General features: G+C 41.9%; 6 protein-coding genes across 10 annotated transcripts; 5 read left to right on the top strand and 1 right to left on the bottom strand.

Annotated features, from left to right (window-relative positions):
* Positions 1–7,402: 7,402 nt before the first annotated feature.
* Positions 7,403–10,129, top strand: CHST7 (carbohydrate sulfotransferase 7). 2 transcript variants are annotated; one of them, XM_030469171.1, is made up of 2 exons: positions 7,403–8,841; positions 9,936–10,129. In XM_030469171.1, exons 1-2 carry the CDS (start codon positions 7,501–7,503, stop codon positions 9,963–9,965), a joined length of 1,371 nt encoding a protein of 456 aa, XP_030325031.1. In that variant the 5' UTR covers positions 7,403–7,500; the 3' UTR covers positions 9,966–10,129. The 2 variants fall into 2 exon arrangements, with proteins under 2 accessions (XP_030325031.1, XP_030325030.1); XM_030469170.1 differs by lacking the exon at positions 9,936–10,129 and having other exon boundaries at positions 7,403–9,331.
* Positions 10,130–31,158: 21,029 nt separating this feature from the next.
* On the bottom strand, positions 31,159–108,068 carry SLC9A7 (solute carrier family 9 member A7). 2 transcript variants are annotated; one of them, XM_030453466.1, is made up of 17 exons: positions 107,583–107,968; positions 71,876–72,075; positions 70,628–70,705; positions 69,833–69,909; positions 68,693–68,805; positions 67,287–67,392; positions 66,564–66,705; positions 62,145–62,250; positions 61,722–61,810; positions 61,500–61,613; positions 59,191–59,302; positions 57,767–57,920; positions 50,047–50,106; positions 45,531–45,594; positions 42,969–43,051; positions 39,387–39,492; positions 31,159–33,678 (listed from the first exon to the last, which is right to left on the bottom strand). In XM_030453466.1, exons 1-17 carry the CDS (start codon positions 107,860–107,862, stop codon positions 33,430–33,432), a joined length of 2,133 nt encoding a protein of 710 aa, XP_030309326.1. In that variant the 5' UTR covers positions 107,863–107,968; the 3' UTR covers positions 31,159–33,429. The 2 variants fall into 2 exon arrangements, with proteins under 2 accessions (XP_030309326.1, XP_030309334.1); XM_030453474.1 differs by lacking the exon at positions 50,047–50,106 and having other exon boundaries at positions 107,583–108,068.
* Positions 108,069–124,769: 16,701 nt separating this feature from the next.
* Positions 124,770–142,824, top strand: RP2 (RP2 activator of ARL3 GTPase). Its single transcript, XM_030469428.1, has 5 exons — positions 124,770–124,986; positions 133,210–133,875; positions 135,411–135,525; positions 137,186–137,271; positions 140,268–142,824. The coding sequence occupies exons 1-5, from the start codon at positions 124,852–124,854 to the stop codon at positions 140,349–140,351; spliced, it is 1,086 nt and encodes a 361-aa protein (XP_030325288.1). The 5' UTR covers positions 124,770–124,851; the 3' UTR covers positions 140,352–142,824.
* A 7,173-nt stretch (positions 142,825–149,997) lies between these two features.
* Positions 149,998–218,140, top strand: JADE3 (jade family PHD finger 3). Its single transcript, XM_030468945.1, has 11 exons — positions 149,998–150,019; positions 181,152–181,211; positions 182,279–182,361; positions 194,371–194,528; positions 196,383–196,573; positions 200,703–200,914; positions 203,487–203,654; positions 208,876–208,992; positions 209,440–209,913; positions 213,073–213,190; positions 214,679–218,140. The coding sequence occupies exons 2-11, from the start codon at positions 181,163–181,165 to the stop codon at positions 215,569–215,571; spliced, it is 2,463 nt and encodes an 820-aa protein (XP_030324805.1). The 5' UTR covers positions 149,998–150,019; positions 181,152–181,162; the 3' UTR covers positions 215,572–218,140.
* Positions 218,141–224,830: 6,690 nt separating this feature from the next.
* LOC103532347 (regucalcin) lies at positions 224,831–237,322 on the top strand. 3 transcript variants are annotated; one of them, XM_030447540.1, is made up of 7 exons: positions 224,831–224,966; positions 225,605–225,769; positions 228,396–228,578; positions 229,864–230,079; positions 231,615–231,746; positions 236,117–236,271; positions 236,971–237,322. In XM_030447540.1, the coding sequence occupies exons 2-7, from the start codon at positions 225,607–225,609 to the stop codon at positions 237,019–237,021; spliced, it is 900 nt and encodes a 299-aa protein (XP_030303400.1). In that variant the 5' UTR covers positions 224,831–224,966; positions 225,605–225,606; the 3' UTR covers positions 237,022–237,322. The 3 variants fall into 3 exon arrangements, with proteins under 3 accessions (XP_030303400.1, XP_030303396.1, XP_030303406.1); XM_030447536.1 differs by having other exon boundaries at positions 225,460–225,769; XM_030447546.1 differs by lacking the exon at positions 224,831–224,966 and adding an exon at positions 225,353–225,459.
* Positions 237,323–239,557: 2,235 nt separating this feature from the next.
* On the top strand, positions 239,558–252,758 carry LOC103532348 (regucalcin). The gene is made up of 7 exons (XM_008498094.2): positions 239,558–239,616; positions 245,694–245,862; positions 247,147–247,329; positions 248,847–249,062; positions 250,583–250,714; positions 251,210–251,364; positions 252,708–252,758. The coding sequence occupies exons 2-7, from the start codon at positions 245,697–245,699 to the stop codon at positions 252,756–252,758; spliced, it is 903 nt and encodes a 300-aa protein (XP_008496316.1). The 5' UTR covers positions 239,558–239,616; positions 245,694–245,696.
* The last annotated feature ends 1,328 nt before the right edge of the window (positions 252,759–254,086 follow it).

The following is a 254,086-nucleotide window of genomic DNA, read 5'->3' as shown; positions in this document are numbered from 1 at the left end:
TAGGTGAAATGGGCAAGAATTTCTTCTGGGAGGAGAACAGGAGGAGTATTGCAGAAACTGTGCTGAGATCAGCTTGAAGTTTTCAGGTTGAATTTAAATAGTTTTAGTTTGAGCTGCTCAAATTAATTTGCACAGCTGCTCTGCAATTGCATGTAACCTTTGCTGTTTTTCAGCTAGCAAACTGGTTACCTCTCATTTGTAACTCAGCTGCTTTGTCCTGTACTGACCTTTTACTCTGTGGTTTTCTTCTGTTCACTGACTGACTTAACAACTTGAGTTTGTGGGTTTGCTCTTTATTTTTTCTAACAGGTATTGTACCAGTGAGGCTAATGTGAGTGCAGAAGAGGGGATGATTTCAGTGATAAAGCCTGAGTAAATTTTGTGAGACAATTTTCACAAAGAAAACCTAAAATTGCATTAAATTGTCTACATAGCTAAAGCAGCAAAGAGCCTGACAGTTATGGGCTCACATACCAAAAAGTGCCCAGATTTAATTTAAGCAGTCTCTCCTTCACAGAAAACTTGTGTGTTCTGTCATAATCACTTTTTGCCTGCCAGGCCACCGATACCTAATTCATCCTTTACTTCCTACTCCCACCTGAGCTCAGTCCTGCCAGTGGGAAGTGCAGGGAGGACAGCAGATTCCTGTCCTGGGACTGCAGGACAGCAGCACCTGGCAACCACAACCTTTGATAGAGTGAGAAAAAGAGTAAAAACTGTGGTGATAGTTGATGTGCACGTCAGCAGAGCTGTCTCTGTTACAAGGATTTTCAGACATGCTGAGGTCTGCACATAGGTCGGCACACGTGGGGGCCCTACCAGGAAATCTGCTCTTGTCCTCAGACAAATAACAAAGCTCATTACTTTCAGTTTTTAGTATAATAAGCTATATGTAGTCAAAGTTGAGTTTAAACCTTAGCCATGAACATTTCCTTTTAAAACCATTAATATCTAGCAGCTTAAGATCAGCTCAGTTGGGCTCAACTCAGGTTTGGTTCAACATGCCTGGGCTCACAAAAACCTCTGTTTAGCAGCCAAAAAATGAAATGGTGGCCCTGGAAACTTAAGCAGAGCCTGAGGAACTGTGGTTAGCCAGTGTGTGAGTTCTTTGTTGCTAAAAGGTTACAGTCAAACCAAAACTGTTTTCATATAGTGTTTAAAACATATGGATGCATCACTAATGATACAGTGTGCTGCAGCCACATAGTTACGCTACGGTCCCTTTGGCAAGGTTTTGTAAAGCTTGTAGTAAAGGCCCAGAGTGAGAAAGTAACACCAGTTTTTAAATATGTTGCACTCATTAGACAGCTGGAAAAAAATAAATTCTTGCCTGCTGACTACCATTCAAGTTGGGAAACCCCAATTACCAGCATAGCAAACTCGGGGAAGACTTCCTCATTAATAACCAGTAATGACAGCCAGGGAGCTAAACTGGTTCCCAAAGGTTCCAGAAACCCAGGAGTTTCCCAGAATTGTTACCTTTTTGCACACTGACATTTTCCTACATACAAGTTAGATCATCTGGCACAAGAATATACAAGAACAAGTTTCTGGTGAATTATACATTCTGGCATTTGTCTTTCTCCCACATGGGCACAATAATGTTGCCTGGAAATCATTTGCATCAGAAATACTGAATTTACAAAATTATCTTTAGAAAGCCTGATGGGAAAAATCATAAAGTAGGTGATTGAGCCCTCAGCATTCTTATTTGCATGTGCCAGAACAGATTTGTGCACAAGACTAAAAAGAATTAAAAAAGCAGAGATTCTCAGTCTAAAATTATATTCTGTGCGTAAATGTGTTGCCTTATGATAGCAGAAGAAAGCTGTGTTGTGTTACAGTGGCTGTCAGAGGGGGTTTTTGGGGAAAAAATAATCCCCGGTTAAAAATAGGTCTCAGATTTTCTACTTCATTTCCTCACTTGACTGAACTGTAAAAGCTTTAGTTCCCTAATTATACCAACACAATGGCTTAACTTGTTGAGTTGCACAAGCTTGCTGTTATTCTTAATCAGCATCTCCAATTCAGCACTAGCAAGTCTGTGACAATGAGAGAAAACAGACAAAGGTTCACGGTTTCTGCCACTAAGAACAATTAATTCCTACACATTTTAGTGTTGAGGCACTTCTTGTGCTTGTAGCTGCGAGAGCCCAAACACATTACTGTTGGAAGAACTTCTCTTCAGCAGCTCCTGCGAATTGCCAGGCAGCAGGAGGCTCAACAGAGGTGCTGGCTCTTTGTGCAGCCCAATTTCTGGGTTGTGGGATGGCTGTCTTGCTACTGAGGGGAGAAGAGAGTACACTCTGCAGGGGAAAGGCTTAAAGACTTCAAATTAGAATCATCCTCGGTAAAATTCAGAAATACTTAGGTTCCATAGGCACTGAGCAGAATAAATGTTTTCTCCTTTCATTATTACTGATTTATTTGAATTTCTACTGCTACAGCTTTTTACTTCTAAACTTCCTCTTGAACTATAACACTTGCACATCAATGGCTTTCCACCTCCTGCATTTTCTTGTTGCATTTCCTAGTAGCATTTTCTATCACCTTCTATGAGGACATTATCTTCTTTTGTTAGAGGAAGCTGGAGATGCTCACAAGATCACTGATGATGTAAAAGTAACCATGATTTAAATTTATACAAAGCCCTTGCTTTCGATTTTATTTTATTTTTTAATTCCAGTTTAATACCCAGATCTCATATTCTTGGAAAACCCCATCCTGGAAAACTGTAGAAGCCAGATACATGAAGACTACAGACACCCCCCAGTCTAACACATATTAGAAATATGTACATTTTTTTTTAAAACAGAAATCTAAATGAAGTGTATCTGCTTCTCTCAGGTGCAGAAGAGCTGCTGTGGCTGGGTACCTGTCAGGCTGCTGCAGCTGGTCCAGCTGGTCCTGATGCAGGACTGTGCTATCAAGCATCTCTTAGCCCAAAAGCAGGCTGCAGTGCTGGAGCTGGCTTCACCTGAGCACCTCCCCAGCTCACACTCCGTGCCTGGCTCTTTCATCAGGCAGCAGAGAACAGCAGCATGCTTACCTTGACAACTTTACAAGTTCTCAGTTAGGTCTAACTGGAGAAATTTGGGAGAGAAGAGAGAGGGACATGTCTCCTTTCCTTCCATCTTCACACTGGAGATGGTGTGATTTACACAGTGACTACATCATTATATGAAATGAAAGCCTGAAGCTGTACACCTGTCTTCTTGCAAATCAGCCCACAAACTCAGAGGTCTGGACCTGTTCCACTTTAATTAGCTGAATGAGTGCACAGAACAAGACAGTCAGGAGCACACCACAGTTTTCCTGCCTCTTTTCCTCATCTTTCTACAGGTACTGAGAAGTGACATCAGAAGTATGTACAGAGAGATGAATTACCACCTTCTGCATGTGGCATAGCCTGTGGAGCCCCTTTCATCCAGCTGCTCACCAACCCTGGGGTTAGAAGTCTCCTTTTACCTGACTTTATACTTTCTTAATTTCCTCTACATTTCCACTGTCTCTCAAAACTCTTGTGATACTTTTGGCCTTTTGGAGCCCCTCACTCTCTGTTCCACTCGGGGGGAAACTCCAGTGAGAAAAATCCCTTCTGCACTGCTCACGTTGCTTGGCCTGGCTTCTCCATCCTGCTGTTCTCAACATGTCTCTTCCAAAATGCCAGCTACTGAGACTGGTCTCACATGTAAAACATGTGGTATTGCACATGTTGAAACATCTGATGACAAAGCAACTTCAAAAAGAAAAATACCGTCCTAGTTTGTTCAGTTCTTGAAGCTTTTTAAGATGCCATCAACCACGGACTTCCTTTTGGCTGAAGCCAGAAGTGAGTGACAATATGTGCAAGCAGAGCACTCATTAACAGCCAGGATGTTTGAGGGCGGCACTCCCTCTGCAAATCATGTTTAATTTTATCAGCTCATCAAGCTATTTTTAATCACAAAGTGCTCTTTGAAAATGACAAGAGCACTCGAGAGCTGAAAGATAGCTAGATATAGAGACAACTATTTCTAGTTTGAAACCTCTGCTGAGAAGATGAAAATGATTCTGAGGCTGAAACACGGTGTTCCAGCATTTACTGTCTCTCTTGTCAGTGGAAGTGCTGTGGGAGACGGAAGAGCAGAAATTAAGTTAGAGAGATAATGCACAGGAAGCCAATGTTATGTTAGATTAAAACCAGCCAGTACTTTCAGTGAGAAGGTTAGAAACTAGAAAGGAAATACTGCTATACTAAATTATGCAGAAGATGTTATGCCTGTATATTTTTATTTCTGCTTTTTAAAATAACATCAAGCACAGAATGATCACTAAGAAAAGCCAGGAGCTAGATGACAAATGGGAAGGCTGCTTTGCAGATCAGTGAAGAAGAACCTGGCTGCTTGTCTCTGGTACTGAACTGCCCTGCTCTTGAAAGGAGTCACAGATCATTTCTATGTGTAAATGGTGTCTACATAGTTCATCGAAGTAACCTAAGTGGGGTAAAATCATCCCCCTTACCTATGCTGAAGACAGAACAAATTGATACAGAACTGAAAAGTGAAAGCTGATTTCTTTCCAGCTCTTTTTGAACCACCAATCCACTTCGCAACATTCCAACCAGGTATTTCTTGTGACCCCTCAGGAGGGCTGGAGCTCAGCAACTTCAAGCTTTGCTCAGGTACCTACCTGCTGGGCAGCAGGATGAATACTGTCTTTGATGGAATCTCCCCACACCAGAAAAGCCTCAACCCAGGACAACCAAAGTCAACACTTACAAGCTAATCCTCTTTCTGTAGAGAAACCTGTGTTTAGTGAAGACATAGCCTTGGTAAAGGGATTTGTGTTTTTCCAGAACAGCTGTCACAGAAGTTTGTAGCTCCGTTGTCTGAAAAAAAAAAGAAAAAAAAAAAAAAAAAAAAGAAAAAAAAAATCAGCATAGCAAATATTTAGTGTTATTTCTATGGCTGCTCATCTGTGGGATGTTTCATTCTTTTCAAGACAGCTTTACTTTAGTTAGGCAGTTTTCAGACCTTTTAGTTTTTAGACAAGAACATATCACAGAAACCAATATAAAAGTAGTTTAAGGCAATGTGTATTGCACTGTGGCTTTGTCAGTCATAGTGCTGATGCTACTGCCAGCTCGGTGTTTTATTTTGCTTTAAAAAGAGGAAATGCCAGCAGCTCATAACTATCCATTCTCATCTGCACTTCCTGTGATCTCAGCTTGATAAATCCTTCAAAATTAATATTTTGCAAGATGCCAGAGAAGTCACGGACTCATAAAAGATCTCAATTTAGAAAAGACCCACCAGGATCACTGAGCCCTGCTCTTTGCAGGACTGCCTACAACCAAACCATATGACTAAGAACATCACTCAGATGCTCCTTGAACTCTGCCAGGCTTGGTGCTGTGACCACTTCCCTGGGAAGCCTGCCTCAGAGACAGACCACCCTCTCAGGGAAGAACTTTTTCCTAATGTCCAACCTGAACTTTCCGTGATGCAGCTTCAGTCCATTTCCTCGTGTCCTGTCACGACATATCAGAGACCTCTTCAAAATACTGGATGTTTATGTTCTTTGAATAGGTGAAGAGATTTTGTCGAGCCTGTGACCTGCTTTTGGCAAATGTTTCTTTTTTTATTCTGTTGTCCTCCTTTAGCTACTTAATGGTCTGGATGAAATCCTGGTCTTTACAGAATGAGAGCTAAAATTCAGTCTGTCTTGCTGTTTAAAAAGCCCAAAGCCACGATGTGTATTGATGTTAGGGCAGAATTTCCTTTCCAATGCCATCATTTCTACATGCTTCTGTTCAGGAGCCTACAAGTCCTGTTTGGCACTAACCCTTCACTCAGCACACCATAAACTGCAGGAAGCACAGTCTTTAGCACTTACTTAGCAGAGGTCAAGTGAAGTGTTAGCAGGCAAGCTGCTGGCTTGCCACCTGGTCAGAAGAGAAGCGTGCTTTTACTCTCACATTGCTTTGTGCTTCTCATATGCTGCCTGATAAATGCAAAACGAGATTACTAATACCTAGACATTCAGACAGAAAAATGTGCAGCAGTTGCAGACTCTGTATCTATCTATCTATCTATTTATATTATAGAAGGAATGTTTATAGAACCTATGTACCTAGTGAGTCATTTCTGAGCCCGGTTGTATGTGATATTGTTGACTAAGGTTGTGTCATGTGCCTTACTACAAGTGAACACATATACTTCACAGACTGTTCTGGGAGTCAAAACATCACAGGCAGAGGGGGAGAATTGGGTTATCCTTGCTGAATTTCACTCTGCGTGCCGTATTTGCATATTAATAGTGTTTTACAGAGAATGACATCTATTTCCTAGATATTAGGACAGCCAGCAACCACTGTTACAGTCAGCAGGAGAGGGACACTGCTTTCCAGCCAGGCAGATTCCTTAAACAGGAGCATGGGGTCGTGGTCCATCTATCACTTTCTGTGAGCATCTGCCAAGGTGAGGCATGGAGACGTTGAGGATGTACATTTGAATTTAAAAACCTGAAGTCAACCTTCTTGCTGACTCTCCATCCTACAAGAGCCTTATTTAAGCTAATCTTTAATGTCTAAAAAACGCTAAAAGATTGCTATGTTATGCTCTCACTGGAGTTAGTAAAGATAAGGGTTACCAGAAAGCTACCAGACATCTAAGATAGGCTGGTTGTCCTGTTGTGTGTGCCCGTTTCTTCCTGCCAGCTGCAAAGGGTAACCAGCTCGGTCGGACAGGCACGAAACTTTTAGATGCATGACCTAGAGTAATGAGGCATCACGAAAGAGATGTCCGTATCCCATTAGCACGCACACAGAGGCAAAAATGTATCTGAGAACTCCCACAGCTCCGGAATGCAGCGCTTCTGAAACCCGCTGCAGATTGTCATCCAACCCGAAAATACTTTTCGTGACTGTGGCGTCTCCTTTTTCCGGAGACCTGGAGGATACCTGGCGGATACCAGGATCAGATGCATGTCCTCAGGCCAGCCTCGTCTGCTCGCTACCTGTCCTGGCTAACACATCTCCTTTGCAGTGCTCCCTTTCCCGGGTACGGGGGACTCCCGAGGTGCCGAGCCCGCCCCTCCGGCCCTGCCCGGGGGAGGGAGAGAAGAGAGGAGGGAGTTGCGGGGGGGGGCGAGGGGCGGCCCGGAGCCCCGCGTAGCGGCAGCAGCGGGAGCGGGAGCAGCAGCAGCCCAAGCCCCGCCGGCGGCGGCTCCTCAGGCGGTGGCGGCAGGGGCAGGTGCGGACGCTTCCGCGTCGCGCTGCGAGGAGGAGGAGGAGAAGAAGGAGGAGGAGGAGAAGAAGGAGGAGGCGGCGGCGGGCGGGCGGCCCGGAGCCTGTCCGGCGTGCCCGTGGGCGTGCTCCCCGGCGGGGAGGGCCGCCCGCAGCCCACACCCCCCGGCAACCGCCGCTGCCGCCGCTAACTTTGCTTCTTCGCCAAGAGACGCTCTTCGAGCAGGCAGAAGGTCGGCGGAGCCCCAGCCGGTCCGCAGCTGCCCCCCGCGATGAAGAGCCACCGCCGGCGGTGGCGGTGGCGGGGGGAGCACCGGCGGTTCGCCGCGGTGCTGGTGCTGTACACGCTGCTGCTGCTCCTGCTGGTGCCCTACGCGCTGGACTACGGGTCCAGGCGGGGGCGGACGGACGAGGAGCCGCTGCTGCGGCGCTGCCCCAGCCTGGAGGAGGCTCTGAGCGAATGGGGCTGGGATCAGCAGCCGCTGCTGGACGAGGAGGACGACGAGGATGAGGAGGGCGGCGGCGGCACGGCCGGGGCGGCGGGCAACGAGAGCGCGGCGGGGGGAAAGAGGCACATCTACCTGCACGCTACCTGGCGCACGGGCTCCTCCTTCCTGGGGGAGCTCTTCAACCAGCACCCCGACGTCTTCTACCTCTACGAGCCCATGTGGCACCTGTGGCAGGCCCTCTACCCGGGGGACGCGCTCAGCCTGCAGGGCGCCCTCCGCGACATGCTGCGCGCCCTCTTCCGATGCGACTTCTCCGTCCTGCGCCTCTACGCCGCCCCGCCCGCCCCCCGCGACCCGCTGGCGGCCGCCGCCGCCGCCCCCAACCTCACCACCGCCGGCATCTTCGGCTGGCGGACCAACAAGGTGATCTGCTCGCCGCCCCTCTGCCCCGCCGCCCCCCGGCCCCGCCAGGAGATCGGCCTGGTCGACGGCGCCGCTTGCGAGGAGACGTGCCCGCCGCGGGGGCTGCAGGAGCTGGAAGCCGAGTGCCGCAAGTACCCGGTGGTGGTCATCAAGGACGTGCGGCTGCTGGAGCTGGGCGCCCTGCTGCCGCTGCTGCGGGAACCGGGGCTCAACCTGCGGGTGGTGCAGCTCTTCCGCGACCCCCGCGCCGTCCACAACTCCCGCCTGAAGGCGCGGCAGGCGCTGCTGCGGGAGAGCGTCCAGGTGCTGCGCAGCCGCCACCGCACCGAGCCGCGGGGGCCGCCCCGACACCAGTCCCAGCAGCTCCTGCTGCCGCCCGGCCTGCTGGGGGGCGGCGGGCGGGGGCCGGGGCCGCAGCACCGCACCGAGTTCTTCCTCGGCGGCGCCCTGGAGGTGATCTGCCAGGCCTGGCTCCGCGACCTCCTCCTGGCCCGCCGGGCCCCGGCCTGGCTCCGCCGCCGCTACACGCAACTGCGTTACGAGGACTTGGTGCGGGAGCCCCGCGCCCAACTGCGCCGCCTGCTGCGCTTCGCCGGTTTGACGGTGCCGCCCGCCCTGGAGGCCTTCGTGCTCAACATGACCCGCGGCGCCGCCTACTCCTCCGACCGGCCCTTCCTCATCTCCGCCCGCGACGCCAGGGAAGCCATCCACGCCTGGCGGGAGCGCCTCAGCCGCCAGCAGGTGCGGCAGGTGGAGGACGCCTGCGGAGAGGCCATGAGCCTCCTCGCCTACCCCCTCAGCGCCGCCGACGCCCGGTAGCCCCCCCGGGGAGAGCCCGCAGCCGGGGGAAGGACGAACCCGCGGGGCCGGGAGGGGAATGGGCCGGCTGTGGCGTGGCGGCCTCTGCCTGACCAGGCGGGAAGAGAGGAGCGGGGCCAAGCGCTGGGATTCACCGCGGGCGGGCTGGGCGCTCCCGCAGAGGGCACCGTGTCAGGGAAAGACCCTCTCCGCCTCGGGTAGGGGCAGAGCTGCGGGATCCTGGAACCCCTTCGAGCCGGTGGCTTCTGTGGGGCTGTGTTTCCTCGCCCCGTGCCGAGGGGTGCGCGGAGAGGGCACCTGGGACGTTTTGTTTAAGGGAAGAGTTTGGCCAGAGGTGTCCTGTGGGCAGGCTCGAAGCCCTTTAACGTGAAACCGCCACGACGTGGGAAGCACGGGTGTCCTTCCAGAAAACCCCCAAACTACAGCAAAAGTTAGAATTGCCCTAAATGATGACTCTCGGGAAGGAACTGGAGGGTTTGCTGCTGTGGGAGCATCACCTTTCCCGAGTGCCAAAGCTCTCTCGTCTGTGTCGTATTGCTACTGAAGTGTGTACCAGGGGCTTCTGTGAAGTGGGGTGCAGAGGTCAGCGGAGGCCTGGGCAGGCAGGAGGAGGCCTCTCGTAGGGGAGAGCTCAGCTCTCCTGCTTCTGGTCCGTGGGGATGGACTCTTCCTCTCTGGGCTGCTGGTGCTCCGGGGGAGGGGGCAGTGGATGAGGGAAGAGGGACTGTGCCCTACTCCCATCTGTTGTTGGGGGCAGTGGGGTAAGCAAGCAGTCGTCTGGAGGTGGTAAGCATTTTCCTGCTTACCTGTTTCAAAGATGTTTGTGGCAGAAATTGTTGCTTTTCTTAAAAAGTCTGTAATTCTTTCTAACGTAGGAATTTTTTTTTAATATATTGATAGAGTTAGGTAGTGATGCTTACGTGAGATCCAGGTCACTAACATGTTTGCTGGGGACATGTATAGGGCTGCCTGTAACTGGAAGGCAAACACTCAGTATTTCCATTTTGTTTTCTCAGCCAGATGAGAGAATCACTTTTCTTCCCTAGCTTCCGGGCTGACACATTGTGCCGTGCACAGGGTCCCTCCTGGTCACATCCCTTCCAAACAATAACATCCTCTCAGCTGGCAACTCCTGGACAAAAGCAAGTGTTTCCTAACAAGGCTAAGATGATAAACTAATTGTGAAGTTCTGAAATAAAAGCTTGTGTTAAAAAAAAAAAAAAAAAAAAAAAAAGAAAAGAAAAGAAAAGAAAAGTAAAACCTAAGCGTCATTTTGACTTTAAAATTACATTTTCCTGTAGACACCCTGCAGCTTGTATAAGAAGGTTGTGAATGTGTGTCTGTGAATACCTCTTTTTCTTAATTTCTTAATTTGGGGATAGAAGATTCAATTGTAATTTAGGGATGCAGCATTGTAACACCCCAGGGACTGCTTTTGCAATCTGGCAGTGTCTGAATGGCTCCACACAAGTGTACAGGGTTGTGCTGATGTTTATATGCAGTCTTTGAATACAAACTGAGAACATAAACTTCAAATTAAGGATAATCCAGGATCAGGAATAAACCTACGTTTATATAAAGTGCTGAAAATACAGTTCAGAGACATCACATTATTTAGGAGGAAATGTTTGAATTGGATTGTAGGTTTCTGTGCTCTGAATATTGCCCCATAGAACAGATCAGTGAGTTAGGATGAGCCTTCATCTGCTTTATCTCTTTTCCTTCCTTCACCCTCCCACCTGAGAGTACACTGGCAGAAGAAACAGGTTTCTTTCATTATCTGGCAGGAAAATTAAGTCATAAAAATGTTTTTGGGTGCATCTACCCATTTTGTATGCTTCATACTATCCCACATTCTTTGGTTTCTTCTTGAAGTAAAAATTACAGGTGCTTGCTTTGTGCTGCAACAACCTTCCACATAATCTGGGGGGTGTCTGCATATTCTCTGCCAGGCTGTGAGAGCACAATTTGTCTCTGGGTGTTCTAGTGGTGTTTAACAATGGTATTTATAGATGGACAAGACCTCATTAATAAATGCCTTGATAACAAGTGTCTCATAACCTATTTTGGAAAGCTTTTCTGGGAATATACAAAGCCTGGCTTGCTCTGGCAGGTTTGGGAAGAAAGTAAGATTTTCTTGCATCCCAAAAGATGATATGGTACTTACTTTCTTTTGTTGGGTGGGAGATTAAAATTCAGTATATCTTGCTGGTTGGTTTTCTGCAAGTTGCAGTCACAGATTTGTATGGTGCAACTGTCGAGCATTCACTTCACCTCATTGGGGAATCTCATCTCACTGTCTTAGTGGTAAATGTCTTTCATAAGAAGTTTTTAGAAATCCACACTTGGTTTCACTTGCACCAGTTCATTGTGATGAAGGAAGAATTGTGGCCGTGTAGGTTAGTTTGATGCTTGTGGCTGAGAGGAAAATCACTAATTGCAAATGATTTCCTATTTTCTGAAGTGGTTTCCATGTCTGACATTAATTTTCTATGTCAAGACTTAATTCTCTCAACGAAAATTGTTCACTAACACAATTTCTTTTTATTAGTGATTAATGTAATTTTTTTTCTCACCTCAAGCTATTACAGTTTTTTGTTTTTGTGTGTGTGTGTACTGTGTAAAGGACTGTGTTTGACAAGGTGTGCAAAATACGTGCAATTCGTGCTTTGTACTTAGAGCACCTGTGTTCATTAGAGACTCCTCAAGACATTCCACAGGAATATCCAAAGCCCAGAGCGGGCTCTTAGATCAGGACATGGAAGTGCAACTAAAACTGGGTGTCAGCTCCTTAACACCTGATATTGCAACCTGTGCGCTTCAGTCACTGGAATGATAAATTAATTCTTCCAAAGAAGAATTAATTCCCCTCCAGAAAAGGGAAATCCATTCCTGAAATTCCCCTCCAAAGGAGCACCACTAAGGCTCACAAAGAAATTAATCCCATTTTTCTCTTCAGTATGGTTTGATGGTGTTGGAAAGCATCTTTCAGGATGCTTACAGGAGGTCCTTGTTGGACTTGTAACCCATTTCTTGAAGAAAACAAAAATGTACTGTCAAATGTCAGTGTTGGCAGTTACCTGAAAAGACAGACACAAGTGTGATTAGGACAGGCAGTGTGGAGATTCACTGGCAGAGCTCTTTGGAAGTGAGCAGAACCTGCTGAAACAGGACACCTATGGGTAAACTGCATTTTGAGAGCAGCTGGAGATTTATGGTTCTGTTATCATCTTTTTTACGGTTACTGGGCTCAACTGGGATTTTGAAGTGAAGTTTCAGTTCTACCTGAATGATGCAGGAATCCAAACCATAGCTGCATCTCTAGAGCAGAGGATGGCATGATAATCAGGGGAACAAACCCACCTGAACTTGGGAGGCTTAGAGAGCAGGGCTGAGCCAGTTTTAGTAGTTCAGACTGAGATTTGGGAAAAATACCTCGGTGTACAACCTGATCTGGTTAAAGATGTCACTGCTCACTGTGGGAAGGTGGATTAGATGACCTTTGAAGGTCCCGTCCAACCCAATGCATTCTATGATTACATATAATGAATTAAAAACCTTAATAAAAAGTCATAACAGGAAACAGAAACAAAACTGACACACTCACGACTTATTTCTATCATCTGTTTATACTTAATGTTTGGTCGTTGTTTGTTTGCCTTAAGGGAAGTAGAAACTTGAGGACTATAATTATACATAAAAGGCTGTGATATTTCCACACTGGGATTGTTAATGGCTCCCTTACAACATTATATCTGTTGATTATGTTGATTTTTTTATGTTATTATGTTAATCAACATTATTATGTTGATTTTTGGGGAGACAACTGCAGCAACATACTTGTGAGAAATGCTTAAGGCCAGGAAATACTCAGCCCCTGGTTATTTGCACTCCCTGAAACATTACTGGAGGAGTCCTCATAGATACCCACGGTATGTACTTGCATACTTCAGATTCAATAGAAGTAGTTTAGTAGCTCTCCCAGTTGCAGTATCCTCTGAGAAGTGTTAAACAGTTGTGAAGTTTTTTATTTAACAACTTCAGTATTGCAGGAGTCATTTCAGTCCCCCACCTCACCCTGTCAGTCTGTACATCAAAAAAAGTTCTTAGCTCATACATTAAGTTCTCAATATCACCACTTTTAGTGATCCTGATGATAAAGAAGAGCAGAAGGGCAGAATTTCTGGATTTATGATGGTAATGCAATTAAACAACATTACACTGAAGAGCTGAGCTCTTGAATGACTGTGAATACCAATGAGCCTGGCAGCACCTTTTGTTCCTTTCTTGGGCACGAAGAGTTGCTGCTGAGCCCCCTCATGGTATCTGAAGTATGGGGACAGTACCTATGGTACGAGTCACTTCTCAGAATTACCCTATGATCCATGCAGCACTGGGATAACAAAGATGTTGTTTAGCCATTTGACATGACATCTTGCCACCATGGGGAAGGATATGGGAAAAATACAATTGTCAGAGCAAATCTTACACTAGTAGAAATCTTCACGCCTCACTGACTCTCTCTGTGTGTGTGTGTGTGTGTGTGTGTGTGTGTGTGTGTGTGTGTGTGTGTGTGTGAGGGGCTGGGCACCAGGTTGTCCTTCTCTTGACAGCAATTTAAAGAGGTGGCTGGTAAATCCATGTCTGTGAAGGTGGTGATTTTCAGTACCTGTGGGACCTGTTGCTTGTTGCATACCCTCCAGCAGTCTCTAGCCAGGTGATTCTTGCTTCCAGCACTGAGGCATTAAGCTCCTCTGCTGACCAATGGCACCTGCAGCACCATTCCTTGGTGTGGGTAGATGGGAACAGGGTCTTGCCCTTGCACTTCCAAATTTGTCACCCCCTTTCCAATTGTCCAGCTTTGCCAAACGTCAGCTGTACGTAATCTGAAACTTTTATTCTTAAGGTTAAGGCTCAAATCTGTGTGGGAAATTTCAGTACATGTTCTTCTGAACCCAGAGGAACAGTTTTTGCCATTGTGTTCAAATAATCCCAAAGATGTTTCTCTGAAATGACTTATCACTTCAGTGCTTTGAGACAGGAACTCTGATTAGGTAGGGGAAATGACCTCTGTGTGAAGGATGCCTCCTGCATTTTGTTTTTACCTCTGCTTTCTGTACTGATCAGGCCAAATACATTACTGTTTGTAAAAAACCAGCATGTGCTCAGTAGATGTGGTTTTGGTACGTGTATCTTTATTTTATACAAAATAAAATTGGCCTTGTTTTTATCTTCAGTGAGTATTCTCAATCCTCTCTTCTTTCCCATAGAAAAGCTCAGTGTGGTATAGGATGTACAGCAGTGGGAAGAAAAGCCATGTAAATACAGCTGGGGCTGTGGTGCTGGAGCTTAGCAGGAGGGAATGGGCCATTCCTACTCTCCCACTGATGCCTTCTCCTCCAGCCCCTCTTTCCCTCTTGCAGGTAGCCTTAAGGAAGACTTCCTGATCCAGCATTCAGCTTTCCAGTGCTTAATAATGGCAAGGGCTCAAAGTGAGAGGGAGAAGACACTGGTGATGGATGAGGTAAACACAAGGAGCAGGGGAAAGGAATTGCCTTTGAGTTGTAGAGAGTGGGATTTGTAGGGCAAAGGGCTTGGGTGTGAGGAATGGGGGACTGGGATTTGATGAGGAGGGGCAGCTAGAAGCTGTTTTAATTGGAAAAGGCACCTAGGACCACGTAGGAGGGAAGGATGGGACATAGAGACAGCAACCTGGAAGGAGAAGTAGGGACCAAGAACTGGGCTGCAGTGAGGCACCGTGTGTTGCCCCAGAACATTTTTCAGAGGAGATGGAAGAGGAGAGCTCAGAGGGATGGAGAGCAGGGTGAGGCCAAATCCAAATTGCAGGGGAAACTTTCACTCTCAGGTCTTCCTGCTTCTCTGTGCAAATGGCTGTGCAGACAACTGGTGGTGGTACAGCCCTTCCAGTGGAGTGCTGGTCCATACAGCAATGGCAACTTACCTTCCAGCATCCCTTTTCAGTCCATACAAACACATTTCTCCTGAAAAACAGGCTCTGCTCTTCCCCTCTGCATAAGGAATTTATTAGCTGCCTCACTGCTCTCCTCGCAGCATCATGAGATAGGAGTCATAGGAAGAAGTGCTCCCTGCAAAACTGAAGTTGTAAAGCTTAAGTTTGTTAAAAAAACTGTCTTCCCCCATCTCCCGACACTGGTTCAGGTCATGAGTAGAAGGGATGATGTGAGAGCTGTGTCATCCAGCTGCCTTTGCATGAGGTGCATTTGGGGGTGCCTCTGTGGTCCCTCTGCAGTGGGCACTACTGCCAGCTGTAGAGAAACAAGATAAACCAGGTGCCTCGAGTTGCCAAAGAGTGGATGTGAGTCCACCTGTGCCTGGTTAGGGCAGGCCCCCTATTACCAGGGGGTCAATAAAGGTGGGACACACACCCACAGAAAGCAGCTCAGCTCACTTTTGTGTAAGGTAATGGAGAAGCCAGCAGCTCATAGAGCCTCAGGAGCAAGAAAGGCTCCTCCCCGCTACAGCCAGCCAGCCAGCCAGCAGAACAGAGGGCTCTGGAGGAGATCCTTGTTCATGTTCAAGTGACAAGTGTCTGCACACTGGATTCCAAGGTCCCAGTTCTAGCAGTGATTCATGTGAACCACTGACATCTGTTTGTTTTCAGAATGAGCTTTAAAAAAAATAGCCAAGAAACCTTCCTCTATGGGCATAGTTACAGAGGTGCTCAGTGTCTGTGCTGCAAAGTCAAGCACTGAAGGAAAGCTGCTGCCTTCCCTTCCATGCTCCTTTGCAGCCATATATCACAGGTGGTTGGCTTTTCTACTCTACAGCACTTGGTCAATGCACAAGGACCCATCTGGACCTTGCAGCACATCAGGCACCATGAGCAGTGCCCGGTCTGTGGCAGAAGTTAGAAAGTGTGAAGGAATCTGTCAGGAGACTGAAGGAGGAAAAAAGATGGGGGGCAGCATCTCATGGCTGAGATATTCAAAAGCTCTCAGAGCAACTGGAGTCAGTCCCTGGCGCCAGGCTATCTGTGAGATGTTAGACAAATAAGTTAGCTTTTCTGGAGAGGCCAAGTCAGTATCAGGCTGCCAGAAGCTGCGTGACACACTTGGTATGCTGGAGCTGGCTCTGCAGAGCTGCTGTAGCAGCAATCAGTGTGTGGGTGTGCTTGGAGCACCAGTGGTTCATGGGGTGACTCTGAACCAGCTTCTGATGGAGCTGGTTGGGAAAAGAGCAAATGTAGAGTGGCATTGACATATTATTTCTCCCAGTCACCCAAGTCCCACGGGGATGAATTCAGATGGTTAATAGATAGGGAGAAATGTCAAGAGAAATAACAGCCCTCTGTCCTGGAGAAAAGTGTGTGTTTTATTTAGCCTCAAAGTCAAGGTTGAAAGAGGACAGCAGTGCACAGCAGTGTGAGCAGCACTGGGGAGAGAAGTAATCAAGCCATGGACAGCACTGGCATAGGAACAGATGTTTGTATATAAGCAGTGAATCGTATCAGCCTGGAAGCTGGAAGGTTTTTGGTTTGTTTGTTGTTTTTTTTTTTTTTAAACCATGAGAACTGTGTGGCTGTGGAGCAGGGAGGGAGGGAAAAGACTTCAGTTTAAAAGATAACTTCATTAATTTAGAAATAGGAAGGAACTGATATGGTAGAAAAGCATGTTAGGGGAAGGTATGAAGCTGCGTAGTCCAGCAGCCCTGTGATCCTTAGAAAGTTCTGTACAGAGTGCTGAAGTCTTCTGAAAAATCAGCTTTAATGTAAATAAAGCCACAAGCCCTGGTGTAAAGAAGTTTTCGTGCATTTTGTTTCTGCTCTGTGAAAAGGAGGTAATGCTGACCTACAGGGAAATGTAGAACAGTTTATTCTGGAATGCTCTGCAGTAGGTTAATGTCTCATAATATTTCCTAGGAGGAAATCTGGTACATTTGTCTTTGCTGGTATTTGACTAAATATATTAGACCTGTACAGTAAACCGAGAACAAAGCCCACTCCATTAGCTCAGTAATTTTTGCCCCTTTATTTCTTTTTGAAAAGACAGGAGCTGAGGAGAAAAGAAGGGTGGTTGGTGCTCATGTAAGGAAAAGCTGTGTGATTGTCCACTTGCAATGGGTAGAGATCCCAGCTCTGTAGGCAAGCATAGGGTCACAGGACCCCAGCACTGGGCTACCTGTGCACGAGATGTCTTTAATGTGTTTGGCCATAGATCTGTGGAATGTTTAGTCCCTTATTTATGCACACAGCTGAAGCAGTGAGAGTTTCAGGTGTGCTCAGGATAGCATTAAAGCACACCAGAGATGTAAAGTGCGCTTGTTAAAATAATGGGAAGGGGCTGCAGGAGATCTGCCCAAGTACAGCAGGGGCCTCTCTGATGGGAGATCTGGAAAGCTTTCCTCAGGTTTTCACAGTCATTTCAGATGCTGCTTGAGATGGGATGACTGGGGTGAACTGTCTCCTACCCTCATGTTTTGTTCCTAAAACTAGTTTAAGAACAGTTCATAACTTAATCTCAAATGGATTTAAAGACAAGAGGATGGGACATTTGTCGCCTGCTCCAAGTGGTTCTTAAAAATCATGAAGGATGGAGACTTCCTATCCTCCAGCAATCATTTACATGCCAGATTATCCACTGTTAAAAAGCACTCTCTACCACCTGTTTGAATCATTGATTCACTTTAAGCCTGTTACTGCTTTTACTGGCTGCAGAAAACAGCCTGCTGCCATTTTCTGTGTGCTAGCTCAGTCTTAACACAAGCATATAATTATACAGTTCTTTTTCACCCAACAACCCCCCTAATCAGCTTTTGAGCCTATTAGTTTCCAATTCAGGTCTCAATTTAAAAATTAAAAATCTTGCACTGATAAAGCACTTTGGTTTGTTTATTCTTTCATATTAAACATCTAACACGCTCCATCTGACTCAAGACCCAAAACTACTCTCGGTTCCACCTTAATGCCAACAAGATCAGATCACCAGAGAAATATTTTAGTTATTTATATAACCTCAATTTCTTGCATGAAGAGGTGCTTTTGTGTACCCGAAACCTGGTCTTGGCTGTTTGCAAAGGTTTTTATGTTTAATTATTTGTTGCTCTAAGACATGGAAACTGATGGAAATAGGATCCAACCTTGAGCTGCTGCTTTCCAATCAAGTGAGTGACTGCTGGTTACACTCTGTAGCATATGAGGAGTCACTTTAGCATGAATTTTATTTTGCACCTTAAATTGTAAATTGGAAACCATATCTTCCTATTGATCTCAGTAAATTCTTTGTGAAATATTTGTGTTAAATGGCTTTTCTGGGAACCTACAATTAAAGCAATTGCATTCAGACTGGAAATAACTAACAAGTATTTTTAAAAACTTGTTCCTTAATGGGAGAAGAGTTAAATTTGTGACAAATGATATAGGTTATGTGCAGCTGACTTGATAATTCTACACTAGAAAACGTCCATTCCGCTGCTTTTAGATCTCCATTATAGGTTAACATGTTGCTTGTAACATGGTGATGCTAACCTTGAAGGAAATGGCCAATAAGCAGTTTAAGACTGCATAAACTCAACTTCTTTCTAAAATGAGTTTCAGGTTGCTTGGAGCTCTTATATCTTGCCCAGTCATGCCTGAACTTACAGCTCCACAGATTCCTGTCAGGAGGAATTCCTGCTCCAAGAGACTGAGCTCCCAGGACTGCCCCTGGAGCATTTCTCAGCAGGTGGAGGCAGAGAGTGAAATCCCTTTGTTAGCTACAGAACAGGTGGGATATGCCCCATCCTAATGGCAAAAATCCCACCTCTGTGAAGAGTTAGGCTGTGCCTTTGATAAAGTGTATTTTTAAAACCTCTACTACTGCATGGTAGCAGAAGGTCTAGGGGTAGGTGGGAGGGAAGTCTCTTGTGATCTCGTATAGATCAGCTAAAATAATTTTGAGGTAGACATATAGTTAATACAACTTTTTGATGTTCTAATGATGCTTTGATCTGGGGAATGCAGAAGCAGCATAGGGCCCAATGGGATAATTTCTGAGACTTATTTCTGAATGTCTGCAGGGCTTCATCACTGCTTTACCCAAGAAATGTTCATTCCAATACTGAGTATTTTTAAACCAGCAAAGGTAAAAAGTATCTAGGGAAGATGATATCTACTCCTTGAACTAAACCAGCTGTGGTACTAGAAGCATCTAAATGTGGGCAGTAATTTGAATATTTTAAGTGAAATTAATACTGAGTGAAGTTTAAATCCTTTAAAGGGTCAGGTTTTGGAATAACGGCCCAAAGGTGAAATGAGGCTCAAACAAGAAAAAAAATATATATCCCTCTACGCAGATTTTCTTGGACAGAGGCCCATCACCTTCCTTTTTAGAAGCTTTAGTTTTGGTTATTTTTGTTACTGCTGCCTCAACTCCACACAGCCACAGCATCTTTATAGAAGCAGGCAGTTCCTGGGAGCTTTTAGTTACCTGGGGGAAGTTTTGTTGCCATTTTCCTGTAACATTGAAACAGTTAATTCCATTCTCCTGAAAGCAGAGCTTGCAGAAGCTTGAGGATATTCCTTTCTTACGCCTTTTTAAATGCCAGCAGCTAGCTAGGGTAAACCATATCATGTCTGGTTTACTTTTCCACTAGAAGTTTTCCAACATGCACATTACTTGCACCTGAAGAGACTTTCTCCTATTTCACAAAATCACAGCTGCACTCCCTGTGCCTCCCTCTCCTCTGCTGCCTTCAACCCTGCTGTGCTGTGGGCTCTCTGGGGTCTAAACCCAAACTCCTGCTGCTGGCTGACAGCTCTGGGCTTCTCATTTCATGAAGGACAGGGAACTACTGCAGAGAGTCCATAGCAGAGCCACTGAGATGATTACGGGACTGGAGCCTCTACCATATGAGCCAAGGCTGAGAGAGCTGAGTCTGTTCAGCACGGAGAAGATAAGACTGAGGGGAGGGGGGGGATGACACCAATTCTTATAAATATCTTATATCTTATAAATATTCTTATATATAATATATAAATTCTTATAAAGGGTGGGTGTCCAGAGGGTGGGACTCTTCAGTGTGTCCAGTGACAGGACAAGGGGTAATGGTCACAAAGTGGAACAAGGGAGGTTCAACCAAAACCAGGAAAAACTTCTTTACTGTGAGGGTAATGAAGCACTGGAACCAGGCTGCTCAGAGAGGTGGTGGAGTCTCTGTCTCTGGAGACATTCCAAACCCCACCTGGACACCATCCTGTGCATCCTGCTCCGGGTGAGTGTGCTCTGGCAGTGGTGTTAGACTAGATCATCTCCAGAGGTCCTTTCCAACCCCTACCACTCTGGGATCCTGTGACAACCCTGACCCACAGGCACATGCAGGTCAAGCCCCACTCCTTGGATAACTCAGCCAGCACTTGGCTCCTCAAGGTCTGGGTATCAAAGGACTCAGCTGGGATCAGGCTGCTGGAGCTCCCTGGTCACATCCAACTCCCCAGCACCTCTGGCACAGCAGACCACAAGAGGAAGGCTCAGTTTCTCCCTCAATGTGACTCCTGTTTGCCATTTTAAACCCCACCATCATCACGCAAGGCAAACTCAGCAGTGTAAGAGGGCAGAAGCTATTTTCTGTACAGGATGACTTCTGAGTGAAGGGCGGGACGACACGGCCTAGGGAAGAGCTCTCTCTTCTTGTTGGTGTAAAGACTAAAAGCATGGCTGAAAAGAAAAAGCTGGAATTTCTAGAGAAAGAGAGGCACATTTCAGTACTGTGGTTGGTAATGAAAATTTCACACCATAAACCAAGTACCTGGCTATAACTGGGGCATGTGTTTAATTACTCATCTTTCTAGAAAAAAAAAAAAGTATCTTGTCAAGATGGCTGTATTCCTATCTCAGTGTATGCTTCCCTTTTTCAGATAGTATTTAAATACTAAATGATTACATACAATCTCTTGTCTCATCACGTAAGAGCAGATTTGGTTTTGTTAAGATTTTTAATAGCAAAGGATTCGATACTTTGAAATACTTTGAATACTTTGAAATTTCATTGATCAGATGACTCAGAACCCAGTGTATTTTGAAAAAGTCACGTTTTCAAGGATTACACTACACAAAAACTGAAGGTAAGCTGTCATTTTTTTTCTTAAAAAAAAAACAACAAAAACAACACCACAAAAAAAAACCCAAAACAACAAAAACCCAAACAAAACCCTCAAAGAAACAAAAAGCCAAAAAAGAAAACAGCTCCTAACTTCAAAACACAGGTGACTCACTTTACTTCAAGTGCTTTGCAGAAATGACTTTGTCTTGGATTAGTTTAACAGGAACAGTTTTTACTTCATACACCTGCTCTTTGTTAGGGAAAAGAGATCTATTAACAAAATATATCTGTTTTGAGAATATTGATATCATATCATAGATGTGTTAATCTTGGAACAGAAGCCATGTTAGATTGATAACACTCAGACATCCTTTATTGATTATATTTAAGAAGAGACAGACAGTGTGCAGAATGTCTGCAGCTCTTCAAGCACAGTTTAATTCTGATCACAGTCTCCTAGAATGATTTATATATTTCCCTTATTTCATCCAGTTCAAATACTCAGCTGATGTTAGCATACTGAAAATTTACTGAGTACCCTTACAAAGCTCATTTTTAGAAGGAAGTTCCCACATATTTGATGAAAACACTGAAAAGGAAAAGAAAAATGGTTTGTTCAGATCAAACAAGCAAACAGAAAAAAACAAACCAAAACCACAACAAAAGTAGAAAACAAGTAGTGTTTTAAACATCAAATCTTGGGCCTCCCAAATAAAGGGATTCTATGGTTGTAGGCAGGAAATAGCTGTAATTTTCTTAGATTTCCATTTTCCAAGATAACACTTGATTATGTTGAAGAAAAGTCCCTGTCTCACTAAATAACAGTTTTGATCTTCCTAACTTACCTGATTACAGGTTTCATGTCTTCCCACAGCTGCTGAAACCTACTTATTACTGTACAACCCAAGACTCTTCTCACTTGCAGGCTGACTGCAGAGCTTCCCTTCTTGCCCGTGGGATGAACTTCAGGGCAGGGTGAGTTTGCTTTCCCTGGAAGCTGGAAGAGGTGCCCACACCACCTTGTCAGAAAGTGCAAGGTTTGTGTATATGGTAAGATGGTGTGTATATATAGTCAGATGTGTGTATATGGTAAGTAAAGTCACACCCCCAAATGTGGAGCACCTGCGTGCTTTGGCCAAACTTCCCATCTGGAAAGGATCAAGAACTACTTCCTCCTGAAATTTCCAGTCTCTTTTTACTCATTTTTGACCAAATAGTCAAAACATAGCAGCTCTCAATGACAGGAGGCACTGCTTCCAGCTCTTCTTAAGGAAACAAGAATGGCATAACGTGGGTTTCACCTCCTTTGACTGTAGCTCTAATTAAATTCATGCTCAGATTTGCTTATCCTGTGCTGCCAGAAAATAAAGTGACTCACTGCATGCAAACTACAGGAAAACCCTCAGATTGCATCATTGGCAAGAGAAAGACCATCCCTGCTCAGACAAGGTCATTCTGTGAGCAGAAGCCTTTCCAGTGATTTCCTAAGTTACCTAGAAATGCCATTTCTTCTGTGTTCTTAGGAAAAAAAATGTAAGGTGTGATGGAAAAAAATTATCCTGAGGTGTGAGTTCCAATTTTCTTTAAGCTGAAAAATAATTCCAGTGTAAATTTGATGTGATGAGTAAATACTTCGGTTTTTTTCAGTAGAAAAGATACCAGAGATTTGATCACCAGTGATAGCTGGTGAATACAGTAATCAACTCATCAGTTTCTATGTAACTAGAATAATTTTGGTTTGAAAAGACTTTTAAGCTCATTGAGTCCAATCATTAACCCAGAACTGCCAAGTCCACCATTAAACTATGTCTCTACATGTTTTTTAAATGCCTCTAGGCATGGGACTCCACCACTTCCCTAGGCAGCCTGTTTCAGTGCTGGACAACCCTTTCAGTAAAGAAATTTGTCCTAATATCCAACCTGAATTTCCCCTGGCTCAACTTGAGGTCATTTCCTCTTGTCCTATCACTTGTTACTGGGGAGCAGAGACCAACACCCACCTCAGTACAAGCTCCTTTCAGGGAGCCAATAAATCTGTCACAGTTTAACAGTGGCCCGGCAATTAAACCGAGTGACAGACGCTCTCTATTAATCTCTCTCTCCTCCCTGATAAAGAAAGGAGAGAGAATAAGGGAGAGAGACTTATGGGTTGGAAACTAAACTACACAACTTTAATGAACAGTAATGATAAATAGGAAAAATTACTAAATATATACAAATATACAGGAAAATGGAAACCACATTCCTCCCCCCTTTTCCCAAATAACTCTCACGTCACCACTGAGGCTGCAGGGCAGCCCTGGGAAAGTCCAGGCTGGACTCCTGGAGTTGGCAGCAGTCGGGAACTGGAGGCAGGAACACACAGATATGGGCTGGCACGGATCAGGACCACAGGCAGACAAATGGATGGAATCCTCCCAGGATGCCGGGTGAGGGAAGGGAAGCAGGAAATCAGGAGGTTGGGGGGGGTTGTAGAGAGGGGTAAGATCTCCCCTCAGCCTCTGCTCCTCCAGACCAAAGAATCCTGGTTCCCTTAGCTACTCATCATTGTGCTCTAGACTCTTCACCTACTTTGTTCATCTCTCTTACTGAAAAATTCAGACTAACTCACTGTGTGTTTATGAGAGGAAAAAACCTCACCGCAGCGGTGCCTGGTCTGGGCTGGCAGGACACACTTAGGAAGAGCAATGCAATGCCCCACATCCTCAGTCCTCTGCCAAATTCAGCTTTTCAGAGGATGTCTAAGGCAGAGAGAGGCCAGGTCTGGATTGTGTTCAGCTGTTGTGGGTACAACTGGTCTGGTCAGAAACACTGACTTTTGAACCTGTCAATACACTTTTGAGCATGCAGCCTGTGACAGCAAGTTCCACTGTTTGCTTAGGGCAACAACATTGCCTTTGTATTTGACCTGCTGCAATTCATTCCAGTCAGTACCCTCTCATCTGTTTTAGCAAGGGGTGAATCACCATTCCCTTTTCTAGTTTGCCACACCATTATTAATTTTACAAATATCAAATCTTCGTTTGGTATCTTTTCTACCCCACTGAAAAAAACTGAAGTATTTATCCATCACATCAAATTTACACTGTATTTCTGGTTACCTTTTTGCTCTGCTCTGTGTTTTTTGAGGTTTTTTTTAATGGCATTTCAAACATGACCAAAGGTACATGAGATGCTGGTAGCAGGGACACATGGGAGACTTACAGAGCAGCAGGTTTTTGACTTCAGATCCAAACATTGTTTGCTTTTTAAATAATTTCTACTGTCACCTGAATGCTAACCAGAACTATTCCATTACACTGTATAGCTGGAGGTGTTTTTCACTAAGTATTTCAGCCAACTTTGGGGCTCTGTAATCCTGGGCAATGGAGCATCCCATATATTTTTTACTTTCCTATCCACTTCTTTCTCCAGATCCAGCAGCACAAACCTCTGGATAACATTGCTAGCAACATCTATCGATTGTAGTAATGGGTAAAAAGATAAGAAACAATACCAAGAAGAGAGAAGTGGTGGATTCCCCCACTTTGGAAATTTTTAAGTCTCAGCGTGACAGGGTGCTGAGACATCTCACATAAACAATAACATTAAAAGGGTTGGACCAGATGATCTTTAAGGTACCTTCCAACCTGGCATCCTATGATTCTGTGATACTAATCCTGATAATTGCTGTGGAAAGATGAATCTAAGACAGCACAAACAGACCTTCCAAAGATCTTCTTATAAATGAAGTATCCCATCCTTGCATCATCATTTACACTTCCTACAAACGAATTCAGAAGTTGTAACTCCTCTCTGTCTCAGTTATATTGATGTAAATATCTATGTTAGTGGTGCATATAGTAATGTTTACTTTTAATTGTAGCTTCCAGCCCTCCTAAAAGGAAAATGGATATCAAAGTAACTGTCGGATGTTCCTAGCTGGGAATCATTAATTGTTTTTAAGGGAAGGAACTCCAAATCAATTCTATATTGTGAGAAGTGGGCTCAGTTGCTAGCTTTGCCTTGAGGAAAGAGCTGCCAGTATCAGCTCTTTCCACTTCTGAGCTGAAATACAGAGTTTGTATGAACGTGTCATGCCACAGCAAGTTTTATGTCATTATTAATCAAAGTAGGGGAGGTGACATGTTTCTGACTTGACTTCAAATGTGATCATTTGTTCTCACAGAGCATAACTCCATGTAAAACACTGAACGCCACAGAAGCTAACAACACTGTGTGCTTCCTGCTCCAAAGTCTGTGTGCAGCAATGGAGTATTAAGAAGAAATGGAAAGATGAATTACACTGCTGACCTCAAACCATCATGTTCATACCCAAACTGAAACTTGTTAGCAGAGCAGGAACTCCTTGGAGTTCCAGCATTAGGATTTCTTTTCTTGAGAGAGGAATGCATGGACGAGGCCTTAATCAGCACACTCAAAGCTGCAATTACTGCAATACCTTGTCTACAGGACGGAATGTTTAGCTAAGTATGTACACAAACCAGGCAGTGGCAGAAAGCCCGGCAGGTGTTTTAGATCTTTCTCTGCTACTACTATCCCCAAAACACTGAAGAGCTTTCACAATATTTTGCTTACTCTCTCTTCCCCACCCACTGGCATAGTTAAACACTAATCCCTTACTGCTCAACCTCATTAGGATACCAAGCTCCCAAACAAGAGCTCAGAGCACCTACACACCACGGTGGCACAAAGTGCTGAACACCAAAAAAACAAACCCTGGCCCTGTAGAAAGTTGCTGTCCTCCTTAAATCCTCACAGCTTAAACTACAAATAGGAGAAAGATAGTTGTTGTTATCAACACTATGAAAAGGAAGTATCAGGGGACACATTATTATATTCCAGGTTCCACAAGCACTGGGCTTACACTAATTACACTTCAGTGATGATAAAGAGAGTTGGCACACCTGATTTCTTGCACATGAGATACTCACTATCTCTAGGAAGGAAAGGACATATATTATTATGGCCCTCCCTGACACAGTGCTTGGCTCCCATCCAGCTTGAATCTTTTACACCACACAGGCTTTAGGAGCCTCCGTAACAAGAGAACAGAAGTTTTAGGGCAACCAGGCTGGTGAAGGGACTCGAGCACAGACCCTATGAGGAGAGGCTGAGGGAGCTGGGGCTGTTCAGCCTGAAGAAGAGGCGGCTCAGGGGAGACCTCATCACTCTCTACAACTACCTGAAAGGAGGGTGTAGCCAGGTGGGGGTTGGTCTCTTTTGCCAAATGACTTTCAACAAGACAAGAGGGCATGGTCTTAAGTTGTGCCAGGGGAAGTTTAGGTTAGATATTAGAAAGAATTTCTTTATGGAGAGAGTGATCAGGCATTGGAATGGGCTGCCCAGGGAAGTAGTGGATTCTCCGTCCCTGGAGATATTTAAAAAGAGACTGGATGTGGCACTCAGTGCCATGGTCTAGCAACTGCAATGGTGGTTCAAGGGTTGGACTTGATGATCTCTGAGGTCCCTTCCAACCCAGCCAATTCTATGATTCTATGATTCTATGATCAACTTACCAACAACTCCTGCAACCTTACTGATGTGATTGCACCTTAAATGACTGGAGGGAAGGAGTTCTGAGAATGGCAATCTGATGGAAATCAGGTTAAATGCTGCTTCACCTTTTGTGCTTTATGGACATACCAGAACCAAGACACAGCAAACCTGCAGCACGCATCCAAAACTGGAAAGGAAAGGCAGAGCAGCCTGCTGTCTCCCTTACAGGAAGGAAGCAAACTTGGTTTATTCTAACATGGTTTATGTTCTCCCTGCTCCACCAACACCAGCTATAGGTCATAGCCCTTTCTTTACTTCCAGTATCCCAAACTTAATCAGATAAACTTATGTCAAGTGACCCCATGGGCTGGAAGCTGTTATTCCACAATGACTGTCACTAATTGGCTGTTGTGATCCAGAAGAGTGTCTCCTGGTATTCTGCTTTCTGATGTTAATCTGTGTCAGCATCAAGACATTCAGCCAGGCAATTTGGGACTGAAATTCAGAATCAGACAGTGGATGATAACTTCCTTGATCAAACTGAAATCTGAAAATGGATTTCATAAATATGTTATAACATGGAACTGTGTGACCTACTTCTCCCTGCCTCTGTAATAACAACTTCAGAGGCTTTACTAGTAAAAAAAATAAATCCAATCTATTTCTCATAGCTTAAAGTAATTTAACATTGCAGTGAAACCCTTTTAAGCTGAACATTCAGTTTCTCTGAGGGAATGCAAATCTGGGTTTTTTTGCAAATACAAGTGGGAAAGTCACCGTTAGTTGCAGTATTTCAAATTATTGCCATCCCATCTAATTAGCCACATTTCCATAAGCTAGCAATGCATTTCTAGCTTTGACACTGCTTTCACACTCCCCTCCTCCTTTTAAAATACATATCTTTATACGGGATGCTTTCAAGCTCCAAAAGGTTAAAAAAAAATGCAGGAAACTAGAGCCATCAGAAAAATAAATGAAAAAATATTATGTTAGCAGCAGCTAGAAGTAACCCAAATGTTTTTAATTTCCCCAGGATAAAGATTGGAGCTCCTTTGTGTGCAACTATATGATTCCTTTCTGACTCTGTAAATGAACCTAGGAGGGACATTGGCTATATCCACACAAGCATAACCAGGTATTCAAAAATCCAGGGCTTCTCTCCCTCCCTGCAGGCCCTTTTTACACTCCCAAAATCCCTCATGCAGAGAGTGAAGGCAACCAAAGGAGTCTTCTATTCCAATAGAAATTATGATGAACTGTCTCTCTCAGATACATTTCCAAGACTGAGCTCCAAACCCAATGGCATTTTGGAGGTCTGCAAGTCTATGTAGGGTGGTGCAGAATTGATTATGATCAAAAAAAGTAGCATGGGATAAAGGCATAATGGGGTAAATCCAAACCAGATTGTTTTTTTAATAACCTGAAAATCTGAACTCATTCTGGTATTTAATAACTGTGTCACAGCATTTTAATTTCCATCACAAAAGCTTGCATAAACTGCAAGTATTAAATGAAGATATAAAATTTTAAGTCTTCAGAGACTCAAATATGACTGGTGAAGTATTTACACTCTCTGTTTGTATGTATGCACCTTTTGTAAGGCCCTCCATACATAGCTATCTCATATTATCCTAGAACTGCTTTCAAAATTATTAAAGGCTTTTCAGATTAAAAAAAACCAAAGAAGTAACATGAGATTACTTTTATTTAAAGTGTTCAAAGTTACTTTCCTTGCTCTGGAGTGAGCAGACCAAGTCACTGCTTCCCTGGGAAAGCCTTTGAGTTTGTGATATTTTGGATGGGCTAGTTTACTTACATTTGCATTATCCCATTGCCCTTGTTTTAGGATAAGATATGCAGATGCTTACAGAACTTCTCAGCATTTCAGAGAGTGCAAGATTAATCACAGCAATTGTTTACATGCTGTTCCCACAGTAAAGCTGCCTGTTTAAGCCATTTCCTGGCTTTGTAATTCACTGTTTCCTCCACACTTTCCTTTTCTTTCACTTTGCAGGCTTATTTCCACTGGAAGCTATTTTTCAGAAGGGCACTCCCAAAAATCCCAGACCAAGAAGTATCTGTGGTTTCCCACCCCACAGTTTTCAACTCTTCTCACCAAAACCAGGAAGCGAGACCCTCCTCCTGCCCTGCTAATAAGGTTCACATGGTTGCTCCTTACAAAGAGCCTTTTTCAACACAGGAGCTCCTTTGAAATTGATATTTGAAATTGTTTTTTCTACCTGTTTTTTCTCTTAGGAATGTGTTCCAGCTATTCAGCAGCATTTTACTGCTTTCCGTGACTGATTATGCCCGAGGTTGTACATAACCAGTGTGGGGTATTCACTGCCTGCTTTCCTGATGGATACTCTCTGCCTCCTGGTCGTGCTTTATCTTCCCTGTCATCTAAATTTCAGTGGGTCATGAGTTCAGTATTTTGGAGAAGAATACTCCCTGGTGATGCATCTGTAAATTCTCTGGTTTCTTCCCCAAAAAAGAGAGGTTCCTCCTCCCTCCACATCTTAAAGAAAAGCACATGAAGCTGAAGCTCCTGAGTACTCAAATTCCATTCCCACACTGGTGCAGAAGCAGAGACCATGCCTGCCAAGGCTGAGGTCAAGCATGTGTGTGAGTTACTTCAAACAGAGTTAAAAGAAACACTGAACCTTTCTTTGAAAGGCATGTGAAGCATATTAAGTTTCTAGGATTTTACTGTACAGATTTAGGCTCAAAGAAGCTCCTCTCACCAATATTGTCTCAAAAGACACCGCAGTGCAAGCTAAATTAAAAATACACAAGAAGGACCATTCTTTCTATAGAATCTCAGACTGGTTTGGTTCCATGCCAATCTACAAATAGTCTCACTGATTACAAAGACTAAAAATGCAGGATCTGGCCTCCTAGTTATTGTAAGTGGCTTATGGTATCTATTAAGGTCACAAGGCTTCCTACTACGAGGTCTTTCCCTCCTTGCAGAAGTAAAATGTAATAGCTATCATTTAGTAGTAGACATCATTTCAACCTCTGCTATGTACTTGATCAGCCAAAAAACTTGTTCTGTCAAAAAAGTTCAAGATTTTTTCCCCCTTGAGTTCAAATTTCTGCAGTCCTTTCCACAAAGGCAATTCCTTCAGTGCAAAAAATAAAACCATAAAAAAAACCCAAACAAACCCCCCCCCAAAAAAAACCCAAAACCAAAACAAAAAATCCCAAAACAACACAGAACATTTTTGGTCCTTTTGTAGGCCAGAAAACTTGCATCCTTGGAATCCAGCCAGACTCAGTCAAATACCAAGTATGTGATACTTTAACTGTTGTTCAGCCTTTATCAGAAAAGGCAGCTTACACTGCTGACTTCCTCTGCATAGCAGACATGTAAGGCACAGCATAAACACACTTGTCCCAGCATTCCTCCTCGCTGATAACTTGAGATGAGAATACGAGAGCTACTCCTGAAGCCAATGGAAGCAGCAGTGCCAATACCTCTCCCAAAAAAACACCCTGAAAAATCCTGTTACACCCATGTTTGCAGTGAGGCTGCTATGGTTCTGCTCTTAAGAGTCCCAGGGTCTGCTCACAGCTACTCAACTTTAGCTGATAAACTGCCTGTAGTCCCATGGAAATTAAAGAGAACTTGCACAAAACCTGTGCTGTGTTGTAGGGGTGACTCAAAACATGATTGTTGCTCTCACACAGAATTAAGTAAGAAGTAAAGCCCCCAAATGCCAGCTTTCTCAATTGCTATTTTTTGTGTTCTTTCAAATTCTGTCAGCAAAAATGTAACTTTCCCCCCAAACAGTGAAGATAATGCGCAGGAGGGTTGTTCATGTACTGCTTGTGGATTGCTGGTGTCCTTTAACAGGAGTCAATCAGAAGGACCAGTTTGCATGGGAATTCAAGCATCCACAGAACAGTCTTGCCTTACTGTCAGCATTAGCTTCTATGAAGCACTGGAAGATGGGAAGATTCATCTGGCCCATCCCCAGGGCCTGAAGTTAGCAGAGTTCTTGGCAACATCCAGTCAAGGTTTTCAGCAGTAAGTTAATGATGCAGCAAGCAAAAGTCTACAAGGAGAAATCATTCAGTCCCAAGCACAAAGGCATCCACCAGAGCTGCTACATCCTATGCTAGTATAGCAATACTTTTTTCAGCAAAGGCCATCATCTCACAAGTCTTCTATTTCAATTCGAAGAGGATACTAAAGCATATAAATTGCTGATGATTACAATCTTAACGTGTTTTCTATTTCTTCTAGTGTTTTCTATGAAAAACTTCCCACCAAGGTTATAAGAAATTACATATCTGCTGTACAACTAAGAGCTTAGAGCTCTTAGAAGCTAAGGATATTGCTGGAAAAGAACTGAAAGCATTAAATTATTCTTTCTTAAAATAAGGATCTATTAATAAGTGCAATATACAGTGTTTCAGGACATGCAATTTTTTTTATTTTTCCCACTTTTTATTAAAGTAGTTGGGAATTTTATACAAGGGCTGGTAAGAAGATGGCTTACTTTTTGAGAACAGGTGACTCTGATTTCAGAAAAAGATTAAAAATGAAAAATAGATAAAAATACAATCCATCCTCTTCAGCTGCTCAGTCACAAACACATTTTGGACTTAACTGCTGAACTTTATTCAACTGTATATTTTTGCTATGGGAATTATAAACACAGACAGAAAAGTATCTGCAGTGGGATGGTTTATTGATGCTTTTAAAAGATTCAGTCTTCCTGAGGAAAGCTAATGACAGAGAATTTCTACTTTCAGAGCCTGCACTGATCATTTTTCCAAGGAACAGATCTCTCTCTGCATGACACTCTTGTTTTTCAGCCAAAGTGATTTGGTAAGCTTCAAGCTACACATAAAAGTTTGCCTCACTGTATTAAGTCCACTTATTTTGGGTAAGTTTCACCATCTCAACCTAAAATTTGGTTTGTATGACTCAGCTAATAGGTCAAATTAATTGCTGTAGCAGTCTCAAGTCCTCTCTCTGGGACCCAAGCTGTTCATGCTAAGACTTGTACAAAATAAATGCAGTTGGGTTTTGTAACTTAGGAAGAAACTACTTTTAGAAAATCAAGCCATAATAGCAAGGATGGTTGCTATCTGCCTTGTTTTCCTTTAAAGCAGAGGAGAATTGAAAAAAAAAAGGTGGTTCTGCTCAGAGATCTTCACCAGGATTTGTTAGTCCTCACTGTTTAAGAACAGAGCTCAGTCTGTATTGCTCTTCCAGTTTTTCCCCAATAAAAGCTCCTGATTTCCTCGTGTCTCTTTTCCTAATAATGTCAGAGAGTTATTAGAGATCAGTGCCCTTTACAAATTTACCTTGGAGGGACAAGGAGACAAGGAGGTAGATCACTCATAAGAGAACACATTTGAAAGAAAGCAGACTGGACAATATGACTGCAATGTTTCTCTGCAGCAGTAAGTTCTTGTACTGAAGTTAGCCTATCAAGTTTAATAGTTAAGGAAAAACAGAGTGGGTATTTACTCACACACGGGTTTATGAGAGGAACAACTGAAATGGCAGCAAGAAAAACACACTTTCTGGACAAACTGATACCACATCACATTAGTGGGCCACAGAGTTCTTTAAAAAAATAAACCTCTTGAGACATGAGAATGAAATCACATTTCAGCATGCTTTAAATAGCTGAACTGCTCTTCAAAGTGTAAGTTTTCAGCTATTGGCAAAGACACAATCTCCTCATTTGGAAATTAAGAAGCATTTAGCAATAAGTTAAAGCTAGCCTACGTGTAAGTGGGCTAAATACTAGGCAAAGATTTTTCCCTTTTCACATTTAAGATGATACTACAGTTCGTCACTTCTGTAGCTTATATGTTGTGCAAGGCCCACTGAAGTTTCACATCTACTCTGTGAAAAAGAACAGGAGTATACACCTTTCTTTTAGGATAGTCACAAATGGTAAAGCCAGTAGCATTTGTTTGTCCATTTAATTAGATGTTTGCTGTTTATCACACATAAGAACTGTAAGCAGAGTCCGTGGATTTCTCTGAGCAACGTGAAACCTCGTGGTTCCATGCAAGTTCAAGACTGCCCCTCTCTGTCTCTCTCTCTCTCATCCCCTCCTCCTCCTCTTAACTGCTGTTTTTCCCCAGCCTGAGATATGTTTCCAGCTGTCTTCGTCTGATTTTAAATAACCTTACGGGGGAGAAATTTTTACCTCATTACTTCTACCCGAGAGAGCCTCGCTCCGGGCCTGTGTCAGGTCAGGTATGTCTTAGACCACAGGAAGTTGGATGTTTTTCTTTTGAGGCACTAGAAGTTAAGCTAATGGTAATAGTCAAGTTGCCCAAAGCTAAAGGGAAAAGTAACTCTTTGTTGTCTTCTTAGTTAAACACATGGTCAGCGAGGAAATCTTATTTTCCCTTTTTTCCCTGAAATACATTAGTATAGCTCATAGTAACAGATTCCCCCAGAGCACTGCATTCATGCCTCTGTAGTCCTAGCATATACTGTCCTAATTGACTTTAGTTTCCTCAACCTCATTAAAGAAGTTAACGATGGATCTCTCCCCACTCAGCTACACATACACCTCTTTATGTCATTATAATTATCTTACTTATATTTCTTCTTCCACATTCGCAAGCTAAGACACGAGAAGCTCAGTTTTATAACAATGTTTTCAGGTACCTCTCATAAGAGAGAGCTGCTGCAGCTGAACAAGACAATTGCAGCATGCTAGGTATACTTGGATTCAATATGCAGTTGAAAAGAGGAGAATAACCAGTTTTCTCATTCGTCTACTTTCAGACATCTAGAAAACCCCACTGCCAGCATCTTGAGTAAAAAATAGGTGACATCTTCAGACCTCAGCAAAACCACTTAAGCGTGTTAACTTGTTCAAATAAACATCCCCACCTCAAGTGACACAGTGGCCTGCAGTCTTCCTTGATCCATCCACAGAGCAAGAGTTATTTTTACTGAATCAGTATTCATGCATTGTCTTCCAGAGGAAATACTAGCCGGGTACCCCTGCTTGTAACTTCATGATCTGCTGCTCCCAAATCACATTCCAGTGCTTCCTCTGAACTAGTTTTTGTTCTTCTGCCGTCAAGGCTGGTGGTGGCTGTATGGGGGCCAGAGGAACCATTTGCAGTTATTGTTGTATCGCCATATGTCACAGTAAGGTCACCATCATTCAGAATAAAATCAGAATCCTCTTCTCTAAGTTGCTCTTGATTCTGGAAAAAGAAGAAAAACATTTGTGCGGCGCACAGCATATGGTCTTTGCCAAGAAGGTAACTGAACAGAAAAGTTCAGATACGTGTCAATGCAGAAGCAGCAAATGGTGAAGTTCCACCTTAAGAGGTGTTAAAAATAACCTTGAACCCACTGTTTGCAAAGCAGCTTAACTGCTCCCTGTACAACCACTGCTATTGTGGAGAGATGAGGGGGAGCTGAATCCAAGGACTAGATTATGAGATAGGTAACTAGAGATTTAATATTACTGGAAGTTAACCAGTAGTACAGGAGAGAGGAGCAGTACACACTGGTTTTTGCATAACAATTTCAAAGGCAGTACCAGAAAAAGACAGAAGACCAAGGACAGTTAATTAATTCCAGATACAAAGTCAGAGTTGCATCTTTCACTAATTAGGCAACTGCGTTAGTAAAAGACTCATGCAAACTGGTAAGAGTTCATTAGGCCCCAATTCATTACATTCAAGGTTTCCTCAATAAAATTTTGTTACAGACAAAAAGCTAAACACACTCTTTTAAACTATCTGCTTAATTTTGTCTACCTAGAATTAAATGGAAAATTACTTGACCTAGTTCTTAGGAACACTCCTGAGCCATGACATAAGACTCCTGACTGACATAAGTGCCTCATAGTTTTGCAACTACTTCTGATATGCAGTCTTTTCAAAATCATTTAAGGAAGAGGATCACGAAGCCCTAGGAATTTATTTTGGCGGAGATGGGATAATATGTGTCCAAGGACAAAAAAATTGCTAAAGTGTAACAAAACACTTTATTTCCCTACACAGCATAATACAACAGCAAGCATTTGTACCATGCTGCACTCCTGTTTAACACGGCCTTCATAAAAGGTGTAACAGCTGAAGTGATCAGAAAACAGAGTTTCTTCATATTTAAAGAAAAATCTGTCAGTACTACCAGCTTGCTTTCTTGCAACCCAGAGCAAATAATTCCCCATGTGAATATCCCCGTACTGCTTTGTCAGAGCTGATATGTTCAGTGCCTGTATTGCTCTCTTCCTCAGAAGGCTGAGCACAGACCAGGTTATGCTCTCAGAATACACAATTTTCTTCCACTTGAGCAAAGACAGGCAGGCACAGGTTGAATGAGACAGGAAGCCTGTCATCAGCCTGATAGGAAACTCCTACCTGTACTGCAGAATGAGAGGTCAGGGCACTGAAGACTGAGACTGAAAATACTGATTGACCTGTCCACCATGAGAAGCACGGTGCCTGGTTAAAGGAAACTTCCTGGGAAAGCTTAGTGTCATTATTTCAGAATGTTAACCAGCCAAAATAAAGCAGCAGAAACCTTTAGATGATACAGAATATTTTAACTAACAATGACTGAAAGAGGTGTCAGGAGTTTACCAAAATCAAAGAAAGAACTGGTACAGTTCAGTGTCAGGTGCAGGACAAGCTCTACTTAGAAAGAATGCTTATGTCTCAGAACCTTTGTAGCATCCAAATTTAGCATCACTTATTAGAGATGGGGTTACTGTGATAGAGAGCACTGTTTTTCAAAAGGCAAATACAGTTTAGGATACTTGCTTGCTTTGACTGCAAAGAAAACACCTTGAAAAAGCAGAAACCAAAGGGTTCAGCTATAGTTGGCAGCAACAGCTTTTACAAGTTTTCAATTGGGAGAAAAAAAAAAAAAAAAAAAAAAAAAAAGGTGAAAGTCTGAGAGAGAAGACGAAGATGCTTAAAAAAAAGTACACAAAGTAATTAGCTGTTTAGAAAAATCTGATATCCCTCTATATTCCGTTGTTGAAAATGTGACAGTCAAATGAAGATGACAAGCAGAAAGCCTAAAATGAGTAAGGAGAGAGCACTTTACTATAGCCTGAGCCAAAGAAGCTGGGAAACTGCATCACAAGTTGCCTATCAGTGCTAGCCTCACTCAGGAGAGAAAGGCCAGGAGGTACCACTACACCAGAGCCACATATAGAGTGGCTGCAACAAGCTCCAGACCTTCTTCTGGCTCCACAATACGATGTCCTTGCAGCAAGAACCTCTCAGGTAAGAACGTGCACTACACCTGAGTTTCCCTAAAAGGCTGTAAAGCTCTTGGAAGCACAGTACTGAGAGGAGAGGGACACAGGCTTTATACCACATGGCAAGTTCTAGCTCAGTCTTTCCTGGTTTGTCCCAAGCTATACATACATGTAGGTAAGCATGATCCGTTCCAGAGAAAACAGTCTTCTCTCTGTAACAGAGTGAACAAACATTGCCTTGTATGAACTAAGCTCCTCTTATTTATTTCACTGTGACACAGCATCACAAGCAGCAGGCAATTATTTTCATATTTTCCCCCGGAGAACATTTATGAACAATCCCATGTAGTACATGGATTTGCTATGTTTGCAAGCAAAGAGGATGAGTGAATAAACCTACTGTGCTTCATGCAGTATGAACAATTCTTTCAAGAAAGACAGGAAATGTATCCAAGTAGATCTCTAGAGACTTGAAATTCTTCCAAGAATAACCCTAAACTGGCCTCTGCAATCCCCTACAGTTCTGTAGGAATAGATTCAATTAACTCAAAAAACCCCACAGGTCTGAACTTCACTTTTTAAACTGACAAACTAGAATGGGTAAGGACTTAAATCCCAAACTCAATAAAAGATTGGATTTTGTGTTGATGTGCTGACTGTAACCCTGAGGGACCTCACAGCATTCTGTCCCATTTGAAGTAAAATCCTCTTACGCTCCTAAGGATGCCTGCTGGAGACTTTAAAACAGATAAATCTTATTTAGAGTTATTGCTTACAAAGCCAGCCTTTGTTGCCTCCTAAGGCAGTGCAAAAAGAAGCACATGCAAATCATACCACATGTACAAAGTGCTGGTAGTCATCACGTACACTGCTGGTGCTGAACACAGCACAGGCATCATGGGTGACAAAATTCACTTATCTTGGGGCTCCAAAAGAAAAGCATCAAGTAGTGTGCATGGCAAAATATATTACAATTTAAAGCTGATGATTTAAATTAACCTTAGCTTAGAGGCTCCCTGTTTCTCAGCTGAGATTAGATTCATCAAGGAAACTAAACAATTTTTGCTATGAAGCTAGAAGCACTAAGAGAGGGAAGGGGAGATGCATGACTGAACAGTTTTCTTAGCAGTTTTGAGTTACCTCCTCTAAGACTTATGCAGACTGCAAATGAAGTTTCTCCACTGGGCTTGCATATGTAGAAAAATTATTAAATTCCCTCTACTTTCCTACCAAGCTGTCACCCTGTGTATGGTGAAAGAGCCAAACTTTAAATAAAAAATGGGTGGGAGCATCTGTAGGACACAAAACACATGCCTGAACAAACAAGCAAGAAAAAATAAATTAAAAAAAAAAATCTCAGGAATGCTTCATCACGAAGAGCAGGCGATAAACAGATGTTTCTTTTAAATGGCTAATGAAACAGAACTACTAAAAATTTCAAAGGACGTGTCAAAAAAGGGAAGAAAAAGTGAGCTACATTAGTTAGGGATAAATTAGAAAGCCCTGCCAAATGGTCATGCACTGAACTTAACAGCAGGAGGGAAAACAGGAGGGAATTTTTGAAAATGATAATTTTAAACACTGTAACTACAGCAGCCTTAGATACTTTTAAGTTCCAACTTGGATTCTGTCTGGGTAGGAAATGCTTAATGGTGAGCCTAGTGGGACTGTTTTCAAGCAGTGGGAGAACACTAGCAAGGAATGGTAGCAACAGCCCTGGAAAAAACACTGGACCTCACCCCTGCATGCTGGCTCAGAACCTTATTTGTACACCATGAAAAGTTTAGCTTGGAGGACATGATTTAATACTTAGGAACTGGCTGTAGGTGGACTATGCAATAAGATTATTTGACATTCAGACTTTAAACTCTTCCTCTTTGGCATCTAGTCCCAAACATGTACTCCTACTTACAGAAGTGAAAATGAATTTTAAATATGGTTGTACAGCTTGTGAGCTTTCTTCTTTCTCCTCTCTGTCGATGTCAGAACTGTTCAGACACACACCTGAGATCTCAGATTTACTGCTTCTTTTTGAAACACATTTTCTACTTATATTGCATTCTGTTGAGTATTTACAGACTTTTTTGTTGTTGTTGTTTAAAGCCTTGAGTCAGTCTCTCAGATGTACCATTCAATTTTTCTGGAAATATCTTACAAAAGCACAACCATGCCAAGCAGTTCCTTTCCTCCCACGGACATGGTGCTCTCAGTTGCTTCACTTGAACTTAACAGAAATGCAGAAAGATTCCACAGCTTTTTAGCCAGTAATAAAATTATGTTGTAAAGCTCTGCAGCAAAGCCAGCTATGCAAATAGATGAAAAGCAATAAAGCAACTGCAGAGTTCAGAAATCTTTAAAAGAAACTAGGAATAAAATCTCAAAATTACATTCCTTTGTAAGACTAATGCGGCAATAAACTGAAATATATTTAGAGAGGTATAATGTGAGAATTCTACACTATATAACATTAAAAAATATGCAGCCTTACAATTTTACTAAGTTAACATTTCGTGTGTGTGTGTGTGTGTGTCACAGAACCAATCCAATTAAAGAATAAGTTTCCACATGCCGGAGTAACCAAAAATAAGACAAAAAAGAGCCCAGCTATTAAGAAAATGAAAGCCAAAGCTTGCATGTTCAGTCCAGTTAGATCCTTGGTTACTGGGTAACTAATCTTATAAGATCATACCTAGATAGACACATAGGCAACACACAGGTAGGCTAATTGGTCTGATGGATACCTTCCAGCCTAGATCTGGTTTAAGATCTCCCATGGCATTGCAAAGATGGGAACAAGGCCAATTTCTTGCATTACCAGCAGCTCAAAACAGGCAGCAGGCATTTCAGATTTCTTTGAAATTTTAGTATCAGGTAAAAGTAAGATGATAGTGATGCCAGAAAGAAATGCACAGAAGTGTTTCAAAGTTGCAAGTAGAATCTGTAACTTTCTAGGAAAAGATTAGTAGAAATCTGGTCCAAGACTACATGAACATAGCAGAGGTGTTACCATTCCAGAGAACACACAAATTTGAGTGGTGTCACATAGTTTACAAGTGGCTCATAAAAAGCTGTAGATTTCAGAAATGCTGTACAGACAGTAATAACATATATCAGGATTCTGTAAGGGTAATAGGAGAAGCATTAATTACTGCAAGACATGGCTGTAAAGACTGTATAGTGAACTAATAGACTGAGATAAGTAACTGATTAAAGGTTTCTGAAATGGGATCTCAAATTTCATAGTGGAAACAATGAAGGGATGGTCTCACAGATTTCTTTCAAGCGTGGGTAAATGCATCACTGTCTTCTCTGAAAGAGTCTTCAATGCAACCTTAGCAGTAGAATGAAGAGAATCTTGTCCAAAAACATTAAAAATGGACTAAATATTTTTCAGTGATTCACTAAGAACCAGTTTATTGATTAGGCCTGTAATTTTGTAATATCCTTAAATATTCTGGGTTATTTTTAATGTATTATTTAAGCAGTAAGATAATCTGATTTCTACTAACAGAAGTTGTTGCATTAGGGGAAAGTACCTTAAATCTTTCCTGCCTGGGACAACCCAGCACTTTCCTGAAATATGTGTATCACACCAACCTAAAAAGAAACCTAAAAAGAAAACAAGCAATCCTGCTTTGATGAAGTTACATCAATAAAAAACAAAACAGAGAAGTATTGAGTTATTGTACTTACATCATAAACCTGTGGGCTTGTCAGACAGCGAGCTATCAGGCCACACCAGCTGGGCAGAGTTGTGGTTAATGGGGGGCCACTGTGAGTGAGAATTGGCTTTAAATAACTTAAGCAGTTAAGGAAAACACATCAGTGCTGGAAAACCACCACTGAAAATAAACCAACATTCTTACATAAATGTGGTTCTGACTTTGACTTATGTACTGCACAATAATTTTATATAAAACATCTATTGAAAAAGTTAGCATTTGTAAACAAATAAAAAAAAACCTTCCCCCCCAACATCTTCCCCTTGATCCTTTCAAGGGCGGTCTCTTTACTCCCACATTTTCTGCAAGGGCAACCAGCCAACTCTCTTCTTTAAAGTTTTTTAACAGTTGCAATATCTGAATCTTTTGGGTTCTCTGGAGCCTAAAGGAACAAACAGAGATGCAAGTGCTTTAGTATTAATAGGTCCAAAGGTATTTCTGCTTTGAAGATGGAGCACGGTGTTGAGGTTGCAAGCTAGAGGCAGCAAGGTGACATGGCCTTTGTGGCTCAAGGCTGGGAAATAAAGAAATACTGTCCATCCAACACCCTCCAACCAATGCTGCCACTTGAACTGCCAGCTGGCCACTGAGCCACAGAGATGCAACCAGAGATTTTACACCTGTAAGCCTCAAAGACAGCTCTGCAGTGCCCACACATGTATCACACAGAGCCTCAGAAAAGCAAAAGGCAAAAAGTGTATGGCAAGAACCACACACCACATCGTGGAAGAAAAGCAATCCTACTTACATTACATTGAGAGGGCACAGGGATAGGGAAGGAAGTTGTCTTTACATCTCTTCTCATAAGCCTGGTCTCAGATAAATCCATATTCACTCACACTAGTACTCCAGACTGATGACATTTCTGAGGAAATACTGAGCAGTCAAGAAAGGTGTCCCTGCTACAGAGCAGCATGCAAGAACAAAGCTCAAGAGGAGAGTGCTAAGGCTTCCAAACATAGCCTGAAATCACGGGGGTTTGGATTGGTTTTTTTGTTTGTTAGTGGGGTTTTTTTGTTTGGTTTGTTTTAAGTCAATCTGATTATTTTAAATGTAAATATATATTGTAAGTATTATAGATGCTTTCTTGGGCCTTTAAGCACAGAGAGAATCAAATCCATTTTGTGAACAGTTTCCCTGCTCCTCTCAAGAGTTCACAGTGCTTAGGGAAAGACAGGGTTAAAAAAGAGGCTGTTTTAGCAGAGATTTATCTCTCCCCTTAGCAGAGCCTGGTCTAGTGTGTTTGAGCATATAACAATTATGCCCACAGCTTCCTCCCTCCCTCCTCCAGTAACACTGTGGCTAAATCCAGCCCCTGAAAGAAATAAACTCTTCCCCCTCCCACTGTCCTACCAGCCTCCACATTGCCCTGTGGCATGCAGTGACTCACTTGTAACAAAGCAAATCCAGCCAAAGATATCTGGTACTTCAAAGTCACATTTTCTTCGGGTATAACAATTGTGGGTGAACCCAGGGAACAGCCCATGACATTAAATGAACTCTGCATTCCACAGGAATGAGGTTCCCAGTTATCCATCCACAGACCTCTCTGCAAGCAATAGCCAGCATTGGAGCATGGTGCCAAATGCATCATATTTTCATCTTTTTCAAGTTAAGTTCCCTAGCAAAGGGTGAGTTTTGAGACTTCAAAATTACTTTTCTACTCACAAGCCAAGCAAATCCATTAACAAAAGAATACTTGGACACTTGGTGTCAATCCTAAAGATCATCCTTCCTGTCCAATTTAAGCTCTCTCAACCAGTGTTTGTCTGAATACGTCCTTGCAACAGAAGAAGCATTATTTTACTTCTCAAAGATACACTTAGTTCTGCCTCTAGGTGTCAGTTTCCCTCATACAGACTTCACAGAAACCTTCCCCAAATATTGCTAGCTGCTACTGAAACAGCAAGTGCTCTACCAGGATCCTTCAAGTTTCTGTGAAACAGCTGATGAAGCTGTAAACTTTTACTTAGCACTGCACCCACTCTTGCTGCAGCTGCTGTGGACTGCACTCATGCTAGCATCAGCTGAGGGGAAGTCAGCATTGCTAACTACTCTTTTTTTTTCATGGGGCACATCCCTTTTATAGAGGCAGGGGAAGAAGACAACTCTGATTCCCTCTTAAAAGAAGAAAAAGAAACCCAAAACCAAATAAAAAAGTAGTCATCCACAGCCAGATCCTTCTGTACTCTTAGCACAAGAGCAACTTCTTTCAATAACAAAAATTAACTTCAATACAGTGAGCACCAGCCACTAGACAAAGAGTTAACTGAAAATTACTACCATTTATGAATATTTAAACTAGCACACACACACACACCCTTCCATCAGGCTTAGGACCACTACTACTGCATCTGAAAGCATCAGTCACAGATTTTACCCTGAGCAGGCAAGAACTATTAGGATCCAAAAGCTTCCAACTAAAACCCTGGATTTTCCCTGAGTGGAAAATCTTGATTCACAGGGCATGGAAGAAAAGTATTGTTTCAGCCACCAATGGACAAGACCCCAGTTAGGAGACTCCCTTCTCAGATGCAGAATGCAACAAGATTAAGGCTGTGTCACAGATGCTTATGAATATTTAACTGCCCCAGAAATAACTAGAAATCAAGAACTGAAATGCCTTGGAATTTCTGGGTATAAGGGACTTGCCACAGCCACAAGATTACCTTTTGTATTTTCCACTAAGTGAGTGCAGGCTGTTAAGGAGAGGCACCTGTATGATCATCTAATCACAGAATGAAGGAAGGGACCCTAAAGACCATCCAGTTCCAGTCCCCCTGCCATGGGGAGGGACACCTTCCACAAGACCAGGTTGCTCACAGCTCCATCCAACCTGGCCTTCAACACTTCCAGGGAGCCCAAACTTTCCTGGTATATACTGATTAAGAATATGCTAAGTAGATTTAAAAAACCAAGCCTGAACAGCAGGACAGCTACACAAAAGTTGCTCAGAAGCTTAAGTAGTATAAGAGCTTCAGGAAGGTTGTAGTGTACTATACAAACACAAGGACACACTCTGCTTTAACACTCAAGAACTTCTGGATATACTAAAGGGAAGAAGTTGGATCACATACAGATTTTTAGTTCCAGAACTTCCTGTATCAGAGAAAGGCTTTCAAAGAGAACTTCATCACAAAAGCAGATGGCTCTTCAGAGAAACTAGTTTGGAGTTAGACATGTACAGTGAAATAGAAAACTAGTTTGCACTCTGAGCATCAGTGAAGTTGAGAACTTCTTTAACAAATAAAAGAGGATCTGAAATAGTTTGTTGGCTGTCTTCATGTTAGGAAAGAACTTTGGCTGCTAGAACTTACTGGTTTTCATCCTCTGGCAAATGTGACGTACCACATATCAAACCAAAGAAAGGTCTGTCTTCTCAGTCAGTGAATTCATGCTTCAGTTCCTTTCCTTGAACCTCTCAAATACTTGACCTTTCTCATGTTTAACTCCCCAAGTGCTTAGGGCTACGTATGGGTACACGGAAAAAAAAAAACCAAACCAAACTGAACAGCTCATGTCTTGAAGCTAAGCTGTGTTTTCAAAAGGATACTTATGGTCAAAGCTATACCATAGCCTGAAGAGCCAAGCACTTTCCTGTTTTGTTCTGTTCTTTCTTTCAGAATCCAGGCCATCCTAAAAATAAGATAAAAACACATTCCATTATTTCAGGCAGAAAGCAACCAAATCATACATCCCAATCATTCACATTACACTGTTCTATTCAAAAAAGCCAATTTACTTAATGCTGCAAATTGCAGAAGAAAGCTTGTTAAAGACATGATTATACTGAGGAAGGTTACATCCCTTAAAAAGACCAGAAATAATTGTGCAGAGAGGTAGGCTCTCTTCATTATCCTGTTACCTTAATTAGCCCTCTGCCACCAAATTTTCTTGAGCCTAAAAGCTTATTGCACAGCTAAAGAAGTAATGGAGATAGAAATAAGTTCAAACCTGACAAATAAACCTCACTGAAGTCCTGTCCTCACCTCCCTCCCCAGATAAATGAACTGGAATAATCCAGACTGATTCCTATTCATTGCTTGGCTAGCTTCCTTAACTCTAGGTCTATTAAATGTTCTTGCCCTAAACTTGTTGCTTCCTTGGAAGAATAAAAGAATTTACCATACCTGATAAACTCTGACAAACCTGATAAAATACATCACACTTAAAAGAAACATACTTCACAGGTAATCCATATAAAACCACAACTGAAGAAGGTCATGCAGATTTCTTAAGTGCTAGGTCAACCCCAGAAATGCAAACAGTGTTGAAGATAATCCCTCTACTAGCTGTGCTTCAAGTCATTGCACCAGCTGGTCTGCAGCTGCATTTGGTTTTACTTTTGTTGCTGCTTTGTTTTTGTTTTTTGTTTTTTGTCCAGAGGCAGGAAAACAGATGAAGTGAGAAATCTTGCATGAATCATCTTCCAAACTACTGGAAAAGAACAAGAGGGGATTGCCTTGTGTACTTCTGATGTGCAAGACATCCATAAACCACCAAGAGTTAAAGATTAGTAAATTTTCACTCCCTCCCCATCCTAAGTGATATATTTTCTTTAACTGTGGCACACTGGTAATCTTGGCTTGGTGAAAGAAAAAGGAATCCAATAGGAACTGACTAATGGAGCCCATTAGAAATGCAATGCACAGCTAAGGAGGGAAATAAATGGGCAAATGCCTTATGTTTACACGGGAAAAGAGCAAACAAGTTATTTCCACCCAGACACTGAGTGAGTACAGAATAGCTGTGCTCTGTTTGCTCTTAAAGCAATTCCTCAAACACTGACAAGCTCAGTCTGCACTGGCTATAGCCACCTTACCACAATACCATTTCTTAACCTTGACTTCATGCAATACCATGGCCTTCACTGTAGGTGTTTTATGGCCTGGCCTACTGCTTGCTTCCAGGTAGCTACAAAACCAAGTTCAACTTTTTAATCCCCAAACCCACCATTTCAGAATCTACTTTTTGTGCTGGACACAGGCTCCTACAAAGAACAGAGATGCCTAATGCAGTTTCTTTAATGAAAAAAGGTGCTTTCTAAGCAAGTAGCTCCTATCTGTACAAGCTGCGACTAAAAGAAGAAAGGCAAACCATTAATAAGAACCCCAAATACAGCAAGTATCCCATGTCTGTATCTGTGACCAGCCTACACACCAGCACCTGAGAATCCAAGATTTACAAAGCAGAGTTCATGCACTTGCACCCTACACATCCTCTTGGTCCAAAGTCATCTGTCTTCCCTGCCATTCAACTTCCTCAAGCAGGTTCCTACATAAGCAAACAGTTGTGCTACTGAACAATTAGTGTCAAGCAGTACTCTGGGAGAGTGTAAACTAAGGTCTGGACAGAGGAAGTCTCAGGAAATGGTTCTTTGTTTTGGTTTAGTTTTTTTTCTTCAGACTTCTCACTCCTCCTGTGAAGTCACTCAGATTGCAGATTAGGAAAACTGAAATTTCTGCTATGAGTAACACCCTTTAGAGTTTTGTCTGCTAATAGATAACAGCAAGGAAAAGTATCAACTCCTAGGTTGTTACTGATGCATAGGAAGCTGCACTAAAGATTCACATAAACGGTTTCATGGATATAAATAACAATTTTCTAGTGTTCCTGTTGCCTTGTACAGGTGGCAGATAGTACAGGTAAGATCCAGCTGGGGATCTTACCAGCTGTGGTACAGTATGCAGGAGCTGAAATTGGATTAGCAAATTAACCCTGGATTCTAAGGCCAAAATTTGGTGTCAATAATTGAACAATTATCTCTGGGTTAGACTTGGGGAGGACTGTTTATATTGTAGCACATTAAAACCAGCATGTTGGGTGGGTCTGGGAAGAGGAAAGCACTTTGTTATATAGGTTGTATTAGTGGATTGGAGAAGGTTTTTGATGCCGTATATATGCATGTATACAGAAAATTGTGAACATAGTAGCATTTTAACCAACACCACAATGTTCTTTGATGGGCATCACTTGAGTATTAAAAAGTAAAATGCATTACTGACTCGACAGCTAAGAGAAAAAGGTTTAATCTGTGCACATAGCTTCTGCAGTTCTTCATCATTTTAGTTATAAAATAAGATCAGCCTAACAGAGAAGTTATGTGATTACTTACTCCTTGTAAGACTTGAAAGCTGTCATTAGTAGGTGGAGGATCCTGATCTGGGTCAACCCCAACCCTACAGAAACATTAGGAAAACAAAGCAAGTGGTGTTACTGAGGGTTGCAAATGTTGTAAGTTCAGCAGAATGCATTTTAGAAGCACTTTAGGCACCCAGCAAAGCTGCATTCAAAGAGGTTGTAAGAAGAGTCTGAGGAAGAGCTGTCCATTATATCCCTGCAGGTACGTGGCTATAAACATGGTACTTTTTCACTCAAGCAGCAACTACCTGTAGATAAGAGCTTTATGTCCTTCTCAGCATCAGTTTCAACTGTTTACCTTTGTTGTCAATTCTTTTAGGACACTGGCAAATACTATTTTTTGGCTTAAAAGGTGAACTGCAGGTGACATTCTCTTCAGTGGAGAACTCCTCTCATGTCCAGCAGCAAGAAACCAGAGACTAAGGATAAGCCCAGCCTAAATATTTGATACAGCAAATAACTTAGCTGCCAGATAGCCCTGACAATAGCTCAAATATACAATTAAATGCCACACACACCCCCAAGTTTTAATGAACACACAGTGTGAAGCAACAAAAATACTTTATAAAGACCCATAATATTATTTTGCTTCAAGTTTCATTCACCTAATACAACACAGCCAGTATAGCTTAACAGGAGGTCTGTCTAATCCCACCTCCCACCTGCAGGAGGGTCTGTATAATGAGATAGGGGATGATTATGTGTTGATAAAAAACTCTCTGCTCACTTTTGCATAGCTACAGAGTATCTTATTACTGAACTACCCTTTCACACAGTGCCTCTATCCAAGATGGTCATCTAATTCTTATAATTACGTTCAGGTTTTTCTGGTCTGTTTTGGGGGCAGCTATTTGTTAAGAATAGACTTGTTTTAAATCCTCTTCATGCCTTTATCTCTGTACTCTCTTGTAAAACCTAGACCTCCAACCTCAAACACTGGGTAAAATTGTCAGTCTCAGGCGTGTTGTATTTCATGTTGCATAATAAGGGTAGGAAAATACATGCAACAACAAAAACACATTGTCTGAAACAGCAAATCTTGTGATTTCCTATCTCTTGGACAGGACTGAGCTCATTCAGTGTCATTTCTTTGTTACCTAGACTTTATTTCATGTCAGCTATTTCTAGTTGCTCTGTTTATGCAATATCCCTAAGGAACACCAGAAACTGACAGAACCTTGCTAGTAAAACCATATCATTTCCATGTCCCAGGGGCACATACTTGCCTCAGGCAAGCACTGAACCAGTTATCTTCAGGCACAGAAGACTGCATGAATTAAACTAAAAGGGAGCACCTTCAAATAACTTTCAGTTCATCTCCTAATAGAACAATAGAAGAAGAAAAGTAGGTGTTGAACTAAAGTTTTGGGACATCCTTGTGGATTCACTGCCAACCCAAGGCCTCAAATAACAATGTAGCCCAGTAAATTCCAGAAGGCCACTCTAAACCACCTTGCAGCAGCCTCCTATAGAGCTTGTGCTGAACCAGTCCTCTGCTTGGATTTTTTCCTGAGTCCACTTTTTTTAATCACTCTTTTTTTACGTACAGAGTCATCTTAACCCATAGGAGGCATGCTTGGGGAATTCATCATTACTCAAGACTAAAAAGCTTCACCAGTTTAAAGGGACACTGGGCAGACAGATTGGGTACTGAATTGTAACCCATGCTAAAATAAAATGACACACACAAGAGCTCTGAAAGGTTACAAGGGCTTAGATGTTATTGCTTAGATTATAACTAAGCAGGGGAGACATGATAAAGATGGTTTTCTGTGGACAAACTAGTTACCTAATGAAGCCTCACACAGTAAGCTGACAAGCAACATCAAGAAACCTGCTCAGTATGGCAGCATATATAAGATTGCACATTTCTTTATAAATAAATTTAAAAGATTTGCAGCTTTCCAAAGTCCAGCTGCACACTGTGAGGTTTCAACACCCTGTGCACAATAACCACTCTCCAGAGGGCTGTGGGACTCACACTACAAACAGGGAGTTCATGGAGCTGTTCCAGAAGATGCACATAGTTTGCATTCCTTAAATAGTTTCAACTCACTGGGCTACCCATTCACTTCACAGTACATAAGAAAACCCAAACAATTCAGAACGTGTCCGCTTTTATTTGAGTTGCAAGGCTGTGCATTTGTTTTGGGGATTGTAACTGCCTTCAGGCAGGGGAAAGGGACTTAGAGGAGGATGAGAGAAGGATGGCCATCCTGTTCAGTGTCAGGTTAGAGTACAGCACAGGCCAGTTCAGGTTCCCTATTTGTGCTGAAGAGGAAAAGAAAGCTTCTCAGTATTAAAATGGTTCAACTTTCAGAAAAAGCTTCTCAGCACAGATGTTTCTTTCAATATTGAAGTAGTACATTACCACAGATTTGGCCATTTAATTTTTTTTTTCAAAGTTATTTGTTGGCTTCTATGATCTTCTGAGGTCCCTTCCAGCCCCTGAAATTCTGTGATTCAGGTGAATTTATATTTTGAGTATTTCTAATTAATTATTCTCCATAAATCACTTCTTTTTTTTTTCCAGTTCGTGTTTCAAAGTGTGTTTCTCAGTTCACAGATTAACACAAAATACCTTAGTATTCTGAATTCCCATGACTACTTTTTGTATCTTTCAACCAGCACATAGTGGGTCTCGTTCTCTACTTTATCCTGAATTGCATAGGAGTCTTCATCTTTTTGGTTTGTCTGTTGAAGTTTCAAAGCACACACCCCCTGGTATTATGACAGCTAGGTTTGTGTAGGACCTGTTCCCAAATGCCTAAGAAAGTCTCATCTTTATCACCAGAAACAAAACAATACCAAAAAATAGTCAAATATCTCTCGAACTTTGTTGCAGTGAAGCACTGAAAACATTAAGTTACTTCATCCTTAGTTAACTACTTCCATAACTAGAAGGAAAAGTAAAGCTGATGTAGGTATGTCTTCAATGTAATATTTTCTGGTGATTAAAAGAAAAAAACTCACCTCACAACCTTAAGTACATGAAAAAAATTTCACATAATTTAAACATGCTGTAAAGGCTGATACCAGCTATCATTTATTAATCAGCTTTTGAATTAAGAAAAACTGTTCCTGGGTTCGTTTATGCAAATCCCCTCTCAGAGATCAGGGACACAGAGTGTGGCCTAGCTAGTGACTGATGTTTTGCTCATACTTCTAGCTGAAAGGCAGGTGAGCAAACTCTGGGTCTTTTTGTTTATTTGTTTTTAGGGCATTAAAGCCTTTTCATGCTTTAAAAACTCTGTAATAGCAAAGAGACTACCACTGAGCTTGTAACACCCAATACCAGAGCAGCACTCCTGACCTTGGTCCTTACTCTACAGCAATGACCCCAGCATCACACACAGGAAACCAGTTACCAGATTTGATTCCTCAAATGCTAAGCCTATGTATAATTCAGTCATTTAAGCAGTGTGGTAGAAAATGGTTTACACACAAAAAAATGTGGAAAGCAAAGTGGAAACTAAATATATGGAAAGCAATGGTTAAAAAAAAAAAAAAAAAACAACAAAAAAAAAAACCAAGTGCAAAAGCAGAAAGAACTGCTTCAAGTTCTCTACTACATAATTTTAAAATGGGTGGAATAATTTCTTCTGATACTTCAAAAACCTTTCCAAGGCCTGAAATGCATAGATGACAAGTTACCAAAATACCAGGTTTCATTACATTCTAGCACATGTAATTACTGTGGCAACAGCCAAGAAGGACTGTAATAGAAAACAGTTTTGAGATTCTCTGTAAAATCTGCAACTTTAGCAAATTTACTAGTTTGCTGAGAAACTGACATTGAACCATCCCAAAGATTTTTCTGTACTTAAAAATTCTGAATATATATATATTAACACACATGAACATGCAAAACCACATTCCCCTATACATGCCAGTTATTTTTTTCTTCTCTCTTCATCCACGATCAGTTTTAAAAAACATTAAGTGGAGAAGACCAGGCTTCTGTTTTATCTCCACTCTTATCATCATCTTTCTATAAAGCAATGTGATAATCCTATATTTTTTAAATATATACCCATAGAGGCTGGGGTAAATCATCTGTTAAGTTCCTTCCAAACTAAATAGTTATATGAAATAACCCTCAGGAAAATTTAAGAATACCAGTGCAATTAAGGATCATAGAATTGCATCCATGATCTCTCAGTTTTCAAGTACTCTCAGGCCAGATATTATTTTTTTAAAAACTTTTTTTTTTCCTTCATTTACTACGCAAACACAAAGTTAAAGTATGTGATGTTTTGTGGTTATTTTGGTTGGGTTTTTTTTAATCTAAAGACCTGGTGTGTGATCCATGCTCTCCCAGCTCAGGAGAACAGACTCAGAATTGACAAACACCTACGGCACTCTGCAGGAAAGAAGCAGCAGCAGTAGCAGCATGCCAGAGTATAGGAAAAGAGAACACACTTAGTGTAATAAAGATGAAGAAAGACAAGCACCAGGTTAATTTGGTATCAAGAAAAGCACAGTGTCACCTGAAATACAGCCAGCGACTTTCACTCATCTCTTCCACCGATGGAACAGGGTCACCAACTCTGGTACAGTACAAGAATGTAATGTGAGTAACAAAATGCTCATGAGATGGTCGCTTTACAGAGCTCCCTAGCAAAACAAAGCAAACCAACAACAACAAGACCAACAAAGAAACCCAAACAACAAAAAACCTCTAGCCAATAAAAAAGATGGAAAAAATGAGAATGACAGAACAATGACAAAGTGACAAAAATCATAAAAATTAACAACGGGAGCACTTTATGATAAGTGTGTCTAGTAATATTCTTCATTCATTCAGATTCAGGCTGGCAAAACCCTCCTGTGTTCATAACAGGCTACTTCCCCCAGAAAAATCAGATTCTCTTGCTCTCAAGAGAGCTACTACACAGAAGCAGAGTTGCTCTAATACAACTCCTACCACTTCAGACCTGCACAAAGTGGGAAAAAAGAGGAAAATAGGAAAAAGTCAGTAGAGAAAGTAATTACACAAAGCTAATGCATATGTAAAAGAGGTCATCAGTAATGTTGAGTTTCCAAACTAGTTTCCTAGAGCAGTCATAAAAACAACTGGTACTAAGGACTAAATCATGCCATTGGTTTGACAAACAGCTGACTAACAGACTTTCACATAATTCATCTCCAGTCATAGCAGAGTGCATATTTTTAGTTCTTGCTTTACCTTTTTGAACTGTACATTTGAAAAAAAAGGAAAACACAAGTGAAAGTATATTTGGTTTCTAGTATTTTCCAAGTCCAGTCCTTAGCAGCTTGTGAGGTTTTTTCCTGTTTTTCCAAGAAGGCATGCTACATGAACACATACTGCTTATGTGACATAAAATAAATAAAATTATTAGAGGCTTCATGTAAAAAAAGAGGTGTACACAGCCTGATTGCAGGCTGACATCTTGATGAACCAAATATTTAATACCATAGCTTGTGCTATAAAGAGCGTGCACATTGAAGGCTGAAGCAAATATCAGATTTTGGATAGGTTTGTTTTGGATTCCTGATTCCATAGCTCTTCTCCCACAACAACATAAGCTCTAGGTCAGAGCACTGTGCTCCAAAAGGCCAACACTGAGAGCTCTACATATGCAGGAAAAGCTAAAATTAAAAACTGCCCAATAACTTCCTTCTATGAATTTTCTGCTTTGCTGTATCTTTGAGAAGTTTGTATACAGAACTTTTCCCACATGTCTAAATGAGTGCAGCATTAAAAAAATTTAGCTATTTTGGAAGAGTTCAACTGTTTCCCAGAAGATGTCTGAAGAAGATTATTCCCACCATCATATTAAAAAAAAATAAATGTTCACTGCAATGCCTAAAAAAAAAATGGATAAGTTGTTTCAGGTTGGTTTTAGGGTGGCTTTGGGCATTTCTTTACTTGTCTTAAACAAAACTCCTGAAACAGCCTGCTGAGGCTTGTCAGATCTTGGCATCCAAACCCATATCACCCATGTACTCTAGATGTATCTGAACCCAAATTCCACAGGGTCAGGACCTTCCCCACACTTTTTCCTCTCTGGTGTGAATCGATATGTTTCAGAGCACAAAAACAGAAACAAGGAAGCATCTCCCATGCTTACTGCTGGACATTCAAAAGAGGAGGCATTCCCTTTCCCACTAAGGGAAAGACCCAGAGAGGTGAGAGTGAAGGTCTGGAGACTGCACTCCACTTCCATTGAGAAAAGACTCAAGGCTGATAATGAAAAAACAGAGAATGGCAAAGGAAGAGGAAGATGGGAGAAACTAGAAAAGGGACAGATTACTAGAGAAAACAGTGTAGAAAAAAGATATGGTGGAAAGAAACAGGGGTCAAGGGACAGTACCTGTGTCAGTGTATCTGCCCTTCAGGGGCAGGAGAGAACAGCTAGAAGGCAAAGAAGCAAAGGATGCAAGTTACAGATTAATGGAAAACAGTCTGCGAAACAGAAGGATGAAACCTTCTCTCAGGCATTCCCCACTGCAGCCCAGAACATAACACAGGGCTGGATCCCAGCATCAACACTTGACTCCTCCCATGGCAGCACACTGAGGCATGGTATTCAAGAAATGCACATTCTATCATTGGACCTCTGAGATTGCCACCAAGACATCAGTTTTACCATCACCCCAGATAGTTAGGGAGTTCCTATAGCAGCTATGTATTTCCAGATTTCGTTGTCAGTTTGCTCATTTAAAGGAAAACAAAACATGAACACAAAAAAAACCCCAAAACACTAAATAGAAAGCTCTTAAAAAGATTGCATTTGCAAAGTCAGATATAAGGCATTAAGTATCTGAGCTGACACTGTCTGCAATCTTTAACTTTTATGGTAGAAAGATACCTAAAATATTTTAAATAGAAAGAATGCTTTAAGATTTAGAAAAAGGTTAAGTATAACAGAAATTACTTCATGAAAATAAACACAAACTTCCTCATTTGGAACAGATCATGGAGGAGATGAAGGCATTGCTCTATGTGTTGCTTCACTCAACATGAGAAGAACTTGGTAAATAACCTCTAATGAGAAGTGGGAAAAACATTATTTCGCAATACAAATGCTAGAAGTTCCCTTTTCTCCTGTGACAGATTAAGGAAATAGTAAGTCAGCTACTCTTTAAAAAAGAGTAACTTTGCCAATGGTTTTGATTTACAGAGGTCTTGAGTTTGCTGAAATTGTTAAAACTTCAGGCAGGAAAACGTTTCTTTGCTTTAGTCTCAAAGGATGAGACTATTTTTAATATCCAAGTCATGCTTTACTTTCTAAGAAAAAAAATAACTACAGCTAGAAAAGTGAAACTGTTTACCACTCACATGCCTGGATTTGTCTTGCTCATAGACAGCCAAGGAATTCAAACACATGACATCATGGCTTTAACTCCAGTTTCTGGTGTTAACTTTTAACTTGCTCAGCATCAAGTGGCAGAAACCAAAAGCATCTTAAGATCTCATTATTTTTTAGTTAAATTTGCTGTCATGACCTTCTTTCCCAACCAGTTCAGTAGTAAAATAAAATCAAGTCTGTGCTACATTTACTTTAACTGTACACTTAAGCCTGGTCAGTGGACCCTGGTACACTGGCAACATCTGAATGTTTCAAGAAATCAGCAGAACAGGGACCTTTCCAGATAGCAGAACAGAGAGCAAGGGGAGGCAGAGGGCATTTTTAGCTATTTTTCTCCTTATACTGCTTTTTACTTCACCAACACTTAAATTTCATTTTAGCCTCTCCATCTCTTATCACATCATGGGAGAGAAGGGTCCACCAGAAGTAAAGAACAAAATGTGCATCCCAATTGCTGTGCAGTTGATGGTGCAGCCAGAGGCTTGTGCCTCTGTCTCTAAGCCACAGCAAAGCCATTCTGGACCCTTATGTGGGCATTGCCCCTTGCATTTGTACAGTTGCCTCCCCATAGTACCAAGCCAGGCTGAAAGTCTTGGCTGGAATCAGCTCTCTGGTACTGTTCTACTTCAGTCATACAGGCAAAATCTTAAATAAGAAACCTGTCTGAGCTCCTCTGACTTGCCCAGTACAACAGCTATGTGCCGGAAGCTCCTAGCTCAGCCCTTTGCAGCCCTTGGGAACAACTGAAGGGGCCACCAAGAAACCCCACTGATGGACAGCCCAGAATCCACAGGATAACATTAATGCCACCCAGCCACACAACGGCCAGACAAGCTAAACCAGCCTAAAGGGACAGCCAGCTTGGTTTACTTTTCATTAAAGCACATCCTTGTTTTCTCCTCACCTCCACGCTGTGTTAAGGCCCACTATTTCATGAGCACTTTGTAATGGCTGATTGGATTTTCATCTCTCCTTCCACAAAGGCAAAAGTCAACAAGGATACACCCGGTGTGAATTCCATACCAGAGCTGGACTTCTTGGAGTCCACACAAATCCTGACGTTTAACACACAAATGGCACTAGTTTCATAGCCCCTTTACTTAATCTAGGAAGCAAACTTCCTTTTAACTTGTTTTCTGCTGCACAGTCCTGTATGTGAGCACAATTTATTTCCAGAATATTGCAATTTAACCTAACAGGTGAGTGTCAAGGCCCAGAAAGCATCCCAGGCATCCCATGGACAAGCTACCTTCTGCACAGCCTCAGGATTGCCTCAACACCATACTGTGTGCTGCTGATTGAGGCACTGGGACAGCATCTCATCTTCGTCTCCTCCTGCTTATCTCTTCCACTGGACTGAACGGGTTGGTAATATTTCCAAAATTAAGCTTGCAACTAATTTACCCCTTTCTTAAATCTGCAAGATCAGACGGGATTCCTTGCTTTCCATCGGAAAGGACTCTCAGAGACTTCATCAGAACCAAGTTTAAAATTCTCGATCAGTTGCACAAGGCTGCCACCTCCTGGCATAAATCTGATTTTAAGTGTGGGCTCAAAAAAGCACGGCCCCAATCACTGCTATCGAGGCAGCTGCAGGCAGACCCATGCAGTTCTCTAAAATACCTCCTGTGTAGAATTCCCTAGCTTACATTATATCCTTCCTTTACTAGGTAAATTAACTATTTATTTCCTGTCAACCATGCCAAACAACTGACAGTTAAGATTGCTGCTTACTAGCAAGGGTGAGTAAATCCCCTAAAAAAACTAGAGGCAAACACTCAAAACTATGGTTCTGCAAACTGCCTTTTGGCAGCTACTTTCTCTAGAGAAAAGGTATCATAGCCTTTCCAGGTGGTGTGTCTTAATGGCCACATTTCTGCAAGTATAGCCTACCCAAAGGACAAGCCTGTAATGAATGTGGTGTTAGTCCCTTCTCCCAGCAGGAGCAACTCATAAGCCAGGCTCATGGAGTCTCATTACTGAACCAGATCAGTTCTGCTAAAGGAGTAGGTGCATGTTCTTGGATGCTTCCCCAAACTGCTTCCTAGGCTCAGCAGAGAAGAAAAAAAAAAAAACAACAAACAAATCAAAACAAAAAACCTGCTACCTCAAAACCAGTTTCCAGGTGGTAAGGAGCTGGGCCACATGCTAGAATTCAGCCTTGTCCTAACACTCTGCTGCTGATGACTGAAGGAGCCCTGTGACAGAAGGAATGGTTGGCTGCAGTCAGTCTTTTGATACAGACAGACTGAACACAAATCCTTGTCACTTAGCTGGTCAGCAGAGTAGTCTGTGGCGTGCTGGATGACATGGTTTGAAGGAAATACCCAGCTATGCTCCTACAACAAAACAGTTGCAGGAAGCAGGGCAAAATGCTCAGGATGCCAGCACCTATGATGAGAGCTGTTTAGAGCCAGTTTTATTGATCAAAGCCATACTTGGAATCTACTTATGTGGAAGTCAGGCACGGGATATCCTCACATTGACCATCGCAGAGGCTACAGCAGATCTTGGCAGGCTTCACTCAGACATTGCAAGCAGACTGCAAGAAGCATTCTTACCTGTATACACCTGGCCAGAACTTGTTGGCTTCCTTGTACTCCACACCCTGGACAGTTTAGAGTTAGGGTTACACAGACACTGTGCCTGCTCTCCTTCTGCAGGTGTATTAGTATCATCCTTCCTTGTACACCACCATCAGACATAAACCTCCTATTGTGAGAGGTGCCAAATGGAAAGATGCACATGGCACCTATTCTAGGTATCTTTTTACAAAGCTCTCATGTGGGGACAGAAACCAGTCAGCCTGGGCTTAGAAATACTGTTAGCATGTGGAATCTCATTAATGACACAACTGCACTGGAATTGGTTTTGTTGTTGACTTCACACCAGGTGTTGCATTACCTGTTGTTAGAGAATCTGTCTACATAGAAGCAATGTTTCTTTCTGGTGTGATAACCCCACATCTGGAGCTTTCATTTAAAAACAGTTTTCAAGGACATATATTGACTAATTTGGCACCAAAAAAAGCAAACCAATTTCCCAATGTTTGTTGTTAGAGCTGAGATACTCAGCAGCAAATGACTGCTGAAATGCTTGTCTCCAGCTGGAAGCACACTACCTTCAATGAGAAGAGTTCACAAGTGTTTCTGCGAGTCCTATTCAGTTAGGGATTGGGGGTGTGCAACATAAAAAGCACCTGCTACCAAATGCCACAAGCAGTTCTCTTCATTTTTCTAAAAGCAGTGTCAGTCCCTAAGAATGATAAATTCTTCCAAAGACTAAAACAGGTTTATCTAAGATAGTTCTTCCTATCCTTGCCTGTCACAAGACGATGGGATACAAATTCTGGTTAGTACCATTGAAAAGCAAGACAAAGTAAGCTTTCAAGTACCAAAAACCACAAATAATTTACATATGAAAACCAGCATGTACTGTTTTAATGCCACTCTATTTACCTTTGCCCCCCAGTTCCCAAAACTCTCACAGAATGATAAGGTGTGGTCTTTAACAAGGATTGAGCCACGATTCTCTAGCACTTCTGTTGCTAAGTATCCTCAAACATGCATGTACCCTACAGCCCAAAGGTAGTAAGCACTGACCAGGATTTAGAGGCAAACTTCTATAATCATGCCTCTCACCATTTCCACAGGTCTCCTCAAACCAGGAGGAAACAGAGGTAGAAGACTTCTGAGTTGTTGGAGAGCAGCATAGGTGAAAGGGCCCTGGGGGTGCTGGTGGATGGAAGGATGACCATGAGCCAGCAATGTGTCCTTGTGGCCAAGAAGGCCAATGGCATCCTGGGGTGCATTAGAAGGGATGTGACTAGAAGGTCAAAAAGGGTTCTCCTCCCCCTCTACTCTGCCCTGGTGAGGCCACATCTGGAATATTGTGTCCAGTTCTGGGCCCCTCAGTTCCAGAAGGACTGGGAACTGCTTGAAAGAGTCCAGAGCAGGGAGAGCAAGATGATGAAGGGAGTGGAACATCTCCCTTATGAGGAAAGGCTGCGGGAACTGGGTCTGTTCAGCTTGGAGAAGAGTGAGGGGTGACCTCATCAATGTTTATAAATATGTAAGGGGCAAGTGCCAAGAAGATGGACTCAAGCTTTTCTCAGGGGTGACTAACAACAAGAAAAAGGGCAATGGTTATAAACTGGAGCATAGGTTCTGTATAAATATTAGGAAGAATTTTTTCACTGTGAGGGTGACAGGGCACTGGAACAGGCTGCCCAGGGGGGTTGTGGAGTCTCCTTCCCTGGAGACATTCAAAGCCCACCTGGATGTGTTCCTGTGTGACCTGCTGTAGGTGACCCTGGTTTGGAAGGGGGGGCTGGACGATGTTTCAAGGCCCCTTCCAACCCCTGTCTTTCTATGATTCTATGACTAGCAGGATCCCATTTATCCCAGTTGTTTAGAAAATAACAGGTTTGTTTGAATAGATGTTTAAAGTGCATTCGGTTTAGCACTACCCACTAAAGACTCAATTTATCTTAAAAAACCCCAAAACTTAAAAGGGCAATTACCAAGAGTCAAAAACACAGGGGAATGTCTTAGTATAATAAGAAGAGAGGCTTATATGGTACTAGATGGATATTTTTTTTTTTCCATATAGAGGCTACTGTATCAGGCAACACTATTCCATATCCTACTGGGCTGCCACGGACCTACATACCTACTTGCAGAGCATCTGAGAGCTTTTGGCTGAATCTCTGCATCATCAATACATTCTCTTCACTAGCACTTTCCTTTACAAAACAACGTTCTAAATACTCAGAACACCTGTAGCAAGCATCAAACAAATTCTGTAGTACTCCCAATCAGCACAGTTGCTTCTTGAAAAGTGAAGTTTCCCCAGCATACAGCCCTATACTGACCTGATGTTCAGCCAAGACAGCATGGGAGTTGTCCCTCCACCGACAATCCACACAGTGAAAAAGACAATGAGGAGGGTTGTTGAGAACATCATTTGATGTGAGTAGGTAGCAGTATCTCGTATAGCCAGAGCAAATGCCATGGCTCCCCTGAGACCTAGGAAAAAGAATGAAAAAGCAGAGCTTCAGAAGTGCAACCATGGCTATTTATAACACAGCATCTTTCCTTACTGTCACACAGGCACAAACTGACAGGCAAAAAGCTCAGCGCTCCAGCAAGTTTTAATTCCCTCAGTTTCCCTGACAAATTGTCACGTGGCATGTTCTAGAAATTGGTTTTCCCTGGTAGTTTTCTGTAGCTTATATAATCCACAAGTACTAAGAAAAGGTGTAAATATTTCCAGAAACTAACAGGAAAGAAATGCAGATACAAACAAGTCTTGGACAACAATAAAAGGTATTATGGAAATCAAGCAGGTCCCTGAATCCAAACGAAAATGCACTCTTTTTCAGTTGATTCCATAACTGAAATTTGAGGTTTTGATATGAAATTGTTATTAGCTGGAAAAATATTCTAGTTAATAAAATATGCACAGGAAGACTGTAGTTCTCCCCCCCGCTTCTCTGTCCCTGAAAATGAAACTTCACTAGCAAGGAGAAGCTGAGGCATTTGGCTATTACCAGACTTCTAAAGCAGAGGAATCACAAGATGGTTAAGGTTGGAAGTAACCTTCAAAGGTCACCTGGTCCAACTCCCCTGGTCAAGCAGGGTCACCTGGACTAGGTTGCCCAGAACCATGTCCAGATGGCTTTTGAGTATCTACAAGGTCTGAGATGCCACAACCTCTCTGGGCAAGCTTTGCCAGGACCTGGATACAATAAAACATGTGTCCTGAAGTTTGGAGGGAACCTCCTGTGCTTCAGTTTGTGGCCACTGACTCTGGTTCTGTCACTGGGCGTCACTGGAAATAGCTTGGCTCCCTCTTCTTTACATCCTCTTGTGTACAGAGGCATCCCAAACACTTCTTGAGGGTGCACATGTTTAGACATACAGACATACACTCCATGATTTGCTTTAAATGACAAGCTTACAGTTATTTGTGTGATGAAAATCATAATTAAGTCAAATACCTTATACTTAAAAATAACCCTTTGGAGATACATCACAATTCCCCCATTCCCTCCAGATGCATTTCAAATGAAAATACTCCATTCCCAACATGAGGTGACTGCTTGCTGCAATCAGCTGGTATTCCAAGATATCACTCTTCACAGACACGACACACTTTCCACAACACACTGCAGCAGCCATTAACTCTTCTATTCAGGATGCAGGGATGTGGATCATGTAAGCAGAAGGTAGTACTATGAATTCCTTATCTGTTAAAAATGAGACCTTTTGCTTTACCAAACATATTTGCCTTTACCTGAAAACATCATCATGTGCTGAAAGTTCCAGCTGATCTTATGCCTTCTGCCCAGATTCAACAAGCAGGAGAGGGGGTAGATGTGTGCAGCTCTGCCCAAAAAGATTGCAACCTGTTCAGAACTGAGGGTTAAGGATTTCCCTTTCTGGAGGTAAGCACTTCTAGGTACCTGACTGCAACATAGAACTTGTTTTAGTGAGATGCGTACAAAATGGTATCAAGTGTCCTTGTTATCTCTTCCTACATGAAACAGACTTCCACCAATTACATGCACAAAGAACTCATTGCACAGAATGCAAATTTTAATTATCATAACAAAGTTTTTAAATGCACAGTGAAATTATACTTGTGAATTTATTTGTCAGCACTGGAATGAAGTTCAAAAAGGGTAGTAAGAGTATTGCAGCAAGTCATGGAAGTAGGTGCTAAGGTCTTTCCTTCCTTTACTGTGGTGTAAAGCATCTAGTGGTTCCAGTGAAGAAGCAGAAAGCTGAATACACTCTCTACTTTCTCAGGAACACTTTGAGACAAACTAGAATGGTGTATTGAAATCCTATAAAACCACCACAATCAGCAGCCCACCAAACATTGATCATTTGCTGCTGGCATAACAATATTAGGAGAATGAAAGAGCTCTTCTATAGAAATTAAATAAAACCATATAAGAGCTCTAGACACCACTGGGTTGTTGCCACAGCTAAAGTGAAGTAATGCTGCCTGCAGGAAATTCTCTAAAAAAATTAGATTGATTATTACATTGTACAAAAAGCTTTGTGTAATTACTTCAAACAACTTGCACAGCAGTCCTTTGAAGGACTGCTCAAGTCAGACACCACAAGCCATCATGACCAATGTACATACAAATAATGGCTAGGGTATTGTCAATGACACTAAGGCATTAGCTCTGCCTTTGCAGTCCAACATTTCTCTTTCAACAACTATTGATACCTCTACATTTCACCCCCCCAGGGTGTTAACAGGGACAGTAGCTCTTGAGGAAAAATACAGATGCTTGTACTAGCTGCCCTCCTCACATATGTACAAAGAACACTAAAGAGGCAACAGACATTAGGTGCAGTGGTAGAAAAAAGATATAGAAAATGTAATACAAGGTAGGTGGGTAGGGAGAGAAAAGAACAAAATAAATACTGAAAACAAACTTTAAGTCAGATGGCATAACCCGAGAGAGGACAGAAGGCCACAGCAAAATGAAAAATTACAATGCTTAGTATACCAGCCACGACTATTCTGTTCATGTCTTCATCTAATGGCTACAGGGCTCTGGAGCATTTTTTAGGTCAGAAGAACAGATGTGAGGAGACACAGGAGAAAACATTGCTGTTTAAGAAAAAAAAGTAAATGGCCAAAGAAAAATAAAGACAAATGTGATAAATGCCTAGAAGCAATACAGAAATGAGAGAAAACAGTAGAAAGGAGAGAAAATAAGTACATTCTGGATTAAGGCATCCTTGTATGTTTTTTCATTGGGTTTTATCACCATTGCTGATCACTCAACTCCTGCAGGAGGCAGAGAGAAATCAAGACTAGCAGACTAGCTCCCATTGCTTCATGCACACTCTAAACTGCCCTGAATTTTCAAGCAGCCAGGAATATAATGAGGAAGTAGTTACATAAACTATTTTAACAGGGGTGGGGTGCAGAGAGAAATCCAGTGGTTCCCTGCTTACACGAGTGTGACCACTACAAAAGTGTTCAGTTCTGGTGAATTTGAGAGCCAGGTATCAAGTTAGCCAGGGACAACAGAAACTGGATTCCCACCTCCAACACCAGCACCTATAGCAGTGTGTACCTTTCATGGAACAGTCTGTGCCACAGCTCCCTCCTCCCCTCACCTCAAATCCTGACCTCTACACCTTTGGGGCACTGCTTGAAGGTAATCTGTTCACCCACAATCCTCTTTATTTGATTGAAGTCTGTCTGCTTTCTCCAAAGGACTGTTAGAAGTGAACAAAAAACCAAATCCTTTTCTATGTGTCCAAAGTTTGAGTGAAGAATAACACAAGCACTGCCTGCCTGTCAATAGCCAAGTCACATTGAAAAGCATATTCATTTCTTTATCTACTGAAATTATGTGACTTCTAGGACTTGCTCAAGTACAGACCCAACAACTGTGTGGCACAGAGGCCTTAAGGCTTTGATCTAAGGGCTAACCAAAGACTCTTTTCAAAAGAAAACATCAGGGAAACTCAGGTCAGACACCATTCTCTATTTGGTAAAGCCAACAGACACCCTGAGTTTTCAAGCACATAAGATTATAGAGAAACCTCATACAAATCAAAAAAGGATACAAAAGCTCCAATGATGAAAACTGGGCTGAATATGTGCTTCTGGAAAGTAAACAGTGCCAAACCCATATAAGAAAATATGAAGTTCTCAGCCAGGAAGTGCAGTACTTCAAAAAGCTAGGGAAAAAAAAAAATGTTAATGACCAAACAGCAAAGATGCTTTTAAAAACAAATACATGATTTACTATAGCAATATTCTGTATAAAAGGTGAAAGACAGTCTTGCCTGCTTAGTACGACTTCTGGATTCAACTGACAAGTTATTGTATGTATAATGTGCCTGGGTAATGCCACAGAAAAGGACAGCCACCACACCTGTGAACAGAAACACTTGAAAAATCATTCTGTTTTATGGTTATTCAACACATTTTCCCTTCCCAATTTCTGCTAAATTTATACATCATCTTTAATCTTGAGATTTTATGAACCTTATTTTCAAGGCAGATTTCAGGTTGGAGGTGGTATATGAACCAAACCATTGCTCTTAAAAGCTTTCTTTACACAGTGAGCTGCACCTTCAGTGGTATTGTATAGAACATAAAAAGTGTTTTAAGTAGAAGAGCATAAGAAAGTTTCAATGAGAAAGTGGAATAATAGCTGCTAAAATGGACAGGACTTCTGTCCTCCATGCTCTTGAATCACAACTCACCAGTAAATCCACAAGCTTCTGCCAGCAAGAAAGTGCTCCAGGACATGAGGAAGAAGAGAGCTGTTTCCAGCAGGGGGAAGCAGTGCAACTTGGTAAACTTGGTTACGTTAAGTCACTTGTTAAGGGACACACACACAAAAAAATCCTTTGGCTTCCTAAAAACACAGTATTTACTAAAAAAAATTTTACATGCTAACCACCAAAACTAGCTGGAAAACAAAACACTTCTAGTGCTGAAAAATATCAGTTCCATCACATCAAGACAAACTTCAGAATCAAAAGTCACTTTTGGATATTTTCATTGTAAATCCATGGCATAACTGTACCTCCACCTCTTTCAGGTATCATCTTATTCTATGCCTTGTTTTCCTGAAAAGTGCCAGCAGTGAAGGGATTTATACCTGGCATTCCTTTCAGATTGTGTGTTTTGGTTTTTCAGGGGTTTTTTTGTTTTGGGGTTGATACCATGCCTGGCTCCCAGTGAAGATTCCCCCATATTTTTAAATACAACATAAAATACATTCAGAAGCATTTAATTCATAGAGCTGTTCTTGACTACAGCAATGCTAATATCAAGTAGATTCATCAGAATTTTTCTGCTTAGATTTGCTGACAAGTGTTTTTCAGAAAGTGTGGCTACTTCTGTACTTTTGAGGTAAAACAGAATCTCTGTCTGCAACAAAATGTATTTCTTTTGCTTGTTCTGATGCTTTTTGGAGTAAAAGCCAGCTCAATCAGAGCAGCTCAGTTTTACAGTAGGAAGAAGAAACAAGTTCATCTTCCAGAGGAGAGCAAAACTTGAGCAACATATACTGGATTAACAGTTCATACAGCTACTATATATTTAACAGTAGTGTTAAATATAGCTCTTCACATACTGCAAAAATGTTTACATATTTATAGAATTTGGGGGATTTGTTTGTTTCTTCATCACTACTTCAGCAGCAGTCAAACTGTGAGCAGCTCTATGCACAACTCTACCAGAAGGCATGGAAAGAAACCATGTCCTACCAGGAATGCTCAAGAAATCCCTGGTCTTTCTGAAAGCTAACAACTTAGCACAATCTTTTCTGAAACCTAATTGTCAGGACAGCAAGAGCACAGCAAGGACATTTGAAACAGTAAGATGATAGCACTCTCCCCTGCCCATCTGAGGGCAATTGGTACCTCAATGAACACATCAGGGATGCACCATCATCCACTATTGCTCTCCAGAGCTGCATCCTGGGCTTTCTGCAGCACTACAGAATCTCAAGCTAGTGGCAGCATTGCTGCCTGGGGAGTCATGGCTCAGTTTCAGACAGGGATGTTAAAAGCAGGACCTCTTTTTACAGAAAACTCCCTGGTGCTGTGGGGCTCACAGAACTCTTGACTGCCTCCTGCAAGCAGCAGCCAGAAGGCTCAGCAGAAACAGTATCTTGTGGCCTGTATCACAGAACAAGGTGTTTACAACAATCCACAAATGATATAACACCAGAGGGGACCAGCTGGCAGCATTAGGATGTAGCATCCTGGTTAGGATGTAGCAATCCAGAAGCCAGCCACCCGCTCCCCACCCACACCTACTTCTTGTTGGCATTCTTCTGCTAATTCGTAGAAGTACAAGGGCTGTGAAACACAGACTCCATCCACAGGTTCAGCTGCAACCATCCTTTGTCAGAAGGTTGCCCTCAGAAAAAATCCCAAGCCATTATGCAAAAAACAAAATAATGTATTCTCCAAGACAGTTGGCATTACACCATACAGTCACAGAACAATTAAATGGTTTGTGTTGGAAGGGGCGTTAAAGATCATCTCATTCCAACCCCCCTGCCATGGGCAGGGACACCTCCCACTACCCCAGGTAACCCAAAGCCCCATCCAACCTGGCCTTGAACACTTCCAGGGACAGGGAGGACAGAAGCTGCCACAGCTTCTTTGGACAACCTGTCTATCTATACACCACCCTCACAGGACTGAATCTACTCCTAATGTCTAATGTCAATCTATCCTCTTCCAGTTTAAAGCCACTACCCCTTGTCCTAAAACTACATGTACTTGTAAAAAGTCCCTCCCCTAGCTTTCTTGCAGGCCTTCTTCAGTACTTACTGGAAGGTCACTATAAGGTCTCACCAGAACCACCAACTATAAAACTCAGCAGCTTTTTTAAAGCAGCTGCTAATTCCCCACACAGTTGCTTCTCCACATGAACAATTTTTTCTGGAACTTTTAAGGATGCACTGTTATAGTCAACTGAATTCCCCCCTGCTCCTCAAAACAATCTCTAAGATCATGCTCCTGAAGCAGCAACATCCATTTTAGCAACAATTAGAACCCATCTTCCAACAGAGTATTCAGATGATCCCACTGCAAGTTTATCCCAGTGCCAGGCTCAAAAAACATTACTGGATACTTAGGAAACTGCAAAGTCCCTCCACAGGAGAGGAAAAGGTTGAGCTTTGTTTCCCTGAAGTTAGGCCAAGGGGCTTGCCAGAACCAATTCCTTATTTCCCAACTTTTCTGGCAACTTTGTGAATCAAATTCTTTATGCTCCTGTTGTTACAAACATGCCAATATCACACCAAACCATTTCATTAAATCTGAAATGAAACTGTGTTCATTATTTTGGAGGAAAATTAATCTGAGAGAAAGGTAAGGGAAAAATGCTACATTTTCTTATTTCATAAAACTGACCAAAATGAAGAGTTAATTCAAATTAAATTATTATTTCTGTTTTCCTAATTTACTTTATTCCTTATACATGGCCTTTTGTCTCACTTCATTTCAACCAGGCAGATTCTGCAATTTAGGAAGAAAATACAAAGTGGTACAATACTTTAACTGTTATAAAAATAACCACAGATTGTCAGGTCAAGACAGCTTGCTGAAAGCCAGAACAAGTCCTTGTATATTATCTGCATCCTATTTATAAACTAAGTGTTTGGTTTGTTTTCAAAGAAAAGGCATGACTGCATGAAACCCCTTGCTCCCAGGGAAGTACAGTTACAGGTACTCCAAAGCTACAGGAATAACAGTCTGTTAACTTAATTCATGGCTTAAGTTATGTGTTCTAACGAGCTATACAGACAGTAAAATGCAAATTTAGTTTGCTTCTAGAGTACTGCATGACATTAAGCACTTTTTGAAAAGAAAACAGTTCAAGTCGTGTAGATGAGCAATTTGATTTTTTTTGTTGTTGTTCTTTTTAAAAACAACACCAAAAAAAAAAACAAAAATCAAAAACACCCCACAGAGCCTCTCTTCTTAGCAGCCTCCCCCATCCCAGCTTCATATCACCCTCCTGAGCACAAACGTTAGACACAGCAAGAACCAATTGCTGCTTCAGAACCATGATTTTACAAAATGGAACTGAATGCATTTCACTGTAATTAATAGCCAAGCAGCAAGCCAAAAAAACACAGTCACGGCATTTGAGCAGCTAGAGCTGTGAATGGCCAGTAGTCTAAAAGCCAGATGAAGAATCATGGCATGGTTGTGGGTCACAGCGACTGCAGAGGAGCGGAACTGGAAGACAGAAGAGTAAAGCATCTACAGCACACCTTCCCCCTTACACCTGAAGGATTTCATTACACAGACATACCAGGAAAATCTGCATAGGGTGGATAAAACCAGGACATGGTTGAGACATTACTGTCTAAAATGAAGAGTCACAATTGATGATTATTGTACAAAATACCACATTTTACCCCTTCAGGCCAGTTTGCAGAAGACTAGACAAACCAAAGCAAACTAGGACACGTACAGATGTGGTTATCCCAGACAGTCTGAAAGTAAATAAATTTCAATATTTTTTTTCCCAAAGCAGCACTGTGACTTCTGGAGCAGGTCAGACTTAATGTCTACAGCCTAAGTCTAAATCAAAACCCTCGTATTGATTGCCTGCTCAGTGCCTCAGAGCTGTAATCAAATAGCAGCAGTTAGCTTCAAGCAAACATGAGAGATCATGCAAAACACATCACGTTATGATGTGGTGGAGATACAGTGGAGATACAGTCTTATACAAGATGGATGATATCAGGTTTCCAGCAGAAAGTTTAAATATAGTGCTCGGAGAACCCCCTGGGGTCAGAAGGAGCTATTAATGAGTTTGCTGACGACAGAAACAAACAACAGTTATCATGCAAGACATATTTCAAGCCTAATAATAAAAACTGTTTTCCTCGTTTCATAAAAAGAGACTAAACATTAGGACATGCCCATTTAGGATCTTCCCCTGGCTTCCAGCATGCAGCAACATCATTAAATACCTAAGTGCCTATAATGCCTTTCTATAAACAAAGGTCACATGAATACTGATCAGGTCCACTCACTCAGATTAAAACAAGGTAGAGGAATTTTTTCTCTAGTTGGAAAAGGAGAGCCCTGTTAATACCTGAATGTGGTACTTAGTCTGCAAGAGCTAAACATGAAAAAGGATATCAGAGCTGTCACAACCCCCGTCACTGCCCCCATCATGAAAGAACCACTGAATATTCCCAGGAAAACACCAACAGACTTGAAAAACGCTGCTGCATCAAAAGCATGGGTATTTTCACCTGTTGGCTGGTAGGCAACTATAGATCTAGAAAAAAAAAAGTAACACAATGAGAAGTTAGAAGTTACGTTACGAAGCTTTATTCTCCTACAACATCTGAGCAACAACTGGAGAGGCAATCCCATACTGAAGGGAAATTTGCCTTGCGTACGTGTGTACAAGGGATCCTAGGAAATGTGTGAAATGTTTGTTTATTGAGTTCAAAAGAACCCATTTACATTTAGAATAACATTTCTCAGGGGAAAAAAAAGGAAAGAAAAAAAGAAAGAAAGAAAAGAAAAGAAAAGAAAGAAAAAAAGAAAAAAGAAAAAAAAAAAGAGGAAAGAAAAAGAGGAAAAAGAAAAAAGAAAAAAGAAAAGAGAAAAAGAGGGAAAAAAGTAAAATAAAAAAGAAAAATAAAAAATAAAATAAAAGGAAAAAATAAAAAAAGAAAAATAAAAAGAAAAAGAAAAAGAAAAAAGAAAATAAAAAAGAAAAATAAAAAAGAAAAAAGGAAAAAGAAAAAAGGAAAAAATGAAAGAAAAAAAAAAAAAGGAAAAAAAACCATTTTGGACAAATACCAAAAGCAAGTAAGTAATTTCAGAGTAGAAATCTAGGCATTTACTTACGAAGATAAAACAATGGCAACGGCGTCATTCAGCACACTCTCCCCAAACAGAAGGGCATAGAGATCAACATCAGCATGCAGCTCATTGAATATTGCCAGCACAGTAACTACAGAAAGGAAGGAAAAGGAAAAAATAAAACATGCTGGCTGACTTCAGAAACAACTGAGCAAGCTGGTGGAGCAGACTTTCCAGTTTGCCTCAAGGAACAAACCCCAAGAATTGAAGCACAGGATAAAAATGAAGCTGGGAACCAGACCTACATGTAAGTGATTCCCATATCAGTTCTAGGGCAGCTCCTTCAGGAGGCAACTCTGTTGTCCTCCCATCTGCACAGTGTTTCTAGGAAAGGCGCCGTGATAATTGGCATGGGGCAAATAAAGTACTTCTACCAAAGCACTGGTGTTTTTTGCAGAATGTTCCATACGTGAAAATCAACAGAATCTTGTGCAGCTCTTGCTATTTGTAAAGGCTGCACGGATTGCTGACATAGCTCTAATTAGTTCAGCCACTGTGAAATAATGCTAATAAACCTAGGTATTCTCCAAAGCATACACTATGTCACAGGAGTGTGCATTCATTCCAAATTTGAACAGGGCAAGACTGCTAAATACTTCACCATCCTTTAAAGAAACTTCAAGCACAGCCTTTCATCTCAAACTGAAGATGTTCCCATATACGAGCTTCAAAATTAGGTGGTGATTTTTGCATAAGTTGTGTGCAACCACCAGCTGTTCAGAGCTCATCTCAATCACAGAAGCTACTTCCCATTTTCACACAAATCACCACTGAGCACCCCACATTAGTGGTTTTAAATGTCAAGCTTCATACTTCACCACTCCTTACCACAGCCCCTGACACACACCAGCTCTCCAGACTGACCTGCCAAGCAGAGACACATCTGAGAGTCTGCTGGACTAGGTCATTTTGGTAAAAAATCAAATTACTTTCCCAGAAGAGCATTCTTCTGCATAAACTTGTTAAACATGAAGTTCATTTGAAGGAGAAAAGAATAAATTTCCCCACACCTGAAGAACCTAAAAGCCTCAAATATTCCTCTTAAATCATCCAGTATCCCAAGCAATGCATCCAAAGAAGGAAATCCTTCTAGATTTGCAGTCTTAAACTTGATGCACACTCAACAAAAAAACTACTGGGGAAAGTATTTGAACAGGGAAGTTATATTTTTCCCCAAACATTACCATCACATCATACCAGTCGAGCACCAAGGCAACAGAGAACAGCTTTAACAGCACTCAGAATTTGTGTACCTTTCAGAGCAGAGGATCAGAGATACCAGCACAGCAGAACAGACACTAAAGTGCTGTTAATATCTTCACACTGTGTAGCCAAATATCCTAGAAATGGTGTTATTTTCAAAAGTTATTAAAAAATGTTCAGCAAGCTACCTGGATCAGTGGCAGATATTATTGCACCAAAGAGGAGGCAGTCGGTATAATAGAATTTACCAGAGAGCTGACCCACCAACTTCATTAGTTTCACAACTCCATACATAAGATTCCTGAAGAGAAAAAAGATACAACAGCCCAAGTCAAGCAACTTGGTGCATTTCAGACAGGCAAAGAAAAAGCACAAGCAACACTATTTCAGGTAGCCTCAGTTATGCTCAAGTTGTGAGACACTGCCACAATTTAACACTAAACTCTCAAAACATAAATTTCAAGTGATTTATGACCCAGAAGATATAATTTAAAACCAGGAAGTAATGAGTAACAACTGTTCACACACCCAGTACACAGAATCTACAGGTTGTTTCCTTTTTTTTTCACCAAAGAGAACATTTTCCTACTGGAAATTCCCCTAAGTATGGCTTCTCCCAACACAGTCCATAGGCCAAAATCTCTGAGCTAAGAACAGCTTTCAAAGTACTTTTCTAGTGAAATTCTTTGAGAAGGAACCAAGGTAAATTGTGCAATTTGGATTTCTGTATTTCAGAATACACATACACCAGACTACTATGTGCAGAATAAGAAACCCTATGCAAAGTAAACCAACATGACTAGCTATCTCAAACTGTGAATGTACACATAAAATTATATATATAAAATTATATAAATTATATGTAATATTATGTATATATATATATATATACATACATATATATATGTATATATATATATACACGCACACACACATGCAGAGAAAGAGAGTGCGTGTGCATGCATGTGGGCACTGAAAGGGACACCTCTAAAAGTCTGACAGCTAAAATTCTATTGCAAGTACTGTTTATGAGTCAAATTATATTCTGTTCCAGCAAGAGTCTAACAAGGTTTTATTTTGGGCCAGACCAAAATGGCACACTTTAGTACTGTGGACTTGTCAAGTCATTTGAACTTGACAATATCATTTCAAGGGACAGTTTTGTTTAGAAGTGGGATAAATCTCAGTGAAATTACATATGCATTTTTGCCTGGAGGATACACAAATAAAATCCTCAAAACAAACATATTACAAAATTGAGGCAATCTGGAAGGCTCAACATACCCTCTTTCATACAGAAAGGAACTGGTATCAGAGAGTTCACTTACCCAATAATAAAACAAGAGACTGCTGTTCCTAAAAAGGCATAAGCCAATATGGACCCCAAATTCCTGAAAAAGTGTCTCTGCATGGGAAAAAAGAGTTTTACTTACTTAATTACAACAAGTCCTATCACCTGTTCAAAAACATAGAGCACATTACTATACTTGCATTAATACACAGAAACAGTTCTCCATTTCAGAGAAATGATTCAATTCAGTGTAAATTCTACCTGATATCAATAAATTGAATAAACCAAATCAGAACCATGCATTAAATCCTACTGAATACTAAATAGCTTACTGACAGGAAGCATTTCACAAACATGTATTCATAAGAGGTGTAAGAGTTAGCTGCAAAACTGAAAACCAGCACCAATTCATAGCATCTTCAAGCAAAAGCAGAATTCAGGTCCTTCTGCCATTCAGGGTCTGGCACACCCCCACTGATTTAAGGTTTGGGTCCACTTCTCATCATAATTTACTGCATTTTGATATTCAGGAAGGACCAAAGCAATTCATAGCACAAGCTCATTTACTTTAAATGAAACTGACATTAACTTCTGGCAAATTCAAAGGAAAACAAATCATCAAGTTTAAATAGAGTTCAGTGTATTTATAGTAGAAAACAAATGTATTTTAAAACAATATGATCTAACCATCTAGGGAGGAAATGAGATTTTTCTTACTGCCATTAAAAATGTGTGTGAAATGGAGACTGCACTCCTCATCATATCAGCATCTTGCATTTTTTAGAAAAACTTTTTAAAAAAAGTTATTGTCTGCATATATTATTACACTTACTTTCTTCAGGCTATAACCGGCATGAAAAATAATTGGAGGTAACAGAATGTTGAAAAAAACTTCTGGGTCAAATGTTACCTAAAAAATGAAACATGAAACTTCAATTAGAAACAGGCATACACAAATGATTCCGTCAATTTCCGCTTTCATTTTTTGTCAACTACTATTTTTGATTGTTGAAATAGCTACATTGGCCCTCCAAAGTATCCATCATTTCTGCACATATGCAGCAGCAAAAAGCTGCAGCTCTTCTTGGTAAACAGGATCTAGAAAAACCAGGCAGTACAGCCACAGTTATTGTAAGTGAATCAAGTCAGAGACAAGACTGGTTTTCAGGAACTGGGATTATACATCACTTCCACGTAATTCAGTAGTAGCTCCAAATACCCATGAAATGCTACACTACAGCAAGGAGTGAAAGACAATATTTAAAATCCAAACAGAAAATCTGTATGCATGTGAGCCTCACTCAGTTCTCTTCACCCCCTGTCTAAACACAGGTTAGAAGACAAACCCAAGTGTGCACTCCCAGAATAGGATTGATTTCAGCTAACTTTATACATCCATAGCAGACAAGTAGGTATAAGCAGACACCTAAGCTCTCTTTATAGTCAGCAGAAAGAAGTATTTTTAGGTTACAAACCTTGAAGTCTAAATCCTAGTTTGAAGTTGCAAATGCTTCAAAGTCTAGCTTTGATACACCCAAAAGTTGGTTAATCCCTGACACAGAGTAGAGTAAGAAGCCAAACAGCAGATCTGAGTAACTGTTGATAGATTAATTTCACTTCCAACACCAGACTGTCTCATTGGGTGGATTATAGGGATGTAAGCCGGAACTATCTCCTGACAGCAAATAAATGTAAATGTCCTAGGAAAATAAGCCTCTAAGAAACAATCACTTTTCACCAAGAAATTATTATTTTTCTTATATTGCTTTATACAAGGCAGCATCGGGCTTTTTTTGTTCATCTGGTTCTACAGACTAGAAATGTACATTAACAGCAATTAATCTTCAAACAGCAATTGGAGGCTATGGGAAAACACTACATACATGCAAGAGAGTACAGTTCACCAGCAGCAATATAATACAGAATGTCCTTTTGAATTAGGTATTGAAGTGCTGCTACTATCAGAAGCACAGACACTTGATACTACCTAGTGCTCAAAGGAGATGGAAAGGGGAGGAGGCAGGGCAGTGCAGATAAAGGAGAGACAGTCAGCCAAGCACAATAAATGATCTACCCTCACCTTTCTCAACATATCATTTTGCTCCACGTTGTGGATCTTCCCAGGGCTTATTTCCCCTTTGAGTGTGTACTCAAAGAACTTCCCACTGACGTTGACCAGCAGGGTTGTAAATGGCCTGTCCTCCTGAGAGCAGCTGAAGGGCTTGTCGTGGCCACTGCTAGAGGGAGTCCCATATCTCAAGATCACCCCAACTATGAGTCCTGGAAGAAAATTAAAAATCCATGAGGCTGATTAGCTACTCCCATACCTAACTTTCTAGTTTCAAAGAGCATCCAAGATGTAACACATGAACCTTACAAGCATACATGCAGTGTAAATATTTTGCAGTGAATATTTACTGACAGTTTCCTACAGAGGAAAAGAAGCCCTGAGCACATCAAAACTCCTGATGAAGTCATAAATTCTGTTATCTGTCTGAAGTGGCAAACAAAACACTTTGGTTTGTATTTTATCTTCCTCGCCCTCATTCACACCTCTAACACATAAACCCTGAGTTCAATGAGAAGCTAAAAACCAGGACACATCAAATACATTTCACCTGCCTGAGATCAGAACTGAGCAGATTGCTGGCATTGCTGGCACATAAATACCGAAAACATACGACCATAATTGAGCTGAAACCGTGATGCTTGGCCATAATCTTTTACAGCTGCAGAAAGGATGCAGCTTTTCTTCCTGGTGATTTTAAGGAAGCAAACAACACTTTGTGCATGAGCTCCTGCATACTCTGCAAACTAAAATTCAGATGACACACACAAAGAAGCCAACCACATGTCTTTTGCAAGCATTTTCCACATTTCATGAAAACAAAAATAAAGGTAAAAAATTAGCAACTGTAAGAGGTCCAAGATCCAGGAACGTAAGTACTGGTCAAGACAGTCTAGATAAAATCCAACCAGAAAACACTTCCAGTAAATGTATCAACTTAAAAACACATCAAACGCAATCACAAAAAATAACTTGCAACGTAAAGGAAGGTTCATGAAAGGAGACTGGAGAAGCACGAGGTTTTAACTGAGCACACTTCCTTTTACAGGGTACTAAGATAAGAAAAAGACCCCAGTTCTGCACAGAGACCATGTGAGAACAGTCAAACTGTTTTTGGTCTGGTAACAAATTGATACCCACTTTCTAATGACTCCCCTGTCGCCTTAGGATGATCTGCAATTTAATCCTTGTTCCAGACAACTGCAAGATGAAGATGGATGTTTGATTCTTTTGTTGAGAATGCAGTAGTCAGTGCTGGCTGTGCTCCCTGTCACCCTGTCTCTGCAACCATAAATATATTCTCCAAGATGCTAAATGAAGTTGACAGGTAATGATCAGATAATAAATGAGGTTATAACAAAGCAAAAAAAAGTCCTGCCACACAGCACTAAAGCCCCCAAACTTATGTTTGTTGCACAGTGTAAGGAATAACCAAACTGTACCCCTAAAAAGCCAAGACAAAGAACACAGCTGTTTTTCTTCCACTTCAGAGTGGAAAGCACAACTTTAATGCAAGACAAGGTACAGCAGGTATTTGCTGTGACATTGGCGGGAAACTCATCTCCAGTCCTCTCTCTGCTATCAACACAACATAGTGGCAACAAGATCATGAAATAGCAACTGGAAGATTAAGCTGTATTTTATTTAGAAAAGAGAAGTACATAGTCCAAGAGAACACAGAAGAAGAAACCTCCCGCTCAGCAAGATAAATCTACTTACTGGAATTTAAAATGCTGACTATTTAAATACAGAAGCATGCTCCTAACAACCCTGGAGCATTTTACAGCTATGCGTGACAGATGCAGCAGAAGTGCAGCCCTGCACAAAGTGACAGGTTAAGGGCAGTCACCTCCTACCACCTGCACTACCAGTTAAGGCTGGAGACATTGCCACCAACCCAGCCAGGCAAGCAAATTTCAAAGCTTTCTGCTGCTCTCACCACCCTCACACCAAGAAAACCCCAGGCTCACAAAATACATCAAGAAGACTGGTTGTGTTAAACCAAGCCAGCATCAGCCAGAAATCCTGTAGTAAGCCAGAAACTAGAATTAAAACCGTACAGATGAGCTTACACATAGGAGTGGCACAGAGCCAAATTATACTGCTACTAAGCTAAGAATAGAGAGGGGGACACTGACAGACATAATAGCTTCTTAGGCTCAGAGAATGTCCTTCAGTGAATCCATTGCAAAAGCAGATGGGAAACCCTCACTGCTATTGCATTAGGGAGATGCACTGGAGAGCAGGATTATACAACTGGATATAATCCACACAAAAACACTTCCTTTCCAAATTTATCATATACCAGTGATTTTAGAACAAGTTTTGAAGATACGGCAACTCCATCCGTAACCAATACCCAGTGTCTGAACTGGAACATCCTTTAACCCTCAGTGTCCCAGCTAACACAGCTACAGGGGAATATCCTGTTTTCATATACCTTCTGCTGATAAAATACCAAACTGGACAATCTTTGGCCCCAGCACCACGTTGTTCAGGAACATCTGCCGGCTGCTGCCAGGCTGCTGTCTCTCAGTAGGATGCAGCTGGGACCAGAGGGGCTGGTGTCAAGGCAGGAGGCCAGCAGAGGCAGTGGCAGCTGCTCAAGGCAAGGTGCAGCTACGTGGGACTCTTGTGAGAGGAAATTAGTGTGAAAATAGAAGGAAGCCACACAACTACAACAGCTTCATTAGCCAAGAATACTTGGTAGTTCAAAAAGGTGAGTTGCAAGGGGAAAGTTCTTGCAAAGGCACAGGCGTACTGATATATTTATCATGCAGTCCCAAAATAATAGGCTTGGAACATTAACGTGAAATGCATCAGCTGGACACGTTTGAGATGTGAGCAGAGGGAAGGCTGAAGTAATTAATGTTTTTCAAAAAAAAAAAAAAAAATTAAGGTCTTTATGGAAAACCATATGGAAGGATTTTCAGTTTTCTGATGAGCATCAGGTCTTCTACATGCTTCAGACTTACTGGACTTGCTATACAATTCCTACATCCTGTATCACTTGATAAAGCAACATTAATAAAGCTTACACATTTAGTCAAGCCCCGAGGTCCCAAAAACTAAAAACCTAAGCACTTTTTGGACAGACTGAACAGCCTGATTTACAGCTTCAGAAAGGATGCCCTTCTAAGCTGCCTGCAATGAGGTGTTTTATGGGGAGTCAGGGCATTCTTTTTAAGTTCTCTCTGGATGCTTGATTTCAACCATTTCTGGAAAATCAGAGTTGCAGCTGCAGAACAACAACAGAAAAGAGAGACCCAAAATCACTCACTGGACAAACCTAGGAGGATACTCTAAACTTACTTCTCAGCCACGAAAACAAGCATAAAATCAGTATAGTTATTTGTAAGCAAGGGGAGGATGGATGCTGGAGGCTAGGAACAGATACAGCAGTATCAGCATACATTTCCATGTCATTTTCTGCATGACAAGGTCTCATTGGTGAACAGTCAATCAAGGACCTGAATTAATTGACCAAATATTTATCTCACTGATTAAGAACATTTTACCTCTTAAAAAAAAAAATCCCTAGGGCCACTAATCCAGTGCTGTCCTTCACTACAAGACTGTCACAAGAGCAGAAAGAAAAATCTAGAAATGGGCTACAAATACTTCCAATCTTGAGAAGAGCCTTACTTTCAAAGTTTGGGGTCTGTGGCTGGCTGTGGAAAGGGCAAGTTTACATCACGTCTTAAAGACTTAAGAAGGATAACCACAAAACTTAGTACTCAATACTTGTAGTGAGACAGGACCAGGTGCCCTGAGTTATTGATGAGTGGGTGTGGGTTCACCTGTGTCTGGCCTCCCTCCTGAGCATGTGCAGGAGAAGGGCTCCTCCAGCTTCATCTGGTGGAGAATGCGGGCAGCCTGCAGAAAACCTAGCTGGCACAGAAACTGCAAGAATGTTCTCCCTGTAAGGTATGATCAACAAGCTCTCTGGACAGGAAACCCCAGAGCAGAGGGGAAAATCCCATGAGGAAGGGTTAAATCCCGAGGCCCATGAGGAAAGAAACCCCGGAACAGAGGGAAACCAAGCCAGAAGAGCAGATACAGGAGGGAGAATAATAACTAGAAGAACAACTTGCAGAGACTCTGTGAAAAGTGCCTGGTGCAACTTGCAGAGACTTTGTGAAATATGCCTAGGCTAAGCCCTTGAGCAGAGGGAAATCCCATGAGGAAGGGTTAAATCCCGAGGCCCATGAGGAAAGAAACCCTGGAATAGAGGGCAAGTGCCTGGGACAATTTGCAGAGACTTTGTGAAGAGTGCTCAGACAGCTTGCGGAGACTTTGCCAGAAAGGGGCTGACATCGAGCGAATATATGGGTATGCTTAATTCCCCTTAAAGAAGGTTGAAAGAAAGAAGGTTGAGAATTCTCCCCAAAATACGTGTAAGGGTTGAGAATTCTCCCTAAAAATATATGTAAAATAAGTTATATGTTATATGTAAGTTATATGTTTAAATCTTGTAAGTTATATTTTTGTGTAAAAATCCTCTAACCTCTCGGCGCCTCCTCGATGCTCTTAGTTGAGTGTCCCGCGGGGCCCGAAGAAAAATCCTGTAAAAATCCTGTATGTCTATGTCTAAATCCTGTATAAGTGTGTTTTGTACTGCCCCTCGGCGCCCCCTTGATGCTCTTAGCTGAGTGTCCTGCGGGGCCCGAAGAAAAATCCTGTAAGTGTATTCTTGTGTATAAAAATCGTGTTATGTAAATGTAAATGTCTATGTAAATGTCTGTGTAAAAAAAAAAAAAAAAAAAAAAAAAGGGGGAAATGTAGTGAGACAGGACCAGGTGCCCTGAGTTATTGATGAGTGGGTGTGGGTTCACCTGTGTCTGGCCTCCCTCCTGAGCATGTGCAGGAGCACGGGGCCAATAAGAGAGCAGCTGACACCCACAGAGAGAGCTCTCACTCTTCAGTGAAGATGGAGAAGCCCACAGCTCAAGGAGCCCCAGAAGCAGGCAAGAAAGGGTAGATCCAGGAGCCCCAGGAACAGCCCTAGGACATCGTCCAGGAATGGGCTAAACCCCGAGGCCTCAGGATCAACCCTAGGAGCAAGAAGGGCTCTTTCCCGCTTCAATACTTACGTTGTCACTTTTACCAAAGAAAGCATTAATTAAAGGATCTTGCATGTGTAATGCCAATCATACAGCTGCTACACAAAGAACCTGGAAATAAAGCATTAAAAAGCTGGGACTATTTCTTCCCTTTTAAAACAAAACACTGCTACTAAAAAAACATATTACTTCAGACCTAATCAACACCAACCTACACAATACACCATGTAAAATAGCATATTTACTTTTGGGGTTGTTGGAGCACGGAACTCACAGAAGTGGGAATATGACTTCAGATAGGCAGGCACAACCATGAGCACCTGCCCTGGGTCAGAACAGAGCTGTGTGTGGTTTCCAGCCCAATTCTCTGCTGAAGAACCTGCCCTCAGGCTCCAGGGAGCTTCAGCAGGCAGCAGCCTGCATGAACTGCACTCCACAGCACACAGCGCACTCAGTGAATTCCAACTCTGCATCAGCAGGCTGGATACCTGTGTGAACTCAAACCTGTTCAGATACCCTTGCTTTTATATGCTCCTGGGGAAGAGACAGGCACAGAATATTGAGGGCCCATCCCTAGGCAGTGTGGTTTGTGTTAACCAGGTTTCAGCGTGAAGGAAACTCAGCAGAGATCTTGCTGCTGTTTGCTGGGAAGACAAAGAAGAGAGGGACAATCTCTTCTGAAAAGCCCATGGTAATTTAAGACTAAAGGCAATAACTCATTGAAATGCAGGGGAAAAGGTATCAGGTAAGGTCTGGTTTTTAAACAATGAAGTGGATAAGCACCAGAACAGGTTTTCCACAAAAAGGCTGTATAATGTCCCTTCTTGGATACAGCCAAAACTCACATGAGTATGGCCCTGAGAGACCCAAGATGTGGAGGGCCTGCTGCAAGCAGAGGTCTAGACAGGACTACCTCCAGAGGTCCTTTTCAGCCTAGGTTAACCAGCAATTCATACTCTTTTCCATGAACATTTGGACCCTCAGACAGGTACTTCATGCTGCAAAGGTCTCTTTAAAAAATAAATAATAATTAAAAAATTTTAAAAAAAAGGTAACTTCAATGTTTTCTGAGTCAGTCTTGGGGATTTCTCTTACTTTGGAGTTGGGTTTGTTGGGGGTTTTTTTGTTGTTTAAAAAAACTGCACTGCTGGCTCTAAAACTAAATCAGAGAAGAAGAAATTGCAACATAAGTCTGATCATAAAAGCCAAAACAATTTAGCAGAACAGGAAGGGAATACTTTCACTTCTTCAACTCATCCTGACTTTCCCCCCTGCTCCAGGCCACAACTCACCCCCTAGCAAGCAGGCACAGTGGGTGACCAGGAGATGTTCAACTACTATTAATGCCATATAACTACAGGAAAGCAGCAGAAAAAAGCACTGCCTAGTAGTCTTTGAATGTAAAGTAGTAAATTTTGAATGCAGTAATGCAGATTGCCTCATTTGTCAAGATGGGCAGAACTGTAAGTGGTGAGACGCAGCCTCACCTCAGCACGTGTCCTGTACCACAAGATATTCCACACAAGAATAGTTTATTTTGGATACCTGAACACCAGCTTCCTTATGGTGCAACGTGATGGTGTTTGCTTTTGAAAAGCCATGTAAAGAATACTGAAAGGGATTTCTCATATCTGAATGTCTAGATATATTTTCCTCCATTCTGCAACACTGAACTTTTTACCAGCTTGAAGACAAAGATGACTTAAAACTTGGCAAGTATGAAAGAAAGCCCTGTAAATATTTTCAAGGCAGAAGACTAGTAGTAAGAATAAAATACATTATTAAACAGCTTGTTTTACTATAGGAACTTTGTGTACCTCAATGTGCTGCCGCTGGAAACTTTTACCCTAAGTAGCCTGAAACATCAACAGGAAAAGTGTTTTTTCTAATACGGGGTCAACCTTTGAACTTTACAGTCCACACCTTCAAATCTGATGGTGATTCATGAGGAAGTTTCAACACTTCTAACAAAGTAATTCAAGCATTGTTCCTGATCCAGAACTGAACAGGTAATATTGCACATTAAAAAAAAAAAAAAAAAATTAAAAATAAATCACAAAGGTTAAACACCCCCTCCAGAAGCACTAACAACCTACTCCCTATACCATTTGTTTGCCATTCACTCTGTTATCCTGTACAGGAGTGCAGAGGAACACCTGTAGATGACCTCTTGAAGAAGAGCTAAGCAAGTGTCTGCAGAGCTCCAGAGCTCTGTTAGGGTCTCACACACAGCATTTCCGACCTATCAGCTGCTTTCTTCATGGTGCAACGCTGCCGGCATGGCTTTCATCAGCCTGTCACATCGCTGCAGAAGATGTGAGACTTGAAAAATGGGAAGCCTGTTTTGAAATTAATCCTTGTCTTTGCCAGTTTAAGTTTAGCAGCGTAAACACGAGACAAATCCTCACCATGTTTCAGTAAAAATTAAAAAAAAAGAAAAAAAGAGCGTCAACGGAGAATAGAGGAAGCTGCTGCCAATTCCTAAGCCTGAAGGAAATTTTGGGGATATCCAAAACGCTGAATGCCACGTTCAAGGTCATGCATTGTCATTGCCTTAGGGCTATTGTAGATAAGGAAGTTAGAAGACAATAACAAGCTGGTAATTCTTCCTTATAGGCACATGTTGCAGTATGCTATCAAGGCCACTGTTGTAATAAGCATTTTATTCACTTTTTAAATAAACTAAACACAGCTTTGAATTCAAATAAACATATTACTCAAAGAAGGTACTGGGGTGCTGTGCAGAAGCAAATGTCAAATTAACTTGCTGGCTCTACATTGCTGGACACATTGCAATGTGCACTCTCACCTTCTCACAAGCTTTCAGTTCCAAAAAATTTTCAGGACTTTGACAGGATGGTCAAAAATGTTTTCTGACTAACTGCTGCTCTGGTTTTTCCTAGGGGAACTAATTCTTTTTCATGTCAGGTTATGTTAGTGTGTTCTACATGTTAATATGTATAGTGAAATGGTCAAAAAATTTGACCTACAAAGGCAGGCAGATACTATTCTGTAATGCACATTCTTACTGATAATGGGATCAAAGAACATGCTTAAGGTAGAAAAAAGAATAACTTAAAAATACAATTACTGAGATATTTTGAAAAATTATTGCTTTGGAAATGCAGTAATTAATTTCAAAAGAATTATTAAATTTGCCTTTACATTTGCACATGAGAGTTGTAGCTCTATAAAAAATTGGTTTGTTAAAAAAAAAAAAAATGGCAACCACAGAAATATAAGCATAAAGTTGTGGCAGAATAATAACCATTAAGAAAAATTGCTCCCTGCAAGAACATGTGGCCTCTGGCCCAAGCACAGGACTGTGAGTCAAGGCTCCTGACCCAAAATCCCAACTTTACCAGTGACTCATTTGAAGAGCTCAGATAAGCCGCACAGAAGATAATTTAAAGAGACATGCTCAACTCAGAACTAAGACATCACAGCCATAAAGTGCACAGGTATTTGTTGGACACTGCAAAGAAGCTCAGAGTCTACAACTAATCTCAACTCTCCTTGTTCACATATTTTCAAGTCCATTTAACAAAAAAAACATCATTTCATGCAACATAAGTTTAACACAGCACCTGCAGTTTAATATGTTTATCAATAACATTTCAAAAGATTCTTTGTGCTTTCAAAACTAGAAGTATTCCTGCATAGCTCTAAAACCCAAAGCAGTGAAAGCCATACACATACTAATGTCACACACATTCCTAGAGGTGTGAGAAGCAGTGGGCAACCACAAAGACCCCAATTTCTGCCCACTCTGTCTCCCTCTCCTTGCCCTACTCCCTAACAGGAGCTGCAACTGGTCCCATCCCCTGCAGCAGAACCAGAGCGTTTATTTCAACACAGACTTCTAAGCCAGGTGAGGAAAACCCCCAAAGACTGAGTTTCTTTCCCTGGGCACACTGGTGACCATGCTGGCAGGCACCCAAGAACAACAGCAGGAGCAGCAGCTCTGTGGTATTTATCAGAAAGCTGCCTATTTAATTTTTGTGCTCTGTCACTGCATTTCTCTCCATTTGCACATGCATGCTAGGAACACCCAGAATATCATAAAACTCCTCAGAGTCCAAAAAAGAATAATGTCAAAGTGTTTGCTACAAAAAGCTTTACTGAAATATCACCTGGTTCAGGCACTAACAAGAAATGAAGCTTCCCAGTTTTAAAGAATAAAGCCCAGACAATAATTATCATCCCCTCCCCCCTTCTCCCAATGTGCTGTAAATCTTCAGCAGGAGTTATTAATCTGTCATTGCAAGGAATCAGGATTCAATCTGCAATCCAGTTGAAACTCATTGAGTAGCAGCAATGTCTTTGCTGACACTGTCATTTAATTTTGAAGGCTTGACATCAGGAGAGGATGGAGGGGGAAGGGGCATAAAATGTATCCATCTTGTCATGGCTTTGGTTTCAGAACCCCGGAACAGCTCCACAGAGAGCTGGTAACTATAGATAAGGCTGTTCTCTTGCTATGAGGAGTTCTGCATCCCAGCCTCAGGCTTCTGTTTATTTGAAGAATATTTAAAGAGATGGATGTGAGTGGAGACCTTCAGCCTAAAAACCATTTCTGGGAGCTCCTGATTAGGATAGGGGCCAAAGCAAAGTCTTAAGAAGAAAAGAACAGGAAAAAGTTCAAGCAAGGGGAGTAAACTAAAATCTGCGTCAGAAATGTGTTCAGTTGTCTGAAGGACAAGTTGCCACTACTCTTCTCAAAGGTCCCCAAGCCCCATCCATTTACTGCCAACACAACCTTGTACTTGTAGAACAGACAAAGGTTTCAAGATGACCACATTTTTAAGGAAATATTCCTTGGTAAGGCAAGTCCCATACTCTGTAACTGCTGGCAGAGGACCAACCATCACTTGTAAACAAGATGGTTTGCACCAACCCAAAAGACAGAAATAGAGCAAGATGACAACTGGCTTTCCCTGATCATTATAGCTGACTATAGAAGCCTTGCTATTGCAATACCCAAACACACAAAGTTTCATCAGAAGATCTGTTCAATCTCAGAGGCAATCTGTCACAGACATCTCTCAGGGCAGAGTAGAGAAGCCATGTGTTTCCTCACTTGGGACTCTCTGTGTGACTGCTCTGAGCATGGGTACTACAGCTTTGGCCATGGCCTTCCCACAAACACACCACAACTCTTAATCCCACCCTACAGCTATTTAATACACTGACTCAGCTGCTCCAGTATCCATCCCATTTTACATGCTAGGAACAAAGAAAAAAAAACAAAACAAAAACAAAACAAAACAAACCAAAACAACCCAAAAACAAAACAAGCAAACAAAAAAACCCCAGCACCAAAAACCCAACCAACCAACAAACAAAAAAAGCCACTACAAAAAACCCAAAAAACCCAAAAGCCAAGAAAGACACTTCTAGGATGTTTTGAAAAGCTGAACAGAGGAGCAAAGAAATGAATTATTATTGCTTGCTCAAGACTGTCTTTTCTGCTTGCATATATAGTGTAAAACTGAAACACTTTTAGTACTAGCTGCAGAAGCCAGGCAAATGAGAGCTGCCACAGCCCTACAGTGCATGAGCAGTTCTGTGATGCTTCCGTCTTCCTGACTGATTCCCAGGCACTAGAGAGGAAGAAGAAAGATTGCACTCTGAGCTGCTAGAAGAAAAGCCAGCCAAAAGCTCAGCCTGCTCACAAGCAGCACATTGTCCAGAGGTCCCACAGCTGCAATTCCCAACCTCCTACACAGCCAGTTATCACCCTCCTCCTTCCCTCCTAAACGGGGACAAGCTTCACCTCACTCCAGTAGAACTCATCCTACAGTTCCTGGTCACTAACTTCTTGCTGTGCTCCCACTACAGACTGATGCCTCCTCGCCTGCTCCTGACAGATCCCAGCTGCTGCTCTGGCCTGACATTTCTGCCATCCCTTCCAGCCTTTTTAGCAGCAGTGGTGCCAGTGTGATGCCCAAGCAACCACAGCCACTTTGGGTCTCCTCTGCATCCCACCTCAACTCTAACTCTAGCATGTCCCAGTAGTGGCACAGATGTGGTTGGTAACCTATGATTTCCTGTCCCCTCCTAGTCCAAAGGTGACAGCTGAGCGCTAGTAAGATGAGATTTCTAAAGAGCCCCCCACCAGGGTCTTGGTGTAAGACCCCTGAGCAGAACAGAAGAAGGTAAGGAGTAAACATCCTTCCAAAGGCTGTTATCACTTGCTTGTGCAGAACTGCTGCACACCTCATCAGCTTGCTCTTACCCTAGCCATAATAAAATTAAATGCATTAAATTATTTATTTACACTGTCTTTCAGCCATCCATTCCTCTGCCCTGCATATTGTCTCAAGCAAATACAACCTCACGAACAAATGTAAGATTCCTAGGCTGAACCAGGCTTTCCCACACTTTTTCAACACAACTCCCAGCTCCTCACTAAAATCTTGAGTTTTGATATATGTAATGTAAACACTATAAAGCAATTTTTGCATCCCAAGGTGGATGGATACCATTTCAGGAAGATACTGAACCAAGAGAAGAATCTTTCTATTCCACTTGATTTATACACACCAGATAAACATCACCAAAATATTCTCTAAGCTTACTCTTTTCATGACATAATTTCTATCAATACAAGTGGTTAACTATGTCTAACTAGTTCAGTTAGAAAACTGCTTGAGTCAACTTGCATTCAAAAGAATTAACTACACATGGTATGTACAAAAACATGGGAACCCACACATTAGCCATCAGAAGCATAAACACTCACCTCCCATAAATCTAAAGGACAGGGGACAGACTGACATCCACACACGTGAAGTAGCCCAGAGAGCAAGGAGGCCACAAAGCCAAACACTACTGCTCCCCATGCAAGTCCTTCACCCTTTTTGCACACACAAGTTCAAGTAGCTAGCTATATTACTGCTCAAATGTATCCTTTATGGCCTTTTTTTTTTACTTTTCTTTCTAATTTTTTTTTTTTTTCTTTTTTCTTTTTTTTTTTTTTTTGAAATACAGCATCAGCTAGTTCTGGCTTCACTTCACTTTCACTTCCCCAAAGATGCCTTTTTCTTAGACTAAGAAAATGCTTGACAGAATAATGCAAGTGCCAGTGACAGCAACATGCAATTCAATATAATGTATTTGATTCAGTGCCACCCCAAACCACAAAGAAGTACCTCAACTCAATAGCAATGTGGCTGTTAGGGCTCTGGTATCAGGTAAATAGTTAACACTAACCCCCACAACAATGGTTTGTGGAGATAGCAGATTATACTACCTTGCACCCAGGTGCTAAAATAATCTACACCTGTCCACACTGCTCATCAAGAGAGTGCTACCCTCAGAGTACATGCAGGTCTTTGCAAAAAAACTCTTTATTTTAGAAATCACATGCTAGAGCTATGATTTTTAGACAATGTGGGTAAGAGATGGGTAATAACCTGGACACTTCAGAAAAATACCTTTTGCAACTTTATTTTTTAAAAAAGTATTTACTTTTAAGATTTGTTACCATATGAATCTGCAGGTTAAATATGAGTGTGTATTTATTAATACCCCACAGCACACAAGCTGGACTGGTAGCTAAGACACAAAAACTGCAGATTTGCATCACTGTAGGTTAAGTGACCTAGCAGGACTCATTGTAAGCCTCTGTTTTGCTTCCATCAAGCTTAACTGTGGTAATGTCACACTATGTATCTTAACGTTTTTAGGGAAACATTTAGGAAAATGTGGTACTTGTCCAGAGCCTGAAGGAAACCCAGCTGTCATCTTGTCCCCTTTTAAGCATCCAAGCTTACAAGCTGAGAAACCAGCCAGAGCCTCGGCTTGCCTGTTCCTCCCATCACTGCTCCAAGCTCCAAGTCTGAAGTTTTCCTTTCATCACACTGCTTGAGGCTTCCAGCCCAATGGAGCACCTTCAGCCCGAGATGATACTTTCTACATCCCAGAAACCATGTTTTAATATTTCAAACTATTAGAGTCGAGTTCATTTACACCCCATAGGCAGACACAGGAACTCCACTGTGCAATTCAAGTTAAAGCCACAGAAATGCTATAAATTAAGTTAATTTTCTGCAGACAGTGAAAGTCCCTGATGCACTTGAAGTGTTCTTATTTCATGATTTGCCTTTGAAAAGCCACTAGCAGTTTGCAAGAGCTCCCATGTTTGTCTGTCAGGTTGTGCATCAAGATGGGTAGAGAAAATAGAACAATCAACTGCAAAGAAAACAAATTAAGGTATTGAAGTATAAGCACAGACTGAAGTCTGACAAACAAATCTAATACCAAAGGTCAAGCTCAAGTTCAAAATGTAAAGACATCTTAAGAGAAAAATATGATCTTCTTACAAAGCATTTCCAACTTCCATACATAACTAAAGAAAAAAAGAAATTATTTAAAAAAAAAAAAAGAAAAAGAAAAAAAGAAAAATCCAAATGTAATCCTTTTTTCCTTTAGATGTCAGTTGAAAGTTGCTAAAACCATTTTTGAGACCTAAAAAAAGCCACTTCCGTGGGTTTAGAAACTGAAAAGTTTTTTTGAAAGAGCTCTAGAAAACGCCCAAACCACATAACTTAAAGCAGTGCTTTTCAATTTTAGTTATGCAGCTTCTCACAGGAAAATAACCTAAAAATGTTATCATCTCCAGCATAGATTTCCTTGGTGAAAAAAGGCAATGTAATGACAAATACTTTTATGCATGACTTTCTAGAAATCAGACAAAACAGCTCACAGGCTAAAGGTCTGCAGGAAGAAGGCAGTCAGATTCTTTGCTTAAGCTGCCCAAAACCCAGAAAAGGCATCTGGTTCAACAGCAGCCTTTAACTTGAGCAAGCAAATTTGGGGTACAAGGTGCAGTGGATGAAGACTTAATGCTACTACGAGTCCAACCAGTGGCAAGCTGCAGACAGCTAGCAATCCCATTGACCCTGCATCTGAGGACAAAACCAGAGTTCAAACCAGAAGTTTGGAAATGAAAGAGCCCTTATGCTTACAGGTGCTGTTCATACCAGTTCACTCAGTTTGTATTTCTGTGAGATTCCCCAGGGCTTTTGGCAGGACACAGTTTGTCCTCATGGAGCAGCCCCAGCTGCTCTTCCCTAGCACATCAGCAAAGCTTTATCTCCATTTCACCCACAAATGCAGGTTGCACCTCTCAGACAGATCCTGAGCATTCAGCTCCCTCTGGAAAAGCCCAGGTCCCAGTGAGCCCCTCAGTATCAAGCAGACAACCAGAACACACAGGCTGTAGCTCTGCCTGGGCAAGCAACCTCTGCCAAGCCACCAACATTCACCCTCCTGAAAGGGCAACCCAAAGCTTGCAGGAGCTCCCACTGACTAAGAGCAAACCCATGGTCCTGCTGTGCCATATAAAGCATTCATTCTGCAAACTGCTTAAAAGTTTAATGCAACAAGAGTACAGAGCCACAGAATTGATGATCATTGCTCTAAACTCCAGGCAAAGCCTGGTACACCTCTGTGTTTTGCGAGCACACCTCTGAATGTAAAGAGCCTGGTGGGAACTCAAGCAAAGGCATGAGGTGGTTTTCAAAAGAACTGCTCAGGAGTGTCAGGACTGTAAATAGTCAGGCCAGACAAATTGCAAGGATGTCAACAAGACTTCACAATCAACAAAGACTGAGTGGTCTCTCTGGTATGCTCACCTAATGCTGCTTCAGATTTTGAAAATGTGGGCTTTCATTAAAGCAACTTGATTTTTTGCAGATGAGGTGTATTAAGTATTCCTGTCAGAACAACATTTCACCGTTCCAGTTTCTGAGGAAATGTCCCGTAAAAGCAAGGCAAGTTCTGTCAAACAAAATTTGTACGAGTTATTTTGCTAGGTTTAAATTCTAGCCCTATTGATACTTGTGCTTTAAAATAAATTTGATGTAAAATAGTAACTAAAGACCTTCATAGAAGTTTTTTTTTTAAAAGGCATTAAAGAAAGGAAGTCAAAAAAAAAGAAGAAAAAAAAAAAAAAGAAAAAAAAGAAGAAAGGAAAAAAAAAATGACCATAGTGAGAAAAGTCTGTGTATTGTAGTACTAACTACACTTGAAAAAAAGATCCAAGTTAACTTATGAGTATCTCCAAAGAGACTTCTATCACATTGTGCCATAAGTTATGAAAGCTTAGAAACAGTTCTTGGTACCAACCTAGGTTTCCAAATTTACATGGATCAAAACGACCGAATAAACTCATAGAACACCAGAAACCCCACAGATGCAGGATTAGGGAGGATGCCATGACAGAGCTCAGAGAGGGAAGAAGGCTGAGTGTGATGACAGGCTATGGAAGCAAAGGCAAAAATGCTCACCAAGAACCAAACTCCAAAGAAGCTGCAACCCCAACTGCAAGAAGCTGCATCCCCTTGACTTGTCTCTTCCTTCTATTACTGCTACCATTACTTTATCCTAACTCCAATACCATGTTTTTGTGCAGAACACAATTTTCGAAAGCAAACTGAAGTATCCCACTTTACACATGGAGAAAAAAAAAACAAAACAAAGAAACAACAAAACCCCAAACATTTGAAATGAAACTTCATTTCAGTTTGCTTTAGAAAATTGCTCTCCATTTCCAGAAACCAGCAGGCAGGACGGGAGAACATTGCACTGTTAGACAGCTCAGACATGGAAACCAACTTCATTCCCACACATGTCTTGGATTAACTCTAAGATTGGACTTTTTACAACTCACAGGAGGACCTGTGTCCAGTTTGTTAAAATTTGGAAAGTATATCATTAATGTGGGTCTCTTCCAAAAGTGATAGAGACTTAAAGCAAAGCCTTCATATTTTCTGCAGAGCTGAGTCTTTAAGAGCTTAAGAGTGATGCAAATAACCACAAGCAATTTTCCACAAGGGATCATGACTCAGCATTCTTGAAAAAGTAAACATTTAGAGGTCTGGTTTGCAAAAGTACAGGGCTTTCCAAGCTTAACTAATACATGAGAGCATATCTGAGATCACAAAGAGAAGGAAGTCCCAAATGCAGGCATCAAAAAGGGACAGCTAGAAGAGATTCAGTAAATGCTTTTGATCTTGTTCCTTGCCACAGCTCCTTATGTGCAAGATGGAGTAATAGCATTCTCCTGAAAACACATCACAGGTTTTAATGGTTGTGCAAACGCCCAGAGAGTAGCAATCATACTCCAAAGAATTAGAGAAGGAAGGAGGAAAACTTCAGAGAGGCACATTACATGGTAACAGCTCCATATACAACGAGGAAGTTTTCATCTAGAAGCACAGAGGAGGCAACACTAAGCAGAGTACAGCTTAAAAGTCAACCGTATGAGGTTATTTGCTGTTTTGGACATGCTCTGTGTCCAACAGTCTCTAGGAAATTACTTTCATCCCTACTAGAAACTCAGCATCCTTGAGCTCAAGGTAAAGGACAAACTGGGTGAGCATAGCTAAAGCTGAAGCGTGAGGTACACTGACACAAAGGTGATGGTGCATTTTCTCAGGGTTGACACAAGCAGAGCAGAGGTTGGTCTAGTACAGTTTGGGAGTGTGACAGTTATTGCTTTTGCAGTTTCCAAAAGACCTGGTAAAAAATCCTAAGTCCAGATGACCATGTATTACAGTAATGCTGGACATCATTATTTGATTTTCTATGTCAGAAGTAGCATGGAGGCTGCTCCAAGCAAATGCACTAATCAGGCAAATTCCTTCAGCATGACCTACCCAAATTACCAAACAAAAAAACCAACCCAAACATAAAAAAGCAAGCCATGTGACATGACGATAGCAATGCAAATCCAGCCTGACAGATAACAGCTGGGCAACTGATGCATACAGAAGTGCAAGTACTCCATTAACAACTATCAGCAATAACCATAGACATCCTGATGGCAGGGAATGTGATTGTACCTATTCTCACCAAAAAAAAGAACACATGTCCATTGGCAGAGATCTGCAAAAGAGCACATCACTGTGTGCTCATGTCTTCTACTAGCAAACACCCTACAGATTTCAACTGTGTGCAAATTTATTTCACTGAAAATCTGAATAAAACAATATTCAAAATATGCACCTAGATGGATTATACAGCACTATGTCTTCATCAAGGGAAAATGTGTTCCCCCTTGCTTCCCTCCCTCTAATTATAAGTATCTCAACTAGCTACTATTTTCAAGCTCCTAGTTTGCTATTCAAAGGCCATTTACGCAAGACCTGTCATTAGTAATAAACTGTAACTAGTGAAATACTGTTCAGGGAAGGTTATCTCTAACTATAGATATTTTCAAAAAGCACCACCAGCATTTGCCGCTTCAGGATCTGCATGAAAGTCCCTGGCTTTGCCTGTTGACTCCACCAAAAGAGAGTGCATAGTGAAAACTCAAAAGCAAGGCAACTTTCTGCAGATCAGAATATTAATACTGTATGCAATAAATAAGACTCACATGAGTGTCTTATTTTTTTATACAGTATTAACAGGTGTTATATTTGGGTTGTGCAGTTGCTAATCCAACTAGTACTGATAGAAATGGAAGCCCTGGTAAGTCACACGAGACACGTCTGTCCTGATCTGCACAGTCTGCCAGGCACAGTGTAGTCATACCCTGCAAAAGGCTTTACCAAACAGTTTCACTCTAATTCTTTCTTTTAGATGACATTTTAATAGCTTTCTAATGTTTCATCTATTTTAAGTGTTGGTCATAGTTAGGGCAGACTGTTCAGTCAAGAGCAAAGCGGTAACGTGAGATGTTGTGTAGTTGCTCTGGCACTGGAACACTGTGAAGTGCTGCATGCTATGTAGGAGCCCAGAAACTGCTCAGTGACCACTTACTCCTGATTAACACTGTATTTAGAAGAGATTGGTATCACTGAGGATCAAACTGCTAAGCTGCTTTATTGGAACACCATAAAAAAAACCCCAACTTGCATTAGTACTACCCAGCATGCTTGTCGAAGTGGAATTTGAAGGCACACAAGCACAACTCTTGGCCACAGTATTATTTTTATTTGTGAACACAGTGAACATTTTAGACTCCAGAACTTTCATCTTCAGCCAGCACAGCAAGACCCTCCTTCTTCAGTGCTCCTGGCATAACACAAAGCAGCATCTCATTCAGAACCACGAGTACCTTTTTGATAAGACTTCTCTGATAAGACAAGTGCAGCTAGTGATGGAAAGTAGAATTAAAATCTACAGTTACAAGATTTTAGTGATAAATAAACAAATCAGTACACTGAAGAAGAGAGACACACACGCTGTCTTGGAATACACTCTTTCCCAGTATTTTACTGTGCTTTTAATAAAAAGAGTATGTTACCCAAAGCTAACGTTTTTTGCCAGCCCAAATACTTCACAATATACTGACAACTGAACAAATGCCTGGGACAATCTGTCCATTCATGACCACTGGAGTTAATCATTCCTACTTATTCTTCATCCTTTGCAGATGCAGTAATCCCTATGAATGCAGGCTTTCTTTAGATTGTAAAGAACAGCAACAGGGCCATAATGAAAATCCATCCAAAGAAAATCCAAGCTTTCAAAGCATGCACTGAAGATTTGCTGGCTGTACAACGGTCAGCTAGAAAATGTACATGCTCTTCAAAACAAGACAGAAAAATGGTGGAAATTGGTCAAAAAGGGTTTATGAAGCACTACACCATTCAGATGCTGTATTTTAAAAGTTGCAAAATGCTTCTGTATAAATAAAGTTGTTTTGCAGCACCCTCCATCCCAAATGCATATAATAAAGACCCTGTTCCCACTCCTTAAGCAAAGGATCAATATCAGGCAGAAAAAAGGAATGACAAAAATAAAACAAGGTTACAGATGGGTTGAAAGGCTACTATAGGCACTGTGGATCATTCTGCTACATCTGTGCAGCAAGTATGTTCATGTCAGGTCCTGACAATGATATATTCTGAAGCTGTAGCAATTAATGTAGTTCTTGAGAAAAATTACTGCTGAGATGCCTATTCACACCAAGGACTCCAGAGAATTACAGCTTCAGTGAGATTTCCCATTGTAGCAGGCAGACCAGCTGCACTGTGCTTTTGCTCTATGTCAGTGTGAATAAAAATCTGCCACAATAGATAATGCAACCCAATAAACACACATCCATTGCACTTTTTTTTTTTTTCAAAGCTTTTAACAAGCTGTGCCAATTTAAGCAAGAGGAATTGTTACAAAATGTAACCAAGGTAATCAACAATAAATGGGAAATCAGATTGGATAAGTGCTCCTTACAGTAAAGTGTCACCTAGCTATCAGACCCACAGGTATACAGGATCAGTTTTGGGATCAGATATAATTATCATATATCACATATAATTATCATAAGGAAACAAGAAGACTATTTAACCTACTGCTTTCTTCCAGCATAAATAACTAACTTTTCAGAAGGAATAACAGAACTTTGAGGACAAGTACATCATTTTCATTGTCACTGTAACATCTCAGGTTAAGACATCTAGATGGGCACAAGAAGAAAGTGTCACCTTCTCAAAAACACAAAGGGTGTGCCCAGTTACTTAAGCTAAATGCTGACAGACTGAACTGCCAGACCATTGGGTAAACACTCAAATGGCAGTCAGCCAAATTTTAGACCACAAATATAACAATAAAAAAAAATCTGGCAGATGTTACTAGATGTATAAAATAAATATTTTCAGAAACCAGTGCAATGAGTGTGCACCAATAAAAGATTTGCTTCCGGCACTGGGTTCAGCTTTGGTTACTATCTGAGCAAAAGACTGTCTTCTCCAGCAGCCCAAGTGGAAGAGTTATCATTAAATTCAACTGAAAGTTAATTTCAAGGTGTGCCATAATTCTCCTGTCACAACAGTAACTAAAAAGCTTGCACCAAAATAAGCAGAAATAAAGGAGTGAGCAGATCTCACAAGACAAGATGCACACAGTGCCTTACAGTAAGATACTCACAGCAAACACCAAAGGCCCCACTAAAAGCCCCTATTAAGTATTTCACCAATACTCAGACACCCCCCAAAAAAACAACAACAATGACAAAATAAAGGTCACTTCTCCTTATCACTGTTGGCTAGAAAAAAAGGCACAAGAGGTCACTCACACCTCTCTGTGCCAGGTTAAAACTCATCAGTGAGGATGGGTCATTCCAGCACCCGCACATTCTGACACTCAGACTTCTCCTGTAAGGGACACGTGCCTGCTTTGCACTGCTGCTGATAAGCAAAAATCATGGACATGTCAGAGGTACAGCTAAGGTATCCAAAGTAAAATCGTGTTTAATTGGGGTCCTGTATGATCATTACAGGGGCAAAGAGCATGCAAAACATTGACTGCTTCAGAGCAATGGGTTCTGTTTTTCCCTGAACAAAAGAGATGGCACTGGTGGGAATCATTGAGTAAGGAAAAAATCACAGCTCATGATCCCAATCCAGCAGCAAGTTACCCAAACAGCTTTGAACAAACATTTCTTGTTTTTTACATCAGATTCAGTACTATTTATCATCTTGAGGAGGCACAAATTAAGGCTTTACAATGCTTCAGTGCTAATATGGTATTTCATGGAGCTGTAAATACATACACACACTTTTTTCTTTTTCGTCCCATATAAGCATGTGTAAAGCATATTGAAGAGAACTGGATCCCAATTTTAGGCTTGTGAGCAACAGTGGCCCAACCATTCCCCTACTCCCTGTTATCACACCATCCCTTCAGGTGTGCTGGGTGTGCCCAGCAAGTAGGAGTATGTAGAAAAAAAGCAGCAGCATAAACATGTGACTAAAACCATTTTTACAGGGTGAGCAATATAGCTGTGGTGGTTCAGAGATGGTGCAACTGACCTTGACTTCTGAGAACATATGTCATATAGAAGCTAGCTGCCTGTGCAGTTAAATTCCAGATGGAAAAGCATTCTGTCTCAGGATTTCCTATTTATCACCTCTAAGACTTGAGGTTACTGGGCTAAGACCCACAGGCTATGCAGAAAGGTCTTTCAAACACCACAAGAATATAGCAACAGAAAGCCTGGACCAGTAATTAGAATATTTTTCTTCCTTGCAGAAAAGCTACTAGCTTTTCAGCCACTCTTTTATCACCCCTAAAGAAAAAATTCATATTCCCCCAGAATACTTCTGCATTCCCACAGTCAATCTCTCAGCCCATATAAATAAGCTTGAATGAATCCACTGCCTTCTCCTAAGTTAAATCTCTCCCTGAAGATACAATTCAGGCAAATATTCCTCCTTGGGGTACCTGTTATTTGTTCTGCAACTTCTTCCAGACAGAGCAGGCATGCTCTTCAGTAGTAGCCAACCTCCTGCTCACTGAAGCTTACAAGAAAACTGCTCAATCCTCAAGCACAAACTCTGATTTATAAATGCATTTTTCTGGTCAATACAGCCACTTGTCTAGCAGAACAAGACCTACAAATGTGAAATCCCCATAGTAAGTCCATGGAACTTGGTCTGTTCAAGTTACAATATGAAAGTGAGATAGTTTTTGTTTTCTAGGTTTTTTTCCCTACAGACATTTTAATAATAGGATATTGCTTTCAATTAAATTTTCTTTAACTTTGAAGCCCAGCATTATGAAATGGAGCACTGGCAAAGGAGCTAATAGGAATCAGTAAATCTTCCCAATAACTTTTAACAGCTCCAGAACACCCTCCTGGTCTAACCAGCCCACTGTGTTTGAACCTTGCAAGATCCCTGCCTGCTCAGGAACTTCTCACAAATCCATATTCATCAGCAAGCTGCTGTTACAAGCTTCTCAACCAGTAGGAGTATACCTGGTGATTGTGAGGTTGGTGAAACACTGGAACAGGTTGCCCTGGGAAGCTGTGGATGTCCCCTCCCTGGAAGTGTTTAGGCCCAGGTTGGATGGGGTCTTGAGCAACCTGGTCTGGTGGGAGGTGTCCCTGCCCATGGCAGGGGGTTGGAACTGGATGATCTTTCAGGTTCTTTCCAACCCAAACCATTTTAAAATTCTATGATTACTTAAGGTGCTTGAGATTGCCACTGATTCTATACTCATTTCAATATATAATTCAAAGACCTTACATGTTCTCCATACAACATACACTCAGTTTATGTATCAAGTCACTAGAAAAAAGGCACCTCTGTTTTAGTTGACAAGTTTTTCTGGTGTTGCTAGAAAAAAATACCACCTCCACACCTAAAATGGTATGTTTTCTGTACTAAATCAAATGCAATGAAACAGTGCTTCCAGTCAAGCGAAGCATCAGAAAACTGTCCCTATGATCAGATAAGACTTGAATTACTCACTTTCCAGAACAGCCTGTTCTTTTGTAATACTCTCTGAAGGACACATGTTGTATGTAGATGCACACATGTGGGTAATAAATGTGACCAGATCCATGATCTCAGTGTCCAGCAAACACTATGTAGGTACCACAGCATTAGGATTCTGGCACTTTGCCATCATCACAAAAGCTGCCAACTTTTGTTTTTAAGCAGTGTCTTTTCTGCAGTTAAGGGTTCTGAAGATCTCAGAAGACTAGATTGAATAAAAGTATAGTTTTACAAAGTCATTCTAATCTAGTGTTATAAACTCAGTTAAAGTCCTCACTCACCAGTCCAAGAAAATTCAATAATGTAATTTGGTAGTAAATAGTCATCAGTGGCCAAAGGATTTTCTCCCTTATAGCTGAGCAACCTGTACTTTGTCCATTAGTCAACCTTTACCCCTTCTTTGGAAGTCCAAGGATTGAAAAGTAGGTCTTGCTTTTGACACAGCCCCTTAGCAAGTTACATAATGCTAGGTAATAGTTGTTATATTTAAATATTCCTAGAGACAAGCAGAATCTTTACCTTTCACTTGGCAAAACAAAACAAAACAAAAACACAAAAACCTGATATATTTAGAATTAATTTTAAAAAAACCCTAAAACAATACTCACAGCAACAGGAGGACAGCCCAGAACACAGCAATAAAGCAAGAAAAAAATTAAAAAAAAAAAGTCAAGGAAAAAAGCTACTTACAACACAAAAGTAAAAGTTTAATCTGAATGCAGCTCTCCTGGGTCCTGAGAAGCAGAACATCAAAGAGTCAATGTTGCAATGAAAGCCTGCACTGTAGCCATATAAGGAGAGATAGAAAATCAGATCTTACATATATTTTAGCTAGGAAGAACTTGCACAGGCCTTGTGAAGGCTTGAACTTTGCTTGTGAAGACCAGGCATGTGAAGACTCGTTTCAGCAGCACTCAGTGAACTGGCCTAAGTGATAGACAAGATGGTGATAGCAGGAGGAAGAAGAAAGCAAGTTATTTCAGCCATTCTGAGCTTAAGCCAGTTTCCATGTGTTCCCAAAAGTCTGGGAAGTGAGCAAAGTTTTTTAGTTTAGGCTGGGGGGGGAAAGTAGGTCTGATATATAGAGGGGAATCCAGGTTGCCAGAATTAAGAAAAGCTAGTGGATGTGCCTTGGACAGAAGTGGCAAAAAAAGAGTTTTAGGTGATTCCCACAAAAAAGTGGATAGGCAGAGAGTAAATATAGTGCTTTCAGGAGAGCTTAAAGACAAGACCAGAAAAGAATGGTTAGAATGGTTAAACCCACAGGAACTATTGGAGGTTGAGAGTTACTTGTATCTGTGTCAGCACCTCACAGGAGGGAAATGAGGCTACCAAAATTCATGTAGACATCATCCTTCAAATTTTGGGGATTCTCCAGTTTCTTAGAGCTGTGGTAGACTTAGCACCTAATGCAGAAAAACAGCTTGTGGTCTGGTAATAGAGAAGAAAAGACAACCTATGGCTACCAGCTGTGAGAACAGCAAACCAAAAAACTTCAGAGGCATTTTTTTGTCTTAAGAACTTACAGTTAAGTTTAAGAAGTATTTAAAAGATCGAGCCAAGGTGGGTGTCTTGGCTAAGAAGAAAGTGTTGAAAAACACAATGCAGATTGTGTTTACACACCTTACTCTGACTTTGTAGTCTTTAGGAGAGAGGCTCTGTCATAAACACACACAACATGTAATGCAAAGTTTTCCCTATTCCTAATTAGGTTTGACAAAACACTTATATATCTGACATCATAAGCACCTGATGCAGTGAGATCAGGTATTTGTGGCTGAAGTACAGAGAACAAGAAATATAACTGTCCTATGCTTTACATTTTGGAAGAGATCCCAAAACCATTAGAGCTGAAAACTGAAAATGTTGAAATAAATACATTCAAGCATTTGCCAGCAAGAGCAATAAACTCTTTTTATGGTTCCCTGAGGCTAATATAAGGGGAAGGGAAAGATAAGCAAGTACGAGGTATCACCAAGATATTTATGTTGACATTTCTGTTTCATGCAGACACATGTAAAAACTGAGTATGCTGCAATTATATCCAGTTACTGTAGCTTAACAAGCAGGTCACCATTAGGAAATCACTTACCAGCTCTTCAAGCATGCAGTGCTGAGGAAAATATTAATTTTGTGTCCCTGAATCTCTGTTAAAGGTCATTAGGAGGACTGTCACCCACTGGATTTTTTGGAATCCTAAGATGCCCGTGTTTTTTCTAGGGAGACTCCTTCTCTCCAACAGAGAGGTTTGAGAGCAGCAAACTCCCTGGGAAAATGGTAATTCAGAACTTCAGAAAAAAATTAAACCTGGTACAGAAAGAAAATCTTTCCACTCGAGCTCCTGTAGTCTGAAGAATGTGTCTGGGGCTGAGCAGATCAACTTTTGCCCTAACACATGAGAGCATGGTTGAAAAAACGTGAAGTTTCTAAAGGTAAATCTGAACTTCATAAACCATATATTTTCCAAGTCAGACATACTGCCATGTGGAGAAGAAAAGCAATAATGGTTGGGCTAAAATCTTGTACTGGCACTCAGCTGCCCATGTGAAAGTCTATTCCAGAGTCACGACCACTTCACTCACACCATCAGGTCTCTGAAACACCTCCTTCTGAGAACTATTCACTGTAAGCAGTGTCTGGTGGGAACATGGTCCCTGTGAGACACTGGTATTGACACAAGTACCACAAAGCTCTACCTTTTATGCTGTGAAGCAGTCCTGACTGCCAAGTATAAAGCTTCAAGACAAGCTAAGTAAGCAGAAGTGCCTGCTTCAATTCTGTGAGCCAGGAAAGGATGCTACACCCAAACTTGCCAGACATGTCTGTGGAGGGTCATACACAGTCACCCTCCTCTGCTCTTAATACATAGCATTACATAACATTCAACTAGAATATCAAAGATCACCCAGAAGAAACAATCAGGTGGCACTTCCAAAACAGGAATAAGCATTTTAACCAGTTTTGTCCCTCCATGCTTATTCCTGTATTTCCCAACCATTACAGAACTGCAGTGTAGCTGCTGATGCCAACTCCACACACTGCTTAACAACTCCTGTGAATGTCACTTCCACCTCAGGTGGCACATCCATCCCAACTACCCAAGGAGATCCATCCCTAGCTGTGCCAGTTCCTACTCCTCTATCGAATCCAACTGGTAAAGGCTACTCAGAAAGAATCAATTATAAAGCAAAGGGAAAAGCCAGCTGAAATATGTTGGTGTTTCAGGCCAAGAATAATAAGCTTAAATACAGTGTCTGCAAGAAAAACCAAACAAAGCATGAATGGTATTCTCTCTCTCAACCACTTGAAGTTATCAACTTCATTACTCAGACAAGCAAACAGAGCACCAATCGGGTAGAACCTGGCCAGGTCTTTGACGACTGCCTCTATAGGAAAAAAACAACCCAGATCGCTTTCAAATGTGCCCAGATGAAGCCTCTACTCCTTCAAATGTAATTCTTTTTAAATAGTTCCCAGTGTAAAAAAGTAGAGTTTGCAGTTCACCTACAAAACCAGCCAGATCCTAAGGCTACAAACAACAGTACTGGGTATACAGGGAATGGAATACATGCTCTCCAGCCACAGCAGAGGTGTGGATGGGGCAAGTGTCCAACTTGAGCAGGTGACTAGTAGGTTCAGCAAAGGCTGTAAAGCAAGTTCTCTAGCTGCAAGACAGGATGGATTCAGAGGCTAAACATAAACAATTCACTCACTAAGAAGGCAATTGAAGGAAAAGCAGTCAAGCTGTCTCATGGATAAGGAAATTATTCCCAAGAGAAATGCTGTTACACAATCAGTAAGCATGATGAAGAATGACATTGAAGGAAAGAGCAAACAGGAAAATTTGTGCAGCAGTAAAAGAACAGCAGAGAAGTATCTGACATTTGAAATGCAAGTCCCCTTTCAGTACTGAAGGACTTGGTATCAAGTGCAAAGAAGGAGGGGAAGAAATAATAATTTCTCAGAATTAGCACAGAAAAAAATAGTACCCATTCTAATGGATTCAAAGAGTACAAATCAGAAGCGAGTCATACCCTTGTGGGACAGCTGATATTTTTAAACTATTATCAGCTGTAACATCTTTCTATTAGTATCTCATATTCAAAGCCATGGCAAAGGTTAACAGCAGTTTTCATATTGAATCCAATTCTTGACTAAATGGGATGGCATCCAAGCCTCAGAAGCACTGAGTACACTTTCAACGTGTTGGCACTGACCATGGCCACAGCACACCCTGCTACAGGGCTGACACAGGAGAGAAATCCCACACATAGGGGACCCCAAGCCATACAGGCAGCTTCCTCTTCAGCTAGCTGCTGAGGGTAAGGGTTGCAGGTGAATACACCCCACAGCCACACACAGCCAGCACTTTGAAGACTGTCATCTTATGCCCAGACAAGTTAATTGCATTTTAGAATACATTTAAACTCTGCTCCTTTGTTTCCAACCTTTTTTTTTTCTTAAGAATAGTCCCCCAACTTCATAATGAAAGAGTAGGAGAAGTCAAAAAGAGCACGTACTTAATAAAATTTAAAAAAACAACCAGAAAGCAGTCCTCAGTACTAATTTCAATCACAGTGAGAAGCAAAGACAGCTATGAAAAGGTACAGCATTCAGAATAAGCACAACAATTTATTTAAACATTTCCACAAAGCCACCAAATCGAGGTGTCCATCAGACTCACCCACAGCTCTGCTGTTCAAACTACCCCCTCCCCAAGGAGCTTACAAGGTAACAGAAGAAAAACCAGTCATTCACTCATTACATCCACTTAAACTTTGCACCAGGTATTTTAGTGGCCCCCAGTTGCCTTTAAAACCTATTTCATCAGGGCAGGGATAATCAGGAGACCCTGCAAACAGAGAAAACAGCAGCCACAGAGAAGTAGCCAAGATTGCAGGAGATCTGCAAGCCCCACCAGCCTGGCTTTACAGGCAGGACCCTCCAGTGTTTGGCTGCCCCATGGCTGGGTAAGACCACAAACACCTTCTGGCAACAGTGCTGCACAGACAAGAGTTTTGCCAGGACAGAACTACCAGGTAGGGGTTGGATTTTTTTTTTTTTTCTGTGCATTGCTGACACATACAACAGAAACAGAGAAATTGCAGAGCTCAAATCCAGCCTTTGAAACCAAACATTAAATGCTGAATCCAGGAAGAAAGAACAGAAACCATGAGCCTCCCCTGGTGAAGAGCACAGAGCATATTTCATCTCTTCTGCTCTAATTGAGGGGGAGCCTTCAACTACTTCTCCTTGACAAAAAAAAAAAAAAAAACCAAAACAAAGAAAAACACCCCATACCCAACAACAAAACACCCACAAAACCCCAAAATTCACCAGAACAAAAAAAAAAAAACCAAACCAGCTTCTTCCACCATAGCTTTCAGGCTTCTAAAGTAAATGGCATTGTCTCATTACAGGGCATGAAAAAAAAAAAAAATTATACCATTGCTCTTTTCTCCCTTCACACTCAGTTAATTGCAGGCTGAAGTGCTTTTTAATAGGGAGGGAAAAAAGCAGTGCCTTTCAGCTAAATTACCCATCTTTGGTAGACACAGAAAAGAGCTGATCTCCTGAGAACAACTGTGTATTTTTCACAACACTAGTAAAAATCCCTTAAAGATAAATACCCTTCTAAAAAAATAATTGCTGATATCACATCCTTTCAATACAGGCACCACTTAGTCTAAAGCAGGGGAGGAAAGGATAGAGTCAGTCTGCAGTGAGGATAAAGGATTAATCCTGAGTCCCAAATACAGACACTTGCAGGGAAAAATAAAATAAAATTTCTGTTTACAAGCTCATATTTCTGGCTATCAGAATGAACACAGCAGCCTTCAGTTAAATCCCAAGGCCATCTCCTGAACACACAGGGACAGTTCAGCAGCTCAGTGCCAGACTCCAAGCCAACACAGCACGTGAGCAAGGAAAAAGCACCCATGGCACACAGCACCTTCTGAAGGACTACGTAGGAACCAAAATATATTTTACTTCTTACTTTAATTCTTTTTACTTTACCTGTCCCAACAGGCCAAGATACATAGTTCTGTGCTGCAGTAGGTGTCCAATAAAACACCACAGTACTGAGGAACCTACAGTTCCTGCTTCAGAATTCTCATTTCTAAATCAGTAGGGGGGTTGATAGTGCCACCTCTACTTGATGGAAAGTGGCTCTTCAGATAGCAGGGGATAGGGCTGTAAATAGATCCCTAGGAGAAATAAGGGAAAGGTTTCTCTGTAGAGTAGGTTGGGATGAGGAGGCCAACTTTCAGAAGAACAGATGGGGGGGAAGGACTATCCATGCACCCACAAAGTGAGGCTCATGGGGGCAGGGGACACAAGGGGGGAGCATAACTATCTGAATGATGGCACGTTTCTGTCACAGGGAGTGGAGACTTCCCATCACTGCTTTCAGAAGTATCTGTGTGCACTACAGGGATCCATCCTGGCATGGAGACAATGCCAGTTCTCTGAGAAGGGAGAGTTGGGGCCACAGATTGTCAGAGGGTGTAATTGGTGACTTGGGACCTTCCTTTTGATATTTAGGTCTTTCCTGGAAATCTATTGCATTTGCTATCAATCTGCATTAGATGTCTGGCCAATGTTATTAGCATTTTATCTTTTTAGACCCGATGAGATTTTACTGATGGAGCCAGGCGTGATAGGTATTAAACAGTGTAAACTGAAGTTGGGGAGCCAGGGTTCTGCTGACTGATACATTTTAAAAGAGTAAACTAAGCTGGGGAGCCAAAGGAAGTAAGTTTTGCTACAGTTTAACAGAGATGGTCTGGATGGGGAGAAAATCTGTTAATTTGAAATAGCTTTGGTTCTGCTGAATAAAGAGACAATTTCAATTTCCAGTGTGTGCAAATCACACTTATTCCCAGTTGTACCAGTATTGCTGACAATGGGAGCTGGGAGGACACACCACAGAAGTCTTCTGTGTTTCACCTCACTTAGTGAAGCCAGGACATGCAGTGGTATAGAAAAGTGTTTCACAGATTGCACTCCTGCACCTCAGTGTTCCCCAGGACTGGATGTAGAAATGAATCAGAGACACTTCCAAAAGCACCCTCCTGTGTGGCTAATTCCTTGGGCTGAAGGTGGCTTCAGTGTTAAGATGCTCTGGTCTTTCTATAGCACAGAAAGTGAGAAAGGTCTATAAAAGACACACACCACAAGAGAAGGCACAACTAGAAACACTTTAGTCCAGCACATCTTTTTGAATTGAATTCTTCATTCTGTTCTGCATAAGGTGTAAGTCAATGTAGTATTATGAGACATGGAGATAAAATCACATACCAGTTGCTTCATAGATTTTTGTGAGCATAGCCAAGAAAATGTTCTCTACAATCCCTTCTATAATCGTCAATAAAACAAAGGACTAATATAACAAAGGGAAAGGAGGCAGCTGAAAACCAAGACCTGATTTTTTCCCAACTACATTCTCCTCAAAACATACTGAGTAGAGGAGCACTGAGATGAGGGCACCATCAGCACGTGAGAAGCAGCTTTGGGAATCCTGTATGTAGGATGTAACAGCTTTTATACACTCCCTCTCAATCTCCTTTTCAGCCTTCTCAACAGCATCAAGAGCAGAAGCTACTGGAATAGCTGCAGATGCTCTGCATCTACAGAAAAGCTCAGTCCTTGTGTGTTTTAGAGAGATTCCTTGGAGGGACCTGTTTCAAGTCACATTTCTATTGCAAGGTAGCAAAGAAAAATCAGAAACGTCTGCAAAAAAATCTTCCGAAGTGAACTAAGGAAAACCTCAAGCTGCTACAGGGCCCAGACAAGAGGGCTCCCCATCATGTGCTGCAGAACCACCTCACTGTTTGACAACAGGTTTGTTGCCCAGACACCAGGTTACCTGCCCTCAGTTCAGCACACTCCCACCAACACAACCAGTCTTGGTGCAGGCACACAGGAGCAGAGGGCAGGCAGGCAGGTGTGAGCTCTGTTTGTGATACCTTGCTAATTCATATGTGAATTACAGTACATGAAAGGAACACCTCCTCTTTCAGCCTCTGGCTGCTTCCTACAACTGTGTGGTGGTGTTGGGCAGCCCCAGCTTAAACAGCCAGGTAAACAGACACACAGAGGAAATCCAGGGTTGCCATTTCTCTCTTTGACTCATTCTGGTTATCAGAAAGGTATTCTGGCACTGACTTAATAGAATATCTCGTGAAGCTGAAGTTGACGAACAGAAATTAATAGATTTATCTTATTTGCCATAAAAACCACTATCCCCCCTCAAAAAAAATACTCCAACCAAAACTTCCTAAGACAAAACCAAACAAAAAAACAACCACACAAAATCACCACTCTGAGGACTACGGATGAATTGTAGTTCAAAGACATTTCAGAAACAGTAGCAATTTATAAGCTATTCAACCACCTTACATGAAGAACAAATCTGAAGTAGAGATAGTTTAGTGAAAGATACAGCATTTCTCACAATAATAAAATCTCTCACAAGATAAACCCAGGCACAGGCAACAGAGCAAACTGAGAGGCAAGATTTGTAATACAACTAAAATGTCCTGAGTAGCCAAGAAATTGAGCAAAACTAACTTTGGAAGCCTGTAACCAAATTAATTAACTGCATATCCAGGAAGAACAGGTCACCAGAGAAAGGATAATATTCTCAAACCTGGGTGCTCAGAGTTATGCTCCTAAATCTAGTATTAGAAGGCTTATATAAAAGTGGCTTATTAAACACCAACACTGCCATTATTTTGATAGACATGGAGATGTATTAGGACATCTCCAGCACATTTAGGTACTAGAACTGTAACAGAGAGCACTGCAGGCAGATGAGATGAAAATGACCCTTTTCTGTATCTACCTTGTGGATACAGAAACTTCACCTGATAGAGAGTATTTCAGAATAAAGCTGTTATATTTATCTGGACCATTTACCTCATCTCTCTTATTTCTGATCCATAAAAAGTAATATAAGTTTTATATGCCTCTTAACATGTTGTCTTTATTTTTCTAGGTCCAGTTTTACTTTTGCTTTTACCTCCAGTTCTGCCTCCAGGAAGTTCCAAAACAACCCTGCAGTCAGGAAGGTACCTGGTAAGACTGACCTGTGCTGATGTGTGGGTTGCTAACTACCCAAATTATCATTTACGAAAAGGGACAAGCTAATAGTCTAATGGGATTGATACCACTGGATCTGCTGGGACATGCCTACATATCCAGACAGCTGCTTCCTCCTCTGCCAAGTGATGGGGAGCCACAATCCTGTCCCACCCTTAAGCTCTTCCCAGAGCTATTACTGAGATGCACATTCCATGCCATGTGCTCCCTACTACATGAGGATGCTTTTCAGCAGAGTGAAGAAACCTGCCAGAGAGCTGAACCTCTTTGGGAAAAACAGGCTCAGAAAACTTTATCCTTGGGGCTCAGACCAGCAGGAAAAAAAAAAAAAAAAAAAAAAAAAAAAAAGTCTTCATGATCACTATACCACAAGTTGGCCTACATGTGTCAGCAAAGTCTTAGTTCCTTAATTGCTCTGTTGTGGGCTGTGTTTTGGGGTTGGTTTGTTTGTCTTATTGCTCCATAATGACTTGCATTAGTAGCAGCTGCAAAACATTTTCCCCATGCAAGTATTTAACTGTCCCAGAGCAATACCCTCTTTCAGTTTCAAGACCAGTATTTAATTGTATGTGGCAGTACATAAGACAAAAGCACCTTGTGGAATGACCTGCAGATAATCAGTGCAATGGCCTGTGACATAATCAGTTCAAATCAGCAGTGCACCTGAACCTGCAGCTTTAGGTGCAAAGTATTTGAAGACATCTTTTAAAAGTTGGGTCCCTTCCTCTTCCATGTACACAACTGCCAGACCTAGCATGTGCAGCTGAGGTCTGTAATTACTGTATTTTTACTTTTAATTTGCACATCACAAAGAAAGCCTCACTGTAAGTCCTTGAACATGGGTACATTACCTTCATGTTATTTCACACCTTAGCAGATGTTTCCAGAGAAAGATATTAAACAAATCAGAACAACACAGACAGACAAGCAGCACACTGTATGTTGAAAAGACAGTGACAACACAGGAAATAAGAAACATGGAAAGACTACATAATTATTTTAATGACTTTTTACTCTTCAAATCATCGGCTATCACAATGAAGTTATATTAACCAAGCAAACCTAGACAGGGCAGCAGGGTTTGTTCTGTGGAGGAATGGGTAATTAGACCACCACACTGAAACTGTCAGGCAGGGCAGATGCCTCTCATTTCATAGGCAGCAGAAAACATTCTACTCAAAGTCTGGAAGATACACAGACTTTGGCTTCACCAGCAGTACTTGGGCTACAGGTTGTTTTAGCTGGGTAAAACACTCACCTTTAACAGAAATGTGATCAAATCAACAGCAAACACATCATGAAAGTCAAACAGGATGCCTTGTATCTAGATTCTCAGAAAAGATAAGTGAGAACTGCTGGTTAAAACCCCATTTCTCACGCCAGTATCATGCCACCTGATTCCTACTGTGCTCAAGGAAAAAATGGTCTTGTTGCATATTACTGTAAATCAAAATAGCCAGATAACAAAAAAAAAATAAATCCAGCTCCATCACCTTGTCTTAAAGGGTGAGAGAATCAAGCAACCATCAAGACCTGCTGTTTCACCTAACAAGCTCAGGTCGAATGTGTATCTGATCTAATGCAGTTATCCAAAGATTCATCACTTTGAAACCAACTGTTTTGGAGGGCTTTTAGGTACAAGATGACAGTTGTTTGTTTTCTTTTTCCCCAGGTGTGTCTACAGTAAAAACTAATCATCATTGAAGTGCCAGCTTACTTCTCCTGTAAATAAAAGCCACTCAGGTAGGATTGAAATGGTTGTGTTATAGGACTGCTTTGATTTTTTTATGTTAGAAAAACTGAACATAAATAGTATGTGTGGTGTAGACTTCACCTGCTTGGAGCCTGTAACATTAATACATTTTGAAATAGATGCTTATGAGAGCACCTAGACACCCAGAACTGTTTTATTCTATATACTGGTGGGTTTAGGACTACAAACTCTTTAGTTGAAATACAGCCCTGTAATTTTGTGTTTACAACAGACTGATCAAATATGTGCTTTTTAAGCACACAGTTTGAAGAATATGTATTTCTCAGACATCAACTTAGCAACAAAACAAAGGATAGTAGTTAAAGATGGATTTCTAAGTGACAAAGAAGGGGAGAAAGTCCTATTTGAAGAGCAAAGCCTGGTTATCAGAAATGTAACAGTTAGTTACTGTGACATTTAGTATGGTTTTTTTTTTTCTTTGCTCTAAGGGAAGTCAGCAAAATGCTTAAGTGAAGCCAGGCCTCAGGACAGCTTTACTGGCATGAAGGCTAACAGTGTTAAAGAGGAAATGAACTTGCTAAACGTGTTTCCTCATGTCTGCCACAACATGGCAACAATCATTTTGCTTGGGAGGGAGAAGAGCATATATTCTGGTATACCAAAGGGGCTTGTCTAGAAGGTGGGTGTACTGAGGGAAACTATGAAAACAAAATTATTTAAATAAGGGTACAGCAAGAAGATGGAATGGTTTGAGCCAATCATTCTCTCGGCAGTGCTGCCTATGGTGCAGAAAGGGCAATAGCGTAGTGCCTGTCCTAAAACAAGATTGCAGCACTTGTACAGCAACTTTGGACTCTATCATCCATTTCATGGGTCAGGAACTGGATGTTGGAGAGAACTAGTTTAAGCTTAATGAGAGGCAGGAGTTCTCCAGTTGAACAATTTCTTATTTCCTGTACATTTAAATGCAAACCCACATGCCCTTGGTGTCCTGGTACCAGTGCTGCATACACTGGCACTTCCAGTACACAAGATTTCCACCATAAAGGAAACCACCTCTATCACTGAAATTGTCTTAACGCAAAAATGAACTTTCTGAAGGTGACAACACCAAGGTAATATGTAAACATAGCATCTTCAACACAACCTTAGCCTACATAGTCCAATCAGCACACATACAGCTAATCATCTCCTGACCACTATTCAGCAGCTGCATGCTAGTGCATAACTTACTTACATGCCCAGCTGTTAATTTGCCGGTTTTCCACAACAAACACACATGAAAATACACGGCAATGCAGCAAAGACACCAGTGACTAAGAGCAAACTCGGATGGCTTAAGAGAAGCATCGGCAGAGGAAAATTCCACTGCTTTGCAACCAGCGAGGTGGCTCTCAATAGCAGTAGTACTCATCGGGGAAGAAACAGGCCACTTTCCCCCTCCCCTTGAGTGCCGAATTCCTCATCTGTGGTTACCCTCCATATACTTATCCCAACCAACACTGGGCAGGTGTTTCACACCTTTCCGCAGGAACCGACTCAGCTCACGGAAGAGAAGAAGTGCCCCCGCCACCGGGGCAGTAGCCAATCACCGGCAGACGAATCATTATTTTTAATGGATGGCTGCTTCTCGTCGCAACTGCTTATGCTCCGCGTTGCAAACTGCGCACGGAATACAACCGTGCAAGTTTGCAGCGGAGCGAGCACTCCGCATCGCCAGCTCGGGCACACCTGCGGTCCTCTGCACCAGGCAGCACCAGCACAGAGCCCAGCTCCTCAGAACCAACAGCCCTACAAGCGCAGCTCATGCTCGGGGGGTTCCTTTCCCTTGACTCCCATCCACAGTCCTTGTTTCACCGGGTGGGCTTAGGACGAGCTGCGGGCACTGCCCTGGCTGCCTGCTGTCCCCGCAGTCGGTCACGACCGGCAGTCGTGACAGCGACCCGTGACAGCATCACGCCAGCGCTCACGGAGCGGAACCCCAGAGCATCCAAGTTCCAACACGCTCCTCCTCACGCAGCGCCTGCCACAGCACGGTGCGGGGCATGTGGGTGACGCTTCCTAAAAATCATTACCGCGACGACCGGCACCCCGAGATGCCGGCATTACCCCCGGCAAGCGGGTTTTCTGCAGCAGCGAGGCTGACCGAACGCCGTGCCCGGCCAGCACAGCCGCTACAGCGCCCGGGGGCCGGTGGCAGGGTGCACCTTGGCAGAGGACACCGCACGGGAGGCAGGCGGCCGGCCCTGTGTCCCCCCCCCCACTCTGCTCCTTCTGCCCCCTCCGGGTCCGAGAGAAGAAGCCGGCGAGGGGATTCAAAAGCACCGACACTGGGGAGCTTCCCTCTCCCCCCGGGGTGCGGCCTACCCCTGCGCCGCCGCCCGCCGGCCGTGAGGGGGGCGCCGAGCCGCAGCGCCGCCGTACGCCCGCACCTCGCCTCAGGCAGCGGGGGCGCGGCGGGGCGCGGCCGAGCACCGGGGCCCGCCACTGACTCCGGGCCGCACCTGCCGGGGGTGACAGCGGCCCTCAGAGAGCCGCCTGCCCAGGGAGAGGGGCGGGAGGCGCTGGGAGAAACGCGGTGCCGCGGCCCCGGCGTGACTGACCGTAGATCATAGCCAGGCCGGTCTCATGGAGGAAACGGACGCGGCGGTGCTTGAAGAGCCAGATGGTGAGGATGGTGAGGGTGAGGAGCAGGATGAAGGTGAGGAGGCTCACGCTGTCCTGCCGGTGGCTTTCCTCCGCCTCCTTCTCGGTGGCCAGCTCCTCCATGGCGCTGCTGCTGCCGCCGCCGCCGCCGCTCTGCTCCGCCGCCCGCAGCCCGCCGGCTGCCAGCAGGAGAAACGGCAGCAGGGGCAGCCGGCGGCAGCGCAGGGGCAGAGCCATGGCTACGGGCACGCTGCTGCTGCTCCTGCTCCTGCTCCTGCTGCTATCGCTGCCGCCGCTCCCCGTCCCTCACCCGCGGCGGCGGCGGGAGCCCGCGGGCACTGCCCACCGCCCCGCCAGCGGGGGAGGGAGGGAGGGAGGGAGGGAGGGAGGGAGGGAAGGAGGGAGAGAAGGAGGGAGGGAAGGAGAGAGGGAAGGAGAGAGGGAGGGAGGAAGGGAGGGAGGGTAGGGCGGGCACTGGCGCGCAAGATCCCGCCCGCTGCCACCTCCCCCGGCCCCTTAAAGTCGCAGCCCCGCCGGTGGCTGCTCCTTGGAGCGCAGGCTCGTCCAGGGTCCGGGCGCAGCGTCCCCCCCCGTGCCCAGCGCGGCAGCCGGTGGCTGGACGAGGGGAAGCGGAGGGGTGAGAGCCGCCGTTGTGCTACCGGGGACCTCGGGTCCTGACGGTCGCTCCCGATCCCGCTCTCCCCGCGCCTCAGGGCGGGTGGGTGAGCTGCGGCTACACGGAGCGGGGGCTGAGGATGGAGAGGGTTCTGTCCGGCTCCGGGACCCAGATGGACCAGTAGCTGGTGCTCTCCCTCAGACCTGGAAGGGAATAAACGGAGGCACGGGAAAAGCTCTCTCAAAAGGGTGAGGATATACTCACTCGAGTGTTTTCCCACGTGGAGTTTTTTTTTCCCTTGTCTTTTTATTTTCTTTACTTTGTTTCCTGATACAGGAAAACTTGCAAATTGCTAACTTGGGGTTTTCCATACGAATACATCCTGCTGGAGATTTACTTCTAGAAAACAGGACAATTGTAGGAAATTAACAGAGCTAGGTAGTGTTTTTCATTTAAAGATTCTTTGCTGGAAAAAAAAACCCAAAAAACATAGGTTTGCTGCTCTAAAAACCTCTTAAATTAACAGAGGGGAATAAAAAGTTACTTTTTGCAAACAAGCCAAAATCAGAACTGATTTAGCTTTTTCTTTAACAAATCACAATATATTTTTTAAAGGTGAAGAAACCCAGAATTTTGAGTAATTAAAGTGTTTAGTTTTAAAGAAGCTTTTACGAAATTTACATTTTTACAAAATGTAAAGCTCAGGTTTGTGGTTTGGGCTTTTTTTGTTTTGTTTTTATCAGCTCCAGCAGAAGTGTGCTTTGCCTTTGGCTACCAGGAAACAGAGAACTGTGGTGTGAAAAATGCTGACATTTCTGCTCCTATGACATTTCCCACAGAACTGTTATTTTTTATTACAACTTCTAACATATATCCTAGCCGTTATTCTGCATTAAAAGAAAGCAAAGTACCTTTGAGCACACGGTTAATTATTTATACAGCAGATCCTATCTCCTTTTGTGTGACTCTCTTTTTTTCTTAACGTTGCTGTCTGGATGTTTCTGAGGGTATTTACTGGGGTGCTCTAGTTAAAAGATTCTCTCTTCCAGACTTTCTCAGCTCCTGCTAGTGGATCTGAAGCTGTCTCTTGTCACATATAGACATGTTTAGGAGACTCCCTTTTCAAAACATTTAAAGATGACAGCTATGTAAATCCACATTTTTATTTACATGTAGTCCTTTTAAGTATGGAATTTATGCAAACTCCTCAACAACCTTAAAATCTGGTATAATTATGTGCAATTACCCTCAAATATTTGATTGTGCTGGGCTGAAAGTTTACATTGATAGTGCTGTCATTTGTAAATCTCTTGGAGATGAAAAACATTAATTTGCCCTGAAGACTGAGCCCTTAAATCTACCTAAACTATTAAAAAGTACTGCCTCAAGACTGACTGAGGTTAAATGTCACACTCAAAATTGACATTTCTGTTAAATCTTGATTTTGTATCTTTAGGATATACATCCTACATACAGTATAATGCATCTCTTTAAGACATAACAAGCTGTAGGCCTCAGAGCAGACTTCAAGTTTGCAATACAAATTAAGTATGTGTAGTTCTGATAAAGTTGTAAAATAAAAAGCTGAATGGCAATAAAAGGCTCTCTTTGGGTTTTTTTTTAATGCTTGCTACATAGTGCTGGGTAAAATCTGTAAGTGTATGGTATCTCTTTTTAAGGAGACAATTTACGTGTATATTGTAATTTCATCTCCATCTCAGCTGAGTTGTTGCCAGGGTTTTAATTTTCTTTCTGCATAGTCTGCCACTAAGAACCTGTGGCTGGCCCCTCAACACTCACATAGTTCACTCTGCAGCTCTTGTTCTCCAGGCAACAACGAGAAATATCCAGTCAGTTCTTTTAATAGTTAAGCACAACCACCAAATTTTAGATTTTTTTTTTTTCACAGCTGAGGTATGTTGCTCATGGAGGAAAGCGTTCATTCATAGTTTGTTGTGTCAGTATCTCTGTCCCTGGAGATATTTAAAAAGAGACTGGATGTGGCACTCAGTGCCATGGTCTGGTAACTGCAGCAGTAGTGGATCAAGGGTTGGACTTGATGATCTCCGAGGTCCCTTCCAACCCAGCCAATTCTATGATTCTATGATACTACCATTACCACAAACTTGAAACCTCCACATGGACATTTACAGGTGGTTTCGCTGCTCTCTTGCCTCTGTAGCCTCTGCACAAGCATCATCTTATCCTAGGAACATCTCCACTGAAATCAGGACATCAGTAGTGACTGTCCCAAAAGAGTTTTACTGAATTAAAAAAAAGTCATGTTCACCACCATTGTGCACAAAATCTGGCACAATTAGTCCTTACTCTGAACTATGTGGTTGTAACTGAGTCCCATACAGAAACTGGAGTATGACTCTTTCTGTCTGTTTAGGGTGCCAAAGTTCAATAGTGATGTGGTTATGTTCTCCTCAACTCAGTATTCTTTCTAGTATGTTTTCACCAGGGAATTTTATATGCACTGTTTATTTGGCTTGTACAGTCCAAGTTTGCTGTCTCTTTACGCTCATGGCTTGGTATCACAGTGCATTAATAGTTTAACTGATTTAAACAGGATCACCTGGAGTGTATAACATCAGATAAGAAAAAAAGGTATCAAGTCAATACCTCACTGTAAATGAGGCTGTATCCTTTTAAGAGATCTGTGTTCACACAGCTTGATTCCTTACACTGGTGCAGTTTGCTCCAGTGTTTTCAATCCATTAGGAGCATCAGTAATTTTGCCTCCAGTGTAGTTCTGGCACTGCAGTAACCCTGCAGCTATAGTTCGTGCTCCAAGCCATTTCTGGCAGGCCTCCACCTGCCTTCCTAAGCTGTTCAGCATGAAATCTTCCTCCACATTCTCTACAGGTGGTACCTGGATGTTACCTCTGTCTGGCTGCCACCACGTGTGTTGCAGAAATCAAACTGCTAGCTTAGCAAAATTATCATTTTGTTCTGTTCCTGCTTTTTTCATATTTGTTTATATTTTCTTTAATCTGGTCCCAGGCAGAGGTCTTTGATCTGTGTGCTGTTTAAGAGACCACAGTTGAGGAAGAAACAATGCTGCTTAGGGAGATCTAAGGCAGTGGCCAAGTGGGATCACAACAAAGGCATCAGAGGCTTAAAACTAAAGCTGGGAAATGACACTGAAATAAAGTGAAGGACAAAATCTAGCCTTTCAGCAGAGTTCAGCCATATGTAGAGTGATGCAGGTGGATTTTGGCATTAAATGCTAATTAAAATGAGTGTTTGCATGCAGTTGAATTGATTCATGTGAGTCTGATCAAAACACCATACATATGGATCACTCCATTCCTTTTGTCTCCCAGTCTTCTCGCAGTGAGAAGTTCATCTTGCCAGAAGCATCACCAAGTAGTCCATTCAGCATTTTTATAGTTTTCTTTGTTATGGAAGTTATTGTTACCACATGAACTGATGAGCACTTCAGATTTATTCTTATTTCCAGAGTTAAATAGTATCATGTGAGGCAAATGCAAGGTCCTGTTTTCAAGCTGTGCTCTCTCTCTGAGCTATCGGTGGTAACACTGTCTGCTCCCCGTCAGTAACACTGAAGAGCTTGCATACTGTCAAGACCTTTTCTGTACTAGGCAATACAGACCCTTTGTGCTGATAAAAGGCAGTTCTGAGATTTTCACTGATCTAACATGCCAATGTAGAACTGGTTCTGATAGAGAAAGGCCTCAAGGTTGCTTGTCTTATAAGAAACTAGAAAATCAAACAAAACCCTATCCCCATATGTGGTGTGTTTATGCAACTTCACCATCAGATTCCAAGTTTCTAGCACATAAACCCAGATGCAGTAGCAGTTGATTAGCAGGCAGGCCAACCTTGCAGAGCAGCTAGCATGTCAGCCAATCTTCTTACCACCTCTCTTTCTTTATCCTTTCTCCCTCTCCAAACCAAAATTTCCCACTACTAATAACACTTGTTAAGGGTGGGTGTAAGGAGAATGGAACCAGAGTCTTTTCTGTAGTGTCCAGCAACAGGAGAAGGGACAACGGGCACAACCTGGAATGCACGAGGCTCCATCTAAACATGATGAAAAAATTCTTTACTGTGAGTGTGACAAAGCATTGGAAGATACTGCCCAGAGAGGTTGTGGAGTCTCCTTCTCTGGAACTATTAAAAAAACCTGCCTGGGTGCTTTCCTGTGTAATGTGCTCCAGGCAATCCTGCTTTAGCAGTGGGGGTGGACTGAATGACCTCTAGAGGTCCCTTCCCTTAAAATGATTCTGTGATTACTGTGTTTCAAAATGGCAACTCATTTTTGACCTATAAGCAACTTCTGCTGATACTGGGGTCATCTTGTAGATTTATGCTCCCTGTGTCCATGTAAGATATTCCCACACCCCAGGATCCCATAAAACATGCCCTATTGCATATGTGATTTTAAAGACAAATAAGTGTCATGCAATTAAATTCTGAAGAATGTCATGTTTTTACTGAAAACCAAATCTGTTTGAATATCCAGCTTGGTGGAAGCGCTAACAATTGTGACACATTTCTCTTAGCACCAGTTCTTCAGAGGTGTTGTGTATCTGAGAAAATGTCAGAACTGTCATTTTCCATCAGAGCAAATGCAGAAATCGACATTAGCCTTTCCAGCAGACAAAAGTCTAGCTAGAGTAAAAGCTGTTCTGTGCTATTTGCAAGGTGCAAAATTCACTCACTGTGCAGCCGCATCTCACAGCTTCTATGTCATGGTAAAATTTAAAAGTGCCTGAGAGAGATATGACTAGAAATTTTATCTATGGAAGGGTGCTCTGTCATCTCCCTCATCCTGAAACAGACTGCTTTTCCCTTCTAGCTGTACTGTGGTATCAGAAAGTGTAAACTCACTGACAACAAAGCTGGGTTTCTCCTGCTCCTCAGAAGAAGGCAGTTCATTACCCAGTGCAAGTGCAAGTCATGGTTATGATTTGTAATGTTCAAAGAAGCAGCTAAGTGATAACTATTCTCATTACTCCCCACCACATTCCCATAACTATTTAAACAAGTGAATATCCTAGTGCCATTTTCTCAACTTCTGCCAGCCGAGTCTGGAAAAGTTCTGGAAAGGAGTAAGTGAGCCTTGACTGAGGCTCATGAATTATAATTTTACCTTCTGCACCAATTTAATATTGTCTAGCCTTATGAGGAGTTATGTGAATGTCATTTGAAACTGCTATTATGCACCTCTGTGCTCTGTTACTGTCACCTGTCAGTTGGCCACTACCAGAAACAGCGCCTACAGATTTCATCAAATGCAGTTCTACAGCACAAAGGAGAAAAGATTAGGAAAAATGTGTGTACAGTGTTGTGGTATTCAAATTTGTTATAAAATATTTCTATTCTAGATTTGTACAATTATACCAAATATTTTGGCAATGCTCTCATGAAATAGCCCACCATTCTGTCCTTGACAGGGAAACAGAAAGTCATAATGATGTTTGATCAAATCCTGATTACACTCCATGAGCTATGCCTGTAGGCATTGCTTAGGTTAGAAAGAGAACCTTCAGAAGTTAACTTATTCTAAGTATCTTGGCTTCATCTGAACTATGCACCCAGAGGCATGGCTAGATGTATAAAAGAAAAAGCTCAGAACTATCTTGAGAAATTGTGTCTGAAGATATTTATTTTTGCTCTTGTTCTTGAAAAAAAATCATGCAACTTCTGATTTCTTCTACAGAAAAATGAGCTCTCCTATACATTTTTATGATCTAAACAATCTTTTACAAAGAAAATAAATAATTTACTAAGAGAGTGACAATATCAGTTAATTGGACAGTAGTCATAGGGTCCTTAAGGTTGAAAGGCACCTCTGGAGGTCATCCAACAACCCTGCTCAAGCAGGGTCCTCTAGACCCAGAGGGCCACAATCAGGCTTTTTAACGTTTCCAAGGATGGAGAGTCCACAGCCTCTCTGGACCACGTGTGCCAGTTCTTTATCACTCTCACAGTGAAAAAATGGTTCCTGATGTTCAGAGGGAACCTCCAGCATTCCAATTTGTGCCCATTGTCTCAGGTCCTATTGCTGTAAAGAGCTTGGTTCCATGTTCTTTAGACTCTCCCTTTGGGTATTTACAGACATTGAGAAGATTACCAGTCTGTGAAATCAGATTATCAATCATGAGATTATGAATGTAATATCTAGTTTAGTAACAATACTTACACCCAGAGTTTTTCATACTGGCAAAAGTCTAAGAGAATGGTACTTCAAAAAGATGAGAACAATTTAATGGTAAGTCATTATTACTGTTGAAACTAAACAACGGATTGACTGTTACTCATCTCATTTTACAGGGTCTATCAAATCATGTAGGAAATGTGGAAACATGTCTTTCAAGAGGCTGCACAGGCAGACAGTTCCTCACAACTTTGTAGGATCCCGAGTCAGGGAGGCAGAAGGGGCTGCCCAGCTAAAATATGATGGTCAGACATAAGAGATGAGGTCATAATAAGGTCAGGTCATGCCAGTACTGGGAGATGGTTTTTACTTTTCCAAGAACAAGGAAACTTGGGCTGCTGAGGGGAGTGCCACTGGGCAAGTTCTGGCTCATGATGGACCTTGGCTCTAAGTGAAAACATTCTGTCTCCAATAGTTGAGCCACCTCACAAGAGATTTGCATCAACTGGAAAAATCATGATATTTGTGTCAGAATGTGAAGTCTAAAAGCAGCTCCCTAAAAGCAGGCCTATTTGAAGACCAAGCCTGTTTGAGGTGGACCTGGATGTGTATGATACAGATAATGATGTTTGAATTATTTGGTTGACGGCCACTGGCCAAGGGCAAAGAGGAGAAAGAAAGCAAAAGGCTTGAAATCAACAGACAGAGAGCAGCTGGCAACTGCTTCAAGATGAAGTCAATATTATCTCAAGCTGTACCCCCAAGATAGAAAAAGTTCAAGGCAGATATGTTATTGGAATCAATATCATGGGAGTCAGGTCAGACACAAGCCACCATTTGTGTGTGTAATGAGGTATTTGATGTTATACTACACTGTCTAACCCTTTTTATTACTTATTTTAGTGGATAGGATATTTCATTCTATTAAAAAAAGCCTCTTCATGCTAGCATTATTTGCATATTCCCAATTTCTCACCCGTCCCCAGTTGTGTGCTATTCGAGATGAAATCCAAGTTTGGGCAACAGAACAGATGGGACAATTAATTGTGGTGTGGTTATTACATGCAGACGGAGCAGGGACTTCTAGAGGCCAAAGCAGTGTCTGCAAACACAGCCTACAAATACATCTACTAAATGTGGAGCGTTAGAGCCTTTCTCAAAGGCAGCTTAGATACAAAGTACATCGCATGACCTCTAGTGGTATTAAGCCCAAGGCACTGTCAAAGACACAGCAGCCTGATACAGTTGAGGAGGAGCCCGAGTTATAGAGAAGCTATCACTTACATGCTAGTTCTGTGCTGCTGTACCCCACCTTACTGCCAGTTTTATGCTGGCCCAATTTTTTCTTCCCATTGTCAGGATAATATTGAGAAATTTTTTTAATACAGCAGAAATTCCAAACACTCTGCAGAGCAAATGTCTTGCAGTGATGCTTTCATTGCCAACTAATCACCCATGGTCATTAATCTTTCCTGCTATTGTCTTCATCTACAGAAATAAGGATCCTGGCAACAGCAGTGCAAGAAGGAATGGCAATGAGAATTGGGAGGTAAAACCAGCAACATCTTCTCTGCAGTAACTCAGAAAGTCAAAGAGAAGTAACAATGTCCTTTAACATCATCAGAAGGATACTATTACGTTTCTCCTTTTCTGTGGGTCCTATTTCCTTGAAGAGGTGAGGCTGGCATTGCTGACATGCCCTCAGAGGATCTGGGGTCCCCACAGTAAGAGAAGGAGGCAAGGAATGACCCACTGCCTAGGACAGACTTCAGCACCAGCGAGAGGTAGGACCAGGGCTGCCAGAAAGAAGCTACTGGCACAAAGATGAAGTGGAAATGGTAATAAATGTGGCAACAGAAAACTCTGAACGTGACAGCATGATTAGGAAACCAGGTTTTCCCACAGGATTGTTAGAAGGAGGCCAGCATTCTCATGGGGAGTTGCTGGCACAGCCTCTTGGCAGGACAGCCAGCAGGTTGCAGGACCCTGAGACAGTCAAGTTACGTTCTTTAGAGTTACAGGGCCTGTTCCCATGGTTTTCCTTCTCATCCATCATGTTGTGCAGCCTCTAAGCCATGCTGAGTGTGCAGTGAGTCAGTCTCCAACAGCCTGTCAGTGGAAAGTGTTGAAATACATTTTGACAAAGTGCAATGCTTGTTATGGAAGACATATTTTGTTTCATTTTCACTTAAATTTGGCTTCACCCACATACCGGGGTTTGGAGCCTGTCTCTAGTGCACTCCTTTTACATTTGTGGCACCTGGCTGTATTTTTGATGTTTTCTAATTATTTGCTTGTTGTATTCTATTTTTTCCTCTTCAGTCCCTTGGTGTGTAGTTAGATGTAAAATAGAGAGAGGAACTTCAAAGCAGATTATTTTAAAAGGAAGTAATTTTAAATAAGCAATATAAAAGCTTACCACAAACCAGTTTAATCCAGAAAATTAACATTTGTTTGCCTTATCCTACAGAAGTGTTTAAATTGGAACTTCTTTTAATATGCCTGAATAAGATTTTTATTGGATTTGTTTCAGGGTATGATCCAGGGTTATTTACTCAGTGTATTTATCTTAACGGAGACATCAGCTTCAGAATTAACAAGTGACTTTAAGTTAGCTGGTTGTTTGAAGCTGAGTTGTTATATCAGGCACAGGTTTAATGTGTGTGTGAGCTGATTTGGCTTAGCTGCTTTCCAGATGTAAGCCCTTTCTGACATGGACCATGGTTTCACTTATGTATAGCACTTGTAACTTTGAGAACTGCTGGAAATAATCAGTGGTAAACAGTTCAACATAGAAAGTGTGATTTGCCTAAGACAGCTTTGGAAGGTCAGCTGAAGTTTTCATGTCTGTGTTCATCACCTTTTCTTGGTTTTATAGTTAACGAAAAAGAAACAGGCAGTTGAGATGGGTCTGATTAGCTACCATCCAAAAGTGCTTATCTGATATTAATTGCCACCCCAGAGTTGTTTGGTTTTTTTTCTCTGCCTACAAAGAGTTTATTTTGGGTGGCAAGATCAGAGTTACATATCTAATTAGGAGACCTACCAGGACTAAGGAAATCTACCCATGAATTGAGTGTGTTTGGCAGCAGTGGATCCCAGTGAGTACTGCAACCTCAAAAATAAAAGGCACTTTTTTATAATCTGTCTGTACTGAAGATGTGCCATCACTTAGAGAATCAGGGGAGAGACAGATTTTTCCTTCTCTGATTAAAACCACGGACAATTAATAGCCTGTTTTGCTGGGGACATAGAGCCCACTGAATAGATCTGAAACAGAGTAAAGATTGAGTCCCAGAGTGAAACATCATTATCAGACTTTGTTTGGTTGTTTTTCTCATTGAAATTTTTTTAGAGAGGCTACCATAGCTTGAATTACTCCTGACCTCCTAAAAAGAGAGGGGCACTGAAACTCATCAAAATAGCACAGGGGTGACTAAGAAGAGACTTAATTTCCCATTGCTCATCAGCCACCTCTGCCACCAGGTTCTCATAACGTGGTTGTACTTCCCTTCTTTTGACCTTTAAGTCAAGAGCAGTTTCTCTAAACTACATGTAAGTTACATGGAATGCACTTACTCCTGTATCTGATCACAATTTTGGGGGGATTTCACCCTACAGTACTAAAGTCTTACAGTATTTCTACCTGTCTGGACAGGGAGAAAAGTCTTTCCACCTGTCAGATTTCTCTACTTTGTATCTCTCTCCAGTGACTGTATCTATTCTGCAAGAGAACAAAACTTTCCACCACGGTTCCTCTCTATCTTATCATTTTATTGATTTCTGTACTTATACATTATTTAAAAAACAGTCAGTGTAATGACTCTTCATAACATGCAGTCAAGCTTTAGAGTTTAAACGCTTTCAAATAATAATTACTTCAGTATTCATTTCCATCTGCTGTTTCCACAGAATCCCTTGCTATTTTGTGTTATCAACAGTTTAACTAATTTATTCCTCAGAGTCTTACAGTGACATAGCAGTATTTCCAAAAACAGAGTCTAGAATGTTTATTCCACATTCTGCTGAAAGACAGAAAGGGAAGAAATGGAGAACTAAATTTCATACTGTGTTTGTTTACTTTAACATCAGGACTTTTTTATAGTCAACACTGAATAATTAAACGTGTAGTTTAGATTTGATACAGCTCATTATGATGCTGATGAGGTTTGATAAAAATCTTGACCTGTGTAGAGACTGTTCAGGGCTACAGATTCCTGTGTAGTTCCCTGACATTAGTATAGGCAGAGTCCAGCACTTCTGCAGCCCTTGAGAATATATTGAGAGATTTCCACCAAAGTCCAGATAAATGATGTCTCCTACATTTCTGTTGGAGATCCCACTTTTCTCACTTTTTGCCAGCCTCCCTGGATGCACAGGACAGCCACTGTTCTCACCCACAAAGGCAGTGTGCATGGCATACGGAATTATAGATAAAGCCACCACACAAAATTAATGTTAAGATCCTGAAATTGGATCAGTGTAAAATAAGACTTTGGATAGACAAATTCTGATTAATTGTGCCATAGCAAATGAACATGCTGCTATCCCCAGCATGAGTCTTTGATAGTTTGCTGCACCAGAATTAGGGCAGTGTCTATCCCAGCCCTCAGCAATCCCTCTCCCATGCCACAGCAGCAGCTCAGACCAGCAGTGGAATGGGGCTGATGCTGTGTCAGGTACTAAACAAGAAAAAAAACCAAACAAATAAACAAAACATTCAAAAAGTTATGTAGGCCTTAAAAATGGTGGGCTATTAAGTGACAGAGCAAGTAACCTTTACTAGGTGCATTTTTGGCTTTCCTTTTCCACATTAGGACTGTGACAGACTGAAACTTTTTAAGAGCCCACCTTTGGAAGAGTGCTTCACAGAGCACCCTGTTAGGTGCTAGAGACCTGGATAGAGGATTAACAGATGTAAGTGGAAGCAGGTACTGACAGATGATCTTGTCAATTTTAACTAGGATACAATGGGAACTGGAGTGCCTCTATAACAAAAAAACCCCAAAACAAACCAAAACAAACAGCAACCAACCGACCAAAAAACAACCTTGTACAGTTAGGGAAGAAACTAGAGGCTTCTGGGCTATGATGCAGCAGGTCTTTAAGCTCATCTTACTTTTAACTATGTGCCTAACTCTTTGCTCCTGATTAAATCCCCCAGAAATCTGTACCTTTTAGCTCACTGCATATACATGCCTTGCTGAATCAGCACTGTAGCTTATTATGTAAATTGCTGCCCTATTAAATATAAACCACAAAATGTACACTCCATAAACTTTACTGTCATTACATTGAATTTTCATTTAACATTAAACTGGAAAGTCTGTCTGCCTCAGCGAGAGGCTCAGATGGAACACAAGATTTTCTGGCAAACTCAATGTAGGGCAACACCCAAGCTTTAGCAGCTCTCTTCATATCACAGAAAAAGATCTGGGATCTAGACTCTTGTGTAACATCTATGAACCTATAATTGCTATACAAGAATATGCTTAGTAGCAAAAAACTTAATTGTGTTCTGGTTGAATAAGTCCACTCACTACATTAGCAGCTCTTAAGCAGATTATGACCCTCTCAGCTACAGAATTTCTGCCACAGAGATAGCTTGCAGCAAAGCTCAGAATTAATGAGTTTTGTATCATACATTATGCTGTGCATTATTCTAAAATTAGGATATATAATTCCACTATCTAGAATAAAATATGTTATGGTCTGCTTTCAATTGATTCATTCTTTCTTTTGACAAAAAATATTTAATTTATGTCTTTTTAAAAGTATTGACTATTTAGATCTTCAGTAAAAATCTTCTGAAATTACTTGTAGCTCTAAGTAATGCCCTTTAAGGATAATTTTAAATAGTATATCCCCTGTCTGCATCTCATGTACTGCACAGAAATCTGATCATCATTGTACCAACACCTGCAAGAGGAAAAGATGCATCAACATGATGTAATTTATTACAGGGAAGGTAATTTAAAGTAGGAGTATGTGAGAGGTCATTTCCAAGCAAACAAGTTAGCAAATGTGAACTGTTCAGTTTTTCTCTTTGTGCTTTTCCTTTTCATACCATGTAAGTTCACAGTAACCTGGGACACAGGCACACGTGTCTCTTGTTCAGATTTAAATAATCCCAGCATTAAATCTGTATATCACAGCTAGCAGACTTTATGCTGGGGACATCTACAAAAATACATTCCCTTTTTCACCAGCAGTAATGTGGTTCAGCAAATTACTGGTGACCAGGGCTAAGTTCTTTATGCAAGGAGATGCTGGAAAGCCATACATTGCTTTAAAAACAGAAATTAGTTATTCCAAAATCACCAATTGCAATACAAAATAAAGTCAAGTACATTTTATCACAAAATGAGCCATATCATTTGTTCTACCTGATCTCAGGTTCCAGACTAGCTTCTGTTCCTGACTAGCTTGTGTGGCAAAAATCTAGTAGCGAAGGATCTGCCAGAGAGACCAAAAAAAGCCACCAGTGTGGTCTGAGAGTATATGATGACTGCTGTGTGAAAATACTATTCAGTATATTTGTCATCTGCTCCTGGAAAAACAAAAAAAAAAAAAAAGAAAGAAAGAAAGAAAGAAAGAAAGAAAGAAAAAAAAGTCTCTGTATGAGATTCATATGCACAGACATATAATTGAAAGGGTTGTTTTTTACAGTCATCAGTTCCCCAACAGAGTTTACCACATGTCTGTACAAACATTTGTGCTGTCCCACTGCACAAGTGGTTCGAGATTTAAATTTGCAGCTGGAGGCAAGAAATGGTGTCTGTAACAGTTCTGTTTTAGTGTGTCAGAAACATAGCCTTAGAGAGTGAACCCAGCAATAAAGTATCCTTCTTTTCTGATGAAAACTACGTAAGGACCTGCCACTGTGAGGTGTTTACTTGTTTCATTTACATTTTGCAATTCCATGTAAGTATAGGTGAATCAAATTTTAATTAGGAATAATTTTCAAAGCTTTACACCAGTTCTAGATAGGTTGCCAGGATTTCAAGTATGGGATTTGTAATCTTTCCTGACAGAAAGGTCAGGACATTAAATGAGCTTTGAGAAAGTAGAAGTATTTATTAGAAAGTAGAAGTATTTAAGTCCTTTTGTTTTCTCTTCTTGGTTTCCATGTCTTAGAGGTGACATTTTCAAGGTCTTTTCTATAAATAACAGGATAAAAAAATAACTACTTTAAACCCAACATCTTTCAGATTTCATCACAAAGATATGATTTCAAGGGTTTTAAGAGACACACACATGGACCACAATGTATCTCATTGAGACAAAGATTGTGAAAGTTTGGCTTTGTGTGTTTTGGCAAGCTTCCAGCATCAGCACAGAGCAAATCTGCTTCTGCCCAGTGTTAGAAGTCCAGATGTGCCCAGTGAGCTCTCACTTCCTTTCACTACCTGTGAAAGGTACACGGCTCATGCACCTGCCTGAGAGGGATTTCTCCTTTGCTGAAACAGAATCACTGCTCTCCGAGGAAGGACAGCAGAGGTCTGGAAGGCTCCTTGTGAGCTGCATGTGACCAGAAGGTATGGATATACCAAGCTTCTTTCACCAAGTCCTTCAGAATGTAACCTTTACAATGACAATGTTTTATTTTTCAGTTACCTAGGAACTAGTGCTTGGGGATCACAAAGCTCTGTATTAGACTTCAATTAGACGTATTTCGCAACATCCCCGTGAGGGAAATCACTAATTACAGCAGTTTGTTGAAACTAAAGTAAGTATAGTAATGACTGGTAGTGACTAGAATATTATTATGTTATCTTGTGTTACTACACTTCAGGCTATGATTGTATCAAATCTTAGAAGCCAAGAGGGTTGGGTCTGGCTGGCATATCAACAGAGAATTAAGATTTGATTACAAGTCATATTAATTCGGTCGAGAATAAATACTCTGGTGTTTTGTGTCAGGAAACACCCTGGAGCTTGAGCAGTTATGTTGTGACAGAGAGATAAAACCTGTCCTGATCAGCTGTAGCCATATAAAAAACCTTGTATTTTTATGGGACTGCTAATTTTGCAAAAGAAGTGTATTTGTCATGGCAGCATGGAAAAATCCCAGCTCAGAATCTTGCACTTCCATCTGCTCATTAAGAATGAGAAGCTGATTTCTTCCCTTGTGTTTAAACACCTTTGTGAAGCATTACTGACTTTGCTAATGAAATATTTCCATTGTAGAGCCATCTGCATCTCAGCAGGAGAAGTCTCTTTACATACACTGACTACAAAGTCCTCTCTTACAACAGATAATCCACTAACATGAGGTAACAATGTTCTGTAATGAAGTTTTAGGTTTTGGATAAACAAATTAAGAAGTATTTTAGCTTTTAACGAAAATGTACCAAAGGTAAAAAAAATGCTATTTTTATTCCTTCTATCATTTTTTATTATATTTTTTAATGGATGTAGAGAAAGAGGACCCTGGTTGCCCAAAGACTACAGAACTTCGCTCATCTTTATAAATTACAGAGTGGTCAGGGAGGACTGTTAGACTTCAAGAGAGTTAGCTAAAATAGATGAGGGAGTTTCAGACTCCCTGCATTTGCAAGTCGTCTCCAAACAGTCTCCAAATTGTCCTGTCTGGACACACCATGGAAAGAGCTGCGGCACAGAGGAGTCAGTGAAAGACCAGGAGCCAGCCAGCCGGTGCCCAAGAAACCCTAACAAGTGGCTCATAAATTTGCATTGCAGCCAAGATGTAAAACTGTACTTTGGGTTGTCAGTGGTAGCACCAGCTGAGCTGCTGACTTGGGCTGCAACATTAGAAGCTCAGAGAAGCTCCTTCTCCATCTCCTTCTCCTTCTCCATCTCCTTCTCCTTCTCTTTCTCCTTCTCCTTCACACCTATCCAAGCATAAGGTCTCACACCCCCTTCCTTAGCAACCATTTCTGTCTGACTGTTCTTGCTTCCTCCTTTCTGCTGTCCTCAGGGCCCCGAGCTGGGTGAACCTTCCAGCCTGCTCAACTGACAGAACACTTCTCTGTTACTTTCCTGGGGCTTCTCTCTTCTTCCTCTTCTGCTCCTACAGTAGGGATGCCATCCTTTATATTTTACAGAAAATGGCTCTAAAGTTTTGTGAGTATGTACTGGGTGACAGTGCTCAGGTGCTGGCTTCTGTGAGGAGAGGACAGGGCTTACCCTATGCTGGACATGACCACCCTCAGACATCTCCAACAGACTCACAGCAGGGTATGGCTGAGCCAGGTGGCACCTCTGGGAATACATATTTAAGGAAAGGCAAAGACACTGCAGAGGACTGTAAGAGAGAAGAGTGAGGAAAGAGAAACAGCAATGTGAACATCAAGGTGAGAGAAAAAAAATGGGGGTGGAGGTGCTACAGGTGCTAGAGCAGGGATTCCCCTGCAGCCCATGAAAGGGACAATCCTGGAGCAGATATCCGTGCCAAGGAGGATCCCGCAATGGAGCAGGCAGAAAATTTCTGAGGAAACTGCAGCCCCGGGCAAATTGTTTCTGTGTATCACCACCCTCACAGTGAACAATTTCTTCCTAATGTCCAACCTAAATCTACCCTCTTGCAATTTAAAACTCTTCCCTCTTGTCCTATCACTACACACCCTTGTAAAAAGTCCCTCCCCAGCTGTCCTATAGGCACCTGCAGGTAGTGGAAGGCTGCTACAACGTCTTGCTGGAGTCACCTTCCTCTTCCTCTTCCCCTTCCCTTCCTTTCCCCCTTTTCTTCCTTCTTCTCCTTCTCCTTACCCTTCTCCTTCTTTTCCTTCCCCTCCTCCTCCTCCTCCTTCCCCTTCTCTTTCTTCCCCTCCTTCTCTTTCTCCTTCTTCTCTTTCTTCCCCTTTTTCTTCTTCAAACCTCCTTGTCCTTCTTCCCCTCCTTGTCCTTCCCCTCTTTCTTCCCCTTCTCCTTCTCTTTCTTCCCCTTCTCCTTCTTCCTCTCCTTCTCCTCCTCCTTTTTCTTCTTCTCCTCCTTTTTCTTCCCTTTCTCCTTCTCCTTCTCCCTCTCCTTCTCCTCTTCCTTTTTCTTCTTCTCCTCTTTCTTTTCTTTCCTTTCTCCTTCTCCTCCTCTTTCTTTCCTTTCTCCTCCTTCTCCTTCTCCTTCTCCTTCTCCTTCTCCTTCTCCTTCTCCTTCTCCTTCTCCTTCTCCTTCTCCTTCTCCTTCTCCTCCTTCTCCTTCTCCTTCTCCTTCTCCTTCTCCTCCTTCTCCTTCTCCTTCTCCTTCTCCTTCTCCTTCTCCTTCTCCTTCTCCTTCTCCTTCTCCTTCTCCTTCTCCTTCTCCTTCTCCCTCTCCTCCTGCCATCCCGGACCCGTTCCTCCCGGTGACTGTCGGAGTGGGCCGGGCGGTGGCGGTGAGGGGGGCGGGAAATGCCGCTGTCGCTACGGGAGACTGGGGGAAACCGGAAGCGGGCGGGGCGGCGTGGCGCTGGGCCCCGCTCCCGCCCTCACGGCTTCTCCCCGCGGGCCGGGCGGGCGGCGGCAGAGGCGGCGGCGCCATGGGCTGCTTCTTCTCCCGCCGCAGAAAGCCGGCGCAGGGCGAGCAGCAGGCGGCATCGGCGGGGGGAAGCGGCAAAGACGCGGCGGCCAGCGAGGAGAAGGCGCCGCAGTACAGCTGGGACCAGCGAGCCAAGGTACCGCCCCGGTTGTTGTCCCCCGGCCGCGGGCAGCCGGGGTCTGGGAGCGGGCAGGGCATCGGCTGTCTCGGCGGGCGTCGCCTCGCCCTCCTCTGCCGCCCGAGCTTTGCGGGGCGGGAACCCTGGGAGGGCCTCGGGGGGTGGGGGTACCTCGGCAGGGAGCTCGTCTCCTCCCCGGTACCGCTGTCACGGCTCGGTCCGTGAAGTGAAGTGCGTTCATTTACAAAAAAAAAAAAAAAAAAGAAAATAAGAAAAAAAGTCTTTAGCCTGGGGGTTTTAGTTGTCAGTCTAGAATTGTGCAAGTGGATGGCAGCAGGCTGGGGGGGCTGCGGCTGCCGCCGGTGAATGCCCGCGGCGGTCCCCGTCCGTGGTGTCCGTGGGCAGCTGAGGGGGCAGGACCGGGCAGGGGTGGCAGCGGAGCTGTGGCCGCCTCGGCGAGGGGAAGGTGCCTGTCCCTCCCCCTCGGGGGTTCTGATAAAGCTTGGAGTCCCTCGGGTGCGTGTTCCCCCTGAGCAAAGCGGAGCGATGGCAAATCAGTGGGGGATGGGGAACCTCAGCTTGTGCCCGTCTGAGCTGCGGTCCCGGCACCTGGGAGTTCAGTGGAGGCATAAATCTTGTGTCATGTCCTGACCGTCAATCTATCAATAATATTTATTCTTCTTGCTTGGCTGGTTGCCTTGTTGGGATTTGTTGTGGGTTTTTTGGGTTTTTTTGTTTTTTGTTTTTTTTTTAGTGACATTGTGTTTTTTGTTTAGTTGGGGTTTTTTTGGGTTGTTTAGATGGTTGGGGGATATTTTTTTTAATTTAAGCTCAAGGTGCTAGCACCAGCCCATCTGTCCTTAAAGTGACAGATGAAGACCAGTACCTTCCCAGTGCTGTTTCCTGACCTGTTGAAGGCAAACATGAAGTCTCAAACGGGAAAGCATTCAAGTGATGTATTAAATACATTTATTCTCACCCTCATCTCAAGTTTCACTTCCTAAATACATCATGACATCATAGCTCTACTTATCTCTTCTCCTCTGCAGCCACCTTTGAGAGGGGGAAGGATAAAATGGGGTACGCCATAACTTTAATTGATGTGGTTTTAACAAACAAAATCCCCAAACCTTTAGGCCATATGTTACAAGTACGGAAAAGAAAATGCATGAACTTATTTGTATGCTTAGTTTGTTTGTTTTTTTAAACTTGACTGCGTGCTCTAGGGTGTCCCTGAAGTCTTCCAAGTGCATCAGAGGAGCTCAGATATAGATGAGCTTGAGAGCATGCGTGTGCACATGGCCTGGAGGAATCAATTCCTTGAGGATAAAAAGGGTTCATCTATGTTGGGCTTGTTGCTCTGACTTGCTAGTGGATATTTGCAGTGCAGTGCTGGAGAGAGATGGGAAGGGTGGACACAGAGGAGATTCTCACAGGGAGAAAAGCTGTGCTGAAGCTGTATTTTAGAGTAGCAGAAAAAAAAAATCTAAAGGAGCATTTGAAATTGTGTGATTTAATCTTGGACCAAATTCATCAGCTAAATCTCAGCAGATATGAGGCCTTTTATCCCATCTGCTTATATGACGCTAACTCCTAAAACTCGCAGGAGGGAAGTCAGGACATAGAAATGCTTGATTCAGAGAACAGCCAACATTGTTGCTAAGGAGATGACTGTGAACATGCTGGAAGTAGTTCCAGGCTAACAGGCAAGGCTATTGCAGCACCCGTGATCTGTATCTGTGGAAAAAAAACAAACCCATCCGTGGAAAAAAAAAAACCCATGTAATGTATTGCACGTACAACAGCTTCCTCCTTTTCTACAAAAGACACTTAGAAGAAGACACTCGCAGAAGGGTCAGTGAGTTTGTGCAGTGCTACTGAATTGCAGAAGCTGTCAAATTGGCAGTTTAATTTTCTGCTGTAGACCTTGAGAATAATGGGGGTTTAACTTTTAAGCCCATTTCTCTTGCTCTTTGCAACCTGATCTTTTGCTGGGCTTTTGGGTATATGCTTAGTATATTAAACCAGGAAAGCAGAACTGAGACACCACAGGTAAAGGAATAGTCAACACTTAGTGTGCTAAATGTTTTGATCCCATTTTATATTAAGTCAGTAATAATATAGTATATAATGATAATAAGTATATAATAATAGTAAGTATATAATAATACATATGTAATAATATAGTAATATAGTAGCTCTAAGTATAGTCTCTGGTACATTATCCTGTTGTGTATTGCTTCTTCATTTCTGATACATCACAGACTTATTTCACAGCTTGTGTTTGTACACAAAACTGGTGAAAGTCAGTCAGAAGGGCACCCCCCTTGTGACATCAAGGTTTTTTTTTCTTGTTCAGCACATGCACTGGATTGTATTCTGAAACTAGAAAGCCTCAGCTCGGTCAACAGATGCAGTAGTGGTCTTTTCATGTTAATTTCCTATTACTTTTAATGGTGTGTCAGTACAACATTTGGTTTGAGGGGGGTGTTTCTAATTTTAGGCTCTCCTCAGCGATGCAGTTTGGGTTATAGAAGAAGGTTTGGCAGTTGTCTACAGTTCTTGTAAGCTGTCCTCTGCACATCCTTAGAGGTGGGTAAGTCTATATAAGTGCCACGCTGACACTCTCACAGAGGAATGTAAGCACACTGGGGCTTTGTCTGATTCAGGATATGACAAGAGGTGACTGCTACCTGAGAGCTGTGCTGGAAGAAGCTTTGAACCTGAGGAGTTCCTTCAGCAAAACTATTTCTTCTGCTTTTGAGGCACTGTTAGCATAGTCTGTTTTCATTGTGTTCTGGTGGCAAAAGATGATTAATATTGGTACTGTCCACTGGTGCTGACCTAGCTGAAGAGTAATACAACAGTATCCTGGTGACTATATAACTCCTGTATAATACTCCTGAAAATGGTCTGTGTGGTAGAAAACTCCAAAATATGCTAACAGTTACATTGAAATTAAGGACAGTATATAAATTTCAGGGGCCTTTTCAGAATTGTCTGTGATCTCATTTAAGTAAGAATAGAAGTGTGTGTTACTAAGGTTTGCAAAAATTAATGACATTTGCATTGTGTCAGAAGCCTGCTGGGATCTCTGTAATGCTGTCCACTGGGTTTGGAGAACTGTGTGAGAATTACTTATGGTGCAATAGAAAAATCACAGGATCAGTGTGGGACCAGGTGTGGGAGAGGAACTTGGTGGTGTTCAGCCTTCTTCAGCTAGGTTTCCATCTGGAATGCAAGACTGTATTTCTGTTCCTTGCCTCACTTTTCCTTTCCTACTTTCCTACCTTCTGTGTGACTAGTGTTTCACATGCATGACCAAAGGGGACTAGTTACTATTACAGCAGTAACTGAATATGGTCACATACAGAAAGGAACTGGGGGTTTGTGTCTTGTGATGGCAGAGATACCCACATGCTGTGACCTTCTCAGCAGAAGAAATGCAAAAATCTTCATTGCCTTTTTTGCTCTTTCTTTGAAGAAGTAAGTTTAGATTAAGAGTGCAATGGCATTTAAAGTTTAGAGGGACTTTCCTTCCCAAATGACTTTTTTTTTCTTTTAGAAGGAACCAGTAAAGTTTTGTTTTATGTCAGTTGACTTACAACTTAACTGCTTTAATTGATAAGAAACATGCAGCTATCATTGCTATATTGGGCCATGATGGCTCTATTCAGACAGTTTAAAATACCCTCAGATGTGTACATACACAAATCATAGTCTTGTTAGTCACCATACATTTAAGGATTCTACTTGGAATGGTCCAAGTTGACACAGACATCTTGAACTAACTTGTTTAGGTAGACACTTTATATTTTATTTTGGAACATAAAACCACTTTAATACCAACTTTTTTTTTCTAACTAGCCGGTGAAATATTTTGTCCTTAAATCCAGTGCATCTCTCTTACGCTTCTCAGTGCACCAGAACTACTTCTGTATTTCTCAAGACATAGTCTCACTAAATGAGAAACAGCAGGTTCATTATGAATATTTCTAGCTAAGTCAGATATTAGGTGAGGAGTAGCTTTGTTTCTTATCCCCCGTGTTCTGTCTGCAGTATTTGGCAATGGTTTGTTGCTCAGAAGAGTGTGAAAATGACCATTACATAATATTGTGGGTAGTCTGAAAGAGGGGGAAGATAACAAAGAATAGAATGCAATGTCTTAGGCTCACAGGAGATGCTCCAAGATGAAAAATTGTATGCTAGTTCCTGGAACCTTTACCTACTGTCCCGTGTTCCACCTTTTCTTGTTGCCTAAGAAGCTAGAATTCTGCCAGTCATAACTTCAATAAACACTCTCCAGATGATGTTGCAACTCAGTGCTTAAGGGCACCAAACCCATGTAGGTATAGATATGCAGAGGTGTCTAGGCCTGCTAATGCACCTTTTTTCCTTGTTTCCTTTCTGTTAATTCCCATTAACAAAAATAGCACCTAAAGCCTCTTAAGTTTTGTTTTCCCTATAGCTTCAGCTTTTAATGTCACTGGGTCAGCAGCCAACTCTTGGATGTCATTTACTGTATATAAGTCTACAGCTGAACCATGATCTGTTGTGATTTAAAGATATGGGGGGACAATTTTTTTGAGAATTATCTTTAGAAGAGGAAGATCTCTGTGTAAGTGGTTTAGAAAGACTTGACAAACTGTTGTTTGCTCAGCAGGCTAGACCCAGGCGATTAGGAGAGAACTGTAATCCATCAAGAACAGCAATGTCTTCTCATATCTCTGGTGGTATGTAACTGCTGACAAAAACTCCTTTCCTGATGAACCTGGTAAAAAAAGTCTTATTAAGACATAAACTTATACAAGAGAGAGTTCAAGAAGCTGTTGGGATCTGTGATGATTGTAGGGAAATTACCACTGAAAATGTGTGTGTCTTGTACTTCTAAGTCTTCTTCCAAATGGGAGCTGCCTTGTCTTGGTGTCAGCAAACTGGATAATGGTGGCTGAAGAGATGTACGCCATCAGCTGTCCTCATGTCTGGCCTCTGACCTTCTTGCAAGATGAGTGTTTGCAGGAAGGAAAGCTGCTTAACACAGCTTGTACTTGTTGCAGCAGAATTTTCTGGAGTTCAAAGCAGCCATGACAAACTTTAACTTGCTTCCACTTCTCTTTCATTGTTCTTTAAAATCCCTGCTCCTTACAATTTGTCCTTCAATCCTTTGTAACAGATTTATAACCAATGGCATTGCTGATAACTAAAAATGTGGCTTCTGTACGTCTGCTGAAGGGGAAGTATGTTGTGTAAGTAGGAATGACTCTTTTGTCATCCTATCTGGTTGTATTACATCACTCTATGGAGTAATTCCCAAACCTACACATAGCACTTTGTTTAGAAGGTTTAACTCTTGAGCTGTGCCCTTATCTATCAATGCATGACTCGTATGTACTCCAAACACTCTTTAAATTCAGCTGAAAGCATTAAAAGTTGGCTATAAATACTATCACCATTTTGACTTGCACCATCCTGGGGAAAAAAAGGCATTTATAACTGTATAAAGGAAAGGAGAGCATCTGTCTGGATGTGATGGGTGGATTTGGACAAAGTTGCTTGAAGCTTTATCCAAGTGTGAAGGATAAATAGATAAGTTATCAGGCAGTTGATTTGTGATGACCTGTCACATACTCAAGATTTTACAGCAGAAGTTACATCAGATGCAACGGTAGAAAAGTCTACACAGCCCTGGTTAGGGCAATGTGAAGCTGCAGATGTTACCTCCTGTTGTTTTTTGTTTTCTGTGCCTGTTTTTTTGCTGTGTTGCTAAGACTGAGCTTAAGCAGTTAGTGCTGACTGTCAGGGGAAGGTAAATAGATGCAATGATTTAATAGTAAACTGTTGATGTTAGCTGCAGATTTTGGAGGTGGTTGGCATGAAACTGTCATGTACATATTGGCAGCTGTTGGATGCATCCTCAGAATCAGAGTTTTGCCTTCACACTCCTTTTTCCAACATACTTGTTTTAGGTGAGGGAACTGAAATGTCCTGGGTTACCCCCTCCTTCTCAGGGCAATAATGCAGTGTGGGTAGAGTATTAAATCTATTTCATTCAATTCCTTCAATCTTTATGGTAGTGTTAGTCACTAAATATCCTAGATCTTCAAAAGGAAAACTGCGAAGCAAAATTGAAGGAAATTGGCCAACTTCCTAGCATGGTAAACAAAATGGGAAGTAAGAGTTGTGTCAGAGCAGAGCTCTTAATTCATGTCAGGGAAATAAAATTGAGGTTCTGAATCTGCTAATAAGTTGACTTTTTATCATTAAACTCAACTACTGCTCTTTCTCAAAAGCTCTCATTTGAAACTGTAAGCTGTGGGTTAGCTGACAAGTGTTTTTTCTCCTAGGACTAAATAAAATTGCAAGCTGAAGTTCAAGTTTCACACGTCTCTGTAAAGGGTGCTGTGTAGGACAAGCTAACGCTTGCTTCAGAGGCTTTTTAGAACAGAGCCATTTAGAAGGATATGCTTAGGTGCCAACTTTCAAACAGGCTGTGAGTTTTGAAAACCTTGAGCTTTTCCTTCCTAAGACAAATAACTGTTGCTCTGTACCCTGTTTTGAAGGCAGTAAGGCTATCTCCCAAGGTTATTAACCCCCCCCACCATATATATGCATAAATGTTCTAGGAGATGCCTGGAAAGGACATGTCCAAAACATGTCCATGTTTTGATACTTACATTCTCAAGTATGAGAGAATGAGTATAAATATCTTATATATGGGTCAAATACATAACATTACATGAGAATTAAGACCTTAGGGATTGAATCCTAATCATACTGTGTGTCTTAGTCTTGATGATGTGCCCCGTATTCTTTGAGCCTCCCCATATCATTAGCAGCTCTTCTGACTATATTTCTTGGATGTGTATTAGTGGTGTTAAATATGATTGAGGGGAGATTTCTTAGAAGCCATCGTCATTGTCTCACCTTGCACTGTATTTGGATGATTAATCATCTGCAAGTCTTTCTTCCTGTCCTGAGGTTTGATATGTTCTCTATAAAGCAATAAATTTTATTGGTTAGTTAGAGCCTTTTCACTTCCATGGGCTGTTCTGGACAAAAGCTGCAGTGGCTGAGCTGCTATAGGGAATGTCTGGTGCTAGATCATCCTGGATTATGCTTTTTCCTGGTTTCTAAATCTTGTATGAATGGTTGAAATGATGAAGAGGAAGAAGGAGTTTCTTACAACTTGGGCTATCCAGAAACTGTTGTGATGCGATAACACTGATGATGGTGCAGCAAGCTTTAGGGCCATTGGGCTGATCATCAAACAGGAGGTTGGTGAAGTGGTCTTGTGTTAAACTGCTTCTGGTAGTTGTATACATCTGAGTGCTATGTTAATGAGCTTTCACAAGAGGGCAGAGTAGAATTTGCTCTAGAAAGCATAATTGCCTTGAGACTCATGATATCTAGAAATGACCTGGCTCAGATTCCTTTGGTGTTACAGCAGCACTGGCATTACTTATGCTGCCCATCTGTATCACATACTGTTCTGGGTGCTCTGTGGCTATTCAGTCTCTGCTCCCACACAGAGACTTCCAAGGAAAACCACAGCCTCTCTCAAATGTCCTGCCTTGGCAGGGGTGTGCTGGAGGGTGGAGGAGGAAAGGTAGATGTGTTCTCTGCACCAGCACTGCTGGTGTTTTATTGTTGGTTTTACCTGAAACAATTGCATAGCTACAAAAATCTTGTAGTTGTTAGCACAAGATAACGCTGTGGCACAGATAAGCAAGTGCTTTGTACTTTGCAAACATAATAAAGGAGATTCTGTTTGAAAGCAGCAAGGTCTCTTTGCAATAAGTTGAAGTATGGTAAAATATGACCAGGAAAGTTACTTGAAAATACTGTGTATCTCTAGCTTTATGAATCTTTAAGCATGTTGGCAAATTCATTTATTACAGCTTCTATGGTAATACCAGGGACAGTGATCTTTGTTGAAACAGTTCAGAGGCCACAGAGAAAACTATTTCCCCTCACCCCCTTTCTTTATTAGAGGACAAACTGAGTTTGTTTGTTTCCCTGGAGAATTTCAGAAGTGTAGCTTCAATTCTTCATTGTACCTCAGTACTATGCATTCCAGCAGTTTAGAACTTTTATCACTCTTTGAAGGGTTTTCTGGCAGTTTATCATGTACAACTCATGGCTATCTCAATTAATCCAGGTCAATTGACATTTAGCATTATAATGTTCTCTGGATATGAAGTCTTTCATGGTTTTTTTTGTTTGTTTTTCTTCCTCCTTCAGATTGACCCCAAAGATTACACTTTTTCCGGACTTAAAGACGAAACTGTGGGTCGATTGCCTGGCAAAGTAGCAGGGCAACAATTCATCATTCAAGACTGTGAGAACTGTAATATCTACATATTTGACCATTCTGCTACAATCACAATTGATGACTGTGTAAACTGCAGAATCTTTTTAGGACCAATAAAAGGCAGCGTGTTTTTCCGTGACTGCAAAGACTGCAAGTGCATAGTGGCCTGCCAACAGTTTCGCACTCGGGACTGCAAGAAACTGGAGGTTTTCTTGTGCTGTGCCACCCAGCCCATTATCGAGTCCTCCACGGGTATGAAATTCGGATGTTTCCAGTACTACTATCCTGAGCTTGCTTTGCAGTTTAAAGATGCTGGGCTGAGTATCTTCAATAACACATGGAGCAACATCCATGACTTTACCCCTGTGTCAGGAGAAAACAACTGGGGCCTTTTGCCTGAGAATGCTGTAGTCCAAGATTATGTTCCTCTGCCCAGCTCCGAGGAGCTGAAAGCTGTCAGAATTTCTACTGATGCTACAAGGAGCATAATACCAGTAACTCGAGGGTGGAGACAGAAAAGCAGTGATGAATCGTGTTTGGCTGTGTTTTTTGCTGGTGACTACACAACTGCAAATGCCAGGAAGTTAATTGATGAGGTAAGCGACCTTTGTCTTCATTAAACTTCTAAAATTTCTAATTGAATTTTCCTCTCTGTAGCTTCTGGTGCTCCCTGAAGGGAGAATGCAGAGGCTCCGCTTGTCTGCTAACCATACCAACTGCACTTTTTAAAACTTTCAAGCAAGGTTTGAGTCTGGAGCTCACCTGATCAGATGGTTATTTTGCAGCAGGCATCCTATGACTGGCATATCTATTCTCTAATAGTTCCACTGTACTTTTCCACCACGGCACACCAAAGCTACGTTCTGAAGAAAATGTGTAGTTGTTTTGAGGAACTTGGCCAAATGTAGAGTAAGTGATTGGCAATGCTTGTGAAAAGGTTATGGCAAATTAACTTGTTAGCTTATCACCTCAAAAGTCACTGCTAACAAAGCAGCCTGTCCTGCAAGCTCCTTCCAGTTCTAATGGACACTTTAAAAACAAACAACATGTTTAATTGTATCTCCCCTATCATCCAGTATTGAAATTAGTTTCTGGAATAGGCAGTGAATGTTTGTCAGGACTGCTCAGCTGCCTTTGATTACTTAAATAGCTAGCTCTGCCTTTCTCAGAGGAGTTTGGGCTTTCCTGGGGCTGAAGTCTGGGAGTGGCTGGCTGCTTCTAGCACCCTGGAGTGCCAGGGATTACAAAGCAGAGCCAATAACCCTGAACTGCAGCTTCTGAGAAAGGGATCTACAAAACCTACTGATCTCAGCATTTCATGATCAATACAAAACACCCAGTGGACATCCTTAGGATGTTTCACTGGTGACGAGCAAAAGCTGTAGGGTGTTCTTCTGCCTGCCCTCCCCACCCCCTATTGAAATTTATGGAAATCAGTTGCTAACAGTTAACTTGAGTGAATGGCGATAATTATATTTAAGGATTGAGGGTGGTTTTTTTCTGCAGTAAAGAGGATAACAGATCTGTTTTCCCATGCTAGTAGTTCTTTAGAACTTAGAAGGTAAGAACATGATAAAAGACCAGTTAGTGAGATTCTGTGGAAAATGTACTGTTCTGTAGATTAATGAATGCTTTGGAAGTACAAGTAGAGTTGCTCCTTCTCCACATGCTGTGTGTGTTCAGCAGTTTGTAACTTTTTTTTTTTTTCCAAAATTGAAAACTTCAGCAACGAATAGATGAGAGTTTAAGCTAATACTTGACTGAACTATTGCAGACTAACAAGAGTAACTGCTTGACTCCAGATGCTGAATGCTTTTAACTCCCATTAGTTGCAGATTGTGCTGGATTGTGAGGAAAAGAAACACAACCCTGGGCCATAATATAAAACAAAAGCATTCACATTTATTCCTCTAGGTGTACTAGGGCAGAGGAGAAAATCTGGATGGATGGAATGAAAAACAGATATGTAAAAAAAGCAAATGGTCTTTGAAAAGAGCAAAAAGAATCCCTTTGCTCTATGCCTTAATGTGTGTGGGGGAAATGGGTCTGTTCCAGTGTAATCTGGATGGATACTCGAGCTAATTCTCCACCTTAGAAGCATTTTTGACATGAATTCTTTCTCTGTTAACAGATGACTGGCAAAGGCTTTCAGCTGGTACAGACTAAAGAAGTCCTAATGAAGGCAGAGGATGCTCGTAGAGTTTTCCAGCAGTGTGCATCAGAATTCATTCCACTGCTTGAAAAAGGTGAGTTCGTGTTGTTTTCATTCAATTCTTGATACAGAAATCTAGCTCTCATGAGAGACTTCTGGAGAAGAAAACAGGACGTTTTGATGGAAGGCATGGATTTTTTTAAACAAGTGACTACAGACTATGTAGAAGCAATATGTCTTCATTTTTCCACTAAATGCTCCTTTACTTTTACAAGGATTTTAAAAACCTTTTTATGACAACATACACAGAAGTAACAGACTGTATTTTGCCATAGCTCTCACCTTTCCATTAACATTTCAATTATTACATGGCAAAGATAATCTCACTAATTCTTGCACTGCTTTTTCATGGAGAGCATATTTTCCTCCTTCAAATAGGAGGAAATATACTGTCACATTACAGCTGGCCTTGTTAAAACACTGTCCTTGACTCTTCATTGCCTTACACTCTCTTGTAGCTACATGCCTCTGGTATAAGTAGAAGATAAAATGCCCTCCTCTTGAAATGTTTACCTTCTGAACCTACATGTGAGTTCGATTTGAAAGATGACAAGGTCCACTTGGAAAACCAACATCATGATTTCACCTGGAAATCCAGTCACCAGGAGAAAATTGTGTTTCAATGGCACAGTGTAAAGCCAGTTGAGATGAGTTCTGGAGCCTCGCTCAGGCCTTAAGCCAGCCAAAACTGGAGGCATCAAAAATTAGTTATTCCACGTGTATTTTGTGTCTCTGCCCCCTCCCACCCTCTAGTGGTCTGGCTGCATAGTTCAGGAGCAGCAGCACATGCAGATCTGTCTGGGGTGGTCAAAAGAAGCACATGCTTTTACTGTGTTTCTAACTTATCACCATTTCTGCTCAGCCACCTTGATGTTCAGTGTTTCTCTATATGCATTTCAGCAAATCAGTGTAGATCTGTGTAAAACAGGCAGGTGTTATATTTCAGTTTATAACTGATGTACTGCCAGACTATTTCAGAAGCCTGTTACTGATCTGACTGCAATTGATTTTTGTCTCCTCTTGCAGAAGTACTGGCACCTTGCTATCTGCTATATGGCTAAAGCTCAGTTCACACTTGCAAACTTAGTAGCAACATGCAGGGTTTTTTCATAGTAACATAAAAGGTCTGTGACACTCATTGCAAGAACAGGACAAAAGTTACTTTACTTATCGGATGATAGTCTCATTTAAGGACTATTTTGCACTCATGTGGGAAGAAATAACGTGTTCAGAATGAAACCAGAGAAAAGGGATCTGCAGATAGTGAGAACAAGGCTAAATATCAGCCAGTTTGCTATCTTGGGACTGAGGCAAAAATGCCTGAATGACTCAGTCTTACTCCAGATGTCTGTGAAATGGCTCACTATTTGAGCAGTATAGGCTGACTCACTTCCATGATGCCCCGCACTCCTTAGCATTTCTGTGCCATTGCTGCCTTTCAAGAAGTAAAACTGGAATCCTGCCAGAGTCTCTGCAAAAATGAGCATGGAATTGCAGATATTTTCTTCTCCGATAACATTGTGCTTCGAAGCTATGGTTAAGTGTTTTTAATTCTTTATCCTGCATTATGGCTGTTCAAGCAAAAACCATAAAATGCTTCCTGCAAGCGTCACAATTCCCTACGAGTTCAGGAACTTGCTGTTGCAATGCAAAGCTTAAAAGTAGTATTGATTTGAAATGAAACTATCTTCTAGGTCCAGTGGTTGCTTTGGAGTTCAACGGAGATGGTGCTGTGGAAGGATGTCAAAGCATTGTAAATGAGGTTTTTAGTGGGACAAAGGTAAGCTGGTGTATTGCTTTATCAGTAGAAAATGTTACAGAACATCTGAGATCCTTCATGGTCCAGCTGTAGCTTTGATGTACTGAACAATCATTTTGCATTTCCTGAGAGTAAAACCTGAACATTCTATTTATTTTTTGTTTGGCTTTTTTCTACTCAAAACTCAAGTTGCTTGTCAAAGACAAAAAAAAAAATAGCCCTAGGAAAGAGAGTATTAAATCCCCGTATCTATTGAAAATAGAAGATTTCCCCTTAAAACTGTTATTCCACATTGTAGTAAAAATGAAATTCTATGAATCTACCAGGGAAAGCTCTGCTCCAACTCTTGTACTGAAGTCTGCTTTGTAATATCCTCGTCTGTTAAATCCTGACAAAGATAATATGTTGGGATTTCACCTTTTTTCAGGGTTTGCTTTTGATGCTTAGGATATTGCAGAATGCCTTCCTTCAAAGGCATTTTTCTTTTTTCTCTGATCAGCTTGTTTTGTAGCTTCTTTACACCATACCTCCTCTTTGCTTGCTGTCCCCATTTCTGTAAATGGCAATAGTTTTGAGAAATGTTCTGGAAACAATTAGAGCACACCTGATAATGAGATTGTGACAAACCTTTTGCTTTCAAGCAGCTGTTGAAAGAAGACTAGAATGTTTTTGAGACATGGTGTCCAGACAGCTCTTTTGCTGTCTTTCAGTTCCTTTCGAAAGAGTTACTCAGAACCAAACTGCCTAGTTTCTGGAAAACAGTCATCTTGTAATAAGTCATCTCAAATGCACCTAATGTTTGCTTTTTGTGTGTGTTTGCAGTTGTACCAGCAAAACCTTGATGGGTAGCAGGGCTTAATTTGGCTGAGTCTGGATAATGTTAGAACTACACTCTGGGCAATGTGATATGACTGATTCTTTCTTGTGATTTTAAAGGCATCACTGAAAATTTCATCAGAAAAATGGCCTTTTAAGCAGGAGCCTATAGTGGCTTTTTTTTTTAGTGTGCTAACATTTTCATACAGAACAAAGCTGATACCTGATGGATAATTCCCTGGTTCTTCTAGATCTTTTTCTCTACTCTAAGACTGAAGTGATAGTTATTAGAACAAATAAAGTTTTCTGTTTTCCTCACTAAAATGACTAGTCTCTGTAATTGCAACATGATGAATGTTCTGATATGAGTTGCATCCAGAAACTTTGGACTGTGTACTTTGTGCTATGAAGCAACCACCTTGTTCTTGAAAGTAATCTTGTAGTGTTTGGGTTTAGTTCCAATTGTGAAATTACTTACTGCATCTGGATTTCAAACTTATGCTTACAGTCTGATTCCACAGTAAAATCTACCTCACTTATTAAATACTTGCTGCATTGAATTAAGAATTAGAACTTTGGGCTTTCTGAGAAGTATATATATTTATTTAGACAAAATGGAACTCCAAAAGTTCTGGTAAACACGGAGTTTCTGCAATAATCCCCAGATAATTGAATATCATGAGTATGCATTTTTAAAGAAAATTTATTTCTTTCTTGGGATATAATTTAGAAATTATTTAGGGAGTAACATTTTCAGACTTATTACTACTACAAGGTTCAGGAATGCTCTATAAAATATTTTGACCTCATTGTTGACTGCTCTTACCATATTTGAGAGTTGTTAAAGTGCTCAGAAGGAATTACAGGTATCTTTGATCAAGAAACAATCACACAAGCTCTTAGGGAGACATGTATCCTGTAAGAATTTGAAGGAAATTAGTCTGCTTTTCAGCAGGTGGATGCATTTGCATTTGAAAACCTCAATTAACAATTATTAAATTAATCCATTAATATAACCTTCATTTCATCAGGTTTTTGCTCCTGAAATAAATCTGGTAAACAGCTCTGGATACTTCAGACTAGACTAGAAAAGTTCCTCAGCAGTAGCACTGTCAGAGTTTTTTGAGCTGTTTAGCTGAAAAAAGTGTTACAGGGAGAACTCCATGTTATACACTTAAGCAGATATCCTATTTGTGGGGACTAGATACAGTTGTATTCTTTACCTCTGTCATTCTTTCTGGTTTGACACCTGTGGGGGGTTTTTTGTGTGATTTCTAGTACTCTATTACTGTTCTTCTGTCTCACTTATTTGAGAAATACCATGCAATATGTAAATTGTAGTATCCTGGTGGGGAAGGATGCTGAAAGAAGGCATTCAGCTGTTGTGACCATGGTACCAATTTCTGTCACACAAAACAACGACCAAGTAATAGATTAATGTTGTCAAATCCCTTCAAGTAGAAGCTTACCATGCATCCAACCAACAGTCTATGAAACTACTTGCTTTGTGATGAAATAATTAAAAAAATCAGAAATTTACAGGCCAACAGCATATGCATCTTAGTTTATGCAAGTCAATTCAAGGAACTATTACAGTTTGCATTCACGTGGTGTTCTGAGCTGAAGCAGAGAATTGGTGACTGCAGGACCACAGTCACCTGGAATAACTAGAGCTTGGACTTACACATGCATCAGTCAGTTCTACAAGATGCAAATGTGAAGCTGTGAGTTTTTTTAAGTCATCTTATGAAGAAGCAACTAAGTTTTTTGAGAGGAATATAGTACAAGTGAGTTTTTCTTACAAACTCAGCCTTTCAGTTAAAGGAAAGCTTAATGGTAGTCTAAGGTTTTTGTGTTTATTTTCTTCTCTTCTTCTGGTCAGAGTTTCACTTCACTAAGCAAAATACATCTAAATGAACACTAGCTGAAGCTGTGACCCCTGAATAACGGAGCCCAAAACTTTTTATTTCCCTTAATGGAAGGCTAGGGTTATTGCAGCTACCATGCTAGAAGCAGGTGGCTGTAATGGGGGGTGTATCAGGGCTGAGGGAATTGTAGGACTATTTTATCACACAATGGAAACTAACATGTACCTCATGAAATGCAAAAATAAAAATAATCATTACTGGTTCTGAATGAGCAAAGACTAGTTGAACTTCTTCATTAATAAAGCTTAAATCTTTCTATGTTTAATAAAACAGGTTTTTGTATCAGAGAGCAAGGCATCAGCATCTCAAGATGTAGACAATTTCTACAACTTTGCTGACATGCAGATGGGAATGTGAAGTTCAACATGAAGGTGTTCACCTACGGTTTGATTTGACACTTGGATGTCAATTGGCTTGAATGCTGCATTGAATATCCGAGAAGTTTTGTCACTTGGTTTTGTATTTCTCATATATCCTTTTTATAAAGCTATTGGTGTTTTTAATACTGGAATTCCTGAACTGTAATTAATGGCATAGCTCCCCATGTGCTTTGTGTTTGAAACTTAAATTTCAATTCCAGAAACAATGGAGGTTTTCTACTAACATTTTTCTGTGATTTTTTTAACTTCTGTTGACACTTGAATGGTTTTTATCAACATCAAACAATAAGGTGTATTTGAAAAGTCCAATGCTGATCCAAATTTGATGCAGTGGTAATTGTTATGTTTAACTTGGACACATCATTTAGGAAGTCCATTTATGTGAAACTTGCTGTTCAAAACTTTTCCACCTGCAAAATGGTCTTCACTGGGGGCCAAGGAGGAAGCTGTAGTTCTTGACTTTTTCTGAAGGCCTCGGTTGAAATGAATTCTTGTTCAAGTGTGCTTTCAGAAGCAGTGCATGACTGATAAAATGTACATCTGGCAAACTCTGCTTCATCATCTTTTTCTGAATAAAGTTGTTAGCAGCAGCATTTATGCTGTAAGTTGTTGTAACAGCATTCTGCTAAGTGAGGTGAATTGGGAACTCTTGCTGAAGATGCTGCCTCTGATATTCCCAAGTCATGTATATGATATCCATGAGGTTCCCTTGGACTCAAAGCAGTCAGTCTCTGGCACCTCTGTTTGCTAGAAGGGACAGAGAGCAGCCAGGAGCCAGAGGATGGCTCTGATGGCATGAAAAAAACTCTTCCTCCCTAGAACCCAGGAGAAGATTTTTTCACTTGGTAGCAGTACTGAAAAATTGTCTGTAAAGTACTACATACTGCTGGAGGGTTTATTTTGGACTAATTCTAAAAACAGACTGGAGAAGTGCTACTAGCATATTGGGAGATGCATTTGAATAGAGATAGCTAAAGATTGTTACTGCTATATAGTGCATATTAGAATGCAGATCTATACAGATGTTAAATACATAATTGATTTGCTTTTGCATATTGCATTCTCACTGACTCTTCTACATGAAGTCACAGCTTATGTCCAGGTTTACAAATATCTGTTATATTTGAACAGATAGTGCATGCTGATGCACAAAACCAAATTTCCTAATGAAGACTGTGGCTTGCCAGTTTATATAGCCTTTGTAATCCATTGAGTGGACTGGGGCTGTGTTGAGGTGCTAAAGCAATAATTTCCTCATTATGATTATCTGTCAAAAGGGGAGATCTTGTACATCTTAAATGAAAATTAATCTCAGTTAATCAGTTTCACAGCTCTGGAGCTTCAAAATAGGTAGCTAAAAGCACATCTCTTTCTAATTTTTTAGAATTAGCACATGAAAGAATTTGTTCTCCTGAAATTTCTAATTCTGTGATGCCCAAGAGATGTTCTGAGCTGTCATTTTGTTGCTACTAGGCAAATGCTTGCCCTTGATTTAAACAATATATCGAGATTATGTCTTTAAGACCTCTTCTTAAAATTACGCATAGATTAAATAAGGAAGAATATCTCCTGAAGTCACTAAACCATTGGTGTACTGAAGGTAAGAAAATTGTCACTTTAGTGACATGTTTTGATTTGAGAAAATGAAATAAAATCTAACTGCACCAGAATCTGACTGGTGGCAGGAATTACCGCTTACTTGCACTTAGCCACAGTTTTTTCATATGTGCAAGGAGAGGCCTTGAAAACAGCTAAAAATCTTAGATAAGTCTCCAAAGTAATAGCACAACTCATTAATGGAACATTTGCAGGAATTATTCTACACATGTACAGTTAATGTATTTTACTGATATGGACAGTACATTAAATTTGTGTAATGTACTTCAGAAGTCTCACTGAAATTTATCTAAGCAGTACATATAATGGACCATCCTGGTCTCTAAACTTGTATGTACAGTATGCTGACACGTGATTATATGTATGTTTATAGTTGTTTTGGCTTTTTTTTTTTTTTGTTATCAACCTGCTCTGGAAGCAAAATGCTAAATTGATTTTTGTGATACTTGTGTAAATGTGGTTCTTCTGAAGGACAGAATGATTAATTGAAAGCTAATCTAAGCTTGAAACAGTGGAAAACCTTTTCTACATGCTAGGAAAGAGCAGAATATTGCTTTTGAAATGTTTTGGTTTTTACATTGGTAGCCTGCTTACCAACATTAAGGGTTTTGATTAAAAAACCTCAATTATGAAGGAGTTTCTTGATCCAGTTATTTATCTTTTGATTTCCTTTTTTTGCTAATACGAGTTAAGAACACTTATAGCCTAAGCTTCAGGTATTGTATGCATTACAGAATGGTACGTGCTTCATGTAGTCTTTGTATGTTTGTTGTATAACTTTTTATGTAATTTCTATTGCACTGTGACTGTCATTCATAATAAACACTGAAAATCTAAACTCTGGATTCTGAAATACTTTTTAAAATAATAAAATATTGCATAGCATAATTAGATACTATTAAGTGTAAAAACTGAATTCCTTGCTTGAGCAGGGACTTTAAAGTGATACAGCTCATTGAAAATTACCATTAACTCTGCACTCATCCATCCTCCAAAATAGGTGAATTTTTGACGGCAGCGATTTTTCCCCAAAGTCACTGAGGGTATAATTAACTTTACACTGCACTTTTCCAAGTAAAATAGGGAAGAAGATATTCATATCTCAAGCTGTAGCAATACAAGTACAGAGATGCCTGGTTGGAAGTGGTTAGAGCACTTCTCCCTCAGCTGTGCATGTATGTGGTTGTTTCCTTATGTTTGGGGTTTTTTGACCTGGAGAAGTTTTGTGCTTTTTAACTGTGCTTACCTCTTAGGGTACTAGATGCATGCTGGAGATGTGCTCGTGGCAAAACCTGATTGTTGTGGCTAGAATAGTAGAATTGTTCATTTAGAAAGCAGTTCCTTTGTATATCCCATTTAAACAGTTCAGAACTCCTGAAAACAGGCAAATATTTCATAAATCTCTAAACTCAGCTTTACACTGCTCATAAATTAAAATCCTCCAGATAGATATCATCTGGGGTAACTTTCATGAAGTGTAATTATTTGATAAGAAGTTGAATCACTGTATTGATATAATTTTCTTTTGAATATATTGAGTTAAATTGTGAAGCTTTAAAGAATGAAAGCTTTTCATGTACACAGCTATTATTGTACAATTTGGTGTTGTTGTTTGCTATTTTTTAAATCTTGTACCCGAATTGGATTTGAGTTGCCTAGTGATCTTTTTAAAATAGTACCTAAGTCATAGCAAAGCTGCCCGTAAGTATTTTCAGTTTTTACCAATCCCGTGCTCAGATACTAACACACAGAAGCTTTGTATCTGTGCCCTACTTGCCAGAAAGTCACCCATTTTCTTTTGTCATATCTAATAGTCATGTGTAAAATGCATGAATTTAAAAGTAACCCACTTATCAGGGTGCACTTACATAACTGGGACAGATTTTTTTTTTTTTCTCTAATTCCAAAAACAGCTTGAAACTTTTTATTTCAAAATAAGGGCTTCAGATATTCTGACTAATTGGTGCAAAAATTAGTTTTACTGACATAAACTTGAGCAATAACTCTGTAGCTGAATATCATCTTCTCTTAAGTGCTGGCTTTTAAGTGTTTAGGCTTTATTCTTCCAGCATTCAGCTTTCAATACATATTTAAATTAGCATTGCTAATATGTTTTCTAGAAGGTGAGGATTCCCCAGGCTTTTTTCCTAAAGATTTATTAAAAGAGACTGTGAAACAAGTCTTTTAAGACCTGATAAAAGCCCAGGTGCCTTTCTGAGTAATTCCTAAACTCAACAGTTTTTGCTATCATGTTCTTTGTTGACTCCTTTGGACCTTTGTGCCATTTCTTTTTTGAGTTAATGAGTAAGCCTTCTGAATCCTGTAAGGATGACATCAGTTTTTGGAGGTCTGGAGGAAGAGGTCTTCCAAGCAGTGTTTAAACCTGATCTATACCCTCTAAATTCAAGTGCAACATTATTAAAAGTTACGAGTAAGTGCCAGTTTTAAGCATTGTCTCAAGCATGCGTGGGTTTGAGCGGGATGGTGTAAGCAGGTTGTAGCACTTCATTTAAGTTGTGTGTAGTAGTGCTGCATACTTGCTGCAGTACATATGTTGGAAGGCATCTCTGTGGAGGTCCAACCCATTCCCTGGGCATTGCAGAGCTTACAGTATGAGCTATAGCAATTTGTGGAGCATAACAATTTCTGAAAAATTGTAACTTGTTGTATTGTCAGCCTGGAAGTTTTTCTCAAAGCTGCCTATTCTGAGCTCTGTCTTGCAATACAACCACCTACCTGTATGGGAAAACTTCACAAGCATCAAGCCTGGTAAAAGCAGGATGTACAGGAGGCTTCACTGAATGTTTGGGAGTCAAGTGTATTAACAAGCCACACATGAGTATCTTTGGTGTCCAGTTTGGTAAAAGAATGCTTTTTATTTCTTTCATCTCTGCAGAATGCCTGGGTGCTGCTAATGTTTGTGGTCATGCAGTCATCCTGATGCACATGTAGTCATCACTGGCTCTTAGTAAGAGAGGAGAGGGAAGTGAGAGAAGCTTTTAAAAAAATGCTGTAGTTTTCTGAGTATGCAAAGAAATATGTGCAACTGCTCTTTTTTTTCTTTTCCCTGCCAGAATGTATTCAGCATTCTAACCAGCATTTGTCAAATACGAGTCATCCTCTTTCCGGTTGCACAAGGCTTTAAAATTGCCCTTGTTGTCAAGGGCCTAAGAGATCTACCAAATATACATGGATTTCCCTACCATCCTTCTATTAAAACCGCTATAAAAAGTTTGTCCTTAAAAGCATCAGGTAAAGTTGTTTAATAGGAACAGTAAAGTTGTTTAATAGGAACAATAGTGGGGTTGAGATGCCCTTGGAGAGCATTTAAATGAGTGTTTGTCTGGCATTCCCTAAGTGCAAAGGCTAAAAGCAACATACTATTCACATATTCTACCCAAATGATGACACTGAATTTAAATCTGGGCAGCTCTGCAGTACTGAGAGCTCAAAGGGACTCTGGATGACAGTGGTATGTATCCCTCTGCTTTTCCAGCTTCATTTTGTCATAAGCATTGCAGTGATTACATCTCATTTCATAGGGCCATGAGAGAATCTCCACTTTCATTTATAGCTACTTTTTGTCCTCGTGAAGAAAACTTGAAAAGTTGTTTATTGCTGTTTGAGCCATTGAACTCAAGTGGCTCCAAACACAAAAACTGAAACAAACTTTTTGGGAGGGGGTGAGGAAGGGTGGAGTGACCATGACCTGTGATTTCTGAGCACCAAAGGGAGCAGCAGCCTCACTTCCCCCTTACTTATATTGATGCTGTATAGGAGATCACTCCCACATAGCATATAGGGCAACTTAAAGGCAACTTTCCAACTATTTTAGTCAAGATACACAGTTTGTTTCCTCACCAATACAAGCATAAGATGTATTCTTTGATTCTTTTTTGTTAGGTACTTACTGGAATGAGTTTAAGTTACAGTGCAATAATAGTGATAGGTTTTGAAAGCTGCTGGCAGTCCTCTCCATTCTGTGTTACTTTCTCAGAAGGAGAAGGATAAATCGAAGATCTCCCTAAGCACAAAAACTTTGAACTTGTTAGAGCCTGGGAAGTGAAGCTGCCACATTTTGCTTGAAAGAGAGCAAATGTTTCATGACTGTGGAAGTACTTTTTTTTTTTTTTCCTCGTTTGAATGTGCTGATCTTTTTACAAGACCAGACCTTCCCCCCCATTTCTGAAGTCCCTCAATAAAAACCACTTCAGGGGCTTTTTTTTTAAAGGATTCTGGAGATTAAATGGAAGGGCTGTGCTATGACCCGAGGGCATCTTTTGATAGCTGCCCCAACAGGTGCTAGAGGACCGGATTCAGTGTTAAAGGTAAAGAATCTTTTGAAGCTCTGAGTCCTTTTTGCTTCTCTTACTGATAGTATCAGAAACAGTTTTCAGTCACAAGAGCATTCAAAGACAGGTAGCCATCCCTAGGTAAGATTCTGCTTTGCATTTGTTTGCTGCAGAAGAATGAAAGTTACTTCAGGCTGGTGTTTGTGCTTTATGGTAACACTTAAATAATTGTGCTCATTGTGAAAAGTAAATAAGGGAGGTGCACTTTTCTCTCAGGAGTAGCTGCCAATGCTTGCTCTGCTTTCAAGGAGAAGATTTCACCTAAGGGATCTGGACTGCTGAAGAAGTGAGTTTTATACAGTGTCTGTGTTTCAAAGAAAGGTGCCATACCAGGCTTTGGTATCTGTGCATTTCTTTTATCAAAGTCAGCAAGAATCCCCGCCCATGGAGATTTCTACTCGGAGGCTGGGAATGCTGCAAGGTATTGGAGGTAAGGGGTATGAATTAACCTCTCAGACTTTCCAATTCTTATTTCTCCCCACTACTCCTCCATGACACTATGATGTGTTTGTTGTCTTTTACTTCACTGCCATCTGATCAGAGCAGATTTTGTAGAAAAAATACTTGAAAATCATTTGAAAATCACTTCTAGGTATTTCAATGAGAGATCCTCCTTTTGTGTCTCCAGTCCATGTTAAACTCTTTGTGACCCTGCTTCTCAGATGTTAAACATTATTTCAGTTTAACTTTCTTAATACCTGAAAGTACTATGGGGAGCCTATGTACCACTGAATAATGAATGGATTCAATTTGTATATGGGATACACATATACCTTATTTTATCCTGTCCGTATCTCTTATACTTCTAGTTTCCAGAGCATTCCTCCTTTGGGAAGACTTTATGCTTGTGCTGTATTTTATCAACATGTTAACATCTGGCTCTGTAAATTCTTCATATTCTCTAGGTGCATAAGAGCATCTGTAGTTCATCCTTTCTTGAGAAAATGTGGGAACTATGTTGCATGTCTTTAAAAAGAATGACAGTGTACAATCTGCTTCCTATTTATTCATCTTATTTGCTGCTCCTGTAGAAATGCATAGCAAATGTAAATGCAGTTCTGTGTAAATTCCTATTAAATGGTAAATAGTCTGCTAGAAGTTTACACAGGATGAGATAACAAAAAATTATTTGCACATACAAGCATATATTGAAATGAATAGCTCCACAGACTTTCTGTCATGGGTTTTCCTATATCACCTATCCTTTGACCCTGAGCCCACCATGTACAGCCGTGGATTTACTGTAGAACTAGAAGTTTGGATGTCCTCTTCTCCTGACATATTACAGCCAGTGCAGTGAGGTGTGTGTGATCCCAGGCATGGGAAATAAAGTTAGCCTTTGCCTGCATCTGCTCCTGGTGAAATCATTCACATATAAAGTAATCCATCAGGAAACTTCTCATAGGAGTATTTCATTCACTGATGGTAATACATGCTTTTCCTTTTCCTTCAGAATTATGAATACTTTAAACACCATATGTATACACTCTGGTAAGGTTTCATGGACATGCAAAACCCAGGAACTGGTTTAGAAGCCAAATGAAGATACTGGTACTTGATAATGGTTTCTGTTTAGTTTAATCCAATTGGACTTTAAATTCCTTTTATGATTAGAAAACAGGTCTTTTTCTATAGCACATGGACTTGGCTTCACCACTCTAAATTATCATCATTTTAGGCATGAAATCTCTTGACTAACAATCAGTATTTCCTGCCCTGCTGCCAAGACCACACAGCTTGATACAGAGTATTCCACAAGTGGAGGTGGTGGTGGTGGTAGAGGGGAGTGCTCTTGGTATTTTACTTGATGTTGTGGTTTTCTGAACCTGTTCTGAGTGTTTTTGTGGCAAGTATACATTAATGAACAGAAGGCAAATGAGGTGATCGCTGGTGTGTGAAGGAAGTGGTATCAGCACTGCTCTTTGGTTGTGGTCTAACTGCATTTGTAGAAAGCTACAATTCACGTTATATGCAGGAATACTAACCAGCTATTCAGAAGAAAAAAAAAGATGTGTTGCTTTGGTTTGGTTTTTGCTTTGTTTTTCAGCAGCTAGTAGGTCCATGGAAGGCCTTGCCAGCAGTGATTTGCAGTCAAAAGTCTACATGGATTCACTGAAAGCTCACTTGGATGAGAACTTGGAAAAGAGATCTGGTGAAGGTTACTAATGAGATGCACCATAGACTGCTTGGGAAATCTGGGTAAGTAGTTGTAGGCTTACAGAGTACTTAGGGGAAGTCTCTTAGTGTGGATGGCCACTTGGGACAGGAAGAAGTTGATGCAGGGGACCCATGACTTGGTAGAGGAGGTGGGAGGCTGTTGAGCTAGATGAACCATTTGGCCTGAAACAGTGTTTCCTTCCTTAGGTTCTGTTTCACCTCACCTTTTGGCTGCTGTCTGAAAACTAGAAGGTGCATCTCAGACGTGCCAAGGTATCTGTGTCATGCTTGCTGCTCATCTCTTCACTCCTTTTCCTTTGTATTCCTCTTTATTCTTGCTATATTTCTTCACTGTGCCTGGCCTAGAGAGAAGGGCTGTATCCCAGATTTGAGATTCCCAGGTTCAATTTCACTCTTCATCATGTTTCTGTAGCCCTTCCATGCCTCGATTAGTGTCTGGGCAGAGAATGGGGCTGTACCAGCCAGAGGGTGTTCTCCCAGTCAGTGTCTTTGCAGAGAGACTTGCTCTTACTTTTGTTAAGAAAGGCTACAAGGAAATCTGCAGGGCATTCGATGCCAAAGGATGCTTGGTAATAGCAGTATGGGAAATGCCTGTGGGGCCCAACAACAGAGTAGAGTTGCCAAATGTTTGCCACTGTTGCCTTCATTCTAAGTGATGCTTACTATTCTCTATCAACTCTGTCACAGGCCTAACACCACCAATAGCTGGCTAAAAGCTGCCCAAAGGCAGACTGTACGCTCACCACTTTACAAGTCGTGCTGCTTGCATAAAATGTTCTCAGCTTAGTGCTGGGGAAGGATGGGCACGCCCGTCCCCTTGGAAGGTGCTGGAAGACAGGTGGGATGTGGCGATGCACCTGGCCCATTAGCAGCAGCCCAGCCCAAAGCTGGGTCTCGGTAGCCAGCGGCTTTGAGGATGCGGGCTGGGAGCTGCTGCTCGCTTCTCATCTGCTCTGGGCACCTCGTGGGGAGAAGCCGCCTCCCGTCTCTCGCCCGGTCGGCGATGCGGTTCGCTTCCCTCAGCCCTAATGCCCATCTCAGGCCTCCTCCTCGATCTCCTTCCCGCCCGCTCACCGGGGCGGGCCGGTTCAGCTGGCAGGAAGGCCGGGCCCGGCGCGGCGCGGCCAGGGAGGGAAGGGGAAGAGGCGGGGCCTGGATCCCAGCAGTGTCAATAATACAATAGGGCTCTTGTGCGGTCGCCGCCGCCGGAGGAGGAGCGCTGGGGCGGGCGCGGGGCCGGGGCCTGGCTGCGGGCGCGCCGAGCAGCCGGCACGCAGGGCGGGAGCCGCCGCCGGCCACGGGCCCGGGCGGGCGGGCGGAGGCGATGCGCGCCGGCGCGGGACGGCACCAGCAGCCGCAGCAGGAGCAGCAGCCGCAGCAGCAGCCGCCGCCGCGGCGGGAGCGCCAGCCCTGACGGCCGCGGCCGCCCACGCCGGCGAGCAAGGGAGGAGGCGGCGGCGGCGCCCCGGACCGGGCCGTGCCGCGCCGGCGGCGGGAGGTGAGCGCGGCCCGGGCTGCCCGCATGGAGGCGGGGCGGGGGGCGGGCGCCGGGCTGCCGGGGCCGCCGCGCCGGGCCTGTGCACGGGGGAGGCGCCGGGCCTGCGGCGGGCGGGAGGCGGTGGCGGCGTTTGGCGCCAAGGCCGGGCTGGAGGAGGAGGAGGAGGAAGCAGCGGCGAGCCGGGGGGAGGCTGCGGGTCCAGCGGGTACGTGGGGCGGCCGGGGAGCGCGGAGCTGGGCTGGGGGTGGCGACCGGGCCGTGCAGTGCCGGGTGGGCAGCGTCCCCCCCCCCGGCGAGCTGCCCCTCCGGCGTGGGCGCTGCGGACCCGGCCGCGTCCGGAGGGAAAAGTTACGGAGGTTCCCCCGCCCCGCCGGAGTCGGGCCTCCTCCCCGCCCCCGTGCTCGCCGGGCTGTGCCCGCGGGGGGCGGCGGGGCCTGGGCAGGGGCTGGGCGGCGGCGGCGGCCCCCGGCGAAGCGCCCTTTTGTTCGCCGCAGCCCGGAGAGGCGGCGACCCGCCGGTGCCCGAGCCGGTGGGGCCCTGCGGAGCGCGGCTGGGCGTGGCGGCGGGGCGGGCGGACAGGCAGACGGGCAGCGAGCTGGGTGCTTGTCCGCTGCCGAGCACCGCTCCGCCGGTATGTCGAGGAACTTGCTAGAACTGAGTTTGACAATGAAGCGCTAGCGCAGCCCTCCCGCCGGCCCGACCCGCCGCGCCGTCGAGGTAAGTTTATCCTGGGTAAAGGGCGCCGATAGCATCTGAGTCGGTGCCCCCCCGCCCCCATGCCGGTGGGGATGGGGACGAGAAGATCCTGAGGGCGCTTCTCCGGTTCCAGCCTTCCTCCCTCGCACGGTGTTGGCTTCAGTCTTCCCCGTCGTTCTGCAAAGGCATGGATGGCTTCGCCGTACGGGCGTGCGGCGGCCGGCGTGGTTAGCGGCCGGGGGTGTAGCGAAAGTAGCACTTGCGGATAATTCTGTGGTGATTAATGTCAGAGCTGGGTACAAAAAATGCATCTTAATGGGAGGAATAAATGCTGCTGTCTTTTGGTTTCTAACTACAGCTCTTTTATGAAAAGCATCTAGAGTTATTTGAAGAGTTGAGCTATTGTTCACAAATGGTTTTAATGAGTGGTTGTGTACTTTAAATAAAATATCACTGTATTAGCACTGTACTTTAAAGCAGGTTGTTTTGTTTTTTTTTAATGTTTGGGAAAAAGGGGTTGCTGGAGACTGCATCCACTTGCGATTAGAAATGCTGTGATTAAAATACACCACATGCTTGAAAGCTGTTTTGCTTCTCCGTTAACGTAAAAGAAGGGTCTTTGCACTAAAACTGAAAGACTTAGAGAACTGTGTTTTGTGTTGCTGCATGCGAAGTGCTTTATCTGCAGCCGACTTTTTACGTCATTCGTGTTGGTGCTTGTTGTGGGCTGTTCTGTAGAGCATCCCGAGCACACCTGCTAATCTCTACAAAGTGAGACTGTATTTTAGCGATGTTTAGAGCTAACATGAAAATGTGAGGGGGGCTGGCTGGGATTAGAGAGGAAAGGGTGACCTGGGTGAAGGCACTTCAGCATAACCATCAAGCCTGAATGAACACAAGAGTTCCTTACATGGACATCAGAAGAGCCTTCACCTGTAGTTACTGAAGGGAGAAAATGCAACTTGGAGTTGCTATAATTAAGAAAGTGCTTTTTCAATTTAAAAGCAAGTTAGTGCTTTTAGGATCCAAAGTTTTGTGGGTTTTTTAATGAACATCTGATCTCTTATTAGACAACATGTGACATGCCCTGTTTATTCCAAAGAGGAGCAGAAGAAAGTTCTCCTCTGCAAAAGTTGGGCTTTGTTTGCAGTAAAAGTCACCAAAATAATGAGAACTGTTTTCATTACCTTTCCTTCATTTGATGTTTCCTCTTTCTAGGTTCCTTTTTGAGAACAGGCCTCTCTCCCCCAGCAAGAAAAATTCCCCTGAAGTTGGGTCAGTCAGTGCAACTGTGGGGGTTTTTCTTGTTTGTTTTGTTTGTTATGTATGGGAAGTAGGTACTCACAAAGATCTGCTGAAGAGCTAATGCAGAAACATATGCAGTGGCATTTATTTGCAAGAATGCATGTTTTGGAATCATGTTAAAATCATGAAAATCCACTCTGAATGTAAAAGTCTAGACTAGGAGATCTCAGAATAAATTATTTTTATTGCTGTGGGGTTCTGTGGACTTCCTCTCCAGGGCAGAAAATCAGGAAGCGTCTGTCTGGAATTTATCGGGATACCTGAGATTGTTGTGGGCTTTTATTTATTTCTTTTTATTTTTTAAATGCCCGCAGTTTTCAGAGAGCTGCGTGGCTCGCTTGTGGAGGAGTGTTTCCAAAGGCTGCCTATCTACAGTCGAGTGTTATTTTTATCTGTGTGGCTTTTCTGTAGGTACGTACAGGCAGGCAACATGTGTAAGAGGTTGCTGTAGCTGGCCTGTGGGGTGTCATGACTGGTGGTGACCTGAACTCTTGACTGGTGTGGTGTGGGAGCCCAGGGTGGTAAGGTCTAGGTTTGTCAGACCTGCTGGTGGGAAGCTGAGTTAAACCCTGTGCGCTGCAGTGAGTTTGAGTTTGAAATCAATAACCCTACTGTGTTGCCCGTGGTCTATTTTGGTAGCTTATTTCAATCTTTGAAATTAATTTCTGACCATCGTGCCCCAGAGGGTAAGGAGCACAGCGTGGTGTCTGTGCATTTTTGGTTAGCTTAGAGAGACCTGGGATGTGTCTAGAGTAATGAACGTGTACCCATTTTTATTGTGCATCTTTAATCATCCATGGATGAAAATCTTACATAAGCCTCTGTTTCTGTGGTGTGTCTTTCTCCTTGAGTTCCTAGAAGTCTCTTTTAAAAGAAGTTGGTATGTGCTACTGGGGGCTCTTGCCTGAGCAGATTTGATAGTGTAGCATTATGCCCACTCTTCAGAAAATGCAGGGCAATTTAATAACAAATAATGTTGCATTCAACAGAAATTTAAAAGTTAATATATTTTTAAGCGTGTGTATCATTCTCTCCATGTGTTTTATAACAAAAAAGAAATTTGCCATTTTGCCTAGGTCAGTGGTGATGGTGGTTTTTGTTTCACCACTTCTTGCATTATACACAGAAATGGACTTGGCCTAACCTTGCTGTTAGATTGTGCCAATTTAATCTCTCCCCACTCCTGCAGCTTTTGCAACAGCTACAGCTAAGGGGTGTTGGGGCTTTCAGATTTCTGAAGAGGGGAACCCTTCCCCTGAAATCATTTGGCATTTCTCTTTCCTGAAGATCTGAAGTGTTTGTAACACTCGAGGCTTCATGTAATTGGAGACTTAAATGCAATTTTGACATACTTTACTTAAAATGGAAACTAACAAGTTAATAATAGCTCTTATCGGGGATATTTATGTAATGGAAGCCAGCAGATGCTATTTGCATCTCGAAGAGCTGATGTATAAAATGTTATGTCAGGGCCCTGGCAGGTTTTGTGCTGGCGGAGGCTGTGTCAGGTGGGAGTGGGAGATGCCTGAGATCTGTAGGTCTTGATTACACTTATGAAAAGTGAGATAACTATGAAATTTTGCATTTTTAGCACTCAGCTGATTTTATCTTAATGCTGTTATTTAAAATGAAAAGAATTGGGGGGGCGATTTCTTTTATATTTATCCATGTTAAATGATCATTTACACTGTCACTTGAAAATTACTTTTCTTAATACTATCTTTTAGCTATAACTGCACATCTGGTGTTCAGAAGCCCTAAAAAGTATGTTTATCAATAGTATTTTTATAGATGCATCAACTTTTTTCAGCTATAAGATGGTATCTGGTAAAGAAGTTTTGGAAATATAATGTGATAGCCTGGGTGTTGACTTCTGTGGAGAATTATCAGACCCACGTGCTGCTGGCTCTTGTCTTTCCACTTCTGTGTAATTACTAACCACCTCCCAGTTTCCTTGGCCTGTTTGCTCTTTCACACTTAACTTACTTCCAAGTCACCCTTCTATAGATGGCATCTGAACTTTTCCAGCATTTGAGATCTGATTTCAGCATGTAGGAGTTGAAGAATGTGGGGATTAGAGCAGTCTGAGAAGTGTGGTCTTGGGCCTAACGAAAGCTCCTGCATTTATAGAGCTGTAATAAAAGCTTTACTTGGATTTAAAGAAGTGGAGGAGACCCTGAGGTGTGAGCACGACTCTGGTGACAGTTGTGAAGCCACCCTGTTCAGGGCAACGGGAGAAGGTGGGAGGATAAGCTCGTGACTGCTGATGCTATTTGTTAAAACAACTTTCTCCTGGATTAAATACTGGGATGCTTGCCGAAGCTTGTTAAACTTTGTTTGAAAACTTTGGAGAGCTTTCCTTCTTTAAAGTACACCTGTTACAGGATTGGATTACAGAACTGTGTTCCTTGCTTATTGAATTGAATGCTGAACATAACATATCGTGTTGTTGATGCCTCCTTGTGTTTTAATTAGAGCTGTAGGGATGTCTTAAAAAACAGGTTTATACACATGCCTGACTGGTTGCTAGCATGAATATGCTTGTCACATGGTCCTGAGGGAATTGGGTTTTACTTTGCTGATCTACAGTCCAGGGCTTTCCCCCCTTCACTGTAAAAAAATAATTGCCTGAGTATTTTCTGAGCCTCTGTCATAGCTGCTAAAAGCTCTTGACTGCATGGTGGCCTTTGCTGGCGGCGGGTTCAGGGTCTCATTCATGTGCCAGAGAGCAGTTCTGTGCCTGGTCAAGTGGTTTTGGTGCTCAGCAAGTCCAGCAGCTTCCAGAGGCCCTGTGTGGTGGGACAGGAGAGGTGGGGATGCTTGGGATTGTCCAGCGGGAGGAGCGCCCGGCAGGCTGGGCAAAAGCAAAACAACTGACTAGGAGCCCGTGTTTCAAATAGGTAATTTTGTGGGGCTGTGTTAAGAACTGTTTTCCAAGCTTTGTTTTAGATTTATGGGTAGCTTTTGTTTTGGAATGCCATCTTGGGTAGGTGGACAAGTAGTGGGAGAAAATCTCTTCTGCACAAGACACGCCTGTGTGTGCTAAATAGTTCATCGTGCAATACTGGGTACCTGAAAATTTTAAATATGCAAATAAATGGCCTATCTGCTACAAACGTTAGGCATAAGTTTCCTCTCGAAGATATTTTGGTTGTTAGGTTGTATCAGCCTAGCAGCTGTCAGTAATGTGTGTTCAAGAGCCCTTGAAAATCTTAACTAAACTCTGAGCTTTCATTCATACTAGTTTAAAAATGTGAGTATTGGTTTAACAGACCAGACAATTTAAAAAATAGTGTTTGCTTTAAAGAGCATGAACAAAAAATTGTTATTTTAATGGACAAATATTTAAATTGTCCCAACGTAACAAGTAAAGCGGAATAAAATGACAGTATTTTCTTTCTGCTGCAGCGTAGAAAATCTTGTGTCTTGAACCATTTGATACAAAAAATAGATAGGAGAAGTGTCTATCCTGACAAGATAGGAAGAAAATGTCCCTGTTGGGATTACTTGTGGTTTTTAATTCTCTTTATTGTTCTGCTTATAACTACTTGTATTTTTTTAATATTCTTCCAATGTTAATTTGAAGGCTTTTATGTCTAAGTGGCTGTAGAGGAGTCAAAATTTGAAATATTGCCATGTCCCACCCAGGTTTTGGCTTTGATGAGAAAAACCCAGGGGAAAAAAAAACAAAAACACAAACAAAAAACCAAACCCAAACCAAAAACCTCATGGAGCTAAAATATGCAGTTGTGGAGACAAGAAAATGGTAGGTTCAGCAATTATCTGGTGAGGAGGAGCCTCAGCAGGAGAGGTAAGAGTAATACACCTTCTACTTTTATAAGTGCTTGCAAGGGAAGAGGAGCAATAAAGTCATACTGCTCTTCTTGCTTTCATGCGAACAGACTCTTTTTCTAGAAAGTATTTGACTGAAATACTGGTAATGGGTGGTTATGGTGCAGTGTAAGCCTTGTTAAATGTTCTTTGATAGGAAGAAGTGCTCATTTCCAGCACAGAACTTAGTTTTCTCTTGTTTTTTTCAAGTGTGCAGACCACTGACTGATGGTCTGACAAGGGAAGGGGAAAGGTTACTTGGTCCTCATGTTGCGAGGCTTTGAAAGTGTTGACCTTGTTTGGGGGGAGTTGTAGCAACTCTTTAACTTCAGCCGGTTTAGACAGCAGTTGTGTTCCTTAACAAAAATCAAACTGACTGCCATTTAAGAAACAGAAAGGCAGATACTTAAACGTGATAATGAAGTGGCGTTTTTCCTTATGTTAACGTAATAATTTCCAGCATAGCGTGAAACGAGCGATCTTAAGAAGTGAAGCATTTTGTCTGACAAATTGGAACTTGCAGCTCTGCAACGTTATGTGCTAAAGGTAAAGGAGGGACTATGAAGTTGATCTTAAACAAGCACTTGGTATTAAGAACAGCAATATTGTAACAGTGGTTGTCATACATAGGAAGTAAAGTTTGCTGCTGCTTAATGGTATTAATTCTTGTATGGATGTGATTTTTGCAAGAGATTTTGCATTACAGAAATTAATTTTCTGTGCTTTTTTTGCTTAGTGCTTCTTCACTTTCTTGGACTAAAGAAAAAGCCACAAAGATGAAAAAAAAGTGAGATGAAATAATTCCCAATATTTTATATAAATAAAAATAATGCAAGATTGTTGGATGTGCTCTTTGCAACTATCCATCAAGTTTTGGTTTTTGTTGGTTGCCCAGTGACAGTTTGTGAAACTTCTAAAAGTTTTTCTTTATTTAGGTACTTTTCAGATATTTAAGTATGTTCAAGTTGGGAACTAATGTATTTTTTATCAAAATACATTTTTATTCAGCTAGTGTACAGGGTGTACTTACCATATCAATTGAATGAGATTTTGCCATTGGCTAGCAGGCTACATCCATGTCTGCTTCTGCAATTTTGAGGTAGATTTGACTTGCTACAATTGGATCTATATGCCTATACAGAGGTGAAATACCTGTGGTATAACTGTTGCCAAATATGAAGACTCTGACCTAAGATCAGTGAAGGATGAGGTTAAAGCTTTCTTAATATATCAGTATTTAGTGTCCTCTTTCTTTCCTTTATTGCTTAAAGCTGAGTATATATGGTTCTTTGCTAGATTTGATGGGATGTTTTTTTGTTTTTCATCCTTTGTAAATGCCATAAAACTTCTGAAGGTGAGACATAAGTTATTAGAAAGCTCGCACTGGTGATAATCAGCTCATTATCAGTCAGAACCCGTGACTCCAATTACGTGGGTTAATCTGGCTTAAGTGTTGTCTTAGATCCTTTGTTTTGTGTCTTCTGTGTACTTGCTCTAGGTATTTGGAAGCTTCTGTATGTAACAGCAAAAGGCAGGGATATGCATGGATTTAGGCTGCTGAATGCTTAATAGCTTTTGCAGGTGCCGTTTCATTATCTCCATAAGATTATTGAAATAAATTTGTTTTCTGCATGCTTGACCTTCTGTATTTCAAAAAGTCCACTTTTGAGGTGTGAATGGGTTAAGAGCTGGAAAAAAAACATCTAGAGTAAATTAAAAAGGAAAAAAAAATGCCTCAAGTGCACATGATAACTTGATGTGATTTATAGTTCTGACTTATCTCTCCCAGCCATGTCTTTGATGCCTTTGTAGTCTCCTGTTGGCTGCCCTCTCTTCTCTGCCTTGACTTCCCAACTTTTTCCTTGTTATTGGAGAAAACAGAATTTCTAGTGAGTGTCTGCAGCCTTCTGGGGCTTGACCCTATAAAGCAGCTTGGTCAAATTAAATTTGTCTCCTCTCCCAGATTCCAGACAGTATGGACTTTCAGATTATTTGCAGTCAGCCTGAAAATATTTTGGCAGACCTTCTGGGATTTTTTTGAGTAGGATTTATGTAGGTTTGCTAGGTCTGATAAAGAGGTGTTTTTATGTGAGGTGGGGTTTTTTTTTGATTTTTTTTTTTCTGGCTAGTACATCTGTGTAGGTTTACATACCTGTTTATGGTTTAGGCCCAGCCAACAGCAAAGAACCACATGGCCTTATAGGCAGCGTCTGCTGAAAAATCAAAATATATTTTTTAATATTCCCAGAAAATAACACAATCATTATACAACTTTTTTTTTTTTTCTTCTTAAATGAATGCTTGTATTGATGTGTTGAGTATTTTGTGTATGTGTACGTTGTGCTTGGTTAAGCAAGTTGAATCTGTGTCTTTGACTTAAAGTTGCTGATGTGTGATTTGTACTGATAGTATGTTTCAAAAGCAGATTCTACTTTTATGTGCCAAGAGGAACCTCTGGAAAACCAAGACAGTGGGAAAGCATTGGTTTAGTGGAGTAACATTCAAAACATTCAAAGTAACCCGGATGCACTTGTTTGCAAATCTTTTTTTGACCGTTTTCAACCCTATAATTTTTTTTTTTTAACTTTGTTTTCTTTCCTCCTTGAAATCTCTTTGGGGAATCTGTATGAAGCTCATTTTGTCAAAAAACCCATTGATTTCTAACAATTTTATGGTGTTGCACTACTGTAACTACATTCTAGTGATCAGACTGGTTATTCGAGTCTGAAGAAATGGCATTGCTGTCAGTCCTTGAGTGAGGGCTGTGGAATTTGAGCCTGCTTCATTCCCATACCAGACTGTCCATGCCAAAGCATCTTTAGGTCTGTGTTTTAATGTCACGTTATGGTACTCCGTAGCACCTCTGCCTCTTCACTATAGTTGTAGTCAGTCAGAAGTGTGAGTTTAAATGCATGATGAAAATTCTCAAAAGAGGAAAAATTCAGCTCCTTTGTTTACTTTTTCTGTTGAACAGTGCAGGGCTGACAGGACTTTTTGTGCTTCAGGTAAGCAGAAGTGATGTAAAACTTGGGGAAGAGGGGTGCAAAAAGCTGTTGTTTTGTTTTGATTTTTTTTTTCCTTTTCCCCTTTGGGTCATGAACGGAGTTTGTCAAGTGAAGCACAAGGGACCTTGATGTCATTCCTGTATCTGAAGTGCAGAAATACCAGGATGTTTCTAGGGAGCAGGTCACCTCCTGAGAGTGGGTGACAGCCTGTGCCTACAGATGTGGCAGGCTCTGTACATCTAGTTTAACCCCTTGGTAAACAATGTCAAACACTTTGCCTCTGTAAAGATTACAGCTTTGTGTAGTGGAAATCTTAAACTACAAAAAATTATAAAGGCCAGTATATTTATAGACAATTTTATTAAAAGTCATGTTTTTTCCTTTTGATGGAAAGCTCTTCTTGAAGCAGATCCTTTAAAAGAATTGTTCACTTGCATTACAACTTGGTCTTGCAAACCCCCCCTTTCCCAGCATGCCAAAATCAGGAAATTTTGAGAAGAAAACCTCAGTTTTGTTGCTCAGGAGTTCTGCTAAGAATTTCATCAGATAAATGCCTTGCTAATTTCTGGCTTTGTTTTGGCACTGGTTTAAAATCCTATTAACCAACCAAGACCAAATTTTCCTTGCTTGTTTCTCAGATCTTGTCATGGGCTTGTCTGAGTGGGAATGGCTTTGGGAAAAAATCAGTCTGCTAACACAGGTTTCTCTTTCATAGTGTGAATACCAAAACAAATCTCCAACCTTTTCTGACGATTTTAGGGGATCTTCAAGGAAGAATTCATTTTTAGTTGCTGCTATGTCATTTCCAACCATAAAAGATGAAGCTGATGGAGTCTTGTTTACTGTGATTTTGTGTCTGCTGCTTTGTTAACTGTAATTTGATTGTGCTCCAAGCCTTGTTTTGTGGTCGAAGTGGAAAGCTTGGGTGCTTTATTTATTTATGGAGTTTCTTTGCAGGGGGAGGTGACAGTTTGAGTGCTGGTGTGATGGTCAGATGCCTGCCCAAGAAAGAACAGGGGGCTTTTCCTTATGAAATCTCACAAATCTTCACAAAATGAAGGATTTTTTAAGTACTTAAAATCACTGTGATGAGCAAGTGAAATTATAGCTCTGTTATTTATTATCTTGCTCTTCTTTTTTTTCTCTCGTTTGGTTAAATACTGCCTGCACTTTTGATAGGAGGTGAGCTGTTCATGATGGTGATTTTTGAGACCACCTTCAAGGTCAGGAATATTCAGGATGCCCATGCTCTTTTAAGTACTCAAATTCCTCATACCCAGAGCAGTCACAGAAACTTGAAAGCTCATGTTCTGTAGCCTATGCAAACAACCCCAGTGTTGTACACTGGCAAACTTAATGTATCCAGAAAAGGAGACACAGTCTTTTCATGACTGCTGAAATCCAGCTGTGAGAGAGCTTTCCTCCTGTAATCCAGACATAAGTATTCTTAATCTTTTCTTTAAGCTAAATGATGTCAATTAGTTGTGGGTTGTTTAGGTTGTTTTTTTTTCCTATTTGCATTAACAATGGAGCAGAGGCTCATCAGGCTCATTGGTTTTGTGAAACCTGCTGGTGGTCTGAGGTGAAGCTCCTGATGCTACCCAGCAGTTGGTGGCCATTGTGTGATGAAGTGGTTGAACGTGATGGCTCGACATAGATAAGGAAAAGCTTGCTCAGACTGGTTTTCTGGCAGAAAACCATTCTGGTGGTAATAGCCATGGGTGCTTCTGTACTGCAGGCAGTGAGGGAAAGTGGTTGAAGGGCTTGGTGTTTGGTAGCTGGGGCAGGGAAGGAGGAGGCATTTGAGGCTGGGTATTTGTAGACAGGTAGGAGGGCTGGGAAGGTAAGGGGCAGCTTTTGCTGAGGCCTTATGGAATTGGATGACTGAAGGGTGCATGTGAGGAGAGGACAAAGGAAGTATGGATCTGGTTCCTGGAGGTGCCTTTTTGAGAGCTGCAAAGCAGCAGGTGTATCTGTGAGAGAGATTTCTGGCATTGTTCCCTCTTAGGTGTATGTCCTAAACATGCTTGGCACTTTGAGTCCCACTGTAAAGACCTTTCCATTTGCTGCATGCAGAGTTAGAGCCTTATGAGGTTTATTTCTTCCTGTTATTCTGAAGCCAGAGATCTAACTTGAATGCATGGAAGTGCGCAGCTTGGTATTATTTCAGTCCAAAGTCTAAATCTGGCCCTTCATCTTTTATTTTGTCAGTGTGTGTAGGATTCAGCAAGAAGTAGAGCTTCTTTTAGCATTTGTGACTCTCTTGTGTGTTTGATGGGGTCATGGGACTTGATTCAGAGTGTATGAGAATGGTATGGCTGTGCCATCAGAAATAGTACATCTGTTACCATACTTTAAAAGTTCTCACACTTGGTGAATTGCTTCATTTTTTAAGGTCTCCACTAAAGATATCCATAACCACTTACAAATACAGTTTCATTAAAAGATGAAAATTAGCTATGGGAAAAAATGCTTTTAGGTCATCTGGATTATTGGTTCTGAAATGTTCACTTGACCCTCTCTTCAGAATATAACATGAAGCAGCACTGCCATCACTTAGCTTTGGGAAATGCACACGTGGCATCCTGTTTAGGACAGGATGTACAAGCCGAATAAGGCTGAGAGTTAAAATCTGACTGGCCAACATGTGGCTGTGGCTAATGGCAATACACATAGTGTTCCCTTTCTTCAAGAACTGGATTTATTTTTGGCTCCAGATACTTACAAATAGCCTGTTTTTTCTGATCTGTGACTCAATCCTATTCTCCAGTTCTCAGTAGTAGGTAGCACCAAATATATTTGTTACTTCTTCCTTTGCCCCATTCCAAGCTTTGTGGCTTCTGGAAGCATCTTGACAGTTCCCCATACTTTCATCCCAATTTAGTTGTTACTGCAGGCTTCTGCCACATGCATTTGGGTCTCTTTCTGCTATACTCCAATGCATTGTAATGCAAGCTGCTGCAGGGAATACCCACTCTTCAGAGAGAGGAGCATTCTGTACCAGACCTGAAGAAAGTATATCTCCTTCACATTTCATCCTAAAGAAGGAGCACATACTTGAGCTGGTGTGTGATAAAACTTCCCTCTCTCACAACTATATGCTGTAGCATTCCTCCTTGCATCCCTCAGTCCCTGATGTTGGGAAGAAAGAGGTAAGGGTAGAGTAGCTACTCGGGCTTGCTTTGCTCTCACTAGCACCCAGCCATGCACACGTGTACGATGGAGTAGCTGTTGCACAGTGTTTGCTACCCACAGCAACTTGTCTGTGCACACAAGCCCAACAAACTGCTTTGTGCAGTCCATTATAGTCTGGTCCCATTTGTTGTTGCCTCACCCTGCGGCTGGTTTGAGGAACGCTGAGCCCAAACATGTTGTCTTGGCACTGCAGCTACCAGGACTCTTGTCCAATCTTTGTTTAAACGTCAAGAACTGCAGCCACTGATCCTTCCCCTGGGGACACAGAGGAGCAGTTCTGACTGTCAGGATGCTTCCTTAATGCTAAGCCTAACCTTTTGTTTGTGTGTTTGGGTTTTTTTTTTCTTCCTTGAATTTATTACGTTATATCTGATTTTTTTTACAGGCTCATGCTGATATACAAAGAATATAAACAACTTTGTGTGCAACTTAGGTTGGGCGTTTAAGTGAAATCCCTGATGTAAGTGTCTCTGTAGCTTTTCCCTACAATCGTTTCAGCCCCCCCAACTCGCTTTTTGCTTGTGTGTGTCAGTCAGATTCTGTAACAAGTAAACTGCTGTGAGAAATTGTTTTCCCAGCAAATTTGAATTGGTTGCTGGGAATTACTAAGAATAATACTAATTATTAAGAATAGACTTGTCGCTACATAAATGTGTAATGAAATGTTTTTGTGGTGGTGGAAGGAAATGAAGGTGCTAGATAGTTGCAGGTTTTGCTAAATGCTTTGCACATCTTTGATCTACCTTAAGGTGGGAAGGACAATTGTTAGATTTTTACAAAGGGATCGTGAATTCATTCTGAATTACTTTATTTTGGCTAGGCCAGTGTGGAAGAGAGGTTAAATCCAAGAAGCTGCTGAATACTCACTGTAGTTAGCACTGTTAGAAGCTTGTGAAGAAACATCATCAAATCATAGTTAATTACAAGCGAAGGTAGGAACTATGTTTGTTATGAATGCTTAGAAAGGATTTTAGAAGGCTTTTCATAAATCTTACTGACTTTTCTTCTAGTCCCTGTAGGTTAAGTTTTGCCTGGAAGCATCTCTTCAGTTAAACACAATGGATACTCGTTTGGTATTTGGATACTTGTTCCTATTATGATTTTTCCAGAACTGTAAGCAGAAGATTACCATTGCCTTCCTTCAGCATACTGTAATTCATTTATAATCTCAAAAACTACTGGCTTTATTTCCTGTGCTGCCTTGGTAGTATTAAAATCTTTATCTGCGTTTTCTGAGAGATCTGTATTACTGGTAACCCATGGGGGTATGCCTACCTGCATTAGATAATCTGAAATAGCCTGTAAGAAACTAGAAATAATAAAATTACTTTCCAATACTTTTCCCACTTAAGCAGTTGCTTTGTCTGTGGGATTACTTATTGGAAGGAGGTGTAAAGTGTTACAAGACCAGCTTTCTAATTCTGTCTTGAAAGTCGTGTGTGAGGTGGGAATTGCACCGTAGATGATGCAAGTTGTTAAACATGGCATGTTATCAGAAGCAGGCTAAGGAAATGAGGATTAGCTGAAAGGCTCACAGGAATGTTTATAGCTGCACAGAAAACTGATAGGATAGTTACTAGTTAGTTTCAAACAAGTCAGGTCAATTTGGTGAGGTTAAAATGGTCTCTTGTGTCTATTGTTATTTAATAATTGCCATTAATGATGTGAGTAAAGTAATAAAAATGCTGCTCCTTAGGTACCCAGGTTAAGCTAAGTGAAGCTGGGTGTCTGTTTGAGAAGGTGCTTTAAGCTTGTAGGTATTTCAGAGAGGTTGGAGAAGGAGCGTGTTGGATGGGGCTGAGCAGGGAGCTGAGGGGCAGCTCTGCAGCAGGAGGGGAGGGGAGGGTTCAGCTGGGAGCCACCGCTGAATAACCCAGCAGCAATAACTGCTCACAGCCAGGACGTGAGGCAAGACTCCTGCTGTTGCAAAAGCAAGTGCTCTGGAATTTGTACATAAAATTATTGTGACTCACATGACAGTAAAGGATGTTTTTCTGCAATAAGAAGAGTATTTGCGCTGGAAGACTTTGCACAGATTTGAGCATCCCAACCTCGTGGTGGTTTTGTAAGGCAGCCCTAGAAAGGGTGGTGGAGAGCATCAACTGGAAGGATCAGAAATGTAGAAAATGTGGCCTATAAGCAGAGAGTGCCAAAACTTTTTTTTTTCAGTCTGGAGAAAAGACTAAGACATATGAACAAAAGCAAGTGTTAAGCATGGTGTTAAAACATGAAGTTAACTGTATGAAGAAGAAGGGGATGGTGTGGTGCAGAGAGACACCTGGCTAGAGCTGCATCAAGGGAAACGGGTGCTTTCAAGTGTTCTTTTTTAGGACTTTTGCAGATTTTTTTTTTTTTTTTTTATCTACCCTCTTTTTAATGGCAGCGCAGCGTGTGGGATGGTTAAGGAGAGGAGCACGAAGCACTGTTTACAGGCAGTGCTATTTTTGTTTTGGAGGCTTGGCTGTTGGTACTAGGTAAATTACAGAGGGAATGATAGTATAGCAGAAGTGATAACTGCAAAAACAGGTCTCTGTTCCAAATAGTTTTCTGTTGTTAAATGTTGTATTTTAAGAAATAAATCTTACTGATGCTTTTTTCCCTGGTGACGCTTAGTTTCCAGGCAGTATTTATGAAAAGCTACTGTGCCTTTCGAAGTTCTGTTTTATGTATCTACATTTTCCTTTAGTTCCTATATTTTTATTTATTTATTTATTTCGCTTTTTTTGTTTCTCTGGGCCACAGTTTCTGGTGTTGCCTTGTTGCTTTTTCAAATCTGCCTAGAGAGTAGTAATGCAGAGAGGAGGAGGGCTGGGATCTCCTATGTGATTGGTACCCTGCTCTTGAGCCTCGCTACTGATGGAGAGGCTGGGGGCTTGGTACCGCTACAGGCTGGGGAGTACTCTTCTATTGTGTGGTTTTTTTTAAACTAGTAAAGGGTCCCCTTCTCATTATTTTTTCTGAGTCAGTGTGTTAGGGTTGGTTTCCAAAAAAAAAACAACAACCCAAACAAACCCAAACAAAACCAAAAACCAACAAATAAAAACAAAAAGTCGATGGTTTCATGTTGTATCAGCTCTATCTTTCATGCTGTTTTGTGTATTTGTGTATATATATATGTATTTGTATATTTGTGAAAAAAGTGAGGTTGGAACTGAAGATCATTGCTGTGTGGTGGAAGGGCTAGAGAAAGGAAAGATTTTTAGTCAAACCTTTTGGTATTTCAGAATTCATCTTGGCATTTAACTGAGCAAACAAATGTGTTTTTAATGAAGAGTTCAAAAATATATTAGTTTTCTGGTTCAGCTAGGAGGCAAAAGCTGTGGTTTTGTTCACACTTAAAAGATGTAGGCTGTGTTGAATTTTAATGATGCCGTTTGAGCTGCTACGACCAGGGCTTTGCTTGTGTTTCTATGGAAAACTTGACATTAAGTGGGTTCAACCAGGACATTAAAGAATTACCCCATAATGAAACATCTCGTAAGAAAAACTTGTTTGAAGTCGTGTTTGAAAAATCGATCCAGGCATTTATACTTAGGCTCTTCCCTTGCATTCCCTCCCCCAGTGCATTTTCTGGATGAGGCATTTCTTAGCCAGAAGGCAGAGGCTGCATTAGTACCTGTTTTTTGCAGCAGTGGTGGGCTTTTAACACGAGACCTCCTGGTCACCCCCCCTCATTGTGTGTTGGCTCCAGGCACTGTGTTGCTGCTGCAGATGAGCTGGGTCCCTCTGGATGGAGAAGATCCTATCCCATTGATGCTCGTGCCAAATGCACTTTGTCTTCTGCTCATGGGCCCTGTGGATTGCTTCAGGACATCTGTGTGGTGATAGTGGTGGAGGGTATCTGCTTATCTCAAGTTGAAAACCCGACCCACGTAGGGTGATTCATGTTTTGGCAATCTTGGCTCTGGTACTGCTTTGATCTACAGATCTTCTTGCATTGCTCAAAATTAATTGCTTAATGTGGGGTATAGGCAGAGGCTGTCAAGGAGATGGGAGGAGGAAGCTAAGACAATTAAAATGAGAAAAATCAACACCATGAAAACGCAGAAACACACAAAAAAACCCAAGACAAAACCTCAAATCAAAGAAGATTAATGTAAGGTCAACATACTTTGTATTGTGCTATATTGCTGTAATATATTGTGTTCCCCCCCACCCCTTTGTAAAGAAACATTTTACTTTGATGCCACAGCTGAAGTTGAGCAACAATAGTTCTGAAGTAATAGGATCTGTGCCACTCCTCAGTGGATGGGTGGTGATGTCCTTTTCTTGTACTGCAGATGGGTGGAGAAGCAGAAAAGTTACGGCCTGGTGCTGACACTTTGGCCAGAAACTGCTTTATTTAATTTAGAAAGACATTGCCATCCTCCCTTCCCCTCTTTGATTCTTTTTCTTCTGGCAGGATATGCAGTTATCAGTTCCTTGGTTTATACTCAAGTTTCTGCTCTCTAATACTTTGTTCCCCAGCTTGTAGCAGCCCTGTTTTTGTTAGCTTTTTACTCTGAGGCATGTGTTGGACTGCATGCCAGGGCAGACCCCGGTCTAACTGCTGACATCTCTGAGGATTGCTGCAACTCATCTGTTGGGTGTGACAACTGCAGTGCTTTTGCCATGTCCATTACAATAGGACACAAAACACACATGTGCATGATGCTGCAGGAGGGGAATGTGGGCAGTTGGTGGAGGCAAAAATTCCTTCTGTTCCCATACTTAATATTGCTCAGGATTAGATTTAAAAGGGCAAGTTAGCAGAATCCCTGGCAGAGAAGTTGAGCTAACTGGGATTGTCAAGATATGAAGGAGTATATTGAGGAATTAAGACAAGAGCCACACAACTTTTCCTCTAAGCTTATTTTTTTTATTTGCCCTCCTGTGAATTTATAAGCATGCTTCATTCACAGAAGACCCTCTAGAAGGAAAAAAGCATCAGTGCATTTGGAGAAATCAGTCCCTTAAGTCAGCTGAATCGACATGCAGCTGCCTGAACTTTTTTTTTTAAATCCCAAAACAGGATAGAGAATGTACGAATTAAAATTTTGTTGGTATTGGTGAAGTTGGTTCTCATTCATGTTAAAAGGGTGGCAAAGTCGACTCTGGAGTATTCTTATGAATTTACTTTTAATTCTAGTTCTTTGTGTATTTGCACTGTAGTGTGTGTAGAGCTGATGTGCTTAACTTTTCTGTGTTTTAAGCGAGAATTGTGGAATATAAGGCTTTATATTGTGGATGTATTTTCTAAAAAAAATTACAATAAAAATACAATACACCCTTCACTTACTTGCCAAAAATTAAATTGTAGCTCAAACGTGAAATGCCTGATGTCACTCATAGCTAAATAGCACTCCTTTCATTTTTTTAGGAGCTTGTGATGTCATCAGCTGAAGCGAAAACATCTACCTCGTGACCTGGCATGTAAGTGAAGGAGGAACTGATATTTAATAAATAAATAAATGTGTGTGTTGGTGTTTACTATGTGTAAATTGAACCTTCAGCATTCAGGTATCACCTTTTAAATGAAAGCTTTTAGGATTTTAAAGGAATATAAAGTCTCTTCAAGGAGAGGAAGTCATTAAAGAAGCTGTTAACAAAGATGTTCCAGCCTGCAGAACACCTTGTAATAATCTAGGTTAAATTTATCTTGATGTATGCTGTAATGCTTGGAAGGCTGGTAGGATGGGATAATCTTACCACAGTATTTACATGTGGTGTTTCTAGTCCTTTTTATTCTGTGCTTTTCTGTATAGACATGTTGATAGCAGTGATGAATATGTACTGAATGTGGTGATACCCTTCCTAAAATTAAAAAATCTGGTTGTGCACAAGTTTTAGATTCTTTTATGTACTCAGATGCTTCACAGTAAACTTCCTGCAGTTTTGTGACACTTCTATTTTTTTTCCCCTAAGTAAGCAAAAATAATACGCTGAAGAGGCGTTTTCTGATTTTTCTTTTTTTTTTTCTTTTTCTGCCCACTCCCTGCTTTTCTTTTATGTGGCTTAAAGGATTAAAGCACAGTCATTGCTTTGAGGGGCTGATGTCAGCAGTGAGCTGGGTATTCCTAATTAGTGCCAACACCTGTACCTCATTATGAAGCTGCATTGAAGCTGTCCAGTGAGCCGAGTTAGCTGGTCTCCGTTGTGTATCTCTGATGTGATTAGGAAGCCTCCTCCTGATGCAAGTTTTATTACTTATTCAACTTTTAGACTGATGTGGAAAGGGAAGCTAAGCTGAGCCCTTTGGCTGGCTACCAAAGACCGTAAGTAGTGGCAAAGGGAAGGGATGCAGTTATCTCAATTTCAAGACTTATAGTTCAAAGCTTGTTTTTGCATTGGCTGTTTAAATAAAACTAAAAAAAAAACAACCAACCACAAAAAAAAAAGAGAGGGAATGTTTTTTCTAGTTTTCAGTGTCAGCCTGAATTTAGAGAGCAAATCTACAGACTCCATCTGAGTGCAGTTGTTACTGTCCATAACCCATTGATTTTCTGCAAACAGAGCTTTGGCCTTGAGTACTCCTGCACTATCGCTTTGTCTTCAAGAGGTCAAGGCTTGGCAATTCTTTCATACACAAAACCAGCATTGGTCTCTCCTCCCACCTGATTCTGTGCTGTTAGCAGAGCTACAGTACAACGTCCTTCGCTCTTGTGGTTGGAAGATACAACTTCAGACTGATTCTAACTAATAAAAGCAGTGACTGGGATGAGACTGGGTCACTGTAGTCTTGGGGTTTACAAACAAAAGTTTAAGCACGGTTGTTTTTTTTCTAAGCAGCCGAAGTAGGTTAAGAGTTTAGCTTACAGAATTCAAGTGTGCAGTGACACAATGCTGGCTGCAGGTTTTGGGGTATTTCCCTGTGAGTGAGAAGAGAGACTGCATAACTTCCTATTTGTATTTTGGAAGGGTTTGTGATAATAAACCTGTCAGAATTCACCATGCTAGTTAGCCAGATTTGGGAGATTGGAAGTAAAAATGGAAGTGTACTGAGTTCTTAAACTTAAGGTATGGAATTGAAAGTATAGTTATTAAAGGATTCAATCTCTGCAGAGTAGAAGCCTTGGAGGAGGGGAAAAAAAGGAATAATTAGGCAAAAACTTTTGCATGTTTTTCTGGATTAAATATCTGTCATCTTACTAACATGTCACAGGAAAGCTAGAATTAAAGTTACTCCTGCTCTGTAAAAATAACCATCAATTGATCATTCTGATTTTGGATATTTTAAATGGTTCTGGGTCTTGAGAAATTGTCACAGCTTGTTTCATTTTGTGGTGAGGTTTTGGCGGTTCTGGGTTTTATTTACTCATTTATGTTAATTTCCTTATCTTAAAGTTAATCTAGCCTTTTTTGTGTCTTTGCAGCATATTTCTCTTTAGTTTTCTCAGCTTTGTGCAAGCTTGACTACAATACCTAGAAATGGAATAAGTATTTGTTGCAACTATGTATCTTCATAGGTAATCATGTCAGATTTAGGCATGACTTTGAGGAGTAGGATTAGATATAAACAGGTGGCAGATACTAAAAATGACAAGAAAAAAGATGAAGAAACAGGTTTCAAAGCAGGTTTTTTTGTAAAACAGTTCCTTGATAACTGTATGTAACTCGAGATTTCACCAGTGAATTTAACAGTTCTTAATGATGGTTTTAAGACTAAAATGTTTTGTTTATAGGAGGCATATCTGTGCCTCCAGAGGCTGTAAGGCAGACACTGTTCTTAACTGTGTACACATTTGCAAGGTGCAGCAGTGGCTTCTCTATATGTGCACACGTATGCATACATTTCATGCTGCTCCAAAATGCTTTTTATTTCTCCTTTCATACTTTTGGGTTTCCCAAAAGAAAATCCTGAATGGATATGCATGCATGTCATATTTGCACAGCATGTTTCTTTATTTTTATTTTTTTGAATAAAAACTAACAAGTCTAACACACTGGGAATGATCAAATCTTTTTTCTTTTTTTTAGCCTAAGCAGCTCTCTGTAGTGACCAGTGATTAACAAAATCTTCAGGGCAACAAGGTGTCAACTGACAGAATCCCTGGTGGTTGTCCTCATTGTAATTGGAATCTTGTCTGAACATACTCACTTCAGTATTTACCATGGCTCAATAGACCCCCTATCAGATCTGTAGTCCACAGACATCAGGTTGGAAACTGATACGTTAAGAAGATAAAATCCATCACACAGAGGTGAATTGCTATGAGTAATTCTGGTTTCAGATGAGCTCTCCTGAATTAGGTCAGTCACTGTCATATAATGGTCAGCAGTGGACTCTTAGGAAAAGAAATAATTTCAAAGGGCATATGGACTCTGTTTCTTGTAAAATTTGTATTTCTGCAGATTGACATGATGTATTTAATAGCCTTTGCCCTCCTATTCTAACTCTTCAATCTGCATACTTTTCAACCCCTGCAACATCCAATAGCGTTGAGTTTGTCAGAGTAATTATGTATAAATCTATCTTTTTTTATTATTTTTTTACTTTTTTTTTTTACTTCAGGCTTGTTCCATAATTTTGTGTTTCTTGTCTTCTGTGCTGTGAATAGCAGAGAATAGTCTCTTCATCGTGTTCACTTCTTTTTACCACCTGTAGCAGATTTCTTCTATTTTGCATCCTTCTTTCTCAGCTGGGTGGTCTCAGCCTGTGTAATCTCTTGCCCTAAAGCTGTGGCATGCTCCCCTTTCAGCTGTGGTTTAAGGTTCATGTTCTGCAAACACTTTTTCTCCAGGGATGCCAGAGGGAGGGAGAAGATACTCCCCTTGCTTTTAGCCCAGATGAGCTACTTTGGCCACCTCCATCCACTGTTTGCTACAACTTCTATTATGACAGAAAAAAATAGTAATTTTTCTTTTTAGCTTTGTACATAGAAATGGAGAAACATCAGTTGGTGACAGTATCTCTTTCATGATATCATCTCACACCTGCCTTAATGGGTTTTTAGACGCTTGGAGTGCTATTCATGTTTTTATAAATCTATTTTAGATCTGGTTTACTAAAAGACCTCTCAAGGTCTTTGGTCTGTCGTATATTACATGTTGAAGTACATAACATTAAATAAATTGGCAGCCATTTAATTTAAATGCATTAGTTAACAGATTGGTTTGTGGGGTTTTTTTAAGTTTCTTTGAACTAAAAAGAAGTGCTTTAAGAAATCTTATAGCAAATTTTTGCTCATGTTTTGACATAGAGAATTAAAGTAGCAGTACAAATCCATGTAAGTGTGTCATGTGAAATGTTAAAAAACATAGTAGGGTGTGAGTATTCAACCAATTATTTAGTATATTCCAATTCATACTTGGAATAATTCTGGAGTGCTGGCTGTGATGGTACATTCCCTTTAACTGCACCAATCTATTGATCCCCTTGATGCCCTTTTTTAACTTAAGGAAAACTTAAACATTACAAGCATTGTTTATTTTTGACTTGTAAATTAAAAACATTTCTTGCCAGGTGAGGGAAAACATTATCCATGTAATGTGTTCTAATAGGAACAAATCTTTGTGTTGCTGTCTCTTGTCCTTTAAGTAGAACATAAAGATGCAAATCGATATTTTCTGCCCTTCACAATCCGTAAGGTTTTGCTAGTCATGCAAAACTTTGCAGTAAAGTGGTTAGCTTCTTCAGAGCAACGTAAGTGAGAAGTAAATGAGTCAAAACAGATAAAATACTTAATGCAATCTGCTCTTGTTGATTCTTCTATTATTTGAGATTCAGAAAAAAACAAGCCAAAACCTGCTTTGTTTTATTAGCAAGTATCTAACAATTAACTGATTATTTTACATGAGTATCTTGCAGGATATGAGAACTGTTGCCTATGCTATTAATAGAAAAGTTGTTTGTTAAATCCCAAATAGTATATAGGTTTCTAGGTCCTTCCTTCCTTTGAGAATATTTCCTGCCTGGATTCTTACCTGTGACACCGGTTGGTTACTTGTGTATTGTTATGAAAGTTCACGTTAGTACAGCTGGAGAGCAGAGAACCAGGTGCAACTGGGCATCTGCTAGCAGCATCGTGCAGTTAGGGCAAACTGGCAGCTTCATTTGAATCAGTCTAATACTGGTTATTGCTGATTTTCAATTTAGTGACACTTCTGTGCTTACAATTGTTATTTCTCCCCCTTGCTGCGGCGCAGTTTTATCGCTGTACAGCAGCACAACAGTACCTGGTGACTTAGGGCGTCGCAGGGGTTTTTGTCCTGCTTGACTCCGCGTGTTCATCAGGAGGAAGGGTGGTGAGTGGCCAGGCTGTAGGGTATGTGCTCGGGAGACCTGGATGCTGCTGCCTGCTCTGCCTTAGGCTCCCCGGGTGATGATGTACGGCTGCTCTGCACCGCAGCCCTGAAACATCAGTGCTTGCTTCACCCTGGCTTATCGCGTGGATAGATACAGTAAAGGCTGCACAACATTTAGAGCCAAAGTAACGGGAATCATACCAGTTCTTAAAATAGAAAGCCCAGCTAAACGCTCTCGGAATTTGGGGTTTGTTTGGGGTTTTTGTTTTGTTTTCTCCTTTTGCTCAGTCATATTGGTGAAGCTGTGTGTGCTGCTCCTGTTTCTCACCGGCGCTTGGCACGCCTGTGACTGCAGTCTCCTTGCAGATGCAGTGCATGTGGCCATCTTTGGGTGTTGAACCCCCGGGGGGAGCTCCTGGGCAGCCATCTGCTTGTTTACCCACCTCAGCACCAGCGCCGAGTGCCATGACCCGGTTGGTAGTGGTCCATTTTTAGTAGCACTATGTCCACATTAATCTTTCATCAAAGTGGATGTTATCCTTAGCTTCGGCTTTGTTGAATAAGTACACATAGGCTTGTGGGGTTTTATTTTTTCTTGGTCATCAGATGCCTTGGTGGCAATGTCAGGTACAAGTTTCCTGCTGAGGGAGGCCTGTAGGGCAGCACGCAGTCACCACCTCTCTCTCTCTCAGGGAGGACCAATTCCCGAGCCTATGTAGCTGAGGTAGCTGCTTTTCCCTAACGATTGGTGGATGTGTGTTTCCTTCAGGGATCAATTAGCAGCTGTGGAGTTTCCGACAGCCTGACAAGAGGTTGTTTGTTAGAGCCATGCTGGCCTGAGGAGGCAAGAGCTGCAATGGTTTCCCTCTGGCAACATGGCGCTCCTCCCTGCCCCATGGACCTGCCTGCCCGCCTTGGCCTCTGACATCAGCCTTCAGCGTGGTGGCAGAGGTGGTGTCCATGTGTTTAATGCCAGTGTGATTTCCCTGCTGGGAATTTGCTCCTTGTTTCATTGCACTGGGAACTTTGTCTTTCCCCATGGGAGGGCTCCCCCCCCCCCCCGCCCTCTCCCGAGCCGTGAGGTAGGCCCAGCAGGGGTGGGCAGGGAGGGAGAGATGGCCCACAGCTCTACATCTACACAGGCAGCAATGCCCAGCATCGTACCCTCTCCTGAGGGCAGCATTTTCCTCTCCTGAGGGTGTGCCCTCTTTTTAGCATTTCCCTTGGCCAGAAGCCACACTGGGAGGTGGGTAAGGAGTGTTTGATGGGCCACAGCTGGGCAGAGGCACCTCAGGTGTGTGAGCGTGGGCAAGGGCAGGCAGCACCAGCCTGTTTGCGGTTTCAGGGGAGGAAGTTGTTTTTTTGTTTTATTTTATTTTAAAAGCAGGCTTTTACTGAAACTCTGGTATTTTGAGGGAAATAATTTTTTCTTGTGTATCCGAATTTCTACAGCTGTTTTATGAAAACAGTAGTTCTGTTAATAAACAGGTGGTGTATAAGCAGCGTTATGTTGAGGAGCAGAGAATAATTAAAGACCTGAAATTGATAGGAGCAGGACCACGTATGCATTGATGTATTTGTTTGAATTAATAACAGTCTGATGTTGTTGGTTTTAGGTTTTTTATTGATTCTGCCTAGATCAGTATCATCTTCAGGATGCCACTGCTAAAGCTGCAGTGTTTAATGGGCAGAAATATTTCCCTGTCAGCCTGGCCCTCCTGGCTGCTCTGTGTACAGGCCAACACAGGCAGCTTGCTTTAAAGATGAAAATAAGGTTGCTGGGTCCCTGCTGGGTGTCAAAGAAGCAGAGGGAAGAGAGAGCATGATTCAGTTTCTTTCTAGCCCCTTGGACAGTTTCTGTTGAGGTAATGGTGGTGCTGCTTGTGCTGCTGGTGACTTGCTCTTCTGAGAAGGATTTCTGAGATTTAACAAGCTGCTTGTAATGAGGCTCTTTAGCTGAAGGCGTCTGGTGGAAATCTGTCTCCCCTGTCCTTGTGGTAGGTCAACACATAGGCATGGCAGTGGAAATTAAAAGCTGTACTTCTGTTTTCAAGGTAGAAAGGCAGTTGTACTTGAGATATGCTGTATTTTATTGCATTGTCAAAGCATGTTATAAATGTGAAGTAGAATCACTTACCCTCTTTTTATATTCACAAAGCAAAGTGATGGGCATTAAGTGCTGTGTACTAGACTGAATGATGAATCATCATCGTAGAAGGGCACACACATATGTCAGGGCTCCCTTTTGGCCAGTAATCCAGAAATGAATGCAGAGGGGGATTATATTTGGGGTTTCTTCATCCTAGTTTTATAATCTATCAGATGACTTCAGTCCAGAATTTAACTATTTCAGGGGGTGAGTCATGCTTGAAAATTATTATTTTGTACTTCTTTTTCCTTGTTTTTGAAGCCACGGTGTCCTTGTGGCAGCTGCCAAATTGCTGTACATGAAAAGGTGATGTGTAAGGAAAACAGAGCTCGAGACTGTCAATTTGCTATCGTATTTCATACTGTCCCATGTTATTAGCCAGTTTTCTCTAATATGCAGTTCCTTGCCTACTAAGATTATTTATTTACCTAATTAAAAAGGAATCGGCTGTCACTGGTAGTTCTGCTTCTGAAAACTGATACATTCCTTCTTTGTTGAACTACAGTTCATTATGTTAACTGAGATTTAGCACAGAGTAGCAGCAAGAAGAGTTTCATTTTGTGGTAGGTCCTATGCAGACTTCAGAGAATAAGTGATGGTTTTATTTTAGGGGTCTGGGGAGGATATAATAGATATGGTGAGGTTCTTAAGTAGCCCTAGGTGTTTATTACTCGGTTTGAAAAAAATTCTGATTAGGGTGAAATAAGAAAATGTTCCCTTTTCTTGCTGAACTTTGTTTTCCATGGCTTGTTTAACCTTTCAGACCTTTTCAGCACAACAAATATTTCTTGCCTAAGTTCTGAGTGTTTTGAGTTTTTTTCCAGGGTCTATAGGCTTTTTGTGAGATTGGATAGGATATTAGAAAATAGTAATAAAAAAAACAAACATAAGTGATCTCTCTTCCTCTAGTTATTTGAAAGGTTGTATTAACCCTACTCATACTTCGTCATTTCCTTGGCAGTTGACTACGAAATTTGACCTATTTAAATGGTTTTACTGTACTACATTTCCTGGAGACCTTTCAAGATAATTTGCTTCCTAATCTAAATTTAACAGTTACATAAACCACATTTTTGAGGCTGGGAAATTTCTACCTACCTGTGCCTCTTTTTCTTTTTTTGTTTTCTTTTTAGAATTGTAAGTACAGAATTTTAATCTGAGATTTCCATGTAGTTTGTCATTTGGTTTTCATACATGAATGCTGTTTTTAATAAGATAAAGTAGGTTATATTTTTATCCCACTTGAAAGTTTCCCTAGTGCTGTGGCCAATTCCATTTTCGTCAATCTGTTTTAAGATGCTAAGGAATTAAATCCTACAGGTCAAGGAAATATTTGTTTTACAGTTTGTTTTTTGGTTTTTGGTTTTTTTTTCCCCTTTTTCTTTAGGTCTTAACAGGTACTAAGTAGCATATGGGTATATTTAACGTTTCTCTACAACAAGCTGAGGCTGGGAGGGAAGGTCTGGTGCTCTTTGGAGATGCTGTTCTGTTCTGAAATCTTGGCTGGGTTTAAGGATTCATTTTGCACAGTTGTCACTGCTGTCTTGCCTAATAAGCTGTGCAGATTCAGACTCTGAGATGCTTCATCCTTCTTTCTGCCAGCTCCTGTTATTGATGAACTATGCTGAGGAATGTGTCAGAACAAACTTTATAGTTTATTTGGTAAATTTAGTTGTTTGCTCTGATGAAAACTGAAAATGAGAGAGTGTTGGTGTTGTTTCTGCAGGTATTTGAAATGTGTTTTTGCTTTGACCAATCTCCCCTAGATTTTTTTGTAATAGCAGTGCTGTCCTTTTAGTTAGATGCTTGCATGTGCTGGATGATACATTGATTATTCTTAGCTTGGGGTGTGTATCTAATTTCAGCCAGGTGAGTGTGGGGTAGATTTTTCCTGGCTTTCCTTGAAAGTGCAGTAATGGGCTGAATCCAGCATCAGTTTTGGCTCCAAGGCAAAATTCCCACTGTGGGCAGCAGCCTTCTGGAATCCAGGGAAATGCTGGCAGTGTGATGTTACTGCCTGTGTTATGAGGGGAGTGTGTTTCCTAGCATCACTTTTGTTTGAACACCTGAAGGGTTCAGGCCATCTTGACCTGTGTTCAGGTGGCAGCAAGGATAGAAGCTGATTTCTCTTTTTTAAGTTGGGGATCTTGTCTTAAGCTGCCGTGAGTAGATCAGAGAGGTGCGTGCAGCCATGGCTTGACAAGTCAAACGTGATAGATGCAAATATGGTTCAAGTTTAGGAACTGCTCTGGTAATTGATGTTAAAAATGGTGCCACACAATGTTCTGTTGCAGTAATTGCCTGGAGATTTTAGTATCGTTTTGCTTGTGACATGATGATTTCTTAATGTCACTTCTGCATTTTAATTTCAGTTTAAAAGATTCCTCAAGGTAAGAGCCTTTGGAACTTCTATATATTGTCATACAAGTGGTTGATCAGCTCTTGGTTCTTCTGTGAATTATTAAAAAAAAAAAAGTCTCAGATCAAGACATGTTCTTGTTTTTAATTACAAGTTTTAGGGTAATTTGTGCTTGATTTTAAGTCTTGAGCACATTTTGAGTCTGCAGCCATAGCACCCTTACTTACCTTTTAGACTAATGGGAATCATTACTACTCAGTGACTGGGATTAAAGTTTCTTGGGGCTTTTGGGGCAAAGGTTGCAGCCACTTACCTTTTTCACTATGCAACAACATTTCAGTATTGAGTTGCTTTACGCTTCTTGGTTTCTTTATAGCTTGTACTTTGGAATTGCTAAAAAGTTTAAATGCTAAAGCTAGGTTCTCAAAATTCAAATAAAGTTCAACGTGTTTGCAAAACACCTGGATCAAGATAATGGAAATGGAAGGAAGATTATAATTTTAGCTGCTTGCTGCCCAGTGTTTTCATTATGCTCCTAATGATGGTTTATCTTTTCTTGTTTCTTCTTTCCTTTATAAGTAGCATCTATTTAAGTCTGGTTTCTAAATTTCTTTTTGAACTATTCCATGGAAAAAACTCTCTGTTATAAAAGTTTACTAAATGTTTTGTGTGTAAAAATAATACTATTTACTTGATTCTCTTTCAGTGTCGACACAGTCTGAGGGTAGGAAAAGGGCACTGGCAATCTCATTGATTTATTTCTCACTTTTTCATTTAAGTCTTAATGCACATGTTGAAAAAAATATTTCTGCTCCTTTATTTTCAGCTTTGTCACCACAATTTTCAGGGCTGAAGTTAGGCTGGTGAAGGGGCAAAGCTAGGATATGTGAGATTGTACCTCTTTTGTAGGATTTTAATTCTCTTAGTTTGGTTTGTGTATTTGGTATGCGTGGATTGCCTTTTCTTTCTACGTTTAGCCCTTTTAGGGATATGTGTATGTTTTCTTCTTCTCGGCTTTTTTTATTTGTTTTGTTTGTTTGTGTTTTTTTTTAACTTCTTCACAGTGCTTTGCAAGTCGTAACAGGTGAATGTGATGGAAGAAGCAAGAATTGAGGCACAGAGCTGCTTGCAGCCTTGCTCTGGACTGTCACCAAGCTAGTAGTGTCTGAAGCTGAGGGACAAAGTGGAGGGTGCCAGACTGTTCTGGGGAGAACTGGACTGAAGCTGGGAAAGGTTGATGCTGGTTTCCATGTTACGGGGTCTGGCTTTGCATCTCCTGTCTTCCTGAACTGACAGACTCCCAATTCTTCCACATTTATCAAATGAGATGAAGATTGAATGAGACAGGAGCTTTACCAGAAGATGAGTGTTACTTGAGGTGATGGCCTGAGAGTGGAACCATTGTTAGTGAGCCTTCCTGATAAGCCCTTCATGCTTTGGGGTTGGAAGTGAGCTAGAAGTTGTGTGGCAGGCCCAGTGTATGCAAGGATACAGTGGAGGAGCCTCCTGTTTAAAACAAAAGGGAAGCTTCCTGCAGTGGTGATCCTGTTGAATGATGTTGAGGCTGTTACTTCTGCATCATGTGTTTGTCACTTCAGTGTCCTGTCTTGCTGAATGCAGCACACCCGTGATTAGTGGGCTGTTATTTATTCATTGTTGTTGTGGTGGTTATTGATGAAAAAAAATCAGTTGGAAATCCAGTGTTACTACTATTAAGGGCTTTTACCCTGCGCCTCTGCTTTTTCTGTTTCTGTCTGTTATGGATTCATAAATCCCTTTCTTGAGCTGCTACAAACTTACTATTCAAATAAAACCTAATATTTTTGTTTGGTTGGTTTTGGTTCTTAGTTTGGGATTTTTCCTCCCATAGAGTTGTTGGCAGATTTGTACTTTCTGTTCTGAAGTATTTGTTGCACTTGTACTTGTGTAAGCTATCTTTTGAGTAGCCATCTCCTCTGCTTTCCAGTTGCCCAGGCTTTTTCTGTGTGTTTCCTCCTGCAGTTGTCTCTCTGAGCCCTGTGTTTGACCCTGCTTTAATTGGATGTTCATGTTGTGCTCTGCAGATAGCTGTCTGTAGTATGGAGAGAAAAGGTTTTATTGCTGCATGTTTGTATATATACACTACAGGAGATGTGAATCGCCTGCCATAAGCTTTCAGCACCTTTTAACAACTGCTTAAAAATTCATCTGAACATAAAACCAGAGTAAGCAGCAAGCACTTGCATTTGTTGCTAAGAAATGGAAGCAGGGGACACTCTGCTCAGCACACCTAGATGTGTCTGCATTGTCTCCCCAGGTCTTCAAACATGCCTGATGGTCTGTAAGCCAGGGCTGTTTGGAATTAATGGCTGCCAGCAGAAGTGTTGCCATAGGCAGAACCAGCTCCTGTTTAGGGAAGGTTGTATTCTTCGAGAAGCAGAGTTTGGCTGCTGGAATACAAACTCTCAAATAGGCAATATAATTTTATTTGTTCTTGATTAAAGACTATGCCTTCAAACTTCATGAGTTAGCAAGATGAAAATAGTCTTCTGTTCAACTCCAACTTCTAATCTGATGCTACCAAAACATGCACGGACAATCTGTTCTCACCCAGATACCTTCTACCCATCAAACAGCTTTTGCCTAAGAAATTCATGGGAGTTTCTTATCTGACTGGTTCCTGCACAAGGCATGTTATGTGTTATGAAGGCCTTCAGTGTTTTGAGTATTGATTGATGTTGCTCTTCTGTTGGACACTGGTCTTTGTATACAGCTTGGCTTCCTTGCCTCCCCACTGTTGCTTGACCTGTGAGAAGGTGAACTAATGTGAAATGCATTTCTGGGTTATGGGAGTTCTTATAGTTTGCTTACGTGACACAAATGACCCCTTTGACATCCAGTCCTGTTGACTGCCGTGTTCATCTGTCCTCCTCCCAGATGAATACCTGACTTCATAGTTCTGTATCTGCCTGCTTGGAAGCTGCATGCATTGCTTCCTTTTTCAACTTCCAGGATTGTGAGCAATGTGCTTTTGTAGTAGGGCAAAGGTATTGTTTTAAACTTGAGCAGTCATTGCATTCAGATTCAGTAAGTTGACTCTCTTATATATAGAGGCTGCCTAAAATTTCCAGGAAATTGAACACTTGTGCAGCAAACAATTCAAATGCAAAAATGCAGTCTCTTCAAAGCCTTTGGACAGGCTTCTCTTCTTTATCACGTGATCTTTGGATAATCTCAAGACCTGTTGTATGGTAACTAGTGTGAAGGATTTATCAGATGGGATATTTAGCTGTGTTGCTTTTTTAATGGCAGCTAGTTTTGTTTAAGAAATGAAACTTGTTTCAGGTGTGGCCAGACTGGCACTTTCAACACTGCAGGCATTTCAGGTTCAGCTGTCTGTAACCTGCCTGTGCCTATCTTCTGTTTAGAGAAAAAAGCCCAAGGCAAAAGTTGTTGTCTACTGTGGATAATTTTTTACTTCTTTACTGATTTGCTCATTCAGTCCATAAAAAATTTAGGAGTGAATTTTGTTTTCATTTACATTTAGTAATTATATGGCTTCTTTAATGAATTTAACATAGAATAGTATAGAATGGCAGGATTTACATGGATTTCTCTTTGTGCTTACTGGAATATTAGCTGATCACTCTTTTATCTTTATTAAGTAGCAGTGTGTAATTTCCTTCTGCATTCACTGTATGAGTTACATGTTCAAAAATTAATTACAAAAAGCTGAATAACTTTTATTAGTGGAACTGGTGCGGTTCCACAGAAGAATTTCTCAGTGATACCCTTGATTGTTTCTCAGACTTCTGAAAACCACTTTTAAATTAACTGGCATCAGTCATTGTTTTTATGACTGTGCTTATTTAAAATCTGCCTTTTGTTTTGTATGCATACTTGTAGGGTTTTTTTGCCGCCCCCTCCCCACTTTTTTTTTTTTTTTTTAAGGTGAATTATAGTTCTAAATCTTTGCCTTTGGTGTGCACCCACCTTATTTCCTGGCCTCCACCCATCTCTCAGCTAGTGACTGCCACCATGGCAACTCTTCCTCTGGCTGAACAGATGGGACATTGAGTCTTGTTGGAGAGCAGAGCGCTGCTCACGCCCTGCCGGGAATCAGCTGGCGGGTTGCACTCCTTCCTGCAAAATTTAAAGCAAGCTCTGCCCACCGGAGGCATGCTGGTGTTGAGTGTGCTCAGTTTCACAAATCAGACTGTGGTCTAATAGTTGCTTGCAGAAATAAAACATAGTGACTGAACTGGGGTTATTTCTGTGCCTGAAAGCTCTTCAGAAGAGCTTTACCTTTAGAGCAGAGAGCTTGGCATCAGCCAGCAGCCTGTAATTTTCTGGTAGAATGGTTGGCATCACCTTTTTGTTTCTCTTTAGGATGCGTCAGGATGAAACGCCACAGGCATCTAAGCACCAGTGACAGTTCAGACAATGAGAGTAAGTAATACTAGTTTTTCTTTGGTCTGTCACCCCCTTGTGGTTTCCTTCTGTGGTTTAAGGGCAAACCGTTTCACCTCTTATAATTAAAAAAAAATGTTTCTTGCTTGATTTCTTTTGTGTTCTGTGGTCTTTGGTGTTCTGAATCCTGTTGCAGGAGAAAAATGAAGCAAGGGATCTGTAAGCCTTGGGGGGAGGTTTGAGCCTACTTAGAATTTGAAGAGAAACTTGTTCTGTCTTTCACTTCAATTCATCCTGAAAAGGGAGTTTACTTTCCAGGTTCCTATTTTTTTGTTTTTAAAAAAAGAATTACATTGTCTCTTGTTGTGCAGAGCCTCATATGAGTGTTGATAGGTTAAGAGTTATATGCAGAGAGAATTAAAACTAGTATGTTAATTGCTGTCTTATGCTGATTCTTTACCTGTTTGTTTAGTGACATTATATTTTAAATGTTCCTTAGCACACATCTGCTTAAAGTTGCATCTTCCTATTTTATCTGAAAAAAAGACCAAGACCAAAAACTAAACCCTGTGTGGCAGGATCTTGTTTGTTTTTTACAAACCTGTGCCTGTCTAATAACTCTATAAATACTGATGATTCATTGTCATATTTGTTGCGAGTCATCATTGTATCCTTTACTGAAATAACATTTTGCCCAGGAACGTCTAGACATCACACTAGTATTTTTTGCATCTCTCATCAGCATGCTTTAGTATCACTGCTCCTTTTTTTTTTCTTAGTCACTTGCGAACTCTTTCCTGTTTTGCTCCTCATTCCACCCTGTTAGAAAGAAAATGAAGGAAAGTGGTCTGCCTGCTTGTTTCTGTTTACTCTTGCTTGTATTAGGCAGAGCAGAATGTACCCATAATCTCAATGTGCTGTGGCTTCACAAAGAACTAGTGGAACAGGAGGAGCTGTAATCAAGCCTACAAACAACCTGCCTAAGACTTGTTTGCCCACGTCTTCTCAAAGTTGTGAAAATTCAAGAGATAGGAGTGCCTTGTGTTTCAGTGAAAAAGTAAATTGATATGAGCTATAATGGTCTCTTTTTTTTTTTTTTTCAACAGGTCCTTCCACTTCCTTTTCTTCTTGTGCTAAATACAGGAGCAAATCAAAAACACCAGCAAATGAACAAAAGAAACCTGCTGAGGTAAGAACCAGGGTTAAAGATTGGTTAGTGGTATGTTTTTTTCGTGTAGTTTTCATATTCCTAAGCCTTGAAATCATGAGCTTTGAACTAGTGCAGTGAGTCCTTTTGTCACCTGTCAAAGTCTCTGTGAAACTCTGTTTTTCCCAACTGTTCCTATACTAAGGAGCTCTGGTGTTTGATGTCCCAGAATGATTTGTGTCGTTTGCAGATAGAAGCATTTAGTTCTTTCTTCCCCTGAAATTTAGTCTCAATTTGATATTGAAAAAGTTAGGATGGTCTTAATGATTTAAGAGCATGCCACAGAAAGAAGTGGTTTATGTGTATGGGAAGGATACTTTCTGCTTTAGGATAAACCAGTGGCACACTTAACATGGGCAGGATATGTATAAACAGTGTTTTCTGCCACTTGCTCACTCTTGGCTTTTTACCTGCAGTGAAGCTTTTTTCCACTGCCACCAACCACCTATTCAGGACCTTTACACTTATCACTGCTGTTACTGGATCTGTATTCACCAACTGAATCAGTTGACATTTGTGCACAATCCAGTGCTGAAATCCATCTGATCCATTGTTCCACTGGTAGCCCTCTCTGGGGAGGATGTGTTGTCTGCCTTCTCCACTTTTGGTACTTGGTTTCTTAAAGGCTGCAGTCAGGTAATAACTGCTAAGGGAAGAAATGTTTCTTTTAGGTGATTCCCTTTACTTTCTATCACATTCCCTCCAAATGAGTCCTTCAGCATGCTAGCTTGACTGTTGATGCCTGAAGGTTACTAAAAAAATGACTGACAAAATCATTGTTTCTCTGTCCCAGAAGTAATATTGTATACTGTACTAGCAGCTTTTTTCCTCTTCAGATACTGCTGTGAGAGACTGCGTGAACCATAGGTTGTGCTCATAGAGCAAAAGCTGTTCAACAAACATATTTCATGATTCTTTTCTAAATGCTGCTAACTAGGGAGCTTTGGTTTTGTAAGAAGGTAAATGTTACAGAACATGTCCTTTCTTTAGAAGTTTAATTTCTGTCACAACTTAGTTGAAGAAAAGTCACTGATTCATTTCTAAAAGAGAATGTTGCACAAATGTTTTCAATAAAACCAAAATTGGACAGGATTAGCTACATAGTGTTTTGTTTACAGCCACCAAGCAGGTTAAAAAAAGCCTGCTATGCTTTTTACCTTTAGAATGTTGGTCTGAGGATTATGATTCTGTAAGAATTTTAATCTTAAAGCAGTTTGTGGATACTTAGGTCTTTTCATGATTGCTTACATTTGCCTAGGCAGGAGTTTTGTTGCTAGCCAAGCGAAAACTGAAACATACACTGCCAGACTGTTGCTGTTTCGGATACACCTCAGTGCTAGGCCCTTGCCAATCCCATCCTTCTACCCAGCCATCCAGCTTTCCTCTTGCTTCTCTTCCTCCTAGGGATTGTGCTATTACTGTTTTCTTTTCCATTCCTCCATACTGTCTTTATGTGTGCACGTGCAGTATTAATAAATATGAAAATGTGGTCTGTGTACATAGTATACAGATGTTCTTTTGACATAACTTCTAGGAATTAAAATGAGCAGTGTTTTCAGTTCCTCCTTTTGAGATCTTCTTGGCTGCATTCTACCTGTTCTAGGATAAAATATTGAAGCTCTGTAATGTTTTAAAAATATGAAACATGGAAGAACAAAATCTGGACCGTACACTTGGAATTAAAAAAGTGTCTTTCATAACATTATGGCAGTAATACTGGCATCTTTTTGTCATCTTTCACTTAAGATCACCCTCGTGGAAAAGAAGGGGAAAGAAAAAAACCAAAAAACAAAAACCCCACTTTAGTATATGGCCTCTTCTAGGAGTGTGCCAAGTACAATATTTAAAAGAACCCTGGAAAAAAAAATCCTCAGGGAAAGGGAACGGAAGGTGACAGTAATAATCTCTACTGCTTTCACTTAAGACTCTTGGCTCTCCTTCCAGTTTTTCCTTTCCTTCTGCTAGAAGTAAGTACTCCTTCCAAACCCTTGAAAAACATATGCCGGAGAGTGTATTACACTAAATGCTGTTGTAAGCAGAGTATTGAAATTGATTATTTGTGCACCAACTGGTGAAAAGGGTATAAAACAAAGACTGAAAAGAGAACCCACTGCACACCGTTCAAGGAAATCATGTTGAAAGTCCACAAGTTTTTTCATAGTCATAATTGGCTAATATCTATTGGATGAAAATTTAAAATTTCAGGCTGACAACAACCCTTTAGCAAAGGCTCTCTTTTAACAAGTTGGCATGGCTCTCCTTTCATTCACCTCTGCTTGCCAGGCAGCAGGCTGTTTCTTGAGTTAGTGATGCAGAAAATCTAAAAGGTCACAGCTATAAATAGCTGTTTGGGAATATTTTTACTTGTGGTCTTCATACATTAATTTTTCTTTCATGCCAGTAAGCCTAGCTTTCTCAGTTAAATTGCATGTGAATGATGTAGGCTTTTTTCCACTTCTTCAACCATTTCCAGCCCAGCCCAAGTACCTGGGTTCTCATTCCAAATAAAAGCTTGGTGTTGGTACTGTGAGCAGCAATCAAATTAGTATAACTGTCATTTACTTCACAGGACTTGTCTGTATGTGCCATGGCCCTCTGTGGTTGCCTATAAAAAATGATGAATGGCTGCAGGATGTCAGGAGTTGGAAGGGACCTCTGAAGATCATCAAGTCCAACCCCCTTGCCAGAACAGGACCAAAACCAGGGCAGGTCACTCAGAAATGCATCCAGATGGGTCTTGAAAGTCCCCAGAGAAGGAGACTCCACAGCCTCTCTGGGGAGCCTGTTCCAGGGCTCTATAACCTTTACAGTGAAGAAATTCTTCCCCATGTTGAGGTCGAACTTCCTGTGCTCTATCTTGAATCCTTTGCCCCTCATCCTATCACAGGGCACAGGTGTGAAGAGGTTGTCATTTCCTTCCTGACATCCAGCCCTCATATATTTATACACATTAATTAGATCCCCTCTCTGTCTTCTTTCCAGACTAAGAAGCCCCAGGTCTCTCAGCCTTTCTTCATAAGGCAGGTGCTCCAGTCCTTTAATCATCCTCCCTTGTGCTCTCTCAAGTAAACCCCTGTCCCTCTTGAACCGGGGAGCCCAGAACTGGATGCAGTACTCTAAATAAGGTCTCACTAGGACTGCTCTGCTTTGAATTGCCTCTCTGATACTTCAGAATTGAGGCAGATACAGGGATGGCCTCAGTGGAGCCAGGTCATCTGGTGTTACTGCAGGGGAAAGAGGTGCAGTGCTTAGAGTGCAAGTGTCAGAGCCTTACCCCAGGGGTTTACATCAATGCAGAAGTGGTGTTACTGGGTTGGACCTGGGATCTGCTTACAGTATTCTCCTTGTAGAAGAAGGTGGGAACAAGGCAAGCCTGTAATGGTGCTTCTTCAGATCATGGTGTGCAATTTCAAAAGCAAGATTGTGTCTCTTTCTTGGTGCTCCTCTTTTGGATTACAGTCTATCACAAACCACTGAAATGGTGACTTAAAAATTCTGCTGTCCAGTCAGCTTTAGCTGTTACTTTGAATACATAAGTTGTGTTAAAGTTACAGGGGCACCAGCAGTATAAATCATAAGAGTTTTTCAGACCTTTATGATGATGTTGGCCACGTGCCAATTGTGGTGTTGCCCCTCGTGGATTGAAATGCAGACAGGAGGGGCTCACAGCCTGAAGCAGTAAGCTGTGTGGGAGTAGCCGGGTAGGAGGCATTTGGATGTCTGGCTCAGCATGAAGCCTGTACTTTGCAGTTTCCTGTCTCTGTGGAAGCTGCTGCAGAGAATGATGGCAGAGTAGTTGAAATAATTTTGCAGGGAAAACCTGATAGCTGGACCATCCTGAATGGCTGACCCTTTCTTTTCCTTAGGCTAGTGGAGTCAAAAAAGAGGGGTCACAAAAGAGCTTAAGAGATCTTTCTGATGCTCAAACAATCTTTTTCTCATTCCTCTCTCCCTCTTGACACTGTGAAGGAGTTAAGTTTTTTTTTTAACTCTTTCCATATAAGATGGCAGTATTTTACCTCACTTTGCCAATAGGGTTTTGAATCTCAGAGCAATAGTAGTTTTTAATCCCTCACTGCTGATAGTGACAGCTGTGCTATCACGCGAAATGCAGCTTGTCTTCTACAAGAAAATGGTCTGTTTTCATTACTTGGGTATGTGGAGTTATTTTTTTAGTGACTTTTAACTGCCACATAAATCACAGGTCTTGATCCTGAGCAGTGCCCTGTAGGACTAGACTCTTGGCAGAAAATGGATTAATTTTGCAGTTTCAGAGTGGCTCGTTTGGTTCTGTTTGAATAGGCAATGTGGTTAAACCATATTGCTCTGCATGTACTATACGTAATAGAATGGGAGACTGTTACTTTTATGTGCATGCTTACTTTGGAAAATTCTGAACTAATTTGGGCATCTGTACTGGTTTTTCAAGACCTCTGGTGAATACACCTTATACATTTTGATGAGGTATTTTTTAGATTGCCTGGGTTAGTTTATTTTTAAAAATTAATATTTTTATATGTATTTTACAATGTGTAGGCAATTAACAGTGACTCTGTAAGTCAGTGGTGCAACATCATTGGTTATTTTAAAGATTTTTTTTTTTTTTTTTTTTTTTTGCTTTGAGATACTGTCTCGGGTTCTTTGAACTCTTTAGCAAGAGGTAACCTGAATATATAAGGGCATGGAAAAGCTTTCCTGTGAAAAGGCTGAGCTACTGTACCTTTGTAAGAGAATGAGCAGGTGTAACAGTGAAGTATGAATAGCCTGGAAACAGCACAGCTAGAGCTTCAGTCCTGCTTGTCCTTGTGAAGGAAGAATTGGGGAGCAGAGGCAGGGGCTGAGGGGGACATGAATGAGGCCAAAAGTTAGGAAAACTATATCAATTAAAAGGATATTCTTTCCATGCATCATGTAATTAGACTGTGAAGCTCATCTGCTACAAGAAGTTGTTGAGACTGAGAATCAAACAAGATTAAAAATGGAATAGATAATGAGGACAGATTTTTCTAAATATCTGTATGAATTAGTACCATTTTCAAAATTGATTGTTAGGATTAATCCCCAAATCAGAAGCTTATGTCTGATTAGCAACCAGAAGGGAACTTGACATGTTCTTGCACATTCTTCTGGCTCATGAGATACTGCCAGAGATAAAATGATAGGTAGAGTTGATTTAGTATCTGATTTCCTGGCTTTTCCTATACAGGCTTGTAGAGGAGGCTGGGAAGATTCATGGCTACTTAAAAGAGAATTATGATATTTCATTTGTTTGAGTCTTCGATAACTCCTAGGGAGTAGGAGCTCAAAGGTTAGGATTTACTGCAGTGCATGTCCTAATTGTGTGGATGTTCGGAGACTATAAATCTAATGCTGCACTTATTTCTGCCTGTCCCAGCTTTTTTAACATCTGAAGTTTTTCAGTCCAGTCAGTGTACATGCCTGGAACTGCAGGCATGTATATTCCATTTTATAATTATGTTGCCTTTTATTTACTTTGCTACCAAAAAACCCTCCATCCAAACAACAAAAAAACCCCATCTTGTTTGCGTCCCCAGACTCTTCCATAGAAACTTCATACCCAGAGTGCAACAGTTAACAGGAAAAATTCTGCCTATCCAAGATGAGCAAACCAAATATTGTCCTTTGAGCTTCATCCTCTGTAAATGGGCAATTTTTTGCACATAGTGTGAACCATCTCTCCTCTGCACTGGTAATGCCCTTGAGTACTGCGTGCAATTTTGGGCACCACAGGGCATCGAGCTATTGGAGAGTGTCCATAAGAGAGCCATAAGGATGGTGAAGGGTCTGGAAGGGATGAATTATGAGGAGCTGCTGAGGTTTGTTCCTCTTGGAAAAAAGGAGACTGAGGGCTGACCACGTTGCAGTCTGTGGCTTCTTCACGAGGGGAAGAGATGGGACTGGTACTAATTTCTTCACTCCTGTAACCAAAGAGAGGACTAAGGGAAATGGTGGGAGGCTGAATCAGGGGTAGTTTAGGTTAGATATGAGGAAAAGGTTTTTCACCCACAGGGTGGCTGAGCCGTGGTACAGGCTCTTCAGGGAAGTGGTCATAGCACCTATCCTGCCTGAGTTCAAGAAGTGTTTGGATGATGCTCTCAGGCACATGGTGTGATCCTGGGAGTGCCCTACACAGGGACAGGAGTTGGACATGATGATCCTGATGGGTCCCTTCCAACTTGGTGTATTCTGTGATCTGTACAAATATTGAACAATCCTTAGATACTATGTAGCTATATTACACTTGTAATAGGGCATATTAAAAATTGGCTTTTTTTATTTAGGAGGTGTAAACTGCTGCTTTATAAATGCATTTAAATGTTGCTGAAGGTGTTAAGAGCTCCAATAATAAAATAAGCTTTAATGCTTTCTCTGCTTAGAGAGGATATTTGCCCTTGTTCCATGCTCTTTTCTGTAAAAGTTTTCTGAGACACACTCTTGCAGGGTGACAGGATGGGACAGTGGTTGCCTTCTGCCTTTTAGAAATCATGGCTCTGTGTTTCTGGGGCAGCAAGTCTTCTGACAAGGAAATGCATGTTGCTGCCTTACTTGGGGTTCTGGCTCTCAGGGCTCTGCGGGTTGCAGGGAAGGCTTTAGGACTGAAGCAATTATATCCAATTCAGCAGAAATTCTGCTTTGATTTTAAAAACAGAGCAGTTAACCCATAAATTGGGTTCCCAGTCCTGGCCTAGGTGCCTGTGGCAAGTGGCTTACCCATTTTGAGTGGTGTGTAGCAGGTGATACAACTATCTAGGAGCCTAGAGAGTATCACAAGAAGAAAGAGAAGTTTTCTCTCCGTTTTTAAAAGATTTTGTCCATTTGTTTTCCCTGACACATGCATTAAGACAAGGTGAATGAGCAATGGCATCAGTTAGCTTCAGAAGTAGCTTACAGGAGAGGTATTGGAAAACATAGTTTACTCTTGTTTGTTTGTTTGTTTTAGATATTGCAATGGTCATGAACAAAAAGTGCATGACTACCACTGCAGCTCTGGTGTTTGGATCACTGAGCAAAAATAGGTAGAAGACTGCTGTATTGTCTTTGATGCTAATGTTTTTTATAATTATCTATAAAATTATTTGTATCCTCCCTGATGTCTTTAGTGGATAACGATACACCACACAAAATAATCTTTGTTTCACAGGCTTGATGTATTCACAGAGTAAGCACAGGAGGGCTTGGGTAGAAGTCATAGACAGTTTGTGGTGAAGCATTTATAAACAAATTCTAAGATAATTCTACTTGGATGTGCTCTTCTAACATAATTTCCAAATAGGACTCAGAAGTCTGAAAAATAAATAAAACTTATGAACCGTATCTTTCCTTCCATAGCTCCACAATATTGTTATTACTTGATGTGTTAGTGCCATGGGGGACCAGAGCATCTTTATTTCTGGATAATTTTTGTAGAATTTAGCTTTTAAGATGGATGCACATCTCTGCAGAGGTGACTTGAGTTCTCATTGCCGCAGCAAATCCAGGCAGACTTAACTGCAGAGCAAAAAGCTAATCTTGACCAAAGAACAAGGTCTCCAGTTCTAGATTTAAGCCCCAGCTCTAAGGCATTACACAAATGAGCTTCTCAATAAAATGCTTAAGATATTATTGTTGTTGTTATTATTACTATTATTGCTAAAACACATATTTCATTGCCATCCTTCTCTTGGAGCGCTGCATCGTTTTCAGCTGTACCCAAAAATTCCTGGCAGAAAAATGAAATGGCAGATTCAGACCAAGTTGTCTTGTGTGGTAAGCAGGGCTAAAACCCACCATCACCTAGTGACTTCTGTGAATGCTTACAGCAGTGGGGAGTTTCCCATTTTTGTGTGTACAGACATGGCTCTGCTAGCTGCAGTTGGCTCTAGTTCAGCTCTGGAAGGCCCTTCTCTATTATGGTACAGATGTTCAGTGCTAGATGAGTCTTCTCTGGAGTCATGTCTCCAGATGGGAATGCCTTATTAGCCTAGACCTGCCATGCTGATTTTTCAGGTCTTGGTATTTATGATATTACAGATTATATTAAAATAAAGTTGAAGGGTTGTGTTTTCTGCATGGTAAGAAACAGCAGCCTTCCCATAACTGATGTGGGGCTTGGACATGTAGTGATAGAACAAGGGGTAATGGTTATTAAGATGAAAGAGGATAAAAGACAGGGATGGAGAGCAGTATTACCTCCCACATAATCTAGGTTTTTAATAACCTGCTTTGCCACCTGGACAAGTCTGTGAGGCCTAGAGTACTGAGGGAGCTGGAAGAGGAGCTCACCAAGTGTCTCTCCATCATTTATCAGCAGCCCTGGCTAATGTGAGGTCCCGGGCAATGTGCTTGCGTGATGCGCATCTACAAGAAGGGGCAGAATTAAGGAGCAATACATCTGTCAGCCTGACCTTGGTACAGGGAAAGATCATGGAGTGGTTCATCCTGAGTGTGCTCACGTGGCAAGTGCAGGACAGCCAGGGGATCAGGCCCAGCTAGCATGGGTTCAGGAAAGGCAGGTCCTTCATGACTAACCTCATCTCCTTCTGTTACCAAGTGACCCATCTAGTGGATGAAGGAAATGTTGTGAATGTTGTCTACCTGGACTTCAGTAAAGCTTTTGATATTGTCTCCCACAGCACTCTTCTAGAGAAGCTGGCTACTCATGGCATAAACAGATGTACTCTTGGCTGGGTTAATAACTGGCTGGCTGTGCAAGCCCAGAGAGTTGTGGTGAGCAGAGTTAAATCCAGTCAGCAGCTGCTCACCAGTGATGTGCCTCAGGGCTCAGTGTTGGGCTGGTCTTGTTTCGTATCTTTATCAGTGATCTGGTTGAAGGGATTGAATGAATCCTTAGTAAGTTTGCAGATGATGCCAAATTGTGCAGGAGTGTTCATCTGCCCTGAGGGTAGAAGCCTCTAGAGAGAGACCTGGACAGGCTGGATCAATGGGCCAAGGTCAGCCGTATGAGATTCAACAAGTGCCTGGTCCTGCAGAAGGGTCACAACAACCCCGTATAATAGTACAGGCTTGAATAAGAGTAGTTGGAAAGCTGCACGGGGGAAAAGGATTTGGGGATGCTGGTCGACAGCTGGCTGAAGATGAGCCAGTGTTGTGCTGAGGTGACCAAGAAGGCCAGCAGCATCCTGGCCTGTAACAGGAATAGGGTGGCCAGCAGGAGAAGGGGAGTGATTGTACCTCTTTACTTTGGTACTGGTGAGGCCACACTTTGAGTGCTGTGTTCAGTTCTAGGCCCCTTGCTTCAGGAAGGATATTGAGGTGCTGGAGGAGGGCAACAAAACTGATGAAGGAACTAGAGCACAAGTCCTAAGAGGAGAGGCTGAGGGAAATGGGGTTGTTTAGTCTGGAGAAAAGGAGGCTGAGGGGAGACCTTATCACTGCCTGCAGCTACCTGAGAGGAGTGAAGGTGGTCCTTGCCAAAAGGAGACTATGTGCTCTGGAGTGGATTAGCTGTTGCTTTATGGATACATTTCATAAAGGAGCAGCATTGTATTTCAATTAAATATCCAAAAGAAGCAAACACGAGGAAAAGTTATTTCAGTCCCGAAGGCACGTGTCTGCGCTTAGTTTAGTTGGCTTAGTTCATAGCCTTGAGGCTGACTGCTGAAGTAATAATTACTTGTTTATCAGAAAACACTCTCAGGGTCCCCTGAGTGGTTGGTTGAGTTTACTTCCATAGCAAAGTAAATACAGAATGAGCAATCAAAGTGTGTGCTCTTATACATTATTCTCCAAGAGTATTTTACTGTTGGAAGACTCTGCTTGGCCCCGTGGGAAGAAATTAAGAATTATGAGAGATAGTAACTGCTACAGGTATCTGCAGGAAATACTCAATTGCACTGTTACCACAAGTATGAATAGGCAATTCTTAGGAAACCTTGGTCAGATTTTGGGATTCCTTAAGATTTCAGCTGTTGTGTTTACATTACTTCAGTCTTTGACCTTCAGAGATAACTCTGTTGTACATTTTAGAAATATGAAGCAGAGAACTTTGTGGCTTGTTGATCATGTGATCGGTACTGTACAGCAGTCAAAAAATCAACAGAAAAAAATCTGTGCTCCAAGGGATTTGTGCTCTAAAAACAGGGATGATACAGTTCACATACATAATGGATGATCAGAAGATGAATTTGCTGCTAAGTGATGTAGTTAGAATACCGATGCCTTTAATGTTTTTTTTATCTAGTGTTCAAAAAAAAAATGGGCTTGATATGAAGCACTCTACTTCCATACTCTATCAGTGGCTTAAAGGTAGTTTGTATAGCACTTACCTCAGATAAAGTTTGAGGGATATCTTATAATTTACCAATCATTTCACTTCTTATTTACTGGATTAATTTTTTCTCCTGGAGTTCTCGGGATTGGGCCATGGTAGTGTTTCTTTTAAACCTTGTTCTGTACCTGTAACATGGAAAACTAAAATGCATTTTAAGTGCCATAAATAATTTTACCTTTTTGTGTGTATGTACACATACTGCTTGGAAAAAATGGATTCTCACAGTCTTAATACTTTCATTCTTGTAACTTAGTTTTTAATACAAGCCCATTAGGTACCTGAGGAATTCCACATAGAAAACACTGAACAGTGTGGTCTGAACCAAAGCAGGTAACACGTCAGTAATAAATCAGGGAGCCTTGACTCTGTGGTTTTGAGTTCCTCCAGTCAGCTTGCTTTCCTGGCAGCCCACGTGAGATGCAATAGTAGGACATAATGAAGTAATACCTATTTTTCAGGTCACTGGCAGCCTATTTCAATAGCTGGTTTTAACACAGAGCCTGTTAAAATAATGTTTTTGTGATTTCCAAGAACAGCTAAGAATTTTTGCAGTAGGCATAACCTGTCTGGTGCTGTCAAATGGAAAAGAGTATATGAAGATATTTGGATCTGAGATATTTTACTTCTCTTGTGGCTGTAAAACTGAATTAGTAAGAAGAGAATTCAACCTGCCACAGCTTATTGCAGGGACATTTTCTGTTTCATTTTATTGCCTTTTGAGGATTTGATTTCTCATTATGATAATACAGTAGTTAGTTGTCATGTCTCCCTAGCACCAAGCCACAGTCACTGTTCTGCTTTTATGAATGTTGAACTGCTGCAGTGTAGCAGTGAAGGGAAAAACCCACAAAGGATGCATATGCACTCTGTTTAAATTGTATGCACCTGTTTTTGACAGATATTGACATTAAGTAAGCTTTGAGGTGTTTTGTAATCATGGTTTTGTGCCCATAAAAACTTAATCCTCTTGAGCCAAGAGTTGAATATTACATCTGAAGTCACTAATGGGTTTGCTTTGTTTAATGCCAGTGTGTTTCATTGCATAGGTTTTCTAAAGGAAGCTGAGGCTGGTTTGTGTCATTATGCTGGCATTGCTGGGGTTCAGGCACAGAGCAGCACAGGTCTAATGTTTCAGCAAAGGCAGCAGGCAGCTGTTCATCTTTGATATTGAGATCCTGACCAGTAGAACTTGAAGTGGTTTTAATAAATGAAGAAATGCCTATACATCAGTTTTGCCATGGCAACTGTTCCTAGCCTGTGATGAATATGACAGTTTAAAGTAGCTAAACTGAGTGAAAGAAAAGGAGATGCTAACTCATATCTAAGTTGAGATAAAGCCTACAGACTGGCAAGTAAAGCGAGCTGTTAGAAAGTGACATGATGGGGAGTGTTAAATGGGGTGCCAGGCTTCCTTTCCCCCTTTCCCTGATTGCCTATAACAGCCTTATTCCTTCTGATCAGTCTCCAAGCAGCCGCATGGTTTTGAGTTAGCATAAACTTCCTTTCCTACTGCATGTGATACACCAAAATAGCTGTAATATAGGCAATTTCAAATTGAATTATTTGTGTGTCAGTACTCTTTAAAATTTAAACATCATCAGTGTGTGCATTGTTTTAGTGTAGATGAAGAAAAATACCTACTGCTTCCTTGAGTGCAACACTCTTTCTTAAGCCACTCTTCCCTCTGGTGTTCCTTACAGGTGTTCCGCAAGGATCTCATCAGTGCCATGAAACTACCAGATTCTCACCATGTCAACCCTGAAGAATATTATGTCTTTGCGGACACGTGGAAACAAGAATGGGAGAAAGGAGTTCAAGTTCCAGCCAGTCCAGAAACTATCCCACAGCCTTCTCTCAGGTAGTGGAAATCAGATGCAGATCAAGAGAACAAAATGTTAATTTAGAGGAGGTGGTGTTTCAAAAATGAATAGTCTAAATGGACTCAGCTTTTTTGTGCTATTTCAGTCTCCAGTGCAGCAGCCTTCACGCATGTTCTTAAACAAGTACCATTTTGGCAAACAGTTCTGTGGCACTTGAGTCTGAACCTGGTTCTGTCTGTATGCTGTTATAGTATCTACATTGTAAGTTTAAAAAGGACATTTTTTCCTAAATCACATGGTGCTGTGAGTTAAAAATTATTTTCTCATATGAGTATGCTGAGTTTAATACATTGTAAATAAACCCAAACTTACGTGTGTTACTTGAAAGGCTTCTCTATAAAACACGATGATATAGAGCACTAAGCATGCAGGAGCTACTGATACCTGATAAAGTTACTTATGTGTTCATGTAATTTCAATTTGGTTATTGTTACCAAAGCTTTAACCCTTTCTGACTTCTCTGGACACAATTTGCTGCTTACCATTTTAGAAGTCAGTAATCTTGCCTTTTGTTCTCTCACACTGTGCTTTTAGACTAGGAAAATGTAACCATCTAGTCCTGAAACCTTTCCTGGTAGAAACAGTGTGTTTCAACATAGAGATGTTATTGTCAGCATGATCTTTGAGATGAAGATAAATGAATTGTCCAGCAAAAGCCCTGATACCAGCACAATTTAATTTTCACTGGGGCTATTGTCAGTACCAAGTTATTAAAAATAAATATATTGCATCTCATGCCATCAGTATTACATTAGAGGAAAAAAATTGCTATAGATTTGGCTAGACCAGAGAAAAGAAAACCTCACAAGGGAACAAGAGGATAAAATGAGCAAGGTGAAGGGGAGGAGGAATGGCAGAACATTGTGCTAACATTGGCAACCCACTTTGTCCAGTAAATGAGGAATACTGCTTGACTGTTTTCTGCTCCCTCTGTACTCCTCTTGTCTTATTTCCGACAGCTTTTCTTCTTGTCCTGTGGAGGGTTAGATCCAGAAAGCATGTTGAACAGCTCACACATGGCACCATTCCATTCAGTATCTTTCTAGCTTCCTTTTACATGCAGGGCCTCTTGCATTGAATTAGGAGAAAGATTGACTTTTATCTAGTTAAGTTCAGTCTTTCCATTCCTATAGGCTAGTTAACTAATGAAATGCTGAGTTCTGTCTCTTAAAATAATTGCGAGATTGAGAACACCAGTGTTTTTCTCCCTTGCTTCCTGTGTGTTTTTTAGCCCTTTTATTGCCCTTATGCTTTTGCTTGGTGTCATAATGGTTCTTACATAACAAAATAATAAATTTTTATTATGGATGAACTGTCATTTACAAAATCAGAGTAGACTGTTGATCCCAACTGAGGGGAAAGCACTTCCATGCCCCCTGCCTTTCTACCCAGTAAATTAAACTTTCCTGAAAAAGCTGTTATTTTCAAGAAAACAATTGGCAAGATTTCCGTCTGTCATTTAAGAGGAATATAGAACAAAGATTTCTTATGTTCCTAATACTTTTGTGGGTTTCAAAAAAACTTGCATCATTGCACTGGTGGTATTTGTTAAATTGAAAATCATATGCACAGGCTTACACTTTAAAAAAGGTTCTGTATACGTAACAAATCTTAGCACATTTTGTGTGAAGAAATTACATTTTCAGAACTCTCTGAGCCTGGCTGTGCTCACTGGCTAGTTTAAGATCTGTGAAACACAAGGTTTCTTTGCACTTACAGCAAATGCTTCACATTTTGTAAGGATGGGTCTTTAAAAACTATAACTTGCCATTTCTTTTTTTTTTTTTTTTTTTTTTAAAAAACAAAAACAAAAACAAAAACTTTCATTCTAGGGTTGTAGCAGAAAAGGTGAAAGAAGTACTGTATACACGACCCAGGAAATACATCCACTGTTCTAGCCAAGAGCCCACAGAACCAGGTTACATTAACATTTTGGAACTGGCAGAATCTGTGTGTCGCTATGACTTGGATGACATGGACATCTTTTGGCTTCAGGAGCTAAATGAAGAGCTTACAGAAATGGGTAATTTTACAAGACATTCTGATTTTAAAAGCAGCAGTTAATGTGTTCTGTGTTGTAGTCTGCCATGTGAGATATCTTAAAAATGCCTGAATGAAAATTGAATGGAAATGCTAAGAAAAACAAGAGGTAAAAATACTTAATTACTTGCTCAATCTGTTAATGTTTTATGTTTTACCTGTTGTGCCTAAAATCTTCTTCACATCCAAAATCATGTGCAACTTCTGCAGGCTGAGGCAGAAGGCAAAAAGCCCACACCAGGTGGAATTAATTTTAGGGCTTCAGAAGTTAAAAATTTTGTGTAGGCAAAGCAGATGTTTCCATTTGTTAAACTTGAGCATATTGCAACAAACTCTGAGTTTTGAGGAGCTTGCATGCTGGGTTCTTATCAGACCAATTAAGTTTCACATGTTAGCCCATTTAGAATCAGCTAAGTAAACTTTCTTTTTTTCATTCAAGTTGTGAGTATAGGGGGCTATGAAGGGGAGTCAGCTGTGGAAAATAATCTTGGAGTTATCACCAGAATAACTTGAGTTGCAGTGAAATAGCCAGTGTGTGATTGGCATTCTTCCATGGATGACTGCAGGTCCTTTGGGAAGGACAGATGAGCAAAAAAGGGGAGATAGTTGCCTGTTCCTGGGTTTGCTGCTCTCTAACAAGGAGGAACATGTAGGGATGTGATAATCCACAGTAGTAGTATTGGCTGTAATAGCTTTGAAAAAGTGATGACTGAGATCTTGAGGGGAGGTGAGGAATGGAAGTAGTGTTCTGGCCCTGGAATACAGGAGAGCAGGTTTCTACATATTTGGATAACTGGTTGGTGGGATATGAGAGTTAACTCTGAAGAGTGAAACTGCTGAAGAGAGAAACTGCTGAAGAGAGCTAGCAGGACTTTAGACAGGCACAGTAAAGATCCTTCCAGACATTTCAGAAAACAAGTAAGTGTGTCAGGAGACTGGCTTGGTGAAGGAGGGAAATCCAGCAGGACTGAGTTCCAGCACCAAAGGATGTTAAGTAAGAAGTAGAAGCAAGGACAAGCTTCCCAGGCATACAGGGATGCTGCTAGGAAAATCAAAGCTTTTCTGAGGGACAGATCTCCATCTGTGGATATTTTAAAGATCTAGATAGATGTATCTCTTAGGCAGCAATCTTGTCTGGGTTCACTGTTGACTCTGCTTGAAGCCAGGGATGAGGCTGGAACGCTCTGAGGGTCCCTTCCCCGTCTGAATGGTTCTGTAGGTCTTTTAATTCAGGGAGTGAGAAAATATCCAGGCATCAGAGAGAACAGTTTAATGGCAGAAGGCACTTTGTATCAGCAGTCATTTGCCTTTTCTTATCTTCCTGTTTTATCTGTTGCAACAAGGAATCAAAATTAGTGGCCATATTCACATGCATAGTCCAGCAGTTAAAATGCTAGCCTCTGCTGCCCATCATATTTGAAAAGTCATGGCAGTCTGAAGTTTTTGCTGACTGGAAAGGGGGAAACATAACCCCCATTTTCATAACCAGTAAAAAAGAAGACCCAGAGAACTACAGGCCAGTCAGTGTCACCTCTGTGCCTGGCAAGATCATGGAGCAGATCCTCCTGGGGCTCTGCTAAGGCAAGCAGATAACAAAGGGGTGATTGGTGACAGCCAACACGTCTTCACTAAGGGCAAGTTCTGCCTGGCTAATGTGGTGGCCTTCTAACAGTGGGGTCACGGCTGTGGTGGACAAACAGACATCATCTACCTGGGCCTGTGCAAAGTATTCAACACTGTCCCACATGACATTCTGGTCTTTAAACTGCAACAGTATGGATTTGATGGATGGACCACTCATTGGATAAGGAACTGGTTGGAGGTTGCACCTAAAGAGCTGTGAATAATGGCTCGGTGTCCAAATGGAGTCGTGTGAGAAGTGGTGTTCCTTAAGGGTCGGTACTGGGACTGGTGCTTTTTAACGTCTTTGTTGGTGACATGGACAGTGAAATCGAGTGCACCCTCAGCAAGTTTGCTGATGACACCAAACTGTGTGATGAAGTCAACACACTGGAGGGAACGGGTGGCATCCAGAGGGACCTTAACAGGCTCAAGAAGTGGGCTCATGCAAACGGCATGAAGTTCAACAAGGCCAAGTACAAGGTTCTGGGTTGAGGCAATCCCATGCACAAATACAGGTTGGGAGGAGAAAAGATTAAGGACAGCCCTGAGGAGAAGAACTTGGAGGGAGTGATGATAGACCAGAAACTCAACATGAGCCAACAATGTGTGCTTGCAGCCCAGAAAGCCAACCCTGCCCTGGGCTGCATCAAAGGAAGCACAGCCAGCCATTTGAGAGGGGTGAATCACTACAAAAAAGTTGGTATAGGGCTTTTTGCATGGTTGTGCAGTGAGAGGACAATGGGCAATGGTTTAAAACTTAGAGGGGAGATGTAAATTATATGTTAGGAAGAAATTCTGTACTATGAGGGTGGTAAGACACTGGAACATGTTGCCCAAGGAAGTAGTGGAAGTCCTGTCCCTGGAAAAGATCAAGGACAGGCTGGATGAGGGGCTCTAAGCACCTAATCTAGTGATAGGTGGTCCTGCCCATGGCAGAAGGGTTGGATCTAGATGATCTTTAAGGTCCCTTCCAACCCTAGCCATTCTATGATTCTGTGATAACTGATGTTAGATTTATGTCCCAAACTTTGAAGGTCTGAGTAACTAGTGAATTATGGGCAGCATTATCATTTTTGACCGAGGATTTTGAGAAGATGCAGTTCGAGGATTTGCTGTAGCTGTGAACATTGTAGCATTTCTTACGCAATGTTTGTCTTGAAGCTGTAGTCTGAGGAGCAGTCTGTATTATTTTGCTATGACAAATGCTTTTAAAGAAGTTCTGCTTAAGCTAAGTTTGGTTAGCAGTAAGTGTATATAGTATGTGTATTGTTCAAGTGAACAGATAGTATGGATTCCCAACAATATATATGAGTATCTTCTACTTTATATTTTGAAGTCCAACAAAATGGTAAAAGCACTTTCCATACTCATCGTGCTTATCACTCAATTATTGTACTGTATGGTGGTAACTTCTGTATCTTTATAAGATATAAAGTGTTCTTGATAAGTTTTATTTCCAGAGTTAATCTTCAGAAGAACATTGTGTGTAATTTTGGATGTCAGTAGTGTTTCTTAAAGTGATACAGGTGAAGGGAGGGCTGTATGGGAGCAGCTGGCAGTTACAGAAATGGCTGTCTCTCTCTCTTATGCTGTCGTGTTTTCCACACGGTGCAGTGTTGTGTTTTATGTACAACTTAAACTTTTATTCAGGATTAGTTCTACATATATTTCACAGAATTACAGAAAGTTAGGGGTTGGAAGGGACCTTGAAAGATCATAGAGTGCTACCCCCCTGCCAGAGCAGGGTCACCTACAGGAGGTCGCAGAGGAACACATCCAGGTGGACTTTGAATGTCTCCAGAGAAGGAGACTCCACAACCTCCCTGGCCATCCTGTTTCACTGCTCACAGTAAAAAAAATTTCTCCTCGTGTTTATATAGAACCTCATGTGCTCAAGTTTATATCAGTTGTCCTGTCATTGGGTATAACTGAGAAGTGCCTGGCACCATCATTCAGGCTCTCTCCCTTTACGTATTTATAAACATTAATGAAGTTGCCTCAGTCTCCTCTTCTCCAAGCTGAAGAGCCCCAGCTCCCTCAGCCTTTCCTCCTAAGGGAGATGTTCCACTCCCTTCATCATCTTGGAGGCTTTGCACTGGACTCTTTCAGGCAGTTCCCTGTCCTTCTGGGACTGAGGGTCCCAGAACTGGACACAATATTCCAGATGTGGCCTCACCACAATGCAGAGTAGAGGGGGAGAACCTCTCTCACCCTATTAACCACCCCCCATCTAATGCACTGCAGGATGCCATTGGCCTTCTTGGCCATAAGGGCACGTTGCCGGCTTTTATCCTATTATTTATAGGATAATGCTGCAATTATCCAGTGAGTAAAACAGGTTTTCTATTTTTATTTCACTTTTTAATTTTCAGTAGGCATGATAGGAGAGAAGATGCTGTGTCTACTGCTTTAGTTGCTCAAAGATACTCTTTTGTCTTCCTGCATCTCAGACTCAGTCCTCTAACTCCCCTAACTATTCTTTGTTGCAGGATGTGGGCCCCTAGATGAAAACACAATGGAAAAGACAATTGAAGTGCTGGAGCGGCATTGCCATGAGAACATGAATCATGCTATTGAGACTGAGGAAGGATTGGGTATTGAATATGATGAAGATGTCATCTGTGATGTGTGCCGATCCCCTGACAGTGAAGATGGGAATGACATGGTGTTCTGTGACAAGTGTAACATCTGTGTCCATCAGGTTGGTGCCTGCAAGAAGTGTTGGCAATGTCCTGTGGTCTTAGTTTAACTTGGCAAGTGTGGAATTTGAACTGGGACTAAATGTTAATTGGAGGGATTTGTGATTTTCTAGGTACAAAGGGTGGTACAGTACTAGGATGGATTTTTGTGTCCTAACAGTTACAGTAGGTTAAGTGGCCTAGCATGGCAAATATGTGGACAACTGTAGTCTAATAGGAGCACAAATTGTATTCTTGGGACTTACAAGTACTTCCTCTGTGACTGTGAAGAATTTTTCCCCTATTATTAAACCTGCTTTTGAAGATAAACAGGACAGGAAATGCTGGCTTGCCTGTATGAAGAACCTAAAGATGTTTGTTTCAGAGCTGTGGCTTTGACTCCTTGACTGACGAGTTAATTGACCAGACGTGGGCTGTCCAAATTTAGCCATCTGAAACCACATGTAGGCACTTGAACAGACTGATCTTTTTGAGAAGGCATAAGCACCTGCAGTAACTGTGCTGTCAGTCTGAATGTTGTTCACATTTATAGTGTTTCAGATGTAGCCAAGACTTTATGCTGACTGAGCTCAGTGTAGTCAGGCCTTATAATCAAAAAAGGGATATGAGTCCTGTGGTTTCTGTGTCTTCTGGAGGGGGGCTTTGCTATAAATTGAAAAGAGTCTAAGAAGGTTTTTTTCAAAACAGTATTTTTGTACTGACTGCAAGTAATACTCAGAAAACATATCTGGCTGAAAAAGGACCTGTCATTCCCCTGCTCGCAGTGGGCTGGCTTCCTGCCCAGCTGCTTTCCTGATCTGATTCACTGTGTGAAGCAGCCACGTGAGCCTGAGTGCCAGTGACATGGTCAGTGACAGGAATACAGCCAGCAGCTGGGCCACCTGCCTCAGCCCCTCCTTGTGCCTCTTCAAAAGTAATGATGAATTTGCAGTTGGAGGCTCATGGTTGCCTGCTGATGGCCTGCTGCCTCTTTGCTTCTGATGCTTCCCCATGGCAAATCTGCCTGAAACAAGCTGGGGAGTGTGGGGTAGAGCTAATCCTAACAACAGCAACCACAAAAAAAGTAATTGACTTTTTTTTTAGTGGCCTCAGGTCTGTTTGTCATCACCCAGTTTCGGGATAGGGTGGGGGTGAGAAGTGACAGAGATTCATCCTTCACGGTTCCTTCTTCTGCTGGCTCAAGCACACTGTGTGAAATCACTGGTTTAGTTGTCTAGACCTTTTTCACTCATAATTTGGATTAAATTAGAAAATAGTAAATAGTTTCAGTCTATTTCCAGCCTCCTAAATGTGATCTTGGGTGTAATGCCACTTCTGCTTTAGCAATAGAAAGAATGGTGGTAGGAATGTGCCACATAAGGGTTAGGGGGAGCCTTGCAAAATTTTTAGATTACAGCTCCCCCTGTTGGGTTTTTAGAGCAGTTGACACATCGAAATAGCATTTAGGTTAGTCAGTCTTTGAGTTTCCATAATGCAGGGTTTAATTCAACAAAGTCATCCTCTCTACAGGGCTGACATAAATGTGCAGTGTTTAATGATAACTCTTCATATTAAATACTGAGATCCTATAATCAGAAGTCTGGGAAGGCAAGTGTGGGAATTTTACATTGGCTTTGAATCTGGAAGACTGGTTTATAGCTAATGATCCTGTTCTTCCAAAGGCTTCCAAAGTTACTGTTTCCAGAGATGATGTTAGGAATGGTGAAAACTACCCTTTTGATAAAGCTTTTATTTGGAGCAGTTGAGTGGAATTAAACCTTGGTAGCACACAGTGATTTTGGATACAGTTAGCTTTTATAAATCTCTGTGTACATTGAGCAGGATATATGTAGACATGTGTAGTTAGCCATTAAGAACTGCTAGGAATTTGAATCAGAAGACTTTTTTTCTTTTCCTTTTTGTTTTTAATTCTTAAACCTAGCAAAACTTAAGAAATTTCTAATTTTCTTAGAGGTTAAGTTCAATACTTAGGAAATAGGCATAAAACCCAGCACATTATTTCTGTATGTGCTGTGATTTTTGTTGCAATATCGTATAAATATTTAAAGTAGCAATTCACAGAACTGTAACCACAAAGATAATTTATTGTTGCAGGAAACAGTCTGCAGTCAAACAGCTCATATTCTTTCACAGCTAATTACAATTATGTTCAAGCATAAAGTTATTAGTGGTAGGAAACTGTGATTTTAAAAAGGATTAGATGCAGAAGCTAAATTAAGGAAATGTCACTGTTTGGTTTTTTTTAGCTTCAGAAGTTTAAAAGTCACTGAAAACAAGTAGGAAGGTTCTTGACACCCATGGTGTTGTGCAGTCACAATGGATATGTTTTACACTATAAACAGATAATGCTAGCACACATTTTAAAAAGAAAGCAGTATAAAAAGAGTTTGGTTTCGAGGCTGTTTATCTCTTTGATCGTGTGACTTGTTTTAAGGTACTAGAGTTGGAGAAGGAATAAGTGAAGGCCACATTGTGCCTTTGCAGTTTGAAAGCTTAGCTCTGTATGAACAGGAATGTTGTGTGTGAAGTCATACCCGTGCAGTAATCTCAATTCAGTACCCGTTTTCCTCCAAGGCATGCTATGGAATCTTGAAAGTACCTGAAGGGAGCTGGCTGTGTCGCACCTGTGTTCTGGGAATACATCCTCAGTGCCTCCTGTGTCCCAAAAGAGGAGGTGCCATGAAAGCTACAAGGACAGGGACCAAGTGGGCACATGTGAGCTGTGCTCTCTGGATTCCAGAGGTAAAACCTGATTTCTGCCTCTCTTTTTGTAGACTCCTCTCTGTCATGCTGCTTTTTTTCTCTTCTCTTCCTTTTTGCATTCTGATGATTTAAGGTATCTGGTGGATTTAGTATCTGTCTTTATTCTGATGAGTTTGCACAGTCTGTGAGGACTGTGAGAGAGTACAGTTTGTTTCATTAATCAATCCCATTGTCCCTTCCATGTACTCTGCAGTCACCAGTTGCTTCATGGTAGTATTATGATATCTGAGTGACCCGCTAGAAAGGGTTCTAGCGTTCTCTGTAAAACTGCAGCCTTATTATCTCTCTTCTGATGAATATGTCAGCTCAGTTAGGTGTATAATTTGTGCGAATATATCTACTCTCATTTTTTTTTTTTCCTTTGTCTTTTTTTTAGTAACCTCAATGCCTTATTTGTATAGGATGTATTCTAAGATTTGTTAGTCTTTTTCTGACCAGTGGGGAGATGAATCTTCTTATTTATATCTTTGCTTATATCTTATACGCAAAGGCTTTTTTGCTCTATCCTTGTGTACATAAAGTGAGTTTCATAATGAAGCTTTATGGTTCTTCATCCATTTTGAATCAAGTTTAGCATCGCAGTATAATTCTGTAAATTGGAATATTCACTTGTGTATAGGTGGGGTTTATGTTTAATTTTGTACTTTGAGTAGCCTGTTTCATTTCTGGTAAGATCTACAGATCTATTACAGTAGATGGTTTAATGTGAGGCAGTAGCCAGATGTGCTAGCACTGTGACATCAGGGGGGTGGATGCCTTATTTTCTGAACCTTCTGTTCCCAAGTGCAGCCAGCCCTCATGTTTGAAGATGATGTTAAGATTCTGGATATCTTTTTAACATAGCAGCCAGATGCATTGTGTAATTCCCAGCTGTCTCAGGTATAGATCTGCTTTTCAAGGAGATCATCTTTGCAGTTGCACTTTCTCTTTCAGGACTGATTGCAGTTCCTGACATCTCTTCCACATTTAAGGAGAGAAGAGTTGAGAAAAAGATTTATTTTAAAATTAACAACAGCAACAAAATTCCTGACTTTTCCTGTACTTATGAAGTGTATTGGCTGGAAGCTCTCCTGACTGTGAGCAGACTGGTTTTCCTAAGAAGTCTGTTCTGCAATTGATTGCCTTCATAACAAAGAGGAACCAGCAGGTTTGGGAAGCAGAGGTGAAGGGGCCTGCCTTCCCACATCCCTCTGGCTGAGGGAGAGAAGCAGGGGAGCACCTAGAAGGGAGAGCTTGAATCTGGCTTCTCCCAACAGCCCAGACTGTCACCCTGGGGCTTGGGAACCTTCTCCCCTCCACACCAGTGCCAAGTGTGTCAGCCATGGTGAGGAGGTGACGCCTGCCAGTAAGGGTGTGAAATGCCTCTTGGACACATTCTCTTCCTCGGTCTCCTTCATTGTGACTTGTAAAACAACTCAGTCACTGGAGAAGCCAGAAAATGCTAAAATGGCAGATTAATTCCCATCTGGAAACATCAGTGTGGCCTTGCATGCTGCAGTGGACAGGAAGGACCCACAGCTGAAATACCTGGGGGTGGATACTTTAGGGGAGAATGTGTATTCCCATGTATACCTCTTTTTCTGCTCCTCAAAATGGAGCAGGCAGAACAAAGAGAGGAGTGGGACATAAGCACTTCTGTCTGTGCTTTGTCTGTGGTAAAAAGTTGTAAGAGAGGGAGTTAATGAGTCATCAAGTACAGGCTAGCATTGTTGCAGGCAATTGCATCAGGTATTTTCCCTCATTAACTCATTCAGCACCATCTTAAAACGTTTTTTCTTCCATCCCTTCCTTGTGAGCTATCACAGTCAAAAGGCTTTCATGACCCTCACTTGACTGGTTGGGATGTTCGAAGGTTTTTGCTTTCCAAAGTGGACTCACTGTCAGTTTATCTTCTTTTATTATTCTGCCTTTATTGTCTTCTAGTGTAAATGTGTAATCTCTTCCATGAGACAGAAAACTTACATTGCATTTTGAATTTCAAGGTCCTTCACTGCCTTAGCCCATTCCAGTTACATTCTCCCTCAATCAGTGTGGTGATAGCTGAAGCAGAAAGTTATTTTTCCTTGCAACAACTGAAGAGGGTATGAAATTGACTGTCACTGTTGCGAGTGAGTGTGCTCCAGCCACTGGGCTGCCCCTCTCAGCCACCAGTGCAGATCATTGTGCATTCATATAGCTGCTGGTGACAGGTTAGCAGGGGAGCAGAGGACAGCAGGGTGACAATGTAGATGGCAGTTCCTGTGCATAACAGCAGCAGAGAAGAGGGTTCAGCAGCTGATTTTCTTTACTCTCTCCCACTCTTCAATACAGCACTCAAAGTGTAGCCTGATAAAATGGAGCACAAGTCTTAGGAGAAGGGGCTGAAGGAGCTGGGGTTTAGCTAGGAGAAGTGGAGGCTGAGGGGAGAGTGTATCACTCTCTACAACTGCCTGAAAGGAGGTTGTAAAGAGGTGGAAATTGGTCTCTTAAATGAAGCTACAAGTGTTAGGATCAAGTTACACCAGGGGAGTTTTAGATTAGATGTTAGGAAGAATTTCTTCATTGAAAGGGTTATCAGACATCGGAACAGGCTGCCTAGGGCAGTGGTGGAGTCACCATCTCTGGAGGTATTTAGGATTATATAGATACAGTGCTTGGGGATATGGTTTAGTTAAGTTCTTGTCAGTGAAAGGTTATGGTTGGACTCAATGATCCTAAATGGTCTTTTCCAAACAAGGTAATTCTGTGATTCTGTAATGTGAAGAAATAACAGAGAAAATAGCTATATGCTATAGCAGTTGAATCATTTCTGTCTTGGGACGGGAGGTTTTGGGGAATGAAAAGGTTGGCCTCTCCACTCTCTGGATCCCTCGTGAACAGCAAAGTTCAAACAGGCTTTGCATTGATTCCTCTCTTTGAATTACCAGAAACGTGCAGGCAGTGTGAGGCCAGTGTAAATAAACTGCACCTGACACTGTGAGCACGTCTCTGTGCTTTTACAAAGTGGGGCAATAGTAACAGGCTGAATTACAAGATGAATGGACAGTGTTTTAAATGTTAAATGTTTCCTGACCTTATGAGTCCCCTTGGGGTGAGGGAGCAGACAGAGCACTAAAAGGGGCAGAGTGGGACAAGGAGAAGGTCTCTGTCAATTCCCAGCTCCTGCTAGGGAGCATGATGGAAAACTGTTATTGCTCAGTCTCCAGCAAAATTCACTGAAGATTCTGTTTCTTTTCGACAACCTGACAAGTTAATTTAACTCCCAAAGGAAGCCTTACCTCTTAGTAGTGGAAACTAGGATGAAAATTTCAGTGGATCTTTGTACAGTATTGTTTTGGAAATACCTGTGCAACGAGTAACCAGCTCTGTTTTGAGCATGGTAAAACTAGGTTGATGAAAGGCTCTTTCATTTTGGAAGAAAAAATCTGTATTTGATGTTTAAGAGTTCTGGACATGGTTCTGTGGAGCCATTCAAGTGATTCAGGGACAGCTTTGTCACTTTCCCACCAATGTATAGGAAGGCTGCAACAGATAAATTTTGTCATCTGTACCTGAGGAAAGTGTCACATGTTCCTCGCTATTTTCCTTCTTGTATGTCAAAACTTGGACCCTCTCTGTAGCATCTCACTGTGTTCCTAATGAAGACTTCTGGAAAGGCTATGCAGCTTGTTTACCTCAGTATATTCCAGAAGATGTGGCTTGCAGCTGTGGGATCAGAGGATGAAGTGCTCTAATAAACATAAATCTTATTTCTATCAGTTTATGTCATTAACTCATGAACTGCTGATCCCCTTTTTAAAATATGAATGTGTGCGTTATGACTGATATACCCCAAAAGGGAAATGAGAAAATTCAGCTTAGTCTACTGATTCTTTGAAAGTCAGTGGTTTAATTATCACATGTTAAACTAATTTATATAACCTGTATTTCATTAGGAGAGTGTTATTACAGAGGTAATCTGTGACAATTACTGTAGCATAATGCTCTTAAAGTTTTCCAAGGGAACAAAAATTTTAAAAACTGTTCAAATCTCAGCTTTAACTGATTTCTTCGGGAAACAGCCTTATTCTGCCCTCAGAATGCCACAGAGCATGACCTAGGAAACTCCTTTCTTTGAATTCTTAAATCAGACCCCTTTCAGAAGAGGCCCCTATCCCACCACTGGAAATACAGATCTGCTCCTTTCATGTGAATTGTTTGTAGAAAGCATAGAGATCTTCCTAGCTAGAATCAGCATTGTATTTCTGCTTCAGGCAGGTAGCCCTCCAAAGCACACAACTACTAAATTCAAAAAGTGCTGTGTAAGCATCAAAATCCAAGCTTTCAGAGGCTTACCTCACTGAAATCTTATGCCATGTATCTTTCTCATACTGGCCCAGTTTCTACATGTTGATCATTCAGAGCTGGCCAACTTTCTGATTCTGCTTTTGCTTAAATCCTGTCTGCCACGAGTGGCTCAGGTGTGCCTGCAGAGATAATGGATGTCTGTTTCGGTGTCCAAATTACTGAGGAGTCAATTACCTTGACTCCCAGTATGGACACCAGGGAGCTAGGAAAAAGGGATACATGAACATTAGTATAACAGAGAATAGGAAAAGGTATCCTGTGCTTATCTGATTTTTTTTTTCTTTGTAGTAATCTGTAGTTAGGAAAGTGTGTAAGAAACACTGGGATAGCTCCGTGGGGAGGCAGAGCTGGGAAGCGAGGCTTTCCCAGGCAGCCAACTGATTTTGCCCCAAATTGTGAGCTGGCAGAAGTAGCTAGATCAGTGAGTCTTAAAGTAGGAACTTTTCAGGTAAGTATGAGTAAGTGTCCCTGTTTTGTTCTGAGTAGCTCTTACTGTGGTACTTCCTGAGTTAGACCTGCTAAAGCAGCATAGATAAAAAAAACAGAAAAAAACCCAAAACAGAATCAAAAGGATATGAGCAGAAGTATCACTTACTGCAGTGTCTGAATTGGTTTGTAACAAGGCATGCTGTATATGCCTCATGTTTTGAAGGATTGCAACTTGTAGCCACCAGGTTAAATTAGTAACATTCTACCATACTGGTTTTTATGTGGGATCTTTTAGGGCTCCTTGTTGAGAAGTATGAGCACAGGGAGATACTGCAGTGAGATAAATGTGTGGTCGTATTTCTTCTTCTGGTATTGATGGAGAGCTTGTTTTTATTGCCTTGATAATTGTTTTCCATGCTGGTTTTTTTGTTTGTTTGTTTGTTAGGTTAGTATTGCTTGCCCAGAAAGGATGGAGCCAATCACAAAGGTGTCTCACATTCCACCAAGTCGATGGGCTCTAGTGTGTAGTTTATGCAAACTGAAAACTGGTGCTTGCATTCAGGTACGTACTTGTCCTGGGGCGGGTTTTGTTTTACATCTTGTTTGTCCTGTGTTCAGAGATTCTTTACAAGGCAGATAACCATTGGGTAAATGCGTGTTTCTTCATAGCTGTTTGCTATCAAATGAGTTTACTAACTCAAAGATGTAGAAGTTAGTCTGAGTTGCCTGCTTTTGAATAAGGCTGAGATGTGTAAGGACTGTTACTGTCTGCACCACAGGTGGATAGAAGGGTCCTTCTCTTGAACACTTCGCAAATGAGGAAATACTTAATTGCGTGATACCAACTTCTAGTAGACCAAACAAAGATTTAGTGCTCTATTTTTAAGAGCACTTAGGAATTAAGTTTTTGTAGTGATGGACTTCCAAGTGATTACGATAATTCTGTCCTTTTTTTCTGGTTTGTTGCAGCTGTTGATGATTGGGTTCTTTGGTTTTATTTTGTCTGTAGTGCTCCGTGAAAAGCTGCATCACTGCCTTTCACGTCACCTGTGCCTTTGAGCATAGCTTAGAGATGAAGACTATCCTGGATGATGGGGATGAGGTCAAGTTCAAGTCATATTGTCTAAAGCACAGCAAGAACAAACAGAATTCACTGCCTGATGTTGATGAACACCCCAAAAGCGTGTCAGACCAGAAGCAAACAGAAAGCGAAAAAACCAGTTTGCGAGCCCAGAAACTCCGAGAACTAGAGGAAGAATTTTACTCTCTAGTTAAAGTGGAGGATGTTGCAGCAGAACTGGGCCTCCCTAAACTTGCTGTAGACTTCATCTACAATTACTGGAAACTAAAGAGGAAAAGTAACTTTAACAAACCATTGTTTCCTCCCAAGGAGGATGAAGAAAATGGCTTGGTGCAGCCAAAAGAAGATAGCATTCATACACGCATGAGAATGTTCATGCATTTGAGGCAGGACCTAGAGAGGGTAAGAATTTACCTGATAAAAGTTTTGAAAAACTATTTGCAGGTGAGCAAGGTCTTTGTGGAGGAAAGTGGTAATGGAGGAAATACAGAGAGAGAGTTTAAAAAATAATACTTCTCAGTCCAGTGTGAAAGGAGTGCTTGGTAACTTGCTTAGAGGTTATTTCTTTATATATGGTAAGATGCACAATAGATACATTTGCTAATTGACTACTTAATTTCAATTTAAATTGAGTAAATATTAAAAATAGAGTAAGTTTATTTTAACAATCTGTAGTAGTTGCTAGTAATACAGATTCAATAAGAAAAAAAGTTATTTTTGTTAAGCAAATGTAAGTGCAAGGGAATGGGGCAGGCTTAAAAAAATCTTACCTTTCATCTTTTCTCTTGCCATGAAGGGTCTCTTGATTTGAATTAAAAAAGGTGTTTTGTAATGATTATAATACAATGGTGAGTATTGGCTGTGTCTGGGTTTGGAAAATTAATTTGCATAGGTAATGCATTAAGTGTTTTGTGGTGAATATGCATTAAGGTTTTGGAGAACTCTAAAAATACATAAAGTGTGCAGATTCTCATCCTCATAGTTTGAAGGCAAGCAGGCAGGGTCCTAGGTGGTTAACTTCCATGGTGACTTTTGGCTCCACACACACAGAGGATCATGTTGGCCTTTACTCACACTACTTCCTAAGACAGACCTCTGATTTCAGGAGTCTTACCAGTGTCTCTTCCTCACCCCCATGCTGGTGTCAGCTGGTCCCCAGCAGCAGGCAGGCTGTGTCACTTGTCACTCTCTTGACCTGGATGCTTTCACTGCATGCAGCTGCCTGAGGTGCTAGAATTGGTTAGCAGTCTGAAAATAACCCACTGACTCTACCACTGCTTGGGGCTTTGCTGAGAAGGAGGAGAAAGATCTTTTTATCAGTAGCTAGCTGGGCTCTTAGCAAAATTCAGAGCAGGGATTTATTAGGAAGGCACACAAGAGTGCCTTTTTCTGACAGCTGATGGGGAAAGAAGCCACGTGTTACCTCTCAGGCTGCCCATTAGGTTGTTCTGTTGGCTAGTGATCACTTGCAGTTTTCAAATGCTGAGAGATAACTAGTTAATATTAAAAAGATAACAAAATAAAGTAAACGTGTTAAATGTGATACAGACATTGGAGAGGAAAGAGAAAGGAAAACCAGAAAATAGTGTTGTAAGAAAAGGAAAACTGTTTTGGAGAGAGAACATGAAAATACAGGGAGATGAGTGTTGAAGCTGAGGGTTTTTTTAGTCATTGTAACTGTTGTCTTGAATATAGTCATAATCATTCTCAGATCTCCTTTTTGAGGGTGACTTTGGATATGGATCCTTACTTTAAAAATAAATAAAAGTCCATACTGTGCTCAGAGTGGAGGGTTGGGATTTTGGGGTTTTTTTTGCTTTCCAGAGATCATTTTGAGCTTTTTTTTTTTTGTTTTACAAGTGGTTTGTTTGCTTCAAAATTTGGAGAAGGTGATGTACCTAATGTGAGTGGAGGTAATTCATGGTTTGAAATGTCTGTCTCAAAATTTCTGAACTTCTTTATGCCACAAAGTTTTCTATTCATTCGTATCTTAGGATGAATAGAGATTCAGGAATCACGGAATTTCCTTTCTGGAGAGAGAGAGGTTCCAGTTTTGAACAGATGGAATTGAGTGCTAAGGGAAGAATATTTGGCAAATATCTTTCAGCCAGCCCCTATGCAGCTTCTGTGTTCTGAAAGCTCTTTTAAGTGTTTATCAAGAAATTTCAGTGCCTCCTCCTGTTCTCTCATAACATTATGTGGAAATACTGTTAGTAACTCAGACATATAGTTGGAAGTACAATTATGTGGAACTGAATCATAGAGTCACAAATACTTTAGGTTGGAAAGAACCTTCAAAGGTCATCTAGATGAACTGTTCTGCCATGGGCAGGGACACTTCCCAGTAGACCAGGTTGCTCAAAGCCCCATCCAACCCAGCCTTGAACACTGCCAGGGGAGGGAACAGCCTGGGCAGCCTCTTCCAGTGTCTTCCCACCTTCACAGTCAAGTATTTCTTCCTTATGCACAGCCTAAATCTGCTCTCTTTCATCTTAAAACCATTGTCACTTGTCCTGTCACTACAGGCCCTGGTCATTCTCCACCTTTCCTGTAGGCCTCTTTCAGGTATTGGCAGGCTGCTACAAGGTCTCCCTGGAGCCTTCTCTTCTCCACTCAACCTGTCTTTATAGGAGAGGTGCTTCAGCTCCTACCATTTTTGTGGGGCTCCACCAGGTCCATGTCTTTCCTGTGCTGAACACAATATTCCAGGTGGGGGTCTCACCAGAGAAGAGCAGAGGGGCAGAACCACCTCCCTGTACCTGCTGGCCATTCTTCTTTTGGTGCAGCCCTGGATGCAATGGGATCCCTGGGCTGCAAGTGTGTGTTGACAGCTTACATCCAATTCTTCATCCACCAGTACCCCCAAGTCCTCCTCTGCAGAGCTGCTCTCAGTCCCTTCATCCCCCAGATTGTGTTGATATTGGGAGTTGCTTGATCCAGGTGCAGAGCTTTGGACTTGGCCTTGTTGAACCAATTGCCTTGTCAATGAAATGAAGTTGGAAAAGAAACTGCTAATTGCACAAGAAGCTGGAGTGTTCTTTCAGGGAACATCAGTGTGTTAATTTTTGTCGTAACACATCAGCTTTCTTGGGTATTTTTTTTTTAAACGTGTTACTTTCCATCTTGCAATAATTTTAGGGGAAACATAGTTTAGCTGTTAAAAATGATTCTGTGAAACATTTTGCAGGTAAAGTCTGGGAGAATCCAGTACTGCCTGCAGTAAATCCCCAGCATCAAGCATCATGGAAGCAGGGTTACAAACAAGCAAGTCTCAGAAATACTTTTCTTTTGACTAGAACTTTGTATTAATTCACTGTTCCTATGGATGAAAAATATATTCTGTTGTCTTGCAGAATATTGCTCAAGGAATTTAAGAAAATGGCAAATAAAGAAATCCAGGGTATTTATTTAATTCATAGTTACTTCAGTGATATTCACAAGAACTTTACCAAGAGATTTTGCACATAATATTGTTTTAATTCTACTGTTGATGCACATATTTTTTAACTGTTAGGACTTCTTTTCTTGTTGCCTATTGAGTTTCATTTTGTTCCTCCATAGGTAAGAAATCTCTGCTACATGGTAAGCAGGAGAGAGAAACTGAAGTTGTCTCACAGTAAAGTACATGAACAGGTCTTCAATTTGCAAGTCCAGCTCATTAATCAGGAAATTGCTGCAGGTAATCATATAAATGTAAAATATTTGCAAATTCTATCTGTATTTAAACTAAAATACATGCTCCTGCTTAGTGCTTTTAATATTGAAAATCTGCCTTTAAAAACTTCCTTCGAGTACTCAGTAAATGAAAGTAGCAACATACACAGAATGCTTTAATGTCTTAAAATATTTACTTGGAAATGCCTTTATTTTGTGACTGTTTCTGAAACATGTCTATCAGTTATCAACCACTACAGCATCCAGATACCGGAAACAAGCTGGTGGTGATCTCTAGAATTTCACTTCCTTGCCCCTGCTTGCTGGTACTGTTGCATCAAGCTCTGCACTGCTGCTTGGTTCCCCAGCTGAGAAGGTTTTTTGCTTACTGTCAGAAGTTGGTTCCTTCAGGCAAAAGAGAAGAGTGACTGATGGGAATCGCTGTTGTTTTCCTGTTGCTTTGCAGTGCAGAGAGGCATTTCTTAGCCTGCCATCTGCAGTTCCTCTCCTTCCTTCAAATAAGAGTTTAATTACTCTGGATTTTAATAGTGAAGTGTAACTGGTGGGGAATGCTGATGTACCAAAATCCACTCTGCCCTTCTTTTTTATAGCATCTGTATTGAAATAAGGAACACAACATTTGGAAAGAGGAAGAGTATACACTCTAGTGCCATTACTTTTCTGTTTTTCAACAGGGAAGACATCTCTTTCTCAATATGAAACCGAGATATTTCTGTTCTTTCAAGAGACATATTGTGTTCTTAATTACAAATTTAGAGTGAAGTCTTTGTGCTTTGTTTTTTTCTCCACACCTGAAATATGGATAGGTTTCATAAGTAATGATTGGTTGATTTTAAACTGGTTTAGATCAGGTTAGTACTTCATGGTAGCAGCAGTATCCTCAAGCACTTTATTTTTTTGTAAATGTGTTTCATTAGAAATGTCAACTGAATTTATTTTATATTTTCATAAATAAAGTGCTTTCTTAATGATAATTAAGAATAGTTTGATAGCTACTTTTGATGATGCTGTGTTTAATATCATAGACTAATATATGAGAGTGAAAAGACTTTTGAAGTGTGGGGAATTTTGTAATACAAAGCAAAGACTTGAACTAAGTCCAAATTGAAACTCAGTTTGAAACATTGTTTTTTCTGCATCCAGTGCTGAACAGGAACCTTTTTTATAGTTTTGTTGGAACTACTTCAGTCATATCTCAAAACTGGTTCAATTCACTGGCTTAAAGCCCTGTAAAAAGGGCACATTGTTGTTTTCAATGGAAATGCTAAAATGCTTACCTAAATTCTGACATGGTGGATAATTTGGAATAGTTTTTATTACCCCAGCTTTTCCTTAATGTCCCAAGATAATTTCACACTAATTGTTTGCAAATGCCTCTCAGCCTTGAATGATCTTCTAATGGAATGTAAAACTTGTTACAGATAACAAAACAATTACCCTCGTTTTAAAAAAGCCTTTTTTTCTTCCCGCTCTCTTTCCCTTTCTGCTGTAGGCCACACGCTGACAAGTGCACTAGAGAACACACTGTTCTACCCACCTCCCAGGATCACCCTGAAGTTAAAAATGCCCAAATCAGCACTAGGAGATTGCAAAAATAATTCTCTGAAGCCTGGCAACAGACCGCTTTCTCCTGACAATAACAGCACTGTTTACAGCAAACGCAGTGTGCCGATGTCAAAGGAATCGTTTGAAATTAAAGCAAAATCTTACTCCAGGTATCAGCACGACAGCAGAAGTAACGGGTTGCTGGCAGGGATTGGGAAGCCTCGGGGAGAGGTGAAGAATTCTGGCCCCACTCAGATGCCGGAGTTTTACCGGGGCCAGTCGTCTGGGAAGCCCTTAGCACTCCAGGCTGCTTTGCACGGACAGTCTTCCATTGGGAATGGGCGGGTGCAGCAGGAGAACTCGAGGCTGGCAGCCAAGTCCAATGGTCTGATGGGCAGGGCTGGAGACGTGAGCCAGAGAGACAGCTCCAGCCAGACACCCTACGAACAAGAGTCTGTGCTCACGGCTCACTTGGCCAGCCAGAGCGGTTTCAGAAAATCCACCATAGAACATTTCAGCCGGTCTTTTAAAGAGGCTACTAACAGTCTAGTGAGGACCACGGAAGATCTGCGGTGCTGTGAAAAGCCCACGAGAAGACTTGCAACAAAAGATCGCTTGTGGAGCAAGCAGACGCTTGAAGGTGCTCCATACCAGGACAACGATGGGTACTGTCCTGACTTAGAGCTTAGTGACTCTGAGGCAGAAAGCGATGAAAACAAAGAGCAAGTGAGGTTAAGGCGAAGTAGCTCAGAGAGAGAAAGCCCAACTAAGGACTTTGGAAGAGATTGTCACACTAGAAACAAAAAGAATATGATTTCTCACAGTTCGGTACAAAGGTGATTAGCAGCCCCCACGGGGTAACTAAGCCTTTTATATATTCCGATGTACCAGTGCAAAGCTCAGCATCAACAGGTTCCAGAAAACAGCCCAGGACCTACATTAGGAAGAGTTGCAGAAGGGGATGTGGGGAGAGGAGAGAAATCCAGAGTAGGTTTGCTCAACTGTGAATTGGCTTGCAGTCTTCTCAAGGTTAACAGCATTGTTGCAAAGTCATGTGGAAATCAATGTCTTTTATTTAGAAGGTAACATCTGGGAGAGCACAAAGCAGTTAATCTTTGCATAAATTCAGGATGCTGCTTCCCCCTCTGTTTACGTGCACGGCAGCGTGTTCACACTGTGTCAGTCTTGGGGGTGGTTGAGAGGTATGAAAGTCCTTGCATTGCTCTAACATGGTGCAAGAGGCTGCAAAGGGAGACACTGTAACTGCATTCTGACAGCACCTGCAGTGTGGCTTTGATCCAGCAATGCACTTGGGGATGTGTTAGGAAGTTAAGCATGTGAAAAGTCCTGCTGCTTTCCTCCCCCCCCCCCCCCCCCCCCCGCCTTTCCTCCGGGAACATTTGTGCTCAGATCTCCCAAGCACATGCCGGTGTGCTCTGCTGGACCAGGCCCAAAGTGACTACTGAGTGATGATCCTCTTCTGCAGGAGGCTTTGAACCACAGTGGTGTTTGCAGGCTCCTTGTGGAGGGTGGAAGCAGACGTCATTGGCGCTGCCAAAATTGCTGACCTCTAGACATGCCCCCGTTCCCTGCTTTTGCTGAAGGTTGTGTTTCTCTTCACAATAATTTGCTTATTTTGTAAATATGCAACTTCTAGTACTTCAGTTTTTTTAAACTCTGTACATAGTTGCTTGTTGTGGGATGCACTTGTAAATATTTTACCCAGCTAACAAGTACAGATGGCTAATTTTGTGGATAGTGTTTACAAAAGTAGATGTACTACTTCAAAGAAAAATGCTATTTGACACTTAAATTTAGGCAATCACCGGTGATGCCAGGTTCCTCTTGAAATGGAGATTTCACGCCCAGAGATGTTTATACCTGGTATTTTTAGCATGAGCTGAATTAGAAATAATTCCATCTGAACATTTTATGCAGGCAGAAATTTTCAACCCTAGTTGCCTGAATATGAATGCAGGAGCCTTACTTCAGACACCTAGGTCTGTAAAATTTCAGCCAGTCAGTATTTGGAATACGGTTTGTTGGTTCTTTTTTAATTGCTGAAAAATTACTATTTTATTAAGCTGCTTTTCAATCTCTGGATCATTTGCCATTTCCCAAACTAAAACTTTTGTGTATGTCCTTAAAAATTATCTGTTATTACGTAGTGATTACATTTCAGCTAGTACTAAGGAAGTGAGAACAGGGAATCCTTTTTGGTTTGTTTCAGTGATAGGATTTTCGTTTGAATGCAAACAGACGTCTTGTTTTCCAGGTGGTGTTGTGTTGGATCAGCAAAGTCACTGCCCTGTTTTTCTCTGGAATGCTGTACATTTCATAAATACACTACACCCTCTGTCTGCACACCAGTCAGTGGCTGAAATAGGCTTCAGGTTGTATTGGACACATCACAGGGCTTCTTTCTGCTGAGGGTTTACATTATCCTGAAACAAGAGGTGTTCCCCACCCAGTGTGAAGATGATTATGCAAATCCAAACAACAACCTGTTATCTTCTTAATTTATTGCTTTTGGCTTGGGAAATGGCAATGACATTTTTAGATCTGTTTTAAACTTGGAAATCTCCATATTCACAACAGGACTAGCAGGTCAGGGGCTGGAGGACTTTACAGCAGTGAAATAAAAAGAATTCTTGGCAATTCTGCTCTGTTTTTTCTTCATGCATCTTAATTTTCTTTTTTTCACTTCTTGATTTTCTGTATATTTGTGTAATTGATCTTTCTAGAGCTGTATCTTCAAAATTATTTCTTTTGTTGTAAATATGCTGTAGCATTTTAGGTTTCCACGTTTTATTTTAATGGGAAATGCTTTGTGTTCCAAGCCATGGGCCATTCAGAATAAGTAAACAAATGTCCTTTCATTTGTATTCCAGTTCTGATTCTCTTAGTTCTCTTTCGATATTTATTGGTGATCCTCTCTTGCTGGTCATGAAATTTTATGAGGCTTGTATTGGGAACAGTTATCTGGGAGGTCAGCAGAGCATTCTCGTTCCTTTGTGGCCAAAAGCCTGTGACAGAAGGGAGGAAAATGGTGCTTCAGCAAAACTCAGCATTTCTGCTCTTCTGGGGTTATTCAGTTGTTTGCAGTCTGAGCAATGGTTTTGCTAATTTTTACATTATTTTAATAGATATATGAAGGAGCCCTTGGTTATGTAGTTCTCAAGTATTGTCCCCAAAGTGCATTTGCTAGTTTTTATTGTGTGTTCGGTGGCTAACTGTTTGAAGTATTACCTCTTAACCTTATTTGTCTTTTTTTTTTTTTTTGGTGTTTTTGCATTTTGTTTTATATATATAAATATATATATATATACAATTTTCCAAGATGGACTCGGTCTTTTTCAGATGTCCCCTTTTTACAAGTACTTTTTCATTAAATTATGAAACTGCTAACAGTATTTTCATTCGTTGTGATTTATTCAGGGCTTTACCCTCTGTCTGCCAGGTTGTTAAACTCATCCTTCTAACAGGTACAGTGTCCATCAGGAGTAAATGATTTCTGCAGAGCTGGCAGTACTTCGAGTTGAAGTGTCAAGGAAAACCTTTCCCCTTCGGCCTCCCAGGGAAGTTGCTGAACACTATTTTGCTGTGTAAAGCAAATAGCCCAGGCTGGGCTTTTGTTTCTGCCTGTCCAAGCAAATGTAACAGACCATTTGCTGCCCCGGCCTCACTTTTTAATTTCTAAAGTCACTTCTAAGACTGTTTTGCCCTGGTTACAGAGGAGGAGCCAGAGGGGGTCCTTCTGCCTTATCTCTCTTCTTGTACACTCACACAGAGGCACAAATGACTACTTGACAGAGAGCTGCTGCTTGGCCTGTGCCAAGGGGAAATTTGGGCACGGGAGCTCCCGGGTCGATGTTTCATGTGGGTTTTGCATGAGCTGCTGCTGTAATTCCCCCTGCTCCCACAGGCCGGTGCTGTGATATCCTTGGCTGGGAAAGAGAAGCTGCTCCCTGTGCCAGAGCAGGGGTGAAGGCAAAAAAGAAGAGGAAGATTGAGATAAAGGAGCAGGTGTTAGCTATGCAACCGAGCTGATAAGCATCCCTCCTTCTCTGACTAGCTCAGTAGCTGGCTGCATGCTAGAGGGACTGAGGATTTGCAGTCTGCATGCTGGTGGCAGCAGTGACCTTCCTGGGTCAGCAGCAGAACCTTGAGCTGAGCAACCAGTGTGCTTGTGGCCCAGTGTATGGGCAGGAGCACTGCTCAGGTGGCCCCAGGCAGGCCAGGGTGAAGATGAAGATGAGTTGGGTGACATGGAGTGTCAAGTCCTTCACCTGAAAAGAAAGCTGGTGTGTGTGTGTGGGGGGGGAAAAAGTAAAAATGCAATAAAGGTGCATACAGAAGAGAGGGAAAAAACAGCAATTGGGAGAAGCAAGTGGTGAATTTTCAGCTTTTTTTCAGGACCTGGATTTCTTCTTCCCTAAAGGCATTCACACAACAGATTCCAGCAAGAGGCTTCCTTTTTGTGACTTTCTGACTGGTGGCCTCCCATTTCCTTTGCAAGTACATTCTGCTTGTGTCTGGGATATGGGAATGACAGGGCCAAGAAAGAAAGTTTGGTATTCCCCATTATTTTTGAAACTGCTGTTTATTTGTAGAGTCTTTAAAAACAAGTTAACTATGGTTACCTCTTGGTAGTAACTGGGCCAGGCTCTCACAGGCTCTAACAAGGTCTGCATGGGTGATTCCCAGCACCATCATTTCAGCGTTTATGTTCAAAGAGAATTTGGCTCCAGCCTCTAAGTTGCATATGTCATTTGTAGAATGTTTTGGTTTGATTGTTTTTTTGTTTTTTTTCCACCATGAGTCCCAGACTATAGAAGGAGGAATTACAAAAGTGTAAATATTACAAATAAGGCTGAAACAATCACTTGATTTTGGTGTGGTACCTTGCTGATGACTAGGCCTAGGCACACAGTATCTGATATTTGGGAGGGACTGAGCATTCAAAGCCTTTGTGAGCTGGGAAGATAATCCCATGAAGCCTGTCATTGTGATCGTGGGTTTAGCACAGCAGGGAATTGACACATCTATTGGGAAAACAAGCTTTTGATGTGAATTAATGAGCAGAAGGAAGCTGCTTGCACAACCTGGGATCTTGGCATGAAAGGGAAAAATGTTGGGGAAGCGCAGAGATAGAAAACAATGGAGTGCCCAGTGCTGCTGCCTAAAGACGACTCACAGGCTTCTAGGTCCCAGTTTCGTGAGAGATGCCTGTCTGCTGTTGCATCTGAATCTTCTTTATGCCAGCTTTGTGGCTGAACAGGCTTTTGCCTCTCCCGGGTGAATTCTGCAACATACATACCCCTCTTGCAGAGACCATCCTGGAACAGCATGTTGTTCCTGGGCTCCCCTCCAAACCCCATCAGCACATTGGGCGACTGCAGGAGTCATCTGGAGCGGTCAGCAGAAGTGGACTGAAGTGACTGTAAGCACAGCTTTGTGAAACGAAATGTTACACAGCAGTTGGGAAAGGTGTTAGAAAATAGAAGATGTGCATGCTGCTTCTGTCCCTCAAGTTAGCCCCTCAGCAGATAGCTCAGGTACATTTGCATGGCTACCTTATTGACTGAGGGAAAGCATCCCTTGGATATTTGCCCACCAGTTTCTCTGTGAGTACATTATCTTTCTTCAGCAGGCTTCCTTTGGCTGGGACAACTGCCTAGATCCACTTTGCCTTGCCCTTTCTCTGGGACTCTTGTTTCAGGCTGGGCAGACCCTCCCTGCCTTCCTATTGCTTTCTCGACAGCCCTCAGGCTGGGTATCTGCCTCACCTAAACTGCCTTGTCTAAGACATTGTTTTAAATCTCCAGGTAGGCTCTGTAATGATATCTTTATGTTTTCTTTTGACTTAATCTCCTCAAGAGATTTTTTCCATTTTCTGTTGTTTTTCTCCCCAGGTGCTGCTCTACCTTTTAGTGCAGTGCACCCTTTAGTGGTGCAGTGTCCCGAGGAAGAATTTCAATCCTACCAGAACAGCAATGTGTAAAGGAAGATGCTCTCAAGAACTCTGGTCATGTGAAAGCCCTTGAGCTTGTGACTGACATCAAGATACACCACTCTACTTACTTTCTCAGCAGCCACAAGGAGTCCATTGGGGTAGTACCCATAAGAAGAAAACGTGTTATGTGCCATTTGGGAAAATGACTCAGGTTATACCTTTGGAAGTTCCAGCCCTAATGAGGGAATGAAATGTATCTGAGGGAAAAATTAAAACTAGCCCAACCACTTCACCTCAAACCATGGTGTCTGGTTGCATTCCTTTCTAGTTCCATCTCAGCAGGGTGGTGCTGAGTAGTTTGGGAACCCCTGTGCTGGCATCATTCGAATTTTAAGCTTCATTTGCATCTGTTTAAATAGCTCCTGACCAAAGTACTTGTCCTTCTTCAAAACTGATAGCTGTTCTCATTGTTCTGTTATCTCCTTTAAAATGGAGTAAGGGCATTGCTTCACTCTCTGCCTTCTGATGTTTTTCTTCCCGTTTCTCTTTGCTTAAGGAAACACAGAGGCCAAAAGCTGGATGAGCCAGGTGATACAGAATATCCATAAGCAGGTCGAAGCTTACACTTGTTATGCACAGCTCTTGCAGAAAACACTCATCTCCAGTTGTCTGGTTGAATGTTCTGAATTAACCTCGGAGCACTCACCCCAAACCTGCAGCTAATTTGAAGTTTGCTTCTGATTTGGGTCTGAAGAGAAGGGCTTGTGTGCCTGAAAGCTGCAAACACTGAAAGCACTGTTGCTAAGTTGGCTGCTTGTATGAAAGATGCTGCCTTTCCCTGAACTCCTGTCTCCTTCAAACAGCCTCCTTTGTGGCTATAATTTTGCAGCTGTTGTAGAATGTATCAATGTTTTGGGTTTGTTTTTTTTTTTATTCTGAAGCAGGCAAAATGCAGATCCGGATCACGTGGGGTCCAAAGAGCAGAAGAGTAAAGGCATTAATGAAAGATGTCTTGGCCAAGCTCCACCGAAGAATTATTGCCCTTTCTGAAGTGCCTTGTTCCCTGGCTGCTTGGAGCTCAGAGGAGAGGGATGGAAAGGCACAGAGTTTGTGAGGGAACTAGCACTTGCGAGTGCCCCCATGGCTAAGAAGTTGGAGGTGCATGAGTTGATGGTGTGAGGGGTGTTGGTGAAAGACTGAAGAGCATGGTGGCACCAGGAAGGGTCACATAACATGCCTGCTTATGTATGTTCTTAAATGTGAGATGCTTTTTCATGATATTGTCAGCAGTATGAAAGAAATGATGCTGGAAGAAGCCTGCAAAGTAAATTGCTGATGATACTATTGTGAGTTCTGTGGGAGACACTGGAGTTTAAAGCTAAATGTTTCAATATGACTTAAAGGTAATTTACTGCAATCCTTTATAGAAGAGTCCCCATTTGAGATTTCTAATCTGTTCTGCAGTCACTTGCAGTACTCCAAAGGGTGTTAGACCTGGTGTACCATAAATTAATCAATCTGCACAAGTCTGCTGTTAAAGGCTCTCATGCTGCCTTCTCCCAAGGAGATGTTTGCAACATAAGGAATTGGTGTACTTTGGCGAATATCTGAACTGTCGATTTAAATACACGACTGTGATCATCCAAAATTGTAAACAGTGCATCGACACTACTCAGCTGTTTTATCTCTCCTGGACTTTCTTGCTGCTTACAAAGCAAATAAAAGCTTGATCCAGACTTGCAGGTCAATTCTAAGAGTGATAGTTTGCTTGCTTTCCAGCCAACTAATTGCAGTAACTGATATTAAATTTCTACCTCTTCTCTTCCTCGGATGTTTTTTGGTTTGTTTTGGGGTCATTTTCCCTAAATTGCCTTATTTACTGCTAGTTAGGTGAATTTCCACATGCTAACTAGTTATCCTAATGGATGTAACAGCAGGGCAGACTTATACTGGGGTTAGGAAGATTTTGGGTAGTTCAGCTCCAGCCCTTGGCACAGTTGTGTTCTCTCCTCTTGGATGCACCTTTCTGAGCTGCAAAGAAGGCCTGGCATGTGCAGTGCTCAGAGGCAGCTCTAAGGTAGGGTGTAGAGCATTTGCACTTTGTACCAGGCATGGAGAAGAACTACAGACCTCCCGCCTTTTGGTTAAGGTCACAGGTGAGCACCTTCAAGTAGGAAGGAGGAAGGACGTAGAGGTAAACCAAGGAAACTAAACTGGAAGAAAAAAGATACAGATTACTCTAAGGATGAAGAAATGACCAGCTCAGGCTCATTAAAAAAACAAAGAAAGAAAAACAAAAAACCCAAACCAATAACTTTAGCCTTCCAGGAACCAACCCCATTTATCTGCAGTCCCTGAAGTGTGATTCAGCATCCCTTCTTACCTGCATTCCTTAGGAGAGAGGGGATTTTTCCATCTCTTTGGCACGCTGGGCCATTCTCCAGAGCTGCCAAGCACTTCCTGACTGGCAGGAAGGGTAATGGCTTATGGCAGGCCCAGGGAACCTTCCAGCTAGGGTGAGGGCTTGTGACTTTACCTTACAGTACCTCCCGTGTCACGGGAGGTCTACTCCTTATGCTCATCATGGTTGTGATAATAAGTTTCCCCAGCACCTTATCACGTGGAAAGAATGCTGGGCTACCAGCCATCCCACAGAGGTGCCAACTCCTCTGGAAGTCAGGGACATGTGGCATGTGCTCCCTATCACTCAGATTTGGAGTAGGCATTATGGCTGCAATAAATCAGTGAGAGGTTCCCAGTGAGGAACACACATGGCAGCAGCCACCTCCTCTGCACTATCCCCTGGTGAACTTGTAGTGGGAGAAGACCTCAGTAAATGCCCTTTGTGAGGGCAACCCCACATTAAGTTTTTCCCTGCTTTATCTTTCAGCAAGCCTGGATTAGCCATTACAGGAGAGACAGAACAGGAGTACTACGCCATGTGACTAGAGATCTAAGTTCAGAATATGTTGCACTTTGGAAGAGGAACAGAGTTTGTGTTGTAACCCAGTGCTCGTGGAAGCTGTTAATTTTCTCCCAAGGTGTGTGCCAACACACAGCTTGTTTTGATGCCTCCAAACCATGCTGGCAAATGCCTAAGTCAGCAAGGAGCAGAGACTGGCGAGGTGGGCTGAGCATGTCAGCATCTCCTGCTGCTGGATGCAATAAATTGTTTTCTTGGCCGCAGATCCCAAGCAGCCTCCTGGTGTGCAAGGACAGTGGGAGAGCAGCAAACGTGGCTGAGCTTTGTGAAAAACGACAATAATGACACTAACAAATTCTCAGTTCTTTGCATATTTTCAAATTTTAAATGCCTGGATCTTCTTTCCTTATAAAATGTATGAAAGAAATAAAATTGGCTTGCTTTTTTTCTTTTTTTTTTTATGGGTATTTGCTTTCTGTGTAGGCAAGTCACTAATAACTTGTTTGCCTCAGCAAGGTGGAATCCTGCTGTTTGTTGTGTGAAACGACGGTGGGGGGAAAAAGAGAAAATTAAAAGCTTAGGTAATGCTGTGCAAGCCTTTAAATAAAAGCCTAGCAGCTCAGGTAAGGTGACAGTAAGTTAAGAAGTATCACATTAGTAGTCCACTGAGGGAAGCCTGAATGAAACACGTGTTGGTAATGATGTCTGTAGCCCAAGAACTTACCAAACACACCAAGGAAAGAAAAAAAAAATGTGGCCGAATGAATGAACGAGCACCCGCTGTTTGAATAAATAAAAGTAACCGCGTAGAAATACTTGAGGCAATCGCCAGTAGGAAGGTGTACGCTAAGAGATAAGCTGTAGCAGGAGCTGGGGGGGGATGCCTGGAAAGACCCCGTCAGGTGCTGCGCCATCGCTGATGCGCAGCGCTGCGCCGTCACCCGGGAAGCGCGGGGCCGCTCCAAGTGCCAGCGGGAAACGGGAGCCTGCCAGAGGGAGAGGCGAGCAGAACCCAGGCCTTTGGAAACCTGCCTCTCGGGGGAGCGGAGAAAACTGGCCATGGCGGGGGGAAATCGCTTCTCCCTCTTCCTTCCCGCCGAGAGGGGGGAGCCGAGCAGCCGTCCTTGGCCTCTTAAACCCCCCATGGAGAAGCTCCCCTTGCCCGGGAGGGTGGGATGGCCGTCCTCCTCCCTCCCCGCGGGGCAGGACGGGGCGGGGAAGGGGACCCGTCCCCGGGGAGGGCACCCGCGGCCCCGCCGGCCCTTCACCCCCGCGGTGCGTGCCCGCCTGCCCTCTCCCCTCTGCACTATAAGAGCGGCGGCGGGCCGGGACCTCTGGCTGCGCTGTTGGGAACAGGTAAAGCTGTGGGGTTTGTTGTTATTATTACTCTTTTACATACGTATATATGCATATATTATGTGTGTGTGTTTATTATAAAGATACATGTGATAAATTAGAATGTCCCACGCACGGCAACTCTGCCGCCGCGGGAGTTGCGCCCCGGCGTGGGGGGGTGGGGGCTTTCCCTCCTGGGATCTGCGCCCGTTGGCACCCCTGCATTTGTAAATATTTTTTTCCCTTTTTATTTATTTTTTTTTTAACGTGGCGGCGGGCTGGGCTGCACACCCACTGGCGGGGTGCCCGTCCGGGCTCGGGCTCCTTCCCGGGCCGGGCTCGGTCAGGCCGCTCCGCTCAGGCCGTGTTTGGGGGGGGGGAAGGGGGGCTAGACGGGGGGAGGACGCCGAACACACAGAGGCGTTGTTGGACGTGTGAGAGCCGGTGGCCTGCAGGAAGAGGGCGATCGGCCCGAGCAGCCCCGATGAACTCTGTTGCTTGGTGTTCCGCACAGGTAAAAACCCCTCTGGAGGGAAAGCTGCGTCTGGGCCGGCCGCATCCACAAACGCGCTCATTTTACGCGCTCATCCCCGGGGGTTGGCGTTACCCGCGCTTGGTCTTCGAGAGTAAAGCGTAAAGCGGCACGGTTCGCTCTCCAGGCATGTCATCCATCAAGATCGAGTGTGTGACCAAGGATGGCTGCAGGATCGGGGAGTCACCCGTCTGGGACGAGAAGGAAAGCGCGCTGCTCTTTGTGGACATCACGGGTCGGAAGGTGTGCCGCTGGAGCTCGGTCACCAAGCAAGTGCAGGCCATCCCTGTGGGTAAGGAAAGGCTCAAAAAACCCTAAACTGAACCTGAGGGTTGTGTGTTTTGGCTTGAGGCTTTGTCCCTGCTCAACGCGTGCAGGACTCTAGTAGGTGATGCTGGATGGTGCTCATCTGGTGCAAGGAGGTATCTCCTTAGAACCTGACCTTGCTAGGCTGAAGAGGACACTGAGGCTTGTGTTGCCTGCAGAAACTATGCAGAGTGACTGACCTGACTTAGTCCTGAGACCTTTTCTTAGGTTTTTGTGCTATTAGATCACATTATATCTACTTCTCTTTCCTTGGTCTTTTTTTACTGCCTCTTTATCCCAGAGGTAAGGCTCACCAAGATTCATTCCCTGATATTGACCTCTGTGGGAATTTTGTTATTGATCTGAATGATTTGGATGTGATAATGTAGATATTTGCATGTCTAAAATCAGCTCCTTACATAGTTTGTATGCGGATTTATTACTTCCTCGTGTTCCATAGTACTTGAGGGAAAACACTTGCTTTTTCCTAACTCCTAACATTGTTCACAGTAAATTGATCTGGGTTTTGTCGACCCTTCAGTTACTGTGGTTACCAGTTTTAGGATGAAAAAGGCCTGATACTAATTTTGGAAACATTGCTTCCCAAACTTACTTGCTCTTACCTTCCCTGAGGTTGCATGCTTCTCAATGCCTCCTCCCTGACTTGAACCTGCCTCTCTGGAGATACAGAAGGGGTTGTGCTGGTTTTTGGTTTTGATTAATTTTTTTGTTTTGTTTTGTTGGGGTTTTGTTTGTTTGTTTCAGTTGTTACTGATGTGGTTCCATTTTGTCCGTTTAGTAATAGCATAGTTATAATTAATGGCTGTGCCTTTGGGAATACCATGATTGAAAGATGCACACCCTCCCTCCAAAAAAAATCCAGACAGCTAGAATGCCATGTGATTAAAACAGGGGATTGATGTCTCAAGCAGAAACCAAGAGAAATTACTCATTACTGAACCTTATAGAGAATTACAGCCACCCCACACTTAGCTGCAACTTCAAATGCCCTTTTCAGCTCCACAGGGAAAACGCCACTACACACATAGCTGTGCCTGGAGGTGAGCGGAATAGACCTTATGGTCAGTTCTTTGTTTAACATAAAATGCTATTGCTAATAAATCAATTCCTGTGGATACTGCTTAACAAAGCCCTCGGGAAGGAGGTGGGAGAGGGGTTTGATGCGCTCACTTGGGCTGTATTTGTGCAGTAGGGTGACTGTCCCTCTTGCTAGCTTGGTACACCCCTTTGCCCCTGGGGTGCTTTGTCAGCATGGTTTGGGGCTATTCTAGTGGCTGTGGAGGGCACCTGGGGGCCACCTCCAGGGACAGGCAGGCAGGGAGTGTACAGACTCTGAGCACTCCTGGGTGGGAGGGGGCCCTGGGAGCTGCCCGAGTTGGAAGGGTGACTTGAGGTGGCACCCGGTTGCCCAGTGTAGGTGAGCCCAGACCCACCAGCAGCCTCAGCAGTGGGGTCACACACCTCTAGGTGAAAGAGAAAAGAATTCCTTGAGCTGAGCTTGCAATCAGGTGTGTGGAGACCATTTGGGTTTCTTGCTTGGTGGTACCACTGCCAGGGCTGTAAAGGGAAGGAGGGTCCTGAGCCAAGTGCCAGCATCTGGGAGGGAGCAGCTCCTCTTGGCAGCAGTGATGGCTGGTGGTGGCTCTAAGTGTTTGTGAAACTATTACCTAATGATGTCTCTGCAAAGCTATACATACAAGAAATCTTTTATTTTTAAATTAGAAAGTTGGTGCTTAGTCCCATATGTATTCCAAAGTCATGCCTATCCCAGGTTTCATTGCCCTGTTTAGCCCTATTATTTCCTATATTGTGCCTGGCTTTTACAGATGAGTTATCTTCACAGTAATTTCTCTGTTTGGTTGTTGGTTTTCTGTCTTTTTAATTATTTATTTATTACAGATTAAAACCTGCCACTGAGGTTTTATAGCATAATCACTCGAATGAGTGTAAACAAACCTTGGAGTATTTACTCGTTTTTAGTTTTTCTTTAACTCTTGTTGCTCCTTGGTGTGTTTTTAGTGCTGCTGGAGGCATGTTTGAACTACATAGCCCAGCATGGTGCAGAGGGGTGGCTTTCCTGCCCTGCTTGAGTGTCCCGGGGCTGAAATAACTCTGTCTCCAGGAGTTAGGACTGAACGGCCATGCAGGAGCTGGGCTAAGTAAACATAGGTGCTCCTAGTTGCAATCAGTTTTTCCCCTGGGGAAGTGGAAATGCACACAGTAGCCTGTTATAAAAGATATTTGTGCCTGCATCTGTTGCCCTTTTAATATCTGTGTTTCTTTTTTTAAGCACCTAGCAGAGCCAGGTACTGATAATAATGACTATTGCTGTTGGGAGTGGTGGTGTAGTACTCAAGTTCCCTGAGTTTCTGTGACCCAGATGTTATGATTTTCTTCATAACCACTTTCTGTATGCATGAAATATGCCCTCTTAGCATGAAAGGATCTATTTCTATGTATTTAAGCATCAGTTCTGTTGGTAGAAAAGTGAGTTTGTTTCTCTTGCTTGTGGTATCACATAGCTTGGTCATAAATGTCTTACAAAAAAGAAAGTTGTTTCCATACCTCTCACCATTTCACCCTGTGTCTAGATGCTCCTGTGAGCTCTATAGCTCACCGAAAATCTGGGGATTATGTCATCACCCTGGGAACCAGGTTTGCTGGTTTGAAATGGAAAGAGCAGCAGGTAACCATCATTACTGAAATCGACAAGGATAAACCAAACAACCGATTCAATGATGGGAAAGTGGATCCTGCAGGGAGGTATTTTGCAGGTATGCTGCTGGCGGGTCCTTCTTTCTGCTGCTGTGTTTGGCTTTGGTGATAACATGTAGTGAGAAGTTGTCTCTGCAGCAGGGGGTCCATTCATAGTTAAATGGTGGGGATTTTTGTTGTGGTTGTCATTGTCTTCAAGCAGAGTTTAATCCCATTTACAAATCTATTTGTATCACCTGGACACCATCTAATCAGGGCTATATTTTTTTTAAAAAGAGGCCCATTATTCAGAGCCTGCCTAGTTTAAGAAACTGGCCTTGTCTCCTCCCTGTTGGCATGCTTGTTTTGAATGCTGGCAGAGTGCCTATAGAAAATACTTTGCCAGTGAGAAGTTTATGATATTTGTTTTTCATAAATCACAATTTAAAGATGGCATTTCTAAAAAACTATGGGACTGTCCAGCCTGCAGAAGAGAAGGCTCAGGAGGGATGGATCCTACCTGTGTGTATAATTACTTGAAGGAGGGGAAGTAAAGAAGAGGAAGCCGGGCTCTGCTCAGTGGTGCCCAGTGACAGGACCAGAGGCAATTGGCATCACCTGAAATTTGGGAATTTTTTTTTTTAAATGTAAAGAAACTCCATTGCTGAGCGGAGTAGGTCATGTAGAGAGGCTGTGGAGGCTCCGTCCATGGAGATACTCAAGGTGCAACTGAGCACCTTGCTTGCCCTGAGCAACCTGCATTGACTGACCCTGTTCTGAGCAGCGGCTGAGCCTTGATGATCTCCTGAAGTGCCCTCCAGCCTCAGCCATCCCATGATCTCTCAGTTTTTCAAATGCCATTCTGTTCATCTGCCCTGTAGCTGGGTCCCTAGCTTACCTTAATTTGCTTTTACCCAGCCTCTCAGCTGCCAGCTTTGAGCCACAACGATGAGATTTGTTTTTGAAAAGGCTTTACATAATAATGCTTTCATTCTGAGGGAAGAGGAAATTTTTTTTCATTCTCTCTGCTGTACAAGACATTAAAATTTGTGGGAAGTTAAATGCTGACCACACCTTTCTTAGTACTTATGACTGAATAATATGTGTAGCAGAAATCACGCCGTGCACAGCTCAACATAAAAAGCCAAAGACTCTGTTTTGTCATCTGCTAAAAGCAAACACTTTTGAAATCTACCTTCTCTTTTACTTTTAACTCAGTTTCTTCCCCAAATATCCAAAGCCCTTGCACTGCTCCTTTCTGTGTTGGCAGCATGGTCATCATTGTAGTGAGGGGCTGCCACCAAACCTGGGGAAGAACCCTCTCATGCCCTCTGAAACTGCATTCTCTCCTTTGGCTCTGCCCAGGTACAATGGCTGAGGAAACTCGACCTGCTGTGCTGGAAAGACACCAGGGCTCTCTGTACACACTCTTCTCTGACCTCTCAGTAGTGAAGCACTTCGATCAGGTGGACATCTCCAATGGGCTGGACTGGTCGCTGGATCACAAAACCTTTTTTTACATAGACAGCTTGTCCTACTCAGTGGATGCCTTCGATTATGACCTCCAAACTGGAAAAATTGGTATGAATTGGTGCACTCCAAAATAAGTCATTTGTGCCAAAGGGTGGCAGAGTTTCATTCCATTCTGGTCGTTACACAGAGCTTTGGGAGTTGTCCTTCAGAAACCTCTTTAGAACAGAACAACAGAAGCCGTATTAACACCCATCAGTGCCTGCATATGCTCTTAGCTCAAACGAGTCCAAGGCCGTGGGTAATAGCATAAAGTATTTAAAATTTGAGTAGTCATCTGGGCTGCTGTTACTGAGCACAATGCCTGCCTGATCTTCCTCTGTGAAAAGGATGAAGTGTTTCTTGTATGAATAGGTTTCTTTGCCTGTGTATTTCTTACAGCTGACAGAACAGGGAAGGTAACAGAAAGCCTTTAGACCTGTAAAAAACCTCTGCTGGCTTCTCTAAATTATTTTTTTCCCTGTTTTGTTTTTTTAAAATACAAGCTCATAAGTGAAGATTCTGCAGACAGAGCTAAGCAACAACTGGAAAGCAGTAACTCAAAGCTTCTTCCTTCATTTATTTAAAACAAAACAAGACAAAACAACCCCTTAAGGGCTTCTACAAGCTTGGGCAGAGGAAAAATTCCAGTGACTTGACCTAATAATTTGCCTTTGAGTACATTTTGAAAGCACCCAGTCAAATTGAATTTGATATTTAGTTTTTATTTAGTTTTTATTTAGTTTATTTTATTTGGTTTATTTAGTCTGTGCATTTAAAAGCATTTTAGGTGTAGCATCTCGTCCTGATGTGTCTCCTGATGTGGTTTGCAGTTTAATTTTTCTTTAGGAAATAGAGTGGTTCTTTCTATCTCACCCACTCTCGCTTGCTCTCTTTCTGTGGGCAATCTGCCAGTCCCTAGGAGCACAAAGGAAACTCATTAAAAAATATTGCTACATATGAGAAACATTGAAGTTGTCAGAGCATAAAATAAACAATGTTGGAAAGTTGCTTTTAATTTTCTTTAATAACAGTGGATAGAAGTTCAGATAGGGCTGTTTGTTTTTAGGTTGACTCTATGCCTTTGAAGATGATGCTTTTCCTAACTCTGTGTTTTTATAAACTCTCAGTTTATATATCTGAAGGTCACTTTTGTGTTGGAATAGTGATTATTGGCATATTCCAGCAGTCTGCTTGGAAAGTCTCCAGTTCTCTGACTAGAAGCGGCCCATACTTGAAACGATCCAAAGTGCCTTTGGAACAAGTAATTAATTCTCTGAATATATATAACATTAATTTATGCAGTTATTCATTTAATATTGTAAGTAGGGAGCGTGAGTGGTGCACTAGAAAAGAACACCAGAGAAAAGGATTATACTTGCAGTGGATAGAAACTGATCTACAGGCTTGCACAGTGAGACACAACCATCTGGAGAAACAAACAGGGCAGCAGTCACAATCTATTTCTTTTCAAAGAAATTTCATATCAAAGAACTGAGGACTTCAGGGCTTTTGAAAGGAATAGTATGAATAACTCTGCTGGGCTGTGACTGATAAAATTTTTAACAACTGTCTCAGTTTTGTTGTGTTTTTTTGCTACCCTGCAGACAACCGTAGGAGTGTGTACAGACTGGAAAAAGAGGAAAGCATTCCTGATGGGATGTGCATTGATACAGAAGGCAAGCTCTGGGTAGCTTGTTATGATGGTGGGAGAGTGATTCGTCTTGACCCTGAGACAGGTAAGTCCTTGAAAAGGGTGGACTGCAATCCTCTGTTGAAAAAAAGAAAAGACAAAAGAAAAGCAACGAATGAGAGGGTTATTCTTTTCCCCCACAGAAATGGTGTATCTACTCTTTTTAAAAATTTTTCTTTTTTTCTTTTTTTTTTCCCCTTTTTGTTTTAAAACAATTATATGTATGTCCCTGCTCTCAAAAGTTAGCTTTGTAAATAAGTCTCCTTTCTTCCTAGCCTCTGTTGTTTTGGAAGAGATAAAGTTACTGAGGGAATTACCATTATACCAGTGAATTACTTGAGTTAGCATCCTCTAGCATCCTCCAGACTTTTAGAACAGCGTTTCCTTGACACAAAATTATTTTTAGAACAGCATTTACTTTATTGATAAATGATGTGGAAGAAAATGAATAAACCATGAAATGGCAAAGGTATCTTAATCCATTTTTTGGTGGTTTTTTTTTCTGTGTAGTGCATTATTTTGGGCAACCTACCGAGGTTAATACAAGTTCCACAGTGGCAGTGATGCTAGCAACATTTTTCTTAATCGTTGAAAATTATTTATAGTCTAAATTTTGCAATTGAAATAATAAAAAATATTTAATGAATTCCACAGATTTTTATAATTCCCACAGTAACATCTTGGGTGTGCCCATTGTCTGAGCCTGTTGCTCATTGCATTTGGGCTTTGGTGGTCTGCCAGGCATGGTTTAGTCTATGTAAAAGACACTTGTGGAGCACCTCAGAGAGACTGAACCACCACTCTGTCTGCAGGTGGTCAGTGGGTGAGAATGAGAGCACAATTTTGTCAGATCCCAGGCAGCACAGGTCTGCATAATGCAGTGTTGTAGGAGAAACTGCACTGGATTGCATCTTGAATCCAGATCCAGCCCTAACAAAAGTCTTGGGGTTTTATGGGGCTGCAGATTCAGGGGTGTCAGTGTCCCTTGAGGCATCCCTTCTCTGCAGTGCACAGCAGACCCAGGCACACGTGTGCAAGTCAGGCTGCACCCTCCCTCCTGACAACCCTGGGACCTCTTATTTGGGGCTCAAGCTGTGCCTTTGCCCTCACTTTGATCTGTTCCCATCCAAGGTTTTGCCAACCTGTGGGAATAGCTCTGCAGACTCTGCACCCCAACCCTAAGAAGAGAAAGCTCCATCTGGGACATCCCAGCAGCTCTGGGACCTGTTTCTGGTTCCACATCCTTTGATGGGCAGAGCACTCCTCAGTGACCTCTGCCCGCCCTCTGAATAGCCTTCTGGAGCAGTGGATTCTACCATTTTTCCTTTCTGGTTCCCTCTTTCTACCTTTTTCCTCTCAGCCTCCACCTTCTTCCTTTTTTCAGGTGTTTTCCCTTTCCCTCCTGCCTTTTGGAGGTGTTCTCTTAAGGGAAGGCTAATAATAGGAACAGTGTCCTTAAGAAGATGCACAGGGAGACTGTAAGACTAGGAAAAGAAGAGTACATAGGCCTAATGCATCCCCAGCTCTCAACTATGCTCAGCTCAGGATCTTTCAGGGCTGAATGTGTTTTCAATGTATTGGTAGCTTCCAGTATATTTTCACATTTCTGTGAACTTTTTCTGAGGTCTCCCCTCTCATGTAGAGCTCTCAGTGCCTGCACTGAAGAGTAGTAGGAAGGTTTTCAGGTTAAGTTTAATATGTTTATTATTTTATGTTTAATAAAGCTACCTTCTTTGTGGTATCTCATGCATGTCTGCCCTCTCTGTGCTGTCATTTTAGAGTAATATCTAAAATCTGCAATTTGCTGGATTCTGAGAGAATTGTAACTCTTTTAGGGAGATGACCCAAACAGATTTGAAGATAACTCCATGAAAGCCTCTCACAGCAGCTATTATGTGTGGCTTGAATGACTGTCAGCCAGTTGCAAATTCATCCACTGATTAAGAGCTCTTCTGAAGCATCTGAAGGATTTTCAGGTTTCACTGATACCAAAGCCTAAACTGTTTTCTTAAGGAAGATGGGCAAGGAAACTTGTTTGTTTGGCATCTTTTCTAAATTAAGATATTTGAGGTTCAGGGTGAAGCAGGTTTTCAGGTCAAGGCTTCTTTAGCCTAGATAGCTGCTGTCTTTAGGTTCAGGGTGTGCTCCAGGGAAAGGTTGTGATGACTGATCCCACTGGGTCTGTCAAGGGCTTGAAGGGGCTGTCTAACATGTATGGTACTAAATCTTGTCATATCTGTTGGTGACTTAGTGACCTGCTAGTGTTATGCCTTTCGTGTCTTTTAAATGGGAGTTAAATATTTTTAAGTTCTTCCCAATTAATATATTACATAGATAAATGCTTCAGGTGGATTTCAGAGCATCCAGGTACAGTTTTCTTGCATCTTCAGGAAGATGTTGCAGGAAGATCACAGGGCTTTGTAAACAATACCTTCCTGGCCACTGTCTTCTGAGATTGCTCTGCAAGTACAGTGAGGTTCTCTTCCTTCGTCTCTGGAGCTCATGCCTCTTCTATAGTGCATTTTTTTCCCTTTTGAATGCACTTTTCACTCCTTTTCTTCCAGACTTCGTGTCAGCCAATTCCTAGAGTGGCCACTGGATCATTTTATAAGCCGCCATTTAGCCCATGTAGCCATGGAATCCTCCCACTGCCAGCTGACTGCATAACCACAAAGTGTTGCTAGAGCCAATGGGACTCGTGGTGGTCCTTGTCACTCCCAGGCAACAGACAGGACTTTTTTTTACTTGGATTTTGATTTTTACTTTGTCCATTGTGGGTTGAAGTGTATGCCAGATAAGTTTATTATACAGCATCAGGAATCTCAGAGGGGTGACACTTCCCCAGTTATTGTGTGCCAGAGGCATTTCCACCACTGCTCACTTGCTGTTTCCTTTTATTTAGTTTGGGATTAAAAGACAGTTTAGAAGTATCCAGCCCTTGTGTCAGGGTTTTTGATGAAAGAGGCAATTTTCTCTCAGTCCTCTATTTTGGAGGTGCTGTTTACATCCATAGTAGCAAGTAAAATGGATCAGTGATGTCCTGTAGGTCCTGCACCGTGTGGCATGTTGTTGCTTATTTTGTACAGCCAGGTTGTCTTCCTACACCAAAACAGAGCCCAGACTCTCAGGGGAGCAGCAGACCCAACTAGGTGGGCCAAAATGGAGCCAGGAATGCACCAGTGACTGAATAATGTGTTCCTGCTTTAGCCTGTGCTTATGCCTTGCTTCGTGTTTTGGTACCAATGGAGCTGTTTGGTCTGTGCTTTTGTGGGTTCACTGCAGCATTGTGAGAGACTGAGGCACAGCTGCTTGGGAGAGGGAGAGGTTTTAGAGCTCATAAAAGGAAGCCAGGTGCTTGCTTTGGTAAGCATCTCCTAGGAAGTGGTGCTCCACTCTAAAGCTGACCAAAAGCTTCTCGTAATTATTAAATGAGCCAAACTTCCTACTTTTTCCTTGTTGGGTTCCCAACATCCAAGTTACTTGCCTGCTGTTTCAACACATTGCTAAAAAATTAAGGGCACCTTAGGGGCACCAAGCCCTTTACCCATGCCCTTGGGAGGCCAGGGAAATGACGTATGTTGTAAGGAGTTTTATGTGCATAGGCATTTTTCTAGAAAGAGAAAAAAATATTTGCAGGTAAATTGAAATAGGCATGATGGGCTTAAGCACTCACTGCCCAGAGTTAGAAGGAGTTCTAGAAAAATCTGCTGTAAGGTGTTTAGACAGCCTCCTGGTTGAAGCTGGAGGCAATCTGTTTACTACTGTCATTATGATGGTAGCTATTTGTTGGTTTAATTAATGCGTAATATATGCTAGTGCTAATTGCTTGTAAACTTGAGACAGGTCCCATGATCCTTATTTTATGCAAGCTTGATTTGAAAGGCTATTGGAATTTCAGGAAAAACTTCTAGGAATTAATCTTCCTTAACTGCAGGCTGTAGAGATGCAGCACAAGGTATGGCTCAGTAGAGCTGCACGAGGTCTGCTCGCTCCTGGTTTCCTTTGTAGTTAAAAGCAGAAAAGTCAGCAGGTCTAGGGTGTGATTCATGTGACCTATTTCAGGGAGGAATTGCATCCTATTTTCCATTAACTGCAATAACAAGTTTGGGTCCAGAGGTCTGAACTGTGGATGTTAGCATTTAATTAGAGGACAGGCTGGGATCGGGGGTGGGATCTGCTTGTGATAATCAGGACTGAAACTTGTCAAATTGTACATTGTCAGCAACACGATTTGCAAAAGTGGTTTCTCCCATAATGGTGCTCATCAGTATGGTGAAACTGGGCATGGGACCTCCCCCTGCCCTGGTACCTGCTTTTGTGGAACACCTGGCTCCATGCAGGTAATCTGCAATAATTTATTTAAATTTATTGTCATAAGTAGACAACCAGGAAACAGCATGCTTATTTTTTCTCCAGGAAAAAGGCTCCAGACTGTGAAACTTCCTGCTGACAAGACAACTTCCTGCTGCTTTGGAGGAAAGGATTATTCAGAAATGTATGTGACTTCTGCCAGTGATGGGATGGATGAGGAGTGGCTTTCACGGCAGCCACAGGCTGGTAGGATTTTCAAGGTGAATGATACTTTCTTCTGTCATTTTAGAAGCTCATTTTTTGACCTCCTGTACTTTTCAGGTAGCAAACTGGTTGGAGTGGTGGGAGGCAGGAGGGAGGAGGTTGTTACAACATCAGTCATATATCTTAAGCTCTTGTTCTTGTTTTTGGTTCCTGTTGGAAGACGTGAAATTTAAATGTATTTAGAGATTTGAAATTATTTTGGGGTTTAAAATTTGTAGCAGTGCCGTCACCTTTCCACTGCTCTCCCTTGCAACACAGTTCAAGGTTTCCATTAACTGTGGGAATATTTATGTCAATTCTTTGTCTTAATGAATGGCACATAAAACCATCTGCTTTTATTTACTTTCTGGTTAGTTATAACTAAGTTATCTCCTTAAAAATATATCACCTTGGAATTTGTTTTAAAGCCCTTCACTTTCATATACCGAAGGTTATATTGTGAAATCCAGAATTAATACTGAGTAGTATCTGAGAAGAGGCTTTTGGATTCTGGCCTGTGATTTCTGAACTTTAGAGAAAGAGCATAAGTTGAAGTTCCTGCTTGAAATGAGTTGTGTGCAAAATACAGTGGGATGTCAAGCTGCAGAACACCATCCTATTCTAAATTAAGCATGTCTAGTTGTGAAAGAAAAGCATGTGTCTAATACTGGTGAAGTATTGCATTAATTTATTTTTTTTCCTCTCTGTTTTAACAGATAACAGGGCTAGGGGTGAAAGGAATCCCACCATATCCATTTGCAGGTTGAATTTACACTCTTCAGAATGGAACTAAGAGGACTTAAGCAACACTAATCAGAATGTCTTGTTCTGGTGTTCAGCATCTTTTGCTTTGAAACCATAACACAGTCATAATTTCTCATCAGGGAAGGATGAAAAACTACTGATACACATGGAATGTTTTAGTACCGATCTTTTTTCCCCTTTTTAAGCTCTATTATTTTAAACAAATGATGGCTCTTTTTCTGTTGTGCTGTAATGATTCTCACCCTAATAAACTACTGAATATTGTAACTTTCTTTTATGAATAAATAGTTTTTATTCTCTTCTCTTTAGTGTTTATTCTCCCATCTCATTTGCAAGTTATGATATATTGATTTATTGATTAAACGACTTGTACCTTCTCTTCTACATATTTCCAAAGTTCCTCATAAAATACCCATTTGTGGTCTTATCATTCCTTTAACTGGAACTTTATTTGTCCCATCATGTTCTCAACAACTGAAATATTAATACCCATTCCTGTGCCCCTGCAGCTTCCATTTTACATGACATTTTTAAGGCTTCAGTTGTGCTTAAGTTAATTCTAATTGGCTGGAGCCAATCATCATCTCTTGTCTGTGCATGTCATTATGTTGCTCATTTTGTTTAATATAAACCCAAATGTTTGGGATCGAGGACTGCATCTTTGTCCATACTCTGAAGATCTTGGCCTGGTTTGGAGAGGATCAGGAATTCTTGCCCATTTTTAAAAAGAAGCGACCACCTGCATGTACCTCCTGCTGGCCAAAGTCCAAGAGGAGCCTTCATGCCCAAGTGGCCACTGCTCCTACAAATGTGCAGGAAAGGGTAATTTCTTCAATGCACCTGTTGTAAATGGGAGACTTATTCACTGAATTGCTTTTTTGCCTGTAAGTTCAGGGCTGTGTGTGCAGAAAGAAATGTGATGTAGCTTAATTGGTTTATAAACTGCAGATTTTGCTCTTGGCATGTTACCTGTTCCAGGCTTTTGCACCTCCACCAGCAGGTAAAACAGATCCCTGTCCCCATCATGCTGTGTGACCATCAACCACTGATTCCCAATGAGAGAGCCCCTGCCTGTGCATTTTCCCTGCAGGTGGCTCCAAGAATGGGACGTTGTGGTTTCCCTGTGCATCTCTGCAAGCCTGTCAGAGTTAGTTTCTCTGCTGGATCTGCTTATGTCTCCTATGCCTCTCACAGTGTGCAGTGGGCAACTTGGTAGCTGCCTGGCCCATGAACCTCACCAGGGCCTCCCTGCTGCTTTGAACCAAGCCACATGCCAGTCACTGGTTTACCTTCTTTAAATCATGCAGGGGTATGTCTCAACAGCAGGAAAAACAGGAGGTTTAAGAAGGCCCATTTCAGGGCAGAAGATGAGTGTGAGAGGGAGACTGAGGCTTGTTCTTGAGTATCCACCATCCTTCGTTTGCTCTAGGTGCTGCTAAGGTGTCAAGGGTGATAGTGAGCATGGCAAATTTAGGGCTCTTGCCTTGCTTAAGTCATGAACCCTGTGATAAATGTTGCTCATGAACTGTGCAGAACTAGCTAGAAACCCAGTTAATTTCCCTCAACCATTGCTATTGTGCTGCAGAGGTTCCTGCACCGTGGGGTTTTGCCCACAGTGCTCACCCTCACCCCACTGCAATGGCAGTAGGGTGATTGCCAGCACAGCAAAGGATGTCTGCTGGTCCTTCTACTTTGTTGTTGCTGTGCTAGAAATGTGATAGCAGCATCTGTTACAAACACAAAAGATTCAGTCAAGGAATAGCTGGTCAAGAGGCACCCTGGAGACACAGGGAGGACTGGAACCCTCTCATCACGCATGTCTGCGAGTGTGGGAGCAGGAGCAGGTAAAATAAGCTGCTGTAGAGATTTTACAAATAAATGCCACCTCCTCCTCACCCCCCCTTCAGCTTTGTCACACCGGTTTCACAGGCATCACATGAGCAGGAAGAGCCAACTCTGCCAGGAGAGCTGTATTTCCAACCTTGCTGAAGTGCCCTGGGAGTGGGCCGTGCCGCAGCCTCCGGTGCAGAACCTGTAGCTTCTTCCCGCGCCCCAGCCCGGAGGAGCCCAGACAGGCACTGCTGGTGTGTTTTGACTCAAGTCCCATGACAGAGAGAGCTGGATCTGGCAAACTAGGGCTGAGCGGTTCCCTCAATTAGGTAAGGCTCCTGGCTTTTGTTTAATCCCTTGCTTGTTAGTGGCACTCACCTCTTTGGATCAAAGACTTGCACTGATTTCAATCAGGGTTGAGCAAAAACCCAATGATAGGGAAGGTTGTATCAGGAGGAGCAGCTGCTGTGCCCAGAAGGGTTTCTTCACCCTCGTGACCAAAATCTATACTTGGAGGTGAAGCGTATTTATTTCCAATGTCCCAAGCTGGAGAAAAGTCAAGTAATCCTTTGCTGGCAAAATAACTCTGCCAAAAAAAAAAAAAAAAAAAAAAAAAAGCAGGCGGTACTGACTGCCTGGGGAGCTCCCATTCTTCCCATCTCAGGTGCTGGGGAAGGAACACACCCTTCCTACAAAAGGGTGAAGCCAAGAGAAGATAAGCCTTGACTTCGCTTTTGGACAGCACTGCCGAGTGGGATACCGCTGGAGTGAGTAGCTACACCTGTGCCTGCCTGGGGTTTTTAATAACTGTGCTGTCTTTGTTAGCTCTAACCCTGTCTCTGGTTGTCTCCAAGAGGGAGGCAGCCACAGAACATGACACTAGAGGTGAGGAATGACTGTAAGAAATCAGGGATTTATGCAAAGTTGAGTTTTTAGAGTAATGAAAGCTGGGACGGAGCCCCCAAGGAAATAAGTGACACGACTGTAATGTGAGCTGTGAAAAGCAGAGGGGAGTGATGGATTTATTAAATGGTTGTAAAACCACAGGAACAAATTCAGAGCTGTTGTCTGAGTGCAAGCCTGGAGCTAACAGAAGACAAAAATATTTAAATACCACATTAATATATGTGGTGCATTAATACCTTGATAACAATCTTCAAACCACACTATGTTGATAAAAATTAGGGACTGCAAAAAGAAGTGCTCGGATTCTCATCAGAGTAGACCAAAGCAGTGGGAAGGGGGAGGGTAAGACACCCTAGAAAGAGATGCTGCGGTGGAGTCTCAGCCAGAAGTAGAGGGATGTGTGGCTGCCTTTGGCAACTTGGCTTTAAATTCCTGCTTTGTGACCCAGTAACATTAGAAACATATAAAGTACATGGCCGTGGCTGGCTCAGTACGTTGTGGAAATAATTAATATCTGGCTGGCTAGGAACAGAAACACGCATCTGCTGCTGTGGGGTTACACCATGCATCAACAGCATCTACAAAGCCTTTGAGGTATGTCTCCTACAGTGACCAGTTTCTGGAAAGGTAGGCACAGGGGATATGGAAATGCTTGTGCGATGCTTGTGCTGGGCATTCAGAAGTCAGCGGGGAAGGAATAAGAGACAGTGCAGAACGTGGTGGGGGGTGTCCACAGAGCATTTGAAGCCACCCAAGTAAATTAGAGAGACATGCTCTGGAAGTGTTTTCCCAGCTGCTGTCCTGCTTAGTGCCACCCATGGTCTTGCATCCGAGCTGCCGCTTGCCAGGAAAGCAGCGTATGCTTTTTTTTTTTTCTTTTTTTGTTGTGGCGAGGCGAATGCTTTATCCCTGTCCATGACGTGGTTTTATTTTGCCACAGCCTGTGGTGGGGAAGTCAGTCAAGTCACCAAAAGAAAATTGCTGAATGACAAATGTAGGTTTCTCCATTAAAACTCCTTTAGAAAAAAAATGCTTTGGGAAATAATTTGCAGAAAAAAAGAAGACCTCTTTTTCCCCCCTCCTCCCACACTTGAGAACCAGTCGCTTCTTAAATGAAAGCAGTTAAAATTATCTTAGATCAGAAATTTCCTTTCAAATATGTTTTCCAGCTGAAAATGCTATGGCAAAAAAAAATGTACCTCTCTTCGGAATTATCTTGTTGGTTAAAAAAGAGGAAAGCAGAGAGTAATGTGAAAAATGTGGTGCGACCAAAGCATAGACAGAGGGTTCAGGCTGAAAGGGAGTAGAGCTGACTGCTCAGGCTGTGAGCCCACAGAAAGCTGAGAAACGTCCTCAAGGCACTCACAACTTTGCTTGTAATATAGAAATCTTGGCAGGAGTTTTAGCTGGAAATATTACTGTGTTTTTTGCTAGAAATATTTGAATTTGTTTCTGGCTTTGGGCTGTAATTTTTTTAATCTCCGAATTGGAATCGATGGTGACTACGATAGGGTAATACTAGCTCTATCTCACCTATTTACTTATCTGGGAAAAAATGTTAATCCTGTGAATCATTTGAACACCAAATTAAAATGGTCATTAGAGTCTTGCATGAATAAAGAAATGCATGCTGGTTTGGGGCCAGTTCCTCCCAGGCAGCTTCTGCCCTGGCTGACTGTGGAAGGGGCAGCGGTGCCTGCCTCACAGTAATCTGCCTCCCTTCTTGGCTCCTCACAGGCAGGACCCAGAGAGGTGCCTCAGCACCAAAATGCTGGTGGTAGCTCTGGCTCACTGCCCAGCTTGGACTCTGTCCCCAGTGCAAGCCTGTCTTTGTCCCCAGCTTGCTGGACCAGCTGCTGGAGGGGTGCCCCTGCTGTCCCCTATCTCTGCTAGGCAGGGCTGAGTAGCAGAAGACACCTGGAATCTCCCACCTTCACTTCCCACAGGCGAAAAAATGGTAAATGACAAAAAAACTAAAAAAAAAAAAAAAAAAAAGGAATTCTGAACAGCTAAGCAAGATTGCTGTCTTGCAGCATTTGTGTCAATCATTGTGGCTCCCTGGCCAAAGTCCTTCCCTGTACATGCTGCAAACAGCAGCCCACAGCTCTCTGCCAAGGCGGCAACTTGCACACAAGAAGGCTGTGGCACATCTGGGAATTGGAGCTGTGATAATCTTAATGATGCTAATATGCCTTAATCACGAGCATATTTTTTTCCCTTGTGATTCAAAGTGACTCATACTACAAAACCCTCCCCTGCATCTTTTTATTAGCCTCCCTTTCTATCACCTGAGATGTTCATTTGCCCCTAAATTTGGGATGACTGGTCTAGCCCTCAAGGAGACTGAATGGTGCAACATCCCAATTTCCCTCTCCCACTCTCATGACAGGAGAAAAATACTGAGCAAGGATTTTTCCCTATCACATGTTCCACTACTGGCACTGGGAACCACACCGTTCAGAAGGGCTTTGGTCCATGCCTCATCATTCATGTGACTGCTGACTGAATCCAAAATGTAAAAGGTTACCTGTTCCATGCAGATAACATCAATTATTGCACATTTTTAATCATGGCTGAAGACAGCAGCTGGTTTCATTGGGCCAGTGCTGGAAAAGAGACACCAGCCCAGGTCTTGCAATATTTTCCTTAGCAGGTGTGTTGTGATGAACTGCTGAGTTTCACATAGGTGTCCTCCAGCTTGGATCATACTTAGCTGTCTGACTGAGGGGAAGAAGGTTCTTGAGATTCCTCTGTTTACACAGATGGTTGTTTCACTGGATGCATATTGAAAACTTTAGCTGTCTGCCTGCTTAGTCAAAGCTTATCCTGGAATTAAAAATGAAACTATCTATGCTTGCACAGGAGAGAGAGGGAGATAAACAGCAAAGAAACCTTTTAAGGCCAGTTATTTGTTTGCATTTTACCTGTATCTTAGGCGTACCAAAACAACCATTTTTTTTGCTAAGATGATTTGAAAAGGGATGTGGATTGGTGTTAGGAAGGCTATTTTCAGATATATCAGAAGGAAGCCTTAGGTTTTAGAGCAGACTGGATGCTTTAATATTATTTTTTCATTCCTACTGGGAATTTTTTCTTACAGTCTCCAAATTCAGGTAACTTCAAACAGTTTCACTTAGAAAACGTTTCGGTGTTACCTGGTGTCACCCCTACTTTCTGTGAGGTGTTTAGGCATGAGTCCAGGAGGCTAAAACACTACTGATATGTGGCAGAGAGGCTACAGGTAGGGTGGATGTGATGTTTTCATCCTTGGGAAGTTTGTTTGGAGAGAATACAGAAGGATTTGGTACTTTCTGTTTGGAATTGCTCTTTTTTTTTTTCCTGTGTACTCATCTCTGATGGGTCAGTGCTGTTGCAAGCAGGATGAGAAATGCAACATAAGAAGGTGCAGAAAAGGTAGGATGCCTGGGGAATGGTGGAGCTGTGATGTTTTGAATAGGAATTTTGGGGTTCAATTCCTCATTTTTCCCTCTGCAATGCTGCATTCATTCTGCTGCTTTCTAAGCAGCTCCACAGGGTGCTGGCAGGAGGTGGGACCACTGGGTGTGGGTGAGAGACCAAGGGCTGCATCCCTGTCAGCTTGTATGGACTCTTCTGGAGGGCAGTGCTGCCTTTTAGGGTTGAATGACCCTTTCCATTAAAAGCCTCCATTTTCAGCTGCTTATAAAAATTAGAGAAAACCCAGCCAATTAGGCATAAATCTTCCCTTCTAGTTGCCCTCCTTCTTAAAAATGGGGGAAATTTGAGCTGAAAGATTCAGCTGTTAGGAGGAAAAAAAAAAAGCCCTGCAGCTGAGGGGACATGGGGGAGCTATTTCTTTGGTGAAGAGGAAGGATGCTGAGGCTCAACATGGAGCTGGGGAGGGTAGATGAGCTCTGAGACTGTGGGACAGGACAGGTCCCGAAGCATCGGAAGGGGGGGGATGTGAGAGGGGCAGGCAGGCAGCTGGTGCTGGAGTGTTGGTTTGTCCCCTGCTTCTGCCTTGAGAAGGAGCTGGTGATGGTGTGAGTGTGTACTCCTCACACAGCCTGCAGGACAGGTCTGTGAATCAGTGTTTCACCATGGTTTATGTTTCACCATGGTTTATCTGCCAGGGGGCCTGTTGTGTCGCTGCAGAAGCTGGGGAAGGGGCAGTAAATGAGGAGAGGGCTGGTGGGATGAGGAAGGTTTATTATAAATTGCACAAGACAAAGGTATAATAAGGCTTGGTTGGGTCAATGGAGCAACCAATGAGATAAATACACACCATCTGCTTTAGGCCTGGAGTCTTTCTGCCTCTGTGAGAGCCGTGTGGATGTCGGGCTGCTGCTGAACCCCATTTTCCTGTGGGAAACCAGACCACAATACAATCAAGTTGGTGCTGTGCCCCCAAGCCTTGGGTCCCAAATTTGGCAGCCACGTGACACAAAACTTTAACCTAAGAGAAACTCACTCCTCCAGCTCCAGCATGGCTTAACAGGTTTTATAGGAGGTTTTCCTGGCATCTTGCTGCATATCCTCATCTGCAGTGGAGACTTTCTGCTCTGGAGCAGGTCACTGCCTGGCCTCTCATAGTCATGTTTCTTGGAAGGGAGAAGGATATCTTTGACAAATGGGTTTGGAGCTCACCTTGGCTGTGTGGCCCCCGCCATGTGTGCCTGGGGCAGGGGAGTGGGGAAGATCCTGGGTCCCCAGCCCTGGCTGAGTTTCCACTCAGTGAGGTTGCAGGCACTTCCCACGTACTCTGAGGCGCATTAGGGCTAATTAATTATCTGCAAACTTTATCACCACCTCACCTACTAGGAAACAATGCCCACTTGAAGACAGTAATCCCGTAGGAATAGTGTTGTGTCAGGGACTGGCTGCCTCCCAGGAAATATCTCTCAGATCTGTGGAAAAAAAGTGGGCTGAGGCCGGGGGTGTAGCAGTGGTGTCTCCATGAGCCATGAAGGGAGGGAGGCAGCCAGAGGGCCCCTTCTTTTTGCAAGAGCCAAATGGAGGTTATGGGTCACATCCCATACACCATGGCTGGGATAGGGTAGGCCCAGGGGTCAGAGGTACTCATTTTGGAGGGCATCAAAGGTGGTGTGGACACAAAGATGTGGCACTGGGCACCTTGTCCCCATGGACATGCTGCTACAGGTGGGACAGAGGAATGGGGTATCAACACTCCCCAGACAGGAGCAGGCACCTGGGATGGAAGTTTCATAGGTGGCTTTGCCTCCAAAGCAGCAAGAGGGTTTATTACACCCCGCAGCCTGACACAGGGAGAAATTTGGATTTTGTGGCAGGGATTGGAGCCCTGTATGGAGTGGTCAGGTTGGTGATGAGGAGAAAACGCTTGGAGGGAAAACAAAGCAACAGTATTTCAAAAGCAGGAACCTTTCCCAGTGTTTGCATGTTCACACTGATTCTGTGTGGGAACAGCTGCGTGATTTATAGTGGCCTGGGTAGCAAACTGCAGCCACCCAGTTATGGGTGTGTATACATCTCCCTACAAAGCAAGTCAGTGCATCTGTATTAATAAGCAGAGCCTTGTTTTTTCCACAAAAAGGTTTCTGACCCACTGGTACTGCTGGCAGCAGTCCCTCCCCATGGTCTGGCTGACCCTCGGTATCACAGATCCCCAGCTGTGGGGTTGGCTTGGTCCCAGCTCAGGGCAATGTCCCCAGCCCTTTCTTGCCTAGAGGTGAGTGCCTCAGCAGCAGCTCTGTTTTAAAGTCTGTAGCCAAAGAGGGGTTTGCTATGGAGAATCCTTGGTCCATCAAGTTCACTTCCAGTCATAAGGCCATGGAAATGTTGTAAGAACCTCTTAAATTACTCTGTCATGGGGGGTTTGGGGGGCTTTGCCATTTATAAGCTCTGATTTTAAGCATCTTGAGTATGAAGAATGCATTTGAGCACTTATAATTGAACCCTCTATTGTCCCTCTTCCCCTCAGACCATGTGCTCCTCCATAAAAATTGAATCTGTTGTGAAGGAGAAGTCCAGGATGGGAGAGTGCCCCGTCTGGGAAGAAAGAGAGAACGCACTTGTCTATGTAGACATTAACTCACAGAAAGTTTGCCGCTGGAGCCCAATCACCAACGAGGTGCAGACTGTGTCTGTGGGTAAGTGTCTGTCCTCACCTCTTCAGCCTGGGAGCCTTCTCTGTCCTCCTCTGTCCAACACTCCTCATAGAAGCCCCACAGCACAGTGCTCTCCCTCACTTTCCACAGAGCCACATGCTCTGTCCTCCTGTGACATGTTGCTAAGCATGGCCTGGCCTAAGCCAGCCAAGCAGAGGGGACTGTGGAGGGCCATGCATGTGTTAGCCTTTCTAGGCTCCAATTGGAAGGCATATTTCATCTGGGACCTCCAGAGGAAAAGGTACAATCCTAAGGGTTGTGTCTGCCCAGGAGGTGGAAAGACCTAGAGAACAGAGTGTCGGTGAGATGTGCGAATGATCCTGGGGTGTCAGGGTTTAACACTGGCCTGGCAATTAAACCCAGTAACAGATGCTCTCTATTAATCCCACCCCCCCTCCATGATAAAGAAAGGAGAGAGAATAAAGGAGAGAGACTTTTGGGTTAGAAACTAAACTACACAACTTTAATGAAACAGTAATGATAAATAGGAAAAATTACTAAATATATACAAATATACAGGAAAATTGACACCACGTTCCTTCCCCCATCTTCCCCAATAACTCTCACGTCACCACCGAGGCTGCAGGGCAGCCCTGGGAAAGTCCAGGCTGGACTCCTGGGGTCAGCAGCAGTCTGGAGCTGGAGGCAGGAACACACAGATATGGGCTGGCACGGATCAGGACCATAGGCAGAGGAATGGATGGAATCCTCCCAGGATTCTGAAGCAAATGGGGACAGGCGAAGAAGGGGAAGCAGGAAGGGCAGGAAGGGGTTTGACCCTTGTGATCGCTTAAATTTATACTGAGTATGATGTGTATGGGATGGAATACTCTGTTTGGTCAGTTCTGGCCATCTATCTTGTCTGTTCCTCCCCAAAGGAGGGTTTCAGGTGTGACCTCTTTACTCCTTCTCTCCTTCTGGAGAGCAAAATGTTCCTCAGAGCTGAGCAGTGTCCTTGGCTCTGCACACCAGTCTCTGGCTGTAACTATAAACATCAAATGTTATCAGTCTCAGAAACAGACACTGTCTGAGAAACCTGCTGTTAATTTCAGCAAGTGCAGCTACTTACAAGAGACTTAGCTGAAAGCAAAAATACAAGACAGAAAATCACCTTTATCCTGGCCCAAACCAGGACACAGGGGGAGAAGGATCTTGGCATCAGCTCAGCCTTTCCTGATTCAGGAATGTTCCAATCAAGCCCAGGTGCTTGAAGTGAGGGGGTGGGGGGAGGGATAAGGCCTGTCTCTCATTCCCTCTCATCCACAGATGCCCGTGTTGGCTCAGTGGCGTTACGGCAGTGCGGGGGCTACATCATTGCCCTGGGGACCAGGTTTGCCTGTCTGGACTGGGACACTCAGGAGGTCACCACCATTCTTGAGCTTGAGCAAGATAAACCGAACAACAGGTTCAATGATGGGAAAGTGGATCCAAAGGGGAGGTTTTTTGCTGGTAAGTTCCTGGCAGAAATTTCCCCCAGAGCAAAGAGGAACTAATAACTACAGTGTATTTAGTATAGTGCATTTAATTCCGTGTTCTCAATTCCTCCATTGAGTTCCCCACGTAAATCACCATTGCAAGCATTAGCTGTTTTGTGAATGGTTACTGCCTGCTGGAGGAGGACAAGGGCCCCTACATCCTCTGTCCCAAATGAGGACAGAGGCTGTATACAAGGGATGTTCTACAGGAGGGGCTGCCCTTCTACTTGGCAGACAATGTTTTTCAAACATTTGCCTAAATGGGAGGTGAAAAGCTGGTGAAAGGCTCATACAGGTGAAGGTTTCTGAAGATGTAGAGGAAGATGTGGTTCCTAGAGCAGAAGATGCACTGCAGCTTGCACCCCTCATGTACAGCCTCCCAGGTCAGCAGATAAAAAGCAGGGATGTGGGGAGTGATACCTGGCCTCCTGAAAGGAGGAGGGACTTTTGCTTCAGGTTAAAATGCAGCTGTGTTCCCCCTGTGGTTTATTTTCCTCTCATACAACTGATGAGCCAAGCATAGCGATCCACACTGGAAGTGGAGAGTGATTGATGGGAGAGAGTATAGCTCTGTATTTGTTTTGCCATTCATCCAGCCTTTTTTTTCTTATTTCAAATGTGCCAAAAATAATGAAACTCATTTGACTCATGGTCATACTTGAGGGCTGATGTGTTGTTAGAGTGAAAGGCAAGAGAGAGAGAAAAATGTTCTTTGCACACCCATTTCTAGTGGTGTGGTGCATCAATGCTTTCAACAGTAAAAGAGTGGTGAAAAATAAGCTCATGTCTTCTAAGGGGAGAAAACAACAGAGAATATCTGTCACAGTTAAAAGAAGGCCTAAATGCCTCTTTGAGTGCTTCCTGTTGCTGCAGAGTTGTCTCCTTTCCAGAAGAGAAAGGATGAGAAACTATATAATGAGTGTAACATTCAGGCATAAAGTTATTAAGAAAAAAAATCTCATTTCTGTAGTATTCACCACTTGCTTCTGGATTTACATCAGGTTTTCAGAGAAGCTGTGGATGCCCCCTCTCTTGAAGTGTTTAAGGCCAGGTTTTGAGCAACCTGGTCTAGTAGAAAGTGTCCCTGCCCATGGCAGGGGTCTTGGAACTAAATGATCTTTAAGGTCCCTTCCAACGCAAGCCACTGTATGATTCTATGATTACATCGCTTGTATTTTAAGGTTCTGTCCCATTTAAATTTTGAAAGTAGCCTGCAATAAAGAACAATAACAAAAGGAGCACATGATGGTTGCCAGCATCTTGGCTTTTGCTATGAGCAAAATCTGTCTCTAGTGTGTGCTCCTTTGGGTCTTTGGTGCCCGTGACTTAAACCTCGTAGAAAGAAAGGACTTGCCCTTTTGGTGCAAGGGGGGACCGATGGGACCTGGTTGTTTGCTTTCTCCGTAGAACCTCTTAGTTCCCCTTAGAGGAGGTTTTATGAAGCACGAGGAAAAAACTACTTTCTAACTGGTGGTCCCATTTCCATTTCAGGTACGATGGCTGAAGAGACAGCACCTGGGGTCCGAGCGAGGCGGCAAGGCGCTCTCTATACCCTTTTCCCTGACCATTCGGTAATCAAACAGTTAGGCCAGGTGGACATCTCCAATGGTCTGGACTGGTCCCTGGACCACAGGACCTTCTTCCACATCGACAGCCTCACATACGCTGTGCATGCCTTCAGCTATGATGTGCAGACTGGAACCATCGGTACACACGCTTTTCTGAATTGGGTGGCAAGTAGCACTAAGGCTCTTCCTGCAGCGAGACCTGGGCACGCAATACTCAGGGATTTATTTGGCAGATCTCATATCTGCTGGTTGGAGCTTGTCAGCAGGCTGACTGTGGTTTTTTTCATTTAGTTACAACCCAAGTGTATTTGTCTAAGGACAAGCCTTCAGCTTACTTTCATCTGGATAGATAGTTTCTATTTAGACATGTTCCAGGAGCTGCAAGGAAGGAGTTCGTTCTGCGGAGATAGAATTAGCTTATAGGATGCTATTTATTCTTGAGTGCCACCTACTGGAACTCTTTGTGCTAGCTCCATAAATACAAATACAGAATGAGCACGCAGGTATGTCACTGAAATGTATTTTAAAAATCAAGTTATCATCACGACTGAAGTTTCCCAGTTCTGTAATTAAAATTATCTTCAGATGTCTGGCAGATTTCACTTAAATTCAGTTCCTAGACAGTTATTATAATAGCCACATAAAGGGAAATTTAAATCAAAACAAAATGGATTTTTTAAAATTTCATTTCAACCTCATTTCAAAACTCTGTGGTATACTTTTGTGCTGAATCACAAAACCTGTTATATCCTGTTATATCATCCATTATATTCCATGGGAATTTAAATGTTTGAACTGCCTTTGTACTCTAATCAGTATGGACTTTGATTAATCCTGAGTGGAAATTATACAAAATAACTACAGCTACTCGCATTTCAGTTTTCTCTGCTATCTAATTCTACAGATTTTAGGAGATGAGTTTTCTAGAGAAGATTTAATGCACCATTTCCCCCCTAAATACAACAACATAGTGAGTTTGAGTTTTCTGGCCTTGGCTTTATGCTGGTGTCTGTCTATTTTTGGGTTGTGTAATGGCCATAAGGCACCGAGGCCAGAGCAGACTGCTGCCCATGGGCACCACCCCACAGACCCTGTATATGCCCACCAACCCATTTGTACTGCAGCCTAGAGTGCTGGCAGCTTGTGTCCAGGCTTAATCAAAACTGGTTAAACCAAAACGTCATTGTCCATTAAAAAGTAAAGTTCCTAATCTTTAAGTGGGTGGAGATTGCTTATTACCAACATTTAATCCCAAGTCCTTACTTATGTGATTTATTGCTAATAAAAACATGCCCAGGCTTCCACGAACCATGAAAGCCCAGGAAAAGTTATTGTGCTGTCAGCAGATGTGGTATAGTGGGCAACTAGCAGTTTAACAAGAGAGACAGAGGTATTTTTTTTCTCTTGTTAAAATAATAGGGACTCTAATTCAATGTAATCCTGACCACAATGGCTCTGTTGGGGTCTTGTTTCTGCCAAGATGAGTTAGGCTTTTAAGTCATCTGTGAAGTGCATATGTGGCATATGTTTTGCAGCACAACTTTGTCAGAGAAAATGAACTTCTTACCTGTTTGCAAGAGCACGGAAGATGTTAGACTGGGATCTGGTGCAGAGCTGGTACCAGTGCATGTGACATCATCTTTTTGATTGTCCTTGCAGCCTGCCCCAGACTTTTGTACCATCTAGAAAAGGAGGAGCAAATGCCTGATGGGATGTGCATTGATGCAGAAGGGAAGCTCTGGGTGGCCTGTATTGATGGTGGAAGGATCATTCGTATAGACCCAGAGACAGGTAAGGCCTCTCCACCAGGATGTGCATATTGAGGGTCACCTCTGTGCCACGAGCAAAAGAGGAAGGGCAGCCAGGAGGAATGGTTTGAAGGTGAGGTAAGAAAGCTTTGTTAATAGCCTGTTTCTTCCTGATGGGTTGCTGTGAGCATCACTGGTCCAGGCTCTAATCACATGGAGAGATGTGATGCTCCCCATGCTGCCTCCCAGTGCTGGGTACCCCTGCTCCCACAGTCTGCTGATGCATAACACTTAATAATGCCACTAAGAAAAGGAATTGCATTGCATAAGTATTGTGAGAAACATTATAAACCTGTAATTAAGAAAGAAAAAAATCTCAGGGTTTATAGGTTTAAGTGGCAAACACTGTTAGGGAATACAGTCATCCCAGGCCACATCTGAGTAAATGCCACATCTGCATCATGTGCCCTTACAATTAATGTTGACATGATTCCCAGAAAAATGGACATTAGGAAGAAGTTGTGCACTTTTTCCCCAGGGAAAAGAATCCAAACTGTGAGGCTCCCTACTCCGAGGATCACCTCTTGCTGCTTTGGTGGAAAAGACTACTCAGAAATGTATGTCACTTCTGCATATGATGGACTGGACAAGACAGCCTTAGCCAAGGAACCTCATGCAGGAGAGATTTTCAAGGTGATCAGATTTTTCTTTCTTTCTTTCTATTTGTCTGACCTGCCAAGCCTCGTGCTCAGGTAGCGAGATGCCCCTGGGCTGCAGCAGCCCTGTCCTCATTCATCCTGCTCACACAATGTGCTCATCCAGATTTGTTGCTTATTTCTGGTCCAGGCACGGCTGCTTTTGTGTGGCTGCTGAACTGTTTGTAAGGAAGATTTTGGAGAAATTGCAAGACAAAATGTTGATATGGTGTTTAGCCAAAGTCAGTACCAGCTTGGGATCTGAAGGCAGCTGGTGGTGGATTTGGGTCTACTCTGTATAGCATATTGCTCTGTATAGCATATTCTGTAATACACTGTAAGGAACTGGGTCTTGCTCCTATCTCTTCCTAGAGTTTAATAAAAAATTTCACTCCCTTAATTCTTGTTTTTTAGTTGTGTCAGGGTACCTAAATATTTACAGCACCGATGGCTCTTCAAAAAATTAATGTTTAAATTCACCAGTGCAAAGCTTTGCATTCCAATCTCAAAACTTTTGGAATTATTATTTTTTTTAATATTCTGTTAAAAGCACTTGCTACATTTTGAGAAACTGATAAACCACATTTTTGTTCAGGGTTCTTGAAGACGAAACATGTTTCTCTCTTCACTTTCCTGTCCACTAACAAAAAGTATGTAGGGAGAACAAAATGCATTTCTTAATCAATAATAGCCATCATTCCCTGATAATTGACTATAGCATGAAAGGGAAAGGTTGTAAATGAGGGGAAATGGAAAAAAACCAAACTGTATTATCAGTTTGGCAATAGAATGAAGACATTTTCCAGGAGAGATGGGGATCTAATCTGGGATCTGGGACCTTCTAGTTGAAAGCAGTGTTTAGAGCAGATTTCCTATAGCCAAGAACTGATAAGGTTTCTTAAGCAGCAATGTTTAGGAGCCTGCTGGAGAATTAAATAGCAAAAGGTCATTATGAGCCTTGCCTTACCTCTGTTACTCAGTCCTCCAGGTCTAGAAGAGAATGATAACTCCCATTTGTCTTGCATGGGCAAAGAACATTAAAAGTTACTATAACCTGTTTGGTTAATATGGAGAGAGGGACCACATGTAAGGGCCAAAGGTAATGCATAAATTTACAAAATTATTGAGTATTGCTTGATAATCTTGAAGAACTTAATCTTAAAATGTTCCAACCAACTCCATATTATGACTCTTCTTGAGCTCTTCTCAAGACAGGACACCCTCAGTGTAGGGTTGGTTTGCTATGATATTTGTTGTACAACTTTTGAATGTTTCTGTTGTACTCAGTTGGAGATTTATCTTCTTTCTTTCTTCCCTTTTATTTATTTGTTTTTTAAACAGATAACAGGGCTGGGTGTGAAAGGAATCCCACAGAATTTCTATGCTGCTTGAACATTGAAGCTAAGTAACAAAGAAGAAATATTTGCATCTTGTAGTAACTCTGACAAGGAGAAGTCAAGTAACTACAGAATTTCTCTGTGTGAGGATTTCTAAACCCGTATTTGAGGGAGTGCTTGTTTGGAATTGAAGATATTCTTTCTTCTGTGGGCCCCTGGCTTGATGAAATAAGTTAGAGAGGTAAAGGCAATCTGTGTTACACCTTGATAGCTTTTGTGAATTTTCATAAACCTCTTCAAGCTCGAGCTTAGTTTTGTTGAACTTTCTGATAACCAGCTCTGGATTTTCAAGTCTGTATGGTTCCCAAAATAGAATTTGACTCCTGGTTTGTCTTATTATGTTACAGTGACATACCAGCAATGATACGGCAGATTTTAATAAACATTTTAAGAATAATGACCTCAACTGGACTGCCTCTTTACTGTGTGATTTTCTCTGAGCTGTTTTCTAGGTGATCTGGAATACTACCTATTTTTAGTATCTAGAATCCATTTTTACATCCTTGCTAGCCTGTTTCAATTTGCCTTGTTATGATTTTTTCTATCTTATCTTAAGGACATCATTTATGTTGCTGAAAATAAAATAAGCCATGACATTTTAAATATGCTTACATGTTTTTTTTTTTCCTGCATTCAAACAGTACCATGAACACACACAGTCAGGGTACAAACAGCCTGTGAGCTACTGGATGACTTGTGATACCAAAACCTGATGCTCTTTAGTTTTTCTGTCAGGGGTCATATTTGCATCCATGCACATGGTTTTGCCTTTGCTTTACATGTCTTCTTGTATGCATGGCTTCACCTCCTCATTTCTCATCTTGTAACCCACTTCCTCTCCTATTTCAAGTATTTTTCTCCTCCCATTTTTCCTTTAGATTGTCTTTTTCTTCTCTTCCCCCTGAGCTTCTCTTTCTACTTAATCTCACTTTTTTGTCAGCTTTCTTCTATCTCTGGTCCATATTGCTCAGTACTGAGTTTGAAGTCCTTGTCCAGGCCTTCAATGCTGTATCTATCTTCCCAGTTTTCTTGCTGTATTTCTCTCACCTCTTTCTTCTCTAGGAGAACAACTCAGGTCTATCAGTGTATTTCTCTTGTCCCAAACTGTGCAGGGTTTTCTCCCACACCAATAACTACATCAAAGCTGACTTTGAATTTGAGGCTTCCTCCAAGGCCTCAGCACACCTGCAGTGAGCCAGGTCCTAGTCAAAACCTGGTCAAACTGAATGGGTGAGCGATGGAAGTGGAGATGTTGCTCACCCCTTTCTGCTGCTTCTATTGCATGGTCTACAGGCAGGACAGAGATAGTATCTTGCATGTAAG

The sequence above is a fragment of the Calypte anna genome, chromosome 1 (assembly GCF_003957555.1).
Source record: "Calypte anna isolate BGI_N300 chromosome 1, bCalAnn1_v1.p, whole genome shotgun sequence".
Classification (NCBI taxonomy): Eukaryota; Metazoa; Chordata; class Aves; order Apodiformes; family Trochilidae; genus Calypte; species Calypte anna.
The sequence above is the reverse complement of the archived record's forward strand: the minus strand, read 5'-3'. Positions and strand labels throughout refer to the sequence as shown.

Bases quoted from the DNA above. Each gene is read 5' to 3' on its own strand.
- RP2 (XM_030469428.1), top strand. From the start codon at position 124,852: ATGGGCTGCTTCTTCTCCCGCCGCAGAAAGCCGGCGCAGGGCGAGCAG. The intron at 124,987-133,209 runs GTACCGCCCCGG...TTCCTCCTTCAG, and splicing joins GCTGGGACCAGCGAGCCAAG to ATTGACCCCAAAGATTACAC. The intron at 137,272-140,267 runs GTAAGCTGGTGT...TTAATAAAACAG, and splicing joins AGGTTTTTAGTGGGACAAAG to GTTTTTGTATCAGAGAGCAA.
- CHST7 (XM_030469170.1), top strand. From the start codon at position 7,501: ATGAAGAGCCACCGCCGGCGGTGGCGGTGGCGGGGGGAGCACCGGCGG.
- LOC103532348 (XM_008498094.2), top strand. From the start codon at position 245,697: ATGTGCTCCTCCATAAAAATTGAATCTGTTGTGAAGGAGAAGTCCAGG. The intron at 247,330-248,846 runs GTAAGTTCCTGG...TTTCCATTTCAG, and splicing joins AAAGGGGAGGTTTTTTGCTG to GTACGATGGCTGAAGAGACA. The intron at 251,365-252,707 runs GTGATCAGATTT...TTTTTTAAACAG, and splicing joins ATGCAGGAGAGATTTTCAAG to ATAACAGGGCTGGGTGTGAA.
- SLC9A7 (XM_030453466.1), bottom strand. From the start codon at position 107,862: ATGGCTCTGCCCCTGCGCTGCCGCCGGCTGCCCCTGCTGCCGTTTCTC. The intron at 66,706-67,286 runs GTAAGTAAATGC...TTTTTTTTCTAG, and splicing joins GTTGCCATTGTTTTATCTTC to ATCTATAGTTGCCTACCAGC. The intron at 57,921-59,190 runs GTAAAGGCAAAT...TCTTTTTCCTAG, and splicing joins GCACATGATGATGTTTTCAG to GTCTCAGGGGAGCCATGGCA.
- JADE3 (XM_030468945.1), top strand. From the start codon at position 181,163: ATGAAACGCCACAGGCATCTAAGCACCAGTGACAGTTCAGACAATGAG. The intron at 182,362-194,370 runs GTAAGAACCAGG...TGTTCCTTACAG, and splicing joins AACAAAAGAAACCTGCTGAG to GTGTTCCGCAAGGATCTCAT. The intron at 200,915-203,486 runs GTTGGTGCCTGC...TTTTCCTCCAAG, and splicing joins GTAACATCTGTGTCCATCAG to GCATGCTATGGAATCTTGAA.
- LOC103532347 (XM_030447540.1), top strand. From the start codon at position 225,607: ATGTCATCCATCAAGATCGAGTGTGTGACCAAGGATGGCTGCAGGATC. The intron at 225,770-228,395 runs GTAAGGAAAGGC...CCCTGTGTCTAG, and splicing joins AGTGCAGGCCATCCCTGTGG to ATGCTCCTGTGAGCTCTATA. The intron at 236,272-236,970 runs GTGAATGATACT...CTGTTTTAACAG, and splicing joins AGGCTGGTAGGATTTTCAAG to ATAACAGGGCTAGGGGTGAA.